The sequence below is a fragment of the Malaclemys terrapin genome, chromosome 1, assembly GCF_027887155.1.
Source record: "Malaclemys terrapin pileata isolate rMalTer1 chromosome 1, rMalTer1.hap1, whole genome shotgun sequence".
NCBI lineage: Eukaryota > Metazoa > Chordata > Testudines > Emydidae > Malaclemys > Malaclemys terrapin.
The window spans coordinates 251,888,897-252,177,254 of record NC_071505.1 but is presented as its reverse complement, the minus strand read 5'-3'; positions in this window follow the sequence as shown (position 1 = coordinate 252,177,254).

Here is a 288,358-nt window from a genome sequence, read left to right as displayed (position 1 = left end):
CTCCCAATGTTTCAAACCTTCATAGTGCAGTGACCTATGAATACAACAAACCATACCCAAGGACATGGGAGGGCACCAGGGATATTCCTCAATTTTGCACTTCCCACATAGTGGCCAGCCACAGTTGCAGCAGCCCAGAGTGCTTGCCCAGAGGCACCTGCCAGGGCTTGGGGTTTCAGCCCTGCTCCTGCTGAAGCCCCGAGTCCTGGCAGTTGTGTCCCATAGGGCTGAAACTCTGAGACCCCTCTCCCTGCTGGGCAAAAGCCTGAGATCCACCCCCTCCGCTGGGCAGAAGCCCCAAGACCACCACCCCGCTGCAGGTCAGAAGTCACAAGCTATCTCTCCACAATCTGGTAGGTGAAGAATGGGTGGGGTGGGGTATAGGAGGCTCCACAAGCCACACTTTAATGGTAAAAGAGCTGCATGTGGCTCACGGCCACAGTTTGGCCACCTATGTCATAGCCTGATTCAAGTCATTGGGTTAATGGCTGTTATTGCAAATAAATAAATAAATAAATAAAATAAAAAACCCCACCAACGCTCCCCCCCAAAACACCCAGTTGACCAAGATATGTGGTTGTAAATGGAAGGGAGTAGATAATGATTTTATTAACTAGAGATAGGTGTTCAGCCCTGAAAGAGCTCCTAATGTCAAACAATAAGTGTGCTAGCCTGGCTTTTGAGGCTGTTATCAAATTAATTAAATTGACTCTGAGCTCTGTGGGAAGATCAACACATACACAGGCTGTATCAGTTCCATCAAATAATTCTTTCCTGTAATTTGTAACACACTCTGTAAAATATAAATGTTTGTGTTAAATATTCAAATGTGACTTCTTTAGTAGACGATAAGTACATATCTTCATGTTGTTTGGAAAACTTGTCAGGAGGAGAACACTCAGGTTATCATTATGATCCCATTTTTCTAGAAGACAAGCTTTTATTATTATTATTATTATTATTATTATTGGATGATACTGTTTCTTTTCCTGGTCAAACACAAGAGAAAATGTCCCAGATAGATTTACAAGTGCATCTTGCCTTCAGATTATATGGCAAACTACAAGAGTCTTGTGAAAAAGATTTTTGATTTCTTCATGTAGCAGAAACACTTGTCTTTGCAACTCTCTTGCCGCTGATAACTACAGTTATTGTGTGTTTAGCTTAAGTGTAATATGCTTTGCTCCCATTGCTGTGCACAGGACTTCAAACAATCTAGCAGTGAGTGTTACAAAAATTATAACTTTATCTGCTGTCTTCAGGATACCAAGCCTTTTGGCTCACATATGCTTAGCACCTACTGCTTCCTTACATAAAAAAACAGCAGTCCATATGGCATTTAATTGTACAATTTGTACTCTGCAAATTACCTGGCAGTACTTGCCTGTCATTGCCATTGCTCCAATAATTGCATTACCTGCACAGTTATGCCATGATAATTTGTTACAATTTATAAAGTTATCGAGTGACTTACAGGTGTTTTTTTTTTTCTGCAGTGGTTTGACTTGGAAGTTATTTAAATAGTTTTCCTATATATATATATATATATAAAACTTGCAAATACATTAGCATGAACGGATGTATAATTTCACTCAACCAACTGACTTTCAAAGCTGATACTCTTATAGTAAATGTATCAGCTGAAGCTTGAAAGCTTTGGACATATCAGTTTTTCTTCTGCTCATCGTATTATTTGAGAATGTGATTCACTTATTTTGTTCACAGCAGAATCTTTGTGTATTTCCTGACAAGCTCTAGTTGTTTCCAATTCTGTATCATTGTGGGGGTAGGAGTGGGGAATGGACAGGAACAGAGAATAGCGTGCTGTGATTTGAAGGCATTGGAAAGGATTGAATTTGGGATGACTGCATTAGTCACAAGAGGTAAATATCATCAATGCTAGGGCTCAGACAAGTGAAAATTTCAGTACTATATTGGGAAATTCCATATTTGGGTGTAAAGAAAGACATATTTTGGAGGCATGCTACAAATATATATCAGAGAGACAAGGTGGGTGATATCATATCTTTTATTGAATCAACTTCTGTTGGTGAGAGAGAAGTTGGTCCAATAAAAGTTATTACCCCACCCACCTTGTGTCTCTAATGTTTTGGGACTAAAAAAGGCTACTACAAGACTGCACACAAATATATATTGGCATGCCACAAAAAAAGTGTGTGTAGTTTGAAGCTGCTTATGCTAAATCAATTAGTAGGCTGAGTTAAGTAATATCACAGGCATATGATAAATTAAATGTATTGCATGGATGGCATCACTACATATATGGTATATAACTACCTATATCTACTAATTTCACTAGTGAAAATGACAGCATAAAGGAGAGAGTGGCTATCAAGGGACTGAAGCTCTCAAATTAGGAAGCCCAATGAGGACAAAAAACAGTCTGTTGAGCATCTGCCTGTCTGTACCCTTGCCAAATCATAACTGGAGTATTTAAGTTGACCATGGGAGGATAGGATAGAATGGGAGGACAGGAAAAAAGTTTCCCAAAGGAATTTGGCTTTGTAGTCCATGGGAGGAGGGGCGCCCATGTGCAAGTCATCTCTTTGCAACTTACCATTGAATAAATAATTTGCTCTTAATATGCTTCCACAGCAAATTGGCTTCTCTGCAAATTGGTCAGACTGCTGCAGAGCCAGGTCTGCAGAGCATCTTTATATGGCTCAAATGCTGCAGATAAAATCTAGTGACTGACTCTGTGTAAGGTGTTGTCTGATATCTTGTATTGGCATGGGGGAAGGGTATATGTTTAAATACACTCCCCTGCGTCTAATTGCTGTGAAATGGGATATTGGAGACTTCAAAGACGGTCTCTTAATGTTTTTCTTTCAACCTTCACTGTGAAGCATAAAGGAAATTTCATTAAAAACCCATGTCACATTTCAGTATCATTAACAGTTATGTTTGCAAAGAAATGTATGGAGTGTTGACTAAGTAATTGTCTTTAATGTCAAGAAACTAAAAATTGGTGCATTGCTTTGAAAATGTTAGGTTTAAAAATTTTGCCTTGAATTCCAAAATGGAAGGATAGCAAGAATTGCGGATGAAATGTGGGCTCATATTTTCTCTCTTTATGTGATATGCTGTGTCTTTTCTCCCCTCTTGCCCTTCTCCTCTTTCTCACGCTTTTGGTATATAATACCACAAGGTAGAACAAAACATACTGTCATGATTTTATGACTGTATGTCTTTGGATGTTCAATAACATGTTATATTTGCATCTCATCCTTATGTGATGAGACATGCCATGTTGTGACAAGACTAGGCTTTTTCTAACAATGGAGATAGTATCTCTTTCCACAGTCAAAGCAGCAAAAATCAAGTTTCACTGACAACCTGCTCTGAATAAAATTCATGAATACTAGTTTATTGTTTGTGTGTAATTAAGGCACAAACATAATATTATACCTCTTCTATGAGACAGTATGTTGTGAAAGGGCCACTCTGGATGGACTTTTCTGTTATGTGGAGCCTGAGATTAGGAGCATTTTATTTTAGATAACTTTCTGATGTAACATTATGATTATGATGGGACTTGATCAATAGTCTATTGGTTAATGGAGTTTTTCATTAATTTCAAAGGGCATTAGATCAGGCCTTTTATACATATGTACTGTAAATTATGTACCAGATTTAATTTACTCTATAATCAAATCAGTTTATTTATAGTATTATACAATGTTTATTGACGTTATTGCAAAGTCTCCCATTGAGTACAGTAAGCAAGGAATCAGGCCCTTTGATTGGAGAGAGATCAATTTGGCCCAAAGCTGAGTGAAAAAACAGTGAATAATGAGATTTTATAAAAGCAATCTATACATGTTAGGGATAATGTGTACTACAGAAGAATATATTTATCCTAAATAATACTGTTGGTTAATAAATTATATTTTGAATCACTCAGATAGTACATAGTGTGATCTTTTATCTTACTATTTCAGTATGTTTTATCTAAAATTTATCCCAGTCTCATCAAAATGATGTTAAATTCATGCATATTTTCCACCACAGATTTGTGAATTTTAAAGATATTTTTATATTTACACATAATTAGAAATAGCATAGAAATTTACTTGTATAATCTGTACTAACTTCTGCATCATTTTGTTGACTGTTTATTCTTTTTATTGTGATAACTGTTTTAAACAAGTACACTTTTTAGTCATTTGAATAGCCACCAAAATATGCTCCAGAAAACAAAAGTTATTGCTGTAAATCAATGCACTTTTTGGAACATTTTTTTTATTAAAAAACAACCCCCTAAACAAATGTGGATAAGGCAAAGTACAAATAAATATTTTTGTGATATCTACTGGGAATAAATATTTGCATAAAATGACTAGATACATAGACTTTTCAGGCTATTATTGAATTTTAAACAAGAAAAATAAATTGGAATGCATAGTAATTGTATTCTATTAATTTAGTACTATAACATCCACTTCAATATTGTAAGCATATATATTTAGACATTATAATAAACTTGCTTTGTACTGTCTGAGGAACCAACAACTCAGTTTACCTTAGATAATTGTAAGCTAGAAATCATTCTTCAAATGAAAGAAAAAGTGAAGGGCACAGAAATATTGTAGTACACTAAAGTCTACAAATGGATAGAAAACAAAAGATGTGTAAAGCAATTGCTGTCTGTAAGGCATGTAATATGACAACAATGCCATACTAATACACAGTAAACATGCTGTGTATCCCTGAATCAATTCTGTGATGAGTGGCTGAGATATATCTGACATCACAATTCCACTCAAATATTAGCTGTCTTGAATCCAAATTATGTTTAAAAAAACAAATACGTTTTCATCTTATTTTCCTGCATTTCTCTAAAAAAATAAGTTTAAAACTAAATGAATAGAAAGACATGTTTTTCTTAAAATTTGGTAATATCTTCAAAATACAAAACACAGGGCAGTTATTCAAAAGCTATCCATGTATTCCAAACAATCTTGCCTATCATGTTTACTTTCAGATTATCAGACTCTCTGACAATATGTGACACTTAGACATACTTTACCTGGGTAGTATTTCCCTCTTGATTAGTGGTTCTCAAACTTTTGTACTGGTGACCCCTTTCACATAGCAAGCCTCTGAGTGTGACCCCAAGTATAAAGTATAAACACATTTTTATATATTTAACACCATTATAAATGCTGGAGGAAAAGCAGGGTTTAAGGTGGAAGCTGACATCTCGCAGCCCCCCATGTAGTAACCTCGTGACCCCCTCAGGGCTCCCAACCCCCAGTTGAGAACCCCAGTTCTTGATGCATACTGGACATAAACAGAAATGGATCCCATAGATTTCAATAGGGCCAGGATTTCACCCATTTATTTGAGAATTTGGCAACCAAATGCCTTAGGCAGCTATGAAAATCTCAGACTTTGTATCTGTGGTTGTGTTCCCCCATGTGACATAACATGATAATATGTGTGATATGAGCTGAGAATATTCTATATTCTGTAAAAATTAAATGGATTCACATATGTGTATTTACTCTTGCTTCAGATAAGTTTTTATCAGTTTAATTCTTAAGTGCAATACCCTGGCACATCTGGGGTCACATCTAGAAGAAAGAACTATTTTTCCAGTAAATTATGGTATATAAATATCCTGTATTCAAATATATTCTATGTTAGATGGGGCAAAAAATATGGGAGCATGGGGGGAAAGATAATTTGGTTTTAAAAATATCATGCTATATCTGTTTTGGTTTCTTTGTCATATTGTCAATAAGATTGTTCAAGAACATTCAGAAAGCAGCATCCTTTACATATTTACCAAATCATCTGACAAAGTCTGAAAACAGAGTGCTGTGCAGATTGGCTTGTAGGTGTATGGGGATTTTTTCCTCTATTTGTAGTCCTTTCCTATTTATTCACAGCTCATTTCATTGTGATGGACGTTCCATTCTGGACTAAAGGGCTTTCAGATATTAGTCCATGTTGATTTGATTACTGCTGTTTTTGCAGCTCAATCTCTTTCCTCCTTTAAAGGGCATAGCCTTCCCTTGATTCACAAGTGGAATTCCCACTGATGTCTAAATCTCATTTATGTCAGTTGGAGTTCTACATACAGAGCAAAAAGAGAATGTTCCCCTAGTAGCTATTATATCTTTCACTTGTCTCTTTATGGTGTTGCAGAATTCAGAGCATATGCTACATTTCCTCTTGTTTTTGGTTTTATTAATGTGTGCGTGTCTTTATTTGTCTTCACATTTGAAATATAGTATTATTTTCTTTAGAAGCTGATTCCTAATGTGAAGTATATTCACCTCCTATGCCTGGTGGTTGGGACTGGAAATTAATTGTACTCCTCATTACCGTTACTGACTATTTGAGTTTTCTTGATATTGAAACAGCAGTATCTCCTATCTTCCTAGTTACTCATTCATCTTTTTTCCCATTTCTCAATTTCATCTCCTTTTTTATTTCTTTGTTATCTTCTTCCTCCTGGTATTGTGATATTTTGCAAGAAAACATCCTTTTCTTGTGTTCTTGTTGTATTTTAAGTCCATTTTGGTTATATAAGGCTTCCTTACTTCTGATTTATCTATGTGGATAAAATAATAATAATAATTAATAACCCCAAACTCGATTGCTGACATTCTTGGCAAGATCTGACAAATTAGCTATATTTGTGTGAACTTAACTTGTTAGCTAATGATTTCCAGATAGGGTTTATATTGAGGATAGTCAGTTTATGAACATTTGAGTTTTCCATTGTGTTTTACTGTATGTATATTAACATACCGTAACTTGTTACCTATCTTTTTGGATTAATGTTGTTTAAATTGGATATTCATAAATGATAAAACAGGCAGGTCCAATTTACATTTTGTAAATTAATCCCCCTGACCACAAGGAAACCTATATTGTATTAATCCATGGCCTAATCTCTATACAGTCCACATTTTTCAAATTTAGATGCCTAAAATTGGGTACCATGAATCCATATTTAGGCACCTAAATAAGTAGTCTGATTTTCAGAGGTGGCAATATCAATGTAAACTGTGGTTGCTCAGTACTCTGATAATCTGGTCATTTATTTAGGTGCCTAACTTTCAATAACCAAGTATGAAACAATTCAACCTCATGTTTATCTCTATGATGCATGTTTATTTCTGCTATACATTTATTTTCATGAGTCTTATTAGGTCTGGTCTATGCTTAAAATGTACATTGACCTACATACATTGATCATGGGTATGAAAAATTCACTTCCCTGTGCGCCATAGTTGAACCAATCTATCCCCAAGTATAGACATGTCTCGGTCGATGGAAGAATTCTTCCGTTGACCTTTTACCACTACTTGGGGAGGTGGATTACCAGCAGTGACTGAAAAAACCTTTCTGTTGATGTAGGAAGCATCTATACTATGGAGATATAGCAGCATAGCTTAAGCCAGGGATCAGCAACCTTTGGAATATGGCCCATCAAGGAAATCCACTGGGGGGCTGGGACAGTTTGTTTATCTGCAGCGTTCAGCTGATCGCAGCTCCCACTGGCCATTCCAGGCTTGCAGACATACTAATTCAGCACTGTAGTGGACTGAATGTGCTTAAAATCCAGAAGAACTGTGGATATTAAATCATCCCTGTACCTGATCTGGAGGAATGTATAGATGATTTAACAGGATGTTGTTGTCTCCTTATTTGGGGATAATGGTTGCTAATGAAGTAAAATGTGATTGACACAAACTGTGTGGAATTGTGTCTACAGTACACTTAGAGTGAACTAAAACAAACGTTTTGTGAACACCTTGGTCTATGACAGTTAACACTCTCATAGCTCACTGGTTTAACGCAATGTGGTACAGAAAAAATCTGTGCCTTTTTTTTTTAAAGTAGTTTGCTGAACAATCCAAAAATACACAAAAAGGAAATCTATCTGCCTTGGTTTTATTTCATAATCATCTCTGCCTGGAGATATGAAGATCACTCTCAGCAAACAGAGAGATTGCTCTGCAACCAAGACCCTATTTCAAAGAGGGTTTTTTCAAAGTGAATTTTGTGCTCATCAAATGTGTCAGATTGACTGCTCTGTAGATTAAAATTCTCGGTATATCTACAGAACAGGCACATTATGGATAGTGGAAATTCAAACGATCCCATAATTATTAGATTGAATAGATAATAATAATAATAACAACAACAACAAATGTGTCATAATGTAAAGATCTCTTAGCCATCTTATCTATTTACAATATGACTGGGGTAGGCATAATTCATAGGTTTTAAGGCCAGAAGGGACCATTGTGAACAGCTAATGATCTCCTGTGTATAGACATAGAAGTTCATCCATTAATTTATACACTGAGCTCCTAAAAGAGTAGGGTATCATTAAGATATAGTAGCATTTATCTGGGAAGATTAATGTAACTGGGCATCAGGAATTCATGGCATGTAAGAACTTCATAGCATTGTATACTGTCAGCTATGTTATGCTTTCTCTTGTTATAAAACATTTACAATATAGTCAGTCAAACTAGTTGCAAAAAGGAAAAATGGGAGTAATTTGTTTTTCAATTTTTCTCCATGTTTTTCAAAATGTGAAATTTAAAATTTCATCATTATTGTGAAATATGAAAAATTTTGACCAGTGCTAGCAGTCATAAAGTCTTCCAGAACACCACAAGTGGACAAAGTGTTGGAGACCCTTCTGAATATGTTCATTTCTTTCTTTCTTTACCATCCCCCATTACTTTTAAGGGCCTGTTGTGGTGACTCCCTATTGTAAAGGAAAGCTAGATGTGGCTCCCCTAGGGAATCCATGGAAGTTATTGTGAGCATGAGACAGAGAGGGTTGCTACAGATTTTTAGAAACACTCCCTTTCCCACCAGTATGAGCCACATATAGACAGCACTGTATAATCTCACAAGATCACCAAGCCAGTTCAATATTTGCTTTTTGATAGGTTTTTATTTGCTAGTTAGTGCTCATAAAATGTGCTAGAACAAAAAAAGCCTGAACCCTCCAAAACATGCAGTTTTCCCCACAATATACCAGCACCATTCTTCAACCCTAACATAAAGAAGCCACCTAGCAGGAGTAAAAGGGTAGTTCATGCTCTATGTCCATTCTCTTTATGGCTCTCCTGCTACAATAACAAATTTATGCCAGTTATGATGGTAGCTTCCACAGCTTGAATATAGGTTCACTAAGTTGTGGACTGAGACCATGAATTCATACACAAAAAAACATCAATTAGTACTGTTTGGTAGCTACCAACCTTGGGTAATTTAAAACCAGTGGAGAAAAGAAATGTTATTTGTGTGTATTGAGAAACCCAGTATTTATATTCGATGTCCACTGTAGGGCATCAGTGTCACCTTTTATCAAGAGAATTTTATTCTATAAATTCAAAGACATTGTGCTGTCATTCTATAAATCACTGGTTAAGCCACATTTAGAGTAGTGGTAACTTTTATTCATCTTATTTGCAGAAATATATTGCTGAGTTGAAGAGAGTACAGCAAAGGGTATCTACATTAATACATTGACTAAAGAAGTTTATAACGTGAGGAAAATTGACTACATTAGAATTATTTAGTCTTGAGAGATGGAGAAAGATGACATAATTGAAATATTTAAACTAGCTAAGGTTATTACAGACCAGAACTAGGGGATTTAAGTAGAGGGAACATATGTTAAAAAAAATGAGAATTTATTTTACATAATGGTGAATAAGAAAATGAACTTCCAACTGTGGCGGCAAAGTCAAATAATTTTAATGTATGTAGAAAGAAATTAGATTATTATAGTGCATCTTCAGTGTTAAAGGGATATTAATCAAGTTTATGCTTAGGCGTAGCCAGCTGCCCCTTCTGAGGGTAAGGACTGAATGTGTCATTGTGTGTGCTTTCCCACAGATTGGCTCTTTCTTTACATAGTGGTATTTTCCCCTTCATTTGGCATAACAGCAGCAACAATAAAAGATTTAAGTAGGGTTTTTAAAGTATGCATATATAGAGAGAGAAAGAGAAAGAATTACGTATCATTCAGTAACAAAGCTAGAACCTCTACAGGATATGTCAGAGTTAAAACAACAAACTATTCCAGAGAGGGAAGTATCATAACCTTCTTCTAGTCCTACATTATTATTTAAATCTACAATGATGTAATTATGAAAGGCCTCATAATGTATCCCATTGTGAATCTCTTGAACCATTCAGTTCTGCAATGTAGCTAAAGTATTTTTATTTAGCAAAGAGGCACACATTAATTTGTACAAGTAGTTTTTGTTTGAGGACATCTCTAATCAGACCCTTCAAAACAATATGACACCATTCTGTACTTCATCAAAATTACAATGGGATATTGTGTAAAAGATATTGCTGTATAGAAAAACTCAAAAATAAATAGATACTGACTTTCCCTGACTTTGTTGAGAAAAACAGCAGAGGAACAGAAAGACACGCATGACTGCCATTGAAGTGGAATACATATCTGTTTTATACATAATGCATTGATGACATTTTTCAAAAAGATGTTCATCCTGTTACTTCTGTAGTGCTGCTAAGGTCAATGAGACCTTGTACCTTGCTGCCTGTGTTCCAGTCACATTAGCAGGCATTTCTGAGTTTTACCTTATGTAGCCAAGTTCGCAATATTCTGCATTTTTCATAATTTGTATGAGTTGCTTGTTTGGGTCTTTCCCTCTTTCACTAGCCAATGGTGAACTTGCTGTAATCAAATATACCTTTGTTTGAGGAGAAGTTGAGGTGGGCAATAGGAGGAGAGGGTTGCACTCTTCCATTTTTGGATTTAATTAACATGCAAATGCACTTTAGGAAGTAAACAGCTAAAAAAAGATGTTTAATACTTCTCAGTGTAGGATGGAATTTTCAGAAGCACTTAGCATCGGCCTAGCCCTGCTCCTATTGAAGTCAGTGAAAGTTTATCATTGAACCTTAGTGAGGGGAAATTAGTCCAACACTGGGGGGCAGACACTCAGCTAGTGTAAATTGTCATAGCTCCGTTGAAATCAAGGCTTTTGAATATAGCACTAGTAATATCTATCTGGCTAGTGAAGAGAGTTGGGGCCATAGCTTTGCTCTCACCCAGTTTCTTCCTATCCTTTTTGTAGCCACTAGTGTTGTGGGCTGCAGTCCTTGCCCTATGGACTCATAGAACTATATGTATGGTTGGCTCCTTCACAACTCACAAGGAAGGGGTGAAAGTCACCTATGCAGAGCCAACTACAACATAGACCTATATGACTATAATAGATAAAATTTCATGCACTGGACATAATTATTAGTATATTATGGAATATTTGTCAGTATTTCATAATTAAATGTACATTTCAAAATGTGCTTTAAACGGGACAATGATTTCTGGTATTCTTTATGTGGAAATGGTGTTTTTGTACAAAATTTCACATCAAGTTTGTCTGTATGCCTTTTGAATTTTCTCTGTAATTTTTGTTTGGCCTCTTTTCACAATTTTTAATCAGAATTGTTTGATATTGGTCTCTTGCTGACATTTTTTCTGTGTGAAGCTCACAATTTTTTACAATATTGTGTATCTACATATACATTGGTAGAAAGATGACTCTTGAGTAGATCTGACACTATAGGTAGGTTTAAAAAAAGATATATTTAGAAGTAAGGGCAATTTTTGCTGTTGTCATACCTGAAAATGTGCCCATCAGAACAGGCTAGCACAGGGGTTCTCAGACTTTTGTACTGGTGACTCCTTTCACACAGAAAGCCTTTGAGTGCGACCCCTCTTACACATTAAAAACACTTTTGTATCTATTTAATACCATTATAAATGCTGGAGGCAAAGTGGGGCTTGGGGTGGAGGCTGACAGTTCGTGACCCTCCCCCCAGCATGTAATAACCTCGCGACCCTCTGAGGGGTCCCAACCCCCAGTTTGAGAACCCCTGGGTTAGCAGATAAAAATGTCTCTGTTGCAGTGTGCCATTTTTTGTATTCATGGGATTCTACAAGTAGCTCACAGTGATGGAAGGGTTCTTCTGACGAGGCGATCTGGGACAGGAGGGAGAGATTATGGTTGGAGACAATTGATTGGTGAGGTGGTTTGAGAACTTTTACATAATGGGTAGCCAATGCACATATTTTATGTCTAGATGATCTTTGACAAAGAAACATCTACTTTGACATACAGAAGTGTGGCTGGGGAGCCACTGTTTGTTTTGGCAGCACTCAGTCTGTTTTTCATTAATTCCCTGTTCCTTCCCTCACCCCTCCACCCTCCTCCACATTCTTTTCCCCTTCTGGAGAAGTCACTGCTGACATGTTGATATCATTTCCAGACTACTGTACCGCTTTCAGGAGTCTGATTTGTCTTGCATATCCCCAAGTTTAACTTCACTTAAAGACTATTTGCTTACAAAATCAGACATAAAAACACAAAAGTGTCACAGCACACTATTACTGAAAAATTGCTTACTTTCTCATGTTACCATATAATTATAAAATAAATCAATTGGAATATAAATATTGTACTTACATTTCAGTGTATAGTATATAGAGCAGTATAAATAACTCATTGTCTGTATGAAATTTTAGTTTATACTAACTTTGCTAGAGCTTTTTATGTAGCCTGTTGTAACTAGGCAAGTATTTAGATGAGTTGATGTACCCTCTGGAAACCTCTGTATACCCTCATGGGTACACATACCCCTGGTTCAGAACCCCTGACAGAAGAGCATTTTAGAGAAAGTGAATGATTATTTCATGGAGACCAGGATCTTCATAAAATTCACCAATTAGCTAAAGGAAAATGGAAGAGGTGTGGACTCTGGATACAGTGTCAGTATATAATAAAACAACAACTTCAAATTTTCAAGATTTTCTTTTCAACAGTGAACTCTAAAACATAATTTTGTTTTAAATGAAACCTGAAAAGCTAGAACATCTATATGACATCAAAAGCTCAAGCATCTATATGACATCCTGAGCTTGCTGGGTGCTTTCAGTGCTCTGTCTTTCTAAATACACAGAAACATTATGTCATTGTTCATTTAAGGTTGTCTCACACAAATACCTAATACAAAACTTTTAAAGCAAAGAAATGAAAGGGCAAACTATTGTACAGTAGACACCCTTAACTTTTCCCCTAAGACATACACATCTCACCACTAGATCAAATATCATACTATATATCGGGGTGATTTAGGGAACGGGGTAATGGAAGGACTCTCTGAATCTTCTATATTCCAAAGGGTGACGAACATGCTCTCTAAAATATGTTTTATCTAGACTGTGACAGGGTGTACTTGACCTGCACAGGAGATGAAGGGGTTAAACCAGTAATCTTGCCAGTGGAAGCCACGCCTCCTCACCCCTATTGGGCGTACTCCAACTGCTGCAATACAAAAGGGAGCAACTCAGCTCAGTCTGAGCTGACAGATGAGGAGGAAGGACACACCTCTCTGGTGCTAGCTGAGGAGCAGCCAGCAGCCCAGGCTGCAAGAGTGGGGGACACTGAGACCCAGGTACCTGCAGTCGCCCCAGGGAGATTGCACCCACCCAAGGGGCCTGGAGGCTCTGAGAACACCTTGACTTCAATTGAAGGAGTCAAGGCAGGAAGTAGTCCAGAGAGGGACTAGCCAGTGTCCCTGCAGCAGTCAACATGTTGCGGGCGGATTCCCCGCCGACTTTGTGGCAAACTCCTTTGCCACTACCAGAGGCCCTGGGCTGGGACCCAGTGGAGCAGGGATGGCCCAGGTCCCCCTGTCTGGCTGCCCTCCCACTTTGGGTGGCAGCCCACCAAACCCCCTTCCATTCACTCTGGCCATTAGGTCGCACTTCCCTGCTGCCATGGGGAGTCCCACTAACTTTGGTCATTAGGCCGCACTTCCCTGCCACCAAGGGGAGTCCTGCTGACTTTGGCCATTAGGCTGTGCTTCTCTACAAATGAGGGGAGCCCTATTTGTGCTGGGTCATTGGGCCATACAGCCCTCGGGCTGAGCGCAGCCATATTGACTTAACCGTGGAGCTACCACGCCATTGATCCACCCCCAGGGTGACAGAGTGTACTTGCCCCATGACAGAGACAATAGTTGAAAATCTTACATTATTATGGCGAGAACAATACAAGAACCCCTTTTAGTTGTTTGTTACAAAACCTACGAGCACCTTGATGCATGTTTGGGATTTACAAGAGCAAATCTGGTTCCTTTGCTTGAAAACTTTTTTTTTTCTGATGAGTACTTTGATGTTGTGAAAAGAAAACTGTCAGATTTATCCTGATGAAATTCTAGAAAACCAATTAAAACTGCTCAGTCAATTAGCATGCTATTACAATGAAAATGAGGCATCCAGGAAAGAGTAGCTTCCAATGCCACATTAGCAAACTTACTGGGTCCATCAGGTGGAAGATGGATAGCACCTCAGCTCAAACAGCTTATCACCAGGTACATGGAGGTCGGGAGCACATTAATGGGCCATTACTTTGATACTGACATATAGCAGCAAGCTGTAGCTGGCCTTTTCATTGATGTGCAAAGGGAAAGAAGTTGTGATTTGCTTTTCCTCCTTTGTAACACTGTCCAAAAACCACAACTGCAGTCTCGGTATTCCCCGAACACAGAAATTACTCTCTGCCAGTACCCCCTGGCACTTAAGGGACTCCAAATGGGGTAGGGATGTGTAGGAAAGGGGCAGAACAATGCTTTTTCCCCTTCCCTTCATCGTCTTCAGAAACCACTTGAGCTGGTTAGCTCTAGAAAGGAGTAATATAGCTTGCTAAGGGACAGCACAGTGGCTGTGCTCCCCAGCATAATCAGGAGGCATGGCAGATTCAGGAGGAGCTCTCCTTGGCAAGAATGGCTGTATATACAATGCAATCCTTAATTTGTCATCATTTGGCTATGCTGAGAGGAACTGAAGCCACCCAAAAAGTGCTGATTTCACATATCACCATTTGGGGGGTTAATCTGCCACACGGCTCCCCTTCTCCCACCCTTCACATGGTTTCCCCATGAGAAAACTCCATGTCCTCAGTGTTTTTGCAGGGATTAGGATTTCCCCAGAAGACCATGTTTAATGTGTCAGGGCTGAGCCTGAGCACCTGTAGGCTTGGCAGTTCATAGCCCCAGCATGCCTGGGCTTGCCACATCAGTTATGAAAGTAAAAAAAAAAAAAAATTGCTTGAGCCCCGGCACCTCTTTCATTACAAATTAAGCACTGCATTAGGAGAAAATTCATTTAATTAAAACTTGAAATGTACTTCTCTTTGAAGATGTGTAGTGTACTGTAATAAGAGTTGGGCTCCTCATACCACTTTCCTGTGTTAAATCTGTCACTCCATCACAGAAAAAAATAATTAGTGCACATACAAAAATCCTGATGACATAGATTCTGCAAAGCAGCAGCTTAATTAGAATAGCTCCTTCACCTCACTAAAGTGGGAAGTGGATGCTTTGATTGTGGATCAGCCGCTTTGTTTGAATTCTGTGGGTCACTTTGGGCCTACTAATTTATCACTGGTGGATGGAAGATTTAACAAGACCTATTAAGGTGGGATAAAATATGCAATCTAATCAAATATGTAACATAGCATGAAATATGTCAACACTGTGAGATCACTTCTGAAATGATGAAATTAACTAAATTAAAAATTCCTTATTCTTATAAATGATATTTTATTTGCAAAAACCCAACTGCTTGATATTTTTTGGACATTAGCTGGGACATGGATGTATAAATGTGACAGGCCAGGAGAGCCATTTAACATATTTTACTTTAGCACAGTTTTGAAAATATAATATGAATTGAATCAATTGTCTTTGCATTACAATAAAATTAAATTTGACTGGTGAAAAGGCCAAAGCTGATGTACAGTAAAGAATACATCGATCCAGAGCAGGTATCAGCAACCTTTGGCATGCAGCCCATCAGGAAAATCCATTGGCGGGCCTGGATGGTTTGTTTATGATTGCAGCTCCCACTGGCCACAGTTCGCCGTTCCAGGCCAATGGAAACTGCGGGAAACAGCGTGGGCCGAGGGCTGTGCTGTCTGCCGCTTAATGCAGCCCCCATTGGCCTGGAACGGTGAACCGCGGCTAGTGGGAGCTGCTATCAGCTGAACCTACAGACGCTGCAGGTAAACAAACCGTCCCGGCCCGCCAGCGGATTTCCCTGATGGGCCGCATGCCAAAGGTTGACGATCCCTGATCCAGACAGTCCCTTCATTGTATCACCACTAGTATGGACAGCAGAATACCTGGAGTGTGCTTTTATTTTTTTGTTTATTTGAGTTAATAAGGGTCTGTCTTGTTCAGACTCAATTAGGAGAAGCTTAAGGCTATTCTTATTCATCTGGTATATCCTCCATGAAGCATGGTCTGTATATGTCTAATCTGGTAATCAGACAATTTTGCTTGGTCTCGGTTACCAAAACTAGAACCTGCTTTCTAATAGGTCTGATGCAAGAAATATTCCATTTAATTCTGTCCTGATATGAATTTTCAGTATCCACACTGTAGAGAGAAAAATAATGCATCATTTCTTTGTGAAATAATTGTTCAAAAGCCTTTGAATCTATTTTATATCAAATAGTTTGTTTTATAGCATAATAGCTTTTTTTCCTAGAGTCAGTTAGTCTTTTCCTCTGTTGCTGCAACGAATAGTCACAAAATATTTTGCAGCATTCTGGCACCTGCATGAGGCTATGACTTATTAATATGCTAATGAGACTGCAACCAGAACTGGCACTGGTTCAGCCCTTGAACACAATTAGCGTTCAAGCAACTAGCACTGCTATGAGATCATCTATAGAAAGTAGAAATTTAGACTGATTAATTCACTGTAATACAATTCCATTAACAAATAAAACAGACTTAAGAAAAAAGTATCTTGTGCCAACACAGGGTTAGCATCATTTTAATCCCTTTTGGTTTAAAATCTTTGGAAGATTATCTCTTCTCTTAAATATTTAGGATTATTAAAGTTGATACTTTCACCACTTTACATTGTTTAGTGATGGAAAAGAGCATCAACAGATCATTGTCTTTAGGATTACTAATCCATTTAGTAATGTCTAGACTGCTTCTGCTCCATAATATTCATGCACTTAAAAGAGTTCAATACTGAAAATCAGTTTCTTTAAATATCACTAGAAGTGTCTTCTAGAACAGCATCATAACACCTGGAATTTATGTCTTCAGTATTGGGGATGCTGTGCTGTCTGCAAACTAGCTCCTGGGACTGGGAATCGGGATTCCCGGGCTCTATTCTCAGCTCTGTCATTGACATACTGCTCCAGTCAATTGAGCTAAAAATGTCAAACCTGGATACTTAAAGTTATGTGCCTGGGATAAAATTTTCAAAAGTACCTAGGTGATCTAGAAGCCTTGATTGTACCCCTAAATTTATAGTTAGACACCTAAATAAAAATGGCTTGAAATTTCCAGAGGTGATGAGTGCCCACAGTGCCTATAAACTTAAATGGGAGTTGCAGGTGCTCAGAAACTCAGGCCACTGTTTTCTTAGGTACCTAACTTTAGAGACCGATATTTGAAAAATTTGCCCTTACCTTTAAAGGGTGCTCGGTAAGTACAAATAAGAATGGCATTGTAGCATAGAAATGGATATGGCTTTACGTAGACACTGAGTGCTGTAGCAGCATCGGGGTCAAAATACCATCTAGGAGCTATCCACCTCTGACAGGAAATTTGTTAACTGAAATTTGTTAACAGGGGTTCTCAACCTTTTTTCTTTCTGAGGCCACCCCAACGTGCTATAAAAACTTCATGGCCCACCTGAGCCACAATAACTGGTTTTCTGCATATAAAAGTCGGGGCTGGCATTAGGGGGTAGCAAGTAGTGCAATTGCCTGGGGCCTCATGCCTTAGGGTCCCCCACAAAGCTACATTGCTCAGGTTTTGGCTTCAGTCCCAGGTGGCGGGGCTGAGGGCCCAGGCTTCAAATCCATGCGGGAGGGCTTCAACTTTGTGCCCTTGGCCCCAGCTCTTCTAATGCTTGCCCTGTTTGGTGGTCCTCCTGAAATCTGCTGGTGGCCCCCCAAGGGCCTCAGACTCCTGGTTGAGAACCACTGTCAGATAACCACTAGGAGGTCTTGCAAGTGCTTTGGAGAATAAGATTAAAATTCAAAATGAGGTGGACAAACCAGAGAAATGGTCTGAAGTAAATAGAATGAAATGTAATAAGGACAAATGTAAAGTACTCCACTTAGGAAGGAACAATCAGTTGCACATGTGCAAAATAAGAAATGACTGCCTAGGAAGGAGTACTGCAGAAAAGGATCTTGGGGTCACAATGGATCACAAGCTAAATATGAATCAACAGTGTAACACTGTTGCAAAAAAAGCAAACATCATTCTGGGATGTATTAGCAGGAGTGTTGTAAGCAAGACATGAGACGTAAGTAATCCTTCCACTCTATTCTGCACTGATTAGGAATATTGCATCCAGTTCTCGGTGCCAATTTCAGGAAAGAGGTAGACGAAAATATTGAAGGGTGGAAGGCTAGCTAGCTTTTTCATGCAGGTTTCCGCTTATATAGGGCCTGGGAATCATCATGTATATTCAAACACCTAGCCTCCTCTGTCTATATCAAACTTCCTCACCCGCATAATATTGGGGTGCCTTTACCTTATAGGCTAGCCTGTTTACTCATTACCATACTGCTGAAGCCAGTTTTTGGCTAGACATCTGCCAATGATCCTATCCTAAAATATCCAATTTTAGTATCAGTTCAGTATTCCTGCAGTTGCCTAGTCTGATTTTATGCCATCTTTTTTCTTAAACAAGCTGTTCCCAGTTCCCCAAGATCTAGTTGGGTTATCTATGCTAAAGTTCATAGGCCTATCTCACTTATGCGAACTAACTTAAACCAATGTATTACAGGATGCAGGACTGTAGGTTCCTTGCATTAATGCTAAGTAAAATAAGGCTAAGCTGGCACTAAGAGCTACAAGTCTCACACAATACATGTTCCTCCTGGAACCTGATCTGCTTTCTTCAGTTCCAGTAGCCATTCAGGATAAAATAAATAAAAAAATAATAAATTAATGGAGATATCCTATCTCCTAGAACTGAAAGGGATCTTGAAAGGTTATCAAGTCCAGCCCCCTGCCTTCACTAGCAGGACCAAGTACTGATTTTGCCCCAGATCCCTAAGCGGGCCCCCTCAAGAACTGAACTCACAACCCTGGGTTTAGCAGGCCAATGTGCAAACCACTGAGCTATCCCTCCCCCCTTATTTATTTCAATTTATATAGAAAAAGACAAAGAAAAAAATCACCAATCACATGTTCTAGGTGCTTTTGACAAATCCTTCAAATCAGAGCTCACTGCGTGACTTTGCACAGTCTTTTTACTCAACCAAAAGATTAGTCTTCCAAAAATAACTCCCCTATCTAGCTGTCTTTTCCCCTGAAACTCAAGCCAACTAATCCATGTTGCAGCATGCCATGAAGGTCAACAGACTGGGTCTATTTCTGACCCAGAATGGGAGTAAGTTTTAAAGTGAAGGGTATGCCCTCCTGTAGCCTTTAAGTCAATGGAGTTCCAGCTTGAGTGCTTCTGCTCATCACAACTGAAGTAGTATTAAGTGGGGAGTTATGTTAGTCCCTTGACAAAGAACCAGAAAGAGTTGTCTGGCCAGCCTGCACTGAGTAGGTGGTATTTGAGGCATCAGATACCATTTTAAATGAAGAGCATTTACAAGCCTGGCATATGCAACTATTCAAATTGCTAGTCTGTGAAATTGCATTTCTGAACGATACACAGAATTGCACAGCTGGCACTAGCAGGTGATGTCTGAAAATATATTTTCTGTAGAGTGGGGAGAAAGGGATGTTCATTAAGGGCTAAATCCTCCCTCCTCCTCTCTATGCAAAGCTTTAATAAATAGAATTGTTGAAAAGATTTCCTGCTGGGACAGGGAAGGGCCAGAATCCTTCTTACTTCATCAAATACTAGCAAAGCTACACTGGATCTGTAAAGGGTCTGTGTCACAGTGGCTTGGGACCAGTCAATGTGCTTATTGCAGATCCACTGGTCAATCTTCAACCTCTCTTGTCCCCAAATTCACCATGGGTGGTAGCAAAGTGAGGCCTAGCATGCACCAGTACTCTGTGCATGCAACGAGAGAAGATTCCCTCCTGTCCGACTTCTCCACATCTGGGATTCCCCACCCGTAGGATCAAATGTGTCATTCAGCTACTGGCCTGAATAATGGGGCAGTATGGATCTGCTCTGCTTTAGCTCAGAGGGTTTGTGCCTCAAGAAGGTATCAGTGTTGTATAAGATTGGTCTCTTTGCCCCTCCACTCCAGATGAATGATATTTCCAGAAAGAAGGTGTGTGTGTGGTGGGGGACTTCTTCAGAATGCCCTGCGATGGTGACATAGTAAACAGTGTATGTGAATATGTTCATAAAAGGATCTGCATGTGATAGATGACAATATAAAAACTACCATCTTGGGAGAGACAATTGCATGTGGAAGGAGAAAGATGCAGCTTTCATCAGTACCATGGATTTACATTTTTAATTTATTTTTTCTTTGCTTTATTCCTTATGATGAAGGCACAGAAGATTCAGAGGTGACATGCACAACCATAAATGTGAGAGCCCAGGAAATAAATCAAAAACAGCAGCAAGATTCCTTTCAGCCCCAAATGGTTTATACAAAAATAGTGTGACCATGAGCTCAGCTGAGGATTTAAAGTATTCATCCCTTTCAGCCATATATTTGGCTCCTTCAAATGTAGTTTTTTGTTTTGTTTTTACTTTCTGCTGCAAGGTTTTTGAAAAAAAAAAAAAGACTATGCATGCAGCTGTTGCAGCAGAAGATGGTCAATTGAAGCATTTGTCATTGTGGAGGGTTTCTGAAATAAACAGCAGGGAGGATTCAATATCCATGGCATATTCATATTGGGTCCCAATTAGAAATCAACAAAATCCTAGATAGGTGAAACATAAGCATGGGAAGCCTGGCATCAGAGATCAAGATGAAATTTTGCAAGTTCTCATAAAAATGGAAGATCTAGTTGACAATGGAAACAAGATCTCCTTTTCTCTCCTTCCTTGCCTCCTCACAGCAAAACAGAAAAAAAAAGGAAGACCTTACCTCTAATTAAAGATGAGAAAGGGAAGCATAGACATAATGGTGCATCTGCTGTTCACAGTCAAATGAATCAGTCATGTAGACATGCTTCACCATCTATAAAAAATTAAAGAAGAGAAGTTTCGCTTTATAATGCTGAGATTAAATTTGCAATCTGGAGATAAGGCTCCAGTTATTAAACACTATGTGCTTATCTTTAGAATTCTGTTTTTTTACCTCTTTTATCAGGTTCACAGAGATGTTCAAAATAAAACCTCACAAATTAGATCTGAATCTCTACATCAATAAAAATAAGGTTATTCAAAGGGCATCAACTTCATTATATGACACCATTTATTTTAAGTTATATGAACTTTTAACACTAAGTTCCTCTGAAGAAGAAATTTGATTGTGTGCTATTTAAGGGGCAAACATTTCTTGATGGTCAGATAGTAAGATCATGCATAAACATCCTTTTCTAAAAATAGAACATGCAGACACTTAAAAAAAAACAGAACAAAACTAAAAATCCCAAACACCGCTGCTTGAGAATGCAGATATGAAAGCATAATTCTATGCTTGTGTTTACATTTGTATTAGATATCAGATTAGATATTTGCAAGTGGAAATGGCCACTTAGATATGTACAGTAGAATTAATAAAAACAACGAGGAGTCCTTGTGGTTCCTTAGAGGCTAACAAATTTATTTGGGCATAAACTTTCGTGGATTGGAACCCTTTTCATCAGATGCATGTTGTGGAAAATACAGCAGCAGGTATATATACATAGTACATGAAAAGATGGGAGTTGCCTTACCAAGTCGGGGGGTCAGTCTAATGAGACAATTCAATTAACAGTGGAATACCAAGGGAGGAAAAATCACTTTTGTAGTGGTAATGAGAGTGGCACATTTTGAACAGTTGACAAGAAGGTGTGAGTAACAGCACGGGGAAATTAGTATGGGGCAGTTAGTTTTTGTAATGACCCATCCACTCCCAGTCTTTATGCAGGCCTAATTTGATGGTGTCCAGTTTACAAATTAATTCCAGTTCTGCAGTTTCATATTGGAGTCTGTTTCTGAAGTTTTTTTGTTGAAGAATTGCCACTTTTAAGTCTGTTATTCAGTGACCAGGGAGACTGAAGTGTTCTCCTACTGGTTTTTGAATGTTATAATTCCTGATGTCAGATTTGTGCCTATTTATTCTTTTGTGTAGAGACTGTCAAATTTGACCAATATACATGGGAGAGGGGCATTGTTGGAACACGATGGCATTATCACATTAGTAGATGTGCAGGTGAATGCGCCCCTGATGGTGTGGCTGATGTGGTTAGGTCCTATGATGGTGTCCCTTGAATAGATATGCAGACAGAGTTGGCACCGGGGTTTGTTGCAGGGTTTGGTTCCTGGTGTGTAGTTGCTGGTGAGTATTTGCTTCAGGTTGGGAGGCTGTCTGTAAGTGAGGACTGGCCTGTCTCCCAAGGTCTGTGAGAGTGATGAATCATCCTTCAGGATAGGTTGTCGATCCTTGATGTGCTGGAGAGGTTTCAGTTGGGGGATGTAGGTGACGGCTAGTGGAGTTCTTTTACTTTCTTTGTTGGGCCTGTCCTGTAGTAGGTGATTTTTGGGTACCCTTCTGGCTCTGTCAATCTGTTTCTTCATTTCCCCAGGTGGGTATTGTAGTTTTAAGAACTTTTGATAGAGATCCTGTAGGTGTTTGTCTCTGTCTGAAGGATTGGAGCAAATGCAGTTGTATCTGAGGGCTTGGGTGTAGACAATGGATCGTGTGATGTGGTCTGGATGAAATCGGGAGGCATGTAGGTAAGTATAGCGGTCAGTAGGTTTCCGGTATAGGGTGATGTTTATGTGACCATCGCTTATTAGCCCTGTAGTTCTAGGAAGTGGCTCTCTTGTGTGGACTGGTCCAGGCTGAGGTTGATGGTGGGGTGGAGAGTGTTGAAATCCTAGTGGAATTCTTCAAGGGCTTCTTTTTCATGGGTGTCAGATGATGAAGGTGTCATCAATGTAGCACAAGTAGAGTAGGGGCGTTAGGGGACGAGAGCTGAGGAAGCTTTGTTCTAAGTCAGCCATAAAAATGTTGGCATACTGTGGGGCCATGTGGGTACCCATAGAAGTCCTGCTGACTTTAAGGTATAAATTGTCCCCAAATCTGAAATAGTTGTGGGTAAGGACAAAGTAGAATTAATATTAATTATTGATAAATTGTGCTAAGTACTGTAAAATCATATAGGAAAACACAAGTCTTGTCTGAGAAACTTAGAATATAAATGTTCAAGTGTGCTTTTAAATAGCCAATTTGCATGCAGTTACAATAACTGTGCATAGAAATAAGCATGTTTTTGTGAACACAAGTGCTCCTCAATTCTAAAAAATGGATGTAATGATCTGCTGAGAAGCTTTTGGAAAATAAAAAAAAAAGTAGTTCAGTATCCACAAAGTTGGGACAGAACTGGAACCCCTTAAGACTCTCCAATTGTCACTTTGCTGCACACCATGGCACCAGCAGCATGGATAGAGCACACAGAGTCCACCAAGAAGGGCTGAGGTGAGGGGGTAGTACTGTAAGCTGTCCACAATTCTTTATCATCAGGGTTCCTGGAGCCAGTCAGAGCAGCCTGTGCTTATTTTTCATCTCTATAAGTCAGTCAGATTCCTTCGTGATGGGCATGATATGGAAACCTAAAAGCATACAACAGAAAAAAAATGAGGCTGGCCCAGGAGGAGATGTGGCCTGAACGCTTAGGAGATAAGCTCATCAACACATCCTTCAGGCAACCTATGACAGTAGGGGTCCTATGGGTCCCCACCTTTAGGTTAAATCTGCCATCTACTGGTGGAGCCCTTAGGAAAGGGCAAATGGTAGCAACATTACAACAGAAAATGAATGACACCACTGGTCCAGCTGCCTTTGCTGGTACAGAGAGGAAGGAATTTGAGGGAGGTGAAATTTACACCCCATATAATAGCAAGGGTGAATGAAGTCCTCAGCATACACCCCAAAAATAAATAAATAAATGGCAAACACTTAAATCAGAGTCAGTTCCATAGATCTCTGAAAAACTCCAACAGCTTCTTTCCTTCATGCTAATGGTTAGCAGGCTTAGTCACAGATGAGGACCCACAGAGAAAGAACTCTTCACCAGTTTCATAATATTGCATCATAAAATGACCAAAATAGCACTAAAGGGACTACCTAAAAATCTCTTAATTCTGCACTTCCAAGTATAGCAGTGAAATAGGAGAGTTCATTGCTTCTAGGACAGAGTCAGTACATATCAGAGTGATGTCCATAACAAACCATTCATAGAAAAGTTAATTGCTCTGTCCAGAAATCCTTTTTCTTTTTCAGCAGCCTAACATCCTTCTAATCCTAAATCTTTATGTTGATTCTTGGTTGGGAAAGGGTTGTTCTTCCTTATGAAAGAAGCAGTGTTTGAAGGTAAAACACTAACATTTGTTTTTGTTTTGTAATAAATTATTACTTATTATTCTAGTAGCACCTAAAAGTCCCAGTAGAGATCAGGGCCCCAAACCGCTTGGCACTGAATATACATCTTTTAAGAGACAGTCCCAGCCTTGAAGTGTTTCCAGTCTAAATAAACAAATCAATCTCAGAGGACTTTTTGTTTTAAATCTCTGTGATTATAGGAGCAGCTGTCTACTTTCATTATAATTCTGAAACTTAAATGGATGTTTTGGATAGTTACAGTATTGTTACAGTATTTAATATAGTAGATGTCAATAGCTAGATATGTCATATTTATTTTGACTATAGACAAGACAATGGTGTTGCTATCATGGAAGATCAAAATCACACAAGCTAGACAACAAATGATCCTAATTCACTTTGACTTTGACATAGTATCAACATTGTAAATCAGGTCTAAAGGTTGTTAAGAAACAAACTGGGATCATCAGAGTACAGCAAAAGGTTGAGGGCACTATAGTCCTAAAGAAAGAACATCGAAAATGTCTGAAAGAATGCTGACCTCACTGCTTTACCCCCAAAGGTCTGTGCTGCAAGGTTGTGTGCGGATTAGGGGAAATTGTGGGTGGTACCCACTAAAATCCAGTGTTCTTGGATCAGGTCTTTTGGATCCAGTGGGCAGACTTGGCTGACCGCAGCTGCTCCTTGCTGGTGCTGCTACCCATTCACTTATTGTTGCTCTCCCTGCTGAATTAGAGTCTTCACTTCTGAACAGCTGCTAAGCTCCTGTCATCAGGGCTGCAGACTGTGACATTCCCTGCTGCCAGGGTAGATCACCCCAAACTTTATAGAGAGAACTTTATGGACAAGGAGTGACCCTTACCAAGGAGCCTTTTCCTTTTGAGATCCAGAAAGAATGGCTATCTGCCATCTCTACACACACACACAGAGTTTGGTTCTGTGTGGGATAAAGCATGTGTTATAAGATATTTTTATGTAGTGCATAGAATGAACTATCACTATCACTATGTTATGGCTTCAATCTTTTGTTATGCTGAGTTTTTTAAAGGAATCTGTTTTTATATTTGCAAGATGTGCTGTATTTTCCGACATACAGTCTTCTTTTGGATTTAATCACCAGAAAACTGCAATATATACATTCAGCCCCAGTGTAAAGGCACTGAATTCAGCAGATTTATACCAGGGTGAAATTAGCTTACTATGTTTTGGACCCCATTTAATAACAGCTATTATAATATATAACACAAAGAAATACAAAAACCATTTTCACATGGTGTATAACTCCCCTGTTAGAGGTATGAAAGGTAATCCCATTGGATCAAACGTCTTTGCTACTTTTAAAACCTCATCATGATTGCCAGTCAAGGTGCTGCATAAAACTATACTGGTTGGTACAGTTTCACCTCAGGGTGGGTTTGGGCAGGATTTTTAGAATAATTGAACCCAGTCTTGTGCATAGGCCTGCACAATGGGTTTTTGAACCGAGGAGGGATGAGTTGTGACAGGAGCAGGGATGAGACTAGGGATCTCCTACTAAACTGATCCACTGGTCATTGGCCCATGGGGAGTGGTTGTAACAGGAAGAGGGGCTGCTTTGGGAGCCTCAGGCTTGCAGTGGCAGCTGCCCCGTCTCCACCCTGCAGTGTGGGTATGTGTGCAGGAATTCCTTTCTTCCCCATTCTCAATTGGTCCTTCAGAACCCCCTTGTCTCAAACTCAGATACTTGTTGAGGAGAGTGGGGAGGATTTGGCCCTCATGGTTTTTTTTTTTAAAGAGAGAGTCACAGAACATTAGAACTTCAGCTGAACTTCATTTTGCTTAAATCAAACATGCAACAAACTGTTGAAATCTTTGTAGGAAAAATAGTAGCCACTATCTGGTTCAGACAACAGGAAGCCAATCACTACCATAGACCTGATTGTAAAATATATATTTTAAATCCATCCTGGATTTTAAATGTTCACATTTATTACATTTTGAAGCAAAAACTGACAAAAAGATTAGGGATTCTGAAAGTGGTGCATTATATTTTTTTTTCTGTCTCAGTCATTTTGGCAATTTACACTCCAGTGTCTCTAATCTTTAGGCATCCATTTCTGTACCTCTTATTCACACTATGTGCTTTTTACTCTATTGAAATCAATGAGACTACTCGTGTGGGGAAGTGTGGATCATTGTGAGTATGGGTAGCAGAACTGGAACTCTAGAGAAGGAAACAGCTTCTATCCTGCCAAGATTTCACAGGAGTGGCTTTGCTGGCAGGAGTTGTGCTCTTGGAACGCTGTACAAGGGACAAATTTGGCTTCTGTGGGATATGTCCAAAAGCTGTTGCATTATTATATGTGTTTGGGGGGAACAGTGAGTCTCCATCAGCAGCCTTGCAATGAATGTTATGTACTAGAACTCTAGAGGAAAAAATAAGTGTGTAAAAGAAATTTTAAATATATATATATTAGTAACAAAATACAATCTGGCACACATTGATTTGGCTTTACAAAAAAATGGGGGGGGCTGTTTATTATTACCTATTACCTACAAAAATACAAAGTGTTAATAATTAAGTGCATTCTGACCCCTCTGGTTTTTAAATCAGAAATTTTTTCAGTGCAAAGTTTTCTGCACACAACTAATTTGGAAGACTTATACATGGAACAAAAAGATAGAATCACATGGAACATGCATTTTCAGGTCAATACTTGTCAAATTTTGGGCATATCCCAAAACTCTGATTGGATTTTAAAATGGGTGTTCTTATTTTCTTGATTTGAAGTTTGGAGTGTGTGTGTGTGTGTGTGTGTGTGAGAGTTTATGCCTTCTTTGAACTAATGCAATAGGGGAGTGTTTTGAGCTGTTACTGAAAGTCATTTTGAAAACATGTTAAAAGCAGCTACTCTGTCAGAATGCATGAAATTAGTTATTAAAAATAAGGGTAAGTATGTGAATGGGAGGAAACTTAACATCAAAGTAATGAGATGTTTGCAAACACAGGTTAATTAAGCTTGGTTTTCTCCCTATATAAATCACAATTTATGTTACAAATATATAACTGGTTCCAATATGTTGGAGATGCTTTATTACTATTTGTAAGCTCATTTGTTATCCTTAGCATGCTTATTAACTTTCAAAGCAGGAAGGCTGGTTTTCTGGTTAAGATATAACATATGCTGTATATGTACCTTGCTTTGCCCACCTTCCTGTGACCTCAGACTGGTCACTGGATCGCTCTATGTTTTGGGGATAATTCTGTCAGATTTAGTGGGGAAGGTATAGATTGTCTCTTCTCATGTTTGTAAAGAGCCTAGGACAAAGGGGAATATGATCTAGGCATCACTGTAATAATACACAAGTGGCCACATGAACATCATTATTATTATATTTATTAGGGCTGTCAAATGATTAAAAATAATTGCAATTAATCACAAGATTTAAAAAAAATTGTTATAATTAATCAGTTTTAATCATGCTGCTAGACAATAATAGAATAGCAATTTACATTTATTATAAATATTTTTGAATGTTTTTCTATATTTTCAAATATATTGATTTCAATTACAACACAGAATACAAAGTGTGCAATGCTCACGTTATATTATTACTTTTGATTACAAATATTTGTACTGTAAAAAGATAAAATAAATAGTATTTTTCAATTCATGTCATACAAGTACTGTAGTACAATCTCTTTATCGTGAAAGTGCAACTTACAAATGTCAAATTACCCTTTTTTACATAACTCACTCAAAAGCAAAACAATGTAAAATTTTAATGCCTGCAAGTCATAGCATGACGGGGCATACGAATGGTAAGCATATCTTAAATGGGAATATCTTGCAACCTCGGCTACAACAGTTTCAGGTGACATTGTAAATAAAATCCAGGCAGCATTATCTCTCTTAAATGTAAACAAAGTCGTTTATCTTAGTGATTGGCTAAGCAAGAAGTAGAACTGAGTGGATTTGTAGGTGCAAAAGTTAACCTAGGTAATTTCTTTTGCATTAATCATTTCAGTTAACACTGATCAATTGACAACCATAATATTTATTCATGTATTTAGATTTAAAGGCAAAAATCTGCCAGTCTACCACCGTACCCTTCCTCACAGCTAAGGGTATGATTTCCAAGGCCTCTAGGAGATCAGGTTGCCTATTGAATTTTCGTGGAAGCTGGGAGCCTAACTCCCATAGGCACCTTTGAAAAATCTCATCCTCAATTCACAGGCCATGAGGAATAACCACACAGCAGTACAACAGCACTAACACTGCAAAATACATAAACCTAATGTACATAAGCCTAATGTCTATAATTTAAAGCAGCAACATATAGACAGTCCCGTCATCACAGCTGTACTGATAGCCCTAGCAAATAGATCCTTAAGGCTTAGATGCAGTACTCTAGGAAAGTCAACACTTCGGGGCTTCTTTGAATCAACTTTGCTCCAGAGAAACTTACAAAGAGGCCTCACGAAGAGTGCCCTAGTGGCACTACCCCTGTCCTCTTCCTTTTTGCCACTCCATGAATTCTTGTCTCCCTCTGGTTGTTCTCATCTGAACCAGATTTTAAGCTCTTTGGGGTATCTTTACTTGTTCCACATAACACTAATTGATGATTCTATATAAATAATAATAATAATTATAATAAATGGTAAATAATCATTACTTTCTTTTGTCTTCAGTGTAGTGTAATAACATGACTCACTAATTATGAATCTTTTTTTTTTACTATTCTGGCAAATATAAGAAGCTTTGGCATAAATCCCTAGTTTCAGGGCATTTTAGCACTATTTTTGTGCAGCTTGTAGTTAGATTTAATATTGGTGAATGACACTAAAGCAACCTCTGAAAGCAGCAAGAAAAATGGGAGAAATGGAAATTTAGTTTAAATAAATATTTACTAGTGAGTTCTGATCTAATTTTAATGTGTCTTTTCTTTTTAATTTCTATTTAACAAAATCTATGGGACTCATCCTGCATTCCTTGTGCACTCAAAATTCCCACTGAATTCATGGGAAATGTTGGATGCATAAGAAAAGAAGGATACGATTCTATATAGGCAAAACACTTTAAATCTTAGATGCTTAAAGATTGGCATATAAATTAGAGCCTGATTTACATAGGTGAGCAATCACAAATTCCATTGACTCCAATGTTCAGTGAAAATACAGACTCCTATATTTAGGCGTTTAAATATGGAATTGGATGTCCAATTTTAGGTATCCAGATTTATAAAAATGGCCTAAATAATTTGCCTAGGGTCATAAAAGGAGCTACAGAGCTGGGAATACAAGCAGGTGTTTTGACTCCCAGTTCTCTGCTTTAGCCACTAGAATTTCAGTGGCTAAAGGATAAATACTACTATGCAACATAATAAGTTGGGTCAGGGCTTTGGGTTAGTGCCACAAAGTGATTTAAGCAGCTAACTACCATTTTAAATCTGAAATGTAGCTCCTCAAACCCTCTGCCACCTAACCTTGTAAGTGTCTAAAGTCCCCTAGGCACTTTTATTTCTGCTGGTGGGCATGCACAAAGCCACCTAAGTCCAGTTGCTGCTGAGCTGCTCGGTAGGTAAGCCCTGGGGAGATTCTCAGACTGTATGTTCATCTGCAGGGCCTGGTCTAGTATGCATTTTCAGAGCACACTTAACCAAAACAACATACAGCCAAGGAGATGATGGCAGTGTCCCTCTGTATACAAAATAACCTGAGTGGTTAAAGCACTCAGGGGGATGTGGGAGATACAGTTTCAAATACCCAGCAAACCTGATTTCAAGTAGGAACTTGAACATAAGTATTCCACTTACCCAGGGGGTGTATGCCATAGCCACTGAGCTCTATGGTATGAGGTGGAGTCTCTCTCAAGTTGAAGCTGTTCTATTTTTGTGAGCTACATAAAAAATAATGGGCGCCAAAGTATATAGCCCACTGGTTAACACAGACTTCTGAGAGATCCAGGTTCCAGTCCATGCTCCAATTAATATTTAAGTGTGGGTTTTTAATCTGGGTCTTTCACAACCCAGCTAAGTGTTCTAAACATTGGGTTATTGGGTATAAGGACACTGCCACCTCTTTATTGCTATCTATCTATCTACCTTGTTGAGAGAGAGAGAGAGAGAGAGAGAGAAAGCGCTGACTTGGCTTGGTAGCTAACTCCAAGAGAGGGATAATGGCTATGAATTCCAATCAGAAATAGGCACCTCCCTCTAGCCTGAAGTTACATACCTAAGTCCCGTTGCAGGGTGGGGCCTAAACCCAGCCCTTCTCCTCAGCATTTTCTACTGGCTAGCTTAGGTGGATCCCTCATTAACTTGTTGGTTTCTTTCAATCCCATACGTACATGTCTAAAAGTCCCCTTGCACTGAATAGGGAGCCCAAGTGCCTAACTCAGGGCTCTGGATTCCAGTGGGTGGCAGGTACCTAAAGTTAGCCATTGCAACATTGACCCTAGTTCCCTTTATGGATTTTAACCCTTAGGTGTGATTCATTATGTGTTACGTTGGCCACTTACCAAATAATATGATATTTGATACTGTAGGTGTTTTGACAGTTTCTCAAAATTTAATGTGTAATCAGAAACAGGCACCCTAATGCATTTCTCCATATCTTAATCAGTCATATTGTCACAGGGCCGACCCACCGTTAAGGCACCTCCTCCTGGTTACTTAGGGATTAGCTCTTCACAGGTCCAATGCCCCCTTCTCTTGATTCTTCTGCCTGGGATCTCTCTCTTTCTCTGGGAGTCGGGGTGCTCATTTTGACTAAGCACTCTGACCAGGTCAGTATAGTGTTTCCCTTCCAGGGTATCAAAGTCCACTATACAAAATGGCAGTCTTCCCTTAATTGTTCTGACCATGCAATTTCTCCTGCAACTGGTAGGGAAAACGGTGCCTTCCCTGTACTGTGGTTCCCAGTTCAGGCACCCTATATCTAGCTATGGTGGCCTATTTACTCCCAGATCAAGTTGCTCTTCCTCTAGACTCCTTCCTACATCTTCTTATTTCTCAATTCTACCTTCTGGCTCCCCACCTCTCTGGGTTTACCAGGCCAGATACCCTCTTCCCCAGGAATATCTTCAGGCTCCTGGCACTACGGTCCCAAACACACCTCCTTTCTCCCATGGAGTAACTGCAGACAACTTCCCCTGCAGCCCCTTTTCTATTATCAGCTCCCTGGCTTTATAGTAGTTCCACCTGTTCCTTCAAAGGTGAACTTCCCTGAATTACAGATTTTCTTTCAGCATAAATCTCCCCCAGTTTGCAGACTAATAAATTAATTAGCCAATCTAGCCTATGTTAATCCTTTCAGGGGCAAGTGTGGGGAGCACAACCCATCATACATGTATGCAATATTTAGAATTTATGGTTTCATTACGGAGAGTGCAAACCAGCACTGATGTGCAGAGAACATTCACAATCATAAAAAAAATGCCAGCAATGCTAGAGACTTTTTGTCCACCAATATCCACAATTCAACCTTCCAGTTTCTGGCTTTCAAGATGATATCAGTTTGCATAGTGACAATTTCCCTTTCTAATGCATCACTATTCAAATATAACAGTTCATTCACCTTGCCAGCCAGCTCTTGATGCTAATTGTCCTGAAAGGGGTGAAACAAACTTCACTGTGGCTCAACTTCTCTAAATCTTTAATTTTTTTTTTAAAGTGATCAGCATACACATCTGCATGGAACACTTTTGTGTACTTGTCAGTTTATTTTTATTTTCTTTATACTTCTCTGTGTTGTTTTCACGCTGTAATGTGAAGTACTGTAATGCCAAAGACTTGAGATACTGTGATATTTTCTTTTTCATCTGTGTTATCCACAAACCCAACTTCACTTTAAATGATTCATCACACTTACCATGTGTGTAATATCCTTTTCTTTCCCCTTCAATTCTTGACTCAGTTCATTCATCTTTTTTTCAGTAAGGTTGATCGGGAATGCAAAGTCAAGCAACCATGCCTGTTAGAAAGCTCATCGCATTTTTCATTTCTTGATCCCAAGAATATTCTGATCTCTGATAAAAGATCAAAACACCTTTTCAAAACTCTACTGTAGCTCAGCTACCTCATCTCATTGTGCAGAATCACATCTTCACAGGCTGCCTCAAGTTCATCAAATAGATTTTGATGCAGAAGGCCTCTGACTTGAGTGGAGTTAACATATTTTACCGCTAATCCCTTAGCATTTGTCAAGTCTATCACTTTTCCTCTGAGTGCTTATTGATGATGAGCAATGAAGCCTTGGATCCAAACATAGCTGGTGCTCCATCTGTTGTTATAGAAACCAGTTTTGTCATCGTTACTTTCCGTTTAATAACATACTTAATTATCTTCCTCTCTTGTTTCCTTTTTAACGATAGTGTCATCAAAATGTCTTCATTTGTACTGCTGATTTCAAATACCATATGTACAAATATCATCATTTGAGTCATGTCAATGATGTTGATTTGTCAGAAATTCATGCTGATTCAATTCTTTTTAAACTGTGAACAAATATCTTCTGACAGTGATTTTACTCCTCTACCCACCATATTTTCATCAGTTGCATGATATTAGTTCTACACATAATTTCTTTCTTCTTTTGGAAATTTTGAATGAGTTGCTTCCATCGCTTCTTCTTTCACAATCACACTGTTAACAAAAGTCTTCCTTTGTCATGTAAGCACATTTGCAACCTGAAAAGATGTTTCATTGGTATACTTTTTAATGGTATAAATATGATTTACTCAGTTATCAAAGAAAATGCATATTATACATCTGAAGATTGTTATTTTTAGGAGATTCCTTCTCACATTTCTGTTTTTTTGTTTTTTTTTTTGTTTTGTTTTTGGTGTGGCATTGGTGTGGCATAGGATATGTGCATACTTGTCTCTAACTATGGTGAACAAAAAGTTACTTTCTCGTTTTTTTAATCAAAATGGTAACTTTCTGGGTATTTTTCCCCCAAAAGGTAGAGCTAAGTTATTTGTGATTATGTTTAGTTTGGTGAACTCCAATCTAACATTTTCCACCACTTCAGTCTTGGTACCGTTCCCCAACTCATTCCGGGGGTGCAGATAGGGGGAGTCTCTCTCTGCTACTGAATAATCTTCTCCCATTCTTTTGATGAGTGTAATAGGGAATGGTAGGTAGCTGAGCGAAAGGCGAGAGCTTCTTTACTCTCTTCTGTCTCCATAGTTGTTCCTCTCTTCACCCCTGTACATTGAATTTATGGCTATTCCTAAATAGAATAGCAATAGCTGGAAAATTTCATTGCTTAAACCCGAAGAGCTGCCTATTCCCTTCTCCCTCCTGCTCCCCCTGATTTGGCTTCCCTTTCACCCATCACCACATCCTGCTACACAGAGAAGCCATAGGTGCTGCAGGAAAGACTCACTCTGTTTTGCACCACCTGATGGGGAAGAGGAAGCTGCTGATGGCACACTTTAAAAAGTCTCCTGATCTTCTCATGGATTATAAATTATTATTGCTACGTAATGCTCCTTATATCATGTAATCCCATATTTGTATTTTACATTATTTTGTCTCCCCTTTATTGTGATAGAGTATGATAAAATACATTATTTCATCTTTTTAAAAAAAGATTATTTTTACTCTCTGAATATGCTCAATACATATGCTGTAGAGGTGCATTTCTAAACTAATCCATGAGGTTTTCATTCATTCATTCATTCCACTGATGTCATTGAAACTTGATCAGCTAAAATAGTGGGTTTTTTTCTAAAAATAATAAATTGTGTAAGGGGGAGATGTTCAAAGTCACAAAGGAGAGCTAGGTTCCCAATTGTGATTGACTTTCAATGGGAATTGGTTATCTAACTTCCTGTTGTGCCTTTGGAAATCTCACTGTAATACATTTGCCAGTCAACATGAAACTTGTAAAGTATACCTGTAATAATGTGCTTATTTGCTGCAATTTGTTTCTTATTGTACTCTACAATATAGGCTAAGCTATTTACGTAACATTGCAGATGTGTTAGAATGGTTGGGCTTGATCTTGCCTTCCTTATTCAACAACATTTCCACTGAGGTCAGTTTTTTGAATTAATAGGTGCTTACCTTGCAGCTTTTCGGATCACATATAAGTGATCTTTCCTAAATAGAGCCTAAAAGACAACTTTCTAAACTGTTGTATACTTTTGAAAGAGAAATGAAAAAGCAGGTTGTTCTACTGGCCTGAGAGCAGAAGTAAGTAGTTCTTGGCTCTGATTTCTGTTCTTGACCATGACACTGACATTTTTTTTCCAGTCTTGGACAATTCATTTAACTTCTCTTTGCCTTAGTTTTCTAAATTGTAAAGCAGAAGAAAATAATAATTACTTACGTACTTCAAAAGTCTGCTGTGACGATTTTATAAAGACATAGTTAACAAATGCTTCAGGTTGAATTCAAACTTGGGCGGAAGTCTGAATTGTACTGGTTACACTCACTTCACACTGGGAAAGTTATCTTTGCAACCATAACTTCTAGAAAAAATCTTTTATTTTTTTAATGTCAAGATTCTGAAATATGTTCTAGAGCAAAATCTGCAGCTGCCCTAATTATTATTAATAATAATTATTAATGTAGCATTCTGGAGTCTGCTGTTTCTGTTCATAGCCATCCAAAATTCCCACTGGCTTCATTGGGAGCGACAACTACAGAGTGACTGAAATCCCAGCCCCATTGATGACAGTGGGAGTTCAATAGGAGGAGGGCTTAGTTCATAATGAAGTTGTACCCTGGAGAAGTGGGAACTCCCCCTCAATCTTAGAGGGTTCTACCATAATATGAATAAAATTAATACGGTTGTACACAACTTCCTTATTCAAATTATATTAGGAGTTTAATTCTACTTCTATTAAAGTTAAAGGCAAACATTCATTCTCAATTATTTCAGTGGGAGAAGAATCAAATCCAATAAGAAACTGAAATTTATTAAAAGACCAAAACAATAGGGAGTTTAGCAGGCCCATAATTTGATCCTTATTTTATTAAACCTAGCATATGTTTGAGAATGAGTGGGTATGCATATCCAAGGGGAAGTTTGAGAAATTTTCAGAAAATATGTCTTCTGTACAAATTTCTGTGTTAAATCTTAGAAGAATTAGGCACGGATTCCCAAGCAGTTTTAATGTTCAGTAGCAGAAATTACTCAGAATATCCTCATGGATATATGTTGCGGAGTGTGGGGGAGTTAGGGCCCTGCACCCCTCTTCCCGAGATTCACTGCGACTCTCAACCAGCCAGTAAAGCAGAAGGTTTATTTAAGGACAGGAACACCGTCTCAAGCAGAGCGTGTAGGTACGACCAGACCCCCTCAATTAGGTCCCTCTGGGAGGTTCAGGGAGCTTAGACCCCAGCTTGGGGTTCCCTGCGTTGCACCACCCAGCCCCAACCGAAACTAAACTCCCAGCCCCTCCCGCTGCTCCTCTCCTTTGTCCAGTCTCCCGGGCAGAAGGTGTTAATTCTCCCCACCCCCGTTCCTGGCTCAGGTTACAGCTCAGGTAGCTTCCTTCAAGGGAAGTCCCACATCCCCACTGCAACCCCCCTGCAACATTCACAGGTCAAATCTGCCCTGCTCCCTGCTCCGTCACATCTCTCCCCCCTTCGAGACTGAACTGAGCGGGGTCACTCTGACCAGTGACCTGGGGAAGTTCAGGGCTCCCTCTCCGGGACAATGCGTCCGCTATCAGGTTGTCACGTCCCTTCACATGGACCACGTCCATGTCATAATCCTGCAGGAGCAGGCTCCATCTCAGGAGCTTGGCGTTGGCTCCTTTCATCTGGTGCAGCCAGGTCAGGGGAGAGTGGTCGGTGTGCACGGTGAAGTGACGCCCAAAGAGATATGGCTCTAGTTTCTTGAGGGCCCACACCATGGCCAGGCATTCCTTCTCGATGGCCGCGTAGTTCTGCTCCCGGGGTAGCAACTTCTTGCTCAGGTACACGATGGGGTGTCTCTCCCCCTTTTCGTCCTCCTGCATTAACACCGCCCCCAGTCCTGTGTCTGAGGCGTCGGTGAACACCATAAAGGGCTTGTCAAAGTCTGGGTTTGCCAGAACTGGGCCACTGACCAGAGCCTCCTTCAGCGCCCGGAGAGCCTCCTGGCACTCCTCGGTCCAGACCACTTTGTCTGGCTTCCCCTTCTTGCACAGCTCAGTGATGGGGGCGGCTATGGCGCTAAAGTGGGGCACGAACCTCCGATAGTACCCTGCCATCCCAATAAAGGCTTGGACCTGCTTTTTGGTTTGAGGAGCGGGCCAGTCTCTGATCACCTCCACTTTGGCTGGTTCCGGCTTTAGGCAGCCGCTTCCCACCCGGTGGCCTAGGTAGGATACCTCAGCCATCCCCACCTTGCACTTCTCCGGTTTTACGGTCAGCCCAGCCTTCTGGAGTCGGTCCAGCACTTGTCTAACCTGGGATATGTGGTCCTCCCAGGTCTGGCTAAAGACACAGATGTCATCGATATACGCCACGGCAAAACTCTCCATCCCCCTCAGTAGCTGATCCACCAGGCGCTGGAAGGTGGCCGGCGCTCCCTTGAGGCCGAAGGGCAGGGTCAGGAACTCATAGAGCCCCAGAGGGGTGACAAAGGCCGATTTCAGCCTGGCATCTGCATCCAGCGGCACTTGCCAATAGCCCTTTGTAAGATCCATGGTGGTAAGGTACCGAGCACCTCCCAGCTTGTCTAGGAGCTCATCCGGCCTGGGCATGGGGTAGGCATCGGCTACAGTGATGGCATTGAGCTTCCGATAGTCCACACAGAACCGGATCGACCCGTCCTTTTTGGGGACCAGCACCACCGGCGAGGCCCAAGGGCTGGAAGACAGCTGGATCACCCCCAAAGCCAGCATGTCATTGACCTCTCTTTCCAGGTCCTGAGCAGTTTTCCCTGTGGCTCGGAAGGGGGAGCATTTTATAGGCGGGTGCGATCCTGTCTGCACCCGGTGGACAGTCAGATTAGTGCGTCCAGGCTGGTTGGAAAACAGCTGTTGGTACAGATGCAGCACCCCTCCGATCTCAGCTCGCTGGGCAGGGGTTAGCCGATCAGAGAGGGGAATTGCTTCCAGGGGGAAGCCAACTCTTGTCCCAGGGAATAGATCTACTAAAGGGTCATCTCCCTGCCCCTCCCACTGTCCACACACGGCCAGCACCATATTCCCCCTGTCATAATATGGCTTCATCATATTCACATGGTACACCCGGTGGTGGTGTGCCCGGTTCGACAGCTCCACCACATAGTTTACCTCGTTTAGTTGCTTGACAACCTTGAAGGGCCCTTCCCAGGCGGCCTGGAGTTTGTTTTTCCTCACGGGGATGAGGACCATCACCTGATCCCCAGTGGCGAAGGCGTGGGCCCGTGCTGTGCGGTCATACCAGACCTTCTGCTTCCTCTGGGCTCTGGCCAGATTCTCCCTGGCCAGGCCCATGAGCTCGGCAAGTCGTTCCCGGAAGGTCAGGACATACTCCACCACCGACTCTCCGTCAGGAGTGGCCTTCCCCTCCCATTCGTCTCTCATCAGGTCCAGGGGCCCCCTTACCCGCCTTCCATATAGCAGTTCGAAAGGCGAAAACCCGGTAGACTCCTGGGACACTTCCCTGTACGCGAACAGCAGGTGAGGTAAGTACTTGTCCCAGTCCTGCGGGTGCTGATTCATAAATGTTTTCAGCATCATTTTTAGCGTCCCATTGAACCTCTCCACCAGCCCGTTGGATTGGGGGTGATATGCTGAGGCCCAATTGTGCCGGACCCCACATCTCTCACACAAGCACCGGAGTAGGGCCGACATGAAGTTGGACCCTTGGTCCGTCAAGACTTCCTTGGGGAACCCCACTCGGCTGAAAATGGTCAGCAGCGCATCCGCCACAGTGTCTGCTTCAATGGACGATAAGGGGACTGCCTCGGGGTAGCGGGTGGCGAAATCTACCACCACCAGGATGTATTTCTTCCCAGACCGGGTCGTCTTGCTGAGAGGTCCCACTATGTCCATGGCCACCTTCTGGAAAGGCTCCTCTATGATGGGCAAAGGTCTCAATGCTGCCTTCCCCTTGTCCCGGGCCTTCCCCACCCTCTGGCAGGGGTCACAGGATCGGCAGTACTGCCGGACGTTGGTGAAGACCCCGGGCCAGTAGAAGTTCTGTAGCAGCCTCTGCCTGGTGCGCCGGATCCCCTGGTGCCCTGCGAGAGGGATGTCATGGGCCAGGTACAGTAGCTTGTGGCGAAACTTCTGGGGAACCACCAGCTGCCTCCTGATCCCCCACGACTCCACTTCCCCCGGGGGAGCACACTCTCGGTACAGGAACCCCTTCTCCCACAGGAACCTCTCCTTGCATCCTCTCCTCATGGTCTGTACCACACTGAGGCCAGCCAGGCCCCTTAGCTTCCGCAGGGAGGGGTCCTTCTGCAACTCGGCCTGGAACTCGGCGGCTGGGGAAGGGATGGGGACCTGCTCCCTCTCGTCGGCTGGGTCGGAAGCCCCAGCCACCCCGCGGCCTGTCCTTGGGTGTTCCCTCCCCACCCGGGAAGGGTTCGGTGCCTCCGGTGGGACATCCTTCCCAAGGTCAGGGCGTAGTGCCCCTCGCCGGCTCTGGCTACGGGTCACGACTAAGGCGGTCTGGGGGCTGCTTGGCCAGTCCTCTAGGTCCCCCCCCATCAACACCTCAGTGGGTAAATGGTGGTGCACTCCCACGTCCTTGGGGCCCTCCTTGGCCCCCCATTTCAGGTGTACCCTTGCTACGGGAACCTTGAATGGGGTCCCGCCCACCCCGGTCAGGGTCAGGAAGGTGTTGGGCACCACCCGATCTGGGGCCACCACCTCGGGCCGGGCCAGTGTCACCTCTGCGCCCGTGTCCCAGTATCCATAAACTTTCTTCCCATCCACCTCCAGGGGAACAAGGCACTCGCTCCGCAGGGACAGCCCCGCGCCAACCCTGTAAACGTAGAACTTTGAATCCGGAGCATCTGGCCCCCCAGAGAAGCTGGCCGGGGGCCCTTCTCTCTCTTGAGCAGTTGATAAGCTGCCAGCCCCTCTTGCGTGGGAAGCCTGCCCCTCGTCCGTCTGGGCCTCTACCAAGTTAACCCGGTGCGGGTTCAGTCTGCTCAGTCTGTCTTTGAGCTTGGGGCACTGGGCCCGAACGTGGCCTCTTCGGCCGCAGTAATAGCAGCTCATGTCCCGTGGGTCCCCTCGAGCCGGTCGGTTGTCCCTGATGCTGGGCATTCCCCGTGGGAGGGGATTCCCCATATTCCCCCTTTGGGAGGTCCCAGGGTGACTCTCTCTCTGCATTGCGGCGGGCCTGTTCCTTTGGGGCTCCTCCCTGCCACCCCCTGACCGGCTCTTTACAAACTCATCAGCCAGCTGCCCGGCGTGTCGCGGGTTCTCTGGCTTTCTGTCCACCAACCACAGCCTCAGGTCGGATGGGCACCGCTCATACAGTTGCTCCAGTACCAGCAGTTTAATCAGGTCCTCCATCGTCTGGGCCCCACCAGCCCACTTGCTGGCGTATCTTTCCATGCGGACGGCTAGTTGCAGATATGAGATCTCAGGGGTTTTATCTTGACTCCGGAACCTTTCCCGGTACATCTCAGGAGTCAGCCCAAACTCACGTATCAGGGCCTTTTTGAATAGTTCGTAGTCCCCTTTCTCTGCCTCTCCCAGTTGGCGGTACAATGCCACGGCTTTGGGGTCTAGTAAGGGGGTAAGGACCCGGAGTCTGTCCGCGGGATCAACCCGGTGCAGCTCGCAGGCCGTCTCAAAGGCCTCCAGGAAGTCATCCATGTCCTCCCCCTCCTTGTAGGGGGCCATGATGCACTTATCAAAGCTCCGTGCAGTCCTGGGTCCCCCCTCACTCACCGCAGCCGGGGGTTCGCTGCCCTTCAATCTCGCCAGTTCCAGGTCATGCTGACGCTGTCTCTCATTCTCCTGTCTCTGTCTCTCTTCATGCTGACGCTGTCTCTCATTCTCCTGTCTCTGTCTCTCTTTCTCCTCCCGTTCATGCTGACGCTGTCTCTCTTCCCGCTGATGCTGTCTCTCTTTCTCCTCCCGTTCATGCTGTCTCTGTTGTTCACGATCCTCCAGCTCTCTCAGTTTTAGCTCTTTCTCCCATTCCAGCCAATTCCGCTCCACGGATGCCGAACGTCGCCGGGAGGATCCTCTGCTGGCCGGCGAGCTTCGCCGGGAGGGTCCCCTGCTGGCCGGGGGGGCCATGGCGCCTTCAGTATTTGCTGGGCTCCTCCCCACCCTTCCCCTAGGCATAGGAAGGAGGGGTCTCGGGAAGCCCTCAGCAGCCGGCTGACCACTCCCAGCTGGGACAGACACTGGTGCCTGCGCTGCATTTGCCAGGCTGCTTCCCTGAGACACAGGGATCAGTTCATTCGCGCGATCTTCCGCCTCTAGCTGGGCAATGAGCTGTTCTTTGGTGAGCCTCCCAATGCGCAGCCGCCTCTGCTTGCACAGCTCCACCAGGTCGCTCTTAAGCCGCTTGGCATACATCTTCCTGCTGGCCACTCACCGGCCTGTGTGCTCACAGCTCCCCACAGTTCCCAGGGGGCCCCCTAGTGTGCCAGCCCTTCTCGAGGTCACCGCCTCTCTGCCAGGGTCGAGCTGCAGACTCCTCCGCCCCTGGGACCACTTGCCGCGATCCCCCCGGGGGACCCTGTTACTGCAAAAGTCCTTCTCGCTGGTCACACACTCCCAGGGGTAATAACCGTCTCTCTCCCACTCTTCAGCAGGCCTGGTCCCCGTCAATCCCCCTTCGTTTTACTGCTCCCCAGTCACTTACTGTAGGAAGCGCCGTCCACGGGGTGCAGTAGATCCCACCGCTAACACCAGTTGTTGCGGAGTGTGGGGGAGTTAGGGCCCTGCACCCCTCTTCCCGAAATTCACTGCGACTCTCAACCAGCCAGTAAAGCAGAAGGTTTATTTAAGGACAGGAACACCATCTCAAGCAGAGCGTGTAGGTACGACCAGACCCCCTCAATTAGGTCCCTCTGGAAGGTTCAGGGAGCTTAGACCCCAGCTTGGGGTTCCCTGCGTTGCACCACCCAGCCCCAACCGAAACTAAACTCCCAGCCCCTCCCGCTGCTCCTCTCCTTTGTCCAGTCCCCCGGCCAGAAGGTGTTAATTCTCCCCACCCCCGTTCCTGGCTCAGGTTACAGCTCAGGTAGCTTCCTTCAAGGGAAGTCCCACATCCCCACTGCAACCCCCCTGCAACATTCACAGGTCAAATCTGCCCTGCTCCCTGCTCCGTCACAATATACCAATCACATTTATTTCAAAGGACATCTCTCTCTCTCTCTCTTCACATAAATGTCACCAGTATTTTAGGCATGATCAGGTTTGCTTTCATAATCAAGCATTCTTGATTGTGAAAGCAAATATAGATATTTGCTTGAACTTGATCTGTTCAACAAATATAGATATTCTCGTTCCAAAGAAAATCCAACTCTCTACTAATGTTTGAGTTTCCCTTTATATCATAAGGGAGCTCAGGGCCATAACACAGTACAGTTCCTTGTGCCTGTCCTTTTCTGAAGAAGTTTGTAGTAAGTCCACAATGCTATAGAGACACTATAATATTTACTGATTTTTCTGACAGTAGTTCTTAATGCCTTTTGGGGGGACTGTTGTCGGGGACTGGTGAGTTAATTCCGCATATTGTGACATGCTACTATACAAAGGATCTGTATCTCCTGGGAATTTATAATGGTGCTAACCACAGAGAATATGAACACTAATTTGTTGACTCCTGGAAGTTATAATAAGCATGAGCAGATTGTACTGAGGTAATTCAAAGTAAGATTTTATGTGCACTAAGAACAGTTGAAATTCACATTGCACAACAAGGACTTTGCCACAATGACAAAGACACATGTACTCCGTGTGAACCTGTAATAGAATTTAAAATGAAAGCATCTTAAATCAGTTGTCTGATGCAAACCATAGTTTGCCATTCCATAAGTTCAATCATGTTTATCTATCCCAGAACTCTTGTGTGCCTCCACCTCCACACCCACTGTCATGAAGAAAAAAATATACAACAAAATATGAACACTCAGGTGCCAGTTGACAAACTCTGAAACTGCTGTATAGCCATCCTACTCATTCTAATTGCTTTTAATTCTGGAGCATTGCTGGATTTCCTGATGGTGGAAGAGTTGTCCCAAAACAGAGGATGAACATTAACTGATAAAACCTGTTGGACAGGTAGAAAACTTCATTTTCCTAATTTGCTTGGAAGAAATGATTACCTAAGGGAGCCAGATATACTATAAATCTCCAAGTGGTTCACTTTCCTATTTCTCTCCGCTCTCTGGAAATGAGCTCTTAAAAATGTCCCTACGCAGACTCCTGCCTCCCCTACCTGGCACACAAGCCTTGCCTACTTATTTTCTAAATAACTAACACTTGTTTTACTTGAAATAAATAAGTCCCTCAACTCAGGACCACCCAGAGGATTCAGGGGGCCTGGGGCAAAGCAATTTTGGGGGCCCCTTCCATAAAAAAAAGTTGCAATATTATAGAATACTATATTCTTGTGGGGGCCCCTGTGGGGCAAATTGCCCCACTTACCCCGCCCCCCCGCCCCCTGGGCGGCCCGTCCTCGACTTAGGCTATTAATGCTTGCAGATAATAATAATAATTTTCAAAAGTAAAGGGGAGAAACCAATCAGACTAAACATAAGTATGTGTACAGTATGTTTGAGTTTCAAACTAATGAGTGGATTGTGTGAATTTCATTTAAGTTTATTTTTGGGAAAGAAGATGAAGAAAAAGAGACCGGTAACTCAGTGATATGCTCCTGGGATCAGTTATATGTTTTATTTAAAATCTGATGTAGTGCTATGCAGTTTGAAGCTTCAGAATAGAATATATGTCAGTAAAGCAACACCTGTTTATCTCCATAAACTAGAAATGAAAAAGGCTTACATAAATATTTTAAGAGCTTTTTAATAAAATGTACTTTTTATTATAGTCCTTATTTCTGCTAAATAATTAAATTCAACAACGATTGCAAACCATCTGTGAAACAGATAGTGGAGATACTGCTCTTGGTATAGATATTTCTGATTTCATATTCATTTGCATGTTATAGAGTATAACAATCAATATAGCTAGCAGCTTTGATTTTTTTCTTAATTTTTACCTTTAGAAATTGTTTACTCATTCAATACTGGCACATGCTGTGCTGATAAAAATGACAGCTTCTACAGCTTCCTGAACTTCAGCTATGTTGTAGCTCATTACATTAGCACAAGGAAAGCAGGAAATAAATTACCAAAGTGTATTCAGGCATGGCCACAGATTTGACAATGCCTACCCTGTAGAAGATCCATCATTCCAGAAAGGTCCTGCATACTGAAGGGACAAACTTCAATGCAATTAAATTCAGAAAATAGAGGCACTCTGTATATGACTCTTAATATCTAATGCAAAGAGGCAGCATGCAAAAAATGCAAAGGTATGCTGTACTGAGCATTCTTTGGCAGTCAGTATTTTTAATTTGTGCCTCATAAATGCAGTAAGCAAGCAAGCATAAGGAAGCAGTATTTTATGCTTTAGGGCCCTATGGAAATGCTTCAACTTAGCTTTAAATCTGTTCATTTAATTCAAGCAAGTCTGAAAGTCTGGGGGTGATATTCATGGAAAAGTTCATCTGAAAATGTGCCCTGGAATTCAGTGTTGCTTGATGTTACTTTTAAAAATGCATGGAAAAGATTAATTTACCTTTATTAAACATTCAGGGTGCAAATTAATATACAGTGTTATCTGTCCAAAATGTATTCTTATAAAAACAATAGCAACTCCAAAGAATACTGATTATCCTGGAATATCAATATACATTTAATTTTTTTGCAGATCAAATAATCTTTTCCAATCTAGTGCCTGAATTTATGATATGGCAGAAGGACTAATGTTCCAGTTGTAAAGGGGAAATAGCATGTTGAAAGGCCTTAATAAGAGTCTTATTCAGGAATGTTAAGTTCTTTAGTAAGTGGATGGAAAAAAATAATCTGATTTAATATGTTGCTCCTTTCAGAATATTAAGTATGGGCAGAATATTCCATTATAGGGATCTTCATTTGCTAGAGTTGCAGTCAGTGGACAGTAGTTTGCTTGATGCAAGCTGTTACTGCTAACACTAAACCACACCTTTTGAACATTTTGTCTTGTTAGAACATACAGGGGCTGATTCTCTGCTCTAATCCCCTCCCTTTGTACTGCTTGGGTTTTGCAATGGGAGTGAAGACTGACCAGAAATCCCTAGCTAGGGATAACAATAGCATAGAAGAGTCCACCAGCAGCCACAAGTCAGCATATCCTAGCCGCTCCTATGTCTTCCTCCTACGAGTCTCCATCAGAGAGGGTATGTAACGGGGTGGATAGGGAGAGTTTCTGGAGCTCAGTGTACTCTGACAATTAGTTTATACCCTTAGTTGGTCCTAAGGGTATAAATGCCAGCTGGTGCAGTTTAGAGTAGCCCAAAGGCTAAAGAGTAAAGGGTTGGACTAGGGAATGGACAGAATTATTTGGATGATAAGTTTCCCTTTCACTCTCTCTCTCTCTCTCTTATAAAATACACTGGCAGCCATTAAAAAGTCAACAGTTAACATACAGTAGAATCTGAAATAAGGCAATTACTTCCTACAACTGTTATAAAAGAAAACTGATCTCTCAGATTTCACAGTATGGCAACTGTTACCAAATGTTGATTTGAAGAACAAACTATGTCTGTATGTGTGCACACGTGTTCTGTTCATGTCTAAAAAGAAATTTATCAACATTTTCATTGCTTGAGATATATAATAATAAGCTTCCCTTTCTGTGCATCCCTTCCCATGTTTTAACAGGTCTCCTGTCTTAACACTGCTTTTGTTTTCTGGACAGCAATCTCACTGTATTATATCACAGTCTGCAATTGTAACCCGCACACCTCCTCGGTGTGGTGCTCTGTCCCCTATAGTGGCACCAAGACCACTTAGAGATTAATGAGTCTGCCACAACCTTAGCTAAGGGCTATGTGGGTTTTAGTTCATGCAGTAGAGGCTCATGCACTAGGCTCCAGAGGTCCCAGTTTTGATGCCGCCTGCCTGCGACTGGGGTCTGTCGGTGTTACACAATGATCCTCAAAATTCAGATTTATATATTTCTGTTTGCTCTCAACCAATTTGTGTGTGTGTCTGTGTATGAGAGAGAGAGAACGACTTACAAGAATAGTAGCAACATATAAGAAGTGTAGCAAATGTGGTCTTTTCTTGCTCTTTCAGTAAGAGTGTTTGATACTGTATTCTCTGAGCAAGAATTTTATTACATTGCATTCCAAAAGCCACCAGTGCAACCTTGCCATTGCAATATTGAACCTATTTTCTCTTTTTTCTCTCTTTGTCTAGATCCCAGATTATGTACCATATCTACTGGTTCATAATTGTAGGAAATGATTGGAAGAAAGTGAAGCAGCAAACAATTAAATACATTTTGTACCAATGCTCATAGAATAGTTTACATAATAAGATTGCTGAACCGAAATTTTATTCTGTTCAGCCATTGTACAAGCACTGTCTGATATTATTGGAATTGCAGAAATATGGATGTATCAGGAAAATGCTTAGGGTTTTAAAATAAAGGATGGAGTTTTTACCAAAGTGAGACAAAACACATCAGGAAAAGGAGTGGCAAGATTGTTTTGGGATAATATTGAGTTGGCAGAGAAAAATGATAAAAATATTTTGGCTGACAAAGCAAAGGCATTTTAGAGTGAAGCTATAGATAAAGCTACAAAAGGAGTTCAGGTAATTCCTGGATGTTTCAAGAGAGCTCCAGGCTATTAGAGACAGTAAATTGGAAAATGTTTTTTACAGCTATGAGCGGCTTGCAAGAAGGCAAGGACATTTGTGTGTATGTGTGTGGTTAATTGTTGGCATAAACATGCAGAAAACAAATGGGACAGATTTATAAAATTAGTAAATATAGACTGCTGGTTTTAGCGCTAAATTTTCTTTTTCTACACATGTTGATTTCCCAAAGAGAAGTAAATGCAAAGTTGGTCTACTAGAGAATAAGTTTTCCACTATGCCCTATACTGAACAATGTATAGTCCTGACCAGTAATTCTGCATGCACCCAATCCTCCCATTACGTTCTACAGACTTCAGGATTAATGCCCTGGTCAGAGGCGATTTTGGATCTAACCACAGGAAGTGAGATAAGCTGCATAAGTTAAATCTGATTGACACTCATGAGCAAGTTGGCTCCAGTGATTAAAATAATTGCATTTTATGTAATAATGTAACGTAGCATGTGCCACACACACACACAGACAGGTAATATTGAGAATTATGGCATTATTGAAAGATTGATTTTCTTGGCGGAGATGGGAGAGGGAGAGATTATTTGCTGCAGGAAGTGCCTGGAGAGTAGGCTGATTGGTGGCCAGAAGAGGGATTTGGGTATGACAGGTGTCAGAGGATGGGAGGATGTGCAGAGTTTCATTGGGGGTTGAATAGGAGGGCTCAGAAGGAATTGGGAGGAAATGAATATCAACCTGAGAAGGTAGAACATGTATTCAAGTATCTGAGATTCTACGTGGGAGGCCAGGGTAAAGAAAAAGGATTGTTGGCCAGTTATTGATATTGGAGGTTTAGAATTGGGTTGGGGGAGCTGGGAGGTCAGGCATCGGCTGGATGGCCTATTGGGACTATGGAAGCTGAGAATGGACTGAAAGGACTAGAGGACACTGAGAAAAAAATTGAGGGAGAGAGCAAGAGTAGATATGGAGAGTTTTGTGAAAGGTACACATAAAGAAAATCTAGGAAAAGACAGGAAAGGAAAGTCAAATGAAGAATGAGGAGTACTTGTGGCACGTTAGAGACTAACAAATGGATTTAAGCATAAGCTTTTGAGGGCTAAAACTCACTTCATCAGATGCATGCAGTGGAAAATACGGTAGGAAGATATATATATATATGTGTATATAGAGATGCTGACAATAGCCCAACTTAACTGATTACTCTTGTTATAGTTGGTATGGCAACACCCATTTTTTCATGTTCTCTCTCTGTGTGTGTGTATATATATATAGCTGTTATGTTATAATTATATGTTATAATTCTTGATGTTTGATTTATGTCCAATTATACTTTTGCGTAGAGACTGTCCAGTTTGCCAATGTACATGGCAGAGGGGCACTGCTGGCACATGATGGCATATATCACATAGGTAGATGTGCAGGTGAACGAGCCTCTTATAGTGTCTGATGTGATTAGGTACTAAGATGGTATCCCCTGAATAGAACTATTCCCCCTACTGTTACTCACACCTGCTTGTCAATTGTTGGAAATGGGCCATCCTGATTATCACTACAAAAGTTTTTTTTTTTTCTCCTGCAAACAATAGCCCACCTTAACTGATTACTCTTGTTATAGTTGGTATGGCAACACCCATTTTTTCATGTTCTCTGTGTGTGTGTGTGTGTGTATATATATATATATATATATATTCCTACTGTATTTTCCACTGCATGCATCCGATGAAGTGGGTTTTTGCCCACAAAAGCTTATGCTTAAATACATTTGTTAGTCTCTAAGGTGCCACAAGTACTCCTCATTCTTTTTGCTGATACAGATTAACACGGCTACCACTCTGAAACCTGTCAAATGAAGAATGAAATTATTTGTTTGAGCAAGAACAAAAAACAAAGGAGACAAAATAACTTTGAGTATTATTAATGGTTTAAAGAATAGTTGGTAGTAATATATTATATAACATCAAACATTTCAGTGTATGATACCTTTAGGTGTGTGCTGAGGGTATCTTGGGAAATGTGCTGAGGGGAAAGAGGGATGATTACCCAACTCCTGATCTATCTTCCATTCACATGAAAACACAGAGGGGACAACTGGTTCCTTAGAGAAGGAACACCTTGAAAAAAAACTTTTTTTTTTACAGGCAGCCAGCAGGGGTGTACAAGATCTGGATTTTTGAAGATCTAAGTTATTAGTGCATATGTAGGCAAGAGAAATAAATTATATGGATGGTGTATCACTTATATTTTTTTCAAAGAAAATAATCATTTGGAACTTTACGAATTACTGGTTAGGTGACATCAAGATACAGAGGGGCAAGACCATGGATTCTGTGGAAAACAGGTAATGGGAAAGAGTGTCATTCTACAAAGGGATATCAATTTGCTAGAAAGATTACCAAGAGGCATAACTTAGGAATTAGTTTTGTGCTTTATTATGTATCTACTCAGAGTGTTGTCTGTATAATGTAAGCATTTAACCAAGGAAGGTCCAGGATATTATTATTTTTTTGGTGAGTTCCTGCTTTTTCCCAGTATCCAGTTTACATGACTTGGTGTAGCATCATCAAGTAATTTTTGCCAAAAGTAATATAGTGAGACAGAAGGTCAGTCCCTTGTTTTCAACCAAAGAGCCTTCCAGCTTCTGGTGTAATCACTTGACCAGATGGAATTTCCAATTTGGAAGGGGAGAGACAAAGATGATAGAATATGTTAATGAAACTGAACCTGGAAGATATATGAAGATGAGGAATAAGACAGTCATAGTCAGGATTTGGGACTTTGGGGTGATTGTGCCATATATGCTGCCACACAGTCTAATACAGACAAATTAAGTCTGGGGAGAAGGATAAGTGTGTGTGTGGTGTGTGTGTGTGTGTGTGTGTGTGTGTGTGTGTGTGTGTGTGTGTGTGTGTGTGTGTCCATCCATTAAATGGAACAGGCATTCAGCATATTCCAGAAAATGCATGTAGGAATTATTGTAGAAAAAATATTGAAATTGGTTATCCACTTTATACTATAGTTAAAAAGGTAAACAGGATCACAGCATGAGTAAGCACAGAGATATAATACATATTAAAATAATTATTGGTACTATAATAGATACTTGTTATGTTTTAGCACTTAATTAGAATAATATACATAGTTCCTTCTAGTAACTTTTTTATAAGGACATTGGATTGCATACAAAATAAACCAATAGTAATATATTTCAGCTATATTATGAGGGAATGGTAAAGATGTTGAGTTTATTCTCTTTGGATGACCTAAATAGAGGCATATGAAGTTTTGATAAAGAAAGATAAGAAACTGTTCAGACTGAAGCACTGCTAGAAATAGATGGGACAATCAAAAAAGAGGAAATTCAGACAGAGACTAATCTACTGAAGTAGAGGTAAATATGAACTAAGTGCCAAGTCAGGTCAGTGAAGCAAATAATATAAATGAATAGAAGAAACAGCCAGAGATGTTTTTAAAGCAACCAAAGATATTAAAGGACACAGTGACAAAGCTTGGAGGCGAAATTTAGATAAACTTGAAGGCAAGACAACTTTTGACGTGCTATGTATTTTTGACTTTGTATATGGATTTAAACAGAATAAATAGACAACCTTAATAGAATGCCATCAAAAATAGGGGTGGCAAGAGCCATCTTATATTTATTACCGCTCTGCAGGAACAACAACAACAAATACAATAAAAATGAGTTTCTTGCTGACCTTTAGGTGATGTGTTCCTTTATTTATCAGAGCATCTATTGCCACGTTACCAGTGGCAATGGGAAGGGTGACTCCACTGTAGCTCATCATTAGTTAAAATAACAGGAAGACTGGACAGTTAAGTAATATTTTATGCTCAGTTTATAGATGAGGAAACTGAGAGTCAGAGACAATGAGTTTCATGGGCTTGGTCGCTCATTAAAAGTCTGACACTGCAAATGTTTACACATGAAAATGACTGGAATCAAACAGTCTCTTTGTAGGTGTGGGGTCTAAATCTGTGTCAGTCAGGAAGAGGGCCTTTGCACTCAGTCAGGAAGAGGTCTCCTGAAGTTGTGTACTTGTGTTTGTTTTTATACACACACTTTTTATTTGCAGACTGTTTATTATGATTCATCACAGTAATATCAGCACATCTCACAAATATTAATGGATTAATCTCTCAAAAGTGCCATGACATAGGGAATATTTCTCTTCCAGTTTTACAGATGGGGAACTAAGGAGCAGAGAAGCTAAGTGGTTTGGCCAAGGTCCCACAGATCAGAACCCAGGTCTCTTGAGTACCAGTGCGGTGCTTCAACCACCATATATGCGCACACATATACCTGGTGATTTAAAGGGGCCAGTTTCACAAAGCAGAAAACAATTATGAGCCAATTCATCTTGGAGAAAGAATTTAATCATAAAAAAAACAATGAATGATAATTGGGAATAGTTTAAGAACACCTTATTAGATGCCCCAAAATCCACCATTACACAACTGAGGAAGAAGTACATATTGTGTGCTTGTTTGTTTGTTTTTAAATAAAACAACCTGGATTAGGGAGGAAGTGAAGGCAGATATAAAAATTGAAATAAAACAAGAATAACAAATGGAAGAAAGTAGAAGTTGATAGTAATGAATCTATATCAGAAGCTAGGAATTGGAAGAAAATGATAAGGGAAGCAAAGATATAAAAGGAAAAATCTATGACCAACAAAGTAAAGGACAATAAAAATAAGTGGTTTCTTTTCATGTATACTTGGAACAAAAATAATCTTAACAATGGGATAGTCCATAACTAGATGGAAATGGTAGAATTATCAATAATAATTCAGAAAAAGGCAGAAGTGTTCAATAAATATTTCTCTTCTATATTTGAGGAAAAACAGATGATGTACTCTCATAGTATGGTGATAACACTCTTCCCATTCCACTAGTATCTCAGGAGGATATTAAACAACACCTGTGTCTCTAGTGAGTTCCCTCAGGGATCTGTTCTTGACTCTGTGCTGTTTAACATTTTTTTCAATGACTTAGAAGAAAACATAAAATTATCACTGATGAAATTTGTAGGTAACACAAGAATTAGGGGAGTGGTAAATAATGAAGGGGACAGGTCACTGATTCTCAGCAATGTGATGCTGTGGCCAAAAAGGCTAATGCAATCCTTGGATGGATAAACAAGGGAATCTCAAGTAGGAGTAGAGAAATTGTTTTACAACTGTATTTGGTACTAGTACAATCACTGCTGGAATACTGTATCAAATTCTGGTGTCCACAAGTTAAAAAGGAAGTTGACTAAGTTGGAAAGGATTCACAGAAGAGCCACATTAATGATTAAAGGATTAGAAAACATGCCTTATGGTGATCAAGGTGCTCAATTTATTTAGATTAATAGAGAGAAGTCTATGGGGTAACTTGATTGTGGTCTCTAAGAATCTATGGAGAATAAATATTTGATAATGAGTTCTTCAGTCTATCAAAGTATAACATGATTCAATATCTGGAAGTTGAAGCTAGAGAAATCGAACCTGGAAATAATGTGTACATTTTAACAGTCAGAGTACTTAACCATTGGAATAGCTTAGCTGGGTTGTGGATTCTTGATCACTGGCCATTTTAAAATCAAGATTTGTTTATTTGTCTAAAAGATATGCTCTAGAAATTGTTTTGGGGAAGTTCTGTGGCCTACTATGTAGGATATCAGAATGGATAATTACCATGGTCTCTTCTGGCCTTGTAATCTATGATCACCTCAGGAAGGGTGTGCCATTGATAGGGGCAATATAAAAGATGGATAGTGGCAGTGGATACGGAAAAAGACATTTTAGGTTGTCATCATGGATGGAGGTGATGGGCCCAGTGTTGCTGGGGTGACACTTCAATTAGTTGTAAAGTTAGATAAGAAGGGAGGGAGGTATGTTGAGTCTTAAAAACAAGGGAAAGGACCTCAAACTTGATGCAGTGGGAAAAGAGGGAAGAAGTGGAGAGATTCAAAGAGCGGATGACATTAACTGATCAAAGGGAAGGAAGGTGATCTGAGTAGCTGCATTTTGTGTGGACTGGAGTTCCAATATGTTATAGCATTCATGGAATAAAGGATACTTTTCTAAACTTACAATTGTTCAGCCATTCCACAACAAGAGCTCAGAGCAGTTAGCAACTAACACTATTTAACTAACTTGTGGTGCCAGTAATTCCTTCTGTTAGGCTTTGAATTTCACTGTCCTTACCAAACCATATGAATATGATTGTTCCCTTTCCAAGAATTCCAAAACATCAGCACTAATGAAAAAAGAAATAAGGCCCCTTTTTTTCTAAGTACTGAGAATGGCAGTATTAGGAACATTAAGTACAGCTTGTCCTGAGGCAGCTCTTGTATCTTATTATATGAAGCCAAGTAGTGAAATGAAGGCATTTGCCTACCTATTGCTGAATACTGATTTAGGTCTTTGATCTTCATTAGGCTGTGTTGAGCTACCCTTTACAGATGAAACAAAGGAATATGCCTGTCCATCTTTGTATTCCATGCTGAGATATCAGTTTAGCCAGTGCTCACATAGACTGTAGTGCCGGGACATATTCTTTTATTTCAGTAAGACACAGTCAACATTATCTATCTCAGAGCCTGCTACCAAGTCCACTGAAGTCAATGGGAATACTTCCACTGACTTCATGGGCCTTGGGACAGGCAGTGAAAGCATAGAAAAGTGGGGTAATGATTATTTGCAAATCTATTATGTGAGAATAGAGTCTAAATATATATATATGTTGCTGTGTTTTCTTGATTATTACGCCTTCACATATCTCCTTTATACCTTAAGGTAGTCTCAAAATACCCTGCATTGACAGATGGTTATAGAATTGCCGTGACACAAAATATGTTGTGAAGCATTTTAAATTAAGCCAAAAAAAAAAATCACTATCTGAATGTGGACTTTGTGAGCTCACAAACAGTATTTAAAAGAGGAATTTTTCATGAAAAGAAAAAAAATTGCAAGTAGAAAAAATAAATTAGCAATTGTTGTAAATAAACTACTCAGCACTAACAAAGGTAGCCTAATATATATATATATATTTATTGATTTTTAACTAGGCAAATTGATTATTTTTTCTTTATCAATTATTCAACTGTATAGACCACCTAGACATCACATGGTATCTGTATACAGTAACTGATGATATTTGCTTTCTTAGTGGTGTAGGGTGCATACTAATAGAATAGCCCTTTCTATCCCTGTTTGCAGTAACCTGAAGAAAAGCTCAGTGAAACTCAATAGCTTGTCCCTTCCACCAACAGAAGTTGGTCCAATAAAAGATATTGCCTCACCCACCTTATCTCTTTCTAGCCTTAATATTTCAGTGTGGACTTTCAAAAATGTCAGACACAATATTTTTGGTTGTTTGCCCAGAATAAACAGCTTCTGAAATTGCATTATGTATTTGAGATTTTATTTTCTTATTTCTTAAAACAGATCAGCACTGCCAATAATGAAGAGGCTAGATAGAGGAGGTTTTTGTTTTTTAATTGTGTGTGTATATGTGTGTGTGTGTGTTCTGGTCATGGACCATAGTGAACTCACTTATAGTGGAAGATTTATTAGTCCTACTTCTGGCTATTTAATTTGATTAGAAAAAGTAGCAATATCAGTATAAATGATTAAATATATTCACCCTTTGTAGTCTTCATAATGGGAGGTGGGGGGCAGAGGGTACTAGCTGCAGATTATGGATTACAACTTGAATAATTTTGGAGGTTTCTTTTGTCTGATATTACATGTTTCTTTGCTCACATCACAGAAAGTGAATGTTGAATATAAAGCTAGGCTATCAATGTTTTCTCAGAAACTACTTTATCTGCTATGTCCAAGCAGAAAACCAACAAACGTAAAATAAAATAAAGTTCATACTGGCAACTCAGTTTTGGGTATTCTGTTTAGATGCTTTAATAGAAGCTGTGGTCTTTTGAAATTCTGTCCTGGGTTGTGGGTCCTTAACTCATTTGACAGCAAGGTACATGTAGTAGAGCCCTATTGAGCATCTCAATTGAACCCACCTCTTCCATTCTGCAGTCCATCTAGATGAGACCTCAGGAACTGTTGGGTTATATAACAGCTCTAGTACTGTAGTACTGCTAAATAAGTGCTCAAGTTTGCAATTGGTGTGTGTGTGTGTGTGTGTGTGTATATATGTATATGTATGTATATATATATATATATATGAAAAAATTGGTGTGTGAGTGTATATATATATACACACACACACACACACCGATTTTTTCATATATATATATATATATATATTCTGAAATAGTGCTGTGTCAGATTGGGAAAAAAAGTGTTGCAGCGTAAAAAGATAAATGAGGTTGTACATCACATTTAGGGTATTCCATTTTTGGCAGCACCATCAACAAAGAGGCCAAGAGGAAAAAAAAATCCCTGCAGCAGGCACTTTTCAGTATCTTTATTGAATTCTATTAAACAAAGTTTTCTGAGCTTTTTTGTTGTTATTTAATTTCCAGGAGATATCCTTGCTGCTCTGAGGCTTCTCAGCCTCACATCAGTTTCATGCTGCTTCCTGGAGAGAAGCTAACAAAGAACAGTGAAAAAAAGATGCAGAGAGAGGAGCACAGCAGTAAATGAGCCTTTCCCCCTAATTGGAGATAGGGGAGAAAGGGAAAAGAAAAAGAGAAATTTAATCTAATCCAATGCTCACAGCTTGATTCTGTTATGTGTTTGTATCTCTTTTCTCCTGTGTATCATCATATGCACTCCTCCTTTCACCCCCTCCCCCACCTTCACCGGTATGTGCAATTGTCAGGAGTAATATGTTTAGTGGCTGCACTGACAAAATGGTTCTTTTCTCTTCCCCAGAGCCCAATATGGTTACCGTGGAGAAATCACCTTAACCCTACTTACCCAGCATAAATGTCAGCATCTGCATAATATATGTGTTATGGCTACTAAAAAGACAAACCTAATGAAGACATTGGGGTCATAAGTTGATAATATCTGTAAAGGGATGGGCCACCCTATGGACCCTTTTTGGCCCAGTATGGTACTGCCAGTGAATCCCACTTTATCTTCCCACAACTGTCAGTCAGCCAACCCACTTGTACAGACCAGGGCAATGAGAAGACAAAACAAACTAATCAAAATAAATAAATATCCTTTAATGAAGCTCTAGGGAAGGAGGACATGGGGACAACAAAGCAAAGGCTCTTACCTCAGGACTCAGGGTCACATCTCCAAACTAAAAGTTCAAGCAAAGTATCTCTGTCTGGTCAGGCCAGCCCACCAGAGCTGGAGAGAGTTCAACATCACTTGCACGGGATGCCACTGCTGCCTGCCCACCCATCCCCAAAATATCCTTTTCCTGTTGAAATAGGTCACTAGGGTAGAGCATGGAGTCTCCTTACCTCTGTTCTGTTTGGGAACTCCAAGTTGACCCTTCAAGGGGTGATACATACTTTCACAGTATTCTATATTACCACTGGCTTCAATGGGAGCTGTGGGGGCTCAGCACTTCTAAATTGAGACTGTTTATATTGTAGTGCCTATATATAGATGTTGATAGTTCAAGTTTCAGTGCTCAAGTTAGAAAATATTGAACTATACTTCTATGTAATATGTAATATTGTTGTGCTGCCAATTCTTACATCACTGTTCCTCCTCCAGACTGCAACCTATCACCACACACATTTACATTCAAACTCTCTTTCTAGCTAGAACAGAGTTTTCAAGGGGGCCTTGAATAACATGGGAGGGGGGTGAGCAGTGATACCAGGTGGCTTGGGCATTAGCCCCCATTTGGCAGGACTCGGGGAGGTAGCACCACCTCTACCCCCTGACTCATCTCTGCGGGCCACCCAGCCTGTCTTCACCTGGGGGGAGGCACAACCAAAATTGTAACTTATGTGGGGGAGAGTGGAGAGGAATCAGCTCAAAAAGTTTGAAAATCACTGACTAGAAGATCCTATAACATGCACTCTGTTTTTAGTTATTTTGCCATCTCACCATCCGGTCACATTCACCTGCCTACACAGGGCCCCATTTCCCCTTACCCCAAAGCAGAAAATCTACAAGCTATAGTTTCTTCTGAAATCTTCTATTGGGCTCTAACCTATTAACAGGCAGAAGGTGCATTCACACAGATGCCTCTTGCCTCTGTTTAATATAACCTTAAAGTGCCAGTGTAAAATTAGTGTACACTGTAATTTCAGTCCTTTGCAAAGACATCTCTTTATTCATAATTACCTAGATGCTTTATTAGCCTGCATTTTAAAACACCTGATGGTTTGCCAGTCCTCTGCTTCTACATACTTCTTTAAAAGTTAATTGTTCTCTCATGAGGTTCAGGTAGACCTAATTGGGTCTCGTAGGACCCAATTAGGTATTCATCAACTAGATGAACTACCTCCAGTTTTAGTCATTGTAAATAGAACACTCCCAAATAATAGTTGTTAGGGTTTTTTGTTTGTTTGTTTTTAATAAATCCTTTGGCTCAAGTAGCTCTTTTAAAATTAAATATCCTATATGGAGGAAATGATAGTGATGAGACATAAGACATGAGACATGAAAACTCTTTGTCAAAAATGCATATTAATTTCTCTGAATAAATAAATAAATAAATAAACACTTCCCCTTCCTTCCCCCCAATTATTAAATAAAGCATTCTGAGCCCTTTAAATCCCCGTAGTGTTTTAAACATTTCCAATACCATTATCTAAATTATGAAATATTGTATATTTATACAAAGAATTATTCAACATTTCCTTTTGCTACAGTTTAGAAAATATTGCACAGAATCACCCCACAGTACTAGGAAGGAAATCAAGGTGATTATCATTACACTATGTGGCAGCAGCGAATGAGAACCCTTTTTTATAAAGTGTATGTAAAAAGCCTAACAGGTTCATAGGCTGCCATAGCACATTATACATTAAGGGCCAGACTGTAACTCCCTTTCTCAAAAACTTAAGTAAATGAGCACTTTCTCAAATGAGCACATCCGTTCAGAGGTATTACTTGTGTGAATAACTTCTAGCCAATGAAAATAAGGGGATCACAATTTGTTCTGAAAGGGTATACCTTTATTTTGTTTTCTGTCCTGTAGACCCAGGCTCTAGTACCATTACTTTGAGTAGTGCCTTCCTTCACTAGTAGTCCCATTGCAAAAGAATAGTGAGGTGTCACTCAAGGCAAGTGAGGGTGGTTTAATCTGGACTTTAGCTGGTAATTTAATTAAATTGTAACCCATCCCTCTGTTTTGAAAATTTTAATTTATTTTAATGTCTTAAACCTTATGCAGGAAAACTACTACTAATGCAACACATTCAATAGAGTTGGTCCTTTTGTTTTTTGTTTTTTCTGAGTTTTGAAATTTCAGTAAAAATTTAAAATAAAAAAATAAAAATCAGGAAAATTTCCCCCCAAAATTTTAATGAAATATTTCCAATTTGTGTTCAGTTATAGAGCTGGTCTTTTTATCATTCCATGACATAAAAAGGTCAGGAAAAAACCAAAATTGGTTTAGTTATTTTTTCCTCTTTTTGCACCCAGCTCTATCCAATTGTTTGACAAAGATTCTAGTGTGTGCAGTCTAGAAAGGTATTGTCATGGGTTGATTGCCATGGATACTATATTCATATAATTCTCCCTCAGCTTCATATTGGGCCAGATTTTGCCACCCTCATTTAAGTTGAATAGCAACTTACTTCTCTCAGGTATTCCTAAAGACCCCAATGGTACTACTCCATGCATTGGGACTAAGTGGATCAGAATGTGGCCCATTATATGCCTAAGAAATTCAACAGAAAAAAAAAGATTTGTCTTCTATGAATATAAACTTACTTTAGCAGTGTTTCCCAAAGTGTGGGACACATTGTCATGGAGGGATGCAAATGGCCAGGTAAGGGGACACAGGAAGGCCTCTCAAGTGTTCTCCTGTCTTAGCTTTTAAAATAAATAGTAATGCCAGGCCTACACTAGAAATTTTGCCAGGGGTGATTTTTTATGATATTTTTCTACCTGCAAATGATCAAATGTAGATCCAGTTATACCAGCAAAAATGGTATTTGCTGGCACAGTTTTCAGGACAGTTGAATGGAAATGCTTCTTTGGAAAAGAGAAACATAGTGCTTTGCCTGGCGCAGACTGCACAACAATGGCTGGGGAAGTATGTGTTTGATCTATGTTAGGTTGTTCTACTGCATGCATCATCAGAGTATGAGCCTAAGCTGTGATCATGCTTCTAATGAAGTTCCTTGGCACCACTGTGCCTGGGTGGTAGCTGGTCCCCCAGCCTGGTGCTCTCTTGGTTTTGAATTATAATCCTGTACAACTATGGTGTGAGAAGATATGGCATGATGTTTCCTATGGTCTCTTCCTCCACTAGTGCAGTGAATGGCAAAAGAGCAGGCTTCAGTTGGTAAGTCCTCAGTAGAGCCTGGAAGCTATAGCATACAATATATCTTCTGAAAGGAAAGGAACTGCATATAATTTGGGACAGCAGAATTGAGTGCTGTTAAGGGAGGAGTTGTGAAACCTTGAGAACATTTTGGGGGGGTTATTTGATTTGGGGTTTAACAAAAATCTTTTGAGTTTCAAGAAACATTTCCCCCTCTTTGAAACTGTTGTTGCAAGAGACAATATGTTTAAAAACATCTCCTAACTAAATAGCTTTGAAAACAGGTTTAAAGACCACTGGGGAAAGAAAATAAACATTTTTAAAAATACAACAATCTTGTCAAAAGCAGGACATGCAACTCAACAGTTTCAAGTTCAGTTGTAAAATAGTATGCTCAATCTTCAAGTGGGATTTCAGTTTGTCAACATGTGGTTTCTCCTTTCTAATGAGAATAAGATATCATAAGAGAATGACAGGGATTCAGAGCCATGCCTTAATGATTGAAGATGTGTAGACTTGCAACTTACCGAAGCATGTGTCAGTGGATCACAAAAATATGCCCCAACATATAATAATTATTATTATTATTAATAATAATAATAAGTAATAATTAATAATTAATTCTAGCATGTTCTACTATTTTTTTAAGTTCAAAATAGCTCGCTTTCTTCTTGGCTTCTTGGGACACAGCTCCTGTCCTATCTTACTTGTACAGTATCTGGTTGGTCTATCACCAGCCCCTATTTGTTCACCAGCCACTTTCAATTTTTTTTTCCACTGCAAAACCTACAAACCTGGACTATTTTGTAATAAAAAGTGAAAGAAAAAAATACATATTGACTGCCAAGTAGCATGTACAGAAACGGAGGTATAAGAAGTAAAGTGAGTAGTAGGGGGTTATGTACTTCATTAAAATCAGTAGAGAACAGGATTGACTGTGTAACTTTTCCTCACTATTTTATCTTATCTTTATAGTAGGAAAGCACACTTTCTTAAGATTTGTAAAAAATTGTTGAGAAAACAAATTCAATTTACAGTTGAAGATTTGACAAAATTCTTTCAAGATTATACAAATTATGAGTTTTATGAATACATGCTTCAGTGTTTGAAGACATTTATGCACACTCAAGGAAAACAGTTCATAGTATTAATGAACTATTAAAATGTGAACTCTCATAATGCAATGGCATTTAAAATTGAAGATTCACATTAGAACTGTATTAAGACACTCTGTCAATTCACATGTTTCAGTGAACAAGATTATTTTTATCCAGTGGGATTTGGACAGCAGATTTAAGGAACCATTTGGTTCTCTTCTGATATGGCAATTCCTATGTTTCTAATAAATTTTGATGGATGAACAAAAATAACTTATTCCTAAATTTCTTTACTACTACAACTGTTCCTGAATACACACAACAGTGTATGCCGCACAAAAATCTGGTTGTATGTAACTGATTACTCATCAGATCTCTGAATGTTACAAATACAGCTGAGTGAACTGAATTTAGCAAATAACTTGTTCAGTTTGAGATTTTCAAAAGTTTCCCACTGAAACTCCCATTGACTTCAAATGAAAGTGGAGGTAGGCAAATGCTGAGCTCTTTTGCAAGCTCTTATCGTCTGTGTGTTTTGCAGTTTTCTGTTTCTGAATTAGTCATAAACAAGCTTTGGATTATTGAAAATGTTATAGCTATTCACAATATTTAAAAAAAAAAAGAACAGGAGTACTTGTGGCACCTTAGAGACTAACACATTTATTAGAGCATAAGCTTTCGTGGACTACAGACCACTTCTTCATAGTTATGCATCCGAAGAAGTGGGCTGTAGTCCACGAAAGCTTATGCTCTAATAAATTTGTTAGTCTCTAAGGTGCCACAAGTACTCCTGTTCTTTTTTGCGGATACAGACTAACACGGCTGCTACTCTGAAACCTGTCACAATATTTCAGTAAATATTCTGTGGGAACATATTTCAGCCTCAGGGTTGTCCATGAACTATTTACTTTGATTACATCTTCAATATTTCATGTACATTATTCTTCCTAGTGTATCACAAAGTTTCAATTGTCTCTTCTGCCTGACTGGATGACAGAAACTTTTATAAACAGGAGGAGGAAAATCAAAAGAGATTCCAAGATGGTGTTTTGAACACTTATGACATGAAGCTTCACATGAAATCATATTTGCTTGAAGAATCCCAAGACTTTTGCTTTGCACAAATCCTCATGTACAAAGTTAATCCAAGGAATGTCCCTGGAAAATTAATAAAAAGGGTCATGAATACCACTGAAATTTATTTGTGGCTTTTGTCAACATAAATGTTTATAAATACTTTTTTTCAGTAGTGTTTTACAAGTGGCTAGTCAATTAGGCCCTCTCTCTGACTGGGGTTCTGAGTGCTACTGAAATGAAAATAAAAATAATAATAAGCAAGCAAGAAAAAGTCCACAATAGTCCTATAACAGTGTATGCCTGATTGTGACTCACTGCAAAGGAAAGAAAGTGAGAGAGAGAAGTCTCAGCAGGAAAAAAGGGAGGAGTGCTGAATGTAAATTTTAATTTTAAAACACAAGGAGACCAAAGATCTCTTAAATTCAGGCCAGAGGTCTGATTCTAATCCAGCATCTACTATATCACCACATGTGCTGAAGTATGCAGAACCTTCACTTGTTCTTTGAAAATGAGTCACAAAATATTATTCTCACTTAATAATGAAAATAATAACATTATTGTCCTTTTCGACACAAGAAGGATGTTAGAAATCTTTATACCAGTTAGAAATACTGTAAAGTATATCAAACAAAGAAAAGCTAAGAAAATGTGAGGTCTGAAAACTCTGGACTTGTGCCAGCTCCACACACCAACAATTAGCTCATTTTAACAGGCTGGACAAAACACTTCTTTCACAGAGGAGCAGTCTGTTATTCCCCCTCCCCCACCCTTTTTCCTTTAAAATTCCTGAACACATCATTTTCACTGACTGCTTCAACTTTGGACTGCCCCACGATAGATCCTGAGAAGCCCATATCAACTTTTTGAGTTAAAATCTGCTATTTGTCAGCACAATAATGCTGCCACCCTTCATCTTGCATTTGGAATGCTTTTGACAAACCATGGGGACAAAGGGCTAATTAGTGCATCATTGCTTCCCTAAATGGTAACACAGTATAAATGTGGTGCAATTCTCACTCAAAAAACTCAAAATAATTACAACCAGGGGAGCTAGATAAAGACAGTTTAAGAGGCTCATCCGAGCATAAAGATGAAAGGTGAAAGACAACTATATTTTCTTTTGTTCTTTAAACTGAGTTCTGGTCAGTTTTACATTTTGAGAAGTAAGTGCAACAAACCTTTAGAAGATAATCAAAAGCCAGCAATATAATCAGTAGCAGTCATTCTCAAAAAAACCAAAGAACAACTAAGGCTCCACTGTGCTCAATGCAGTATAAACACATAAAAGACACACATCCTTTGCTCTCAAGAGCTTACAATTGAATGAATATATCTGTTTTTATTTCTGTTTAACTGGACGATATTACTCCAGTGATCAGATTGCAAACATTGTTGCCACTGAGCCCCTGATATTTTTCAACCTTTGCTTACACTAAAGGATTTACTCATCCCTACTCAAGTAGTCCCACTGATAATATGGGTACTATCTAGCATAAATGCTACTCGCTAGAATTGGGCCTAGAGTAAGTAATTTTCTTACCTTAACAACACACACAGAGATCAATCTCTCTCTTTCTCTCTGCCCAATCTGCAATCCAGATGGCTATGCAGCAGTATAAGCTCCATGCATCCCTTCCTGTTGGAGCTGTGAGAGATGCAGGAATTCTCCCTATCATCACCTCTAAATTCCTGAGTACCAAGGTTTTCAGCTGGGAAACAGGCATGACATCCCCTCCTCAGGGGAGGGTGCTGTGTGGCTGAGTAACTGTTACATAGCTGCTGTCAGTAATGGTATGTCCCATTTCAAGTTTTGTCAAATCTACAGCCCAACCATTTGTGGAACTGCTAAAAGGTCTGCGATATTACAAGGGGCTAGAGGGAAGGGGGAGAAGGGAAATATATTAAGGCTGCAAAGTCAAGTCAAGCAAAAGTTAGAAAATAATAGAACTAGGCTGCCCATGCAACCTGACATCTCCGCCTCCCCTCGGCTGTCTGCATTATGACACAATCTTAAATTACATGATCACATATTTTTTCCCCACAGAACCTCTGTCCCATTTAGTGCACAAGAGGGATGGTGCTCATTGAATGGGTTCAGTCGTTTTTTTTATCTTTATCATTCAGTGTGTTGCCTCGGGTCTTATTTACCATATATCATTCAAACGCTGCACTAAATACAGAATTATTAATCTACTTATAAGCTTTTCTGTGGGGCTCATCACTGGAGTATCTGAGTGGTTCACAAACAATATCCCTGTAAAGTATAATGGAGTTATTATCCCAATTTTATGGATGGGGATCTGAGACACTGAGATTAAGGCTAAATTTTCAAGTGCCCACTAATCTGGGTGCCCAACTTGAGGTTCCTTTGTCTGGGGTTTGCACAGTATTTAACATTGTATAGCCCTTAACATATTCAAAGCACAGTACCTTTATTTGCAATTTACCTGCTCACTTTGGCTGTTGTTCCTCCCTTCTTGGCTTCTCACCCCTTCCCTCTTCTCCTGTCACTCCTATCCCATTGCTATCCTTTTCCTCACCCTTCTCCATTCGAGTCAGGCCTTCTTCTCCATGTTGCCTGGACATTTGTAGGGGTTACTGAAATCACAGGAGAGACAGCCTCAGGTCTCATTTCTGGTGCCAGACTGGCTCCTGGCAGAAGGAGTGATTGCAAGGAAAGTCCCACTCAGCTCCAGGATGGAGCATGCTCAGTCCCTTGGTGGTGATATTGCACATGCAGGTTGGTCAGTGTGTTGGAACTGTGAAGTGATACAGCATATTCAATGCTGACAGAATCTTCAGAGGATACTGCTGCCAAACATTAACCATCTTCTACAAAGCATGTGTGAACTGTAACTTTTAAAGAGATTTATAACTTGGCCAAACTTGGGTGATTTTCACAGAGATAGCAAAAAAAAAAAAATCCCTTACATAGGGCTATCCTAATGCCAACGTTCATATCTGTGCCCCATAGAAAGGCAGCATTAGAGCGTCTCAGTAAAATACTTGTAAGAATGTCCTAGCCTGGACAAAATAATGTATTTTGTCCTAAACTTGTTCTATGCAACTGCGGAGTCATTTTTGCTGATGATTTTTTTAAATTAGCCTGAGACCGACATCTAGCATAGAAAAATCTCAGCCCAAATGACTTATGTTTGGCAACCAGCTGAAAACTGGGTCTTATAACAGAAAATATTAGGTGACCTTCACTATTGATGTCACCAGCAGCACTGCCTGTAACAAATGATGCTTGAGATATGGATTTGGTCCAATATGTAATTTTGTGCAAATCAAAATGATAGCATTTTTACACCCATTTTGCACTTACTTTATGCAGGTGTAAACATAACTAGACAAGATGAAAGGAAATCAAGAATCAGGCCCATGGACTTAGATTTTAACCTCTTTGGGAAAGGATTGTTTCTTTCTATATTTTTGGAGAATGCTTAGCACATTTTGGGAGCTAATGATATACAAATACATTCATAATAAGTAATAATACATACAAAAGTAATGAAATACAATATACTTAAGTATCATGCTGAAATGGATCTTTACTATCACAGGCTCATATTATCTTTTCAGTATAATATTATCTTAAGTCTTTCAGGAATTATGTAGCTTCTTTCCATATGGAACTTTCTAGCTCCTTGTATTTATATTTCACACTGAAAATAATTAAAATTGTGCCTGATTGACAAATGAGAGACATTGGTGACTCTTGAATGAAATATCATGAGATCAGAGGTTTAAGGACAGATATGAAAATGGAGAAAAGTTCATAAATAGAACTTTTTGTTGCAGTGCTACTTTTATATTAGAATGGTAAAGAAAACAGTCATATTGTTCAGTTGTTTTGTTTTAAGATTGGCTCTATTTTTTTTTAGTTGTAATCTAAATTGTTTACCTTTCATTTTCAAGGAAGATGAGAAAAAGGACAAACAGAGCTTTATATCTCAAGTTGCTCCATATCTATATAAATCTCACATGGTGCATGCAAAGCTCTTGAAATATACAGTCAAATGGAACATGTTATCAAAGGAAGAAAGAAAATCCAACATATATGGAAAAAAGACTGTTGGGCTAGTGACAGGAAGTTGTGGAATAAACCATTTATTTACCAATGGAGAAATTACAAATTTTGACCCAGAATCTCTCCTGCGCCAACATTTGCTTGGCACAAAGGGATGGGAAAAGGGCATTGACAACTGCCCTGAACTCCCTCTACAAGCTAGATCTAATCTAACTTCAGCCCAGATGTAAGTTAGTGCTGCCCAGGAGCAGCACTAAGGGTTTATCTTTACTAGCCGCCGGATCGGCGGGCAGCAATCAATCTAGCGGGGATCGATTTATCGCGTCTAGTCTAGACGTGATAAATCAACCCCCGAGTGCTCTCCCATCGACTCCTGTACTCCAGCCCACGAGAGGCACAGACAGAGTCGACAGGAGAGCGGCAGCAGTTAACTCACTGCGGTGAAGACAACACAGTAATTTGATCTAAGTACTTTGACTTCAGCTGAAGTCATATTCACGTAGCTGAAGTTGTGTAACTTAGATCGATTTCCTCTCCCTCTCCCCCCAGCGGAGATCAGGGCTAATTTACATCTGGGCTGAAGCTAGATTAGCTGGCTATGCTTTTCCGAGAAACCATTTTCACAGGTGAAGATTGACACAATACAGCTGCATTCTGACCCTTACTTTGCTATCCCTGATAAGAGACCTTCTAATGCCGGAAAAGCGATCTTCATTGGTGGGGGAAACAGATACCATAGGATTCAGCCATACCAGTATTACACCAGGAGAGAAGTCTCTTATGTGGGCAGATAGGGCCAAACTCAGGCCCCTTTGTGCAACATGAACTTTTTTTTGAATAATTATGATATAGCATCAACCTCAAGCATTGTATTCACTGGGATGCTACCACAATACACATACTTTCATTCAGTTTTTCATAAATATATTCCTAGTTTTACTTCATTTATCATTGTTTTTTGTTGAACACAAATGAGTCCCTTATCGACAGTGTAAAAAAGGAATAAATGAACACAGATGAGTGTTTTAACATCTCATATTTACACATATGAAAAAAGGCATATGCATAATACTGATTGGATTAAAGTTGGTCAGATAATATATTTGACCATGCTATTTTGTTAAATTTGCTATTATTGATAAAAATATTCTTTTTTACATTGCTGGGCCAACTTTAATACTGTTAAATGAACAATTTATTTGATTAACAATATCAAAATTTGTCATAAACTTTACTCAACAAATAATTGTTTTGAGCTATAAAAGGCTTTCTGGTTTGAGATCTATTCATCTTAGATATCATCTCTCTCTTCATATTCCAATCTGGCAATTGAAATCAACTGGGACATTTAAAATAACTGTCCCTAGATTTGAAGAACTGGGCCCTAGAGACAAACTGTTTATTAGTGGAGAGTCCTTGATTCTGAGATTTGCTTCCTCCCTTGATCTAATAAAGCCCAAGACTGTTGCCTTTTACAATAAACTGCAAGATCTGTCTATTCACTCATGCTTTTCCTAAGAGGGTGACTTAAATAAGGGAGGTCTTGTAATTTTTGCAGTCCAGGGAATTATTTTAGTGTTATTGATATTGTGCTAAATAATTACTCTATGCAATTTTTTATTATTATTATTATTTGTGCACTTGGAGAAAATAATAGTCATATTGCTTTAAAAGTCTTGTCATTTTAATATATTACTGACAGCAATAATAAAGACATGGTATGCAGCATACTGGAGCATGTAACAGGTCTTGCTGGATTTATATTGCCAGTGTTTTTTCTTGAGGATGAAATTCACCTCTGTCCCCCAAGTAAACAACTTTTCTGCAGCAAAGTGTATGGGAGCTATGGAATGGAATCCTCCCTACAATCTGCAGGCATGGTGTCTCCTTAACCCCAGAAGGACTGTACTTTCAGCAGCTTGGCTAGAATAGAGGCTGCAATACCTGTTTGTCCCATGTGCCATGATGTTGCACTTCCTTCTACAAACTCTGAATTGACCCTTAGCATGGCAGTCACATGTCTGAAGAAACCACTACAACATATCCACAAATGTGTAGATAACAGGGCTGTCCCTCCTTTATTAAGAGCAGTTGATTTATGTCAATCTCTTGAGTGGATACTTAGGTCAGGTTTCACTAACTTCAAAGTTTAATACTTGCTCTTATTTATTTTCAGTTAATGTGTACATTGACCTCTTCTTTAAAATCGCTACAGTGAAATTAAGAACTGAACAGGAATAGAAGATGAACCATTTTTTTAGCTTTAATGGTGGCTGCTCCTGAAGAGAACAGAAACACAATTGTAAGGAAAAGTGAGGGCCATATACTGTGGTTTACTTCTCATATTATACCCATTCTGGAACTTTTTCTCATTCCAAAGACACGTGAAGTTTCCTGGGCCTCGTATCCTTCTTCCATGTTTTTCCCCCTGGGGAGGATAAAGCCCTAAATCCTCAAAGCCCAAGAGATGTCCAGATTCCATAGATTGTATTCATCAAGGGGATAAAGAACTGTAAATATTTTTCAGATGTTTATGGAAAAAATGAGTCATGACTTTCCCACTTCTGAAGGTTTACAGTGAGCCTCTCTTTCCCTGTGAGGGTGGCATTAGGGAGGAGAAGTGGGTGAAAGGAGGCTAAGTCCCCAGCCCCTGCACAGTGGGTGAGAGAATTCTGGATTTTCAGTACTAGATATTCAAAATCAGCAACATGCAGTTGTGTAGGCTTCTGTTATAGGCACAAAAACTGCATGCGCAAACATGAAATAAGGGAAGAGTCTCAAAGGCAGAAAAGTCAATGTAGGTGCCTCAGCCTCAATGAAAATCAAAAGGAATGAAGAACCTAAACTTTGTACCTTTCAAAATCTCTCCCTAAGTGTTTGACTGAATGGGGCACAGTTTAAGCTTTTGTAATTGGTTGTGTGCACCTAAATCTGACAATCTAGCTCTTAGTTTCCAATGAATCAGCCACCTTTCACAAGCAATGAAAATTTACTTTAAAAAGGAGAACTAAAGCCAACAGAAAGAATAAATAATCATTGATAAAAAATGCAGAGAAGAAAATTAACATAAGAGGATGGCAAAAGGAAAATCATTCTCTCTAGAAGGTTAGAAAAGTAAATAAAGGCATCAACCGTGTGTACAACATAAATTGTACTCATAAAATATGGATCTTAACAATACTACGTAGCACGGTATATTATCATAAAGAACTTTAGAGATCTTTTAGTTGCTTTGTGATGGGTCCAGCAACATCAAATGAATAAACTTGTGAGTTGCAGCTGAAGCTGTTCAGACAAACTCCTTTGAAATCAAAGCACAAAGTTAAGCACAACTTTATTTACTGTAGGAGAAAAACACCCTACATACATCAGGACAATGATCAGGCAAAGTACAAGTTTTCCAGAATGCAGACACTTCAACTATATCTGAAGACACTGATTGGTCGAGATGTGGAATTGGAAAAGAACTTGATTCCAACCTAATTTAGCCCCATTTTACACTGGTGTAACCCCATTTATTCCAGCTGAATTACTCTTGATTTGATTTATACTGGCATAAATCAGGTCCACAGATATTGGTGCTATTGAGGGAGAATTTGACCTAGATATTTAGGTTGCCCAATTTTGACCCAACCCTTTCTCCACAGGGGCATACCAGAACATTCCCCTTTATGTAGTCCCAAAGATTTTTTTACCTTTGAAGTGTTTTGGAGAAAACTATAACTTCCCTCCTCTCCCTTTTGTGTTCTTGGAACTTTCCTTATATATTAGGCAGTGGTTAAAAGTTTTCTGGAGGCATCTCAGACCACAAAACAAGTATAGCAGTGACAGTAGTGAATCAAAATTGTTCCATGCTCCTGCTACTGCAGGATGGGCAGGCAGGTTTCCATATCCCAGAAGAACTTCTTTAAAAGCTGGAGTGAAGCAGCCAGTTACATACCCAAAGTTTTTGGGTATAAATTGCCTCATCATATGTGATGGTAGAAGATGTGTGTTTGAAAGTGCTGTCACTATCCCTGTAATATCTTTAAATAGCTCAATAGCTCTAACACAGTTAACACCCAATGTTATAAGTTAAAAGGCGTGGTGAGCCTGCTGTAAACACCCTAAAATATTTTACGAAGTTTATATGCCGTTTTAGTATTCCTAAAGAAAAATCTTATACAATGTTGCAAAATACTACAAAACTACATTAGGGTCCATTTTTAAAATCTGATTTCACTGTATAAACAAATCCATAAAATATTTTAACAATCCCTTACCAATTATTATTTATATAATGCCAAAGGAGTGTTAGGCTTTCGACAATCTAAAGTATAGGGGTTCTTTTTGAACACCTTAGATAATTTAGTAAGCCATCCAACTATCCTAAAATATTGGTATATAGCTAGGCACACCAGTGGTAGAGAAACCTCCAAAAGATCAAAGTCTGAAGTCCAGGTTCAGTAGATTCCAAAAATTCCTTGAGATACAGAAACTCAGAGAAGACTGAGTGGTGCAAAGAATAGGAGAAGGTTTAGTTAGGGTCTTGTTATATATACCCAGATTGCGTATTGCTTCTTTTTACACAATTTTATCAAAAGCCTTCATGGAAGGAAATTTGAAGGCAGGTGTAAGATGGGGATGGGGTCACTTCTGGGACTTTCTGCTGTTTTTTTTAAATAATTTCCAGGGAAGGGACTTTATGTATGTAGTCTGCATCACTGTAATGTCATAAATCACATGCAATATTACAATGCAACCACTTGTAGGTCAAGATCGCTGAGTGTAATGTGGCCACTTTGGTTTGTATAACTGGTGGATTCTGGCCCAAAAGCAAGCAGAGCCAGTCACAAGAGCTTTATCTAAGTATGAGGGCATAATAAGCTCAGTAGTATATAGTGCTAGTGTAACAATAACCCTCCACCCCATCCCTGCTGCCTGGTTTGGGCAAAGAGAGCATGAGCAAGTTCTCTCTATCCTTGCAATTCCTACTTGCAACCTTCACACTGCTCTAAGTTATGCTGGGTGGTAATGGCCTGGTACAGAGACAGATCAGCATTGTGAGAACACAAAGGCCAACTTTACACTCTACCTCTTAAGCTGCATAGTGCTCTCCTTGGCTGTTGCCAAGAATCTGAGCCAAAAGGTGCATCTGCTGTATACACAGCTTCTTTGGGATTACACACACACACACACACACACACACACACACAGTTTAAATTTAAGCCCCTTATTAATCAATTTTCACTCGGCCCAAATATTACAGTCTAAATTCCCGATTCAGGAATTCAATTCTGAGATTTCAAGGTTCTACATAGAAAGAAGCTATTTGGTGTTCAGAAGAAAAGTACCCACAATTGTTAAGGTTGAGAAGGAAAGGGAAAATGATGAATGAGGGATTAGTACAGTATGTTTCAGCTTTTGGGCTCTGGTTCAAACCCATTTCAGGTCAGTTACAGATGTAAGTCATCAGCATTTGATGGCTTACATATTGCTTGTCTAAGTCCAATTTCTTGTGGAAAAGTATCCTCAAAATAATTCCACCAACATAGCTGACGCTCTTCAGCAAAGAAGCAGAGAAATGAATTCAGACAGAGCTACCGTCCTACAGATAGTTATAGTTCCTCCATATTGCTGAGGGAGTGTGGGGAAAATTTCACTGTAATGGCATGTGTTACGCATGTATGGGGACAATAGAGGATTTCATTCTCCAGCCCTGTCAAGCTTTCTGGAACAAGAACGGATAAAAATGTACAAAAACACTCAATGGAAAAGCAAAGAAATATGTCTTATAGGTCTTATAGGTTTCCAACATACAGGTCCACACAGAACTGAAATAACTTCTGTGGCTAAGCTTACAAGAGTGGGGACATAGATTGAACTATAGAATAGGGAGCAGTGAAGCTCAGGGACAGAGCACTCATTTACAGTCGTTCTCATCCTTCCAAGTTGTTCTGCAGTTCAGTTTTGATGAGAACATTTTATTTTGGTTTTTGAGTTTACACTACAAGCCAATCATTCTTCTGAACTTATTATCCTGCTCTAGACCCAGCATCTGTCTTACAGATACGTCTACATTGCAATAAAAGACCCATGTAATGGCCTGGATCAGCTGACTCAGGTTCATGGGGCTTGTGCTGCAGGGCTACATGTTGAAGTGTAGATGTTCGGGTAAGGGGAGTGGGACTCAGAGCCAGGGCCGGCTCCAGCTCAGCAAGCAGGTGCCTGGGGCGGCCAACGGGAAAGGGCAGCACGTCTGGGTTTTCGGTGGCAATTAGGCAGCAGGTCCTTCCGTCCCTCTTGGAGGGAAGGACCTGTTGCCGAATTGCCACTGAAGACTGAAGCAGCAGTGGTAGAGCTGCCGCCGAAGGGCCGCCGATCGTGGCTTTTTTTTTTTTTTTGCTGCTTGGGGCGGCAAAAACATAGGAGCTGGCCCTGCTCAGAGCAAGGGCTCTAGCCCAAGCCTGAATGTCTACACTAGTTTTTAGCCCCACAGTCTAAGCCCCATGAGCCCAAATCAATTGACCTGGGCTCTGCGACTTGGTGTCCCACAGGATTTTATTGCAGTGTAGACATTCCCTTAAGAGCCTCATTTTGCTCAGAAGACCTTAGCTATATTTGGCTCACCTTCATGCTGCCATGCACATGGATAAATTACGTTGTTTAAAACACACATTCACCTGACCATTTACATGCCTTTGGTTCAGACTTCCCATTTTACTGCTCTGTGATATAACTGAGTTCTTATTACCCACACAAGGAAAAACATAGATTGTATTCAGAGGGGGAAAATATGGAAAATAAAAACACAACAGATTTACAATCTTAGGAAAAACTAAGCTGGCTTTATTAAAATTATTCATTAGGTTCATGAACATTTTTCCATCTTTATGCAAATTGTTTAGTATCTCTATGATTCAGAGAATGATCTCTTTTGTTGCTAACGTTATAGGCCAATTATGGCTAATCAACTATGATTGCAAGATCATAGCAGAAGTTTTGGCTGTTGGGCTGCAGGCATTTTCATGTAAAATTATTATTCCAGATCTAAACTTTTAATTGAATAAGCATTGCTAACAAATTGAAGATCTGTAGCTCATCAGTAACTATTTTACTTGCTTCGGAAAAAAAGGACATTAAACCAAATTGAGTATATTTCTTCAAAGTGTGAGCAAAATTTAGCTTCAAGGACACCTTTTTTTAAAAAAATTGCCTAAGGCTGCAGTCATCAGAAATGGAATGATCTCAAAATCATTTGATCTGCAAAGCTGCACCAGACAGCTCTGTGCTTATTTCCGCTCTTTTATTTCTTCTTGCTTCGGAAAATTTGGCACAGCTAATCGGATTGATTGATTGATATATGGTACAAAGGATGACAGTGGGAGCAGCAACAGGAAGTAATGCATGCATGCTGATAATATTGTTTTTAAGATTATTTAGACCCAGTATCTAAGCACACTCTGCAGAGATCTAAGGTAACTGTTTCAATAATAAAATTAATAATAGATGATGAAATAATAACTGGTGGGGAGAGGCCATTTCCTGGCATTTAGACCCACATCCTCAAAGATTTTTAGTCTCCTAACTTCCACTATTTTCAATACATTTTCTGGGACAACACAGCCCCTAGTCCCACTTCCAAGATGTCAGTTTGCAAAATGAATTCTTTTAAAAAGTTTGGGTTGAATTGGACAGGCTCTTTACACAGGAGGTCTTTCAGTGTCTGAAAAGCCCTTTCACAGACTTCAGACCATCAAACTTTCCCGGGACTGCTGTCCTTAATCAGGTCTGTGAGGGGTGCAGCTACCATAGAGAACATTGGCAGAGTTTGGCAGTAATAACTGTTGAGGCCTAAAAAACCTCTCCATCTGGGTTGTTGTTGCTGTTTTGGGGGTTGGGGTTGCGTGGTCTTTCAAGGCTTAGACTTTGTCTGCTTGGGGCAGACCTGACCTTTTCCTACAGTATAGCCCAGGTATGTTGTCTCAACTTTTTCTGACTTTATATTTTGCTTGATTTGCAGTAAGGCCAGCCTCACGTCGGGACTGGAGGATGGTGATGACCTGTTCTAGGTGGAAAGAACGAGGAGTACTTGTGGCTCTTTAGAGACTAACAAATTTATTTGGGCGTAAGTTTTCGTGGGCTAAAACTGAGGTTTTAGCCCGCGAAAGCTTACGCCCAAATAAATGTGTTAGTCTCAATGGTGCCACAAGTACTCCTCATTCTTTTGGCTGATACAGACTAACATGGCTATCACTCTGAAACCTGTTCTAGGTGGATTTCCCAATCTTGGTTATACATGACCACATTGGTCTATATAAGCTGCAGCATATGAACCATTAGTTGGAGGACTTGGTATGTGAGCTGTTGGAGCATCGCTGGGTCACCATGGAGGCCAAAGGACCTAATCTTTAAATTACATAGTCCCAACAAGGTGGCAGAAGCAGTTTTCTCACATGATTCTGGCACAAGCAAAATCTGCCAGAATCCCTTCATTAGGTCTAATATTATGGTAGAGTGGGCCTCCCCCAGCTGGTTTAGCAGTTTGTCTACCCAGGGCATGGGGTAGCCATCAAATTTGGAGACAGCATTAACTTTTCTAAAGTGTACACAGAACCACATAGTGCCACCTGGTTTAGGGACAAATACAATCACCTTCACCAGTCATTTTTGTACTTTTCAATGACTCCTTGCTCCAGCATGGTGCCGAGGTCCTTTTTATAACAGCAATCCACATTTTTGGGGATATGGCACAGGGTTCTGTCAGATGTGGTTCCTTTGCTCTCCTTGGACATGATGTTGAATAAAGTGCAGTTGTCTGGGCCGGAGCACCATCGGGAAGGTGTGCAGAAAGTATCGTACTTGGGCAATCTGTTCCAGGCCAATGTTCTTCCCCATCTATATTGGGCTTTATTGGATCAGGGTCTGAGGAAGTGGATGTTTGGGGACCCAGCTCTGTCTCAGGGGATTAAGGAGTAACAAATAAGCTCTCATGCAGCAATAGTTAGAACAGGGAGAACCAGTGGATGGGGAAGGGGGGACCTCTCTAATAGCAAATAAAAGAGAAGCTGATCCTAATGGTAGGAGTCCATAGCAATAAACTTTTTCAACATGTTTTCCAAGCTCTAATTGAACTATTTAGGCCATCAGTGTGTGGAAGATAGACAGACATACTCAGGGTCTTTTTTTTTTCAGTAGATCACATACCTACTTCAACAGCTGACTCATAAGGTTAATGCCTTCATCAGTGAGGGTCTTCTTAGGTACCCCAACTATGACAAAGACATTTAGCACTTCCATTGCAGTAGACCTTGCATCGGGGGCTCCCGTTGGGATTGCCTCCATTTATTGGGTGGCATAATCAACTATAACAAATACAGGTTTATACCCAGCTGCACTATTTTTTAAGGGTCTGACAAAATCTATCTTTATCCAATCCTCATCATTTTATCAATTGGTCGACCTTCTGAGGGAACATCCCATGACTAGACATTCCCACTTCAAGGTCCAGCTCCTTGCCTACACCTGCCAACATCCCAGGTATTGAGACCCCTTCTCCCAGGATCCCTGAGTTAACTCCACTGGGAGCTGTGAGGCTGTTTTAGCACCTCCCAGTACCCCTGAGATATGCTCCTAATCCCACCCCAAAGAATGGGGGTAGGCCAGCCCCACTACAAGGTTGTGTTTTCCCCTACAGTCAATTGCATGCATACAGTGGGAAAGTGTTTTACCACCCCATAAATATACTGAAGAAAGATAGACTCTGCTGGGGGCCTCAGAGTTTAGTATCTAGTTGTCCTGGAGTAGGGTCTGGCCAAACCTGGAATCCACCAGGCCTGTCACCTCTGTCCAGTTTATCCAAACAGGGATAATTAGTTTAGCTAGGGTCCACTCACGCGCTTGGCTTTCCACCAGCTACACCTGTCCATAATCATATAGGGACAATCATGATACAGGTCACCTGGGTATCCACATGAAAATAAAATCCCCACTGCTAGCTGGGTGGGTTTTGACCCTGAGTTTAATGTGTGGGGAAGCCCCTCTCTTTGAGGCATATCTTCTCTCACCCCTGGATTCTCTGCAGAGGAGACTGTTGGAGTCCCAATGGCCCTTGTTTGGTTTTTGGCCTAGAGTGCCAGGGTTTACCAAAGAAGTCCAGTCCTGGGTACTGTGATATGCTAACACCTTGGAGGCTGGCACTTCCAACACCAGGCTGTCAGACCATTGATTCCCCTGGCTAGGTTTTCCTTTGAATAGAGGAGCCTCTTGGCCTCAGGTCAGTGTTTGAGCACCTAGTTCCTACCCCCAGCTGGGGTATGCGGTCAAACTGCTCCTCCACAGTGAGCTCAATTGCCTCAACTCCAGTCCCAATGTCCAAGTTAAACCACTTCCAACACAGGTCTGTTAATTTCTGGGCCACTACATGGACAGGGGTATTTTTCTTCCTGGAACTTCTGTCAGAAAGTCACCTCAATGATCTCAAGCTAGTTGAGTATAGTCACTTTTGCCTGTGGGAGACTTGGGCTGCCACAACATCCAATGAGGGAGACACAGCCTGTGCTGGTCCAGTCAGGTAAGGTGGTAACAGGATGGTCCATTGCTCAGGTGGCCATTGGGCTGGCATCATCATTCACTTGAACATTACCAGGAAAGCCTCTGATCATCCTTGGGGGTCATTTTTGTGAGTTTCACTGGCATAGTCATATGTCTTAGTCAGGGTCTACAACTCCAAGAGGGAAATGCTGAGGGATCCTTGAGGCTGCAACAAGGCCGTTACCTTTTGGACTAATATTTGCTCCTGTTTCTGCTACTGCACCCCTAAATCCTGGACCAGCTGTTGCTACAGGGAAGCCATTTGCAGGAGCTAGGAGTTGCAGCTGCTGTGGGGCTCCCCGTGCATGCTGCTGGTTCTCAGCCCTCTACTTGATAAGATGCTCTAGATACATATTGTCACTGTCCCTTAGGTCCAGAGTGCCTTGTCTTGTTTTGTCAATATACACAAATGAAGTAGTTAGAAATGTAATTTCCTGTGGGTTAGGTGTCATACTTAGAGGGCTTCTGTAAAACCGGAGGCCCCAACTAGGCTAACTGGCTAGTGTCAAAAGAATAGTCCCATCATAAATGGGTCCACAACAAGTCGTCAGGGAGCAGTCAGCTGAGTCCTTGCCTTTAGCCAGGCCTTCCTCCAGGAGCTAAGGACAGGAGTTCTGTTCTTGTTGCTGGTCTGACACCAGCTGATTTGGGTTTCTCTATTTTCTTCCTCCTATTTTGACATTTCCCACATGTGCAGCAGGGCAGAGTCATCTGAACTCAGATTCAGTCATTAACTCTATGTTGCCCACTGTGAGGTTTGTGTACCATCACAGTAGGTAAGTTAAAAGTGCAATTGAACATAGATGGATGCATGGATGCAGTGTTCTGTTTACAAAACTGGTCTTTTCCTAGCTTTTAAAGACCCACATAGTGACCAGTAAGAATTAAGTAACACTTCATTGACGGAGTTTACAATAGGCAATGCATAATTTCATATCTTTACCTTGACAGCAGATATGGATCTTTTTTCTCCTCACTAATCATATCTCTAGTGCATGTAGAGGAACAGAATATCAGATCAATTGTGTGGGTGTTTGCCATGTGGACCACAGGCTCTTACTACGCAGAATCCATAATCAGAGAAATCTCTGAAGTTTCTATTGGCATGTTTATGTACCTTAGGGGTTTTCTCTTTTAGGCTAATGTTCACAATTTTACAGAATTTACAGAATTCTGTTTTCTCTGGAGTGTCTATTTTTATTTATTTATTTATTTACACATACATGTTTATTATTCCTACTTTTATAATATAATTTTTTAAAGCTTGGGCTGTAGCCATTTGAAAGCAGTTTACTACTATAAAATCAGCCGTGACAAATCTATACACTTTCCCCTATCTTCCGCAGCCTCAGTCACTCAGCTGACTCCCAGTCCACTGTGATCATCTCATTCCTCAACTCATTCTACGGCTACTATCTAATCTGGGAAAAGAACTGGAAGAGAAACCATCAGCATGCTGAATGAAGCAGTAAATAAGCAGCTTTACATCCAACCACTGCAGCAATCTCATGAACTGTCCAGTCCCAAACTGTTTTAAAAATTTCTAATCGTGAAATAGAAAATAAGGCCCTAACTCAACATACTGAAGCAAAGGTCTAACTTTAAGTGCACGGGTAATCCCTTTGACTGCACAACTGCTTAACATTAGCCACGTGCTTTACTACCGTGCTGAATTGGGGCCTATTCCAAAGTGTTTGCATAATAGTATCAATAAAATGACCATTTAAAGCAACCACTCTTGCGTGTTGCATGCATCCTACTTGGGTGCATGGTTACATCAGAAGCAGAATATTTTTTCTGGTATATGATTAGAATTTGAATAAAAAATAACCCTACTTCTCTTACTTGATTTAATTTTTGCAGCTTCCCATACTAAAAGCAATCCTATAAAATTAAAACAATAATAAAAGAAGCATTTGAATTTCAAAGCTCTCCCCTGATTCCACCAGGGTTTTTGTTGCACAGCTGAAGAAGAATTAAAATATTACCAACTTTTAAAGAATTCTGTGGGTCAGGATAACACTGTGAGGATGCATGCACTGAAGAGATATTCTGTGAATTCCATGGATCTCCCTATGTCAAAATAGAAAAGAGAGGGGCTGCTCACCTTCACATAACCATCCTCTAGCTCACAGTACTATGAGGATTGTTCCAGGCTGAGTTTGGGATGAGTATATGTTGGGGAATATTTAGCAGACCCTACCAGGTCCTATTACATGAAGCCCTTAACAACACAGTGGGAAGTCAAGGATAATTTAATATAGACTAGGTCTGTCAGGAGGGATCCTGGGGCTGTGGCCACAAGGGGAGGGAAGACCCAGAATGCTGACAAAAAATTGTAAAATATGGCATGGCACCTGACTGGCTTCCACTAGGATGGGCCTCAAGCAAATTACTCAAGATATGTGCAGATCTCAAGAGATCCAGAGATGCTGGAGTGCAAACCTGCTGCCTGTGCCAGAATGTCTGGGGAAAACTCTGCAAAGGAGTGTCACAGTTTTCCTCACAGGGAAGGGATCATTTGGCCCTCTATGAACACAACAGAACCATTATTCAACAATGTTATGAAAAAATACAGAGTTTGAAGAATATAACACAGGGAGTAAAAGGGAATGTTCGAGCTGATCCACAAATATGTTGGAAGACAGAATGACCACAATCAATCCTATAGTTTATTGGGTTTTTTTTCTTTTGCCATTTTTTATTGCTAGATATCTCCTATTTTCTGCTTTACAGTCCTGTGAGCATGGTTTTATTACACTGTTACTGTAAAATAATATATATTGCATTTAATTCTTATTTTACCTCATAATTCTTGTACAGGTGACAGATAGTATGACTGTGCAAGGGCTGGGGGGATTTGCATGTACCCTTTTATACAATTGAATAATACAGACTCTGCATCAAACCTGTAATATATGGGAAAGTCCAATTAACACAATGCACTGGGAAATAATATACAACAAAATATTAAATGTTTCTTCCTTTGTTTACACACAATATCATTAAATGCACTTTTTAGAGAGAGGTCTTAATCATTACCTTTACGTCATTATGGTGCAGATCCTTCAATGAGTAGGGATTTATAGTCTGCTGAGTCTGCATGAAGATTTGTTGGCTTAACAGGGGAACTACATGGATGCAACAGTCCATCCATGCACTAAACAGTGAAGGGTTTGGGTCAGTGTTATGAGTCTCTGTAGCAGACAGAGTGAAAGTCTCTTAAAAAGCAATTACAAAAAATATTCAAAAATCTTTGTATTGGAAGTAGGAAAGTTTCCTTCCTAAGGAGGCTAAAGGATGATTCAGTCATGAACCAGCCTCCAGTCAAATTCATTAACTACCTACCTAACATTTTCTTATTAACCTAAAGGCCAACAAGAAACAAATAATTCAAGAGTGCCCACAAAATGATAATGGAAAACAAGAACAATCATAGCAATAAAGAATGTGAAAACAGATATAATTGTCCAGCCAAAGACAAAATATCGCACAGTCAAGTAAGAAGAAGAAATAATTTCATAAGGAGAATCTGTGAAAGGAAGCAATGTTGGGCCTTGCTTAGTGATTCATTTTGTCACCTTTTGTAAAACATGAATCATTGCTAAGTGACACATATTGGCAATTACAATCCTACATGGAAAGAGTGTTTTATTTAAAAAAATGGGCCTGCTGCAATTAAGGAAATTCTTATTTATATAACTATTAAATAGATTCTTGTAACAATAAATAGCAAGTGACAATTTGTATACAGCATTAACATGAACATTCTTTTGATTTGCTTGGATTCCCCTGATTCCATGACTGAGTGATGATTTGGCAACAAGAAACAAGTGACTGCATTAGGGCTGGTCTACACTGGGGGGAGGAATCGATCTAAGATATGCAACTTCAGCTACGAGAACAGCGTAGTTGAAGTCGACGTATCTTAGATCGATTTACCTCCTGTCCTCTCGGCGCGGGATCAATGGCCGCAGCCCCCCCGTCGATTCCGCTTCCGTTTCTCGCCCTGGTGGAGTTCCAGAGTCGATGGAGTGTGCATTCGGGGATAGATTTATCGTGTCTAGATGAGACACGATAAATCAATTCCCGATAGATCAATTGCTACCCGCCGCTCTGGCGGGTAGTGAAGACGTACCCATAGTCTTTAAAGAAGTTCATTAAATCAGTGTTAAGGGAAATGCCCACAAGTAATATAGCTGGTTTGAGTGGAAGAGTGAATCCAGTTATTTGAAAAATTCTGGTCTTGACCAGTTATCAAATATTAGAAACATAAGGGTAAGAATAATAAAGATGTAATTAAGAGGCCTATGCAATACAGTTCTTTCATCACTCAGGAGAAAGGATATAGTTATTTTTATTTAATTTACTAGGAGTAGGGTATAATCTAAAAAGTAATTTTGGTTGAGTCTCCTGTCTTACATGAGATATGGAGCAAAAACTATTGCATTCAGAATCTGAAATATTTAATTGCAGGTCCCTGTATTCTAGATATTTAACCTCTGTCTTTTATTATTGTTCCTGAGATATTTATTCACCTTGTAAACTCTTCATTCATCCTTCACCAAAAAGATATTCTCTGATTTCCTTTGTGAGTTACAGTGCAATGCACTGAGATGTGTATGTGGTGTTTTATTATTATTTTTTTAATGAGTTATGAAGTATCTTGCTTGAATGTAGTGAAAACAAAGAGCAACCACCACCTATCATTTCCCAGATATTTGAGATTATTCTTAAGGATCCATTCACAAAAAGGTGTCTGTAACAGAATCTGTTCTGATAGTGTGGCATACTAAGATTAGGAGCAAAATTATTTGTTAATAAAATTTTCATCTTCAATTAGGATAAAAGGGGAAAAACCCTTAGATTATCTTTATTAGTAACTCTTGGTAATCCAGTAGTGCCTACAGAAACACACAGTCCCTATGCCTATTATTTTACCATCTATAACCCCGATCCTGCAAACATTTATGCATGTTTTTAACTTTGTACGCGTACATGGACCCACTGAGTGAACAGGGCTAGTCATGAGTTTACAGCTAATCATGTGTTTAAGTCTTTGTAGGTTTGGGGCCAAAGAATGTATCCTTATGTTATACCAAAAAGAACCATTGTCAGTATACAGTATATAAGTGAGTATACAAATGTATGACAGTCTAACTCTAGCAGAGTCTACTGGGATTGTATGGATATCAAGCCATTTAAGGGCCTGATCCGACATCCACTGATGGCAATGAATTTTGCCTTCAGGCCTCAGCAGTCCAGAGGCCCACTGATTGAATAATGACGGGATGCATTCAGGCTGCAGTTCAGCAAAGGATTTAAGCACATACTTAAATCCATCCCATTAAGTATTTAAAAAACCTGATTAAAGATCATAACTAATACAGAAAAGTATAATCTGAACTGTATTTTAACCCATCCAGATGTTGTATGCATGCATTCATATTACCAAGTGATCCAGTTCTCTGTGTAAGTAACCTGTCCTCATCATTACTGACCACTCCTCCAATCTTTGCATCATTTGAAAACTTTACCAGAAATGATTGTACATTCCTTCCACATCATGGATAAAAATATTGAATAACATTCAAAAACAAATCCTTGCAGGACCCGACTAGAGCTGTCCCCACTAGATTACAATTTCCTATTAACAATTATGTTTTGAGATCTATCAGTTAACCAGTTTTTAATCCATTTAATATGTGTTATATTGACCACATGACTGTTTTGGAGGGCACCACTTGCAACTGCCTGGCCAGCATGACCTCAGGACTGGTAATCAGGAGGGGTTAACCTCATTTTATTCAGCAACAACAACAACAAAAACAGGATGGAATGATATTCCTACCCAAACACTATCTAAGGACCACAACAATGCCACTGGAAATAGAAATATGAGAGAATAATCTTTGTCACTTAGAAATAAGGATATATTCTTAATGACTTCTAGACTGAAGTTGGCAATGCTTTCTTCTTTTTAAGGATGCATACATTAAATAGATTTTAGAAATAGAATATCATAAAATGAGATTAGAACTATAAAATTTAATAAAAATTTAAATCTATTCTTCTGCAAGAAAACTATAGTACTCATTAAGTACAGTGTTATGTTTATTAAGTATTTCTCCTGAATTATAATATTACTACTCAGAGACTATTTCAGATGACCTCATCATTTTCTGGAGTCCTGGCTGAACATATATAGTTCTTCACAATTTCACTGTTCACATCACTTTGGAATTGCTGTAACCACAATCAAGTGTTTCTGTAAACCCATTCTAGTGAAATATTATTCTGTATTCTATAGCTCTATAGTCCTGCAGGATTGCACTTTGTCATGAGAAGTAGAAAGTTAATTACTTAATTAAGTGCCTCCTAGTCCAATCTTGTTTGAGGCCTCTTAGTGTTTTCATAATTTTATTAATAATACCATAACAGAGGGATAAAAAGTAATGGGAGACTCATTCTATCTCTATCATTTACCTTTTCAAGAAACATCAAAGGGATACAAAAACTGATTGTAAATGCACTCAAAATACCTGTTGAAGCTGGTATTGTTATTGATATAAGTATTATAGGAGTTTCTTATCCATGATTTTTGTTCTGCAATCACTACTATATATTACTCAAATGTGCGTAATTGCAACTATGTTGCATGTTATAGAGGCATTATCAACATAGGCAATTGTGGCAGCTCAGTAATTTCTAGAGACCTGTCAGAAAACAACACTATTCACACTTACACTGTTCACACCGCATTAGAATTGCTGTGACCGCAATCAAGTGTATCTAGAAACATATTCTGGTGCAACACTGCTCCATTGTCTAAAGCTCTATTGTCCTGCAGGTTGCATTGTGTCATGAAAAGTGGAAACTTTATAACTTAATTTATCATTTCTCCCAATACCTCTTGACACCAATAGTTCCCAAGTTGACTTACAGCAACAAAAGAACAAGAGTGCAGGTGTATTTTACTAATTGCATGAATAAATAAGATGTTTAAAATGCAGTAAACAGCATTTCTAAGAATCTAGAAATAACACACATGGTACAGTAAATGTTACTGAAAACCAACTATGTTCAATAATTAGACTTTGCTACTAAGTTGGTAGACTTTACTAACATTTAATTGCTGCTCCACCTCCTCGCCCCCCGTTACCACCACTTGGAACCATTTGTACATGTGGTAGATAAATCTCTTGAAAAGTGCTACAGTCACATTGTTTCCATAGCTTTAATTAATTCCTCTATATGGGTCATAGCCTCTGTTGCGCATTGAATTTTGTCAATCCATCTCAATGGCATTTGGTTTTGGCAATCTGAAAAGAGATAATGCAAATAGATAGCTGCTGAATCCAGGAAACTGGCCACAGCTTTCTGTCCACAAGAGATTCATTCTCTGGAGTCTGCCCCTCCTCCCTTTCATCTTTTACCAAGGAAGATAACAAACTTCCCTTCCCACCACGTCTGTCCAAGTCCCTATTATTGTTATGAGAAGAAGTAAATCTACTCACTCCTGTTGTAATAAATGCAGATACAGCTGAATGTCTCGGATTTTACCTACAAATACAAAGCAAAAAATAAATAACTAAGTAAATACATTGTTACTGTCCTAGAATATAGTAAAAGTGCATTACAGATCAAAGAGTTAAATAGTTCCTAGTTCAATCTTATGCAAGGCCTGCAGGTGCTATCATAATGTTATTAATAATGTCACAACAGAGGGAGAAAAAACAGTAGGAAACTCATTCTCTCTCCACCATTTACATTGTCCAGAAACTATTTTCAAACATCAAGGAGATACAAAAGAGCATTTTATTTACACGTTATTTGACTTCTAATATCCAACAGTATATTTTACAACCATATGAAAAAGTACAATAACAAAATAATTATTTCCTTAAAACATACTCAATATTTCAGAGCTGTAATACTATGTGTATGGAGGTAATTAGAGTATTTTTTTAATATCAATTTTCTTTTAGACTCCTAGACTTGTTTTCTTTTTATTTCTTTTTCTTTTTTAAATAATGCTTTCCACGTTGTAGGCTTATTTGTGATATTTATCAAGGTTTTTATATTTTTGTGACAGAGGGGGAATATGTCTGTATCAAATTCTGAGCTCTATCTTGGTTTGTGAACCCAGTTTTTTTGTTTTGTGTCTTCCATTTTGTGTAATAACTGCCAGATTGTGTTCTTGTGTGGTAAAACAAGCCTGCATTGACAAGGCCAGTCGATTCCAGACATTGTCCTGCTCAGAAAAAGTGTGAGACACCTTGGAAAAGATTTTCAATGAGAAAGCTACCAAGGGCCATGAACTCTCATTGTCTCTCAACTACCAGCCCATCCACTAGAAAAAATAACTATCTACACAAAGCCTGGCTGGCAGAAGGGACTAGAGTTCCTCAACCTGGGCACATGACCAAATGAGTTAGAAGCTATATTTAAAAGGGGGGGTGTTCTCTGTGAAAATGCTTGGGGGAGGGAAAGCATCCGCTGCCATATACCAGAAGAAAGAAAAGGCAGGAGGGGTCTGCCTTACCTGAAACACTGATGGGACATCAGACGCACAGAAGGGGTGAGATCAGATGCAGGGGGAGTTATGTTAGGATTGTTTGTTGTTTTTTTCAAAAAATTGTAATTCTAGCACTTTCAAAAATAAAAGTGACTATGGTTAAGAAATTCCTTTGCTGTGCTTGCTTGCCATATATTCCCTGAAGGTCAGAGAGCTCATGGGGAGGTGGAGCTCTGAGGCAGCATGTACAAGCAACTGGAAGCCCAGGAGAACTGAAGGCAGTTGTTCTAGTATAAGAAGGCTGGTCTGCAGAGCCCCATGCCTCAAGGAATGGGTACAGACATGACATCTGCATATGGGACTGTACCTCAGAGACCCCTAGCTCAGAGCAATGACCCAGTTTGACCTAGTCCTGGTTGGTTTAGGAGCACGTGGGATCCAGCAGTTGAGTCCATTCACAACAGACTGTTGTCCACCCAGAGAAGAGGACTGGGCTAGGTTGTGACAGACATCACAGAATGGGTTAATTTACAAAATTATCTGAACACAGCGTATATGGTGATTCACTTTTGATGCAGCATGACATGAGACATCATGGTGGAGTGTGGGTGTATAAGAAGGAAAAGCTTTTCTTGGCATGGAGCTAGAACTCCAGAGTTATTACAACTTTAAATGTTATTTAAATCTTATTTGTATAATGATCTAAGGACACAAGGAAAAATGAACTAAATTAAAAAAACAAATTGGCTTCCTAGCGGAGAGGGATTTTCAGTCACATTTGATCATATTTATGGCCAGAGAGAAAAATACTTAAAAATGTTAGAAAAGAAATATATGGGGCCAAATTCAGACATGATGTGTGTGTGTATGGGGGGGGGGGAGTGGGAAGGAGCTGTAAGCTGTACAGACAGTGAGTGGAGGTCTAGAGGTGAAATCCATTGACTTCAAAGGAACCAGGATGTAATTATGCTGCGGTAACACACACATTTGGAAACTCAGAAGAAGATTTAATTCTACCAACCTAGATGCTCTTCTGAATTTGGTCCAAGGAAATTTCCAGCTGCTTTTAAAGATGCTTGCACTGCATTAAGTGCCTCTGAAACATATGCGGGCTTCTTAAAGTGTCAAAAGGAAGGTCACTGAAGGTAAGTCTGCTGTCCCTCTGGTCACCAAAGAATAAAATGATGCAAACTGAAGGGAGTTTACCTAAACCTCATCTAAATGCTATACCCTGGTACCTCCTAGATGGCAATCAAAAGTTGTGGCCTCATGTGGTTATTGTGTGTGGTGTTCTTTGGAGCAAAAAACAAACTTTGTTCCTGTTCCCTTAAACAGAGATGGCCTTGATTGTGAGGTGGATAGGTGAAGATACAAGCGCTCTTAAAGTAGATCATTTATCTTACGCGTATGCAGTCAGTGCATAGAGACTAGTACCAAAAATTGACACTGTTTTATGACCTCCACAAGCTGCAAATTCATATTAGCAGAGTACATGCAGGCATAAAGAAGTGTCATGAGTCAAATACATTGTTATTTCAATATTGACCCTAGTTTTTACAGAAATTACAGTACAGTTTGTGTTAGCCACACAATAACTTTAATTTAAAAATGGTAATTATATGTGAAAATGAACTACAATGCCTAGGTTCTCTACTAATAACCATATTAATAACTCATGTTGCGGATATAAGAAGGCATTAAATGAAGGAAGAAAAAGTGGTGTCAGTCTTCAAAAAATCACCTCGGCACATCCATGTTCCTGTCATTCTCATTTATTCTCCACACCTTTTCATGCTTCTCTCCTAAAAATAAAGTTAGATTGTAGATCATATGGATTTTCTGAAGCTTATCTACTCTGATGATACTCTGGTGGCTATCTCCTAGGCAGATGCTTGGTACAAATTTTATGTAAATAGGACATCTGAATTATATGTGGGAAATCCTCCTGTGATAATCCTCATTTCATTCTGCTTGATTCGGTTTATACTTAGACAAATTTATGTCCTGAATTAGCCCTCCATAACTGTGGCTTGTCTCTGAATCAAGGACTACCACTGAGTCCATCTAGCCCATAGATTAGCTCCAGACTATGTTCCTTCCCTGGTATTGTTTCAGCAACTATTAAATTGAAAAGCAATTATCACACTACTATTATGGATTTAGAGATCACATTTTTTTATACTCCTGTGGTTTCCTCATCTTTCTTTCTAACTTCAAACCCATTTCTAAATCCCTGTGTAAGAGCATCCAAAGTGAATGGAAAGGATTCCTTTCAGACTTCCTCAGTGCCAATTCTTGATCAAGTGTGTGTGTGTGTGTGGTGGTGGTGGTGGTGGTGGGGAACTGCTAAGTGATTTGAACTTCAAAATCCTTCTCCTGGGGCTGCATATGTTTTCTCAATAGGATTCTGCACCATGGCGTGAGAGACATGAAACAGGAAAGTAACCAGGACTCCCACATGCTAGAATAGAGCACAACTCCCACATCACAGATTAGTTTTGTATAGGGCAACCTTAGTTTCATAGATTGCTTTGTTTTTCCACTCACTTCTCTATACTTGACAGACTTTGTGAGAGGCCTTCCTTCCACCACCGCCTTCACACACACATACCACAGCCTGCTATTGCTTCATTAACTTACATTACAGTTGGTATCCAGCAGGATACACTGAAGGATATCTTTCTGAGAAATGTGACCATCTCTGTTATGATTTGGTTCACTCCTCCTTTCCCATCCATCATATTTTGGTCTATATTTAGGGTCTTCTTTTTGCCTTCCCCTTCTGACTCCAAATTATTGTTGACATTTTGTAAAACTGCATACAACACAGTGAGTTAGGTTTAGTTGACCCAGGTTTACAACTTGCTAGTTTTGCATGATGTTTCTGGTTTGTATGACCACCACATTCATTTTCACTGGGAAAACAACATCAGAATTGTCCGAGAGAGAGATATTTTTGGAGGTTTTGTAGCCAGAACATATATTTTCCCCAATGAACACATTAAAACAAACTTTTTAAAGGTTTTATATTAATGAATGCTCTGCTGTTTTGAAATTTCAACTTTAATTTTGGTGATAATTATTTTATCAAATAAATAGAAAGCCAAGGAAGTTCTCAGCTACATGTGCAGTTTGTAGCATTGCCTTGTAAATAGCTAAATGCCACTTTTGATCTTAAGATTTGAATATTATGTAATACATTTGCAGTATAGGAAAAAATAATTAGAGTTGTCTAGATGTTTCAAAAGACATGTCCTATTTTTGCATACACATACATCCCTTGATGGAAAACAGAGTAAAATGCATGATAAAGCTCTGATGAGCAATGTTTTCGATATTGACTTTATTAAGTCTGGAGAACTGGGGTGGGAGGTTGGAGGAGCTGCGATGCTGAGTTGGGTGTTAGCTGTTAGTGAAGGAAAAAGGAATACCATTCTGTGATACAACAGTGAGTGCCAACGGTGAGTGCAATTTTTGTAGTCATTGGCTAAAAATCTGAGCACAATTTCAGAAAGGTGAAACTACAGAGCTAAATGATTTTCTACATTATTAAATGCTTCTAATTTGAACAAGACATACAGTTTCTGAAATTTCCTAGGAAAGTCCCATTCAGTGCAATACAGAAAAAAGTACAAGAGATAAAAAAGATCAGAGTATCATTTAAACAATAAGACATGACTATTCTAGGAGAAAAATAGAAAGGTACTGACTTGAAGGGATGTGAAGAAAGAGTTCATTGACAGTGAAACCAAGACTAATAGAAAAAGAAAGAATAAAGCACTTAATTGCTCACTGAGCCCTCTGTTCAGCAATGGAATTGGCTTTCTGCTACTACTAGAAACCATGGCTGGACAGGTTGCTATAATAAATAATATCTACCTCTTACATGGAGCTTTCCATCATTAGATCTCAAAGTGTTTCACAATCTTTAATGTATTTACCCTTACAAGAGCCCTATGAGATATGGAAGTATTTTTATCACTATTTTACAGGTGGAAACTGAGGAATAGAGAGGCTAAGGCACAGACCCACAGAGACGTAGGCATTGTGACACTGAGCATCACAATGCCTAACTTTTAGGTGCCTAGAAAATTACTGGAACACCAAAGTGATCCACAATGCCTGAGGTAGGTGCCTAGGCTCCCTACACAATTAATGGAGAGATAGGCACCTTAGAATATGATTCACAAAAGCCAGCATAATAGGTAGGGAGCTAATTAAGTTAGCCAGTGGCAGATGCCAATGAGTGACATGAATTCTAAGCCCTGCCTCTCTCACAGAGGCTGCATATCTCTTCCTGTGATCCCCTCTCCCAAAATCAGATGGCTAAGGTGCCTAAGTCACTTGTGAGAATAAGTTATGCACCTGTTTCGTGCCACACAAAATTGTTGGGGGCGGGGGACATGGGGACAAGAGAAAGTGCCCTCTTAGCATCTTGAACTCAGGATGTGGAAGAATTGAGTTCAATTCCCCCTCTACTTGAGAAGGAATTTGAAAAGGGATCTGCCACCGCTCAGGGGAGTACCTGAACCAGTGGACTATAAAGTGCTTCTAAGTCTTTTGCTGACCCAATTAATATTGAATCATTTGTTTAATTAAAGTGGAATAATTTCAATAGGAGAGATTGAGGGACCCTACATCAGAATATACCAGTGATGAGAGCATTCAGGTGACAAGTAGCAAAGCCTTGTTCAAATCCTTTCTTCTCATCAGGCAGATGGTAGAATTGAACTGGGGAGGCCTCCCACATTCCAGGTAAGTACCTCAGCCACTGGGCTAAAGGTTATGGGGTGGGGCATCTCTTCCCCTTCAGGCATTTTATGTGGAGGTAGGCAGCCGCTGAGAATACTGGATTGGGCCCCACAGGCAAGATAGGCAGGCAAATGCCTATCTTCCTCTAGTTTGTGGATTGCAATGGGGATTAGGCAGAACATAGGCATCTGGACACATAGAGTGAGGAAGCTGTGCACATGTCCACAGACAGAAACTAGGTGCCAAGTGAGTTTAGGTGCTTACAGGGTTAAGTGGCAGCTGAGTGGGTGTATTGTGCATCACAGTGGAGCGTAAAATGGGACTGATCTGTGGATCTGGGTCAGAATGACTTTCCCACGGTCACACAAGAAGTCTATGATGGAAAAGGGAATTGAACTTGGGTCTCCCAAATTCAAGGCTTGTGTCCTAACCTCTATAATTTATCCCAAACCTAATCTAGAAACACTAAACTCAATGGTACGTGAATTTGCTCCGAGCAACAAAGAGGCTCATTCCATGTTCCTTCGTGATGATATATGAACTAAAGTGTTGGAAATAGCAATCATGGAATGCCAGGGTAGCTCCAGAGGGAATGAAATGACCACTTCTTTCTGATTTGTCACATGAATATAAATTTTGAGACAGATCCTCAGTTTGTGCAAATTAATGTAATTCCACTGAGGTCAGTGAAGCTACATTGATTTACACCAGTTGAAGTTCTGTCCCTTTTGTTTAAATATCAGCACTTGCTCATCACTTAATTTGGTTAGTAATATGTGAGCATTATGTCATTTTAGGTATGGACACTTCTGACTAATTAGACTTTGTGAGCCTCAAGGTTAAAAAATGCAAATGTTCAGAGCAATTATAATTAGCTCCAGTTCCTATTTGTTCTTTGCTTTTCTAATACAACATAACTAAGGCCTGATCCTACAAAGTACTGAGTACCTTCTACAAGCTGCTGGTTACCTTCAGTTCTCATTGACATGTCTTGCAGAACTGTGTCCATAATTAGGCAACAGTTTTTTGTTATGGGTGTAATTCAGCTCCTTCAAATACATTATGACATTACCTAGAATAAGAAAGAACAGGAAACATGGCAAAGTAGGAATCTCAAATCAATTACTTTCCAACAGTTTTCTTTTCTGGTTGATATTTAAGGTTAAAAAAATCAAAATCAAAAGGAAACTATGTTAATACCAAAACATGATATTCAAGTGTCTGTTGCCCAAGATTTAAAAAAATGAGTACCCAGAATTCAGCTTTTAAATCCATAAATAAATGGCCTGTCCTTCAAAAATGCTGAGCAAAGAGCAGCTATCATTGCGGCCAGTTTGAGCTACTTGGTACTGAGAATTTCTGAAAATCAGGTCACGTATTTAGGCACCTGATTATGGATTTAGGAGCTTAAATTTGGGCCACTGTTTTGTTGTTTTTTTTAAATCGAACCCATTGTGTGAATGTCTCCTGATATAAAGGCTGACGTCATAACAATATGGAGGTCATGGAAAATAAATGATCATGTGTCTAATTATTCAGATGATTTCACAATGTCTTGTTTAAAAATCAGCACTTTTCCCAAAAGTGATATTACAGCATATTAATTTCAATAATATTAAGATTAATTAAATTTAAGATTTCAAAGTTTATTAAATTATATCAGAATTTACCACACCCTTACAATATTCATTGTCTTGAGAATGCTGGGTAATACAATATTCGTCTTAATTTTTCTTATCAAGCAACGCAATTAAAATGATCTTTAATTAATCTTTAAGAGTCAATTCACAATTTACTACAGGAAAAAAAATCCAGTCACACAAATATGTAAATATTATAGTAAGGATTCTATTTAATAACCCTTAGACAATATGCCTCTTATTTTTCTAAACAGAGAGCAAAAATTTATTTGCATTGAAGTTGGTTTTGATCCTACTAAATTGGTGAAGTATCAATTGGAGGAGAAAAGTTTGAATTTTGGTAAAAAGTCAGCTATTATTTTCAGGATTAAGCAGTACTTCATACACATCCATTGTGATGCACAAAGGTGAGCTTTGTATGTGCTGGTGAATGGTTAGCAAAGCCTTTTTTTATAGATTTCAGCAGAAAAAAAAGACAGCTTCTGTACAATAGATTGCTGATTTCATTTAAAAGAGCAGCTAGCAATAACTTCTACTCTTACCAGAGAGGCATGAGAAAGTCAGGGACAAACCCACTGCGTGTATTTGGATGGAAAGCATGTGTGTATTTAATGGGCTTAATGGAGGTACATAATTTGTCTTGATGATATAGGATATAGAAATATCTGAAAAGGTCTGACAGATATTCCAAGTAACTGTTTTACAGCATAAGAGGATCTTTTACTATGTTATGAGATATTATATGGGCCATTAACTCAAATGACATATAACATTCAACTGATTTCCCATAGTATGTTGTGATATGTATTCCCATATGCTCACAAGCAATATACCCCCAGACTCATTTCCACCATTTAATTTTATGAGTATTTAAACTACCATAGTGAAAATAAGAAGGGTTTTATAAGAAGTTACAACTTTTATTTTTTTTAATCTGCTGCCACTGGTTACCTCTACAGGAATTATTAACAATTTTTAGCTAACAACACATCCTTCATTGCTGCATTTTACCACAAGTTGATGTTGACTACCAGTGATCTTGCAAAAGTAGTTACACTTTGCTGTGTAGATGTGTTACTCCCATCACAATGGATTTTGTTTTGTGTCTTTCCCTGGGAGGCCATATAATATGCTGGATGTGGTTCTTGGAAGATTCCTGTTAAAATACCAGTGATATTTTGAAGGAGATTCCCCAGCTTCCTGTCAAATAATTCTTGCTGTAGGACTGAAGGAACTCATAAATGTACTTGCAAAAAAAAAATTCCTTGCCTTTCAGAATGCACCAATTTTCAGGTATTAATAAAATAAAAGTCAGGAGAAAGAGGTTAACTCCAAATCTTCCACATCTCACTCTTCCCATTCCCATTTCCAATTATGCCAGATGGACACTTTCAAGTTACGTTTTCCAAACACTTTACCATTTATTCCTAAAAAAAAAGGGGGGGGGGAATGTGTAAAACATTTCCTACAAATGCCCTTAATATTATTTGGAATACATTTCTTGATGCAGGTACTTTAACTACAGTTACACTGCACATAGTGTATTTATAGTACAGGTCTAATTTTTTGTATACATGTAATTATCAAATGCTTTTGCCTCCTTTCTTAACCTCTTATCCTGCAACCCTTGTTCATGCAGATAGTTCTTACTCAACTGAGCAGTTGCAGCGGCTCCCAGTGAGACTCCTCAGATGAACAATGGTTACTCACATCAGGAATAATTGAAAGAATCATTCATTGATTATGGCTACACTAAAACATTTTAGTTTAAATTAGAGGGAAAAGTAATAATATCTTCAGTGCTGCCCCCCTTCCCCCTGCTGCCCACTTTCCACTTAAAGTATTCACCCTCTTAGAGTGTGGGGTTTATTGCAGGCAAAGATGGGGATTTTGTGGCACCCCCCCCCCAAATTAACACAGTGGTTGCACATCACTTGATTGATGGGATATTTCATCATTTTGCAAGAAATAACAATGGCAACTGTCTCCTTTTAGCTCTCTGCCTCTTTTTTTAGTTAATAATTTATAGAATCTGAGTGAGACTTAGTGTAACATCAGATGGTTTTAAAGTAGTGTACTGTGTCTGATGGATTTGGAGTTTCTCTGTAATAATTTGTAAATACTGTACATTGATTTGGTTATTGGGAAGTTTATTGTGTGAATGTATTGTGTTAACTCAACTGTGGGCTGTCTGGGAAAATAGGAAGGAAGAAAAGACAGGCCGTAATAAGTCACTCCTCAGCAAACACTTGAGAGTTGTTAAGGGGCAGCGCCAGTCCCATTGCCTCTGAGGACTCTGGCTCTGTCACCTGCTGAGCCTACAGGACTGCTTTTTACCAGAAGGTCCAAAGTCCAGAAATGAAGAAGAACAAAAGAACCCTAGCAGGGCTTAAAAGGGTTGTCCTCTCAAGAGAGAGTCAGTACTTGTTTCGGAGAACCAGATGAGACACAGGACTGCTGGAGGTGTCTGAAGAAAGTAGGCTTGACTAAGTCACCATCCGAGGATGGTAGGGCTATAGGTAAGACAGACATACATGTAGACTATTGTTTTAAAGTCATTTTTTTCTCTGATAATTTTATTCCTACTGCAAAATATACAATACTTTGCTTCTAAGAAGACTATCTGATCACTGGTAACAGATTCCTGAAGGGAAGAACCACAGGTGCTCAAGCTCAGTCAAATATACCAGGTAAGAACTGTTGTAGCTTCAGGGCCCCATCTAAAAGTGGAATTCCACTCAGGGATAGGTAAATGCATGAGGACTAACACTGGAAAGGGTGCACTCAGAGACATCAGAAAAGGCACAGAAGTGCAGCTAGCCCAGTAATCACGACACTAGGTATGCACATACTTACATACATTTAAATTAAAGCAAACCAAGTTAATCTAAGATCAATAGTTTATTTCTACTGAGGAGTCATATAGGGCTACAAAGAAACATTAAGATTATGAAGTCTACCTGTCTAGGTACTTTTCATACCTTGGAGATTGGGAGGGGAGGGCAACTCTGTTCCTCAGTCAGTGCACAGGATGCCTTGTACTCTGGGGATGAATCAGGGATATGTAACAAAAGGTTTCTATTGTCTGTAGAACCTCTGCTTTCTTTATTGCAGAAGCTGGAAGGTATGTAGTGAAAGAAGCAGGGGACGGCAAAAAGAGAAATGTTAGTCTCATGGCAGTCTTAAGGCAGTTGAATGTTGTCCTAGAGAATTAGATTCTATTCAATTTCACCCTCCTGTATTGCTTTTTCACAGGAAGCCTTGTCGATGTTTGGAGACATATTATAAGCAGGGTTGGTAGCACTGCTATTACTGCATTCCCAACACTTCTCATTATAAGTCCCTGTTCTGAGTTGCTTATAACTTTGCCAGACTTTAACCATTTGAATTGAAATGGCGGAATGTTTTTGGAAAATTTCAGCTGGCATGGTTCAGCCATTTCTGATAATGAGTCTAGGGAAAATTGTTGCTTTGCAATCTTTTTATTAATTGGCAATTTTTCTATGACAAAGTCCAGCAAGCCTTTGCTCTGGAACAAGGATATGGATATTTATCTGTGGGTGGCCTTTGCATCAAGGATGTGCATTTTGCTTTCCCTGTGAAAATCCATCCAAATCTGGCCAACGTAAACTGTGGAAAAATCTTTGTTACCACATGCTTAAGTAGAGACTGATTTTTGCATCTAAAATTTCTAAAGGTTTCATACCTACTGAGTATGCCCGAAACTCTTACTGCTCCTAGTGCTGACCAAACTGCACATGCACCATCCCCCCAATGTGACTGAGCATTGTGACTCCATCCTCTCACAGTGCTGGCATGTGGCAATACTGCACAAACATCTTTCCAACAGAATAACTGAGCATGGTTTCTTCTGCCCAGGGCTACAGGGGCAAAGCTGGACTTTCCCTGTAATGACTTCTGCAGGCCAGCATGGGGCTGGACACCAGAACTGAGAGCAAGGAACCAGTCTTTTATGACAGGTTTCAGAGTAGCAGCCGTGTTAGTCTGTATCCGCAAAAAGAACAGGAGTACTTGTGGCACCTTAGAGACTAACAAATTTATTTGAGCATAAGCTTTCGTGGACTACATCCCACTTCTTGCGGCTTCAGACTAACATGGCTGCTACTCTCATTATCATTATGCAAGGCACTGCATTTAGCCAGATGGTGTGGAAATCCATCAACTTCATGAGAAAACTCATAAATGCATCCGAAGAAGTGGGATGTAGCCCACGAAAGCTTATGCTTAAATAAATTTGTTAGTCTCTAAGGTGCCACAAATACTCCTGTCTTTTATGAGTGATCAAAGACACTTCCGATAGCACCCCACCAGCTTGGAGGAGGAAACTACCTGACTTAAATACAGAGGGGACAAGACCCAGAACTTGGAGGTTTGGAGGGGAGGGCATCTCTATCCATCAGTCAGTGCACAGGATGGCCTGTGCTCTGGGAATGAATGAAGAATGTGCAATTGTCTGTAGAACTTCTGCTTCCTTTATTGCAGAAGCTAGAAGGTACATAGTGAACAAGGCAGGGGACTGCAGAAAGTGAAGCTAAAGTTTCATGCTTAAGGCATTTGAATGGTCCTGGAGAATTAGGTTCTATCCCTGCCTCTGCCATAGAGATCCTAAATGATTCTAGGTAAGCCACTTAAACCAAACTCTTCACATGTGGTAATTAGTTGTTTTCTCTTCATTCTCTGGGTACCTGATTTGGGACCCTGCACTCACAGCTGCAATTGAAATAAACAGAAGCTTTGTTTTGAAAATAGCAAATGCTATATAATGCTAAGTACTCTGGAAAATCAAATGTCTCAAATTGGACAACTGAAATCAGTAGATACTTTTGGCCTAAATCTCCCTGTGCCTCTGTTTCCCATCTCTAAAATGCGGGTATTATCACTCCTTCACCTCACAAGAGTAGTGTGAAAATCAATACATTGATGTACTTGAAGCACTCAGATACCATAGCGAGAAACACCATAAAAAACCTAATAGAAATTAATAATTCTGTCTTCAGAACTAGGTTTGAATAGTGTGCAGTAAATAAGGCATAGGTCTACCATTGAACAATGAGAGAAAATAAAATATTGAACAGCTGCTCACTAATAGAGCGCTGTGCATTCTGTGTACTGAATAAGGCAGGGGTCCTGTGGAAAAAAATACAAACCATATGTGATCATGTTTTTAAAGACTGTATTATATTGCACATACACAGACCCGAGGGACTGGATGGGCTTGACCTAAGCTCCACACTTCTATAATTAGCACTCTAGCTCTTCTCAAGCTAGCATAAGTCTGTCTGCCTGGACCGGGAAGCTTGCTCCCAGCTGCAGTGTAAACATAGTCAAAGGGGCCAAATTAAGGTTGCAACATCAACCTTAATTCTGACCTTCCTAACTTTCAAGTACTTGACTTTGCAACATTAATAATATTTTTAGTGTGTGTGTGTGTGTGTGTGTGCGTGCGCGTGTAACCCAAAGTTGTCAACTAATGCATATCGAAGAAAGGAGGTTGAATATATCAGGCTTTTGGAACTCAGAGTTATGTACAGTATCCTAGAGAATGCTACTCTCTATTCCCCTACATATATTATATGTTTAATGCATGACAATTCCTGAATTTCAGATTTCCCTTTGGCACTAATGGACTGAAAGGTCTCTTTCGAAGTCCACACTTATTGTAATGTTATGTGTTCTTTAGTCAAGGTGTTCTAAAGACCTGCTAGGAATCTAAAGCCCTCACTACTTTCCTCAGCTCAATAGATGAGTTCCCTTTTATGCTTTCAGTGTCTTAATGTTGCGGAACATCATTTGCCAGTACCTTTTTTTTTCTTTGTACATCTGCCCTCATATCCCTCCTTTCCCTTGTGTTGACTCCCTAAAAATCTCTCAACCCTGTAGGCACCTTTAAAAGTTGAATAAAAAAACCATATGTAAGTCTTTGAGTCAGCTATAAATGGAGTGAACTAGAGGTTTTCTGGTTCACTAAAAATCTTTGCCTGGGTTCACTAGCTCCTTTGTGCATTCTGATATAAAGTTGGTGTCCGGAGCCAGTCTGTCAAGGTTTCCTGCCAGCATCTGTTATGAGTGGCATAAAAACTGGAAGCATGTGATTCTTTTATCTGCAGGAGAAAGTTTGAAAGTGCAGGTGAATCCTCTGTCAGGTAATTCATTGCCTTTATCCAGGAACACCACCTACAAAGACCCAGGAGAAATAGAAAATAGATCCTAATATAAATCTAATGCTTTTAAGAAGACAAATGATGATACGCTTTTACCTCCTCCAAAAGTTTAAGTGATAGATAAATCAGTCCCAGAATATTACATAAAAGGTGTAGTGCTATAAGGATAATTCAAAACTGGAAAATGAGCACTTGTGGCACAATAGATGCATGACAATAACTGGTAAGAAGTGATAAAATAATAGTTTCACTGTATTTTTATAATTAATATAATTACTCTGCACCTACAGTATGTGTATAGATCTTTAAAATGTCAGTTTTGAGGGCCATGTTTTTGTGATGTCATATAAAACAATATTGTGTAAATGTAGGAAGTTTAATGGATTTTAGAGGTCATTGTTTTTTGGTTGTTTACTTATTTGTATTTGAACAAGGAGAGAGGGCAAGTCAGAATTTTATATTCAGCAATCAGTACCATCATAAAGTCAGCTTCTAAAAGTTATCAGTATATTTTAGGCAGATTAAAAAATTATGACACCAAAATAATAAAAAAAAAAGGATAAGTCTTAAAGTCTGAAATAACACTTGGTAGAACAAGCTTATGCTACATGTACTGCTCCTTCATTTCTATAAAAAATTAGACAGTAGCAAAAGACACAAATCCTACAGCTGGTCTATATAAATCTTTCTATACTGTGTATATTCCTGAAATGTGCATATGTTCATCTAAATGACATATTATTATTTATAGTAAATATTTATATTATAACAACATTGGAAAGTCCTAACAGCAAATTGGGTCCCCAATGTGCCCAGTGCTGTACAAGTATAGGGAAAAAAAGACAATTCCCTTCCAAAAAGTTTTTACAATCTGAAAGACACAAACAGATGAAGGGTAGGGAACGGGGATACATGTAGAAACAAATGAGTATGTTGAAGAATTGGCATAGCTTTGTTAGCTATATGTCAGTGTTTCTCAGACTGGGGTCACCGCTTGTGTAGGGAAAGCCCCTGGCGGGCCGGGCTGGTTTGTTTACATGCCCCACCCGCAGGTCCAGCCGATCGTGGCTCCCACTGGCCACAGTTCGCTGCTGCAGGCCAATGGGAGCTGCTGGGAGCGGCATGGGCCGAAGGACGTACTGGCCGCCGCTTCCAGCAGCTCCCATTGGCCTGAAGCGGCGAACCGCGGCCAGTGGGAGCCACGATCAGCCGGACCTGAGGACGGGGCAGGTAAACAAACTGGCCTGGCTCGCCAGGGGCTTTCCCTACACAAGCAGCGAACCCAGTTTGAGAAAAACTGCTATATGTGATAGTGATATATTTGGTTATTTGTTTTTAAATGATGGGTAGAAGTAGGGAATAAGGAGAAGAAAAATAGTTATGGGTTTGATCCAAAGCCCACTGAAGTCAATGAAAAGACTTTCATTCACTTCAATGGGTTTTGGAACAGACCCCACCTGTCTAGACGTGATCAGTATGCAGGGTTTTGTAACCTATTGAAAACATTCTAGTAATTAAAATAGATTGCTAATATAACTAAAGTATTAGAGAAAGAGACACTGCTATCATTAAGATTACATAATGGTTTAACTCTATCCCTTCGATATAAGCATTGCAATATAATCCTATTTAAATTATCAAACTTGTGGAAATGTGCTACAGAATGGGTCCAATTATTCCAGCCACAAGATCAGTATTCAACAAACCAGTTAAGTTCACTCCAGAGTCTATTTAGCATAAACATGTTATTTCTTTAAAAGAACATATTATTATAATGGTATACATTTTAGGCAGTCTTAAGGAAAACATTAAGAGTAAAGTTGGCTAAAAAAATCCATATTTTTTTCCTTGTTAAATTTTTTTGGGAGTAGGGGAAGAGGTGTTTCCCCAATGAAAATTGAATTTTTGATCAAGTATTGAAAACCCCAACTTTGGAAAATTTTAATCAAATTAAGAGCTTTTGAGTCAGTCACCATTCTTACGTTTTAAGTCAATATTCAATCATAATGGTAAAAGTATTAATTTGAGGGTCATTTATTGCTATGATTTTAACCAGTGCATCATAACCATTGAAATGGCTGTAAAATGAATTAATGCTCCCATTTTTCATTTGTGATTGAATGTTTTTGTGATGGTATATAAAACCACTGTGTGAACCTAGGAATTATAATGCCTTTTAAAAGACTTTTTTCTTTACTTATAATAACTGCATTTTGAAACTTTTCAATGTTCTCAATTTGTAATATTTAAAGCTGTCATCAAGATATTTATAAGAAGACAAAGCAGCTATTTAGAGATGGGAGAACAATTCATATGAGGGAACAAAGATATAAAGCTGCCTTTGAATCTCTGAATCTCGCATACTACAAAAGAGTGAAATAACTAGTTGAGTGCTAACTAGTTGAGTGCATTTTCTGCAGTAGTTACCCATAGACCATAGAATATCATGCCAGCCCTTTGTCCTGATATTCAAAAAAATTCTTAACTGGGAGATCATCTCTTCCTTTGAGACCCCAACCTCACATATCAGCCACACTCCTCTTGAATAATGCAACTGTCCACGATAGGCGGAGAAACACTGGAAAAGGGAGACAGAACCTATCCTAGACTAAGGAACTTGATCCTTCAAGAAACAAGAATGACCATAGAATGAACCATTTTCGCAACTATTTCATTTTATTTAGCTCTCTCTCTCAATAATTTCTTTAAACAGAACCATAACAGACACATTCACATGTGCATGCATGCAGACAACAAAAAAACAAACACACAAAAACATCCCCTGTAAATCCATCAATTTCTCCTATAGACCGGGAAGGGTGAAAGATGTTTACTGCTATTTCTGTTTTTAAATATATGAGAAGTGTTCAAATACCACAGAGATGGGAGCTATATGAATACCTAGATATATAGTAATTGGCACAATATGGCATGCACAATACAGTATTTCAGGAACAAGTAACAATCTGATAGTGAGGAGTTTAGTGACAGTTTTATATTCATAATACAGTCATCTCAAAAAGCATTTGTTCATTTCTTAAATACAGACAGTTCCAGCTTTCCAAACTCCATGTTAGCAAAATACTCTTTTAACCAAAGAACAACCACATCTCCTGACATAGATGTGCGGCATGGATCCATGCACTGATCCAACATGTATCTGAAATGTCGTTTCTCCCCTGAAAGTTTCAGAAATCTCTCAAAACCTTTGGACCATATTGTGAAGCAAGGAAACAACACTCTCCTCCCCCCCACACACACATGCACCCCTACCCCTCTGACACATTGAAATTGCTGTAGGCATTCAATTAGATTCAGAAAGTGGCACTACCTGCTCTGTCAGTGACAAGTTGATGGTGTGTGACTATCTGTTTTCATGTAAGCCCATGTTCAAAACTACAAACATTTGAATAGAAATATGATTATATTTTGACAAATGAGGCCATTAGATACATGTGCAGCTAGCAGAAGCACTGTTAAATATGCTATGAATGGCAGCAAACATTTTTACGGTTCTAGTTATCTAAAGATTTAAAGAGAAACTCCAAAAAATTATAGAGAGGGTCTCTATAATTAGTCTCCATGCTAATAAACTGAAGCTTCACTACTTTAGTCTGTGGTCTTGTATTTATCTATGTTTGTTAGTTTTTATATTACCCATCATTGCAGTATCTGAGTGCTTTCCATGTAAAATCAATAGCAATAGTGAAGTCCTTAGTTGACAGCAGGGAGTCTCTGGTACTTTTTCCTTTGTGGGCTCAACACTTTTCTTGAGATGAAGCACACCTTCAAGATGTTAGCTAATTCCATATGTGGCTGAAGCTTGGTGATTACTACTTTATCAATTGTTTTGTCCAAGAATGTAAGGTTATAGTCGGGCTGGTAGTTGCAGAGATCTTCAGGGTCAAGTGCTGGCATCTTCAGAATTGGATGAATTATTGCATTTTTCAAGGAGCTTAATAGGTGTGTTTCTCCGATGAAACTCTTCTCTTTGCTATGCATGTTTCTCAGATCTCACCATCTAGGCAAGAGAGACCTGCCAAGCTAGATCTCCACCAGGAAATTCCAGGGTGTTGAAAGAAGAGGAGTTAGTGATACATTGGATGGAACTCCTCTCTCTGCATTACTATTGAGCTAACATCCCATTATGGTGCTGAGAGGCACTGTTGTTCAACATGCCATATCGCAGATCAAATGTAAACCCAAGGCCTTTCAAATAGGAACATAGAAATTTCCACAACCAATCTGATCACAATCCATTTGGCCTCTATCTTGTCTTCAGTTATGGTCAGCATCAGAGACAGATACAAGAATCTTCCTAATACAGTCAGCTAGTGGTTGAGTTATGCCTTAAAACATTTGGGTTTACTTTTTCTATATATATTTCATCCTATTTAAGATGACTGTACATGTTCCTAGGCCTGCCCAGAAAAGGCAATTTCTCTCCTGTATAATTGGGGTATGGTTGGGAAATCATTCCCTGGGCCTTGTATTCTAAGAAAGCATATATAGGACTGCTCATCTCATCTTCCCCCCATTCAATATTTTATAAACATGTACCCTCTCTGTCCATGATGTTCCTCTATTATGTCTTATTTATGTCTTACAGACTTACCTTTTCAATCTCTCCTCATACAAAATATTTTCATACTTGTATCTAAACATTTTTGCTGTCCACCTTTGAGACACTTTAAATATATTATGCACTTGGAAATTTATTGACAAGGTGCTGAGAATTCCATGATCCTGCAACAATTGAATTTGCCTTGGAAGTTATCCCTTGCTGCAGAATTGTGTCCCAGAATCTCAGCAACCACTTTTTAACTTCTATTTATTTATTTTTTTGCTTCTAATCATCTTATTTATACCATCTTCTGATCCTGGAAATGAGACCCTGAAGTGGTCTCTGAATAGCTAGCTGTGGGCATATAATTTGAAGATTTTGAAGACATCCACATGAAGTTTATGTGGATGTCTTGTGAGACCTGCAACCTTTGAATCTGTGAGGCAAGTCACTCAAGAGTTTTCACACTGATGAGATATCTACCTATTGAAGTTTCTAACTATCATACCTGTTGCCACCACAGACTATCTATGTCTCCCAATCATTACCTCAGCTTCTGGAGCTACTCCTAGTATATCAGCTGTCAGAAGGTGGATCCCAGCTGAGGCTATATCTAGACTGGAAAATAACATGAAATTGAAGAATGTGTTAATTAACATGATGTAAAACAGGAGTTTTCATTCAGTATAGATAGGGACTTAAGTGTTTAACATCATGTTAGCTTGTTGTGATTAGCTCTAAGGTCCACTGCCCTAAGTTTAACCATGACTAGCTGACATGATGTTAAACACCACACATGTCTGCTTGCACTGAGTATTTACCTTACATTCTAACATGATGTACTTTTGCAATATAGACATATCCTATGGGAGTTTATCCCTCCACTACATTTTGGTTTTCTCCCCTCATGAGATTGACTTCATCAACTAGAGCATTGGAGCAGTCAGTTCTCAATTGTCCCATTTCTCCTTTAGTACAGCAACTCTGGCCTGAGGATGCTGTACTGGGCCTCTGAGGGCTAAGAACTGTTGCACCAGATGTATACATACACCCAAAGGCAGGTAGTAATGTATCATATACTCAGTGTAGTAAATCGTGTAGTTCCTGGCTAAACTGTTCTTGGTCTTTGATCTCCATTGGTTATACAGTGAGTTTTAATCTCTTACTAGGTATTTATTAATTTAGTTTCATGGGTTTTCTTCTTTACTCTTACCCAGTAACAAACAACAGAGTAGCCTAATACAGCCATCACCATGGTATCCATGTGCCATTTACACACACAGCCGGGTTGCATAAGGATTTTTTTCCTTTGTTTTGCAGTACAAGCTGCAGAAAGCTTGAATATAATTAAATCTCTCTCTCTCTCTCTCTCTCTCTCTTTGGATTTAACTGGTTTTTATATGGCTACAGATAAAATTAATCAAAGTGTTCTGAGCACTGACACAGAACTTGGGCATCTTTAGCCATATGCCTATTCTTGGCTGGTAAAATCTGAAAAAAGAAAAGAAAAGAAAAAGATAATTACATAGATACTTCAAGGTTAAAAAAAAAATCCTGGACTCTTCTAAACCAGAATTTAAGATTGTAAATACATATAGATAACTTAAAGAAAATAAACTTTGAATGCTGAAGTTGTAAAAAAATACTAATGTCCAATAGACAGAAAGATTTGCAGATTTACTCTGAAAATTATGTTGTATAAAGACATTGTGGAGCCCCGTATTTACTTTCTCCCAAAGATTTTCAGATCAAATGTACTCAAAATAAATATATTTTATTTCTAACTGAAACCCTGAAAAAAAAGTGCCTATGTAACAACAGCCCAAAGCAAGAGTTACATCTTGTTAATGGATAATACTAGTGAAAGAGGTAAGTAAGGCCCTTTGCCCTGAAGAATTTTCCTTCTTTCAATTTTTCTCTTTAACGGATTTTCCTTCTCCTCTTTCCTAAAATAGCAAATATGGTACTCAAAAACTGACATATTAGGCAGGGAGAAATATATTTCATGTGCCAAATTTAAAGAAAACACTTAAGGTTTCAACAACTAGGAAAAACTAATCACTGATTAATAAATGAATGTGTCACCAGGCCCAATTAAAAGCTACAGGGGGTTTTATTTAGCCTGTGTCATCTTTACATAATAATGTCATAATAAAATATTTTACAGCGATGTTAAAGAACACTTAAAATAAGGACACTTTAAAAATAATAATTGTAGTTTCACTCATGCACAGTGAACAGATTGACTATAAACCTGAAGGTTTCAGAGTAACAGCCGTGTTAGTCTGTATCTGCAAAAAGAAGAACAGGAGTACTTGTGGCATCTTAGAGACTAACAAATTTATTAGAGCATAAGCTTTCGTGGACTACAGCCCACTTCTTCGGATGCATATAGAATGGAACATATATTGAGGAGATATATATACACACATACAGAGAGCATAAACAGGTGGGAGTTGTCTTACCAACTCTGAGAGGCCAATTAATTAAGAGAAAAAAAACTTTTGAAGTGATAATCAAGTTAGCCCTAGTACAGACAGTTTGATAATAAGTGTGAGAGTACTTACAAGGGGAGATAGAGTCAATGATTGTAATGGCTCAGCCATTCCCAGTCCTTATTCAAACCGGAGTTGATTGTGTCTAGTTTGCATATCAATTCTAGCTCAGCAGTCTCTCCTTGGAGTCTGTTTTTGAAGTTTTTCTGTTGTAATATAGCCACCCGCAGGTCTGTCACTGAATGACCAGACAGGTTAAAGTGTTCTCCCACTGGTTTTTGAGTATTTTGATTCCTGATGTCAGATTTGTGTCCATTAATTCTTTTGCGTAGAGACTGTCCGGTTTGGCCAATGTACATGGCAGAGGGGCATTGCTGGCACATGATGGCATATATCACATTGGTAGATGTGCAGGTGAACGAGCCCCTGATGGTATGGCTGATGTGATTAGGTCCTATGATGATGTCACTTGAATAGATATGTGGACAGAGTTGGCATCGGGGTTTGTTACAAGGATAGGTTCCTGGGTTAGTGGTTTTGTTCAGTGATGTGTGGTTGCTGGTGAGTATTTGCTTTAGGTTGGGGGGTTGTCTGTAAGTGAGGACAGGTCTGTCTCCCAAGATCTGTGAGAGTAAAGGATCATCTTTCAGGATAGGTTGTAGATTTCTGATGATGCGCTGGAGAGGTTTTAGTTGGGGGCTGAAGGTGACAGCTAGTGGTGTTCTGTTATTTTCTTTGTTGGGCCTGTCTTGTAGGAGGTGACTTCTGGGTACTCGTCTGGCTCTGTCAATCTGTTTTTTCACTTCAGCAGGTGGGTATTGTAGTTTTAAGAATGCTTGATAGAGATCTTGTAGGTGCTTGTCTCTATCCGAGGGATTGGAGCAAATGCGGTTATATCTTAGAGCTTGGCTGTAGACAATGGATCGTGTGGTGTGTCCTGGATGGAAGCTGGAGGCATGTAGGTAAGTGTAGCGGTCAGTAGGTTTCTGGTATAGGGTGGTATTGATGTGACCATCGCTTATTAGCACAGTAGTGTCCAGGAAATGGACCGCTTGTGTGGATTGATCTAGGCTGAGGTTGATGGTGGGATGGAAATTATTGAAATCATGGTGAAATTCCTCAAGGGCTTCTTTTCCATGGGTCCAGATGATGAAGATGTCATCAATGTAGCTCAAGTAGAGTAGGGGCGTTAGGGGACGAGAGCTAAGGAAGCGTTGTTCTAAGTCAGCTATAAAAATGTTGGCATATTGTGGGGCCATGCGGGTACCCTGAAAACACTTTACGGTGGAAACCCTGGAAACATTCAGACTCAGGACACTATGATAGGAACAAGGACTTTAAATTTCATCATTATTACATTAAAAAACAACTAAATTATTTGTGGTAAAAATAATGTATACAAATATATATGCAAAACTATCGCAGGGGACAGACTCCCATTGGCGTCAATGAATATTGGGTCAGGTTCTTAATGAGCTTGTGTCGTTGTTAGAAACAAACAATGCAAGACAAGTCCAGAGGTGGCAGTTTCATATCCTGAGGAGGCATATGAAATTTCAAAGTATCCAGGCTTTATCATCAGGCAAAATCCATCCTGCTTTTGGTTTCAGATTCTGAACTGCATTTTTAAAAAATAGATTACAGCAGTCACATGGATTTTTTATTTTCATGTTACTAAAATATTCTTAGCTCTGTGAAAATTTCATAGGAACACAATATTTGTCACATGGAATCAGACTTTAGGTCCACTTAGTGTTTCCTCCTGCTTTGGACAGTGAGCAGTACCTAATGTTTCAGCAAAAGAAGATTCCCACACCCATAACAGATTTAGATTAGCTAGTCCCTTTACAATCCAGCAACAGTGTTAGATGTATTGAATTCTGGGGACTGTGAATTTCAAAGATTAAAGTTTGCAGTGCACAACATTCTGCATTCTAGTATTCTTTTTTTTTTTTCATTTTTTTTTAAATTTACTTACCTTTACTTTTATTAAGACTTTTGTTCTGTGCTGTAGACATGAATTAAAAGTGATCAGTTTTTCTACTATGCCCTTCAAAATTATGAATGTCCCAAACAACTGGCCTCTAACTCTTCTCCCAAGCTCAATATTCTTATTTCTTTCTGATTAGTTTCAGAATGTCTTCCTATAAATCTGCTATATCTTTTTAATATTACTGCATAAATTACATTCATTTTATTTAATAGTTAACAATATAGTGTTGTTGACACATAAAATGACAGCGTTATTGATGGATGAACTCAGTCATGTAAATGTTTTCCACTGAGTTAACTCATCTGCAAGCTATGGTTTCCAGTGCAAGATTGCATGAAAACATACTTGTGACCCTAGGAAGGGCACAGACTCAAGCAAAAATTTAATTTTTATTTTAAACCAGGAGGCCAAAGCATTCTGATCCATCAGCAGCACACAGAAAATGATCTGGATCATGTGAGCCTCAGAGCTTTCTCTTGCACATGTACTGTGTCCTCTTTACCCATATTTCTTTTTGACACAACATTCTTAATTACTTCCAATATTTGCAGGGCCATTCTCATTTTTATCTCTATTAACTCGTGAAAACACTAGGAACAGATAATATCATAGCTGCATTCTACTTCACCAGCTGTGCAGAGTCACCAAGATGAAAAATCCTATTGCAATAGCAAATACTATGCCAGGTTCTAGAAGTGCTGGAGAACCAAAAGTATGCATGAGGAAGTCAGGTAGTGATTACAGTTTTATTAGGGTCATAGCACTATCTTCCTTGGGTGGAGGTTAGAATTTGCCTTTGCTCTCATGTATCAAAGGATTGATTTGACTGGTCCACCTTTAGAGACCGATGGTCTTTGTGAGATTTTAGAAATATCTGTAGGATAAGTTTGTTCATCTGTTGGACATCTTTACTGATGGCCCAGTTGAAAGTTGTGATGGCCTCTTTTTCTTTTTAAGGATGACTCCTGGATTTATGCATCTTTCATTTTATCCCATCAGATCACCTTAATTGTGTAAAGGAACTGGCATAGAGGATAGAATGACAATGCTTCTTACTGCACTCAAAGCATGATAGACCAGAAAAACTCTGGTACACTGCAGTCTATCTCAGTAGCTGTGTTAAAGGCTAAAAATGTTTTCATCATGCAGTGACAGAATATACCCCTATGTTCACACTATTCACACTATTGCAAATAAAATCATTTAAAACTCCTATTTTGCTAATTAATAATATAATGGCACAAATAGCAGTATTATATGTTAAGTTATAAACATAAACTGAGATCATGATTAAAAGTATGTTTTCTAGATAAGTATGGCGAGTGGCTAGACTAGTTCCTCAGACACAAAGGGAAAACTGATGCATCAGCCGGGTGTAAACAAGGGTTATGGAGCATTGCCTGTTAAGTGGTCATTCTTTGGCAGGAAAGGGAGCAGGGCAAAAAACAACAAAGAAACAGCATGGAGTTTCCTTCTATACACAGTCTGCCTGTTGCCTCACTCCCAGCTGAAAATGCTTCTCAAAAGGGGAATAGTGTCACACCTCAATAGTCCCCTCCCTCCCATAGGTCCCCGGGGAGGGTAGATCAGCATTGTATGTGGCTAACACTGTTGCAAGCATCGCAAAGCATGCTGGGATGGGTTAAAGGTGTGAGTGAGGAATGACAGTTTCCTTTGTTGGTTACAAGAGGCCGAGAAGGGGGGAAGAAGAAGAAAAGAGCAAAGAATGAGTTAACTCAACCCTGGAGCTAGCTTAGTGTGAAGATAAGACGTTGGCCCCTGCCCAAGGACACTGCTCACAGCCAAGACTTGGCTGACGGCCGAGAAAGATGGGGGCTTGAATGTGCCCGAGCGGCAGTGAGAAAGAAATCCAGCTGCACAGACCTGCAAAACAGCAAGGCCAGCAGGAAGGAAAACAAAGTCAAGGGGCTGCAGAGATGGAAAACACAGATGAGACAGCGAAAGGGAGAGCCGAGTCTCATGCCCCTGGAACCAGGGTGTTTTGGGAATGTTGAAGAGACCACAGAAAGCTGATTTGGACTGGCACAGAGGGCACCAGCAGCAGAGGTCTCTGACTGGAACACCTTCTCACCCCCACCCCGCGCCCCGAGGAGCCAGGACTTAAAACCCTCCTGAGAGCTGGAGCAATTTGGAGAGCAACAACAGCCCTGGACAACTTGGGCCAAGGACAGCACTCCCGTTCACCTTTCCCCCTCCCCCCTTCTGACGTTACACCCAGACTTGGCCAGTCTGGGTTGTGTGTGAGTATGCAAGTGGGTTAGGGCTTGGGCATTAACTCTTTCTTTCTTCCCCTGAGTGACATGGAAGCGTTCCCAGCACTCTCTGATGTTGTTTTATTATTTTATCAATAAAGCTTTAAAATTTAGACAATTGTTGTGCCTCATCATCTCCTCCCCCAAAAAGATCCTGTGGCCCCAGCCTGATCAGCTGTGGCCCCAGACAGATTGGTAATGAATATCTGTCACAATAGGATGACAAAAGAAGGGGCAAGCCCCAAGACACCCCTCTCTCCCTGCCCATCGCACTCACTGCACCTGAAGAGACAAAGGAAACAGCCATTGGACTTTGGGGGAGGGGGTCCTGACATAAAGAGTTTGGTCAGTAAGACTGCAGAAAGAACATGGTGAGAAAAATTTGCTTTGACTTTAACATAGTTTAAGTTAGGTACTAGTAAGTGGTTTATCTTTATTTTTCTTGTAACCATTTCTGACTTTTATGATTCATTACTTGAACTCCCTTACAATTTCTCTCTATGTAGTTTATACACTTGTTTTATCTAATCCAGTGTGTTCAATTTGAAGTGTCTGGGTAACTCCATTTGGCATAACAAGTGGTGTGCATATTATTCCTTTAAGGCGGTGTTTCCCAAACTTGGGATGCCGCTTGTGTAGGGAAAGCCCCTGGCAGGCCGGGCCGGTTTGTTTACCTGCCCCATCCACAGGCCTGGCCGATGGCGGCTCCCACTGGCCATGGTTCACTGCTCTGGGCCAATGGGAAGGACATATTGGCCGCCACTTCCAGCAGCTCCCCTTGGCCAGTGGGAGCTGCAATCAGCCGGACCTGCAGACGGGGCAGGTAAACAAACCGGCCCGGCCCACCAGGGGCTTTCCCTACACAAATGGCATCCCAAGTTTGGGAAACACTGCTTTAAGGGAATAATGGACTCAATATATTTGAACTTTTCAACAGAGGACTGGGCATTATAGAACATAGAATTCTGGGGGGAAATGTGGGACTGGGAGTGTGTTGGAGTCACCTGTGGTAATCTTTAAGGCTGGTAGGAGTCAAGGTGTGGCTGGCTGGCTGGCTGCAGCCCACACATACATAGTTGGGAGTGACTTACATGCTGGAAGCTGTTTGTGAGCTGTCCAGGTTGGAAGCTACAGCAATAAGGCATGTAAAGGGAACCCCAGGTTACAGGGAAGGGATGACAGAACTACACATTGGTCTGTATTGTACCCTGGTATAGCACACATGCTACATAAAGTCTAGAACAACTAAGGTGTTCTAAAGAGTGAACATCCTGGTGTATCTACATTCCAAAGGAGTCAACTATTATTTCTGTGCTGACATTTCTTTGGTGGATAAAGTAGATTTTATTTGGATCAAGCAGCCTGCTGCTGAGGGAGCAAATTCATATCTGGTTGTGATGTAAGGGGATAAATGCACTGACATATTTGATTGATTGATTGTGGTATTTAAACCTATCTGCTTTAGGATTATTCTTTTTTTGCTCTTCAAATCTCACCAAAATTAAAGGATTTTTATAATAAATATTTGTATAAACTTGGAAAGCTAACCAGTTTTACACACTCACCAGAGTCTCTTTCTTCTGTTTGTTAATTAGAGAAGGACATGTGGCCAATGGTACAAAATGTGGAGCAAAAACAAGAGCAAACTCACCTCCTTCTCATGTGTGTTCATAGAATTGGAAGGTGGGTGGGGGGAGTCCTTCACTGATTGGACCTGGTTTCTGAGCGTTGCTGTGTGGGCATCATGCTAATCACCTTTTGGAGGCCAGTAAGGAATTTTATGCTCACTGTGTTCACTGCAAGACTGGCTTGGGTGGCATGTTTTCCCCACCTCTTGCTTTCCACTCAGCAGCCCATGGACACAATGGGTAGGGTGAGTTGTGTGGTGTTCACATTGTTGCAACTTGACAAGTTCCCATTCCAAGTATCTGTTCAGGAAGGGAATTGGTTCCATAATAAACTGGAATTGGAAGCAGGATTAGAGGAGAACATCTCCTAAAGAATGTGGGGGGATGGGGTTGTGGCTACTGATGCCTGGTACAGCAAGGAGGTAACCTTCTTTCCCTCATCCCCTCAACCCTTGTCTAAGGGGAGAGACAATGGGTCCCATAAATAGTGCAGGGACGAAGTTAAATGCTTGGAGAGGGACTTGTCAGCCCTCACCCCAATGGTACTGATTACAGAAGAAAGATTCAGAGGGTCCTGTGGCACTTTTAAGACTAACCGAAGTATTGGGAGCATAAGCTTTCATGGGTAAGAACCTCACTTCTTTCAGACGCAAGTAATGGAAATCTCTAGAGGCAGGTATAAATCAGTATGGAGATAATGAGGTTAGTTCAATCAGGGAGGGTGAGGTGCTCTGCTAGCAGTTGAGGTGTGAACACCAAGGGAGGAGAAACTGCTTCTGTAGTTGGATAGCTATTCACAGTCTTTGTTTAATCCTGATCTGATGGTGTCAAATTTGCAAATGAACTGGAGCTCAGCAGTTTCTCTTTGGAGTCTGGTCCTGAAGTTTTTTTTGCTGTAAGATGGCTACCTTTACATCTGCTATTGTGTGGCCAGGGAGGTTGAAGTGTTCTCCTACAGGTTTTTGTATATTGCCATTCCTGATATCTGACTTGTGTCCATTTATCCTCTTGCGTAGTGACTGTCCAGTTTGGCCAATGTACATAGCAGGGGGGCATTGCTGGCATATGATGGCATATATAACATTGGTGGACGTGCAGGTGAATGAGCCGGTGATGTTGTAGCTGATCTGGTTAGGTCCTGTGATGGTGTTGCTGGTGTAGATGTGGGCAGAGTTGGCATCGAGGTTTGTTGCATGGGTTGGTTCCTGAGTTAGAGTTGTTATGGTGCTGTGCGTGGTTGCTGGTGAGAATATGCTTAAGGTTGGCAGGTTGTCTGTGGGTGAGGACTGGCCTGCCTCCAAGGTCTGTGAAAGTGAGGGATCATTGTCCAGGATGGGTTGTAGATCACTGATGATGCGTTGGAGAGGTTTAAGCTGAGGACTGTAGGTGATGGCCAGTGGAGTTCTGTTGGTTTCTTTTTTTGGGCCTGTCTTGTAGCAGGAGGCTTCTGGGTACACGTCTGGCTCTGTTGATTTGTTTCTTTATTTCCTTGTGTGGGTATTGTAGTTTTGAGAATGCTTGGTGAAGATCTTGTAGGTGTTGGTCTCTGTCTGAGGGGTTGGAGCAGATGCGATTGTACCTTAGTGCTTGGCTGTAGACGATGGATTGTGTGGTGTGACCGGGGTGGAAGCTGGAGGCATGAAGGTAGGCATAGCGGTCGCTGGGTTTTCGGTATAGGGTGGTGTTAATGTGGCCATCGCTTATTTGTACGGTGGTGTCTAGGAAGTGGACCTCCAGTGTAGATTGGTCCAGCCTGAGGTTGATGGTGGGGTGGAAGCTGTTGAAATCATGGTGGAATTCTTCCAGGGTCTCCTTCCCATGGGTCCAGATGATGAAGATTTCATCAATATAGCGTAGGCAGAGAAGGGGCATGAGTGGACAAGAGCTGAGGAAGTGTTGTTCCAGGTCAGCCATAAAAATGTTGGCATATTGTGGGACCATGTGGGTGCCCATAGCGGTGCCACTGGTCTGGAGGTATATATTGTCACCAAATTTGAAATAATTGTGCGTGAGGATAAAGTCACAGAGCTCAGCAATAAGTTGTGCTGTGTCATCATCAGGGATACTGTTCCTGACAGCTTGTATTCCATCTGTGTGTGGGATGTTTGTGTAGAGAGCCTCTACATCCATGGTGGCTAGGATGGTGTTTTCTGGGAGGTCACCAATGCATTGTAGTTTTCTCAGGAAATCTGTGGTGTCACGGAGATAGCTGGGAGTGCTGGTGGCGTAGGGTCTGAGTAGGGAGTCCACATATCCAGACAGTCCTTCAGTGAGAGTGTCAATGCCCGAGATGATGGGGCGTCCAGGATTTCCAGGTTTGTGGATCTTAGGTAGTAGATAGAATAACCCCGGTTGGGGCTCTAAGGGTATATTGATTTGTTCCTGTGTTAGTGTAGGGAGTGTCCTGAGTAGATGGTGCAGTTTCTTAGTGTATTCCACAGTGGGATCTGAGGAAAGTGGCCTGTAGAATTTGGTATTGGAGAGTTGTCTGGCAGCCTCCTTCTGGTAGTCAGACCTGTTCATGATGACAACAGCACCTCCTTTATCAGCCTCTTTGATGATAATGTCAGGGTGGTTTCTGAGGCTGTAGATGGCATCGCGTTCTGCACGACTTAGGTTATGAGGCAAGCAATGTTCTTTCTCCACAATTTCTGCCTGTGCACGTCGGCGGAAGCATTCTATGTATAGGTCCAAACTGTCATTTCGACCCTCAGGAGGAGTCCATGTGGAGTTCTTCTTCCTGTGTTGTTGGTGGGAGGGTATCTGTGTATCAGTGCGCTGTTCAGTGTTATCTTGAAAGTATTCTTTGAGTCGGAGGCGGCGAAAGTAGGCTTCCAGATCACCGCAGAACTGTATCATGTTTGTGGGGGTGCTGGGGCAAAAAGAGAGTCCCCGAGATAGGACAGACTCTTCTGCTGGGTTGAGTGTGTAGCTGGATAAATTGACGATATTGCTGGGTGAGATAGGGGTACCCCTGTTGTGGCCCCGTGTGGCAGGTAGGATTTTAGACAGCTTACGGTCCTTTTTCCTTTATAGAGAGGTGAAGTGTGTAATGTAGATCTCCTGTCTCACCCAGCAATATCGTCAATTTATCCAGCTACACACTCAACCCAGCAGAAGAGTGCAGGTACAGTATTTTGAGAAATGCAGGGAAAAATGAACATAGGATTAATTTAAAAATTGATTGAATGAGGCAATAAGCAAGAACTTTGTGAAATAATTAACTTCGGCAATGGGTAATGTAGCACAATAGACAGCAGTGTTTCTGCACCAATCATCATAAACTGTCACACACTCCCATGTGCTGACTATCTAAAATAAATTCAGAGAGCTTTACATATTTCTCATGTTTTGCCACCTTAATATTAAGATTGCAGTCCACAGAGAGCTTTACATTTTTGTAGGAAAAATTTAATGTCAGTATAACACTTGATAGGTAGTCATGGAGATCAGACAAAACCATACCACTGAGATTTAATCTTGCTCTGATTTAATCTTGTGCTAGTCTAATTTCAAGCAACAGAATTTTTGTATTGCCTGAAGTCTTGGAAGGGCTGATAAAAAAATAAAAATTAATTTTAAAAAAAGGTCTCATTTACAATAGTAAATACTTGATGTGATGAAGGTTTGAACCAAAGATTCTGTATCTACATGAGAAGTTAAGAATGACTTTTAATAAGTAAGTCTACAAAAAAATTAATGGTCAACAATAAAACCCTTTCTCTTAAGTAAGCTATCCATCAAAAAATATTGGAAAAAAATGAATGACGGAACTGGGACTCCTTTTCCTTTCTCTAGACTAGTTCATCAGGTTTCATATGTCTTAAAATATTTTTGAAGCCCCCAAAGAACATAAGGTCTAAAAAAAAGCACCATAAATCAACACTGTCAAAAACTAATGCCATATCTGAGCAGATGACAATGTGCCACATAAATTTAAGTTAAAGTAAAGCAAAAGCTTAATTTAAGTGAATGTGCTTAATTAGTGCTGTGCCTGGTTTTTGAAGATGAGGGATTTTTGTCATTTAAGATATTTTTTAACAATCTCTAGAAAGAAGTTTGATACATGTGAGGAAATTTTCAGAAATGTGCATGCTGTTTTGTATGTTCCCATCTTGCTCAGTAAGTAAAGGCAAGTTATGGCTCTGAGCCCACATATGATTGTAACCCCAACTTCTGCACATACAATAAATGTTGCATGTACATGCATGCAAAAAGTGCATGCATGCTTTAGCATATATATTTTTGACAAGTTACAGTCTTAATGTTGTTCAATGGAATTCATCTGTGTGATCTTCAGTACAAAAGATCGGGTTTATTCTGTATCTGGTTCCAGTTGGCTGTGAATAACAAGAGCTTCAGAGCATCTCCCAGACTCTCTGTTTGGGAAACTCAGCCCTTAAAGGTACAGTCCCCAATATCACAGTCAAGGAAGGAAAGACCCTGCAGGACAAGGGTAATTTTAAGATTCAAGTATTATTGCTTAAGTCAGAATTAGGGTGATCGGATGTCTTGCTTTTATAGATACAGTCCCGATATTTGGGGCTTTTTCTTATATAGGCTCCTATTACCCCCCACTCTTTGTCCCGATTTTTCACACTTGCTATCTGGTCACCCTAATCAGAATCAGAAGTAATGCTGATAACAGAAAAGATAGTTGAGTTTTGTGTGAGGAGGAAATGACAAAACACAAAAATAGTAGAGGACATTGAATTAAGATTACCCCTTCCAAAAAAAAAACGGGATATGCTATGCAATACTAGGGAGGGTCCAGTACCTCCTTAAAAATGTAGAAGAGTTCAACTAGATGGAAGGATAAAAGAATATTGTCTTAAGACCGTTGACACATGATTACTCTAGGCTAGATCATGACCAGTCCTTCAAGATGAAGCAAAGGAGTACAGACAAGGCCCGTATCTGGTGGTACTGCTGTCTTTTACCACAGCTTCCTGTGCATGGTGGGGAGGGGGAGTAGGTTCCACAGAGCCATTATGTCCTGCATTTGTGCAGGTGGCGTGAAAAGGGGTACGGAGTGGATAGAGCCTTCCCTTTGTCCCATTCCCCAACATGCACGGCAATGCAGATATGCTGGCACATCATGGAGTGTATGTTGTGGCAGGTATATAGATATTGGACAGTTTACACATCTCCCTTCTGGGCTATTCATGGGGCAGCAATGTACCGTCCATTGTTATGGGCTAGATTGCACATTGATGATCTAGCCCTTTAGTGGTGGATGCTGGTTAGTGGTGGGTGGAGGAAGGAAAACAAAGGCCCAGATTCTGTTTATGTCAGCTGAGGATATAGTCCTTACAATTTTAAATATAAGAAATGCCATGCTGTGTCACCAGCCACAAGTATACTTCTTTTATTGATTTGCTCTTTCCATATGGGATTATCATGGAAATGGTTCACAAAGCAAACAATATTTCCATTGTAAATACCACAAAGACCTAAGAAAATGCAAAGTGTATTCAATATTGTTCAATAAAGGTCACCAATAAGGAACCCTCTCCCCTACACAAACTTGGAACTGTGAAGGGCAGGAACTTTTAATAATGCCCTCACCTAAGAGATAAAGTGGGTAAGATAATCTCTTGTTTGGACTTGTTGGTGAAAGAGAAAAGCTTTTGAGCTACAGCAACAGAATTTGGTCCTATAAAAGATTTTACCTCACTCACCTTGTCTCTCCAATATCCTGGGAACTACATGGCTACAACAACTCATCAGAAAGGTCAGTTCTTTTCCTGCCTCCTGTACCTATAGTAAAGCAAAGGCTTTAAAATAAAACATTTTTCTTAGCTTCAAAGTCAAGTAAAATATCAATATCACAAATTTCATGAAGATTTTCTGACTCAAACATAGCACCTTTATCTCCAATTCTAATATAAATATTAAAATAAAAAATAACAATTGATTTCTTAATTAATCAAAAGTTTTTCAGATTAAATTGTGATTACTTTTCCTGATTGGCTAATAATTGGTCAAATTCTATTAGTTTTGTTACCCCATCTACTCAAGCCTGACCACTATAAGAACCAAAGGATTCATTTAAAGGAAGCTATTGAGGCTCCTAGGTGGAACAACTGATTTACTCAGATTCTCAATGGTTCTGACCCAGACTGTTTATTAAAAATGTGATTCATTTACATTTTATAAATTTAATTGAGGCTAACAATCAATAATAAAATTAAGAAAACATCACTAAAACTATTCTAAACTCTAATAATCTAAGCATTAAGCAATACTATTGTCAAATTAATTTCAAATTAAAATCAAGTCACCAAAAAGTTAATATCATCAGATTAGAACTAAATTATTAGTTATTCAAATAATCAGATTAATACATAGTCCATCCTTATAAATCCCAAAATAGGAAATCCAAAGAGGATGTTCTTCATTAGTTATAAATTCCAGTTTAGATTTGCCCATAGCAGTGCAGTCAATTTAGCTGGTTGAATACCCAGAAATATGTCTATGCTATGTAGACTATTCTAACATAGTTACATTATCGTAGCTATGCCAACATAATCCCATAGTGTAGATACAGGCTACACTGATGGGAGTGGATTTTCCATTGGGGTAGGAACACGAGCCCTACATGATGGTAGCTACATTAACTGACACAGTCTTCTGTTGGCATAGCTGTGTCTACATTGGACATTAAGTTGTCATAGCTACATTGGTCGGTCAGGTGTATGGATTTTTCACACCCCTGACCTCTGTAGCTATGTCTTCCAATATTTTAAATTCAAACCAGCAAAATTATTTTGTCACCTTTAAGTCATATCATAAGGGTCAACTGAAACTCCCTCATTTGATTTCACTACTACATACAGTGACTGATTTGCTCCCTCACCTCCTACACAGACTTGAATGACACTCTTCTGATATGTAGGTTATAGCTGGCAGCTTTTGGATGTTTTCACCTGAAAAAGGAACACAAACCGCCTCAATGTTTTTTATGAGACAGACTTTTAAGATTAATTACACATCGGGATTAATTATTTGGCACCTTCCCCATGTGGCCTCCTACAGGTACTAGTACTCATACACATGCATTCACCACACATTCACACCCTACAATAAAATAATAATAAACAGGGACATCTTGCAGTTACCAAAAACAAAACACAAAAGCAGGAAAAGAATTAAGAGATACTTAAGATAAAAAAGCATTTGAACTTGCAGTCTTCAGACTCGTGTTGTATAAAGAGCTGTAACTGCAGCTGAAGGACCAGGCAATGATGGAGCTCGAAGGTACCTTTTACTAGTAACATCTTTTGGATAGACTGGTTATGCTGGGATGACCCAGAGCCATGATCCTTGCCTCCCCTTCCTCAGATGTCCATACTGGGAATGTAGGGATGTCAGGTCCATGTGGTGTTTTGTTGGTTTTGAAAGAATACCAGCCTTCTTCATTCACCTGTTATTTATAGTTGCAATTCTAGTTTGCCCCCACCTCAGGGTACCTCCTGTGAGAGGTTACTGAACAAATCAAACATGAAACTATGTTATCCAGTCTAATGGAAGTGACCAACCTCTGGATTGTGATTATTTTGCAAAGTCCTCTTTTAGCCATCAGTATCCTTCAAAAGTCCATTGCTATAACCATAGCTGAGGTGGCTCCAAAAGTATCAAAATAAGCGAAGAAACCATGGGGCAAGACTAGGGTAGTTACCCCAGACTATGCCTCTAGAATTAATATCCAGATTATACTACATGGTTTAAGGATCCTCTGAAGGTTTCAACAAACCCATACAAAAATTGCCTAATAACAATTCACCTGAACCTCTCTCATACATCCTTTATTTGGTTCTTAAAATAAACTGAAATTTATCTCTATACAAATACCTATATATGATTGCTGTCTGATTTATTCCTTCAGACAGACACACATACACAAAAAGGAAAATGTTCCTTGGTGAAAGTTAGCATGTTAGAGTTCACAACTTGTTTTCCATCTCAAAGCAAAAAAGCTGCCTGAAAATGTCAATATAAATTCCTTTTAAAATAGAACCTGTTAAAATCTATGCTAAGTCTGCATTTAAATCTTAGACCCCAGCCTGTTTGTCTCATCCACCAGTCATGTCTTGTCTTTTAGACTATGTCTACACTATGAGCTAGAGAAATGATTCCTTTGATTGTATCTTTTGATAACATGGAGTTTCAGGTAATTGAAGTTCAGATAACCAAGCATGGAATATATGAACTAAAGCTGGTCAAATGTTCTCAGAATTTAGACAAAAAAATTCCATGAAAAATGTTAGCCATTTTTGACCACTAATAATGTGAAATATGAGCCAGTGGAAATATTAATTTACCTAAGACAAAGACAAGCAACACTGTCAAAGACAAATGGGCAAGTCCACTGCCGTCACTGATTTTGAAATCAGTGAATGTGAAGCACCTAACTACCTTTGATTATCTGGGCCCAAATTACTATTTTATGATAATGTTGATGGTCATGACAGTAATGTGTATCATGGTCGTGGAGTAATAATGAACACAGGAGGGTTTGGGCAACTAGGAAGTGAGTCAAAGATGCTTGTCACTGAAGGGGCACTGGGTTTTACTATTAGGATGGAACACTTGACACTGGAAGAGAAGAAGAGTTTGGGTAATTGGAAGGATACAGAGGATCTGTGCTTTAGGACATGGGAAATTGAAGAGAGGTAACAGTGTGAGGATGTTTGTCGGGGGAGGGCAAAAGGATTTGGCCAGCTGTGTCATAAACTGTTGATAATATTGTATGGATATTCTTCAAGTGACACACTCATTGGATGTGTTTCATCAGCCTGAACTCATTCTTGCATGAGCTGATGCTTTGATTGGATCTGTTGCCATGGTGCTTCAACCGTAGGCACCTTACATTGAAAATAGTTTGCCTAGACTTCTTATCCCTATTGTCTGTGGCTCTGGGGGCCAAAGAACAGATTAAGCTCCCTCTACCCAATACATGGCTGAACTTCCTTTGCTGACCATGGGGAAAAAATTCAAAAGTGCAAAACTGATGTAGGGGCAGATTTTCAAAAGTATTTAGGTACCTAAAGATGCACCTTAGCTTAGTGGGATTTTCAAAATACCTTAGCAGGTTAGTTAGCTAACTCCCATTGGTTTTCTGAAATCAATCAGAGTTAGGCTCCTACTGCAACTTTCAAATACACCTATGCAGTTTAGGTGTCTTACTGCATCTTCAGGCAACTAAATATCTTTGAAAATCTGGCCCTTGAGTGCCAAAGTCTCATTAAAGTTAATAGGACTTATGCGCCTAAGTCACTTTTGAAAATGGGACAGAGGTTATTTTCAGAATCTTACCTATTATCATTAAGATAGATTAAACTTGTCCTCCCCAGATCTTGAATTGTTTCAGGGTTTGCAAAAATATATAGGCTAGCCCCTCAGCTGCTGTTAACTGGAATAGTGTTGCTGAAAGCAATGGAATTAAGCTGATTTATAAAAGCTGTAAATCTGGCCCTAATTTTTGTATGCAGTATAATGGACCACATAGAGTTTGTATGTGTTCATGAATGAGGTATGGGAGGGATGCGGGAGGTGGGGGGGGGGAGGGGAGAGCAGAGACTTAAAGTTGTATCACAGGAAGTAAAAAAAAAAAAAAACTTAAAAATACAGCTTTAATTTTCACAACTTCCAGATAATGTAAATATTATAATATTGGATTCACTTGTTATTTTTTGTATTCTCAACAGAATAACAAGAAAATTAGCTTGCCTGTTCATTTGCAGTGCACTGCACCTAATTGTGTAATATGATTTTCTTTAGTGATGGTGTTTAAAGGTTTTGTCTGAAGAGATTGATGTTTCAGTAAAGTTGATTCTAACAATATATAGAGAACACGAGAACACCTTTTTCCAAGGGTATACAGTTATCAGAGGAAAAGAGTGTGCTGAAATGCAAGGACAGAAATTGATTTGAAATGGAACAATTATAACCATGAGCCAGAAGTATGACAGTCATATTTTGTTTTTTAAGGAAAGGGAATAAAATAAATACAATCTTCTTGTTGTAGCCTTGTCTACAGTCTATTTTCCACTTAAATAAATTAAATATGAGTTCAGTGGCTGCTTTTGAAGAGAAAAAATGTTCAGGTAGCCTATTTGTACAGTAATTTGGAAACATTTTGGCTTGGCTATTTTCACAGCTAGCTATTTGTCACACAATGATATACAAATTAAGGCTAAGATGTGCAATGTTCAGGTGTGGTTCCAGTAAATATCCAAAAGTTTACCCAAAGATTATATGAAATAGACAAATGTATGTACCATTGCTGGTTGGAGGCAAAATGGCTTTAACCCGACTTTGCAGCTCCTATTCCTGAGGCCTGTCAGGGGAGAGTTCAGCCCTTGGACAAATTAGAGCAGTCATAGGACTGCTCTAAGTTGCAGCTGAGTGCAAAGGCTTTCAAGGAACCATCTCTAGACTGGGACTTGGATGTCATGGATTTAATTTCCTGCTCTGCTACCAACTTCCTGTGTGACCTTGGGTAAGTCATACAGGCTCTCTGTGCTTCAGTTCCCCATCTATAAAATGGGGAACATAGCATTTCCCTACCTCCAGGGTGTGTTCCATGGATAAATATATTAAATACTGTGAGAAACTCAGATTTTATAGTAACTGGGGCTTTTTAAGTATCTTAGATAGAGCCCATCCTCTGGAACATAGTTCTGTCCATACCCTCTTTTAACCTGCTGTGCCCCCAACACAGTGTTTGCAAGGGATGTCAGAGCAGTTATGCTGGCTCTAAAATTTACCTGACAAATAGGGAATCCCCAGATAGCCAATTATTACAACTTTCTTTCTCCTTTGCACCACTGGTGTAGCACAGAGCACAGGGAGGGCTAACTGGGAGGTAAAGTTTGCAAGAACAGATGCTCTTTATTGCAATTCCTAGCAATTCTGTTTCATGTCTTGCTCAAAAGCCCAGAAAAATGCCCTTATATGGTATTTTGTCACTTCCTCTTCTAAAAATAGAAAGACTTGGGGAAAAATAAAAGATATCCAAATATTTAGATATCCAAAGCTTTAGAAAGCTTTGGGATTGGTTTAGGTTTAAGATCAATTTAAGACGTGAGCAATGGCTCCAGGTGGCAGAGACTCGTTTTTCTAGAATCATCTTTCCCAAGTCCTAACTGAAAACGACATCAGCCACACAAATTTGGTTCCTAGTATAACGACCTGGCAAATGATCAGGAATTAAGTTGTTTGTCTCTCTCTTTAAGAAAACACATACACACACACAGAGAGAAAGACTCACAAAGTTAACAGTAAATGACTTGAACAACTTCAAAAATAAATCACAAACATCCAGAGATCAGTCTCTAAGTATGACAAACACCAAGGATGATTATGTGGGAAGTGAAACAATAACAAGGTCAGAGGACAAGAATATGAAACCCAACTAATTAGCCACAATTGAAATAAATGTATTGGAAAAAAAATATTTTAGGACCCTTTAAGACAATAACAGGAATAAAACAACATAACTTAATACTTAGAATGCAGTAGGTAAGTGCACAGTTTCCCAGTAAATAGCACTGCAGATAAGTGAACTATAACAATAAATTATCCCAGCCAAGTATCCCTAACAGAATCTCCCAGCTGTCAACCCCTTTCCCACCCCCCAGCCCTTTTTCAAGTAGGGAACTCTGTTGCAAGCCTTCTTAAATCTGCCTCTATTGCTGCTTCTAACAAAACAATGCATCCTCCACTCTCAGTAGCCACTTTTAAATTTGGTGCTATGGGGCTTTCTGAAGTGATGATGGTGATGGATAAGTAGTACTGTCTCTCTCATGAAAATTACTAAGGTTTTTCAGCACTGGTTGACAAGATTTTCCAAAAGATTGCTGCTGCTGCTGCTGCTACCAGGAAAAGAAAAAAAAAAAAAAAAAAAAAAGAGAGAGAGAGAGAGAGAGAGAGAGAGAGAGAGAGAGAGAGGAAACAAGGAGAAAGAGACTACTTTTCTGATCCAGTATCACGTTTTCTGTGAAGTACAATATCTTGTCTCTGAAAATGGCCAGTGCCGGATACTTACAAAGAAGGTGCAGGAAATTCTTCAGTTACAGAATAATGTCTAAAGGGGTTTATAGAAGGTTTGGACATATTTGACTAAATCAAAGCTTTTGAAGTAAGACACTGCATCAAAATAAAACACACTTCTCTGGATTAAACCCCAGTTCAGCAAGTCTAAGTGAACAACTCACCCACATTTAAGCTTACAAAAATAAATCAATATTGTGTACAAGACTGTCATCTTACAACTAAGAAGTTCTGCGTCATTCAATTCTCTGCCTTTCAACAAATTTAACTTCAACTGTCAATATATACAATTTATTGTCTGTCATTGCAATTGTAGGAGAATAGCAGAGAGAAATCTCAGTTTCTTTAGCAATTTTAAGGAATATGAACTTGTCAATATTATTTGCATTCAGATTTTTTTCTGCAGAGATAGTCCTAAGGCTAAAAATATGTTCCTCTTTCACTTTTAATGAAAATAAGCAACGGCTATTAGAGTTACAGAAAGTCATATTTTGTTGTATGACACCCACTATAAAGGATTTTTTTCTCTATATGGATTTATACTAACCACTTTGACATCTATCGCCTTGGACTCTGCTAAATTTGCTGCTAATCTCTGGTTTTACACTAATAGTTCCCAAATCTTGTTGTCACTTTCCAATCCCTTTGCTGACCTACCTTGCACTTCCCTGCTCACTTTCATCTTCTTGCCCTTTTCACCTCCATTTCTTTCCTTCCCTCCTCTTTATCTCTGTCACCATTTCTCCTGATATTTTTTCCACTAAAATTCCTATATTTAATCTTTCTCACCTTGTCCTCATCATCACCAAGCCCATGAAGAAAGAGACCATTTATAATATAAGTGGAGTGGCCCTGTCTGGGAAGTGGGTATGGACAGGTGTCTAGAAAATGTACTGATTAGGCAATCAGTAGACCTGCTTTTGGTTTTTCAAAATTCGGTTTTGCATAGAAACTAAAGATTTTAAAACTTTAAAATTTTTGAATTTGTTTTTTTTAAATATTTTCTTCCCTTTATTTCCTTTTTACCCATCAATGAAACAGAATGAAGAATGTCTAAGTTTGGGGGTTGTTTTCCCCACACACAATTTTTTGTTTTCTTCTGTTTTCTTTTTTTCCACTCTAAGTTTCCAAACCTTACTCAACTTTGGAAAAATTACAGAGTAGTGAACGGAAAGAAATAAATTGTGTGTGAGGAAGAATGGAGGCATGGAGAGATGCCCCTAAACAACATCCATTTTATTACCTTTAATGTCAAAAAAAGAAAGGGGGGGGGGAGGATTTCAAAAACTAAAAAAAAGGTTTTCATGAAAAAAAATTGGAAGATTTTTCCATTCTGAACTCAACTAAAAACTTCAACATTCCAAAAGTATTCATTGAATTCTCTTTCCATTTTTTTAATAGCTCTGAAGAGATTTCTCTACAGGTCAGGCTCTTTTGGGGACTCTGGGTAGAAACTAAAACATCCCTCCCTTACCTAAAGCCTCAAGATGAGTGACATTAGATGCTTTTCCTAGGGATTAAATTTCACATGGACTCAGTGGCCCAACAAACTCAGCGTAGCATAAATTTTATCTCCCCTGCATCAGCATTAATTAATTTGGTCCACAGAATTCAACTTCTTCATTGCTTCTTAAATGAATATGATATATTGGGAGAAAAGAAAATCATCTCATAACCCCAGTTTTTGGAGTATTTAATAAATACATACTGTTTAATATTCCAAGTAACTATTTAAATAGGAATCCGTACAGAAAGTACTGTACTTCAGACAAATATAAGTAACTAAACGATCTGGTAGTCACAAAGCATATCCTGTTACAAAGTGTTTTCTCAGCCTGCTCTTGTGAGAAATAAAAGGGAAAAATATTCAGTTCATATTTAAATAGTGGAGAAATAAAACTGATTTGAAGAAAAGCACAAGAGCAACTAGCTTCTTAGCCCTTATGATATTGATACATGAGAAAAGTCTGGAGTTTAACCCTGAAGAGTCAAGATTAGAGCAAGAGACTGGGACCCTTAGTTGTATTACTGACTTGTACAAGTCTCTTACATTCTCTGTGCCTCTGTCACGTTATTGATTTAAACTGGGACCATATAGAACATGGTTGCAACCAAAGTCCTGTAGTGGCACCAAATCTTGCATAAAGGGGTCAAATGAGGTGTCTAAGACAAGGTTATGGTTTGCTGGTTATGATTATGATGTCTATATGTGTGTATCAATTTTGTAGTTGAAGTTATGAATATTGGTTCTATACTGTCTGTATGGCAAACTTATGCTATGCTTCTGGGTGACATCCCAGACAAGCTGAGATTAGCTCTGCCTAGCCTGCTTGATGGCCCATTAAGGACCATCAGCTATACAATTGACCCATTGAGGGAAGGCAGATACGCCTTGTAACTCAGCAAAGTATGCAGGGACGTGCCCTTGTGACTGCAGACTCCATCTTGCTGTGATTTTCCACAGTAAGAACAAACAGGTGTTCTTACACCTGGAAAAGACTATAAAAGGCTGATGCCTGATCTCCATCTGGTCTTCAATCCTGCTTCTTACCTCTGGAGGGACTTTGCTACAAACAGACGCTCTACACAAAGGACTGATGACCCATCCCAGCTGGGGATGTATTCCAGAGACTTGATTCTATCACTGCTACAAGCCTGAACCAAGAACTTTGCCATTACTGTATGTAATGAATTTCATTTAACCAATTCTAGCTCTCATCTATATCTTTTTCCTTTTATGAATAAACCTTTAGATTTTAGATTCTAAAGGACTGGCAACAGCGTGATTTGTGGGTAAGATCTGATTTGTATATTGACCTGGGTCTGGGGCTTGGTCCTTTGGGATCGAGAGAACCTTTTTTCTTTTACTGGGGTATTGGTTTCCATAACCATTTGTCCTCATAACGAGTGGCACTGGTGGTGATACTGGGAAACTGGAGTATCTAAGGGAATTGCTTTTGTGACTCGTGATTAGCCAGTGGGGTGAGACCAAAGTCCTCTTAGTCTGGCTGGTTTGGTTTGCCTTAGAGGTGGAAAAACCCCAGCCTTGGGCAGTGACGGCCCTGTTTTAGCAATTTGTCCTGAATTGGCACTCTCAGTTGGGTCCCGCCAGAACCGCATCGTTACAGCCTCACCTATTATTTTTGCACCTACTTTATAATCATCTTCTGTACCTTGCAAATGTTAATTTTCACTATGAAAAGCACTTTGAGATCCTCAGAAAAAAATGCTACATGTACAAATTATTTTCATAGTTTTTTTTCTGTGTCCCATTCAAATTAGTGATGAATGCCTCTTGGTTGATCATCTTCCTAAAGCATCCAGTGCCTAAGACATTGCAATAAAAAGGTAAGTTTGGCCGATACCATAGGTTATTAACAAAACATATACTAGGTTATTGGGAATAATTATTTTTTATCAAGACAACAGTTAATATTTTCAGTTACATTAAATAATTGTGATTAACATACAAACTCGTTAAAAATAGTCTTCTGTTTTCCATATCTATTAGCAGACCATGGTGTCATTCCTCTATTTACCATTTGATTTCTCTGTTTCATAGAATCATAGAATCATAGAAGATTAGGGTTGGAAGAGACCTCAGGAATAATTTAGTCCAACCCCCTGCTTAAAGCAGGACCAACACTAACTAAATCATCCCAGCCAAGGCTTTGTCAAGCCTGGCCTTAAAAACCTCTCAGGATGGAGATCCAATCACCTCCCTAGGTAACCCATTTCAGTGCTTCACCACCCTCCTTGTGAAATAGTATTTCCTAATATCCAACCTAGACCTCCCTCACTGCAACTTGAGACCATTGCTTCTTGTTCTGTCATCTGCCACCATTGAGAACAGCCGAGCTCCATCCTCTTTGGAACCCCCCTTCAGGTAGTTGAAGGCTGCTATTAAATCCCTCACTCTTCTCTTCTGCAGACTAAATAACCCCAGTTCCCTCAGCCTCTCCTCGTAAGTCATGTGCCCCAGCCCTATAATCATTTTTGTTGCCCTCTGCTGGACTGTTCCCAATTTGTCCACATCCTTTCTGTAGTGGGTGGGTGGAGGGAAAAACTGGATGCAATACTCCAGATGTGGAGTATAGGTTTCCCACACAGAAAAAGTTCAAGCTGATGTTTGTTTGTTTGTTTTCTCCCTTTAAAAGTTGAATCATCTACATATTTGGCTAGACTGTACTTGCCTTATGTGAGAATGACCCTAGCATTTTTTTCTCCCTAGTGTTTTTCTTTTAAAGTTATGTACAGATTTTCCACCAGATCAATTTACTGCTTCAAGTGAATGCAAGATTTCCTCCATTATGTCTCCCTGGATGACATTGATCTTCAGAGAGCAAGTAAAGTGATGAAAAATTTCCTGAGCTTCAGTATTATTTTTCTATTTATTCCCTCCCACTAACTCTCACTTTCATATGTACACACACAAACATACATACACGCACACACACACACACACACCATATAATAAAATAAAACAATACATTTTTTCTCATGATAAACCCTATCTGAATATCCCACTATTTGTTTTCAGAAGCATCCTCCCAGAGGATATATTGTCCCAATAGGCCAAATAGTGGTATTGCTTTGATAGTTTTTTCTGTAGCTTAAAGATTTTTATTCCCTTTTGTTATGTAAGAAGTGCTGAACTCATGCACAATCTTCTCCTTTTATATTGCCTTAAGCAAGCAGAGACTTTTTAAGGAAGCTCAATAGCTGAGAAAATGTAATGGACAATTCAACAGCAATTCTATTTCTGTAAAAGAGAAAGAGGAAAACACAGAGGCCATAAAGAGCAACAATGATAATGGATGAGCAGTTCCAACAAATATAAGAAGACTCCACAAAGCTTGTAGACATCCAGTTAAAGTTTAATTTGAAAAGCTGGATGTAGATATCAGATTGATAAAGATGAAAAAAGACAAAAGCAATTCTTTGTGCACAAAAGGAATGATCAATTGTCTACATAAAGACAGAAAAAGGAGGAAGGGAGCACTACAAAGGGGTTACACAGATACAAATAAAAGCACAAACCAAAGAAATAGGGAATAAAAAAAATAATTGTGCCACGTAAAAGCAATTTGTCTGTCTCTAAAAGCTAGTGAGAAGTGACAGACTTTTTTAAAGGTAATCATCTCGAAATAATTAACAGACTCTATGAAGGATGATATAGAACGATGCAGCAATTTTTAACTTAAGAGTTAGGAACTAAATGAGGGAAGAACAGAAATTGCTGATTTTTAGACCACTGGTGACAAATTTACAAAAGTGACTCCAATTCATGCACATAGTAAATCTAAGACCAATCCTAAGCCTTGTTTTACTGTAGTTGAATGCTGAGCCTCCTCATTTCATTCTACTAGAGTAAAGTAGAGGATGGTTAGCATATCTCTGAAGTGGCTCAGCACCTTATAGATTGGGACCTTTTGTGCAGAAACAACACAAAAACCACATGTGTGAACTCAAAGCTGGTAATTAAGAACGCAAATCTAGTTCTACTGAATGGGTCAATTCACTGAAGTTTTATCATTGACTTCAGTGGGAGCAAAGTCTCAGCTACTTAATTATTGAAATACCTGCCTGCCCATGTAAAAAGCAATTTGCAAATGGAAATTGGGTGTAATAGCATAACTGTAATTCCATACCCAACTTGTCTATACAGTTGTTGGGTTCTTGCATGTTATCAGGCAAGCATGATTAATTTGTAGCACACACATTCATAGAATCATGGAATCATAGACTTTAAGGTCAGAAGGGACTATTATGATCATTTAGTCTGACCTCCTGCACAACACAGGCCACAGAATCTCACCCATCCACTCCTTGATCAAACCCCTAACCTATGTCTGAGCTATTGAAGTCCTCAAATTGTGGTTTAAAGACTTCAAGGTGCAGAGAATCCTCCAGCAACTGACCCTTGCCACATGCTGCAGAAGAAGGCGAAAACCTGCCAGGGTCTGCCAATCTGCCCTGAAGGAAAATTCCTTCCCAACCGCAAATATGGCAATCAGCTAAACCCTGAGCATGTGAGCAAGATTCATTCAAGGCTCTTTGAAAATCTGGCCAGAAAGAAAGAAAGAAAGAAAGAAAGAAAGAAAGAAAGAAAGAAAGAAAGAAAGAAACCAAAGTGGTGAATCAAAAGCATAACTTGAATGACTTTATGCTGCTGGGTAATACCATATTAAGACATTACACTTTTCAATCAGTTCTATAGGTGAACACCTGAAATCAGAAAAGCAAGCCTTTCAAAAAAGACACAAAGTATGGTCTCATAACTTAAAAGGAAAACAAGATTTAATTCTGGAATGTTAACTACAAGGTAAATGAGGTATATATATGCACACACACACACACACACACACACACACTATAGAATTTGTTTTGGCCAAGGTTTTTGATAAGGTAAGCAAAATATATCAGATAGAAATACTATTCAATGGTTCAAATAGATAATTTTTGGAGTAAGAATCCAATAATTACAATAAATCTATGAACATAAGTAATTTTGAATAAAGCAAGGTTACATCATTATTAATGTGCTAATGAGAAATATTTAATGTTCTTCCCTAGCCTTAATTATAGGAAAATAATTATAAACTTAAGTTGACCTTATAGGGCACAAGAAATGTTTTGCTGTTAGTTACAGAACAGTAACATCAGCATCAGCATCACCATCAGCATTGTCTGTTACATCAAAAACTAGAAATGAAGACATTCCCTACACTGAGATGAAAGAGGGAGACCAAGTATTGAAATGATAACAAGCACCACCTCAGTAAAACAGAACTGCCATAGATCTCAGAAATGGTGAGAAGTTTAGTAACAGTTGAACAAGCAAAACAGTTCACATCTTGCAATGCACAGAGAAGAGAACCCTAGAGAATTGAAACAATGTGCTTAGCATTCAGCTACACCATAGAGCACATATGCAAGACTTGAGAATGTTCAGATCTTGACATCCTCCTGTCTGTGGACTACAAAGTTTTCACCTACATACTGTAATAGTAAAAGACTGGAATGATAAGCTTCAGCTAAGCAGGAGAATGCTCAGGCTTTCAAGTAGACATCTCCACAGCCTTTAATCTCCACAGAATATGTGAGCACAAACATGAAATAGAGAAAGATGGCATCAGTAACTAAGGACATCTGAAATTTTAAGTAATATTGTCTGACAACCAGGGCTGAAAGTAAGTTAAAGGACTTGTACACCGGATGGCAGGGATCCTGGGCAAGGTGGGGGGCAGCTCTGGGCCCCCAGAAGGGGAGGGACCTCGGGCAGAAGGGGTGGGGTTGGGGCTAGACTCCCCCAGCCAGCCCTTCAGCGCTGCCTGGCACATGCTGCCCGGGGCTCCAGTGGTGATTTAAAGGGCCTGGGGCACTCGCCGCTGCCGGGAGCCCTGGGCCCTTTTAAATCGCCGGGCCCCAGGGCAGCTGCTCCTTTTGCTCCCTGTCAGCAGCCTTGCCTGTACGGTGCTTAAAGTGCTGCCGCAGCAGCGCTTTAACATCGGCTGTGTACCGGCGGCCACTTTCTTACCAGTACAGCGTACCGACCTGTACCAGCTTACATTTACCTCTGCTGACAACATAATATGAATAACATCAGTCTTCCCTCTTCTGAATATTTCCATAGTTTTATTAACATAAATTAAAATGAAAGTAAATGTGATTTATTAGTATTAAGCTTCCTTTCAACACTTTATAGCATCATTTCTATAAATATATAGTAATCAGTAAAAATTACCGGAGCATGCTATTTCCCTGAAATACTCTGTGCTAATTTGATTAGAAACATTCCTAGATTATTTCTCATGTTTTAACTCCCATAATAGCATGTTACTGAACCATGTGTGCAGACAATGGGAATATTCCAAATGTGTTTCTTGATACCAGTATTTTTTTGTCTCTGCTGGAAATAGTTAATTCATTGAGCAGTTCATAGTATATTTACTGAAACATGGATAATGGCAATCACAGAAAAGTGGCGGTAGTGAGGAAATAATTTAAAAAGATGCTTATAAAAACTTTATATACTCTGATACATAATTAATACTACAACAAAACCCAGCAGCATTAAAATAACATTGCTCTACAGCCAAAATGCTTCTGAAATAAATGTAGTAAAACTTTACTAATTCTGGGTCACTGAGAACGAAAATGATGCTTAAAATTGATGATTGGCTCTAGTTTTCAAGATATGCTATTGGGTCAGTATATACGACCCTTGACTTGGGAATGGCGGAGGATAAGTGAGTTATAAAGGGAAGGGATCTCAATTTAAACCAGAAATAACTAAAATACATCTTTGACTGGCTCTATGAATAAATCTATGACTCGGTTTGGACAGTACGTGCTTTTTAGGCAAAACAATGAATGATGCAATCTGAAGATGGTATTGCGTCATACATGATATGAATTGCATCATGTTATTCCTAGAAGTCATGGATGATGCAATCATAACAAAGCTTACATCACTCTGCTGAACAAATTGTCCTATATACAGTGTCGTGCTCTCTTATTTGTCAGTGTTTGATTTTGCAAAGGGACACATTTCTGTTTAGCCAAAGTGAGCAGAGATGCCTCATACTTGTGTGAATAGTGCAGATAACTTCTGCTATGTTTGTGGTGAAGTGACTTTTGCATCAGAAAAGCGCAATATAACCACTATGGTTAAGAAAGCCTATCATCTTTATTTTGGCTGCAAAATTGGAGATCAGGACAAGAAGTGGGCCCCACACATATGCTGCAACACTTGTGCAACAAATCTTCGCCAGTGGTTGAACAGGAAAAGGAAACCTATGCCTTTTGCAGTGCCAATGATTTGGAGAGAGCCAACAGATCAAACCAGCAATTGTTACTTCTGCATGGTGCCTCCAGTTGGGAAAGGTGTGTCAAAGAAGAAAAGTGGACTGTGCATTATCCAAACATTCCATCAGCTATACGCCCAGTACCCCACAGAGAAGGACTGCCGGTTCCTGATGCACCAGAATCATTCTCACTTGAGTCAGACGAGGAAGAGGAAGAGGATGAAACTTCTGGTCCTGAACCATCAATGTCACAGGACCCACATTTTCTCCCATCCTCCTCCTCTGAACCACACCTCATAACACAAAGTGAACTGAATGACCTTGTCAGGGATTTGGAACTACCCAAGAGTAAGGCAGAGCTGTAGGGCTCCAGACTACAGCAGTGGAATCTCCTGGCAGGTGATGTTAGGGTTTCCATGTTCCGTGACCGTCAAAAGGATCTTGTCCCTTTCTTCTTCATGGAAGATGATCTTGTAGCCCGCAACAACATCGATGGTGTGATGGCAGCCCTCAACATCGTTCACGATCCAGATGAGTGGAGACTGTTCATTGATTCATCGAAGATGAGTCTTAAAGCTGTTTTACTGCATAATGGCAATGTTTTGCCATCAATTCCAGTTGGTCATGCAGTCCATATGAAGGAAACCTATGACAACATGAAACAACTTTTGAGGTGGATAAACTATGAACAACATCAGTGGCAGCTCTGTGGCGATTTGAAGGTTGTTGCTCTCTTGCTTGGTCTGCAGACTGGATACACAAAGTACTGCTGTTTTCTCTGCGAATGGGATAGTCGTGCAAGAGATTCCCACTACGTCAAGAAAGATTGGCCACTCCAGCAGTCATTGGAGCCTGGGAGGAAAAGTGTTCAGCATCCACCACTTGTTGAATCAAGGAAAATTTTGTTACCACCCTTACACATCAAGCTGGGTCTGATGAAGAACTTTGTCAAGGCCATTGACAAAACACAAGCAGCTTTCAAGTACCTCCGTGGAAAATTTCCAAGGTTAAGTGAAGCTAAGATAAAGGAAGGTGTCTTTGTTGGTCCTCAGATTCGTGAACGTCTTCGAGATAATGCATTTGACCATGCACTGTGTGGCAAGGAAAAGATGGCATGGAAAGCCTTCTAGTTAGTGGCAATAAATTTTCTCAGAAACAACAAGGCAGATAACTACAGGTTGTTGGTGGAAAACCTCCTCAAGGCATACAAAAGCCTTGGTTGCAACATGTCACTAAAGATACATTTTTTGCACTCTTATCTAGATTTTTTTCCACCAAACTGCGGAGCAGTGAGCGACGAGGATGGCGAGCGATTTCACCAGGACATTGCAACAATGGAGAAACGCTATCAGGGCAAATGGAGCCCATCCATGCTTTCAGACTATTGCTGAACAGTGACAAGAGATGCTCCATTTAATGAATACAAGAGACAAGCCAAGAAGCGCCGAGTAGACACTGAATAGGACTAAACTATGTACATAATAGTTTTTTGCCTTTTGTTTCACAATAAATTTTATTTATATAACTCTTTTGCTGATTTTTGAAGTGTTACATAAACAGGACAGGTGAAATATTATCATGTAAAGCAACCATAAACACATGAAAAGACCTAGGTTTACAATGTGTGATTAAAACTCTACTATCTACACAATATACATAGACATAAAATGTAAAAACTTAAATATCTTAGAAACAGTAGCCAATCAAGTGTTTTAATTATCATATTTGAATTCAGCACATCAAAATACATAATAAATAGTACATTTAATCTCTGAAGCAGACGACTTCTCCAAAATTGTAGACCAGTGTAATTACTCAGAAAAGAGCTTTCCCACCCAGACACCTTACTCAGCAAAGAGTTCCTTTCCATCCCTTCATCACTGGGGAAAGCATACTGTCAACTTACTCCAGAATCCCTATTAAACTGGTGTCTATTGAGGCATGCCTGGGAAGGTCACCAAATTCAAGCTCTTTTGAACAAATGAGGGAAAGTTATTTCCAGAGTCATGGAGCCCTCACAGATAAAGCACTGTCATCTGCCCTGTCTCTTTTTTAATTAGGGAGATCCAACTTGAGTACCTCTGCTGACCATAGCTGTGACAGTGTGTGGAGAGAGAAGCATTCTCTCCTCCAGAGAAAGGCTTGTTAATGCCCAACCTTTGTTCTCCACTTGTTAGCTCTACTCCTATCCCTATTCCAACGATCCTTTCTGGAGGACGCCTGACTTACTTACCTATACTACTTATACATATACTGACTTACCTATAAATAAGTCCCCCTCTTTTTCCATTGAAGCCGCCTAGTTTAACTTGGCCTCATATCCACCATACTCCTTTTTCGGGAGGAGCAGGGACGCAGTGCAAGGGGTTTCAGCAGAAGAACTATGGAGGGAAGATGAATGTATGTATCGGGAAAGAGCTCCAAATTGGTTAGCTTGTTGATCGATTTTATCTGGAGAATCAGAAAATTGTGCAGCCCCTATATTTGTGAATGAGTGTGTGGAGAGGGTTTGGGGATCAGGAATATCTTTTTTTTTTAAAAGGGCAGGAAAGGGGTATATAATTTCTAGTCCCAACCCTACCGTTAATTTTGAGCCCTGGTCACCTTTGTTTGCTTCCATCCTCCATAGTCCACTGAAATTGCCCTCATTTAAATACCTAAGCATGTCATTGTAATTAAGTCAGAAGGGACTTTTGTCCCATTTCTTACTCTCCTTACTCTTTCTTGGCTACTTGGCAAGGGGATGGGAAGTGTGTGGGGGGGGAGGGGTGGACATGAGGGAGACACACCTCATTTTCCTGATTACCCTTTCCAGCCTGGGCATTCAGGAATTTCTATTCATGCCTGTCTTGACTGTTCATCTGGCTTGGTCTTCAGTGGTTTCTCTTCTTCTTCTCTCACCATTTCTGCAGGGACTGGTTGAATAACCTTCACAAATAATTCACTCAGTGAATTTTTTCCATCACTTTTCGAATATTCACTCTGTCCCTATCTAATTAGTTCCACAGATGGTTGAATACACTATTCATCAAAAATATTTTACTTTTTTTTTTGCAATGAGCAAATGATGTATTCCCAAATTCAATTTTCTATCATTTAACCTGCACTAAATGTTTCTAGCTTTATTTACAAATATGACAGTAAACAGCTCACTCAAAGAGACGCCACATTCACTAGTAAGACTTTATACAGAAACTGACCATCTAAACCAGAATTAATTGACTTCTGAGTTAATACCTGAAATATACAAAACTTGATATTGACTATAATTTTTCAGATGATCTACTTATATATAAATCCTCAATAGTGAAAGGGAAAAAAAAACCTCTTCCAAAACTGGGATGACATTTCTTCACACAGAATGAAAACTAATGGCTAGATTCACAAAGGGGACTTAGACGCTGCAAGGCTCAGTATTGCAGCACCTAACCTTGTAAGTGCCCTGCTGCCTAGTACAATTCACAACTGTGAGTTAACTGCCCAGACTCCCTACATAATGCACAGAGAGAGTTAGGTGCCTAAGAAAGGGAGCCTCAGAAGCAAGCACACTAAGTAGGCAGCTGCTTAACCTATTCAATAGGAAATATCAAAGGGATATGAGGGCCCGATGTCCCACCTCTCAAAGGGAGTAAGACACTTATCTCCATTCAGGATTCACAGCCATGAACTGTCTCCTGAAGTTAAGCACCTATGCTGTTTTTTTGCAAGGAAGAATAGCAGTTGCTCTTATAACCTTGGTTGTAAGGCACTCCCTCAACATGTGCAAGACATGGTTCAATTCCCCTTTGGGTCTGATATAGAGAGAGGATTTTCACAAAGGTCTCACCTCTCAGGTGAGAGACCTAACCAGTGCCCTATAGATTCTTTCTTACTCATGGTCTTGCCCGGTGGCTAGTTAATTATGTATACACAGTGGAAAAGCTTCAACACAAGAGACTGGGAAAACTTCCTGACACAAGAGTATTCCATAATCCACTTGTTTGGGCACTTCCCTGGGAGATTGCATACCCATGCCTAATTCTTTCTTTCTATCAGGTAGAGGGAAGGATTGAACTGGGCTTTCCCATACTCTAGGTGAGTACCCTAACCATTGGGCTAAAGGTTATAAGAAGGATGCTGCTACCTCCTCCCCATCCGCAGCTGTTTTGTGTGACATGTCTACTAGATTGGTCCCCACAGGCAAGATAGGTGGGGCGATGATTACTTTGTGAATCCTGGTGAGACTTAGGTACTATCACAACCTAGACTACTATATGCATGCTCATCTGCTGAAATTTAGGCACCTTGGGGCCTTTAACCAAAGAAATGTAGGCATCTCCAGGGTTAGGTGACATCTGAGTGGGGTTGTCTCAATGCCAATAGTGCCAAAATGTTGGACTTAAGTGCTTCAAGTGCAAGTTAGGTGCCTATGTCTCTTTGTGAATCAAGCCATGTTTTTCTCTTCAATCTTAAACTTTCTGACTGTCACTTTTAAAGACACTTTCAAGGAGCTTTCCACTGGTTGGCAATTAATCAAATTGATTCATATCATGACTTTTGCCTGAGAACACTTAAGACACCTGAACTGATATTTTCCAAGTCATTTGTAACAGAAATCATTTAGACAAAGTCCTATTATCACCCCCACAATCTAGGGTACTCCATCTATACCCTACCATGGGGTCAAGGCATGATCTGGTTAATTTTGGTACACTCACCCTTTCCCTACTGAGGGCTTGGGGTGTAAAGCACCTACCCATGGGGCTCTGGGAGAAACCTGGTTAATTTATGTACCTGGCCTTACCCACAGAGCTCACAGCTCTAAAGGTCTGCGGGATATTTTCACCGTAAAAGAGCCTTACACAGCTGTGCTCTAAACATTTATTTATTAGCAACACACAGAAAATGTATATGCCAAGCAAATACCTTATGCTCATCACTCCCAATATACAGACAAATTTCACCTGATGGCCAGTCAGGATCCACTCGTCAGGGGGTTTCCGGCTATGCCACTGCACATCAAGGTCATGCAGAGGGATAAGAGTTCTAGCAGCTTGATGATGAACTGCAGTCCGGAGATGGTGCCCAAAGAGCTTTGTTTTTCCATGTACATTATATAGACAAAACTAGCTACCTCCTTTAACTCTGCTAATCCTATCACATTATTCAGTACCCCCAGATAAAACAAAATTTAACAAATCACACCCCGGCACCTATGTTTCCTCCTCCTTGCTCCGTCTTTTTTTTTTTTTACATTTTATCTTTCATGCCCAAATTGTTACTTATTTATGTCTTTTTTGTTGGTGCAGATGGTCAGCGTAAAAGTTCATTGGTCAGAGCTTATCTTATCTATTTTACCATGTGTTTGGGTCTCTCTGTATCCTCCCTAAAACTTTCCAGTGCCTGGGTATCTCTACTTTACCACCCTGGGTATTATAATTTTTGTTAGGGGCATTCCTGAGGTGGCGCGTGTGTGTGTGCGCGCCTTATCAGCAGCAGTGCATTTTTTCTTAATTTCAGTGGTGAAATCCCTGAGTTTCAACCAAGGCTGGTCACAGCTAGTTTAGTATGGGAGTGAGATAAGTCCCAGGCCTACACTTATCATTGAGACTCCATTCACCTGACTTGTAGGTATGAGAATTTTTGCACAGGATGCCACACCTTCGTAAGCCTTTCAAGATCATAGAACCACTGCTCAGCCTGAAAGGCTTGTCAATTTGAACCTACATTAGCAATTAAAGGATGACTTTTTCAAATGACATTTTGTAGCAATCTGTCTTAACAACAGGAGCAAATGAGGCCTTCTGAGAGCTTTTAAAATACTCTGCAAATGTTCACAGTGGATCTGCATAAAAATATTTACTACAGGTATTCAAACTCTGTGATGATTCATTGAGTTATATAACACAAACCCTGTAAGAAAAAAAACCCAAAAAACTGGCTACAATTATTTAACAGTGCCAAATGTTTCTTTATTTATCATGGAGCATATTTATCTTTGTTTGTGGTGAGTCCCAGGGTATACCACAAATATTCCTGTCCTAGAACACAGGTTTGTGGAATATCTAAATTAGAATTTTAAAATGTGTTAATTATTTTGAGGACTAAAAACTTTTGTCAAGACAAAGCCATGTCTATAATAGTTTGAAAGGTGTTCTTTTAAAAGTGTTAGCTAACACATGTTCACTGACTAATGTTGACATTAATATAGTCTGTTTAAAGAGGACTACATGAACATGGACTAGGAACCTTTCAGTTTGTGCCCTCAGTGTCCACAAAGGGGACGTTACAGTGCAGTACTTTGGTGCACACTTAAGGCTTGTCTACACTGGCATTTTACAGCGCTGCAACTTTCTCGGTCAGGGGTGCGAAAAAACATCCTCCTGAGTGCAGCAAATTTCAGTGCTGTAAAGCGCCACTGTAGACAGTGCACCAGCGCTGGGAGTCATGCTCCCAGTGCTGGGAGCTATTCCCCTCATGGAGATGTTTTTTTTAGAGTGCTGGGAGAACTCTCTCCCAGTGCTCTGCCGTGACTGCACAAGCTGCAGCAGCGCTTTAATGTTCCCATTGTAGACTAGTCCTAAGTCTGAGCTGCAGGCCAGTGTATACAGGTCCTAAGAGTTTAACTAACATGTACTAACTATGTTTTTAATGGTTTAGTGTGGGCAAGGCATACTGTCTTTAACACCATCCTACTTCACCAGTTTCTCACATGTTAAAGCACTGTTCTTTATTTACACTAGACTATTAGAACATGAACAAGCATACGCATGCTAATATAACACCTTAAATTCTAATATAGACAAGGATACCAGGATTTTAACATGTGTTAGCTAACAAGGTTTAAAAATGAACCTTTTATACTATTGTAAAGAGGCTTGTTTGCATGTTGATGATTGCACCTAAACCCAAGCCTCTTCACACATGTTCATGAGTTGGCTTCACCACACCCTTTTTTACCCTGAGTTATTGAGAGCAAAGGAGAAAATGTATAAGGGGCTTCAGACTAGAGCTGGATGAAATTTTTTGCATAAATAATTATTTGCCCAAAATGCAGTTTCAGTCAACTCAAAACTATTTTTTACTGGGAAAAATATTTTATGATCAGCTTCAGAAAAGAGAGTGTATGCCCCCTAATTTACAACGTTATGCCCAGTGCTTAGGAATCTTGTCTGGGAGGTAGGAAACAGGTTTTAATCCCACAATGGAGCACTGATATAAACTCAGATCTTCATCCTTCCTAGGGGAGCATTCTAATCATCAAGCTATTGGCTATTCCAAGGTGGGTTGCTGTTAGTTTCTCCTGTTGAACCTCTTCTGCTTTGTATACATATTTAACTATGAAGCATTGAAGCATGGACTTGAACTCAAATCTCTTTTTGGCATGTGAGAGCCCTAACCACCATGTTATAAGATAGTCTACTCTTGAACTGTTCTACTTTGTATAAATACATAAATATTCAGTGGGCCAAAGAGAGAGAATGACTCTCTAGCATGATGATTAATGAACTCAGCCGGGACATAAGGGATGTGGATTCAAATTCCCTCTTTCTGTTTCAGAAGCTGGCTGGAATGAAATATCAAAATATACTTTTCCTGTTTGCTGACAAAATTCTGAACATTTTCAGAACCAAAACTGAATGTTTTTTCTGATTCTTCAGTTTTCTGGCCAAATCTAAAAAAAATCAGTTATATGTCCAGCTGTACTTGAGACTTACTGCTGGTCACACAACTGCTTTCCTTAGTCTTACTTGCATCCACACATGGCTTTTGCACCACTTATGCCTGAGCAGAACAACTTGATAATCACTGCTATGCGCCATGTAAAGACTTGCCTTATCTAAGCTTTCTTAATGTTACTCCGGAAAACCCTCTTCCCCTGAATTCCAAAGCTGAACAACCCTCCAAACGAGGAGAAATTTCTAACTTGGATTAGCTGCCAAACTTTGTGACTCAGGCTCGTTTCTGCTACTAACTGTGCACCACCCCTGCAATCTCCTGTCTGAACCTCCCAGTCTGTATCATTTCAAAATTCATTTTACGATATATATTAGTCAATTTATTATCTAGTATTTGTATTACAATAGCATTTCAGGGACCATTGGATCCCCTTGTGCTAGATGCTGTACATACACATTAGAAAAAGTTTCTATTCGGAGAAGCTTACACGCTATTATATGTGCACATCTAACACCTGATACATTTTTGATAAAAAACAATGAGACTAATATACCAGTTATAATACGTAAAATATTTTATTTTACCATAATATGTCTTAGTCATTGTATGTCTGACTTTTTATTTCAGGCTCTCTTTGTCTTTTTATATTATACTTGCTATTGGTTGTCACTATATGCCTGACTCTTATGTCCAGTCCTGTTTCAGAATTAGACAAGTAATTTGATTTTTCTTGTAGATAATAGTTCAGGTATGATCCAAAGACATCATGTAGCTGTGATGCATTTTAACCAAGAGAAGGAAAGTGTACAACTGGAAGAAGTAATGCTGCAGAAGCAATGCCAGATGTTATATAATGTAACTTGGTAATCATCCAAGATCAAATATTAGCAATTCAAACTGGCTATTTGTTGTGTAACCATTCTGCCAGGCAGGTGGGAAACAACAAGGACCAGGTTCAATAGCTAGGGGTTACTCTTATAATTACAAAACAAGACTGGCTTGAGCCCCCATTCAGAAATATGGAAAAATTACATGCCTCCTCTAGGTACCTCCAAAAGACAATACCTCTCCATTTGCAAGCACTAAGTTTGTGAATAACAAAACAAAACAAAAAACAAAAACAAAACAAAAAAACCCACCCCAAACCCCCAATTTATTAAGGGGAGAGGAAGCTCAGCATTAATTTCAGAGAACACTGCAACAATGACTCAAAAGTATGTAAGCAAAACACCCATTCCACGGTATCTTGTGCAATAGTCCTTTGCCTCAGTTTCCCACCATGAGGGGTGAAAGCCCAATGGACAAATGGCCTTTAACACACCATTCCCCCTTTCCCTCTGCTGTACCCAGCTCATAGTTTGTTGTCCAAGTCCCAGAGTCCAGGGTTACAATCAGGTGGATTCACCTCTAGAACCAGGGGGAGGGGAGAAGGGGCGGTTGGCACGAGTGGTTCTTTGCTATTGCTGCTGCCTCTTGCCACTGTCATTGCTACCACTGCTGTTCTGTGTCTTTTATCTAGTCCAATCCAGACCAGTCCAACAGTGCCACAACCACCTCATCCAGCTATTAGTAATTACAGTTCTAGGATTTCCTGGGTAGGGCGTGCCTTTGATGCTCCAACTCTCACCAGGCTGTCTTTCACTACCATGCCATGTTCCGAGGTTCCCCCGTCTAGCCTAGTTCTTAATGATTTCAGCTCTAGTTATATCACACACTGGGTAGTGGAGAATCACAGTGCCATTGCTTTCTCTGAGCTTTCATCGCAGCATAGTCTCCGAACCAAATCTAAAGCTCAGCCCCTAGAACAATTTATCAGTGATTTCAACTCTAGTTGTCACTGAGAAGAGACAAGGATTCTGAATTGAATCATAGAATCATAGAATCATAGAATATCAGAGTTGGAAGGGACCTCAAGAGGTCATCTAGTCCAACCCCCTGCTCAAAGCAGGACCAATTCCCAGCTAAATCATCCCAGCCAGGGCTTTGTCAAGCCGGGCCTTAAAAACCTCCAAGGAAGGAGACTCCACCACCTCCCTAGGTAACGCATTCCAGTGTTTCACCACCCTCCTAGTGAAATAGTTTTTCCTGATATCCAACCTGGACCTCCCCCAATAATTGAGTCTATTAAGCTCTTTCTTTAAACACTGGAATGGGAGAGTTAAATGACATCTAGGGATCTGAAACAGAATTCTCACCACCAAGTAGGAACACCTATCCCCACCCGCTCTCACTCTCTTTTACTTGGATTTGGCTCACTACCCCACACAGTGAGTTAGCTGTACATTTTGCTCACCCCTCAATGAGGTCATATTAGTACAGTCTGGCTGCCCCTTAGTCATACAATAAGAATAAAAACATTTCATTATCCCTACTTAAGTTTAATTTTAACACAAAACAACCAAAGTTGATCACCTTGGAAAAGTAGGTATGTCTATGCAAATAAAGTGTGCTCACAAGGTCTTTTCCTTCAGTTCATCAATAGATCACTGGCTTACAGTTATTTATAATTTATTTATTAGGAAGGAGGTAACTAGTGGTGTGGACGTTGAACCTGTTCTGAAGCTACCATTAGCAGTAGATATGTATGTGGAGGATTGTCAAGGTTGTTCAAGCAACAACTTTTGAGACAAATTTTTCTCTTTAACTTTAACTACTCGTGTGCTGAGAAGAATCATACACTGTTAGCTTTGATCTACACCTTTACAAACATAATGAAGATCTATCTGAACCACAACAGAAGATAAACATAAATTTAATCTACAGACATTTTGCACATGAGGTCTAACAAATTAAAAAGGAAGTGACTCAGAAGGAAACCAGAGTAACATCAAAATATTGCATTGGAGAAAACAGCTTCAAAAACATCCAGTAAAGAAAGTCCTTCAAGACAAATGTTAGCTCTCCTGTTTCCAGTCTGTGTTGCTCAGTCACAAAACACCTAATCTAGAAGAGGAGGGAAGAGAGAGCTTACCCATCATTGTTGTGCTTCTGTCATGTAAAACTGACTGATCAATTGTATCTTGTCAAACAGAGATAAGAGTAAGAAAGATAGCAATGGGAACATTGTGAAGAGACATCTCTCTAGTAGATGATAGACTCAAGATTATTCAGGAACCAACAGAGCCAATTAATTTATGACATGCAGTTTTCCTATCCAATATATAACCATTATTCTGCACATTGCTACAGAAAATTGAACAGCAGGTTGGTTAATCCTGTATTTCATTATCCTGTTCAAAGAGAAATGGGAACAGTTATTTCCATGCAATTCAGCTTAGTATACAAATGAGGTAGGGGTGCAATCATTTAACAAGACCACATTTTAAGATCTACAGTATATTCCAACTGTTTCATATCAGGCATCTTTACACACAGTTAATGAGGTCTAGATCATAAGATGATTATCTATTCACTAACAATGTCCTTATACTTATATATAACAATTTCCTTATAACATTTCTCTAATGTTCAAGTCCAGCAAACACTTTAAGTAAACAAAATCAAAATCTCCACATCTAGGCTCTTTAAATAAAGCAAAATTAGTCTTTTTGATTATTAGTTGTATAATTATGTAACCTTTCTGACAGATGCAAATGGCAATAAAGTAGCTGGTTCAAAGTGTTCTGGGGTCCTTCCTGAAAAATAAATAGAACAATAGCTCAAACCCCCACCCAGGGCCGTACTCTCATTTCTACATCTGGGAAATAAAAAGCCAACTTCCCTGGTCACCTTTGCCTGTGTTTTTCTCCTCACTCTCAAGCTCTCAGTACCTTTGGAAACATGAAACTCAAGAAGCTGGGGAGAGACAGGAACACAGTTGAAAGAAATGTGTGGAAAACCCATTTAAAAATATATTCATGTAAGAAATAGACCAACCTAAAATTAACACATTAGGAGTCAGCTCCTTATCTCAAATAATAAATGTGTGGTTGATGGAAAGCCAATATCTCTCTACAAACCCAGAAACCCTACTCACAGGTGGAGTCAGTCTCAGGAGTAGCCCCACAGAATCCTGGGGTAACTCTCCACTGCTGATCTGCTCCTGTATTGATAGAATTGTTTCACCAAGTCCTCTTCCAAAGTGCAACTACTTGATGCAGTTACACCAGCTGGATGATCCCAGATGCTCCAAAGTCAGCTCAGTATTGGCGCTGCCAGTTTGAACTGACTTCACTATGGTTTCAACTGTGCTCTTCTACTAATGCCCCCAGTCCAGGCAGGCCTCATTCCACAGATACATCCATCCAGGCTCTCCAGAGGGGGAACTCAGAGCAAAACAGGACCCTTAGACAGAAGACTTTCTCCTCTCTCCTTTTTGCTAGGCCCAAGCTTCATTCATTAACCTTAGTCCATGTTTTCTGCTCTCAGGATAAATCCTTAACCAGGACAAAACCTGTGTATTTTTTACGCCTGGAGACATCCCTTAGGGATGGATTAATTTATTAAAGAGGAAAGGAAAGAAATTAGTAAAGTACAGGTAGGAGCAGGTGAGGAAGTGAAACATAAAAAAGACCTATTTAAATATAGCATATGAAGGCATGTGACTGAATATTGCCAGAGTAGGTTGTGTTGGTGGGGGAATGGCATTACATGTGAAAGAAAGCATAGATTCAAATAAAGAAAAAAAATCTTAAATGAATCAAGCTGTATCATAGATAGGGCCCTACCAAATTCACAGCCATGAAAAACGCATCACAGACCATGAAATATGGTCTCTCCCATGAAATATGGTCTTTTGTGTACTTTTACCCATACTATACAGATTTCACAGCGTAGACCAGTGTTTCTAAAACTGGGGGTCCCGACCCCAAAAGAGGTTGTGTGTGTGTGTGGGGGGTCACAAGGCTATTGTAGGGGAGGTCGCAGTACTGCCACCCTTATTTCTGCACTGCCTTCAGAACTGGGAGGCCAGAGAATGGCGGCTGCTGGCCAATCACTCAGCTCTGAACGCAGCAGCCTGCCAGTAGCAGTGCAGAAGTGAGGGTAGCAATACCATCCCATCCACACTTACTTCTGCACTGCTGTCTACAGAGCTTAGTGGCCGGAGAGTGGCGCATGTTGGCCAATGGCCGGCTCTGAAGGCAGCAGCACAGAAATAAGGGTGGTAATACTATACCATGCCATCCTTACTTCTGCACTGCTGCTGGCAGTGGTGCTGCCTTCAGAGCTGGGCTCCTGGCCAGCAGCTACTGCTCTTCGGTGGCCCAGCTCTGAAGGCAGGGTCGCTGCAAGTAGTAAGAATGGCAATACCGCAACCCTCCCTACAATAACCTTGCAACACCCCCCAACAACCCGGTCTTGGGTTAGGACCCCTACTGTTACAACATCATGACATTTCAAATTTAAATATCCGAAATCATGAAATTTATGATATTTAAAATCCTATGACCATGAAATAGACCAAAATGGACTGGGAATTTGGTAGGGCCTAATCATATAATCTCTATGGATAGAAATTCCTTGTCTGAACAATGATGGTACAGCAGCAGGAATATACTACCTACCACTTGACCAGGATGGTGTCATTGATTGTGAAATGCATAAGGCTATAAGAGAAGCTATAAAGCCAGAAAATGCAATAATAATGGGGAATTTCAACTATCTTCATATCGATTAGGTATTTGTCAACTCAGTAAGGGATACAAAGATAAAATTTCTAGATACCAAAAATGACTGCTTCTTGAAGCAGGATCCCACAAGAGGAGATACAATATCTAAGTGTTGCACAGAATCTAGTCCATGAGATGACTATAGCTGAATCTCTCAGTAATAGTGACCAAAAAGTAATTACATTTAACATCCTTGTAAGGGGAAAATGCCAAAGAAAGCCAACACAGTGGCATTTAACTTCAAAAGGGAAGTACACAAAAATTAGGACACTAGTTAAATAAATTAAAAGGAATAGTCACAAAGGTGAAATGCCTGCAAACTGTGTGGAGACTGTTTAAAAACACCACAATAAAAGCTCAAACTAAATGTATACCACAAATAAATAATTAAAAAAAAAAAAGAAAAAGAGAACAAAAAACTGCCACCATATCTAAAAATCAGAGTAAAAGAGGTGGTTAGAGGCCAAAAGGCAGCCCTTAAAAATTGAAAGTCAAGTCTTAACGAGGAAAATAGAAAGGAGCATAAACTCTGGCAAGTCAAGTGACAGCGGTATGTAAACTATCACTTTAATCAGCCTCTGTGCCATATCACTGGAGCATAGCTAATCAGGGCCACCCAGAGGGGGGGACAAGTGGGGCAATTTGCCCCAGGCCCCGGGACCCACAGGGGCCCTGCAAGCCCTGGCCAAGAATCCCTTCCCTGGCTACTCACTCAGCGGCAGTCCGGGTCTTCGGCGGCATTTCGGCGGCAGGTTCTTCAGTGCTGCCGCAGACTCAGAGCGTTGCCCAGTGAGCACAAGTGCCGCAGCGGGTGGTGTCTTTTTTTATGTCCACTCCTCCACTTTGCCCCAGGCCCCCTGAATCCTCTAGGCAGCCCTGTAGCTAATATAATGCCTATTTTTTAAAATGGCTCCAGAGGCAATCCTGGCAATTATACAGATAAGGGCTATATATATATATATGTGGGATATGGAACAGCTTCCTTATGAGGAGATTACAGACTGGGACTGTTCATTTTAGAAAAGAGACAACAAAGGGGAGGTCTATACAATCACATATGGTACGGAGAAAGTGAATAGGGAAGTGTTATTTATCCCTTCACATACACAAGAACTAGGGGTCACCTGATTAAATTAATAGTGAGTAATTTTAAAACAAACATAAATAAGTACTTTGTCACAGAATGCAGTCAACCATTGCCATGGGATGTTCTGAATGCCAAAAATGTAAGTAGAGTCAAAAATAATTAGATAAGTTCATGGAGGATAGGTCCATCAATGGATATTAGCTAAGATGACCAGGGAGACAACACCATGCTCCAGATGTTGTGGACTGGATGACACAGCTGGGACTGGATGACACAGGAGCGATCACTTGATAATTGCTCTGTTCTCTTCAGTCTCTCTGAAGAATCTGTCATCATGGGGTTTTCTGTAGTGCTCATTATTATAGTATCAAATATAAAAAACTCTGAGATACTATATCATTAGTACATAGTGACAAATATATCATTAGGACAGAGTGACAAATATATTTTAACATATTTCAGCCTGACAACTTTGTTGATATGTTCTATCCTATTCCCTCAATGTTTATCTGGTTATTAGTTTGTAAACTCTTCAGGGCAGAAACTGTGCTTTCCTATATTTTTGTACAGTTCCTAACACATTTTGAGTGCAAATTAATTCCAGTTCTGCAGTTTCACGTCCCTGGTCATTCAAGAACAGACCTAAAAGTGGCAATTCTTCAACAAAAAACTTCAAAAACAGACTCCAACATGAAACTGCAGAACTGGAATTAATTTGCAAACTGGACACCATCAGATTCGGCCTGAATAAAGACTGGAAGTGGTTGGGTCATTACAAAACCTAAACCTAATTTCCCCAATACTAATTTTCCCCTACTGTTACTCACACCTTCTTGTCAACTGTCTGAAATTAGCCACTCTCATTACCACTTCAAAAGTTATTTTTTCTCCCTTGGTATCCTGCTGTCAATTGAATTGTCTCATTAGACTGACCTCACACTTGGTAAGGCAACTCACATCTGTTCATGTATTTATACCTGCTCCTATATTTTCCACTCAATGCATCTGATGAAGTGGGTTCTAGCCCACAAAAGCTTATGCCCAAATACATTTGTTAGTCTCTAAAATGCCACAAGGACTCATTGTTTTTGCTGATACAGATGAACATGGCTGCCACTCTGAAACCTGAATAAAATAATGTCATTGTCTATATGCCTCTTTGAAGTTTGTGATAGACTACCTAATGGATAAATTGCCCTATGTTAATTTGTGCAACTAATTGCTGGTGGTGTTTAGAAAGCAAAAGGTTACATCAAAAGTCTATTGTTTAACCAGGACTGTGTGGTCAAGTGGATGCTAGAACACTGTATAAAAAGCTCTAAAGGCAGCACCCTGCCAGCAGCAGTGCAGAAGTGGCAATAAAGCAATCCCCCCACCTCCTCGTTGTTTTTGCTGATACAGACTAACATGGCTACCCCTCTGAAACTAAATCATAAGTAACTGTGGTGTCTGTATCAACTAATTATTGTTGGAGGCTGAACTCATTGAGATTGAATGGGTCACTTTAAATTCAATTGAAATGAATGGAGTTTCATATGTTGAAGTGAAGCCCTTCTCTTTAGTTGTCATTTTGTTCTCTCTAGAATAAACCTCTTTATTTTGTGTTCCTATTTTTTTCAAAGACAATACAGACATGTCTGTCATGACAAGGGCTTTTGTTTAGCACAGACACATGAAAACAAAAACTTAGAATGAGAGATTGGAAAATAATTTTAATTCCTGTATTCATTCTGCAACATTTTGAACATACAAAAAAATCAATACTAGGTCCTAAATGTTTTCCTGGATGCCCTTTTGTAAATATGTGAAGATCGACAGGAATTCTTTCCATGGCATTAAAGAAGAAGAGGAAGGAAAGAACCATATTCTCATCTGAATTTGCAGGTGTGTGTGGTATTTGTAGTGCTCACTAATGATAACCAGAGTTATACACTTTATTCCCTATATCTATACAGAATATACCTTTACATTATCAGCGGGCAAACCTTATTAGGATGGAGACATTTCCCTGCTCTATTCTGCTTACTAGCTGATATTTTTCACCATTAGCTAGATGCATTTTATGTATTTATTGTTGTGATGTTATGTCATCAGAAATCTTTATTTTCCTTCAGTTACTGAGGTGGTAAAGTAAAGCTTGAATAAATTAAAAAAAAAAAAACATTGCTTTATCTTTGCATTTTCAAAATGTAAGTTGCTTCAGTAATATAATTTTCATTTCCATGACTCAGCGTTTTAGTTTACTTTTTATGGGCACATCAAAACTGCTTTTCTATCTCAACATATGAGGTTTTGGCCCTGCCACTCAAATGTCCAATATAATTTCCCATCATGGCTGTAAAGGCACAGAAGGATCACATTAATCAATATAATTTTTAATTTTGGAAATGACAAATTCCTGTTACATTTCTTATCATCACTCTTTTTTTACTTCTGAAAATAGTAAATGGTTTCCCTATCTTACTCTTGGAAGTGTTTTAATAATTTAATAAATTTATCTGTGAGAAGTGAAATTTACAAAGTCTGAATTAAAGAGCATGCTTGAAATTAAAAAAAGTAACTGAAACAGAATAGTCAGTTAAGTATGAAAAATAATATATGATTCCTTCTAATTCTTATGGTATTTATGGATACTATCTCCGATAGTAACACTTTCCACTTCCTTTTCTGCACCTCCTTTCCTTTGTGGATATGTACTGTTCTCTTAGCGATTTATGCCAGTGAACAACTTCTAGAATGTCAACTAAGTGAAATAAGCAACTCTTCTAAAGAATCTGCACATTATGTTTCAATCTTTACAATGAGTTTTAAATTCCATGAGGTAGTGATGAGAAACACAGCCCTAAATCTATTGCTTAATTTTCTTCAGTACATACCGGTAGTACTTCATGTTTAACCTAACAGGCTATTTTTATAATAACATTTAAAAGAGATTTCTTTCATTAAAAAATAATAGATCTGATTATAATCTCAAGGTATGTCTACACTACGAGAGTAGTTCGATTTTACTTAAATCGAATATGTGGAATCGATATTACAAAGTCAAACGTGTGTATCCACACTAAGGACAGTAATTCGACTGTGTGAGTCCACACTAACGGGGCAAGCGTCGACATTGGAAGCGATGCACTGTGGGCAGCTATCCCACAGTTCCCGCAGTCCCGCTTCCCATTGGAATTCTGGGTCGAGCCTCTAATGCCTGCTGGGGGAAAAAATGTGTCGAGGGTGGTTTTGGGTAACTGTCGTCATCCAACCGTCACTCCTGCCCGGCCCTCCCTGAAAGCGCCGGCGGGCAATCAGTTCGCGCACTTTTCTGGTGAGTGACAGTGCGGATGCCACAGCACTGCGAGCCTGGAGACCGCTGCGACCATCGCTGCAGTTATGGCCGTTGTCAACACCTCGCACCTTATCAGCCACCTTTTCCAGAGGCAGATGCTGAGAAATTGGGCGAGGAGGCTACCGCAGCGCGGTGAGGACATGAAGTCTGAGAGTGGCACAGACATGTCACAAAGCACGGGACCCCGCGCCGTGGACCTCATGGTGGCACTGGGTCATGTTGATGCTGTGGAACGGCGATTCTGGGCACGGGAAACAAGCACGGACTGGTGGGACCGCATAGTGCTGCAGGTCTGGGATGAATCATAGTGGCTGCAAAACTTTCGCATGCAGAAGGGAACTTTCATGGAACTTTGTGAGTTGCTGTCCCCTGCCCTGAAGCGCAAGGACACCCGGATGCGAGCAGCCCTGATGTCCAGAAGCGAGTGGCCATAGCCCTCTGGAAGCTTGCAACGCCAGACAGCTACCGGTCAGTCGCGAACCACTTTGGCATGGGCAAATCTACCATGGGGGTTGTTGTGATGCAAGTTGCCAACGCAATCGTTGAGGTACTGCTGTCAAAGGTAGTGACCCTGGGAAACGTGGAGGTCATCATAGATGGCTTCGCCGTGATGGGATTCCCAAACTGCGGTGGGGCTATAGATGGAACTCACATCCCTATCCTGGGACCGGAACACCAGGCCAGCCAGTACATTAACCAAAAGGGCTACTTTTCAATGGTGCTGCAAGCACTGGTGGTCCATAGGGGACGTTTTACAAACATCAACATCGGATGGCCGGGCAAGGTTAATGACGCTCGTGTTTTCAGGAACTCTGGTCTGTTTAGACGGCTGCAGGAAGGTATTTACTTCCCGGACCAGAAAATAACTGTTGGGGATGTGGAGATGCCTATAGTGATCCTCGGGGACCTAGCATACCCACTAATGCCCTGGCTCATGAAGCCCTATGCAGGAGCCCTGAACATTGAAAAAGAACTCTTCAACTACCGTCTGAGCAAGTGCAGAATGGTGATAGAATGTGCTTTTGGACGTCTCAAGGGGAGATGGAGAAGCTTACTGACTCACTCTGATCTCAGCAAAACCAATATCCCCATTGTTATTGCAGCTTGCTGTGTGCTCCACAATCTCTATGAGAGCAAGGGGGAGACCTTTATGGCGGGGTGGGAGGTTGAGGCGAATAGCCTGGCTGCTGATTACGCCCAGCCAGACAGCCGTGCGATTAGAAGAGCCCAGCGGGATGCACTGTGCATCCGGGAGGCTTTGAAAGCTAGGTTCCTGAGTGAGCAGGGTAACCTCTGACTATTACGTTTGTTTACAGAGAAGCTGAACCTGCCCCCGTTTCTTTACCCAGTGAATGTTCACTATCCTCTCCAGTTTCATACCCCGTTCACCCCCTTCCCCCCCGTCCAACACATGTTTAAAAATAAAATCACTGGCAATTTGTTAATGAACACCGTTTTCTTTATTACTGTTTTCGCAGTAAAGTGTTGAAACTGGGATGCAGACTGTGGTGGGGAGCGGGTGTAGTGTAATGATGCAAAGGGCGCTTCTAAACTTGAGGAATGACATGCTCCTGCTTCTAGAGTGGTCCGCACTGGTGGACTGGTTGTTTCAACGGAGCCTGCCACCCCTCCTGTTCGGGACTCTGTGTGTGGGGGCAATGTGACTTTCTGGCAGGGGGAGGACGGTTACAGATCCCCTGCTGCGTGGCTCTGTGATCCAGGATAAGGACCGCTGCATAAGATCTGTAACCGCCCTCCCCCGCCACAAAGTCACATAGCTCCCCCCCCCCAGAAAATGAAAACCACCTCCCAGACTGACCAGGGTGCCTAGTGACTGCAATGTGTGTGTGACCTGCTGCTGAACCTGCCCCTGTGTCTGTACCCTAGTAAAGGTGACTGTCCTGTCCAATTACCAACTCCCTTCCCCCCCTTCAAACAGACTGTCCTCTAAAAAAACATGATGGAAACAGTAATTAACAGAAATGTATTTTTTATTAGCAACTACACAGTTAGGGGATGAAACTGGGATGGGGGCTTGGGTGAGGCGGGAAGGAAAGGACTTATCAAATTTTGGGGAATGACAGCCTTCTGGTACTTGAGCAGTCTGCAGGGGTGGAGTGACAGTTTTCACGGACTCTGCCGCCCCTCCTTCTTGGTACTTTGGGTGAGGGGTGTATGGGACTTTGTGGCAGGGGAGGGTGGTTACAGATAGACTGCAGCGGGGCTCTGTCCTCCTGCCTCCGGTCCTGCAGAACATCCACAAGGCGCTGGAGCGTGTCCGTTTGCTCCTTCATTAGTCCAAGCAGCGTTTGAGTCGCCTGCTGGTCTTCCTGACGCCACCTCTCCTCCCGTTCGCTGTGTGCTCGCTGGTATTGCGACATGTTCTCCCTTCACTGGGTCTGCTGGGTTGCCTTGGCTCGGGAGCAGCCCGTAAGTTCTGAGAACATGTCGTCCCGTGTCCTTTTCTTTCTATGCCTAACCTGCGCCAGCCTCTGGGAGTGTGATGCCAGGGTAGGTCGGGAGACAGTCACAGCTGTGGGATGGGAAAAAGGGAGTGAATTCCTCAGAAGATAATTTTTTTGTTGAACAAAGAACATAGTCTTTCTCTGTGAACAAGACCATGCACAGCACCTATCACATGCGCACTCAGGACAAGGTCGAATTTTCGGCCTTCGCATTCAGTGTCTGGGGTCTTGCAGTGCAGATCAGACAAGTGCGGCCGGACAGCGGAATTTGGGTAGCAGGCTGAGATGGTAAGCCATAGACTTGTGGCAGCTTAAAACTGTAATAATAGCACTGCCCTGCTTTCACGTTCAAAGCAATGCTCCTAGAGTTGGCCAGTTCCTGCTGCCAGCAATTTGGCAAGCATGAACTCTGCCCCTGTCCCACCCCCTCGCGGCTGTCCCCGGGAAAGATCCCTGTATGCTGCCCCTCTCCCGCCTTTCCGTCTTTTCGATCGCAGCTCCGAAAGCACGGACTCATCGCCCCACACAGTGATCAGATCCAAGACTTCCCGATCAGTCCATGCTGGGGCCCTCTTTCTATTCTGAGATTGCATGGCCATCTCTGCTGGAGAGCTCTGCATCGTTGCCAGTGCTGCTGAGCTCACCACACTGTCCAAACAAGAAATGAGATTCAAACTGCCCAGACAGGAAAAGGAATTCAAATTTTCCCGGGGCTTTTCCTGTGTGGCTGGTCAGAGCATCCGAGCTCGGACTGCTGTCCAGAGCGTCAACAGAGTGGTGCACTGTGGGATAGCTCCCGGAGTTATTAGCATTGATTTCCATCCACACCTACCCTAATTCAACATGGCCGTGTCGAATTTAGCGCGACTCCCCTCGTCGGGGAGGAGTACAGAAATCGAATTTAAGAGACCTCTATATCGAACTAAATAGCTTCGTTGTGTGGACAGGTGCAGAGTTAATTCGATTTAACGCTGCTAAATTCGACATAACCTCCTAGTGTAGACCAGGCCTCATTTACCTCAGCTTTGTACTGATGTTTGTTCACTGACTTCAGTGAAGGTGCATCTAATTTACACTGGTGTACCAGCAGAATCTGCCCCAACATCTTCAGTTTCCCTAACCCTACATGATCAGGATTCTCATGCACCTCACAGCATGCTTGTTTGTTATTTATGGAATGTACATTTATTCTTGGCTAACATTTTACAGGTGTCCAAAAACAAGCACAGAGCTTGATATAGTTAACACTATATACAAAATGCTGTGAGATAAAAATGGAACAAGGAAAAAATGTAGTTACCATGAAAAAAAGCAATTTTAAATAGCCTACCTAACAACAAGTGTCATGAAAAGTGGTCATTTGGAAAAATACACTGTGCAAACACACTCCTAGGTTGTAAAACACTGATCTAGCTGTTGAACAGATGTACCATAAGTTTTCCAGTTCTGGCCACATTTTAGTACTTTATTCCTAAAAGCAAAGTTAGTAATAACTAATAAATAAAGCCCATTCCAAAAAACAAATGACAGGCTATTTGTCATGTGTACATATGGGGACTTTTAAGAATACATGATTGTGTAAAAATTTATAGTAGTGCTTCAGCACAGGGCTTTTATATGGTCCAAAGCAGAACTCCTTGCTCAAACAAAACTACCATTAAAGCTAATGGGAGTTTTGCCTGAGTAAGTTGTTCAGGACTATGCTGATAGAGCTGTTCTGCTTGAGATTTTAAATTGGGTAAACAACAGTAGATTGCCAAAATATTAGCTATGTCATAGTAGAACAAATATGAGGATATACAAAGAAAGACTGTTTCCTTTAGTTTGTGTCCAAGATAAAACTTCAGACATTGGAGAAAGGCACAACACTCAGAGGCTATAGTGAGATATAAGCAACATGGTTGAAAAAAATGTTTGTTCCCAGCCTCAACACTTGTGACTATTTCAGAATCTATTTTTCCATGGTTGTAATGTGATCCTTAGCTAACCCGCAATCTCTGTGTAAATTATGCCACAACTATGCCACTCTCACAGTCTTCTTAGGGGTACTCAGGGTTGTGAGGCACCTCAGCACTTCTTGTCCTTAGTGTGACCCCATCTTGCCTGCTGTGGCTCAACTCCCTGAAACCAGCAGCCTCTTACCACAAGCACTGACTTCCAGGTGTAGCCTTATTGATGTATTGGTGAATTGATTAATAAATATTGATTATTGATTAATCTCTTACACCACAGAGGTTAATAAAAGTTTTGATTTTATGAGGGCTACAGTACCAGAATATTATCAGCATCATTAGAATGAAAGATCCTGGAAGCACATAAGAAACAATTGCAGTTCATCACAAATCCCTTTATTAACAAATCTACTAAGCAGCTAAATAATCACAGAAACACTAAGTTACAATAGCAGATAGAGGAATAGTGTAAAGTGTTTAGCTCTATGACTGCTATCACTCATACCTCACATCTCCAGCTGGGGGACCCTGGTGTGTCAGTCATCATCTTGGTTCATGTATTGATTAAGCACTGTAAGCCAACACAACCAAAGCACCATTTTGCATATGGAATAAAGAGAGAATGGGAAGGCACCAGAAATAAAACCACAAAGGGCTGTCTTGTCTCTGTGGGGGAGGGGAACAAATTTTGAAGAATAGAAATAGAATGTAAGAGACATTTTGTTATTCATTCACTGAGGAAACCCCTTGAAGAATGGGAGGTGGGAGGGGGAAATGAATATTTAGATTCTGATTTTGACTGAAAACTAGCAGCTCTGTAAAAGACTGAATCCTTGGGGAACATCTACTCTATTCTATAGGAAAGGTAACCATTGATAAGTGTACATCCAAGTTTGTGTTTTATGTTTTGTATTATGTGTATCCATTTCTGTTTCCATTATCATTACTCACTTATCTCATAAACCTTATTCTTTGATAAAAAAATCATGATTGCTTTCACTATAATTTTATCTCAGTGCTGTGAATGTATATTGGAGCAGAACCTCAGACAGGTGAATTTGCATCCTTTTGTCTGACTAATCCTGTTTGTTATCCCTGCCTGGGACACAGATTTCAAAACGTATTTTCAGAACATATACTCAACTCCTTAAATATAATCTGTACATACATTACACAGTGATTTGATGGATCTATATGACAAACTTTTTACTAGGTATCTCACTTAACCATCTTTGGATAAATAGTATGAAAGCTTTATGTTGGGTGTAGTGAGTTTGTCAGGTCTTTTGGGAATTGCTGACACTGAGTAGTGAACCTTTTGCCAGCTGGCACCAATGGACCTCTATGTCTCATTTACAGTTATCGAAATACAAAAGTTTTAAAGATTATTGCATTATTGCCATGAAAAGGCAGGGACACATCTGAACCAAATTGAGATAACCCTGAAACTAATAGAATGTAATAGTGATGAAACTCGCTTCAGTGAAGAAATGGAGAAAGTTATAGCATGGAAATAAAATAAAATAAAATAAAAACCAACCAAAACAAACTAACTCAGGTTATGGGCTCTAGCCCTGCAAAAATGAAGCATGTGAATAACTTCGCGTACTTTAATAGACTCATGGACTTTAGTGGGAGAACTCACATAAGCATGTGCACAATTTTTCCCAAATTTCTGCAACACTGGACCTAAAATAATAAGGGGTGAAATCCTCACCCCATTGTAGTCAATAGGACTTTTGGTATTGATGTTAATAGGGCCAGGATTTTACATGTTTTTCCCCCCCGGACACTAGACAATTACAGGATCAGAGCTTTAATTTGCAAACAATTCAAATATGGGATCACAGAGTACCTTTGTGTCACAGGGTCTATACACCCGAAGCTGGTGTGGAAAACAAAAGGTTAACATGGAAATTGCCTGCCTGCTCAGCCAGAGCTGACTGGCAGCCCCACAGCAGCTAGGAGGATGAAAGGGTTGTAAAGCAGGTGCCTGAGGTGACTCCTTGAGAGGCAGAAGGACTGTGAAGAGAAGCTCCTGTCAATAAGTTTGTGAGAAGATGCCGTAGAATCCAATACTGGAGGGAGAGAGAAAACAAACAAGACACTGAAAAGCACACAGAGGTAGCAAGCAGCTCAGGGACCAGCAAGGGACTGGAGAAGGGTCAATTCTGGCTGTTCTGAACAAGGGCTCTGAGCTGGAACTCAGTGCAGTGAAAGATCTTGGATTCCCCTATCTCTTTCCCAGACTAAGAAGGAAGAGGAAAAATGGTCAAGGACTAAAAGTGTTAGACAGAGGCTGAAGGAGAGACTCAAAGACAGTTGGACTTTGAGTTCCTTATTTCTGGACTCATCTGTTAACCACAAAAGGGAATAGACTGAGCAGTGCTTTAGCCAAGAGCTAGATCACATAAGACTAAAGACTGGCTAGGCTCCAGAAGGGCTGGAGGGAGTGTGAGATTGAAAGGACTCCTGCAGTGTTGCACCTGGACACAGAGGGGCACTCTAGAGATGAGGGCCTGCTCCTACACTTAGCAATCAAGTGCACTAATGCACACTGACTAGTCAACCATTATATATGATACTTTAAAACACAAAGCCCCTTGTGACAAAGCATGAACTGCTGGAGCTTATCTAGCATAATTATTTCAATTTTTCTAAAGGACTGAAATTGGTTTCTGTGGATAATTTTTGTATCTTAGTCTAACAAATTTTGATGACATTGTTTATATCATTATGTTAGTTTATATTATCCCCAGAATCCTTATTACCATCACTGAAATTTTGGTTGACAGTGGTAATGTTTTTTCTCCATTTTACATACAATTGATCCAAGAGGGTGCACCTTATGACAGGTAGCCAATGTTTTTATTCAGCTCAAATTTTAAGAATCAATCCAAGAAAAATATCCTAATAAGAACTTATTGAAATTCCTAATATCGTTCACTATTTTATGGCAGTTAGCATTTCAGCATCTTCATACATTAGTAAGAGTTTCAAAAAGGCACTGGAGGAATGATAACATATTTTAACTATATATAGCTGAGTTTTGTTTCACATTTACCTTTTAAAATAAAATGTTTGTCATCAGAATATATATCTTCAATATAAAACTCATTGAAATCATTGATGCATAGTTAACATATTCTGGCTTCCTCTATGGTAACTGTAAAATATATTTTATAACATGCTTCACTGTAGGAGGTACAGTAGTTCTCAGTCCTCTGCATTTTTAGAAGCAATATTCTATCATCATAAAATATCTATTAAAAGAAGGCCAGGGTCATGCTTTCAACCATCTCTCTCCAACTCATCCCCCCACCCCCACACACACGATTCAGGATACAGATTTTTATGCAGAGCTCGTAGACAATGCCAGTCTTACAAAACCCAGGGAATACATAGGCACATACACAATTAAACAAGAAAAATCAAATATGCTTTATAAAATAACTCTTTTGCTAGAAAATGATCAACAATTAAGAATGTACATATCTTCTTGTAACCTAGCATCACTTCTTGTACTCTCAATAGTAACAAAATGATGGCACAGATTGTTGCAATCAGGATAGACTCTCTGTGTTGCATAACTGTCATTGCCTTCTATCACAGATGCCCAAACTTCACAACACCCACACCCACTTAGCACCTTGTCAGGCTTGCTGATGTCTGCATCTAATTTGTATATTAATATAGGAACATCGGAACTGCCAGACTGGGTCCAACCCAAGGTCCATCTAGTACAGTTTTGTGTCTCTGACAATGGCTAGTTCTGGATGCTTCAGAGGAGGATGGAAGAACCCCACAGTAGGCAGAATCTGCCCTGCTCCACACTCTCATCCTGGTCTCTAATGGTGAAAAATTGGCTCAAACCTGGAAGCATGTGGTTTAATATCCATTATGAAATTGTTATAATTAATTATGGTAATTCAGGATATTCTTGATATCCATATAAATATCCAGTTCTTCTTTGATTCTTGCTAAGTTCTTGCCTGCAACAGCTCCTTGTCACAATTTAGCTTTAGGTCTTAAAATAAACAGTCACAATATTTACTTTTATGTACAATATACCTTCCTTGTCCGATGAACAGAAATTACTCGTTGGTTAATTTTACCAGCAAACTAACAAAACCACAAAGGCATTCAAGAGCCCTTAGAAAGCTAGAGATGGCTCAGTGCCAAATTCTGCTTGAAAAAATGCACACACAACTTGTTGGTTTCTATGGACGTTGCACGTGTCATCGGGCAGAGTTTAACTTTAGGTGCTGACTTATTAGAATATGTAACATCCAAGGAATGCATCTACATATCTAAGATATACATTAGGGATATATGATAAGCGTGAAAGACCTCTTCAGAATATATTTTTGGACTCTAGGTACTACATTTGAACTTCCTACTATATTTTGTGTACACCTCATCTTTTATGATGTATCAACATCATCATTCTGAAACAAAACTGTAAGGCCTTGTTTATACTTGTAGCATTGTGTAGGGTATGTGTAGGTACATGCCATGGTGAAAAGCAGGACATGTCCGCACTGCAGTGTTTAGCTACTGGTTCCAGTAAAAGGATCTGATGGGGTGAGGCAGCAGACCACTAACCTGCTAAAAACAGCAGTGTAGACAGGGAGACATTGCTTCAGCATGCACAGAGCTTTGTAGGCAGGGCCAGTGCTACCATTAAGGCAAGCTAGACGGTTGCCTAGGGTACCAAGATTTGGGGGCGCCAAAAAGCGGTGCCCCCAATTTTTTTTTACAGCGTTCCTGGGCTGGGCTGCCGATGGCCCGCTGACACGTGTGGTTCAGACTCCCTCTCCCAGCGAAGTGACCACTCCACTTCTCCCACCTCCCAGGCTTACAGCACAAATCAGCTGTTTGGCACCGCAAGCCTGGGAGGGGAGGAGAATTAGAGCGGGGGCGGCGTGCTCGGGAAGGAGGCAGAGCAGAAGTGAGCTGGGGTGGGGAGCAGCCGCATGGCTCCCCGGGTCGGGGAGGGGGGGTGGGGAGCTGCCGTGGGGGGGCGGGGTGCCTCAGGGCGGGGGGGGGAGCTGCCGCAGGGCTCCCCTCCCCAGCTCACCTCTGCTACGCCCCCTCCCCAAGCACACCATCGCTACTCCACTTCTCCTGCCTCCCAGGCTTGTGGTGCCAATCAGCTGTTTGGCACCACAAGCCTGGGAGGGGAGGAGATTTAGAGCGGGGGCAGCATGCTCAGGGAGGAGGTGGAGCAGAGGAGCTGGGGGGGGAGCTGCCACGGGGGGGCGCCTCAGGGCAGTGTGTGGGGAGCTGCCGCGGGGGGGGGGGCTCCTCAGGGCGAAGCGGGGGGGTGGGAGCTGCCGCAGGCTCGGGGGGGGGGTGCAAGGTGGAAGTTTTACCTAGGGCATGAAACTTCCTTGCACTGGCCCTGATTGTAGGGTATATATCCTAAGGTTCTGGCAAATCTGTACTCTGCTTGCCTATGTACCACCCCATCAGCTATGCTGATATTTATACCTGGATTAGGGGACTTTCTGCGTCTATACTCTATATGCCACAATAAGTGTAGACATAGCCTAAGACAAGAGATATTGGGATCTATAAGCTTTTATGTTCTAGGGAAAAACGTGCTTTTAAAAAAATAAAAACTAAGGACCTAGGAAATATACAATATGCTGTGGCAAGTTGACTTCTTTTAACATTTATGGCTGGATACAAGTGTGTATGTGTGGGTGCATCCACACACAGATGCCATTAAATGCTATTGTGTAAAAGGTAAATATGGGAGTGACTGTGTTATTGCCTGTATTAAGCCTCTTAAAAAAATTGGTTGAATAATGAAAAAATGTGTTTGCAAACATTATGAAGCATGATTCAGTTTAACATGTTTGTACTCTTCATATGGACAATAAATAAGGTAAGAAAGTACATATAGTGGATATACATCATTGGGCAATATACATCATAGGGTAGTAAACTGTTAAAAGTCTTCTGAAAAGTGATGTGAATGAGTAAGAAAATCACATAGTGAGGCATGTGTCTAGTACTATTTCTAAATTTACTATTTCTAAAGAAGCACTTACTTCATAGGGATAATCTTGAATAAATTGATATCAATGATTTTACAAGGAAGTTCTAAAGAAACAGAGCTCAATGCCAAACTATGATGTTATTGACTATTTAGAGAAGTTTGTGAGAAAGTGTCCTTTTTTCTAAAAGGAGAAAGAGGTTATGCTGGCAGAAAAGAAATTCTTCCAAAAGTACATAGCAGGTATCTAGGTATTGAGAAATGTAAGCAAAAATAGTTTTTTCTGACCTGGGTATCTAGATAACATATCATAGTTCAATATGGTGCTTGTAATGGCTTCTGCAGAACACCAGTAGTCACCACAGGATCATGATATTCAAGAGAAGATATAGCAAAAAATTGGAGATGGTTTATTTGACTGAAGCACAGAAATATATTTACTGTTAATTGAATACTGTTCTGAATTCATTAGATATCAAAACTAACAAAAAACTATGAAGTGACAGTCACACATAACATCAGAGTTTGTAAGTCATGAAATGCCAGGAATGTTAATTATAGATCCCATTTCTGAAATGCAAAATTTCAAGAGTTGACTAAAACATGCTAGTGTGAGCACACAACTTCCCTGCCAAAATATACCTAAAGTTACAGAATGGTCAAGATAACTGTTGAGACAGTAATACAGTTCTTAAGAAACTTATTTTTAATGTGACAAAGATCTATGTTTAGCCCTGTTGTATCTTACAAATATACCAATAGAAGGGTTGTCAGTCAAAGCTAAGTAAATACAACATCTACAAATACAACTGGAAGAAAATAAAATGAAAAATGTTTGTCTATGGTAGACAAGAAAAATAATTGGCCAAATAGACATCTAGGCTACTAGTCCTCCTGAGAACAGTTAAAAATAGCTAATATTACTGTGGAAATAGACAATCTGAGCTACCGGAAAAACTGACAAGATGTACTTGACGGATCTGAAATATAACATTCTGTTGGTACAGTAAAGTTGAAAGCTGGGTTCCTTACATGGTAGATAAAGAAAAAAAAATCAAATCTGTATCAATGGCAGAGAAACGTTACACACCAGACTCACCAAATCCAAGTAGTTACTAGCAGAAGCCACAATATATTTAGCCCGGACTTAGGTGTGTTATCAACCATGTCCGGGGGCAGGCGGGAGGGAGGGGAAGTCTTTATACATACAGAACTGAAATACATCTAATTAGGAAACTTTGAAAATTATTTCAAAGTCTACTGGCTAGTTATGTTATACTACTTCAAAGTCAAAAGTTTTGACTTAGCAGAATTAAAGTACTTAATAGGGAGAATGTAAATGCCGCCATGTTATTCATATGGGAGTGACTATGCTAATGTCTCTGGTAATAAGAGAAGACTTCCATTGACTTCAACGGTCTTTGATTAGGCCATATATGAATACAATGGACATTTCTCTAAGTGGTGGCTAAAAATATGCCAGCTGTCAGAGTTTTTCTTGTGCTTCTTATGAGAATAGACAAATCATTATAGTTTTAAAGTTACAGTGCAATTTTAATCAAAATTGCTTTAAAAAGTAGTGTAAAAGAAACATTTAATAGAAGTAACAGGTGAATAATTGATATAGTGATTTGTTCCTGCTCAAAGTACTACCCAACATAAGATGATTTGCTGCAGAAACACTTTTCCCTATGTTAGTAAACATTCCTTTCTTTTTCATTTGGACAGTTGTGATGATTCTTTTTCACATGCGTAAAAATGTGATAAAGAGATAGGCCATCTTTTTTGGCTCAATACCAAGTATTTAAGCTTTATGTCAAACAGCTTTTAATAGAAGCTGGAGCTAATCCAAGACAACAAATGGAGAAATAGAAAGCCTTAAGTGCATTTAGCAGTTTCAAAAGATCCTGGGTTGAAGTCATTGGACAATGGATTTGTCTTTATCCACAAAATAAGAAGCAGAAGTTCAAGCTTCCCCACTTGGCCCAGTCTAGATGTGGCTATAAAATAGATTTTTTTTTCAGCAAAAAAACCCGAAGATTTGAAGACTCTTTTGTCCTAAATCATGATGAATAGTCAAACTCATTTTTTTCCCCCACAGGAAGGATGACACAGAATATTTCATTTCAGAAGAACCAAAAAGGAAAAACATTCTGACTAGCTGGCTGCGAACTAGTTGGGTGGGCAGGTGGGTTGCCTGGTTCCATGGATCTGGCCAGTCAGGGAGCCATGCAGCCCAGGTAACTGACTGCCCAGGAAACCAGGCAACCTAGGGCACCTTAAGAGCTATCCAGCCAAAAAAGCAGGCTGCTGGGAATACTGGGGAGCAGGCCAGCATGGGGAATTACCACCCAAGATTCCAGGCAGTCTGGGAACCAGGGGAGATGTTGGCAGCAGTGGAAGACACAATGAGGATGACTGGATGTGGAAGCTGCGGCATGTACATGATCCTGGAGGGGGTATCTGAAAAGAGTTTCGTCTGCATGAAGTGCCGCCTGATAGAGCTGATGGAAGAAAAGATCCAAGGATTGGAGATGCAGGTGGAAACTCCGGTTGAGTTTAGAAGGGGGTTCGAGCAGATGATGGAGCAAAGACATGAGGAGGCTGAAGGAAAAAGCTCAGACTTGCAGATGGAAACAGGACCACAGAATTCTGAGGGGAGACTGCTGGGTGAGGAAAGTGGACAGTGGAAGCATGTGACTAAGAGAACAACGCAGAAGAAAAGACGGGCTAGTGAAGGAGAAATAGAGCTCAGGAACAGGTTTGCGGAGTTGGAAAATGAAGAAAGGGCACAGCAGGTGGTGGCTGAAGGTGAGAGGGCAAGGAAGAAGAGAAGAGCAGCTAGTCCTATAGGAAGAGGGGAAGAGTCAATGGAGATAACAACACCAAATATGAGCCCCAGGAGGATACGGGATGGGTTGCGGAGAATTACAAGGGACAATAGAAATTGAGAGGATTTGCACCCAGAGGGAGCAAGGGATAGACCGGAGAATCGCACTGTTAGAAAAGGCAGGTCTACGTGATTGGGGACTCTTTACTGAGAAGAATAGACAGGCCTGTAACTAGAGCTGATCCAGAGAACAGACAGTGTGCTATCTGCTGGGTGCTAAGATACGGGATGTGGAGCTGAGGCTGAAAAGGATCCTAATGGGAGCGGGAAAGAATCCGCTGGTTGTCCTTCATGTGGGAACAAATGATACAGCTAGATTCTCACTGGAACGTATCAAGGGAGACTATGCCAGGCTGGGGAAGATGCTTAAGGAAATCGAGGCTCAGGTGATCTTCAGTGGGATTCTGCCTATTCCTAGAGAAGGGTAACAAAGGTGTGACAAGATTATGGCGATCAACAGATGGCTCAGGTTTCAGTCAAGCAGCAAGCACATCACAAACATACACACACACTTTAGAGAAAAAAATTACCCAATGGATCACATAATCGTTTCTCCTTCCCTCGCAAAACTTGTTTCTGATTATACACTGATTGTGTTAAACACCATCCAATCACAACCTGCTAACAACATAATTTCAGCTACTGCTGTTTAATAGATTTTTTACTTGTTATTGAAATAAATGACAAATCAAATTACAATGGAATGCTTGTGGTCCCACATTGTGTGTAATCAACAGCAACACATTTAAGAGTGAAAGTTCGGATAATTTTTAAATTATTAAATATCCCAGTGGATTTGGGAGATTTATTATTTAACATTAAGCATATTATTTTAAGGGTATCTTATTTTTTATAAACAGATATATTCTATATGGGTGTTCAAAGAGCCGGACTATTCAGACAAATCAGGATGTGATGAACATCCTGAAGGATGAAACTAGTCCTTCCTCCCCAGGGACAGCAGGGATTACTCCAGCACAAGGAGCAGCCAGTCAGGTCTCCCTTCTGTAGACTCTAGTTGGGAGGACTTCTCCTGTGGGGTCACCAGGCCTCAGCAGCCCTCCTTTACCTGGACTGGGGGAAAGCAGAGAAGGGTTGGAGCTTGCCCTGGGTAGCAGAAAGCATTTTCTCAACATATAATAAACAGTCGGGCTGACCAAGATGCAGCCAGGGACTCTCAATCCCATTCCCATCTTCATAGGCTCTGGATGCCGTTGATAAGAGCAGTCTCTTCTTTTACAGTTTAACCTCTGTTTTCTATATGTTCATTGGATGTTTTCCCTTACTTACTTATTTAACTCTCCATCAGTCCAGGTACTTAGATGGCCCTCACCACTATAATGACTTGGAAGATGTTCAAATACTAACTATAAAAAAAGCATTCACCCTTCTTCCTTACCATACCTCTGATGTCAGCTTTACTCCCATGCTCTCTGTGCTCCCATTCATCCTTCATTCTTTCCTCTCCACCTTTTCACTTCTCTCCTGCTCCTATTACTCTCCCCTCCTGCCACTCCCCCTCACCCGGCCCTGCTACATGCCTTGGCAATGGAAACAACTAACAGGTCCTACCTCCAGGAGAGAGACTGTAAAAGATTCAAGGTCTGTAGAGACTAGTTTGTTTTTGCTATGAGAAGAACTGGTCTTTTGTTTATATACTATATGTTTTGAAATGAAAAGCCTGCTGGAAAATTCTGAAAGGACTATGGAAAGCTGAGAAATTTTTCACGGACTAAGACAATACAGAAACACTAGAATCTCGCAAGGGAGTGCTGGCTTTTGTTTATACGTTTTGTTGGTGCTTTAGTGTTTCTCTCTCTTCCTTCGTTTTTTTCTTATCTTCTGCTGTAAATTACAGATTAATGTGTGTCAATCCTACTGAACCTGAGGCTATGGTATTTCTTGTACTTTAACAATATATCCTCCTAGGTATATTGGATTTGCTTTTTTCTGTTCATCTAACCTTGGATCCACTGGTTCCTGCCATGAGGAAAGAGAAGGAAACTGCATTGAATAGCTGGACCTAATCCTAGCATCAGATTTCCAGCCTCACCTGACCAGCGGTCCACTGCTCCCAGATTCCTGAATGAGGTGACAGTGCTTTGGCCCAAAGTAGCAACATCATAATGATATATTGTAACAGCTGCTTCTCTGCTTTTTTTCCTGTTTTCCTTCATTCTCTTGTTTTGTGTTTACCTGTCTGTTTGGTTAGAGAAACTAATTTAACAAATCAACAGCTGTTTCAATAAGCTGAGTATGTTCTTGGCAGCCATGTTAACATTTCCATAATTTAAGGACAAAAATCAATTCCTTGTACAATTAGGTTAACAAAGCAGGTTTATATCACAATGCTGAGAAATTCATCCTTAGACCATGTTTAAAATATTCCACCTTTATGCCTCCTTCCCCCCACAAATTCAACACTGTCGTAGACGGTAGAAAATAGCATCCAAATAACCCATAAAACAGGAATGGTCTTTTGTTCTGTATTTGTACAGCACCTAACATAATGGGGCTGCTAGGCACTACTACAATACACGTAACAATAATGGCATATGTAAAAATGAACAGTAGAGAATCACCCTGAACACTTTACTTATGCTGTACTTCTTTCCCACACCAGTTTTATGTCTTAATACATTTATTTTTGAACTGTAGGCTCTTCAAGGAAGGACTGCATTTGTGCAGTGCCTAGCATAAAGGGGCCTTGGTCTGGACTGGTGTCTTTGGGAATCACCACATGATAAATAACAAAACCACCACCACCAGCACTTCCTTCTCCCCAGTGTCATTCCAGAGAATCTTTGTTCTGAGCTGCAAATACAATAGGAAAAAAATAATATAAAATATCCAGTCTATCACTGGTTACAGAAGAAAAATATTGGTAGAAGAGAATTGACCCATAATTAATGTTATGAAGCGGGGTTAACGCATAGTAGCCACTATATTTATGCAGCAGTGGCCTTCTTCAAGATCTTAAAGCATTAATTTCCTTGTAATTAGACAGATACAGAGTCTTCAATTTGTACACACTAATTGCTACGTTTTGCATTGTTTATTATAATTTGCTTATAAAGCTACTACCATTTGTTGCTAACTGAGAAACAGGATAGTCCTTGGTCAACAGAGGGTTTTGCTGATAATGTATTGAGTTTGAAATGGTAATTTTAGGCTCACCGCTTCCCAAGTGCTTCAACAATATGATAGATAACAGAAGGTCATACTCAGCAGGTTTAGTTTGCATTTTTGATTTAGCACTTTAAGAGCTGTGTGAATGACTGGACTATGGCTCACTGCAAGACTCTCTAATTTGTTCCAAATTATCACAATTAAGGAAAGAGCTTTAAAGCTTACATCATTACACAAAGGCTGCATTTAGATTCATAGTCCTCTGCCTTGGCATTTTTAAATTAAATAGTTTTAGGGTACTTTTTCTAAAGTAGAGAAATTGTATAGTAATTGGTCAGTGTTTGTGCTGCCGTACTTAGAGACATTTCACTGCTCCCATTATAAACCCAGTTTTTGAGGGCTGTATAATTTATCCATAAAAGTTTGCTCTGGACTAAACCTTGGCATGATAATCATGTGTGTCTATTTTTTAAGTTATGAGTTTAGGGGAAAAAAGCTTACTAGCTTTAAATGGCTTTTTGTACTAATCTTTGATAATTAAAAAAAAAACAGGCTGTAATTTAAAAATCGACATGCACTGATTCTGACACTTCTGCCAGGGTAAACGCTCAGTAAGATAAAATGTATCATCTTGAAAAAAGTTCAGTTTTCCAATTTTTTTTTTTAATTCCAGATTTAGGATCTTCTTTTATGAAAAAAATAAAAACTAAGTTTTTCTCATAATAGCTGAAGCAAAATTCCTGACAAAATTCCTTGTCTCTTCCTGAGACAAGAGAGCCTATGTCTCAGCAGAGAGACACTTTGGCACGTTGGTTAGTATAACGGAAACATGACTTTCCTTGATCAAGACCAATAGTAGGCCTAGTTTATTACAGGCATAGCATCTGTTATGTGATTGAGGCCTGATTTACAAATAAGAACAAAGGAAGGTTAGAGCACTGTCTTGTATAATTCTCTCCCACCCCACCCCTTTTACAACACAGATAGGGATCTATCTAAAGTTTATTGTCTTTTTTATTCCCCTTGATGAATTGATTCCACTATCTTTTGTCTGACCCGTCTTATTTCTTCACCAGACAACAGTATTCAAGGAAAAAAAAAATGCACTAAACTGGAGTTTAAGCTGAAACAATATGTGCACTTTTTGTATGGGAAAAAAAACACTGCCTCTGTCATTGTGCATCCTGTAATGTGTGCCTTAAATGCCTTGCGCAGATGTATGTGTGAAAATGGCTTGGTTGCAAAAAAGTCTGGATCAGCTAAATTGCTAAGAAAGATCTGGGGCATTAAATACACCAGAAAGAGGGAGTGTGAATCTTTTACTATTCTCTTCAGAAACCTTTTTGCCACATTTGCACAGCACTGCTTACTACATTGATTTTTACAAAACATTGACAGGTACAGCATATACCATTACGGCCTGCCTGGCACTCTTTGAGTTATCTGTTGACTTCCATCTATCATCTTGCAATGAATCATCTCCTTCACTGCATTTGAAGTCATTTACTTTAATGTTTATTCACATCTGAACACCTACAAATTTCCAAACTGAAGAACTACATTTAAAAATAAATAAATAAATAAATAAAGTGCTCCAGTAACTCTAAATTCCTCTTTGCAATACATGGCAATTTAGAATTATCGAAGCACTTTATAAAAGTGTTATTTTTGAAGTGATCAAGTTTAGGGAATATGCAGTGTGATTTAACTTTATTGTACTGTTTTAAATTTATAAATTTAAATTTATATTATAAAATAATAAAGATTGTAGGGTTATACAAATTCAACTCCAAATAATATACTTCACTAATCTTAAGGAGAAAAAAATAAAATATAGCAAGACCCACTCTGAATTTTAGCCTTAACTCTCTGATTTTATTATTATTATAGTAGTACCTAGGGCCCCGGTCAGGAATCAGGCTTTCTTTATACTAGTCACTGTACATAAATGTTACAACCCAGATGCTGCATGTTTAAATCAGGGCCTTTGTCACCTACTGGAAATGATATATTATATATATAAATAATTTCTTTTGTTGAGGAAAAAAGGATATAATAAATGTCTCACCATTACCCCAGAAAAGGAAGATATGTAAGAGGTCATAAATATGATGCAGATTACTCTGCAATATCTTCACATCTAGAAAGCAGCAGGGCAATCACCAGCCAAGAAAGTTTCACTCTTTTCCTTTTTGTGAACTGGTAAAAGCTGAGAACAAATGTGATTTGAGGACCCCATTACTATACTATATTGAGCATCCAGAATTACATGCACTTCCATTAAAGATATATGTACACCACAGTATATTGCATCTCTTTACAATAATTTTATTTCAATTTATTTTCAAATTCATAGGTATTTTAAAGACCATAATGTTAAATATTTGGCAAATAGTTCATGATGGTCCATTATCAACAAAATATATATAATCAAGATATATTTGCCATATTTTAAAAAGATGGCAATCATAATTAGAAAGCTATTAATTTTAGCAAGATAAAGCCATTAAAGATCCTTATACTAAGACTTAGAGATCTTCCATTTTATCTATAAATGACCAGATAAACTTCTTCAAAATTATTTTGCATTAAAGTATCAATACATAGATGTGATGAGTCATCCTGATAAAGGCTTTACACAATTTTCACTATTTGTTGGTCGTAGTGACAACTGCATATGCACAGTCATCCATCTTAAACTGAGATTTGCTACATTATAAGATATTAGGTTCCATATAAAGCCAGACTATGTCTGGTCTTTGCATTGGTGGGCAAGGTTAGGAAGAGTACAACTCCCCAAACTTGAACCCTCCTGGAAAGGGTCCAGGTAAAATTACAATCCCTGAACACTCTTCAATGTAGCGACTGATTCCTTCTATAGTTCCGTGTTGAAGCAGATAGGCGAAGTTGGGATCATGGACATAAAGCAGACAGATAGAAGTTGGGACCATGGCCTCATCTTCCTTCCACAACTGCCAGACATGCATGAAAGGGCCAGAATGCAGCATCCATCTCAGGGAACGTGTGGTCCTGCAGTTGAATTCACACACATGCACCCTATGCTCACAGGGAGTCCCATGGATATTAACAGCACTTCTGCTCTTACACACAATAAATTGTAGGACTGGGGCCTTAATTGACAACATTCAAACAAAAGAGTAGAGTTAGGGACATGTTATGCTTTTCTCTCTTCTATTGTTTTAGCCCTTTGTATGCAATATTTCCAACTAGCCCTCAAAATTAGCCTTCTCTTATTTCCAGCATTTCTTTGTCATTATTACTAACCCTTTGACCCTATGTATCCCAACTCTCATCCATTTGCCCGTCATGTTTAACCCTTTGTTAGTTTCAGCAGTGATTTTTAACCCAATATATCCTCTTACTAGTCAAAATGCCCATAGCCTCCAGTCATCTCCGTCCTCCTTCAATTGTAGTATTTATTCTACATTTCAATTTTGGATCAAATATTTATGGCAGTTAGATGTCCCTGAAAATTATTTTAACTAGAACAGAATTAACAGAATTGCTATAATGCTCAATGACCATACTTTGCTTATAATAAATTTGAGATGACATATTATGAATAAAAAGATGAATATATGTACACAGTGATTTCAGCAAGCCATTACCTTTCTTTAAAGCCATTCACACATATTAAGAGAATTAAGATATTATTGGCAAATTAAATTTGTAATATGCACTGAAGATTTTTAGCACATTTATACCTTTGAGACACTTTCAGTTCATGGAAGACTCTCCCCTAATTTCTTGTTACTGAAATACCAGACAAATTGAAAAGCCTGAGATTTGCAATTCCAAAATGGCATGTTTCACCAATCCTGCTTGGCTCTTCAAGTGGCCAGACCTCTCTTTAAAAAAGGAAGGGCCTGAACCAAATTCCATTGAAATCAACTCTCATTGACTTCAAAGGGCTTTGGAGCAGGTTCATATTTCAGGTGAGGATGCAGAGCTAAGATCACTTTCATAGCTAAGAGTGATGATTAATATGCACAAGGGGATGTTGCATTAGCTTTCAAAAAGAATGGCCTCAATGTAAAAGAAAGCAGAAAAAATGACCAAAAAAGATGAGAGAATACAAAAAGTGTTCAATAAAAAGAAAGGAGACATCAGAGAAAAGAAACGAGAAAATTCTATAAGGAAGGAACAGCAACTATTTCTATACTGAACTTGCTGAAGTAGAAATGTGCATCTAGGAAAAATGAAGGTAAAAATGAAGAAAAAGGTATGAAAGAGAATATTGGTGGTAAAAGATAAAATGCAAAGAAGGAATAAAAATCACATCTTTGAAAATAGTAAGAATAATGAATATTCTTTAGTATGTGGTGAAACAGAGCAGGTTTTCAACAGCTCATCGCACCACTACTCAAAATCTTGGACAGGAAGTGAGGAATCTCTCATCCACTTTAATCCGCTGAGAGAATTTAGATAGGCAGAATGAATGTATACATATTATAATATGATCAAGACACTGAGGCTAGCACCCCTGTTCTTTAAAAAAAGATGAGCGGCTCTATACTTACCACAAGAAGTCTGACTCACAATTTTATATCTAATCTGAAATGTGGCACCTCTCCCAGCACACCCACCCACCCACTCACACTTTTCAACCAAAAGCATATCACTCAAGTGTTCCACTGACTACAATGACTCCACACACCAATACTGTTGCTTACCTTGTACAGTAACTGGAGTTCTTTGAGATGTGCGGTTCCTGTGGGTAATCCACCCAATGTGTACATGTGCTCCAGGTGCCTGAGACCAGAAGATTTTTTGTTAGCAATGTCCTATGGTCAGTGTCAGCAACCTTCTGCTCCGAACCAAGGAAATAAGAGGTGATGTAGATTTAAAGCCTTTCCAGTCCTTCTCTACTGCAAATAACTTAGGATCCAAAGCAGAGATGAAGGAAGGCAAGTAGTAGAATACACATAAGGACCACATGTCTCAAAGACATCCAGTTACTGTATTGGAATGTAATATTTTTTTGAGTGATGGTATCTGTGTGTATTTAACTTAAGGTGACTCAAGCAATATTTGTTGAGTAGGAGGGTGTGAGGATCACTGCTGTATCACTGATTGGAGGACTGCTCTGCTAAAGGAAGAGGATGTTCTAGAAACTTGTACCAGGGTGTAATGTCTCTTCAAGGCATGCACAGAGCCCCATGTTGCCATCCTACAGATCTCCAGAAAAGGGACTTCTTAAAGTGAAGCTATGAAGGCAGCCTGGGATTTAGTTGAATAATCTCTCACATTTTATGGGGTAAGGGTTGCCATCAATTCATAGCAAAGCAGGATGAACCCAGAATCCACTTAGAAAGTCTGTGAGGAGTTTACTTCTCCTTGCCTATATTCAGCAAAGAAGAGAAATAGTTTAATGGATTTTCCAAAAGTTTTTGCCTTCAATAGGTAGAAGGCCAAGGCTCTTCGGATATTCAGAGAATGGAACTTCCTGTCTTCCCTGATGGCATGGATAGGACTTTGGGTAGAAGACAAGTAAGTGGGTGACCTGGTTCTGAGATCACCTTCAGAATGAACTTAGGATGTAACATTGTCAAAACTTTATCTCTTTATATAAACTGTAGGCCAAAGAGGCCCCTAAGGTTTCCTACTCTTCCTTCTGAAGTGATTACAACCAGAAAGGCAACTTTCATAGAGAGATGAGTTAAGGTTCTGACAAAGCTCTTCAGAAAACTTAATGTAAGTAGATGGGTAGAGGATATGTAATAATCCATTTGTAGGGGTGAATGGCCATCATAGCTGTCAAACACACTCTGAAGGATCTGGGAGACAACGCTGACATTTTTAGACAGAGGAGATAGTCCACTATGGTTGGAATCTCAGAGATTGGTGGGAGTAGCTGATGATGTTGACAACAAGAGAATCTCTTTCATTTTGCTGTATGCCATTTCCTTGTGGAGTCTTTTCTGCTGTTCCTAAGGATTAATTATACAGCCACCACACAAGATCTCTCTAAGTTTGTTAGCTATTTAAATACTAAGCTCCCAGATGGAGAGATTCTAGGTTGGGATGAAGGACCTCGCCTGTGTCCTGGGTCAAGAGGTATGGCAGGAATGGAAAGCAGATGCATGGATACAAAACCATCTGGAGAATGTTAATGAACCAGAACTATCTTGTCCACCTGGGAGCCATGAGGATCATCATTGGTTCATCTTCTGTGATTTTCCTCAGGACCTGTGATAAGAGACAGATGGGCAGAAACACATACATTAGTGGTTCTGACCAATGGACTAAAATTGCATCCTCTCTGGAGTTGTGGCCTCAGGCTGGGCCCCTTATGCCTTCAATTCAGAGTATGAGGAAAAGGATGCAGGGCTGGACTAACAGACACTGATAATGAAACATCTTCTGGATTCTGGCACATAGAATGCCTATGCACCTTTCACTCAAAGGAAAATCTTAAGGTAAGTTTCCAGATCTCAGTGTTAACCTTCAAGTCTCTGAATGGAAATGGCTAAAGAGAGAAAACACTTCTCACATAGCTGCAATGATCTCCATTGGCAGTTATCATCAACAAAACTGTCAACCCCAAGGGTTAAATCTGTGAAAGCAGAAGGCAGGGCTTTCTCAACAACATGGCAAAGGGTTTTACATTTATTCCTTGAGGGGATAAGAATGGCCAGAAACCTCATTTCAGAACCAAGTTTAACATTCACTTTTTTAATTTAGCTTCCACACAACTGCAACTAAAAACAATAAAGAAAAGAGAAGAGAAGGAAAAAGGGGGGAAGGCAAGGAGAGAGAAATAAGTAGGAGATAAGGGAGGATAGAGAGAGAGGGAGAGAACAAAACAAATAAAAATGCATAGTCTCCACTATGTGGCCTCGTACAATACTCACTAATGCTCGGGTACAGTGAGAGTACAGAGCGGTGAGTCCTAGCCTGCTGCATTTCCCTGGTGTCTTTGGCTTCCCGGTGGTTGCTGTGCTGGTCAGGGCTCCGCCACTGGTATAAAGCACTCCTCCAGTCTGATTGCAGCTGTCCCCTGCCCTTGCCTGCTTCTTGGTCCAGTGTTCTAGCCCTAGGTCCAGGTTGTGTTTGAGCCTACTCCACCAGTAGGCACAGCAGCAACATTGCAAAGAAAAGGAGGTACCCTATTCTGGGACTGAAGGACTTAGGAAAAGTGTCAGGTTATATTGAGTTAGATGGTAGCAGCAGTCTATATATTTAGGAGTTGGGGATTCAGTACATTGTGCTATTGCTAGGGGTGTGAGTGTATGTGTCACTCATCACAGGGATCCCTGAATAGTTCCTTGTGCAAATCAAGCATTTGTCACTGCTCAGACAAAGTCATTGGCATCATCTCGGAGTACAGAATTTATATCTGGAGTGAATTCCTCCATCCTCAAAGGCTATTGAAGGGAACCAAGCTTTTGGGGCCTAGTGGAAGGCAATGGGGGTTCTTCACTCCAAGCACATGGTTTAGAATATGGGGACTTCACAACAAACAGGGGTATCCAGCACCGCACTTCCCTCAGATCTGAGGACATTATTTGCTTGTTTACTCCTTGCTGTCCAGTGGCCAAAAATGTTGTTCACATGTGTCAGAGCTTTTCAGCCTTTCCTCAGGGGGAGGGATAGCTCAGTGGTTTGAGTATTGGCCTACTACACCCAGGGTTGTGAGTTCAATCCTTGAGAGGGCTCTTAGGGGATCTGGGGCAAAATCAGTACTTGGTCCTCCTAGTGAAGGCAGGGGGCTGGACTCAATGACCTTTCAGGGTCCCTTCCAATTCTAGGAGATAGGTATATCTCCATATCATAGAATATAAAATTTGGAAGGGACCTCAGTAGGTCATCTAGTCCAACCCCCTGCTCAAAGCAGGACCAATTCCCAACTAAATCATACCAGCCAGGGCTTTGTCAAGCCTGACCTTAAAAAGCTCTAAGGAAGGAGATTCCACCACCTCCCTAGGTAACCCATTCCAGTGCTTCACCACTGTGAAGCACTAGTGAAAAGTTTTTCCTAATATCCAATCTAAACCTCCCCCACTGCAACTTGAGACCATTGCTCCTTGTTCTGTCATCAGGTACCACTGAGAACAGTCTAGATCCATCCTCTTTGGAACCCCCTTTCAGGTAGTTGAAAGCAGCTATCAGATCCCCCCTTCATTCTTCTCTTCTGCAGACTAAACAATCCCAGTTCCCTCAGCCTCTCCTCGTAAGTCATGTGATTCAGACTGCTAATCATTTCTGTTGCCTCCGCTGGACTCTGTCCAATTTTTCCACATCCTTCTTGTAATGTGGGGCCCAAAACTGGACACAGTACTCCAGGTGAGGCCTCACCAATGTCGAATAGAAGGGAACGATCACGTCCCTCGATCTACTGGCAATGCCGCTACTTATACAGCCCAAAATGCCGTTAGCCTTCTTGGCAACAAGGGCACACTGTTGACTCATATCTAGCTTCTCATCCACTGTAACCCCTAGGTCCTTTTCTGCAGATCTGTTTCCTAGCCATTCGGTCCCTAGTCTGTAACAGTGCATGGGATTCTTCCGTCCTAAGTGCAGAACTCTGCACTTGTCCTTGCTGAACCTCATCAGGTTTCTTTTGGCCCAATCCTCTAATTTGTCTCGGTCCCTCTGTATCCTATCCCTACCCTCCAGCATATCTACCTCTCCTCCCAGTTTAGTGTCATCTGCAAACTTGCTGAGAGTGCAGACCACGCAATCCTAGAGATCATTAATGAAGTTTTGAACAAAACCGGCCCCAGGACCGACCCCTGGGGCACTCCATTTGAAACCAGTTGCCAGCTAGACATGGAGCCGTTGATCACTACCCGTTGAGCCCGACGATCTAGCCAGCTTTCTAACCACCTTACAATCCATTCATCCAGCCAATACTTTAACTTGGTGGCAAGAATACTGTGGGAGACCTATCAAAAGCTTTGCTAAAGTCAAGGAATAACACATCCACTGCTTTCCCCACATCCACAGAGTCAGTTATCTCTTCATAGAAGGCAATTAGGTTAGTCAGGTATGACTTGCCCTTGGTGAATCCATGCTGACTGTTCCTGATCACTTTCCTCTCCTGTAAGTGCTTCAGAATTGATTCCCTGTGGACCTGCTCCATGATTTTTCCAGAGACTGAGGTGAGGCTGACTGGCCTGTAGTTCCCTGGATCCTCCTTCTTCCCTTTTTTAAATATGGGCACTATATTAGCCTTTTTCCAGTCATCCAGGACCTCCCCCGATCGCCATGAGTTTTCAAAGATAATGGCCAATGGCTCTGCAATCACATCCGCCAACTCCTTTAGCACCCTGGGATGCAGCGCATCCGGCCCCATGGACTTGTGCTCGTCCAGTTTTTCTAACTAGTCCCGAACCACTTCTTTCTCCAAAGAGGGCTGGTCACCTTCTCCCCATACTGTGCTGCCCAGCGGGAGCTGACCAGTCTGGGAGCTGACCTTGTTTGAGAAGACAGAGGCAAAAAAATCATTAAGTACATTAGCTTTTTCCACATCCTCTGTTACTAGGTTGCCTCCCTCATTCAGTAAGGGGCCCACGCTTTCCTTGACTTTCTTCTTGTTGCTAACATACCTGAAGAAACCCTTCTTGTTACTCTTAACATCTCTTGCTAGCTGCAACTCTAAGTGTGATTTGGCCTTCCTGATTTCATTCCTGCATGCCTGATCAATATTTTTATACTCCTCCCTGGTCATTTGTCCAATCTTCCACTTTTTGTAAGCTTCTTTTTTGTGTTTAAGGTCAGCAAGGATTTCACTGTTAAGCCAAGCTGGTCGCCTGCCACATTTACTGTTCTTTCTACACATCGGGATGTTTTTTTCCTGCAACCTCAATAAGGATTCTTTAAAATACAGCCAGTTCTCCTGGACTAATTTCCCCCTCATGTTATTCTCCCAGGGGATCCTGCCCATCAGTTCCCTGAGGGAGTCAAAGTCTGCTTTTCTGAAGTCCAGGGTCCGTATTCTGCTGCTCTCCTTTCTTCCTTGTGTCAGGATCCTGAACTCGATCATCTCATGGTCACTGCCTCCCAGCTTCCCATCCGCTTTTGATTCCCCTACTAATTCTTCCCAGTTTGTGAGCAGCAGGTCTATAAGAGCTCTGCCCCTAGCTGGTTCCTGCAGCACTTGCACCAGGAAATGTCCCCTACACTTTCCAAAAACTTCCTGGATTGTCTGTGCACCGCTGTATTGCTCTCCCAGCAGATATCAGGGTGATTAAAGTCTCCCATGAGAACCAGGGCCTGCGATCTAGTAACTTCTGCTAGTTGCTGGAAGAAAGCCTCATCCACCTCATCCCCCTGGTCTGGTGGTCTATAGCAGACTCCCACCAGAACATCACCCTTGTTGCTCACACTTCTAAACTTAATCCAGAGACTCTCATGTTTTTCTGCAGTTTCATACCGGAGCTGTGAGCAGTCATACTCCTCTCTTACATACAACGCAACTCCCCCACCTTTTCTGCCCTGCCTGTCCTTCCTGAACAGTTTATATCCATCCATGACAGTACTCCAGTCATGCGAGTTATCCTACCAAGTCTCTGTTATTCCAATGACCTCATAGTTCCTTGACTGTGCCAGGACTTCCAGGTCTCCCTGCTTGTTTCCCAGGCTTCTTGCATTTGTGTATAGGCACTTAAGATAACTTGCTGATTGTCCCTCTTTCTCAGTATGAGACAGGAGTCCTCTCCTCTTGCACTCTCCTGCTCATGCTTCCTCCCAGTATCCCATTTCCCCACTTACCTCAGGGCTTTGGTCTCCTTCCCCTGGTGAACCTAGTTTAAAGCCCTCCTCACTAGGTTAGCCAGCCTGCTTGCGAAGATGCTCTTCCCTCTCTTCGTTAGGTGGAGCCCATCTCTGCCTAGCACTCCTTCTTCTTGGAACACCATCCCATGGTCGAAGAATCCAAAGCCTTCTCTCCGACACCACTTGTGTAGCCATTCATTGACTTCTACATTTCGACGGTCTCTACCCAGGCCTTTTCCCTGCACAGGGAGGATGGATGAGAACACCACTTGTGCCTCAAACTCCTTTATCCTTCTTCCCAGAGCCACGTAGTCTGCAGTGATCCGCTCTAGGTCATTCTTGGTAGTATCATTGGTGCCCATGTGGAGAAGCAGGAAGGGGTAGCGATCCAAGGGCTTGATGAGTCTCAGCAGTCTCTCCATCACATCGTGAATCCTAGCTCCTAGTAAGCAGCAGACCTCTCTGTTTTCTCGGTCAGGGCGGCAGATAGATGACTCAGTCCCCCTGAGGAGGGAGTCCCCGACCACCACCACCCTCCTCCTTCTCTTGGGAGCGGTGGTCATGGAACCCCCATCCCTAGGACAATGCATCTCATGCCTTCCAATCAGTGGAGTCTCCTTCTGCTCTCTTCCCTCAGATGTATCATCTACTCCACTCTCCACATTAGTACCTCTGGAGAGAACATGAAAACAGTTGCTCACCTGTATCTCCATTGCTGGTACATGGACGCTCCTCTTTCTTCTTCTGGAGGTCACATGCTGCCAATTTTCTTCACCATCACTCAGTCCCCTCTGCGCAACCTGTTCTGATACTTCAGAACATTGTGCCTGTAGAAGCATATCCTGACATCTGTCCAGGAAATCATCATTTTCTCGTATGCAACGCAGGGTCGATACTTGTTTCTCCAGACCTCGAACCTTCTCTTCCAATATGGAGACCAGCTTGCACTTTGTACAGACAAGGTCGCTTCTGTCCTGTGGAAGAAAGACAAACATGGCACAACCTGTGCAGGTTACAACAACTGAACGCTCACCATCCATATGACCTTCCTTCTAAGAGCTTCTTCAGCTGTTGCAGCAACTCACAGAAGCCTGCGAGATGCAAGGCTCAGTGGGCTCTCCACAGGTGAACTCCCAGGCAAACTTCCTCTGTTAGCCTCCGCTGTTCGCCTCTCCCTCCTTTCAGACTCTTTTCCTACATCCTGTCCAGCAAGTACATATGTATAGTGGGTTAGTCACAAAAACCCAGTTCAGATGTATTTATAGATTGGATTTTTATTTTTGTCCTGTTAAATGGCTGTAAGAAAATATCAGCTAAAGACTCCTCCACAACTTTAGGGGGAAAAAAGCCTGTTCCTTCACCTATCATGACACTGGTCTACAATTTTTGAGAAGTCGTCTGCTTCAGAGATAAAATGTGCTATTTATCATGTATTTTGATGTGCTGAATTCAAATATGACAATTAAAACAATTGATTGGCTACTGTTCTTAAGATATTTAAGTTTTTACATTTTATGTTTATGTATATTGTGTAGATAGTAGAGTTTTAATCATAAATTGTAAACCTAGGTCTTTTCATGGGTTTATGGTTGCTTTACATGATAATATTTCACCTGTCCTGTTTATGTAACACTTTAAAAATCAGCAAAAAGGTTATATAAATAAAATTTATTATGAAACAAAAGGCAAAAAACTATTATGTACATATTTTAGTCCTATTCAGTGTCTACTCAGCGCTTCTTGGCTTGTCTCTTGTATTCATTAAATGGAGCATCTCTTGTCACTGTCCAGTAATAATCTGCAAGGATTGATAGGCTCCATTTGCCCTGATAGTGTTTCTCCATTGTTGCAATATCCTGGTGAAATCGCTCGCCGTGCTCGTCGCTCACTGCTCCGCAGTTTGGTGGAAAAAAATCTAGATGAGAGTATCTAGATGAGAGCAAAAAATGTATCTTTAGTGACATGTTGCAACCAAGGCTTTTGTATGCCTTGAGGAGGTTTTCCACCAACAACCTGTAGTTGTCTGCCTTGTTGTTTCCGAGAAAATTTATTGCCACTAACTAGAAGACTTTCCATGCCGTCTTTTCCTTGCCACACAGTGCATGGTCAAATGCATTATCTCGAAGAAGTTCACAAATCTGAGGACCAACAAAGACACCTTCCTTTATCTTAGCTTCACTTAACCTTGGAAATTTTCCACGGAGGTACTTGAAAGCTGCTTGTGTTTTGTCAATGGCCTTGACAAAGTTCTTCATCAGACCCAGCTTGATGTGTAAGGGTGGTAACAAAATTTTCCTTGATTCAACAAGTGGTGGATGCTGAACACTTTTCCTTTTCAGAAATGAAAAATGCCTTATTATCGGTGGATGCCTTATTATCGAGGAGGTCTTATTATCGGGGGGATGCCTTATATTACAATGAGAGGCAAAACTGTAAGTAGGCCTTATTTTCGGAGGATGTCTTATTTTCGGGGAAACAGGGTAATCTTGCCATAACATACAAGTTTAAGGTGGATTTCAAGAGAAGAAATATGGCCATGTTTTGACTCCATGGAAAAAGGTCATTTTTTGTTCATCATTCCCCACAAAAGAAAAAAACAACACATTTGTCAAAATTGCTGGCCATCTCCTGATTTTTGTATTAAATCTGAACACGTTTAACACGTTTTATTCACTAATACCACATGAGAGACACCTGAGAAACTTATCATATAAGGCAAAATGGAATCACTCATTAGATGGAAAGAAAGGAGAATTGCACATCTGTGCTACACAGGAGGAGCTCCAGGCAAAATTCCACCTGTGCTCTCTTTTACTCTCCAGGTTGAATAAATTACTTCTCCTCTCTCTGGGGAGTATTTTATGCCCCTCCGCTCCCCACATCTCTATTTAGCTTTGCTGACTCTAGTGTCAAAGGCCTCCCCACCTCTTTTCTCATGGAGGAGATATCAGTGACAGTCTCTGCTATTCCTTATAGCCTGAAGCCATAGCCCAGGTAAAGTGAATGTTGCTGCAGAATGGAGCAAGAGGGGCTTTATCAGCCTTTATCACCCTTATGTAGCTGATAGCTCAAGGGCACAATCTGTCTCTTAACCTAGTTGCATTTGCCAAGGAAGATTATGACAGATATAGAATGGCCAGCCAATGCTTCTAAATACCGGCAGGCACAGAAAGGAATTAATTGTGTCAATGAGCTAAATGCCATGCAGATTGAACAGCACTGCTTTTTTCTTTACTTTATTCTTAAATACAGAATGGTCCAATATAGTGCAAATTCTCTGGAATATCTTCTAATTGTAGCCATTGAAAAATACCTTATTAAATTGCCAGAAAGAACATAACTTCTTATCAATTTGTGCAATAAACAGCCCTTCTGGTACACACCTTTTAGAAGACTTAGTGGTATGTATAGTGGCTGTGTGGTTCTAGTACTTCTTGATGTAAATGTCTTAAAATGTCTTCAAAGAGCAAATCTTGCACCCTATGAGTACAGAAATGTTGCCTTCTACAGAACTAGTGCTGTTTTGGAGGGAATATTTAGGAGGCGCTAATCTCCAACCCCACAGTTTTTTTGGGAGAGAAGGAAAGAATCATTTCACCCCATTCCCAAGGAACTTCCCAGTGTATTGTCTGGCTTGCTGGAGCTGTGAAATAGAGATGGCATTTTTTGCTATGAGGGGTAATAAGGACAATAATTAAACTTTGATGACACTGTCAGAGAAACAAGGATTATCTTGGTCCAATCTTCTAACCCATAAAAGAAGTGGTCAAGAAAATTATCATGATGAAGTTAGAAAATGGCCACACAAACACACATGCATGTTAAAAGAACATTAAGATTGCAAAATCAAGCACTCAAAAATTAGGAAATGTCAGAATTAAGATTGCCCTGTGAGTATGCACTATGGTACAATCTTTAATTATGTTATCTAATGCTATATTTTCCTCAAAGGATCCCTTCCTCTGTCCGTGAATGATTAGGTATTCAATATTTCTTTTTATCCTCCTCTTTGAAGTCAACGATATATTCCATTTTAAATGTATTTTTATTTTTTATTTAATTTTCCACTTGAATTATATGTTTGCTTAGTTATAGGAAAGATGTCTGATGATTAATAAAAAAAATAATCTGGAGTACTTCAGGTATTTTGTTAAACACTACTTGCAGATTGCTTTGCAGGTTTGCTGCACTGAAATTAAATAACACTGAACACATTGGCTACCTGCTCAGAGTAAAATATTAGATGTTGCAGCCTATAGAAACTTCATGTTTTAGGCAGATAAAAGGAATTAGCTTGCCCTATAACCACCTTAATGCAGGAACTATGGTGCAAGTATAGTTTATAATTGTTACAGAACTGTGCCAAGTATCAGAGAGGTAGCTGTGTTAATGTGTATCCACAAAAGCAACGAGGAGTCTGGTGGCACCTTAAAGACTAACAGATTTATTTGGACATAAGCTTTTCTGGGTAAAAATCCCCACTTCAGATGCATGGAGTGAAAAATACTGTGAACTGTGCAATCACCATTTTTGTAAGTTCCACCATCCACTAAACTAAATACCCTGGTCTACTGCAAAAGAACCAGGACACACCGATCACCAAGCTGGATGTTTTCCAACAATGGATTGGTCTTAATCAAACTGCTTGAGGGAAAACAGGTCAAAGGTGAGTTTACTGCTTATTGAATCCATAAATAACTAGATGCTCAGTTCCCCAAACATATAACACATGGACATATCTAGGTATAATATGATGTATTAAATGCAATAAGATATGTTAATGCAACAGTACAGTTGCACAGTCATGCACTCAGAAGTTAGACTGAGCATGCACCCTTAATGCTGCCTCCTCGGGGGGGCACTGGTTATAAAACAGTCTTCAATTATATGTCCCCACACAATTTCCAAAATAATACAGCATAATATAATATTGTCTAACACCTCAGATACATATGTGCAACATCTAACAATATATTTGTGTTATTCTTTACACAGTTCACTATCAGACTCGCTCAGTGTATCCTCATGGCTAGATAGTCACAGCCCGTACTCATACCTTATATAAAGTAGTGTTTCTCCTGTACTCTGCTTCTCTGCTCTGATCAGATTGTGGTACTGGTTGCATTGAAGAGAGCAGGAGACATTTGCCTGATAATCCCTGCTGCACACAAGTGGATAGGAAGGAGACAGAAAACGGGGAGTGAGAAGATCCCTACTTACCCCCCATTCACCTGCCACAATAGCTGGAAAGAAACAAGGAGGATAAGCTGCTATAGAAAAAGCTTTTTCAATTCAGGAAGCGAGTATGGCTGGTGGTTAGGGCACTGGCTAGGATTTCTGTGAGACCCCAGAGTGAAGTCCGAGTTTTTCATCCTAGGTCACTCTGATTCAGACAGAGCAGGGATTTGAATGTGGGTTTCCCCATGACATCCAATTCCAGTGATCTAACCACTAGGCAATAGAGCATAAGAGAAACTCTTTCTCTGATGAAGTTTTATTTGAAAATGTTCAGACCAGTTCTGGAAATCACAGTTTGTTCCCTCATCTGCTCCTGGGGCAGTAGATCTACATGCCACCTCTTACTTTTAAGTACCTTGTTGAATCAGAGCCGTAGACAACTTATATAATAAACTCTATTTTCTCTTAAGAATTGCGATTTTAAATCATGAAAGGAAAGCAGTGTGGTTAAGGCAGTGGACTGAGACGCAAGAGACACTGCAATGCTCTCATTGTAATTTGACTTCAATGGCACTATCTACAGGCTAAAAGCTAAGCTTGTGATTAAGTACTTTCCTGCATCAGGACATAGGGTCCCTGTCACAGGAAATACTAGACAAATATTACAAATATTCTGTACATACATTTACCACAGCACATCATTTTTTAAACCAAGTTTAATGAATTATAAAACATTGTAAATCACTGTTTATTAAATATAATAGACAATACACAATACTGATACATTCTGTAGATGACAAATATTCACAAACATTTAATCGCAACATTAACTTTCTAAGCAGCTTCAGTGACAGATATGGGATGGAGTCACAGGTGTCTGTTCATTTCATGAATTCATTTGGAATGTCCTTTGAAAGGCTCTCCAACATGACAATACACCCAAAATTTCCCAACTTTTGTCCCATTTTCTGTTAACTGTTTTGTGCTTGTTTATTTGTTTTTAATGTGCCTCTGGATTGACATCTTATGTACCAACTTTCAGCCTGCTGAATCATGAAATACTGGTGATATTTGCTGCTATCCCTGAAATACCTCATAACAAGCCCTATGCCACTGTCCTTTTGATTTAAATAGCAATACAAAATTAATAAACCTAAATATGCCTTGTAGATTTTTCCCACCGTTCTATTAAAGAGCATAGCAATATTTTTTTTCTTGTTGAGTGTCTAATTCCACATGATCTTCTCTCAAACAAGTGATAGTTACTACACCTAAATGGGGTAATGATCATGTGACTCACAATAGCATTTTCCTTTTTTGCAATTTAAATAATTTAGAAAATACTCATCTTGTTACTATAAGAAAGCATCTGCATGACAACTGCTGACATGGTAAATGATCAATCTTTCACCAGAGAAAAAGAGCTTCATGTACACAGGGAACAGGCTGAAATGAGAGGGAAAAAAAGCCACTTCTGTCTATGGAGGATATAAAGGTCCTTAGTGTCCAAGCCATGGTCCTTCCTTCATATAAAAGAGATGAATTCATTACAGAAGAAGGTTCTGAACCTTTCTCAGAGAAAATATCCAACTTTTTTACAAAGACTCTTGAAATTCTCAGATGGCTGAATGCTCACAATCATATTTCCGGATATAGCATTATCAGAGGAAAAACTCCTCTTTTACATTACATCACCACATTCAAAGTAAAACTGATAAAAGTAAATTTTTTGGACATCTTGTCTTTATCAGAAAAAATTATGGAGGGTGGGGGGCAGGTTCTATAGAAAAAGGCCATTCTGTACTACAGCTGAATGGAACCATATGTTAGACAGAAAAAGGCCCCAGTCCTGATCTGTTAGCACAGACCCACAGCTACTAAGGGATCCTATAAACATCTATATTCCAGTTTTGCTATAGGCGTCCTGGAATGTTTTCCACTCTTCTAATTTTAAATCACTGATTTGTAGTAGAAAAAGTCCTAGTGGAAAATTGAAATTTCTTTACATATGCAATGTGCATAGAACTGAATAGTTAAAAGTCTATCATACAGTTACAATGATTTCTTAAGACTCAGTTGTCACTGAACCTCAATTGGATATTCAGGGAAGCAGGAGACATAAGGCCCCTGTATACTCCCATGTGCAACCTGCCCATATTGTGGGGAGGTTGTAATAAATAAGTAATTTGGATAATTTTCCAGACAGAGTGGGGAAAGACAGGTCCCACAGTGTCACCATGAGCAAGTGGGCAGGAAGTGAACAAAGCATCAGCTCCACTCCCCAGCAAAGCACCAGGCAGCAGACCTGAACCAGCATGAGGAAGGAAGTACACAGTGCGAAGGGCTGCAGTAGCCTAGTTCCCCCTTGAGTAAGAGGGAATGAGGAAAGTAAATGTAACTCTCCAAGGTGCACTTCCTTTCCAGGACTCTTCCTTAGCAAGTGCAGCTATGTGTGGCCATTATTCAGGACTAGGAGCAGAGTAACAACTTAGATCGTAAAACAATTGTTACTACTAATACTGCTGCCAGTGCCATTAACCAGGCTGAGTAGTATCTCACTATTCTGTAGATGTAAGGGGGTCATAATTTGGCCCCACTATGAAGCATGTTTATATCTGGTTGTTTCAATTAGTGCTATATGAGAAGATGTTCGACTGTTAACCGATAATGCTATGTTGCATGGGTTGCCCTGTGAGAAAATTCTCCCATACCTGAATATCATTTTTATTCCAACATGTTGCAGTCAGGTCCCAAAACTTCAGGCCAGATCCTTATCCCCTGTAAATTGGCACAGCTGCACTGAAGTCAATGGAGCTACGCCAAGCTGAGGATCTGACCCTTCATTTATACAGTTGCTCAAGGACCACAAAGTAAGTGAAGTCATTGGTCTGGAACTTACAATAATAATAATGGATGAAAGGATTTTACAGCACCCAGAAGTAGGTTAGATGTTCCACAGAAAAACTAGGATGATGTGATTCTGCTCTGTAGAGCAGACATGCTAATTTTAGACTTTGTGTGTCAAGGGACTGTAACAAATAGTAGATAAGGGCTGAGGTGATGAAGAACAAGGATTATAGTAATAAGAACACAGCTGTTCAGCTAAGATTATGCACATCTGGATAGCTCAATTTTAGAAGTTTCTAAACTAAAAATCATTTATTAAAAAAACATTCTGTATCTCCATTCCTCATCCAGTCAGTATGACTGGAAGAATTATGTATACCATTTTTTTTTAAAAGGAAACTTCCAGTGGTCTGGCTATGACTTCTAAGAATTTAAGATGGTCTAGTCATCATGAATGGGATCTCCAGTCCTTCCTTCAAATCCCTTTCACATTATGAAAGAAAGCCTGGAAAACACACAAAAGTTCAGATAATGAATGTATGCTTAAAGCATTATTGCAAGAAATGTTGATCCATTTTTAGTTGAAAGTTGCTAAAATTAATGGGAATATTTGTGGGGTGAGGTACTTTTCAGCAGGAGTAAGGATATCAGAGCCCAGCACACAAGTAGCAAACACCTGAGTACTAACAATTATAATTGCAATAGCAATCAGTATTTTTTTTAAATGCAATAAATAAGTAATTTGGCTATTTATAGTCTGTATTTCTACCTTTTTGTCTTCCCAGTTCATGTCAAATTTTTGGGAAGGGTTAGGGATGTTGCAGACATAGATTTCCTTCTCAGCTTTGATGTATCCCTCTTGCCAATCCTTCCACTAACTTCTTCCATCTCACTGATGAAGGAGGAGAGGTGGCAGGGCCAAACCTGAAGGGCACTGCAATCCCATGTGAGTGGGGAATTAGGCACGGCCCCATGGAACAGGAGATACTATTGCGGTGTGAGCTTTCCATGGTAACTATTTTTTTGGCAGGATGGTGGGTCCCCAGTTTCAGATTTTGTCCTGGGCCCTGAAAAAACTTCTGTGCAACCTTGGTTCTGAGTTCTACAACCTTAAGTCAGCTCCCTGTAGGGATGTATTATCATATAACTTACTATATTTTCCCCTTTACTCCATTTATCATTCAGCACAGATTGTGTTTAGGGAATTAATCATTGCTGTGTAGTCAATGAAGCCATTGCTGTAGGTTTCCCTGACTCATTTCTTGTATGAATTGGAAGGTGTATAGTGAATGAGGCAAGAAATTGCAGGGAGAGAAAGGACAGTCTCTTGGTTAACTGGATTCTATCCCTGCAGAATTCCCATGAGATGCTTGGCAAGTTATTTACATCAAAATGTTCACAGGTTGCCACTAATATAAGTTCCTTATATTCTGGGTGCACAGCTTGAGACAGCTGGAGTCTGATTTGCAGAAGTGCTGAGCATTCGCTGCTACAACTGAAGTCAATGGCAGCTGTACTTTGAACACATAAAGGGAACTGGGCTTGTTTAGTCTGCAGAAAAGAAGAGTGAGGGGAGATTTGATAGCAGCCTTCAACTACCTGAAGCTCCATCCAAAGAGGATGGAGCTCGGCTGTTCTCAGTGGTACAAGATGACAGAACAAGGAGCAATGGTCTCAAGTTGCAGTGGGGGAAGTCTAGGTTGGATATTAGGAAACACTTTTTTCACTAGGAGGGTGGTGAAGCACTGGAATGGGTTACCTAGGGAGGTGGTGGAATCTCCATCCTTAGAGATTTTTAAGGCCCAGCTTGACAAAGCCCTGGCTGGGATGATTTAGTTGCTGTTGGTCCTGCTTTGAGCAGGGGCTTGGACAAGATGACCTCCTGAGGTTTCTTCCCACCCTGATCTTCTATGATTCTGTGATATCTGAGCAGCTGAAGGGCTTTACCGGGAAAGGCAGCAGCGAAAGCAGCCTTATGTCAGGCCACCACTCACAGGAGCAAGCGCCCTGCGTGGGCAGCTCCTCTATACTGCCCCCAACCCCACCCACTGGGGTGGGCACTAAGCTCAGCGGCAACTGTCCCTGGTAGAATGACCAGATAGCAAGGGTGAAAAATCAGGACAGGGGATGGGGGGTAATTGGCACCTATATAAGACAAAGCCCCAAATATTGGGACTGTCCCTATAAAATTAGGACATCTGGTCACCCTAGTCCCTGGTGGCGCTAGTCCGGGAGCATGAAAGCCCCTCTCGCAATCTCCTTTAGCTGGAGCATCTATCTGAGCAGGTTCAAGTGGAATAGGCTTTGTTTGCTCCACATCCAAATAAGAGCTGTGAGAATGTAGTCCTTAGTCAGCTGCTATGGTGATGGGTCTCCTGTGTAAGAGCCTGGATAAATTATAAACCTGGATAATCTCATAGCATCCCTGGGATGCTAGCAAATATTATTATCCCTATTTTATGGTGATGCAACTGAGGCACAGACAATGTACGGTCAATATTTAAAAGTAGCCTCTGATTTTGGGTGCCTAACTTTGGGCTTCATTTTTCTGAGTATCCACCACTTCACCTTAGGCTCAAGCTCTTCCATTGGGCATCCAAGAACTCAGGCACACTAAATCAGAGGGTCTTCCTTTAAAAAAAAAAAAATGACTTGCCCAAGGTCATAAAGGAAGTATGTAGCAGCTCTAGAAATAGAACTCCTGACACCCAATCCTGTAGTCCAGCTGTTAAAACTATTCTTGCTGTCATGTATATTCAGGGTGTGGATTAAAATATGTTTAATAAAAGAATAATATTATTAATGTTCACTGGGTAATTTAAAAATGCTTTAGAGATAGATTCTGCAGTGCTTCCTAATGCTGGCGAGTACTTATTTATGTGAGTAGTCCCATTGACTTCAGTAACACTACTTTTGTGAGCAGTGCTCACCAACATGAGTAAGGCTTACATGATTAGAGCCGTAAATGTAATGGCAATAATTTACATTATGGAGTGATTGCTTGCATATTTCATGGTTTGTGTGTGGTTTTCCCTTTAGAAATTCTGGAGAATCCAATGTTTTGGAAATGGATAAACTTGCATTCTCCCACCCACACACATACACCTTCTAAACCATAACATTATTAAAAAAAACATCCTGCTCTTTAGGTCAGATCTTTTTCTTCAGATTTTAAAGTGATAGTAATTGAATGTTTTTGGTCAAGTTACTACTGCAGTCAACTTTAGGTTTAAAACAAATTCGGACAGTAGTATTAATAGGTATTCCTGAAATAATGAGATCAGGTAGGTTAAAAGGACCATAAGAAATGGTAACCACTAAACCTATTTTCGTATTTTTCTTTAGCAAGCATAGGACATATGTGACATCATGTGTAATGAGCATAGATCCTATGCCTATGGGAGAATGATTAGAATGTCTAAGCTATGCTGTGCTCATGAAAGAGTAGTTACAATAACAAAAGCCAAATTGAAATATTCACTATATTCTTGTTTATAAGCCAAAAGCTTTTTACAACATCATTCTCTCTCTACGAAAAGGAGAATAAAAAGGATTATCATCCAAGATTTCAAACACTGAAATGAAAACCTCTGGGCAGATAAATATTATTAAGCAAACAATGAACAATGGAGAGGAAGTTACAAACTAGGGATCAATACTCAAAAGAATAATAAAAGAAAGTTTCATGCTCATTTTCTTCTCTGTAATAGAAGAAGGAAAAACTCCAGAATAACTGAAGGCAGAATTAGTTACATCAAGAAATTGATATTGCCTATGAAAAGTAAGAAAAATGGAGGAGGGTTAGTCCCCAAGAGTCCTGTAATAATTTTCATGATATGGGACATGAAAAAAAAAAAAAAGACACATGCTATTTGTTTAGCACAGAAAAGAAAAAAAGGAAAGAAAATAACAAAAGAAGGAAACAATGGGGTATAGAAAAAGGAGGCCTTAAAATGGTTGGAATGTTAATCATGGGATTTTCAATTGCTCAGAAAATGACCTGGATAACAACCATGTAATCACTAAGCTTAGATGTATATTCCAAGATTCAAAACAAGACTATTTTCTCTCATCTTCTGTTAAGCGACCAAAAGAACAAAGTATTCCATACTTAGTACTAGCAAGAGAAACAGGCCTGATAAATAAGACAAAAGGTGATCTAGTGATCATGATAAGCTCATACTTAAAATTGTCCTAAGAATGTGTGCCAAGGTCATACAATGAACATACTGGCCTTTAAATAAAATTTTAAATAAAATAAATAAAATGTTGAGAACGTGGAATGAAGTGAATAAAGCTGGTTGGGAATAATGACACATTTCCCATCGTTCTAACTTTCTAATTCAGAAGTAATCATTTTGGTGTTAGTATATGAAGGCATAGCAGCACCTTTGTACTGAAGCAATTAAGGTTGATTATTTTAACATTTTCATTTTAAATCCCATTTACTATGGGATCATTACTTGGGTCAGAAAAAAATTATTTGGTCTGAAATTTTGCCAACAAAAGATCATATTTATCTAAGAGATGCATTATTTTACTTCCCTATTTTAAATAAATACCTAACAAAACAAGTAATACTCAATTTTTTTTACATGACTTTCCCATTTCTTTAAATTTATTTTGTTTTTTTCAAGCATGTGTATGGCATTTATTAACATGGTATGGAGCTCGCCAAAATATTATTGAAGTAAGTCTTGTACCGCTCCAATAAGGTAGAAAAGCATTAGATCTTTTTGCAGATGGGAAACTTAAAATAATGCAGAGAGGATTAGTGTGTCACACCAAGTCACACAGAAAGCCTATTGCAAAGAAGCAGGGAATAAAACTCTGATTGTCTAACTCCCTTCCAGTTCCTTAGTTGGAAAGCTTTCCATGTGTGTATTTATAAGTCAGGTGAGCAAGATCTAACTCATATTTATGATGTGTAGTTTTTCCTATATTATTTATCCTAAAGATTTGTTTTGATTTTTTCCCATTATTCCTAGTTATAGTCTTGATTATATCCTTAATTGCATTCCCAAATATACCATCTCCATCATATTAAGCGACATAAGTAGAATGGGCCTGTGAGACACCAGGGCTATGCACACAGAGGCCTTGTGCCTCTGCCCTAGCTCTGGCTCCTGGGGGTTATCCCTTAAGTCCCAAATGGCATTGCAGTACTACAATGGACTCCCTCTAGGCATGACTGCATGCAGGATCCTCAGTGAAAGGGTTCAAAGGAAGCAATTTGGAGAGGGCTATATCACTTACCAGGATTATCCCCTAGGTTAAAAGGGTGGGATGCCGCCCCAGGCTCCAGAGGAAGGAAGTGGTAGGGTGGAATTAAAGGATAGTGGTACCGAGGCAGTTAAGCTCTACCTTCCCTATGGGAGGTGGGAGATCCAGGAGTGGAAGCTTTACTCTGTGCTTGGATCTAGGCAGCAAGGTCGAATTTCAAAAATATTTGGGAAAAGGACACAGTAAGCTCTAGTTTATAATATTTATTGCCTTTGAGCGCAATATTTCCATTAACTGCCTGTAAGGTATTAATTTAATATATGAAATATAGTGATAACCCAGGGTCCGCCATTCCAGGGAGCTAGAGGTTTGCTTCAAGTACAAATTGTAAATCACTCCTGTTAGTGGCAACAGTTTCTTTTATTCCAATTGGTGAAACCTTATTAAAACCTAAATATCTAAGTTGAACACTTTGTGCCTTTAGGGCCAAACTCTAGCTCATCAATCAAAAAGAACCCCCAAACTAAGCACACCAGAAATCTCAGAAACAAACTGCAAAAGCCAAGATGACATCAGTCTCAATAACATTTATTTCAGCCCTAAGAATTTTCTCATCAGTGTCCTTACTGTGACTGCAAAGCTGTATATTTTCCAGTAATATAGATGGCAACAAATGATTCCAGCACACAGAGTTAAACCCCAGAATTTCACATTCTATACCCAGGCAACAAGTTTTCAGGTCCTTTACAAATCACGACAGATTAAGCACATACCCCACAAATCTGTAAATTGAGTCTTCTCTGGTAGAGGTCCTCATGACCCAATGGAATTTTTATCCAAGTTCAGGAGGGACACAGGAAGAGAAATATGGGGCCAGGAAGTACAGGGCTTAGAAACTTTGGTTTGGGCAAGGACTATTGTTTCCAACTCTCCCTATTTTGTGAGTCTCATGAAAATTGGTGTTTACTTAAAGTCCAATCATGAAGTCATGTCATCACATATTTTCTGCTTTCATTTAAAAAGAAATGAAAAGACGGTTGCAGAGAAAACCTTGAATGTGAAGCCTAAAGGCTGCAATGCCAGAAACAAACAGGAAAGGAACCCTTTGCTTTAAAAGTCATGCTTTTGAAGACAATCTCAGGATTTTGGGGGGCCTGTGACTACCTGGGAACTAAATATGATGCCTCCCTCTGTTTGAATGTGTTATGCCATATAGGATGATCTGAGAAACCCATTGTGTATAGTGTGGTAGCACGCTAAGTTGAAACACAAGAGGAAGCATTTGGCAGATGGCATATTTCATTCTCTGCCTATGTACAGAAACAGCTGGGGCACCAGAGAATTATGACTTGAAGCTATACTTACAGCCACCTTACCTGATGGAAGAAAAGATTATTCCCTATCCCTGTGCAGCTGATGATGGTTTCAATTAGACATGGCACAGCCATCACTGTGCAGATCATCCTTGCTAACCCCTCATTTCCTTTACTTTCTCATTCTATTGAAGTTTTTGATCTGTTCAGCAGTGCTTCTGGGAAGAGTTTAAACCTTGATGATCTCAGCTTTCACTCCTCATATACATCCATTTACCTTTGTATGTTTAGGGCAGAAAGAGTACATCATAGGGCATCTATCTTAAGGGTCATCTATCTGGAAATTGTCTCAACTGAGTCTCCTACAGCTGAAAGGATAACCCATGTACAGAGATTTAGCATAGAGTACTTTAAACCCCATGTGCTTTTTTTTTGTTACTAATAATTTATTAATCAGCTTAATCAGTGATGAGTTCAGTCTCTTCCAGGAATCTTGCCCAGGTGTGTATTCTGCAATTTTACACACAAAACATCATACTTAGGCATAAGCTATGTCTGTTCCCTCAAAGCATAATTCTGCATTCGCTTGCACCCTTATGAGGTCGGTGTGAAGTGAGTATAAAATGACAGTACTTTATAATCTCCTTCCACAGCTGAAGAGGACTACACAAGGTAAAAGAAAGTAGAGAATCAGGCCCACCATGTTGTGGTACTTTCTTTCTTGTATTCTGGCTGGGAATGGAGTTTTTCTCTTAAGTCTGAATTATTTGATATATTTTAGTTACATTGCTAAGAAGAGGATCATCTCCTCCCTCAAGAAATCCCATGATTCATCAAAGGACCTGGCTTACCCTGCATGGAAAAGGTCAAGGGCCCGTCTGTCAACTTAACAAATTCCATGGGACATTTTCACCAGAGTTCCTTCCTCTAGGCTCTGTGGAAGACACCAGCACACTGTGATGTCCTGGTGTTTTTCCTCATTCCAATTCCAGTCCTAAGAGGCTCAGCTCTTGGGCTGGGTCCCAGATAGTCTGTGCCTTCCAGAACTGTCAATAAACAGAACACAAGGGAATTAACATGACTCATTCCAAAGCTTGGTTAAACTCTCTTCCTTCAGTGTGCGCATCAAGCTATGGCTCTAAACTGAGTTCACAAGCGAATAGAGAGGATTAGTCCCCTCTGAAGGTAAATCAGCATCAGACCTTCCTGCTCTGCCCTCATCCAGCCCTCCCTCCTGGAGTGGAGGACTGGATATGCTCACCTCATTAGCCTGCCATAAACTGATCTGGATTTGTCTCTCCATTGTGTGCTAAGAACTCTTATGCGTCTGTTGTCCCATGTTACATAGTGTGGGGTTTGTGTACCCCATCACAGATCTGCACTACTGCAAGCCATCTGTGTGGAGACCTTTGGCCTCCGCATTGGCTCCTGCATATTCCATGCCTCCAGCTCTCTGACATGGCTCCATGAGTCTTAGTCTTTCCAGGGCTGACCCCAGACATGCCTCCAGGGTTCAAAGAATAGACAATATGGCCCTGATTCACAAAAGCTCTTAACTTCCATTGAAAGCAGTGGAAGTTAGGAGCCTAAATATCTTTGAGGATCTGGGCCTACATCCCTAGGCGGCATTCTGTCTAACATCCACATGACCAAAAGTAGGGAGGACATATATCCCTCTCCTGTCCCCGGCCCTCCCACTTTCCATCTCCTTCCCTGGCCTCAACCACAGAAGCCTTGGGGTGGCTGTGGTGGAATAGGGAAGATAAAGTGTTGTTGATCCCAAGGGTGAGGCGTGAGAGGGATTATGCGTAAAAGGGTCTCTCTCTCTCTCTCTCTCTCTGTGTGACACAGACACAGGGTTGGGAGGACTTCCACCAAGAGTTACTTATCTGTTGGTTTTCTATTTCGTCTCATTTAGACTTCAGGAGAGAGGCATAAAAGAAAGAGGCTTTATTTAGGCCAGAGTTCAATGAATCCTCATTAAAAACCATGTAAAGAACAGTGCCAGGGTTTAAAAAAAACAACAACTTAAAGTGCATAGTACCAAAGCACTATGTAGTATTTTATGTATTTCAACATTAGATCAGTGATATATGCAATATATGTACTTTAAGGATAACAGAAAGAAAAACAATACATGATACCATTACTTTATATCTATCTTTACCAGTGAACAAAGTGGACATTTAGGAGAAGAAATTGGAGAACCTGGAATACAATTCTTTTTCCTTTTAAGTTCACTTGAAGAAAGGTCCCTGAGCACTAAAAAAAAATGCTAATATAATATCATTATTTGACCAGACCTAAGGGTACTCCAGAAAGCATAGATTGGTTAGCTTCACATCAATTGTGAGAAAGTCTTACTTTATTTTAAAGGGTCAAAAGGAGTGAACTTGGAAAGACACATCTTGATGAAAAGAGCAATATGATTTTTTGAGATAGTGAAGGTCATGTCCTAATTAGTAGGAATTCTGTGTAGAACTAGCTGCCAAAAATGATGATGAGAGGTGCAGTAGACATTGCATGCTAAGATATTTTAGACAGTACTTGTGACAGTCCACTTCAAAGGCTAATATATAATATGCTGAGTCATCTTCAGATAAGGAAAAGCTGACGTAGTACACTGCATATGAGCTAAAACAAAGGAAAAATGTGTGTAATATGAATTGAACTTCTTGGTCTAAGAATACTGCAAGGATTCCAATTTGTAATTTATGAAAGTGATGCATACTGTAGTGTGTGTACAAACTGTAAAATTTCCAGTGTTGGATATAATAGATCATGATTAATTACAAGTAACAAAAAAAATCAAAGATATATTGTTCATTGGTTGAATATCTGCTCTGAATTTATGTCAAAGGTTATAAAATCTATATAGTTGTCACAAAAAATGCAAAAATGACCCATTGCCAATAAAAACATAAAACCACAGAGAAAAAATGGAAATTAAGTCTCTTCTTCCAGTTTTTTTCACCCACTGCTGATTCACAGAGAAAAAGCCTAAAAAACCAGGATGTAACTGAACAATTAATCCAGCTGAGATGGAGAGGAGAATGCAAGATGCAGGGTTTCACGGGATTCACAGTGACCTGCTCTGGGATATGCTTTTTCCCTCTCTCAGGCTGAGCCTGCAGGCCAAACAATTGAAAAAAAAAATGTAGAAAAAGAACACGTCTTTCCTAAAGATAACAGCACTTTTCTCAGGGAGAGAGACCTCATCCCTTTCTCCTAAGCATTTGGGTTTTCTTTTCCTTCTTCCCTCCCCCCACCTCTCAATTGTATACAGTTCATGGCAAATTCCTTTTTTCAGGTCCCACTAAACTGTTTGGGAAAGAGAGGAAAAAAAACATTCAAGAACTGAGCAGAAAGACTTGACAAAGTAAAACTCCAAGAATACAAGAAGTTAGTGGAAATGGATTCTTTTTTTCAGACAGGAAGTGAAACATTTCAGGCATCTTCTAAAATACGTATATCACAAAACCAACTCTGTTTGCTTTGTTCATGCATCCCTTGAATATCTCCTCTGTAGCCAATGAGGTTACACTATGGATGAATTTGACCATTGACACTACTTGAAGAAACAAAACAGGTGAGCATCTGAAGCAGAATGAAGAACTGCATATCACCTTTATGACAGCTTGAAATTTTTACAATTGAATATTTTTCTGTCACAAAAGGCTTATTTGACTAATTTGAAACATTCCTTGGGTATTTATTGATTTCTAGGGCTGTCAAGCAATTAAAAAAAATTAAATGTGATTAATCATGCTGTTAAACAACAATAGAAAACCATTTATTTTAAATATTTTTGGATGTTTACTACATTTTCAAATATATTAATTTCAATTACAGCACAGAATACAAAGTGTACAGTGCTTACTTTATATTTTTATTACAAATATTTGCACTCTAAAAACCAAAAATTATTTTTCAATTAACCTCATATAAGTACATTTTTTAATCACAAAAGTTGTACTTACAAACGTAGAATTATGTACAAAAAACTGCATTAAAAAAATCAAACAGTGTAAAACTTTAGAGCTTACAAGTCCACTCAGTCCTACTTCTTGGTCAGCCAATTACTCAGACAAACAAGGTTGGTTACAATTTGCAGGAGATGATGCCTACTTCTTGTTTACTGAAAGCGAGAACAGGCATTCGCACGGCACTGTTGTAGCTGGCATTGCAAGATATTTACGTGCCAAATGCGCTAAAGATTCATATGTCCTTTCATGCTTCAACCACCATTCCAAAGGACATGTTTTCGTGCTGATGATGGGTTCTGCTTAATAAAGATCCAAAGCAGTGTGGACTGACACATGTTCATTTTCATCATCTGAGTCAGATGCCACCAGCAGAGGGTTGATTTTCTTTTATGGTGGTTTAGGTTCTGTAGTTTTCACATCAGAGTGTTGCTCTTTTCAGATTTCTATAAGCATGCTCCACACCTCATCCCTCTCAGATTTTGGACAGCACTTCAAATTCTTAAACTTTGCATCAAGTGCTGTAGCTATTTTTAGAAATTTCAAGCAACCTTCTCTGCGTTTTGTCAAACCTGCTGTGAAAGTGTTCTTAAAACGAACATGTGCTGGGTCACCATCCGTGACCGATATAACATGAAATATATGCAGAATGCAGGTAAAACAGAGCAAGAGACATTCAATTCTCCCCCCAAGGTATACAGTCACACATTTAATTGATGCATTATTTTTTTAATGAGCATCATCAGCATGGAATGTCCTCTGGAATGGTGGCCAAAGCATGAATGGGCACGTGAATGTTTAGCATATCTGGCATGTAAATACCTTACAATGCCAGCTACAAAAGTGCCATTCAAACACCTGTTCTCACTTTCAGGTAACATTGTAAATAAGAAGCAGGCAGCAGTATCTCCCGTTAATGTAAACAAACTTGTTTGTCTTGGCGATTGGCAGAATAAGAAGTTGGACTGAGTTGACTTGTAGGCTCTAAAGCAGGGATCGGCACCCTGGTGGGCTGGGCCGGTTTGCTTACCTGCTGCATCCACAGGTTTGGCTGATTGCCGCTCCCGCTGGCCACAGGTTGCTGCTCCAGGCCAATGGGGGCAGCGGGAAGCGGTGGCCAGCACATCCCTCAGCCCCATCCATGGCGGGCCACGTGCCAAAGGTTGCCGATCCCCGCTCTAAAGTTTTACACTGTTTTGTTTTTCAGTGCAGTTATGTAACCAAAAAAATAAATAAATCTGCATTTGTAAGTTAAACTTTCTCAATAAAAAGATTGCTCTTCAGTACTTGTATGAGGTGAATTGAGGTGAATTGAAAAATACTATTTCTTTTGCTTATCATTTTTACAGTGCATATATTTCTAATAAAAATACTAATATAAAGTGAGCACTGTGCACTTTGTATTCTGTGTTGTAATTAAAATCAATATTGAAAATGTAGAAAAACATCCAAAAATAGTTAATAAATTTCAATTGGCATTCTATTGTTATAAGTGCAATTAATTGCGATTAATTTTTTTAATCATGATTAATATTTTTGAGTTAATTGTGTGAGTTAACGGTGATTAATTGACAGCCCTATTGATTTCATTTGAAAATTTCATCGAAAACTTATTGAAACATTTAGATAAAGTCAGAATGTTTCATTTCTACTTTATTGGTTTGACTTAAATTCATATAATATAATTTAAGGCCAAAACACTTCAACTGTTGTATCCTTTCATTTCATAATATATGTTAGATCATGTTGTATTGTATTGCATGATATGATGAGTTATTTTATTATCTAATTTGACTTATATATATACACACACACTATATTAATTACAGAACAAACAAGGTAGGTGAAAACATAAAATAATCTCTCAGAAAAGCTGAAAAGTAACACTATTTTATTTCTTAAAATCCAGAATCCTAACACACAAGAACCAAAAACAGAGCAGAGAAAGCAGGCTGCTCCCAAGGCATAAAGGTACAACTCCATCTTGCTGCAGGATAGCTTGTAGCAGAACTGTCTCTGCTCTATACAGATTGCATGTGTCTCTGCACAGTTCCACAGTCTGCGTATAGGACCAGGAAGAGCCTCTGAGCATTTAAAGTGATATCTTACAAATTTGTAATACAGTTTTCAATACACAATACAAATGTGTTACCGATTAGAATACTGCAATTACCAGTGAACAAACCAAGTATCTATTTCCAAACAAATTACTATAGTAAATACATAATTATTAGCAATGCCAATAATTTTTTTTTTAAAAGGTATATAAAATTAACCCTAATTTTCAACAAGCTATACAAGAGATTATAAATGTGAACTATATGTATGTAGTTTATTTTTAAATGTAGATTGTTAAATATATCAACCACTAACATATTAATATAACAAAAGTAAAGATGATTAAATCAAAATTTTCATTTAGACTTTATTAAAACTACTTTTTAATAAGGTCAAAGCTAAAGTGTTGTGTTGATTTTTTCTGAAATGGAATATTGGAGTTTCATTCTGTGGAAAATTTTGATTTTTCTTGCCAATACTGAACACCAAAATAGAGGGCAAGATCCATGTTCTGACCCAGGGCTGGAAGAGTGGCTAGGAAAGAGCTCAGGTTTTATAAGTGTGTGTAAGTGACTGTGAAGGCAGTGTCCTTTACCTTATGCAAGTAAATGTAAAACAAAAGTTAATATGTAAATAAAGGATCAAAAGAGAAAATTATTTACTGAAGTTGTAGCATACAGGAAAACAAACCTTTAGTGGAAGTGGACAGGGTTTAGACTGAGATGAAATGATAGAAAGTAGTATTTCTATGCAGGGTAACTTTTCATGTACAGTAATGCCTCACAATGTTGTAGTTATGTTCCTGAAAAATGCTACTTTAAGCAAAACGATGTCAAGTGAATACAATTTCCCCATAAGAATTAATGTAAATGAGGGGGCTAGGTTCCAGGGATTTTTTTTTCCACCAGACAAAAGACTATATTATATAGTCATACACACACACACAGTATAAGTTTTAAACAAACAATTTAATACTGGTACACAGTGATGATGATTGTGAAGCTTGGTTGAGGTGGAGGAGTCAGAGGGTGGGGTATTTTCCAGGGAATGCCCTACTGCTAAATGATGAACTAGCAATTGGCTGAGTCCTCAAGGGTTAACTGTCACAGTCTACAAGGCAGCAGGAATGGAGGGAGGGCATTGCAGACAGAGACAGAGGCACACTGTGTGTGTGTGTGTGTGTGTGTGTGTGTGTGTGTGTGTGTGTGTGAGAGAGAGAGAGAGAGATGCATTTCTCCTTTAAGTACACTGCTTTGTTAATTAGATCAGCTTGCTGAGACCACAGCTGCTGCTCCCAGCAAGCTCCCTCAGTCTTGAGCCTTGTCATGTGTCCCCTCGCTCTATGGAAGATGGGGTAAGCGGGGTGCAGGAGCCGGGGGGGAAGAGGACACCCTGACATTAGCCCCCCTTTCCCCCCCCCACTCCCATGCACAGCAAGCAGGAGTCTTGGGGAGCAGCTCCAATGCAGAGGGCAGGAGCAGCACATGGCAGTGGGGGGAGGGGCAGCTGCAATTACTAGCCTGCTGGGCAGCTGCTGCACAGGAAACTTAGGGGAGCAGGGAGCTGATAGGGGGGCTGCCGGTCCACCCTGGTTCCAAGCCCCCACCAGCTAGCTGCAACAGGCTGCTCTTCCTGCAAGCAGTGGACAAATCAGGCGGCTGCCAAAGGATGTTAGAAGGGAGCATTGCACAACTTTAAATGACCATGTTCCCTAATTGATCAGCAACGTAACAACGAAACAACGTTAACCGGGACGACTTTAAGTGAGGAGTACTGTAGTAGGATCAGTCATCTGGAAAGAATTTTAAAGGAAATGGCCTGAAGTGGCCAGGTTATCCCTATCAGATAGGCTGCAATATTCAAGTAATCAGTTAAAGACCAGAAGAAAGGCTGTGTGTCAGCTGTCTAAGCCTTTTTCTTTTTCCTTTTTTTTTTTTTTTTTGCCTTAATCAGATATAGTTTTTCAAGCCTGTAGACTTACACAAACAGGATTTGGCCCTACAATGAAAATGTTGGATAGTACAGTTTGAAACATAGGAACTTGCCATACTGGATCAGCCCCAGGGTCTCCTGTCTCCAACAGGATCAGTATTAGATGCCTCAGAGGAAAATGCAAGACATGCATTAAATGACAAATCTCAGATCACAAGGCTTTGTGATAATTGTTTCTTTACTTTTCTTTGGTGTTTTCTGGAGATTCAGAGTCTAACAATCTCCAAATTCAAACTGAAATTGAATCAAAACTCTTAAGTTTTACCCAGCGCAATGAAAACAAGCCACACTCAGCATTTCATACTTTTGCTGTAAAATAATAAATTGGTTTGCTGAAAATATTTGCAAACATAAGCAGAGTTTTCATTAATGCTGGGCGAAGTTACAAAATCTGAAGTCGGGTTAATTTCACAAGGTTTTGGGTTTCCTAACGAAAGCATCATACAACTCTAGCTATGTGACATGATGATCAGTTGTGCCACCCTCATTGAAAAATATAATAAATAAATAAAAATAAATAAATAAAAAATTAAAAAATAGTGACAATGATAATAAAAGAGAGCTTGTGAGAACTCAGAAGCAGCAGCAATCTGTCCATGATAGAGGGACCTTTCAGAACAGTCCAGCTATTGAGGCACCTGGAGTTACAGAAATGAGGGATGGAAGACTAAATTTCTTCTATCCACCTCATATTCAAGACGGTGTTCTCTCCATGGCTCATCAGATTCAGGGTCATGGTCTCATACTTTTTGCAATATTTTAGAAATGGTGGGCCTGATTCATCATGGAGTCCAGTTTTACACAAGTGCAATTGCATTAAAGTCGTAACAGCATGAAACTGGAGCAACTGATAAACTTCTTACAATCATCTTGCAATAGAAAGAAAATTCTGAAATTAGAAGTGTGCAAAATATTTCATGAGAAAAGCAGGACAAACATATTTGACATTTTAGAGCTCTACCATCCTTTTTAAAGTAAATTTATGATAAAGGACATCTTGACTGGCTGAATTAGAATTCCCAGTGTCATTTCCACCTCTGAGATGGACTGAATGTACTTACAAACACGGGCAGTGGCACCTCACATAAGCCATTGTTCTTTTTCCTTACTGTATTTCTCAGACCACTTGCGAGTGAGCTCCAATCATAGTTGGTTTATGAGGCTTGTAATCCAGGTAAGTTACCTGTCCAGTTTTCTTAGGAACAGCTTTTTCAATCTGAGTTACAACTCCCACTCTGAGCTTAGGGACTGCAGTTCTGACATGCCTTTGGAAAGCGTGCACAAATGGAACCCTTATGTATTCAATTTATCTTTCACACTTTCACAAAAGCTGGTCCAAACCTCATCTTTGTGTAAAGGTGAGAAAAAATAACGATTTTTCACCACTGTTTACAATTCTCTAGCTATTGCTCCATTTGCAGAGCTAAAAGCAGTTGAAGTCAGCACAAGTGAACTATGCCTTTCACAGGATGGAGTGGAACAAGTGGTCAGAGAGTTAATTCTGCTTACTGTGAAATGTTTCCAACATATAACTACTCCATTATAGAACCCTTTGGGCAGCACTAGAATAAGAATGTTACCTCAGTCTCAGAACTTTTCTATTTACAGCCAGTTCTTACATTAAAACCCATTTTCTTTCTTGATAGTTATATTAACATTTTTGCAGATTTGATGAAGAAACCCACCCTATGTGAGCAAAACTCAAAATGGTACCATAGGTACTTACCTTATTTTATTCCAGATTAAATTACATTTTTAAGCAGAGTGTTTTTACATGGTGGGTTTTTATATGGAGGAGAATACTGGAAGGAAAAAAAAAAAGCTGGATAAGCCTGTAATTGAAAACACACTGAATGCAATAAAAAAAATGACACACACACACACACACATCCGAAGAAGTGAGGTTTTTACTCACGAAAGCTTATGCCCAAATAAATCTGTTAGTCTTTAAGGTGCCACCAGACTCCTTGTTGTTTTTGTAGATACAGACTAACACGGCTACCCCCTGATACTTGACACACACACACTTTTCCTTAACTACAAGGTTTTTGGGGAAAGGTTTCTGGGTATATGATTGTATTCATAATATGTAAGTCTCCCCTTTGACTGTGGGAATTTTTAGCTTGCCCTTCAAACTCCAGACATCTTAAAATAGGCAGACTTTGACACTATGTAATAACATTGTTTTAATGAAGAGTTAGATCCTCATTTGAACAGATACAAAAAATAAAATTACCTATGTGTTTGGACACCTGAGGTTGAGACACATTAGTATACATTTACAATTTCCAAGTTTCTTAGATCTAAAATGGAATTATAATCATAGTAACTGTTCTTGTATTAAGGTATAGCACAGATAAGTGTATTACTTTATGGCTTTCACAGTCTTGCTTACATATCTTTCAGTATGGAGAAATTGGGAAAGCTCCAGCTAGAACTAAAAATTACTTTCACAATGAAATATAGAATTTCACATTATTCACTACCCTTGCATTGAATTGGATCCCCACTGAATTACATAAAAGATTAGACTGGATATTTCATCTTTCTGTCAAAGGTATAAAACTGGGGTAGATTCTGTTAGACGAATGAAATAGGAATATATTAAAATAAAGTTATATTGGTTTAGCAAATCCAGGGATATTTCTTAAACTGTCAGAAAAAATATTGAACCAGATTCTGAGATAGCCTCACTTAGTCTTAATCCCTAAGAAGAATGGGAGAGCAGCACACAGCATTCAGTATTACTGGAATATGTAGTGGTGTGCAGCTGTGTTGGTCCCAGTACATTAGAGAAACGAGGAAGGTGAGGCAATCTTTTTTATTGGATCAAATTCTGTTGGAGAGAGACAAGCTTTGGAGTTTACATAGAGCTCTTCTTATCACTAGGATAAAGTCTCTCTCTTCCCAAAGCAGAGGTATGTTTCTCAATGTGAAGGGTTGAGCTTAACACAGCAGGCTGAATTGTGAGAACTCCCTGGAGTGCAGGAACAGCATTGCCACTGCACCACCATTGAAGAGAACTGACATCCCCTCAACTGTATGCCCAGCCAACTCTATTGCCAGTGCAAAGTGGGACATGGAACACGGCCCGTAGCCTTCTTGCCTTCGCCCCATTGACGACGCTAAGGCTAATGGTGTAACTAGCCCTGTAGTGCAGTTTGGCTTATGGTCTGATTCAGGACCTATTGAAGTCAATGAGAATCTTTCTATTGACCTCAAAGGGCTTTGCAACAAGCAGTAAGTACAAAGACTCCTATTTGCCCATCCATGTAGTGGGATGCAAGTGTGAAATTGGAGAGAGAGATTTTTTTGTGCCTTCTCCTTTTCCCTTGTGCACTCACTGAAGGACCAGCCATAATCTATCCTCAGAAGGAATATTGTGCACATTTCATAATGGAGAAGAAATAGTAGCTAAATCCTTGAATGTATGAATCACTTATACTAGGAAAATTATACATGATGAAAATAAACAAGTACAGAACGTTCTGGGTATTGTACTTCATTCATTTTATTATTAAAGACATATCCATTTGAAACCAAGGCATTATTAGAAACACAGGCACCCTGGGAGAAAACCTTTCAGAAACACTTTGAAGTTTCATCCCACTCATGTCAAAGGGACACTGTCAAATAACTTGGCTTAAAATTTTAAGTACTTTTTAAAAGTTTTACAACTCTGATTAGTATTATTATCAGGATTTTTTTTTAAATGAAACTTTTTTTCCCCCAATTTTTTTAATTCAAACATCCTTTTGCAGTGTGGTAAAAAACCCAAGATACTGTATTTTGATTCAGCATAGGCACTCAATGAGATTCAAGTAAACTCATATACATACCACCCAAGCTTCCACTACCTTCCCTTCTCCTTCAGACTGTCTCTAGGCTCCTTCTAGTATTCTCCTCATGCCTGCACAGAATTTATCCACTCAGCTATTCAGTTATCTTTATATGAAATACAAAGCAAACTTAGAAGTATTATTGCCAGTGAAGGAGCCAAAAGTAAAAGCTACCTACATACAAAATACGACACTGGACAATTTAATTTCACATCCCTTCAGAGTGAAATGCAACAAGTAAACAGCAGAAATAGTGTAAATTAAAATATTATTTAAATCTGACAATTTTAATCAGTGGTTATTATGTTAGTATCCCACATTTCTGCTGTGCTTTTATCTTTAAAAAATATTTTTCTATAATATTGATAGTATTCCTTTAAGTTACATTCTTGGTTTTGTTTAAAATCCTAGCAGCACCATAACAAAAGTACTGGAATAGTCACCATAGATGGTGCACTGATGCTTGGGATGAAATACCATTTTGCCTTTACACTGAACTTAGCACCCCTGCTGGCTTTTTTTACAGAGCCAGCAGAGTGACTATCACTGCAAAGGACAGAGCTAGTATTCAAAGAAAAAAAAGCAGAGGTAATACATTAAAGTTTTTAAACACATTTAATAGTATAAAAATACACAGAAGTGATCTTTTTAAAAGTAAAGCTTTAAACAACAAGTAGGTATTTATATTTAACTCTCCTTTGATTTTTTTAAAATGGCTCCATGTAGGAAGGCTCTGTGATGTGGAATAATGTTGGAGGATACAGATAGTGGATATTTTCCCCTCAGTTTATCTCTATCTTCTGGTGCCCAAGGGAACTTTTAAAAGATATAGATGCCAAATTGTTGTGCTTTGATGTCATTCCCAGATATCTGGGGACATGCCAAACTACTGTGCTACATTACCTTTTCCAAATACCTAAAGACATGCCAAAGTGTTGTGCTGTGATAACATTCCCAGATAGCAAAAATAAATTTAAAGCCCATAACTATGATGAACCCTATTAATAAGGAGTTATTCTCATCACCCTTTCAGAACACTGAGAAATTATTATTTTAAAAAAGCACACAATTTTAACTGCTGTACCTATGTTTATATTACTGTAATGCACTGTATATAGTTGCATGTATTAATTATATAATTCGGTTAAAGATACACAGATGTTGCACAATTTTCTTATTACCTTCTTATAAGAAGAACCTAAACAACTGCATCATCTTGGTAGACCAACTCAATCTTCTCCCAGATTGTAACGGTTATTTGCAGCAAGGATATTCGGCATTCCGATTTGCATATTTTAATCATTTAAAACTTGGTTATATGCTCAGAAGTATCATACATCTTAACCCCAAAATGAGGGGCACTTAATAGGATGGGAAGAGAAAGAGTCCCTTCATTGTAAATCTACAAGTGGTGCTACCAGATAAGAGACTATCATGCACAACCTCTTACCAGAAATGCAGGAATTTGATCTCCTCAACTGTATTTAGATACCCTATGTAAAACTTAGATTCTTCCGCTAACACTTACTACTATTAAAAGGAAACATGAAGACCTCTATGTTGACTCTTATAAGCTGAGCTGCCTCTGCCTTTGGTTAATGTCAGCATCCATACACATTAATATCTCATTTTTAAACTGGTAGAGTGGATATTTGTAGGATACTTATTTGTTCCACATGAGGTTACATTGTGAGATTCAAAATGACCACTGTCAGTGTTCAGCTTCCTGTATGCCGGAATGCTAAATGAAGCAGCACATATCTTTCTGGTTTCAAAAAGAGCTGTTTAACTCAAGAGATGAAAAAGGAGAAAAGCAAGCATCACTTTATGAAACATACAGCTAATCTCTACTCCCCTTAATATGATAAGGATGTAAATACAGGACCTGTTTCACTGCTATATTTACTTCAGTTTCAGGCCAGTGTAACTCCGTGGAAGTCAACAGAGTTGCATCAGGAATAAATCAGTTGCCATGGTGAATCAAGCTTATACAGTTTTAAAGCCAGTATCTCAAACCAGATTTTCTAGCACTTTCTGGTTGTCTTGCACTACTGACTATGGTGACAAAGCAACCGTAAATCAGACTGGACTGCCAGTTATGTTGGGTTTACAGCTCCTTTGTGATGTTGGAGCCGCACAAAGCAGCTAAATCGTGCCAGCAAGTCTAGTCCCCTCAACTGTGCTGAGATATTGTATGTAATAAACCAAAAACTCTGCCTGAGCTGATTGAACTCCCTCGGGGCTAGTGTTGTGCTCCATGAGGTAACAAGACATTGATCTAGGAGAGTTCAATATTGACACACATTATCTTTTGGCCTGACGTTTCATGACAAGTATTGGATTCCTCCTTGTGGTTTCTGTCCAACACATGTACAATATTACCCTCTGCATCTGTTAGCATGGAATTAAGTAGAGGAGATACAGGGATCACACATTTGTCAATCAGATCACCTCCCCACTTTAGGCAGAGGTCAGGACCTTCAGGGTGGTGGATTAGTTTCAAATATCCATTCTCAGAGACTGATGGATACTCCTGAACTCAGCATTTTAAGGGTTGATGTTGTCCAACCACAAGACTATTATAATCATCTTTTGTTCACTACAATCTATGCTCAGACATGCAGGGTCCTGGAGAATTCCTATCATCCCTCTTCCTCCATACATGAGAGACCATTACTGCAGATTTTGACATGTTTGGGGATGTAGTGCTATCAATATGCAACATCAATTCTCTGTCTCCTTGTCACTGGATAGAGATTGTAAAGTCTTTGCTATCCCATTATATTTTATTTATTACTTGTGACACCATGGTCCCAGTGAGGGCCAGCTGAGGTCACTCAATTAGGGTGAACTGCAAAGAATGGGGCACATAATCTCCAAAGATGGTAGATATTTTCAGTACTTAGATTTACCAAGCCAGCACAAAACCACTTCTTTATTACCTCACTGGTTGCCCCAAAACCAGCAACATAGTTATCTTAAAGTAACCCAGCCTCAGGACTCCATCCACGTACCCAAGTCAAATATGATGAAAATTTCTGAAAATTATTATTTCATCATATAAAAGAGAAGGTTCTACCAATCCCAAAGGATCGGACACATTACTTCCAAGGTTATTGAATATTCCAGATTTTACCCAAATACACACTTTCAGCCAATTATTATTAACTAAACTAAAATTTATTAAAAAAGAAAAAAAGAGAGAGTATGGCTAAAAGATCAATATACATACAGGCATAAGTTCAATTATTGAGGTTCAGATATATAGCAAAGATGGTGAGCTTTATAGTTGCAAAGAGTTCCTTTAGAATTTAGTCCATAGGTTATAATCCAATGTCCAATATCACCTTCAGGGAGTATGGGCATAACTGGGATCTCAATTTGGCATCTCAAAACTTCTCCTAATGAAGCTTAAGCAGATCTAAGATAAAAAGGATTGGGAACCCAGGGTCTTTTATACAATTTCAGGCCTTCTTTGACAAGTTAGAGTCCCTCAGGAAACAACAAGTAATTAGGGCGACTTTCAAGTAGGTCCATCACCAGTACTTAGCTATATGAATTAACATAAGGCAATGGCCTGTTTCTCCACCATGCACAAATGATTTGCTATACATTTCAAAGAGAGATTAAGACAACAATATCCTGTGTTTACAATTCATTTAAATGCTAGGATGTTCTTTTGATCTCTGATTTAACAGAATACAGCATAGACAGGGACTATTGATGACATTGTTCACCACTACCCATATATATGTAAATACACAAAACCACAAACATTATCTCCCCATATATCTTTAAGGGTTGGATTTGAGTCATTCATCCAGCAGGATGTTTAACCCTTTCTGGCCATACATCACAACTTGTATTTCCACTGGTTAACTGTAATATGGTTGTGGATGGATGTCATCTGAGTTAAACTACATTAAGATGAGAGATGATGTTGGTTAGAAGACAGCTCATAAAGAATTGGGTGGGATTCTGATTTCTCCATCCATTGAGAGGCAATGCCTATGTTGTATTTCACTGTCACAATGTCAAGACCTTGCTGGAAACTTTGCTGCTCTTGGGTTCTTATGTGACTGAATTTTTGGCTGGCCCACAGACTGCAAATTATCATGACTGATACTGACTCTTTATTACCACCAGATTGGATTATTGCAGGGTTCTTCTTAAGTTTACCCTTGAAGGCCTGAGGAAGGTATAGCAAGGGGACATTTTAAGTGCAGGAAGCTGACATAATGCTCTGGACTGGCTTCCCATGCAAGATAGTGATCATCATCTATAAGGCCTTGAACTTTCTGGAAGTCACTTTACTCTTGGATTGATTGTTCACCCCTCCAGTCCATTGAGTGGTTGAGAACTGCTCACTTGAACTATTCAGAATATATGGTACATGATAGCTCATGTAACCCCACTTGATATTTCTAAAAAACAAACTGTCATTCTATCATGGAATAAACAAACACCACATTTGTTTGAACTAAAAAAAATGGGTGTTTTTCCCAATGAACAGCCATTCTTTGAAACATTTCTGTGAACAAAATCCCATCCACATGAATGTTCATGTATAGCAAACAATGCAATTGCAGTATGGACATGGTTGAACTAAACAGCCATTGGGCATTTGAATGAATGTTTGTAAATATTTCTTTTGCAATACTTTGGTGGTGACAAAGGTTGGATGACTGTTGCTTATGGAAGCTTTTCAAAAAAGCATTTAATTCATGATGTCTTGGGTTTATCATGGATTAGGCACACATCACTTTACTTCTGCTATGATACAATTCTCAGAATTATAGTAGAAAAAAATGTAGTATAACTATTTGTATATAGTGCACCCTTTAGTGTCTATAGTGGTAATGCTCATGTGTTAAAGAACGATGCCTTTGTCTGACTGTTTGTAAATAGCTTTAGAATGTAATATTGTAATATATTCCTTTAAAAACAGAAGTAATGGGCACCAAAATCTTGTTAATGCTGATATATGTAGGTGTGAATAAGATTTAGTATTTGCATCAAAGTTTAGTACTGTGTTCTGAATTCTAGTCCAATGTTTTTTAAAACGACAGTCTTATGCAGAGCTGTTATATCCACAATTAAGGCACTATGCTATCCTGTCATTACACTAGCTCAGAGATGAATTAATGTTGTGAACCCAGCAACAGCTTTCACAGCCATGCAAAGTGACTTTTTGGATTCAATGAATGGGGAATAGCTTTCCAAAGGGGAATGGAGAGATATATTAATAACACATCTCGTCTCCTTTTGGCTTCCTGTAGGAGCTGCCTTTAGAAACCTGTGGAATTTAGAAAACAAGGTTTCCTATGGACCAGACTAGTTTCTGCTGAACAGCTCAGCCTGAGGCAGATGGCAATTCTCAACCCTTCTCTACTTCCTCAGGCTTGTGTGCCACTGCAGATAGTGAGACATTTCTCCTTCAGAGACTTCTTAAATATATAGTGCTTTTGTAATGCATTAGAACTGAATTATGATGGTACAGGGTATTAATTATAGAGAAAGTCATAATGGTCTCTCTTGCAAAAATAAAAAACAATTCAATGTGGCCTCAGAGGATGTTGTCTCACAGCAATTTAAACTTTGTTTTCATCCTAAGGATCACATTCATCTTAAACATTTGATTACTTTCCCTGCTCTTCAGGCTCAATACACTGCAGCAAAATGAAATTATTAATGCTTTGTTGTGAGATTATCCATAGAGACAGATTTTTAATACAGGTGCTTTTGGTGTATAATGGTAAAACATATTTCTTTCTTTTCTCTATTCCCCTGAAAAAAATCAGCTTGTAAGAGCCCAAGTTTCCTAGCCAGCAAAGTCTATTAACTTTCCCGAAAAGAGAAGTATTTCATTGGTGCCTCAGGAATCAATTTTTAAACATGTATCTTTAGCGATTGTGTATGATTCAAACTTTTTTTGTTCCCATGACCCACATTAAGTGGTAAGAATTTTGATTCACATTATTATACATGCAATTGCCTAGAAATGCTGAAATAATTGTATTAGTTTCAGATGTTTCCTTTTGCTGATCTTTCTTCTTCATTTTTAAGGAAGATGGGAGGGCAGGTGGTGGGATGACTGAAAAATATATATATAAACCATTTACTCTGTTATATACAAGTTTACTTAGCCAACTACGATAGACCAACTTGTTATTTCTGTGTTACAAAAGTATAAAAACTTACCTCAGACTATTTTTGGCTCTATATTTGGAGGTGCTTATGTGCAGGACAGGCGTTTATCTACCCATGGTGCTTATTTCCTAGACTCAGCATGGGCAGATGGTAGACACCATACCCAGAAATCACAAGAACCAGACAGAAACCAATGATGCTGGGAGAATGGCACCAATGGATTTAATACAAATGTCTTAGTATTTGAAGGGAGATGTTTTAATAACAGCAGCCTGCGTTTGATTTTTTTTCCTTGTTAAAAAATGGGTGTTGGTTAGTTTCAGCACCTCAAGGGCAGAGACATTAGGCTGAAGGGCAGGCAGTTATAGCTGATGTATTTTTCTAGTATATTCAGTGTATATATACACATTTAATACACGGGGTGAAAAACTCCCAACAATGTTAAAAGTTTAGTAATAAGGTTCCAAAATCAAGCACTCAACAGTTAGGAAGTGACAGAATTAATAATGCCTGTTTAAGCTTTTCTCTCTAATCATGAAGACTAGAAACTCTGCCTTAATGGAAGCTCAGATTCTCACAAAGTCCCTTGCCTACAGGAGCTGGGGATTTATATAAAATATCAGATATCATGAGATTTATAATAAAAAGACATGAATTGCCCACACTACATTTCCAGTAGAACTCTACCAACTAACATTTAAACCTACTAACAGAGAAGAACTTTTTCCCTTCACAGAGATTTTCATACAGATTGGGGTGGCTGCCTTGAGTCATTGTTACAGTTAGAATTATAGATGGAAAAAAAAAACAGAAAAAAAACCTCATTTAAGAAATAAAACAAACAAAGGCCTGATTTGGTTCTCATTCAATTACACATGGCTATCTGATCGCTCTCTAATAGTGGGTGCTTCAGAAGTATTTAGTCTTCCTGGCTCTTTCCCGTGTACCAAAGATATGTGTAAAGTAGGTACAATATGCTACTTAACATGAATAACCACATTGTTAAAAACATCACAGTGCACCTACAAATTCTTTAATACTAGCTGTCACACCAAGTCAAATACATGTACTATTCTACTGGTACTGTTCATTGTTACATACACAACAATTCTGTGCGTGTGTGTGTTTATATATATATATGGTACTGTTACTTTCACCATCATTTATGACACATTATAGACTTCTTCTGAAGATGTCTATGCTATTGTCTCTCAGCCTACTCTTAAAATCACAGTTATGGAGAACAAATAAGAATTTACAGTTAAAAAAAAACAGCTTTTTTCAGACTTGTTCAATATTGTTTTGAGACAAAATAAAATGCACTTTTGTAAAAAGAAAAAAAAGTACAATTTTTAATGTTTAAAAGAGTTAAACACCCTATTCACCACCCCAGCTACTGCTGCAAACATTACAGTGGCTTTTGTTCTTTTCTTTGTTATCACCCACTGCTGTTTTCCCCTTAAGAAGAGCCTCTAAAAAGATGGAACTGTTAACGGAATGACAGAGTCACAGAAAGACACAAAAAATCAAAAGGCCTGCTTCTGGGGATCTGTTTCCCATTGCAATGAAGAAAACAGAGAATACCGACGTCTGTGATAAAAATCACTGAAGACACTTGCAGGTTTGATTTATGAAGTTTCAAACTCTAACGGTATCTGTGTCTGTTCAGGCACTACTGCAGAAAGCCTGGTACAAAAAAGCTTCTGGAGAAGGTTGCAAAAAGTAAGATAATGTAATAAAGAACCATAAATTTCTCTAGCCATACACATGCAGATCACATTCAAATCTTTCCACTCCTTCCTTCCACCATTTTCAACATCCAACCTTTTGTTTCAGTTCAAAGCATTATAGTTTTGCTCAGGTCCTCATTGCTTTTCTACACTACTACAACCTTCTCTCTGGCCTTTGGGGAACGCACTTTGCTAATCAGGTCCTTTCAAAATACTGCTGCTAAAACTACCATCTTACCCCTTCTCCCCCACCCCCTGCCTTTTGGATCCCTCCACTCTTGTGCTCATCTTGAAGACCCATAAACCTTTCTGCTTTTTTACCTTATCAAATTGCCCCATCACATCTTCTGCATTCTCCACTCAACATCTGATGTCAAGTATCAGAGGGGTAGCCGTGTTAGTCTGGACCTGTAAAAAGCAACAGAGAGTCCTGTATCACCTTTAAGACCAACAGATGTATTGGAACATAAGCTTTTGTGGGTGCATCCGATGAAGTGGGCATTCATCCATGAAAGCTTATGCTCCAATACATCTGTTAGTCTTAAAGGTGCCACAGGACTCAACATCTGATGTTACTCCCAGGTGCCTATTTGTCTACTCCTACAAGTGCCTTCATTCATTTGTCCAGGGCATCTTTTCTGAACAGAACACTATCCTATTCTCCAAAAAATATCTCCTCAATATTTGTTCCTGCTTTGATGCATTCAAGAAACTACCAGCTGATAACTAGGTAGGTGGTCAGTAGGGGTATAATTTATTTTATTCTTAGTTAAAAAAAAAAAAACACACACACAAAGATGGGGAATGGTTTTCCTGTCCAATCAACATTTTCAAGATTTCAGAAACAGAGTGTGGGAAATGGAGATGTGGTACCAATAGCCTGGTGGTTATGGAATTAATCTGGGTTATAGTAGATACAGGCCCAAGTCCCTTCCCTGACTGATTCAGATCAAGAACTTCAGCTTTGATCTCCAACATCCTACATGAATGCCCCACACCACCAGGCCATTTGGCCCCCTACCAATGCCGCCTTTTGCACTGCACTCTCACAGAGCTCTGCATGGGCACAGCAGCCTGTTTGCATGCTACATATTGCAGGATTAGAGTTTTTGATTGTAAAGTCCTTGGAGCAGGGACTGTCTCTTACTCTGTATTTTGCTTAGCAAAATGAGACCCTGATCCTGAGAGGGAACCACTGAATGTTGCTATACTTGTAGCCAGGGCAAGAGTAGTACCACCCCCTTAAGTTTGCCTGACACTTTCCATTATAAGACTGCTTTCACTGGTATATAACTTATTAGACTTCAACCATTTGGGCTGAAATTTTCCCTGCCTGGTATCTACCACCGGCTGAAGGTTTTTGGAAATTTCAGCCAAATGAGTTCAGCTGTTTTTAAGAGGAAGGAGGTTAGGGGAAAATGCATTGTTTTGCCCTGATTAAAAAGTTCTGGTGGCCTTTTTATAAAAAGCTGTAGCACCTACACACTTTTATTCAGAGACTTTACATTTGGTGGGGTGATTGACTTTGTATCAGGAATGTGGCTTTTGCTGTTGCTGTGAAAATATGCCTAAATTTGGCCAAGATCTCCCATCGAAAAATCTCAGTTTGCACATGCTCAATAGCAGCATCTTAGATTTTACCAACTAAAATCTCTGAACATTCCATCCTTACTGAGGATACTTGAGCCTCTCTTACCTCCTAGTGCTGCTCAGACTCCACATGCACCGTCCCTACAGAGCAACTGAGCATGCTCCCTACAACCCAGGGATACAGAGTTAAAGCAGGACTTTCATGTAGTTGCTGCTCTGGGTCAGGCTGGGGCCAGGCAGTCCCTGGATCTGAGTGAAGGTGGCTAGCCTGAGCCACTGCCCAGGTGGCACTGTCCATACTATATTTAGTGCACTAGCTTGAACCAAACCAAGCTAGTGCAAGTTTATCTATCCAGTCTGGGACTCACATCTTCCAGGTGCAGTGCAGACATATCCATAGTGACCACACATAGGGATACCTAGACAGCAAAGACATCACTGGCTAGACAACATAATAGAGAGGAAAACCTTTTTATGGGGTACACATCATCCAGCTTGTTGAGAGTTAAACATCACATAGCCATCAACCACCATTGCCTCCAGCAAAAGTTTCAGAGTTTCTGGATTTCTCCCCTTCTCCCCATGCTATCTTTTACGACATTCCACCACACTTCTACTTCACATGCAGCTATCTCCTCCCTCCAGCACAATGTAAAGGACAAACCACATTCTTCCAAGAATATTAACACAAACAAGTGACTTTTTCCATTCGACAGCAATTTTGGGGGAACGGGAGAAAAAAAAAATCAATAAAAGATTTCAGTTTGGCTCAAACCAGATATGATTTTTTTCCAGAATTTTGGGTGAATTGAAAAAGTAAATTTCAGACTGCTTCTAGAGAGAGGATTTGAACTGGGGACTCCTACATCTCAGGTGAGTACCCTAAGCACTGAATTAAAGAGAATAAGGTGGTGCACACCACCTCCTCTTCTGGCCATATTGTGAATGTATGAAACCATTAGTGTCAAACTAGAGAATTGTTTCAGGTTGGCCAAAACTGCTGCACTTTTAATAGAATAAAGTATTAATCTGAAAAATTTCACCCAGCCATAGTTTCCACATTTCCTCCCCCTTTTAATTTCCACAAATGACCATCTTTTTTTAGTACATTAAAACTACTTCTCCATAATCCCATCTTTTTCCTCTACTTCTTTTCTTATCTTATCCTGCTTTTCTCCTAAATTCTATTGTTCTCCTATAGCTTCTTTATTCTAAATCCCTTTGTCTCCTTCACCCACCACTGCCTTTTCACTTCCCATTAGCCTTTCCTCTACACACGCTACAGCCTCAGTCAGTTCAGGCCAGGTCCCTGCCTTCTCCTCCATAGGGAAAAAAAAAGTCACTTGTTCAAAGACACATTCTATGTTCCACCTGATCCAAAGCATATTTGAAATTGATGGAAAGATCAGATTGATTTAAATGGACATTGCACATTACTATATATGTTGTGAATGCTTTATAGTTTGTTGTTCTGGGTCCAGAAAGTGGATTGCTTCATTGCCCTCCAGGGCTTATCATCTCTTTGGCAGAGCTCACCTACTGTATAGAACCTTGTTTGCTTACAGTGCTCTATTAACAATGATAATTAAATACTGGTGTAGCATCATCAGCTATGCAAACCTTCATTTTAGCCACAGGGCTCAACACATCTCTATGTATATAGGCCGCTGTGCTTCTGTACTCTTAAATAAATCTGACATGAACTGAATAGCATTACAAGAGTTAGACTATGTTTAATAACCTGAAAGAGTCCACTCTGTTTACACTGTACATTCACAATCAGTCTGGCACCTGCCTTCCATCCTCCGTAAAGAGTCTGGTCCACACACTCAGAACTCGGTAGGTAGACAAAACAAGGCTCTGACATTATAACTATAATCAATGCTTGCAAGGTGGCAATTTTTCAACATAAAAATCCTTTACATGTGCAGTAGAGCTGTACAAGGCACATAAATGCCATTTGTAACGTTCAGATATATATGTCATGAAAGGAGGCAAGGTAGGCATCTGGGGAGAGCAGTGTTGAAATTAAACACTGAAAAAAAATAGTGGATAAATTGCACAAAGGACAAATTGCTAAAGTTGAAGGAAAGTGACCAGGAAGCTGAGAAAGAGGGAGAAGTCAAAAGCACAAATACTTGCTTTTAAATCAGTGGGAGAATATGCCACACAGATCCAATCACCTATGTATGGGCTGAAGACTTGACTTATTTTACAGGTTTCAGAGTGGAGTCATGTTAGTCTATCAGCAAAAACAACAAGGAACCCTCGTAGCACCTTCGAGACTAACAAATTTATTTAGGGTTTTAGCTTTCATTTGGTATCCTACTGTTAATTGAATTGTCTTGTTAGACTGAACTCACCCTCGGTAAGGAAACTCCCATGTTTTCATATATTTATACCTACTCCTGTATTTTCCACTCCATGCATCTGATGAAGTGGGTTCTTGCCCACAAAAGCTTATTCCCAAATAAATTTGTTAGTCTCTAAGGTGCCACAAGGACTCCTCGTTGTTTTTACTTATTTTACAGTTTCTTTCACATAGGATACAACAGAGCTCCTTACACAGTAATGTGAGTGAAAGATAAAACATTATTACAGCACAGGGCAATGACATGGCATTTATAAGAACTAGAAGTGAAAGCTAAAAGGTTAGTTTTCCATCTAGATTTATAAAAACAAAATATAGAATGAGCTCTTCACACTTGATGCAGATTCAGCTTTTGCAGATCCAACACTGAAACAAACCTTGCAAAGCTGATACCTTTTCTTTTCTGCCCAGCTCCAGAGGGATATAAGGTGTATGAATATCAGTGAAATGAGGTAGACTAAAATTCTCCAGTGCCTTAAAACATTAAAATAATGGTAGGTACGAGTAACTTCACCGAGACACCAGAAGGAAATTCTATCAAATAGACTGCATTTACTCTTGTGTTATTTTTCAGTAGAAGTCTTGCCACCATATTTTGTACAAAATGGAATTTAGTTAATTTAATAGTTAAAACATCTATAGGATGCCTATCAATAGATAGCTATGTGCTATCAAATAAAACACAAATGCATCCACATGCACATTTGTATCAAGCAAATCACCCAGAGGTTGGTAGTGTGGTCAATATCTGGACTGAAACCATGGGAGGATGTAAAGTCAGTTCCTGACTCTGTCCCAGACTTTCATGCAAGTTATCCTAGTTTTGGGGTACATGCATCTTTAACCCTCCTCCCTCCATTCCCCCAGTCTGTTCAAGAAGTGCCCTCTCAGGCCTCTAGCTGTCACCACTCTCTCATGACTGAAGATTTAGGCTGCAGCTGCCTGCAATTGCACTACAGTAATTTTAAGCAGGTTTGACTAATGTCCAGTCTTTGTACTTTTCTTTCTCTCCAAAGGCTATGAAAGGTATGCCAGTGGTTACAAGTAGCCAAACAGTCCTTTTAGAGCAGAATACATTTATTTAAGAACAAAAAACAGAGAGAGCACATACAAAATAATAAATGTATGCTTAACATACAAGCAGTTTCTATCTACCAAAAAGGGGAATCTTGCAGGTCAAAGTCCTTCCAACCCCAACAAAGAGCCAAGTCTATTTGTTGAATTGAAATGAAGGCCCCTCTGTCAGGCTAAAGTGAGCCTTTTATACCAACATCCTTTTCTTTGTCTCCTTGGGATAATGGGACCTGTCTGAACTAGTACATACAAACCGCCCAAGAGGTGGTACTTCTCTGGAGCTGTTTACAGTCCCAGGGATTGTAGTAAACACATACACACACACACACACACACACACTTTTTTTAGTTCCTGGCAATGCTGCCATAACCATCCCATAATGATTCATAGAGTTAATACAAAAGTTCCCAAAGAGGCTGCATATGTTGAAATAGCTGCCACACAAGTCACTTCTCTCTCTATGCCTTAGCTCCTCATCTGAAAACAGGGATCATGATACTTTTTTTCTCCCGACCTTAGTTTGTCTTGTCTCTTTAGACTGTAAACTATTAGGGCAGGGAACTGTCTCCTACTAAGTTTCTGCAAAATACCTAGAATTATAGGTCCCTACTGTTAGTTGACCCCTGTTAGTGATACTAATACAAATATATAATAAAGGTTCTCTAGAGAACAATTTTTAAGTCCAGTTGAAATTAAATTAAAGCAAATGAGTAATACACCCAAAAGTGATAAAAGACACACATTTACCATACCATCTTAATCAAAAGAAAGCCTGGTAAGATTTCAGTATTCATGTTCTCTAACTGAAATGAAGTTACATATGCTGTAGAAACAATGCATTGCATTGGGGATTGCAGTTTCTTCTACTTCAGCAAAGGCTGCACAGCATCTAATTTGAACATCCATGGTGATACCTTTAATATGTTAATAATTTAAGGTGAGATGATATCTTTACTCACTATGAATAGTATCTTCTTGCAATGGGACTACTTAAGGAGGAAAATTGTACTCACAGTGAGTTAAGGCATCATAAGGTATCTGTCAACTGTACTCAAAAGGGATGGATGATAGTGAAAAGAACCATGAAAATGTCCAGGACCAAGAGAAGCAAAATTTCTGTTATTTCATAGTTATATTTCAGAAAATTCACTCAATTTCTACATCAGACTTTTGTCATGTATAGCTAGCACTGACAACTCAGGCTGCTGTACTGATAGAAACAAAAATAACTCTTTACACCCAGATCCTCAGGTCTTGTAATACCAGTTTACACCAACTGAGGATTTTATGTGGAAGTCTGAGATATCTCAGATTACAAAGCCAAATAACATCAGGTTATATATGTAAAAGGACCTGGGGACCATATCTTTCTATACTGCATGTCACACCAAACACTGCATAAACTGCTTCAATGTAGAAAAAAAGGATCAGAAGCAATTGTTTTCCAACACAAATAACTAACTAACGAGAAAGATAATAGTTTTGCAGATGCCTTCCCTTTTCATTAGACATTCGAATGGGGTTTTATGTCCACGTCTTGTAGAATATATTTTTGGTGATTTGATATACAAAGGTACATTGAATGAGACAATGCAACCAAACATGTGTATATGCATATATATATATATACACACACACACATACACACACACACACACACACACAGACAGAGAGAGAGAGAGAGAGAGAGAGAGAGAAAGAAAGAAATAGGAAAAAAGATGAGAAACAAACCATGTGATTTTAGAACTGTAGAAGAGCACAATGATTAACTAGGAAAAAGTGATTTACATTAAGAAGAACAGGAGTACTTGTAGCACCTTAGAGACTAACAAATTTATTAGAGCATAAGCTTTCGTGGACTACAGCCCACTTCTTCGGATGCATCCTGTTCTTCTTTTTGCGGATACAGACTAACACGGCTGCTACTCTGAAACCTGTGATTTACATTGTAGCTGATAGGAAATGATTACATTTGTAAGATGATTTCGCAGATCATTTCTGATAGGTTTGATAGTGTCAAAGCTTACAACTCACTGTTGGGGCACCTCCTTGGGGCTGATCTGAGGATTAGCTCTGAACAGGTCTGACACCCTCTCATTTGGTTGTTCCTCTTTTCCCTGTGGCAATTTCAGCCTCTCCCCAGGTTCTTACCAGAGTTTGTATTCCAAGGCAGGATCCCAGGGCTTATTTTCTCCCAGACTTCTTCCTTCTCTCTTCCCAACTCCCTTCCTTTCTAAGAGGCAACTACAGAATTCGTACAGCCCTTCTACCACCAACTTCCTCTCTTTGTAAACTTAACCCCCTCCCCCCAAGCTAGCCTTTGTTAGGCTTATTAGTGACTGCCTCTCCTCCTGGTGCAGCCCATAACGTTAATTATCCCTTTTTAACCTGGTCAAGGCTTACATGGGGTGGACACCCCATCACAGGTAGGTTTCTTTTGTAACTGCCTTTTCAAATGTAAATAATTGTTTCACCATCTATTAAAGCAGAAGTGATTGCCCTCTCCAAGTCTACAGTATAATCTCTGGAGCAATTGATAGATGACTGTCAACAAATCTCCTGAGTCACATTTATAAAACGGACAGATGATTTACCAAGCTTTTGAACAAATCACAATAAATTGCCCATACCAGATAAATGTGACTAGAATTTGGGGGAACATACAAATAATATAGCTGAGTACTATAAAGCATAAATATATAATAAACATTATGATCAGCCCTGCATAATAGGAGCCAGATTCTGCCACCCTTACTCATTCTGAACGGTATCTTTCTGCACAAATGGTCCCACTTAAATCAATGAGAACACTCATGGAGTAAGGAGCTTCTGCAAGGGAGTAAGTGTATCCAAATCTGGCCCTATAATAGGAGCTGCAATTACAACACCAGCAATACTTTTCAAAATGAATTTGTCCTTTTGTCACCCAACCTTGGACCTTTAATCCCTGCATTTGGCGCTTTGGAGAAGTCTGAATGTTGTCAAGTGCATACTTACATTGCATTAAGCTTTCCTTTTCCTACAAAGGCTAGACTGTGACATTAGGCACAACCCTGAACAAGGGGGTGGTGCAGAAGCTGCAGCAACCCAGGAGTAGCATCAGGAGGCTCTGTAACTCAGCCCTCTGAAGCCCTGTTCCTCCTCTTCTTCTGTTTTCTCCTGGGTGTATAACTGGTATGGGCCAGCAGTAAATTACTACTCATCCTTCACTGGCTCAGGTAATCAAACTAGTGAGTAGTGGAAGAGAATGGAGCCAAAGCTGTACCCATTCCCTATCTATTTACTCTGGAGAAGGAATAAGCAAGTGCATTGTCCCACTTTCTTCCCTGGACCTGAACCAACAGTATGTGAATCCAGGTATTCTCTATGCAGGAATTTTAGTCCCTTGCATTCATGTTTTATTTTGGTGTAAATCAGATGCAGTAAGATGCAAGTGATGTACTTAACCACACAGTGCAACACTTAAGATATTTAAGTTATATTCTTGTACACATTCCTGGCTTCATCCAAAGTTCACTGAAGTCATTAAGATCCAAAGACCATTGACTTCAGTGTGCTTTATATCAGGTCTTTATAAAGAGTAATCTATTTTTCCTTCGTTTTATGGTGATGATGTGCCTCAGCCTGAGCCTGTTAGTGTGACTTGAATAATACTTGGAGTGGATAAAAGGTTTTGCACTTTGCATACTGACTCACTATACTGAGCTTTTCTTTTCTTACAGAATAAAGAAATTTACAGCTGCAATTCAGTCTAAGCTTGGTACAATACCAGGGCTCATTTTACACAAATTATATTCATCTAGCTTGGCCTGGAGTAATTTAAAAAGCTGCATATAAAATGAAGGAGGATGGAATGAATTACAGGATTTGCTAATTGGGCCAGATTCTCAGATGATGTAAATTGGCAAAAATCCACTGATTTCAGGGGAGCTATACTGATTTATACCCACTGAAGATCAGGCCCAAAGTATCATGGTTGTGCCCCTTTTCCTTGGGAAATATAAAATTTAAAATCCATTTCTGAAAGCTTTAAGTGCTCTGACATAATGACATCTGAAAGGCCTGCAGAACCAGGAGGGGTTGGGACTTAGTTAATATGAGCTATCACATGCTGTGTCACTATCCTTTTAACAGTAATAAATGACAGTTGGTGTTAATGGCTCCTTGTTAAAGCAGTTCAGAAGACAGATGGTATGCTATTAGTATACCCTTTCCCCCACATTTGAATGTCCCTTTCTCAATACTGTGCATTACCCCTGACTGCGGTATCAAACAGCTAAAGATGGACTGTCACTTTCAGACTGACAAGGTAGTAGATGAGGGGGCAGTCATTAAGAGAGTCAAAAGACAAAGAGAGTCTTAATTTTCTTTTGTTGTTGTTGTTGTTATTTCCACTGTGTTCCTCCAATGATTCCTTGGTATCTCCAATTCTCCCTGCAAGAGGCCTGATTGTGATTAGTCCTTGTATGGACATGCTAGCAAGGAACTTTCCCTCTCTAGTATCGCTATGCAAGTGTCCCTGAATGAGGACTGCTTGTTTGATCTTTGTTCCCTCTCCAGGGAAAGAGTTAGAGAGAAGGTAGGTCCATTGCTCCATTCCCTGTTCTGTACCTGCCTTCAGGGACCATGTTCCAGGGGAGCAACCTGTGCCATAGTAATTGTTAGTTCAGAGTGAGCAGCCCTTTGGAGTTTGTGTAACCTGAGGCAAAAAAACACTCCTGATGTGGGGGTGATATATCTCCTCAGGCCCCCTACACAGGTCTGTGTGTGTGTACAGCAAAAATGTAGCCAAAGGTACTGAAGTGTGGGCTTTCTCATACTGTGTTAGATACTCATCTGGTGGCAAGTAGAGAAAAGATCTTCAGGCTTCTCCTCTGATTCTTCATCCTTCAGTTGCTGTGTTTTTCCCCCTTTGGTCTTTAATCCTCTTCCATCTTCTAACTGGATTACATAGCCATCTCTGCAGTGCTCCATCACCATTCGACTAACATCAGTAAATGTGAGTGGGAGACAGGGTAATTCCCAGCCCCCCTCACAATCCAAGCATACCCACTCCAGACTGGATCTCTTGTTGTGCTTTTGCCAAGTCAGTAGGCTTGCTTGTAGCACCTCTCTCAATTACAATGATCTTGCTGCAGCTGTTTTACTGAAGCATGTTCACCCTTTTAAGTAAACCACAAGCAACAGATTCATATACTATCAGGAAAAATAAACACAAGCTCCCAGACTTGACAATAATTGCATTTTCTGAAATAGTCGTTGGTTTCCTGTATACAGATACATGTTCCTAATGAATATGTCTGATAAATGATTACAAAAGAAGAGCTCTGTGTACGCTTGAAATCTTGTCTCTCTCATCAACAGAAGTTTGTCCAATAAAATATATTCTCACCCGCCTTATCTCTACAAATATTTAGTCTGATTCTCTCTCCTAATCATTATAGCCTCTTTCTGTCAGCATTAGGTAATATACATACTCTCACATTATCTCCCAAAGAAACAAAGAACATTGGAACACTGAAAACATGCAAATGGAAGATGATTTCTCACTTTAATGTTCAACAGTCTGACTGTAATACAGTATCTGATTAACACATTAACAGTGTGGAACATGAGAAGGGAACATACATTTCATTAAAGCATAAAAATAAATAATGAATAATGTGATAGTGCAGAGATCAATAAATGTGTCAGACAAAAGTAATAAAAATATTAGAAAACCTGCTGATGTTGAATACAGCAATAATTCATGAAGAAATGTTGTATTTGTATCAGCCAACCATTAAGAAAACTTACATAAAATATGCCATTTTTTTTTACAGAACTTCTATTGGTATCCACTAGCATTCACTAAAAGAGGCTTATCTTTGGCCAATTACCTGATAGACTTCTTCACCCCCACCACCCATCCATACCCCCAAACATGCTCATGAAAAAATAAATTATCTCCTTGTTTTCCTAGAAACAGTGACCATGTCTGTTTTAGTAGACACTTTGCTACACATGTTGATGGTACTGTTCCCGGCACAGAGGCCCGAGGACAGCAACAGCGGGGTTCGTTGCCCGGTGTGCTTCGTGCCAATAAACATACCGGGGTGGGGAAACAATCAAAGTTTATTTGAGATCTCAAAGTGGTGCAAGGAGACAGGCAAGTCTCAAATCAAGCACACCAGCAAAAACAGTTTCTCTCTTCTTATACATTTTACAACTAAGCCCCCCCCCTCTATCCCCCTCTCTATCACCCCCCCTCTATTCCCCCTCCCCTCCCTACCGAAGGCATGTTTATACATTTAAGCCGTTAAATCATTCTAGGGCTATAAATCTAGCTTGTTAGTAACACGCCTTTAAACAGTTATTTGGTCCTGTTTACCCTTAGTTTATTACCACTTCTCCGGCTAGAAACATGCAAACCTCATCATTATCGCTTGGTACCTGGTATGAGCAAGGTCGTAATTGCTAGCTGACTGTTTACACATTCCAATTTCTGTCCTTGGCTTTTGAGGCCGATTAGAGTTAAACATGGAAGGACAGAGTTTAAACATGGAAGAACTTTGGCTCAGGCAGGCCTAGTGACCCCAACAGTACCACTATTCAGCCATTTACTGAGCTATAATGTTCCTTTCCTAGAAGCAATATTGAGACTGATTCTAATGAAGTACACAATGCTTCTGAACGTATTGGATGAAATTCTCTCTCACATATATACACGGCCCCTTTACACTGGGTATGGGGGCAGGAGTACTGTAAAGCAAAGGAGATGCATGTGAGGGGCCCATGGGGTCATGCTCCAGCCCAATTTCTGATAGGGTGTATATGCCATCCCTCTTCATACTACCAGAACTTTTAAATTGTGTTTCCACCCCCTCACTATCAACAGTTATGTGCTGACTCTGGTATAAGGTTTCTAAAAACCCCAAATCAGGCTGAAGGAGAATTCCTGAACAGAACAAGGAAGACAGCTGAATGCTATCTTCTGAGGACTCCCTCCCAAGCCCTGGCATAGGGGACAGAGCTAGGGATGAGAGGGACATGGTGGGCTGCAACGCATAGAACTGTGTATATTCTGGGCAGTGCTTCTGCCCATAAGACAGCTTGAGGAGGTTGCTGTAACTTTGTCAGCCCCCCAGGGATGCCAGGAACTGCTCCAGTCCCTGGAACAGCTCAGAACTGGAAGGCATAAGGGTGGTTTAAAGCCCCTTTATCCCCTCCCCTCAACAGCAAATTCTGTCCTATACCTCTAACAGTTTAGCTACATTAAAAAGTTTTGCCACTTTAACTATGCCAGTGGCAAAAGACAAAAACAAACAAACAAACAAAAAACACCTAGCACAGTGGTGAGTAAGCTATATTGGTTCAAGAAGGGCCGACGTTAGGGAAAATGGCACCCTGGGCAAACTTGTATTTTGGCTCTCGCTGACTCCCCCACCCCGCTCTCCTCTGGCCCCCACAGCCTCCCTGGGCTCTCCACCCCCCCATCACCCTCTGGCCTAGCTGCCTCTCTGGGCTCCCCACCCATCCCCCCCATTTCCCACAAGCCCCGCTGCCTCCCGATCCATCCACCACCCTTCCTGGGCCCTGCTGCTTCCCCAGTACCCCTAGGCCATGTTGCCTTCCTCCCCCGTCATTACCCTGAGCTAACTTCCATGGCCTTGCACCCCAGGCCTGCCCCACTCCTTGCTTCTTGACAACTGCCCCCTGACAATGAGCAGTCGCCCATGTCACCCACCCATAAGGCTGGTCCTGGATTCAAGACACCTTTATACCAGTATAACTACATCTGCCCTAGGGCTTTTACCAATATCACAATGCTGGCAAAAGAACTCATATCCCAGAAATCTTTTTACGCATAGACGATTCTTAAGAAGTGCAGAAAGAGAATTTTATCCATTATTTTAAAAATAGAGCTGATCAGAAAATCTCCACAAAAATGAAATTATGATAGAAAATGGAAACAATGTTTAGAAAAAAAAAATCACAACATGTGGTTTTTGTTTTTCCATCTGTTCTTATAAAGAGCAACAAACTGCTATATTCTGGACAAAAAAAGTAAAAAAATAAAATAAAAAAAAAAAGGATGAAAGTGTGTTTTGGTGGAGCCTAGCTAATATTCAAAACCAACCTTCTTTCTTAACAGAAATTCTAATGTTTTAAGAAACTTTGACCAAAAGCACCCCATATTCAGACCCTACACACTATTGTAATGATATTGTGCAAATTATGCCTTGTGAGATATCATTTAAAAACTAATAACCCACTGATCATCAATATTATTGTGTAATGTATGTACAAAATGTGTATTAAGAGTTATGAACATAAGCTGTAATTATGACTACAATGTGTTTACCAGACAAATCTGGGGAATGGGTAAAGTTCTTTCTCAAAGACAAAAGACTAGCTGATTCCTCTAGCCAGGTATCATCAAAGTTGATTGGCAATCACCTGTCAAGTGGCTACTCTTTGGCAACAAAGGGGGGCAGGAACAGTTCAATCTGCAGTTTAGCAAACAACAACGTGGAATGTTTTTTACCACAGGACTCCAAATCTCTTTCTTCACAGCTGGAATGACCTTTATCTAGGGACAATCCTCAGGAAAATACATTTCAAAGGGGTGAAAAGTGAGGGGTAGAAACACCCCATGATCTTTCTCTCTCTTTCACCTAAGAAGAAAAAGGAACCAGCCTTTTGAATTTGTGGGATGATCCTGACCTGGGAATTTGGTCAGGCCTGTTGCTGGAAGCATGTGGTAAGGATTTTACCTTTTATCTTGTTAAGTTTTACCTACTAGAAAGTATTTTATCTTCATTTATTTTGTAACCATTTCTGATTTTAATACTTTATACTTGTACTAACTTAAAATCTCTATTTTTGTAATTAAATAAACTTATTTTATTTTTAGTCTAAACTAATCCAGTGTCATGTTTAAACTGAATGATTTGGTAACTCCAGTTAAAATAGCAAACTGTTGAATATTCACTCTTTACAGTGACAACAGAACTTTAATATCTGAACTGTTCAGGAAAGGGACTGGACAGTTCAGAACACGTTTTTGGTGAAATTTGGGGACCCGGAGTCTGTTGAAGTCACCCTGAAAGTAGTAACCAAGACTGGTGGAAGCCAGAGTCTGACTGGAATATTACTAACAGACTGCTGGGGACAAAGCTGCCCCCAGTGTGTGACTGGCAAGATGGGATGTGCTTATGAGCAGCCCAGGTTAGGAGCTACAGCAGTGAGCATTGGTAAGCCCCCAAGATTGTGGGGCAGGCTGTGACACAAGCCCTCACTGGTATGGATTTCATCCCAGAACATCACAGAAACCAAATTATACACTATCTGAAAATGGGATTTAATCAGTACAGTTTAAACAACCTACTCAACCTTAAGGTTGCCTCATAATATGTTCAAATATACGTACAGATCAAAATTACAAGTCACTAGGAGGCTTGTTAATGTAAGAAAAAAGGACATTGGGTATAGTTAAATCATGTCTCCCAATAACGCTAGCTACACCAGCAAAAGGACCCTTATTTTTTCCTGGTGTAAGCTGCCTCTATACAGAGGTCGGAGGTGATGAGGGAGATGGAAAGAGCACTGCTGGCATAGCTATGTGGTTTATGGGTGTGATTTTTTTCCCCACACTCCTGACATAGTTATACAGGCAATTTTTTTGTACTGTAGACCTGGCCTATGTAACAGTTTACTAGAATTCTGCTGATGGGAGTTGAATGCTTTATTTAGGTGATTGCAATATAGGAAGAGGAGGAGAGCTATCTGTCTATTATAAATGTATTATGCTTCTAGGAATCTCTCATCTTTGCTTGGACTATTTCTTGGATCTATGTCCAAAGGACAGCATTCATGAATACGCTTGAATTGTTAATCTTAAGACCTGAAATACTTCTGTTAAATTCATATTGATTCCAGGGCAAAGCTGTTGAGATTGTAAAGATACTTAAGGAAATGGACCCTATCCCTAGCTTGTTGCAGCATCTAAGCATCATGTTGCCTGTGTTAGTGTAATGACTATACTAACTTCAAAGTCAAGGACTATATGTTTGGCACTTGTCACTAATGGGGACCTTACAAATAACCTCCCAGACCACAACAGAGCCATTGAGATGAGCCTCATAAGAAAACAGAGGAAGTTGAGATGGTGACCTTTGGACAAAATGGTGGATTTAAAAGACAACCAGTTTGGGTCTTACTGCAAGGGGAAGGCTACACCCTTTGTACTCAGACTGTAATCTGCCAAACCACAGATTCCTGAAGTGAAAGAACTTCTAACTGTGAGATAATGATGTAATAGAACATATTACTGAACCAACAAAGTAGTGTGCCCCATGGCATTGATTCAGAAAGAAAACAGTTATCTCTATATCTGCATGGACCAAAGGGGTATGTCTACACTGCAAGTGGAAGCAAGTCTCCTGGTTCAGGTAGGCAGACTTGTGTGAGCAGGGCTTGTGCTAGCACACTAAAAATAGCAGTGTGGATGTTGCAGCATGGACTGGAGCTTGGGCTCTCAAGCCCATCAGACTCTCTAGGGCTACATCTACACTATGGGGGGGGGGGTCGATTTAAGATACGCAAATTCAGCTACGCGAATAGTGTAGCTGAATTCGACGTATCGCAGCCAACTTACCCCGCTGTAGGGACGACGGCAAAATCGACCTCTGTGGCTTCCCGTCAACGGCGCTTACTCCCACCTCTGCTGGTGGAGTAAGAACGTCGATTCGGGGATCGATTGTCGCATCCCGACACGCGATAAATTGATCCCCGAGAGGTCGATTTCTACCCGCCGATTCAGGGGGGTAGTGTAGACCCAGCCTAGGTTTCAGAGCTTGAGCCGGAATGTCCACACTGCTAATTTTTGCATTCCAGCTCGAGTTCCGCCAGTGAAAATCTGTCAACCCACTCCCAGCTGCAGTGTAGACATACTGGAAGAGACCTGATGAATCAGTAAGGAAGGAAAGGTATATATAGTCAAACCCCGTACTAAGGGGCCCCGCCCTAATGTGAAATCGCATATAACACGATCACAATTTGGCCCCCCTATAAGACACACAGTAATATAGTACTGTATGTTCTGTACCAGTGGTCCCCAATGCCATGATGGCTGCCAGGACATTGATGTGCCCCCACCTAGTGCCAGGCAGGGGAGAGAAGCTGTGGCCCCGCGCCTGCCGGGGACAGAGAGCACCGGCGCCCACAGCCCTGTTGTTCTCTGTCCCCGGCAGGTGTGGGGCCGCGGCTCCTCTCTGGCTTCAAGAGGAGCTCCGGCCCGCGCCTGCCGGGGATAGAGAGCACTGGCACCTGCAGCCCTGGAGCTCTCTGTCCCCGGCAGGCGCAGGGCCGAGGATTCTCTCCAAGCCGGAGAGGAGCCGCGGCCCCGTGCCTGCCGGGAACAGAGAAAAACAGGGCTGCTGGCGCCAATGCTCACTGTCCCCAGCAGGCGCGGGGCTGCAGCTTCTCTCTCCTGCTGGGCACTAGGGGCACTAGGCGGCGCACATCAATGCACCGCCTTGGGGACCACTGATGGGCTTGAAACCCCGCTATACTGTGACCCCGCATTTAGTGCAATGTAATTTTTTGGACCCCAAACATCACAGTATAGTGGGGTTTCACTGTATTTTTCTCACTATGGAAGATATTATCTCCAAGTTAACAATTACTAAAATAATATTCTCCTCACTAAATACAGCTAGTGAATTCTGGCAATTTCTGCTCCCCTGTGGAAGTGTCAACCTGAAAACTTTTATAAAGCTATTTGTAAGATATTGTTTTATTGCCTCTTGCTTAACATCACAAGCACCCCAGCAACAGTAGGAGGGTTTCATCTAGGATTGTGTGTATTTGCTTTGTAGGAACTGTCTAATGAAGCTTCCTTAGTGCCTCCACTTTAGCAATTATTAGTGCTCTGAACCAGAAGTTATTGACTTGATGCATGAATTACTGGGCAAAATTGTGTGACCTGAGTTATGTGGGACGATACAGTACATGATCAAAATAATTCTTTCTTGTTCTATCATATATTAAACTAGTCCTTCACCCTCATGGGTGGAAAACACACATGCTTTTTTATGTTTTTAAACAAAATCTTTTTTATAACATTACTATTAAGGAGTGGCATTTTTGTTTATGATATTTCAGGATTTATCAGGATTTTAATACACATTTTTTTATTAAAAAAGCACATTTTTCTGGGTGGATTTTTTTTTTTTAAATAAAGGATAGTTTTCATTACATAATACTACAGGACTGATGTAATTAGGGATGAGTAATCATAGAGCCACTTTATCAACACGTAAAATGTAGAAGTCCTCTAATGGTGGGAATAAAAAAGGAGATGTTGGCTACTTGGTAGTGGAATTGAGCAGGGCCGGCTTTAGGCCGATTCAGCCGATTCGGCTGAATTGGGCCCTGCGCCAAGAGGGTCCCACGCCACAGCTCTCCATCCCACCCCCAGCTCACTTCCCCCTCCTCCCTTCCCCTGAACGCTCCACCTCCTGCTCCTCCCCCGCCCCTGCTTCCCGCGAATCAGAGGTTCACGTGAAGTCTGAAAAGAAGCAGGGGCGGGCAGGCAGCACCAGGTAAGCTGAGTCAGCGGTGGGGGAGGGGGATGTGAGAAGCGCTCCGGGGATGCGCGGCGTGGCCCAGTCCGGCCCCGGCCGAGCACCTCCGGCCCCAGCAGCTCCGACCCGGCTCAGGCCCCAGGGCGCCGGCCCCAATTCTGCTGAGCGTGCCGTCTCGGCCTGCTAGGCTCGGCTCCATCCTGGCCCCTGCAGCTCAGCTCAGCTCCGGCCTGGCTCCCTCGGCTCAGGCCGGGCCCGGCCCCCACAGCTCAGCTCGGGCACAGGCCTGGCCCCCCGACTCAGCTCCAGCCCGGCCCCGGCTGAGCGGCTCCGGGCCAGACCCAAGCCCCACGACCCCAGCCGGAGCTCTGGCCGGAGCGCAGCCCAATTCCTGGGGGCGTGGCTTGCCGCAAGCCACGCCACCAGGAATCGGGCCCCACTCTTGCTAAGACCGGCCCTGGAATTGAGGATGGATTCACAGTGAAATCTTTGATTTATGGAATCTTTTTATCAATTGTGAATCTGATCTACCAATGAGAAGGCATAAAATGAGAACTGGAAATACTGACACTCCCAAAACCTACAGCTGTCAGTATTGCACCCACAACACATTTTTCATCATTGTAAGACCTCAGAAACTTTTTGTTATTATTTTCATTTGTATTTCTCAGTCTTGAATTTAAAATTTTTCTTTAGTCTGTTTTATTTTACCCTTACACTAACAACTGAACTGCACACTCTGCATTTCCCTCCTGTGACCACCTTTATGTCCCCAGATGACTCAGAAATATTGTAGATTTTCAATCTTGTAAACATTTGTTTTTCTACTCTATCTTAGATGGCTCCACCAGGGGCTGTCATTCAACATCAGAAACAAATCCTCTCCCTAAAAGCTGTGCCCTCTGTACTCATAAATGCCACACTCAGTACACACTCTTCACCATTCCTTACAAGATATATACATAGCTGGTGTTCTTGTTCCATTATTTTCCTTTCATACGCTCAGTTACTTCTAACTAGCATCTAAATGGCTGTTTTTAGGAACTAATGTTTATTTTCATTGTTCCACCTTCTGACACTTGTAGAAAGAAAGGTGTTTTTTTCCTCCCCACTATAGATACATTTTAACCTGTCTCCTACTAATATCACTAATCTGGCTCCAGTCTTGTCGCAACACTCCTTTAAAAAAATAGGCTTGTTTAATGACCTAGTGAAAGGCTCCTCTGTTGAATAGGCTAGATCTTCAGCTGATGTAAATAGATGTAGCACCAATGGTTCTATCATAGAATCATAGGCTATCAGGATTCGAAGGGACCTCAGAAAGTCATGTACTCCAACCCCCTGCTCAAAGCAGGACCAATCCCCAACTAAATCATCCCAGCCAGGGCTTTGTCAAGCCTAACCTTAAAAACCTCTAAGGAAGGAGATTCCACCACCTCCCACAGGTAACCCATTCCAGTGCTTCACCACCCTCCTAGTGAAAAAGTTTTTTTTCCTACTATCCAACCTAAACTTCTCCCACTGCAACTTGAGACCATTACTCCTTGTTCTGTCATCTGCTACCACTGAGAACAGTCTAGATCCATCCTCTTTGGAACCCCCTTTCAGGTAGTTGAAAACAGCTATCAAATCCCCCCTCCATTCTTCCCTTCTTCAGACTAAATAATCCCAGTTCCCTCAGCCTCTCCCCATAAATCTTGTGCTCCAGCCCCCTAATAATTTTTGTTGTCCTCTGCTGGACTCTGTCCAATTTTTCCACATCCTTCTTGTAGTGTGGGGACCAAAACTGGACATAGTACTCCAGATGAGGCCTCACCAATGCTGAATAGAGGGGAATGATCACGTCCCTCGATCTGCTGGCAATGTCCCTACTTATACAGCCCAAAATGCCACTAGCCTTCTTGGTAACAAGGGCACACTCTTGACTCATATCTAGCTTCTCATCCGCTGTAACCCCTAGGTCCTTTTCTGCAGAACTGCTGCCTAGCCATTTGGTCCCTAGATTGTAGCAGTGCATGGGATTCTTCCATCCTAAGTGCAGGACTCTGCACTTCTTCTTGTTGAAATTCATCAGATTTGTTTTTGGCCCAATCCTCTAATTTGTCTTGGTCCCTCTGTATCCCATCCCTACCCTCCAGCATATGTACCACTCCTCCCAGTTTAGTGTCATCTGCAGGCTTGCTGAGGGTGCAATCCACGCCATCCTCCAGATCATTAATGAAGATATTGAACAAAACCGGTCCCAGGACTGATTCTTGGGGCATGCCGCTTGATACCGGCTGCCAACTAGACATGAAGCCATTGATCACTACCGATTAAGCCCGATTTCTATCCACTTTACAGTCCATTCACCCAGCCTATACTTCTTTAACTTGCTGGCAAGAATACTGTGGGAGACCATATCAAAAGCTTTGCTAAAGTCAAGGAATAACACGTCCATTGCTTTCCCCTCATCCCTGGAGCCAGTTATCTCATCATAGAAGGCAATTAGGTTAGTCAGGCATGACTTGCCCTTGGTGAATCCATGCTGACTGTTCCTAATCACTTTCCTCTCCTCTAAGTGCTTCAAAATTGATTCCTTGAGGACCTGCTCCATGATTTTTAAAGGGACTGAAGTGAGGCTGAGTGGCCTGTGGTTTCCCGGATCCTCCTTCTTCCCTTTTTTAAAGATGGGCACTACATTAGCCTTTTTCCAGTCATCCGGGACCTCCCCCAATCGCCATGAGTTTTCAAAGATAATAGCCAATGGCTCTGCAATCACATCCGCCAACTCCTTTAGCACCCTTGGATGCAGCGCATCCGTCCCCATGGACTTGTGCTCATCCAGCTTTTCTAAATAGTCCTGAGCCACTTCTTTCTCCACAGAAGGCTGGTCACCTCCTCCCCATACTGTGCTGCCCAGTGCAGCAGTCTGGGAGTTGACCTTCTTCGTGAAGACAGAGGCAAAATAAGCATTGAGTAAATTAGCTTTTTCCACATCCTCTGTCACTAGTTTGCCTTCCCCATTCAGTAAGGGGCCCACACTTTTTCTGACTTTCTTGTTGCTAACATACCTGTAAAAACTCTTCTTGTTAGTCTTAATATCCCTTGCTAGCTGCAACTCCAAGTGTGATTTGGCCTTCCTGATTTCACTCCTACATGTCTGAGCAATATTTTTATACTCCTCTCTGGTCATTTGTCCAATCTTCCACTTCTTGTAAGCTTCCTTTTTGTGTTTAAGATCAGCAAGGATTTCACTGTTAAGCCAAGCTGGTCGCCTGCCATATTTACTAATCTTTCTACACATCGAGATGGTTTGTTTCTGCAACCTCAATAAAATACAGCCAGCTCTCCTGGACTCCTGTCCCCCTCACGTTATTCTCCCAGAGGATCCTGCCCAACAGTTCCCTGAAGGAGTCAAAGTCTCCTTCTATACTTATAGGCACCACATGAGGATCTGAATAAAGGTGGCTGGGAAATGGAAATCCTTTCCAGTGAAAAATTTCAGTTTGCACAAAAAAATTATCCTGAATCAGCATAAAAATGTGTTTGTCCCCCTCCCTCCCCCCCACCCCCAGAGCTGAGTGAGAAACAGGGATTTAGAGCATCTGAGCATGCTGCCTCACTGGCCCTGGAACTGAGGGGATGACTTATAGGCAGGGTATTCAACCTGGCAGCCCTCCAAGAAAACTTTTATTCATTTCACTGGCAGAATGTGACATTGACAAGCACAGTCCAGGAATGTGAACTGAAATCTTATGGAAATGTGTGGGTTTGTGAAAGATCTGAGCCGGTATTTCATTTTAGCAGCTGCTGGGCATGCAAAACTTTAAATTTGCTTGGAGATTTAAAAGGTTAACACAGTATTCAGGTTCATTCTATTATAGATGTCTATATCTTCATCTTTTTTTTGCGACCAGGGGCTGCTAACAGGGAGTTTCGCAAGGGAGTTCTCCAGGTGAAGGAGGAGCAATACAGCACCCTTTTGGGGTAAGTGACTGTCTGTAGTGTGTGTTTGTTTGTGTTTGAGGGTTACTTGCTGTGTGCTGAGCTTGTGTTTGTCAGTCTGTTTGCTTGTTTTGGTTGTTTGAAGGACCGTGTGCTGTGGCTGGAAGTTGGAAGCTGTGAGCTTCAAAGGAAGGTTTGAAAGCTAGAAGCCTCTGGTATGTGGCTGAGCCTTAATCAGTGGGCGGGGCATTCATACAGGCCAGGGCTTTATAAAGCAGCGCACAAGCAACCAGGGAGCTTTTGTGAACAGGGGCTGCTAACAGGGAGTTTCGCAAGGGAGTTTGGAAGGGGAGCAGGAAGGGGGCGAGGGTCCCTTGCCGGTTCTATCTGTTTTCTCTTTATTCCCCTTAATACCTATAAAGCAACTACATTCAAAACTTCTTGCTTAAACAACCCTTTCAGCGGACAAGGGGCTGCAGATGGGAGTTTGACAGAGAGAGGCTTAGGATGGTTAGGAAGACTTGCAACACCTGTGCCAGCACTGCTTCTGTCTCCTCCACCTGTGCCTGTAGCCAGACAGAGTGCCTGAGCATGGATGCTTCTACCCAGATCCTGGTGTGGTTTTGCAGAGACTGTAACTTGCAATTTCCACTTACTGATATCCAGGCTGGGGGGACCATGCAATGTGAGAGGTGCCTGCTGGTGGAATCTCTCAGGCAGCAGGTGGGAGAGCTACAGGAGGAGGTGGCTAGGTTGAGGAGCATCCAAATCCATGAGCAATTCCTCGACAGTGTCCATGTGGAGACAGCTGAGGTAGCTGTCCCAGTACACAGGACTGCTGATACACCACTGGTGGAGGAGGAGATGGCTCAGGGTGGACACTGGCAGCTGGTTACTTCTGGCAGCAGGCAGTGTTCCACCCCTGCTCCGAACCCTCCTGCTGCGGTAATAGGTAACCGTTATGCTCTTCTTGATACAGGAAAGAAGGAATCACTCCCTACAGTAAAGGAGGAGAAGCCTCGTACCCCTAAGGCTGGGAGGTCTGCTGCCACCACTGCGAATAGGAAACGTAGGGTAGTGGTGGTCGGAGACTCTCTGCTGGGGGGGACGGAGGCGCCCATCTGTCACCCTAACATTTCATCTCGGGAGGTATGCTGCCTGCCGGGAGCCCGTATCTGAGATGTTACGGAGGCATTGTCGAGGATTATCCAGCCCTCTGACTACTACCCCATGCTACTCATCCATGTGGGCACAAATGATACTGCGCGGTGTGACACTGAGCGGATCAAGAGTGACTACAGGGCTCTGGGAGTACGGGTGAAGGAGTCTGGAGCGCAGGTGGTATTCTCTTCAATTCTTCCTGTCAAAGGTAGGGGCCTGGGCAGAGACAGATGCATCATGGAGGTGAATGCCTGGCTGCGAAGATGGTGTTGCCAGGAGGGCTTTGGCTTCTTCGACCATGGGATGCTATTCGAGGAAGGACTGCTAGGCAGAGATGGCGTTCACCTTTCGAGGAGGGGAAAGACCCTATTTGGACACAGACTGGCTAATCTAGTGAGGAGGGCTTTAAACTAGGTTCGACGGGGACAGGTGAGCAAAGCCCACAGGTAAGTGGGGAACATGGAGACCGGGGAGATGGGTCGGAAACGAGAGGGAGTGTGGGCTATATTGGCAGAGAGAAAGGAGGGTCAGGACAAAACTGGGAGGCAAGATCAAACCAGTATCTTAGATGCCTATATACAAATGCGAGAAGTATGGGGAATAAGCAGGAAGAACTGGAAGTGCTAATAAATAAATACAACTATGACATTGTTGGCATCACTGAAACTTGGATGGGTACAGCTTGCTCAGGAAGGATAGACAGGGGAAAAAGGGAGGAGGTGTTGCCTTATATATTAAAAATTTACACACTTGGACTGAGGTAGAGATGGACATAGGAGACGGAAGTGTTGAGAGTCTCTGGGTTAGGCTTAAAAGGGGTAAAAAACAAGGGAGATGTCATGCTAGGAGTCTACTACAGGCCACCTAACCAGGTGGAAGAGGTGGATGAGGCTTTTTTTAAGCAACTAACAAAATCATCCAAAGCCCAAGATTTGGTGGTGATGGGGGACTTCAACTATCCGGATATATGTTGGGAAAATAACACAGCGGGGCACAGACTATCCAACAAATTCTTGGACTGCATTGCAGACAACTTTTTATTTCAGAAGGCTGAAAAAGCTACTAGGGGGGAAGCTGTTCTAGACTTGATTTTAACAAATAGGGAGGAACTCGTTGAGAATTTGAAAATAGAAGGCAGCCTGGGTGAAAGTGATCATGAAATCATAGAGTTTGAAATTCTAAGGAAGGGTAGAAGGGAGAACAGCAAAATAGAGACAATGGATTTCAGGAAGGCAGATTTTGGTAAGCTCAGAGAGCTGATAGGTAAGGTCCCATGGGAATCCAGACTGAGGGGAAAAACAACTGAGGAGAGTTGGCAGTTTTTCAAAGGGACACTATTAAGGGCCCAAAAGCAAGCTATTCCGCTGGTTAGGAAAGATAGAAAATGTGGCAAAAGACCACCTTGGCTTAACCACGAGATCTTGCATGATCTAAAAAATAAAAAGGAGTCATATAAAAATGGAAACTAGGACAGATTACAAAGGATGAATATAGGCAAACAACACAGGAATGCAGGGGCAAGATTAGAAAGGCAAAGGCACAAAATGAGCTCAAACTAGCTACGGGAATAAAGGGAAACAAGAAGACTTTTTATCAATACATTAGAAGCAAGAGGAAGACCAAAGACAGGGTAGGCCCACTGCTTAGTGAAGAGGGAGAAACAGTAACAGGAATCTTGGAAATGGCAGAGATGCTTAATGACTTCTTTGTTTCGGTCTTCACCGAGAAGTCTGAAGGAATGCCTAACGTAGTGAATGCTAATGGGAAGGGGGTAGGTTTAGAAGATAAAATAAAAAAAGAACAAGTTAAAAATCACTTAGAAAAGTTAGATGCCTGCAAGTCACCAGGGCCTGATGAAATGCATCCTAGAATACTCAAGGAGCTAATAGAGGAGGTATCTGAGCCTCTAGCTATTATCTTTGGAAAATCATGGGAGACGGGAGAGATTCCAGAAGACTGGAAAAGGGCAAATATAGTGCCCATCTATAAAAAGGGAAATAAAAACAACCCAGGAAACTACAGACCAGTTAGTTTAACTTCTGTGCCAGAGAAGATAATGGAGCAAGTAATTAAGGAAATCATCTGCAAACACTTGGAAGGTGGTAAGGTGATAGGGAACAGCCAGCATGGATTTGTGAAGAACAAATCATGTCAAACCAATCTGATAGCTTTCTTTGATAGGATAACGAGCCTTGTGGATAAGGGTGAAGCTGTGGATGTGGTATACCTAGAATTTAGTAAGGCATTTGATACAGTCTCACATGATATTCTTATCGATAAACTAGGCAAATACAATTTAGATGGGGCTACTATAAGGTGGATGCATAACTGGCTGGATAACCATACTCAGAGAGTTGTTATTAATGGTTCCCAATCCTGCTGGAAAGGCATAATGAGTGGGGTACCGCAGGGGTCTGTTTTGGGACCAGCGCTGTTCAATATCTTCATCAACGAGTTAGATATTGGCATAGAAAGTACGCTTATTAAGTTTGCGGATGATACCAAACTGGGAGGGATTGCAACTGCTTTGGAGGACAGGGTCATAATTCAAAATGATCTGGACAAATTGGAGAAATAGTCTGAGTTAAACAGGATGAAGTTTAACAAAGACAAATGCAAAGTGCTCCACTTAGGAAGGAAAAATCAGTTTCACACATACAGAATGGGAAGAGACTGTCTAGGAAGGAGTACGGCAGAAAGGGATCTAGAGGTTATAGTGGACCACAAGCTAAATATGAGTCAACAGTGTGATGCTGTTGCAAAAAAAGCAAACATGATTCTGGGATGTATTAACAGGTGTGTTGTGAGGAAGACACGAGAAGTCATTCTTCCGCTCTATTCTGCTCTGGTTAGGCCTCAGCTGGAGTATTGTGTCCAGTTCTGGGCACCGCATTTTAAAAAAGATGTGGAGAAATTGGAAAGGGTCCAGAGAAGAGCAACAAGAATGATTAAAGGTCTTGAGAACATGACCTATAAAGGAAGGCTGAAAGAATTGGGTTTGTTTAGTTTGGAAAAGAGAAGACTGAGAGGGGACATGATAGCAGTTTTCAGGTATTTAAAAGGGTGTCATAAGGAGGAGGGAGAGAACTTGTTCACCTTAGCCTCTAAGGATAGAACCAGAAGCAATGGGTTTAAACTGCAGCAAGGGAGGTATAGGTTGGACATTAGGAAAAAGTTCCTAACTGTCAGGGTGGTTAAACACTGGAATAAATTGCCTAGGGAGGTTGTGGAATCTCCATCTCTGGAGATATTTAAGAGTAGGTTAGATAAATGTCTATCAGGGATGGTCTAGACAGTATTTTGTCCTGCCATGCGGGCAGGGGACTGGACTCGATGACCTCTCGTGGTCCCTTCCAGTCCTAGAATCTATGAATCTATGAATCTATGAAGAGGGGAGCATAACAGACGATGGCAGAAATTTCTTACATTAAACTACAAAGATATGTAGGGATCAGTTCATTTTACTTGAGTAGCTTGAATAATTTGCTGCAGTTCTATAAAGAATAGGTTCATTTTCATTGAGAAAAATAAAATGAATGGATTGGTCAAATACTGATCAAAAATATTACTTTGACCAGGGTTCCAAATCTATCTATGTTAGGCTTTTGTACTGCTGGCAATCAGCATGGTATCTTAAACCTTCCATGTAAAATCAATAGACATAGTGAAATCCCTTGTGGAATTCATTGCTCCCTGCCATTTCTCTCTTTTTAGGGTGAAAATTCTGCATAGGTGAGATTTTGTTTTAATTTTATCTTGGTAGGGGTTTAGAGGTAGAAGATGAGGGATCAGTGTTGTGATTGTCATTCTTATGGAAGAAACTGTTTTTCTGTCGTCCCCCCCCCCCCCAAAAAAAAAAAAATTAGAAGGGGGGGATTGTCAAAAAGGACTGGATAACTTTGTAGTTCTGAAAACTATGATAAGGGTAATGAGTCTGCTTGGGACATAACCTGATTAGATATAACCTAAATATTACAGAGATAAAGGATTTTTCTTCTCCTGTGAACATAGTACATATCGAAGTTTCTCTTTTCTCTTGTAGCATCAGATACTACAGTAGAAAGAAGGATACCACATTTGGTGGTCTGAGTTGTTGTGGCAAATATTATATTCCTTTATCTGTAATGCTATTTATTATTAGATTCCCAATGATGACCCAAGAAATACTAAGATTTACTATTACATATTACAGTCACATCTAGAGGTCCCAAGCAACATTAGTGCATTCTTATGGGTGAAAACATAGAAGCCTATAATAAAAGATAGTTGCTGCCCTGAAAAGCTCACAGTGTAAGTAAACCAAAATAAGATAGGGTAGGAGAAAGGGTTAGAAAATATGAGCAGAACATTGAGCACTAAGGCTCAGAGAAATTAAGTGACTTGAAGGTCACATAGGATGTCTGCGGTAAAGAACTGAACCCGTGTCATCTGACTCCCGGCCAAGTAGAGTAACAATAGGACAACATTTGCTTCTTTCTAACAGTACTATTTGTTTATGGAAATGCCTGGAAAACTAGTATTGGGTCACATTGTGCTATATGTTGTACAAACACAAATTATAGGTTTATTTTATGGTTTACAAGGTGGTGCTTCAAGGTCTATTTCCCTTCTCCTATTTACATAGGTCCTGGGACACCCTGGCACCACAATATTCACCACTGTCATGTAATTAGGATATGTTTTATACAAAGTATGCCTTGTGAAGTATCATTCTAAAAGTCTTTATCTACTAGACATTAATATATCATTGGATTGCATGTGCTATTGTCGTATGTGAAGTTATGAAGTTTGGCTATGTATGTGTCACTGAAATATGTTGTGAGGTTGAAAACACCCACAAGCAGCCTTTCAAGTACAACAATAAAAAGGCAAAACAATGTTAATGGCTTATTGAGGAAATGCACACAAGCACAAGGGTTACCCCAGGAACTGTGTACAATAGAAACCCCTCAGAGATAGCACTACACAATGGGAACTGTTTGACCCAGGTCATAGCAAAAGACTTTTCCAGCAAGTGGGAAGAAGATATAAAAGGGGGAAAATGACATCATTATGGGACCTCACTTGCCCTACAACAACACACCTGGAAACATCTGAGGAATAAAGACTGAACTGGGGGAAGTGATGGTACGAGGCTAAAGGGATTTCTAGCCTGTGTATGAAAGCCTGGGAAACCCAAGCTGCAAAGCCAAGGCAGCTTGCGCCTTATGAATCTGCCAGCCTGTTTATCACTCAGGGTGAGCATTTGCTAATTCATATTCTACCTATCTAGTATATTAAACTCAGTTTTTGGTTTTGTTTATTTACTATGTAATCTGCTTTGATCTGTTAGCTATCATTTATAATCACTTAAAATCAATCATTTTATAGTTAATAGACTTATTTTATGTTTTAATCCAAACAAGTGTTGTCATAACTATAAAGGGAAGGGTAACAGCTGTCCTGTGTACAGTACTATAAAATCCCTCCTGGCCAGAGACTCCAAAATCCTTTTCCCTGTAAAGGGTTAAGAAGCTCAGGTAACCTGGCTGGCATCTGACCCAAAGGACCAATAAGGGGACAAGATACTTTCAAATCTTGGTGGGAGGAAGGCTTTTGTTTGTGCTCTTTGTTTGGGAAGTCGTTCGCTCTTGGGACTGAGAGGGACCAGACATCAATCCAGGTTCTCCAAATCTTTCTGAACAAGTCTCTCATATTTCAAACTTGTAAGTAAACAGCCAGGCAAGGCGTGTTAGTACACCCAGGCAAGGCATGTTAGTTTATCTTTGTTTTCGCAACTTGTAAATGTACCTTTTACTAGAGTGTTTATCTCTGTTTGCTGTACTTTGAACCTAAGGCTAGAGGGGGGTCCTCTGAGCTCTTTAAGTTTGATTACCCTGTAAAGTTATTTTTTCATCCTGATTTTACAGAGAGGATTTTTACCTTTTTCTTTAATTAAAAGCCTTCTTTTTAAGAACCTGATTGATTTTTCCTTGTTTTTAGATCCAAGCGGGTTGGATCTTGATCCACCAGGAGTTGGTGGGAGGAAGGAGGGGGGGATGGTTAATTTCTCCTTGTTTTAAGATCCAAGGGGTTTGGATCTGTATTCACCAGGGAATTGGTGAAGAGTTTCTCAAGGCTTCCCAGGGAAGGGAATAAGCTTTGGGAATGGTGGCAGTGGACCAGATCTAAGCTGGTAGTTAAGCTTAGAAGTTTTCATGCAGGCCCCCACATTTGTACCCTAAAGTTCAGAGTGGGGAAGCAGCCTTGACAAGTGTGCATTTGACTAAGGTATCTGAGGAAAATCTCAGCTTGGTTACCACAAGTGTGCATAGTCCTCTTCACATTGAGGGAGAGGCGGACCTGGTGTTAAAACCAATATACTGGCCGTATTTGACCAGGGCAGGACGGTACTGCTCTGGGTCCTATGTTGGGAGGCTGGTGGTTAGAGACCCTGCATATAACTGCAGCTGGGTGTGTCCCTACCTGTGTGAATGCTGGTGAAAGTGCAATCTTGGAGGGCTTTGTAACTTGTCACAGCAGCACAGTGTGAGAGGGAGCCCAGGCTTGTGGGTCACAGGGCTCAGTGGCACATCAGTTTCAAATGGCACCCTGTAAGGAACCTGTCACAGGTCCACAGAGTTCAACATTTGTCACCGGGTGCTAACTGGATCTATAAATCTTTACCTCTGTTCGTTTGTGATGCTGACATGTTATAAACATTCAAATCCAAGTTCTATGCATATCTGATTGACCTGGTTTATTCATAAATATGTAAGCAGCTAATTTTGGTCTTTTTATATACTGCCTGGAAATGAATGGCATGAAAGATTTTGTAGGAGAGTCATTTCCTCAATTAATTTTCTATTAGTGTTTTAAGAAAAATAAGAACATATTTGCCCCCAACAGCCTTTAATAGGTATGGATACCTATGAGAGAAGTCAGAAAACTATTCTATTGTTTGTTGCTAAATTTATTTGTATATTCTTTATTTTATTCAGCAGCTATTTCATGGGCTATTCTCAGGCCACATTGTTCCCGGCCTTGACTGTGTATTACCCAACACAGACAGGTTGCCCAAGAACACCTGCTTACTTTCTCTTCAGAGGCTGATAAGAAAGTGATTGTTAACAGTTAGAAGTATCACATAATTCTTCATATGCAAACCTACTCTATTTTTAAGGTAAATATCATTACAGAGACACATACTAACAACAATAAAGAACCTGCACACATGCTAATACGCTTACCAGAGTCCATCCCACCTGTAATTTGGGATCTGGTAGGAGCAGTCCTTCAAATCCCCACTCAAGGGTGTTTTTTGTGGTTGTAAATTCATCACAGCTTCAATTCAGAACAGGCAGACTCATGACAAGTTTAATCCACCTTCTTATACAGATATGGGGTCTTTGATCTGGAGCTCCAAGAATCATGTAATTAGTATAGAATGGGTATCTCTGCCCAGGGTGTATCTTCAAAAGGTTCGCTTTGGAATGGGGAGAATTTGCATTCCCCTCAACTCAAGGTATTTCCTAGGAAATCCACTTCACACATATTGTTCCAAAAAGACCTTTGAACTTCTTCATGCCTTCCAGAGATTTAATTAACATTGTCTTCCTGCTAAAGAAGTTCCATCTCACAATAGTACATACATATTTGCATTTCTAATACAATGTACCCCAAAGGTATTACCCCACATTCAATAAGGTTTACATTATTCAATAAAGTTCATTCAGGATATCATCAATCTGTAACATTAACTATATTTTTTCTAACAAAAACAAACAAACAGAACCCTACAAAAAACACAATTATCTAAGAGTGAATTTTGCCCAAGCTCAGAGGAGCAGGTAGATTGCTCTTCTCTCTTTATATCACAACATTTCTACATTGACTCTCCCTATGATGCATGCATATGTGTGAAAGAACTACACAGGAACCCTTTGTACGTACTGCAAAATGCAGATTAGGGCTTCATGACAGCCCCAAAGAGTAGTGCTTGTCAGAAAAAAATAGACAAAACATTTTCTTTGGATATAGTTCTCAGGACAGGAATAGAATTTATTATCCAAATGAGGTACAGTCACAAAATACCCAATAGCCTGGTAGTTAAGAAATTCAGCTAGAATCTGGGAGACCCAAGTACAGACTTGTTCTGCCTCAGTCAAATGAGGGCCTTGAAGCATCACCTTTTACATCCCAGTCGAGTGTCTTAACCCCACCCATGATTTCATTTCAGAAGGGAAGCACCTATTGATTTTATTTTGCAAAACAGAAATTTTGTTGGGATCTTGAGGATAGGTCATGGCAGGGATACTAACTTCAATCTTATCAAATCCAGTTGTCTAAAACTGCTGCATAGGACATAGCAGAACAGATGCACTATTCCAACAAATAGGCTGACTCTTCCAGGAAAGGCAAACATCCAGCATTATAAGGAGGGTGAGGGATGATAGCAGATTCCATCCCACTGTGTCTCCAGAGAGGGCTCCATACAAAGTCCAATTAGCTTTGTGGAGGATGTTTTGAGGTTGAATTTCACCCTGAATAATTTTAGTGATGAATGCACTTGTGCTCTCACTTTCCAAAGGTAGGGGTTGAATAAACAATTTTGTTGACTGGATGCCTGCAGGTTTTCTTATAATCATAGCAATAGTATGTTGCCAGGTTGAAAAAGTTCAATGTGACTCACCAGGCTGTGACAGTGATCTTTACTGCTATAAATGTACATGAAAAATAACTTGTGTGGAGACATTTCACAAATATTTGTACCAACACGAACAGACAAAGGCAGGCAAAATAATGTAACATTTAATTGTTCCCAGAGGGCACAGTGCTACTCTGCATCTTTCTCTCACTGTCCATGGACTTTAGAAATTTTGATTGAAAATACAGGACTGCAGGTCAAATGGTGTAAATATAAGACATCAAGGATGAGGTGACTGCATATACTGAAATGTGCCAGCTGCTTTAGATTTCTGTAGAGGGTTTGCATTTTTATTAGCATCCGGTGCGCCAAATTGCACCATAATTTTGGCAAATATACTAATTTTTGATGGACAGCCAGTGACTCAGGGGAACAGAAGGCACTGCTCCAGTGCTCAAATATTTGATCAATTTGCTTCTTTTCTGCAATGTACTGATGTTGTGTGTGCTATTGTATATAGAAATACAGAGTCAAACACTGTCCTTACTACAGCCAGAACCCTATGTATGAAAGTTGCCTCTGTAGGCTAGTAGTATCTTTTGGCCTAAAGGTTACAGAAGAAGTTGCATTTTGAGTATCTTCACTTACAATTAGGAAATAGAATAGAATAAGCCAATTATTTATTGCTTTTGAGACTGTTTATTAGAAAAAAAGTATTTGTTATGAATTAAAGCGTTTTTGCTGAAATGGTAGAGATAGCGCTTTTATTATTTAATTCTGTTTTATTTGTAGTACTGAGTTTATCATAGTAAAGTATGATAGCTTAAAAGGCTTTTAAATCTGCTTGGGTGGACAGTATATATATTAATGTTTCAGAGAGACAGAATTTGTGCTAATATAGTGTTATTAGACTGTTTATGGACCAAATCTACTCACTCTACTAGTGTGAGTTCCCAACTGAAGGCAAGAGGATAACTTTTCTATCTTGCCATCCATCAGCATAGAGTATGAGTCCCTTCTATTTAAAATCACTAGTAATAGCAAAGTCCCTTGTGGATTTCACTGAGCCTCTGGCACTTCTCTCTTTTTGGAGTAGGGTATAGTTATAGGGGTGGGAGTCGGGAGGTGTTTGGGAATAAAATAGGTGTTTGAATTATGAAAGTCACTTATGCTGGCAAGGCTTTCTCAAAGAGAGTATTCCTGAGCATTCAGTCAGAACAAACAAGGAATGAGTATTGTGCAGCTAGCTTTAAAAAGTGATGGTTTGAATCAAAAGTATCAAAGTCTATTTAGGGCCTGCCATGGGTCTCTTATTGGCCAGAACATTCCCTCACAGCCAGATGTGGCAATGCAGAAACTGCACCTTAATTTTCCATGCCAGACAGCTGTTTGGCCCTGTGAGGGTTGTCCTCTTCTCAATACTCCAACTCTCCAGCCAGGTCATTTTTAATTTCACCCTTTCTGGGGTAACAAAGAGATCCACGGGCCAAAAGTCCATCATCCTGTATAGAGTTATCAACTCCCAGCCTGGGTTCTACAGTTCTTGTACCCTCTTTCTCAAGGAGGCTTTCCTATCCCTTTTTCCTATCCCACTTACTTTATCATTCACCATAGAGCCAGATATCCCTTTCCAAAATCTTTAGTGACTCTGAGGGGGTCTTTCTGTTAACAGCTTGCTTTTCAGTAGGCTAGAAAATACCTGTGTCTCACAGATCCCTACCATGTGCTATGCCCATCTGCAAGGATACTGACAGACACAATCTACTGGTAGAGGAAGGTTATTTATATTAAACCTGGCTTGATAATGAACATGAAGAAATACAATTTTCATCAAAAAGGGGCCATTGATTAATTCAGGGCTAATGTGACTGTATATCCCAGAAAACTCTTGATCATCTGTTTCAGTTGCCCATCATGATCTCCCAGTCAGCTTTATAAATGTTCTCTTCTGATTTCTGGAAACTAGGCCAGGATCATTAGACCATCTTTTCTGACCTCGCCAATATCCCAGGCCTTTTCAGAGGAGTGGGAGTGATTTCTTTGTTTTGAATGATATTAGGGAGGTGTTGAAAATTGAGCTTTCTTCTACTTTAACTATGAAGCTGCTCCATGCTACATGCTCTTAAACAAGTATCATATGTAAATTCTGTAAACAGGAAATTATTCTTCACTCATATTATCAATAAAACAATATATGTAGCTATAATAGCCTTTGCCTTGTGCTCATTTACCTGTAAGGGATTCACAGATTTTGGTAATCTCTATTTCCTTATGAAACCTGAAGGACAAAATCCTAATCAATAGAGTGTATCCTTGGGTTTTAGTCATGAAGGACATATTGAGAAATAAGTAAAGGAAATCCACAGCTTAAAGACATAAAAAATGAAACAGTTAATCGCTTTTTTTTTTGGTCCAACCACTCAACAAATAAAGACAGCTGAGAAATTCAGTTAACATACCAAATGCCCATGAGCTTCTCAGGTTGAGTTGCAAAAAATAACTGGTTTCACTTGGAAGGTTTTCTGTAGGATTTCCATATTGCTTTCATACTTTAATTCTATTTGTCAAATATTCACTTAATTGAATAGCTACATGTATAGTTACATGTTCCACAAAGATGTTTTAAATAATGGAATATGTGTCTGAATCTGACTTTAGACTACTTGACTGCCAAGTAAAAGTTTTATCACAAATTCAAAGCCTTTAATCATTAGGTTGCTCTTCTCTGGACTTTCTCCAATTTGTCCACATTTATCCTAAACTGTGGTGCCCAGAACTGGACACAATACTCCAGTGAAGCCATATCTCTGTGGAGAAGAGTAGAAGTTACTTCTGTGTCTTGCTTACAACACTCCTGCTAATACATTCAAGAATGGAGGGGAGGGGATAGCTTAGTGGTTTCAGCATTGGCTGGTTAAACCTAGGGTTGTGAGTTCAATCTTTGTGGGGGCCACTAGGGATCTGGGGCAAAATCAGTACTTGGTCCTGCTAGTGAAGGCAGGGGGCTGGACTTGATGTCCTTTCAGGGTCCCTTCCAGTTCTAGGGGATAGGATATCTCCATTAATGATAATATATATAATGATCACTTTTTTTGCAACAGTTTTACACTGTTGACTCATATTAAGCTTGTGATCCACTATGACCTCCAAATCCCTTTCCTCAGTACTCCTTCCTAGGCAGTCACTTCTCATTTTGTATGCATAGAATTGATTGTTCCTTCCTAAGTGGAGTACCTTGCATTTGTCCTCATTGAATTTCATCCTATTGACTTCAGACCATTTCTCCAGTTTTTCCAGATCATTTAGAATTTTAATCCTATCCTTCAAAGCACTTGCAACACCTCCCAGGTTGGTAACATCCACTAACTTTGTAAGTGTACTCTGTATGCCAGGGGTGGGCAAACTAAGGCCCGTGGGCTGGATCCGGCCCCTCAGGGCTTTGAATCCAGCCTGCGGCATTGTCCCCTGTTGCACCGCTGGCCCCGCACCACTCTCAGAAGCGGCCGACACCACGTCCCTGCAGCCCCCGGGCGGGGGGGCAGAGGGCTCCGTATGTTGCCCTTGCCTCCAGGCACTGCCTCCCCCCACTCCCATTGGCCAGGAACAGGGTACCACAACCAATGGGAGCTTCGGGAGAGGTACCAGGGCCCTCCAGCTTTCTGGAGTGGCGCAGGGACAGGGAAGGGTGTGTGCCGCTGCCACCCCAGAGCTGCTTTAGGTAAGCGGTGCCGGGCCGAAGCCCGAACCCTGCCTGCACCCCTCCCCCCCAACTCCCTTTCCTAAGCCCCCTGCCTGCACCTCAAATCCCTCCTGGACCCCAACTCCCTGCCCTGAGCCCTCTTGTACACCCCGCACCCCTCCTGCACCCTAACTCCCTGCCCTGAGCTCCCTACCACACCCCACACCCCTCCTGCACCCCAACCCCCTGCCCTGAGCTCCCTACCACACCCCGCACCCCTCCTGCACCCTAACCCCCTGCCCTGAGCTCCCTACCACACCCCACACCCCTCCTGCACTCCAACCCTCTGCCCTGAGCCCCCTCCTGCACTCCGCACCCCTCCTGCACCCAACCCCCTTACCTGAGCCCCCTCATATACCCCGCACTCCTCCTCTGCCCCAATCCTTTGCCCTGAGCCCCTTCCTGCACACTGCACCCCCTCCCATACCCAGCAGTCCCTTCCACATCCCAACCTCCTGCCCCACATACAATTTCCCCACCCAAATGTGGCACTCAGCCCAAAAAGTTTGCCCACCCCTGCTCTACGCTATTATCTAAATTGTTTATGAAGATATCCAGACTCAGGACTGATCCCTGCTGGACCCCACTTGATACTGCCCTTGCAGCTTGACTGTGAACCAGATAACTACTCTCTGGGAATGTTTTTCCAACCAATTATGCACCCACCTTTAGGCTATACTTCCCTAGTTTGTTTTTAAGAAGATCATGCAAGACAGTATCAAAAGCCTAATTAAAGTCAAAATAAACTACATCTACCCACATATCCATAAGGCTTATTACCCTTTCAACGAAACCTACTAGGTTGATTTGACATGACTTGTTCTTGACAAATCCATGTTGATTGTTACTTATCATGTACGTGTTTGTAAACTGATTGCTTGATTGTTTGCTCCATTATCTTTGCAGGTACTGAAGTTAAACTGACTGGTCTATAATTCCCATGTTCTCCTTATTCCACTTATTTACACTATATTTGCCCTCTTCCGCTCCTCTGGAATCTCTTCCGTCTTCCATGAGTTTTCATAGATAATTATTAATGGCTCATAGATCTCCTCACTCAGATTCTTGAATATTCTAGGATGTAACTCATAATACTCTGCTGATTTGTATACATCTAAGGGTACATCTTCACTTACCGGAGGGTCCGGCGGCAGGAAATCGATGTTCTGGGATCGATCCCGGAAGTGCTCGCCGTCGACGCCGGTACTCCAGCTCGCCGAGAGGAGTACGCGGCATCGACGGGGGAGCCTTCCTGCCGTGTCTGGACCCGCGGACTAAGTTCGGACTAAGGTACTTCGAATTCAGCTACGTTATTAACGTAGCTGAATTTGAGTACCTTAGTCCGAAGTGGGGGCTTAGTGGGGACCAGGCCTAACTTGTCAAAGTAATTTTAAACTTGTTCCTTCCTTCTTCCCTATATTAGCCTCAGATCCTATTTCATTTTCAGAGGTGTTCACTGTTAGGCTTTCAATCGCTACTAACTTTTTTGGTGAAAACTGAAACAGAAAAGTCCTTTAGCACTTCTATGTCTTTTCCACATTTTCTGACATGACATTTCACTGTCATTTCCACATTATCTGTTATATCTGCCTCCCCCAGTTGTGTAACTTCAGTCCTCTCTAACTGGATAGCTTCCCCAGCCTTGGAGATCTCCATATGAATATTCTTGATAAATTCCTCATGTGCACTGAGATGCTCCTCAGCCTAACCACCTTCTCCTGAAGCTCTCCCACCTGCTTCCTGAGATATTACATCAGCAAATACCTTTCACACTGGACAGTCTCCCCAGCCTGGCTATCTATGAAAAGGAAATGCAGGCCACAGTCTCTTCAAATCCACACCAAGATCTGAGTAGAGGCATCTATGGACAAGTTTTCTGTCTGGACACCGGTGCAGGTAGAGGAGCCAGGAGCAGAGCTAGCACTGGTGATGCAGCCTTCCCTAATCATAGCGATTATATTACATCTCCCTCTCAAACTCCCCAGTTTCCTTTCCCCTGATATCTCATCAAGAAGGCTCTTGGCATCTTCATCTTTTCCATTTGCTGTACTTGGGTTGCAAAGTGGACACTGCAGGCAAGGGGAGATCCAGGTAAGACCTCATCTTCCTAGGACGTGTTGTGTTCCTGATTTTAGGAGTCTTGCTACATCACATTTATTTTGTTCAGTGTACAAGGAAAATACACATAGAAGAGGTAGTCTAAAATACACAACCACAATATTATCTGTTTTATATTTAAATATTGGTTTGCAAGTAACTTTGCAGATATCAAGATGGTGTAATGGAGGACAACTCTCATGGGGTATGTGACTTAAATAAATACAGCTACAGGGTATGTGACATCTCAAAAAAGGTTAAGATGGAAATGGCTTCATTCAGGAGCTTCTAGGGGGCATAAAATTGTTCCAATACATAATTATTCAGTTAAGATTCCACAAATGATTTTTTCCATGTCTACAAATGTGCTAATTGCCTTGATTTAATTGGCAATTAATCTGAGGTTAAAAAAATTCTAGTGTAGAGAACCTCATAGAGCAAGTTGTAGAACATGATTGTGACCCAATGCATCCCTGTATTCATACTCTACAGACAATTACAACAGACAATTATTATTGTAATTATACTTGTACAAAATATGCGTTGTGAGTTATCATATAAAAACTAATAGCTCACTGGTCAATAATATTGTGGTAAAATGTGTGTAGCAACATTATCTGTAAAGTTATGAACATAAGCTGAAATTATGACCAAAAACATGTCTACCAGACAAGTCTGGAGAGTGGATAAATCTGTTTCTCAAAGCTATACACAGACACCCAGAGTGCAATCTGCATGCTGTTTGTGAGAGGCCTAGGTGGAAGCTACAGCAGCAAAGCATTGTGAGGCAACCAGTGTTGCAGTGCAGGGTAACTCAAATCCTCATTTGTCTGAATTGCAGCCCATAATGTGATAGCCATGCCCCAAAACTTGGTGTTTCATTAATTGAGTATGTTGTCATTTGATACCATGATGGACAGTTTTAGGGAAAGTTCTTTGAAAGCTCGCAGAATTTTCCTCTGCATCATGCACTGTTCCATTCAATAGATTTTATGCTCACTTATTATTTTTATAACTCACTGCTGCATTCTTAATTACTATCTCTCCAGCTGAAACAAATGTAGTAGAAAAATACTAGAATATACTGTTTTAGACAGATCATGTGTCTTCAAATCATTTCAGAAACATGTTTCACATTATGTAGCTCTTACACATTTGTCAAAGTAAACACACTTTAGAATAGATTAAACTAATGTATAAAGTGTTGTTCATACCTTTGCCTAGTAGGTGGGTATGTTTTGTAACAGTGGGTTAATAATAAATACAATATTTATACTTTGCTCTTGCATAGTCCTTTCATCAGAGGCTCTCAACATGCTGTACAGACATTAATTAACAGCCTCCCTCTTCCCTCATTAGGTAGATGTGACCTGTATTTTACAGCTAAGGAAACTAAAGCCCAGAGAGTTTAGGTGATTTTTTTTAAGGGCCACACAGACAGTCTGTGGTAAAGCTGAGAACAAAACTCAAATCCTCCTGCGTGAAATCCTGGGCCCCCTTGATGGCAGTGGTAAAACTGCTGTTGAACACAACTGGGTCAATATTTCACCCTCCAATTTCTGTGCTTGTGCTTTAACCAAGACCATCCTTTGCTTTGTCAAAAGAACATGTATGTATGTCTCATAGTAGCAAAGGAAATTATTGGCAATGGCTCCTGCTTTTGAACAGAAGCTTGCCTGATATTAATGGCAAGCAAAAACTACATACTTACTGTACTTTTTATCACAATACCTATTTTTTTATTCTAATGAGAATGTGGCTTCTTGTCATAGTATATTTATTTGGCGGGAGCTTTTGGACAGATGTGTTTGCAAGACTAGGAACTTCTGTTGTTTTTAATAATAACTCTGAGATTGTCCATGCAATCAGACCATTTAGTCACTACAAGATCAGAACTCTGTGTGATAACATTGAGAATTCAGGTGTTAATCAGGGCTGGCTCTAGGCACCAGCAAAACAAGCTGGTGCTTGGGGCGGCACATTTTTAGGGGCGGCATGGCCGGCGCCAGAATGCCGCCCCTAAAAATGTGCCCCAGCCACCCTAGCTCACCTCCGCTGCTGCTGCCATGGTGCACGAAACAGCTGATTCGCGCGCCGCTACTCGCCCTCCCTCCCAGGCTCTCAAACCTGGGAGGGAGGGGGAGATCCCGAGCGGCCGTTTCGGGCACCGCTGCTCCCCCTCCCTCCTAGGCTTGGGCGCCTGGGAGGGAGGGGGAGAAGTGGCGCCCGCGCCGCGGCCACTCGGAGTCTCCCCCTCCCTCCCAGGCTCTCAAACCTGGGAGGGACGGGGAGACTCCGAGTGGCTGCAGCGCAGCGCCGCTTCTCCCCCTCCCTCCCTCCCTCCTAGGCTTGAGAACCTGGGGGGAGGAGGCAGGGCTGGGGATTTGGGGAAGGGGCGGAGTTGAAGCGGGGCCGGGGGTGGGGTAATTAAATAAGGGGGGGGTGGCCAAATTGTTTTTGCTTTGGGCGGCAAAAATCCTAGAGCCGGCCCTGGTGTTAATACAGATATAAATCCAGAAAAGGAATATCCAGATGGGTAAATTCATAGCTGTTTTGCAGCCATACATTTAGACTAAGTATTTGCTATTTGAATGACTAGTGAGTACATAACTTTTCTTTCAAATGTTATATTTTTGGGAAGAAGAACAATACAATGTGAAGTGATGTAATGTGAGAATAAAATTTCAGATCAGATACAACTATCAGTTCAGATGAAAAAATAGTTAACCTGAATTGTAAATGGGGAGGTGTAAGTCAATTCTCCTGTAAAAGCAAGTGTTCAAGAGCAATACATTTTTCATTGCGGGTATCTCATAAATGACAAATTTGCTCCAGTGGGCATTATTAGAAGTTTCCATAGCACAGTTTGTCAACATATTAGTCTTTTACCTGATGGGTGAAATTTATTAAAGTAAACTAAAAAAAGGCCTCCAGATAACACTATATTGAAAATGATTTTTTTTAAATAAGAGAAAAATCCAAGATTAAATTGAAGAAAGCCAGTCAATATATTATGGGGAGAAAAAAAAAAAACAAACCCTGAGAAGTGATCATTAAAAAAGATTCTAGAAATGGACAACAGAAATAATCTACCCTATTTTGTTATTTCACTGTCTTTAAAAGGATATATGTTTCAGGTTTGCCAAAAGGCTTTTTACAGGCTTTTGTTGGAACTAAAGCCTAATGTGATTAGAAGTTGGAAGAGAACATTTATCATTTTCCAGATTGGATTGGTTATTTATGATCCATAAATGTACTGAATTGCATTAGGAAAGAATTCAGCGTTAAACAAATACGAAATGTTGTTGTTATGAGCAAATGTAAAGGAAACATTTCTTCTGTTACAGATATACAATTATTATTTAAAAAATGAGTCTCCTGTGTTTTTAAAAGGTGATTGTACTGAAAATGTGTAAAAAAAAATCAAGCTATTATTTACCTAGATCTCCATTTTTTCCCAGTCCAGATACCAGAAAGTACCTTTAATGTAATCTGCAAAAAAATGAATACTGAGATAACAAAGCTCATCTAGTCCTGTCAGAGATAGCAAATTTTAATCAGAGAAGTTTGGGAAGGGAGCGGTAATGTATTGATACAAGGAGGACGTACTAAACCTTGAGTTGAATATCACCAGTGGATAAATGGGTCACAATCCTTCTCAAAAATGTTAATTTTCTTTCCCTGCAAAGACAAATCATGGCAATTATATGCATATACCGATATCTCTTTAATAACTTGGACCATGATCTCAGAGTGAATGCCCTTATTTCCATCCCCAGGTATTCAGTTTCAAATATTGATATATTCTATTCTTTTTTTATCCACTAGAGATTTTTTAAATTTCTGCATGAACATTCAATAAATCCCTGTTCAGTATTTTTACAACATGTGGAATTGTTGAATCAGGTATTCATCACGTCCCTACAACTGTAACCAAAAGAACTATTTATAAATGTAAAATGTATATTCAACATAAATATGTTGCACCCTTAAAATGAATGCATGTTATCAATTGTCTTTGTAAAGTACATCAATAAAACTGTGGCAAATTTGCACCAAACGTGCACTACATTTGTTTGCCAGGAGCATTGTAGCATTAACATTGTATGTCAATTACAATACTTTAATTTTCTCTAGATTTAAAATACCCTTGGAAAAACATAGGACAGCACACCCTTCAATTTCTAGTCTTCTAGTAGTATGAGTTCAAGGCCAATCATTCATGCATTCAGAATGAGGAAATTATATATCTCTTGTGAAAGGAAAGAGAGATAAGTATATTAGAGAAAGTCAGAACAGCTTTGGCAAGGTGTACACACATCAGAACATATTTAAAACTAATCTTGCTCCTCTGGACAATGGGAGATCTGTATTCACCTCTTTGCTGCATTTCCCCCAGTTGCTTATTGTCTCAGGTATAAATTATTCAAAGTACAGGGAAGTAGGGACCAAAGCCTGCTTGGATCCCTCTCCTCCTTCATGACTTCAGATTTTGGTAACTGGGTGTATGAGTACATGAAGACCAGAGAGAGAGCTCTTATATTAAGTTAGATGGAATAAATAGGCTAAAGGTGTCAACATGACCAAGTCCACAGCCAACACTACACAGTGTTAAACAAGATTCAGGGTTTGGGATGCAGAGACCTCAGCCTACTTACTACCATTAAATATCCATTTAAATTTTTATTAAAGGTACAGAAAAGAAGGGGGGGAACAATTTTAAAGCATTTGAAATGTAAAGTATTAAGTAAGGCTTTCATTTTAACATAATTTCTTGTTCTGTTCTATTTCCCTTCGGATAGAGAGAGTTTTTAGAAGGGGGGAGGGAAATCCAACAACCCTAGTCTGACAGTCTTTTAGATCAGTGGTCTCCAAAGTAGGGTGCACGCGCAAGAGCATGCTTGGGGGTACACGTCAGGAGGAGCGGTTTTTTTTGTTTTGTTTTTTGCTTTGCAAGGCGGGAGTCCGAGTGGCTGGTTTTTTTGTTTGTTTTGCTTCGGCGCGGCAGGGGGTTCGTGCTCAAAAATTTTTTATTGATAGGGGTGCACAATCAAAAACATTTGGAGACCACTGTTTTAGATAGTAATAAAGGTGGTAGTAACTCTCCTTTTGGGAAAAAGAGAAGTTGGTAGAGATGAGTTGGGGCTGTTATTGCTAGTGTGGTTAAAGTCTGATCCCATTTCAACCCAGATGGTATCTGGGATTCAGGTGGAGCTGGTAGGAGTGGCCTTTCTCAGGCCCGGTCTGGTCAGGACATCCCTCAGGATTAGGACAATAATGTTTCAGAGTACTTGAAATTCATGGGTGTGTGTGACAGGGCACATCTAACCACCACAGCACCTCCTGCTAACCATGCTAAAAAATTAGCTCTTGGTTGCTGGTGCACCTTCCTCTAGTGGTGTCTCACTGCTGTAGCTTCTTCTCCACCTCTAAGACCTGCATCACTCCCCAGACCAAGGTGTCCTCTTCTAGGCATGGACCTCTGGCTGTGCCCCACTTCCCTTTCTCCCCCCTTCTGGGAAAACCAGCTGTCTCTAGTCCATCCACTTGCTGCTGTGGCCTACTGTAGCCTTCAGTCTAGCCCCTCATGTCAAAGGGTAAACTGCAGTCCAAATACTTGCTACCCCCTCTGTGGCAAGTGGAGGGAAAAGGATGGGGTGGCCCCACCCACTACTCTGGTCCCCAGCCCAGGACCCCTATAGCAAGCAGCCACATGCTGCTGCTTCTCCAGCTCCCACTGCTTATTTCCCTAGGCCACTTCCCCATAGCCCTAGCACCTTCCTGGCCCTTTGTATCAGGGGCCCCAGTCTGGCAGGCATCAGGCTGGAGCTCCCTATTGTTCCCCTGACCCTGCCCATCACTGTGCTATCTAAGGCACTCCTCTAAGGCAGCCAGTCCTTCTCCCTTGCATTCCAGGGAGAGACTGATTGTGCTCTGTTGAGCAGCCCTTCTTATATGGTCCTCCCTGGCCCTGATTGGCTGTACCAACAAACCTTCTCCGGATTGGCTCTCTACAAGCCCTTCCTCCCATTGGCTGGGTTTTGCACAGTCTCCCTGAGGGCTGCTTTAACCCTCCCTCTACCTATGCAGGACTGCTGCACCACCACAGGTTAGTAGCCATGATGTTGAAGCTCACTCCAGTAACCTCTGTCAGATCATCCCTGTTTCTTTTCCCAGCAAAGTCACTTTCTTTAAAGACCCAAAAAGGGAGTGGTGAGTAGAATAGTATCCTTTCATTATTTTGTCCACCAGTTAGGCCTAAAATTTGACACACCATTTTTGGCTCATTAACTCTGTATCATCTGTTTTTAAAAAACATAATTTAAATAGTCCAGGGGTTATATCAAAGTGGCCTTTTTGGTTTAGACTAATACAATTTCTTTGCCTAATTTTCTTGCACCTATTCATATCAACAGTTGTTATTAGAGGTTATTGTTACATCTTATCAACTTACACTCTGATTTTACAGTGAAACACACAATTAGGGTAAATTTGTGGTCCAGTTATCACAATAGAGCCTCATGGGATGAGTATTGAGGGACCTCAAAAAGGAGGGGAAACTTCCTAAGAGGGAGAAAGGAATGAGAGAAGAGATCCCACACAGAAAGCTAAAAGTAAAGCAAAGGCAAATAATTGATTTTTCAGTTTGGCCAGCAAAACAAAAAAATAATAGAAATATTCAGTTCTGAAAATGCTTGTAATCTGTCACCTGCTTCCTGTGCTGATGCCTGGAGCCAGCCTTAAGAAGGAGAACATGGAGTCAGTGGGGATAGTCCTCTGAAAACATCCACTCAGTGTGCAGCAGCAGTCAAGAAAGCAAACAGAATGTTGAGAATCATTACGAAAGAGATAGATAATAAGACAGAAAATATCATATTGCCTCTATATAAATCCTGGTATGCCCACACCTTGAATACTGCATGCAGCTGAGGTCGCCTCCCCATCTCAAAAAAGATATATTGGAAAAGGTACAGAAAAGGGCAACAACATGATTAGGTGTATGGAACAGCTTCCAGATGAGGAGAGATTAATAAGATTGGCACTTTTCAGCCTGCAAAAGAGATTACTAATGGGGAATATGATTGAAGTCTATAAAATCATGACTGGTGTGGAGAAAGTAAATAAGGAGGTGTTATTTACGCCTTCTCAAAACACAAGAACTAGGGGTCACCAAATGAAATTAATAAGCACCAGGTTTAAAAGCAACAAAAGGAAGAATTTCTTCACACAACACACAGTCAACCTGTGGAACTCTTTGCCAGAGAATGTTGTGAAGCCCAAGATTATAACAGGGTTCAAAAAAGAACTAGATAAATTCTTGGAGGATAGGTCCATCAATGGCTGTTACCCAGGATCAGGGCCGCCCGGGGGAGGGGGGCAGAGGGCAAGTGGGGCAATTTGCCCCAGGCCCCACAGGGGCCCCCATGAGAATATAATGTTCTATGGTATTGCAACTATTTTTATGGAAGGGGCCTGCGAAATTGCTTTGCCCCAGGCCCCCTGAATCCTCTGGGCAGCCCTGCCCAGGATGGGCAGGGATTGTGTCCTTAACCTCTATTTGCCAGAAGATGGGAATGGTGACAGGGGATGGATTGCTTGATGATTACCTGTTCTGTTCATTCCCTGTGAAGCACCTGACATTGTCCACTGTCGAAAGACAGAATACTGGGCTAGATGGACCTTTGTTCTGACCCTGTATGGTCGTTCTTGTGTTCTTATTGAGAAAGCACTATCTCAGAGTGGCCAATGGCTTGATGGTTAGGGCTCCCACTTAGAAGTAGGAATAATTAGCATTCAAGTCCCATTCCATATACAAACTTGAGTCTCTTAGGGTACATCTAGCCTGCAATAAAATACCTTTGTCTAGTCTGGGTCAAGTGATTCCAGTTTGTGAGGCTATACATCAGCAGTGTAGAGATTTGTGCCTGTGCTTTGGGGCCCTCCCCACCTCCTGGGGTCTCAAAACCTGAGACCAAATGTCTACACCACAATTTTATATCCCCATGAGCTGACCAAAGGCAGCCAAGTATGTTTCACTGCAGTGTAGACATACCTCCACATCTCAAATAGTTGGAAATTGATCAAAACTGCATTTTTTGGCAAATAAACTATTCATCCAAAAAAGCCCAGTTCTAATTAAGAGATCTCTACTGGATAAACAGAGGGGAGTGGGAGCCTTTGAAGGAGAAATGAGAGAAACCCCAAAGTAGGCAGAGAAAAGATTCCACAAATAGAAAAAGAGAGGGAAGAGGTACCTAATGGGAGAAAAGGGGACAAGTGAAAGATGCCACCAAGATTGCTATTCCTACATCCTACAGAGATTGCTATTCTCTAGAAGAGATGTTACCATGTCACCATCAGAGGGGTCAAGAATAATATTGTTACTGTTTATAGGGATAACTGTGGCAAGCAAACTACCTGATATAGCTACAGGTCATTGAACAGTGTATTTTGGCTTTCCATTACTATGTGTCTGATGGGGTATTCATCCTACACAAGGTCTGGAGGGATAAATTATGCCAAGTAACCTATAGGTTGCACCTGGAGGAAAGCCAGGGGGTGTTCCGTCTAATTGATGATGAGGTACAAATGGAGGAGGAGGATCTGGCCAAGGTTTATAAGTAGAGGAAGTTAGCAATAGATCGGCAGGGGGCTACAGGGAGGTGTTCATGCACTCGCACTCCCTGATATAAGGAGGAGAACAGGAGTATGAGAAAGGCAGTATAGGAAAAAATCCAGGGAAGGAGGTCTGAGAAGGATAGACCTGAACTTCTGGTTTGAGCATTTCTGGATTGGAACCTGGTGTAGACGGTGGGTCTGGGTTCCCCTACCAGTTGCTGTGGGTGTGGTGCAGTCAGCGTAGAAGTGGAGCTGGATGCTTGAAATCCTGGAATGGGAAGATGATTGTGATTTGGTCAGAGAGCTAAGGCATCAAGGAGAGGCATTTCAGCTCCTGACCAGTGAGAAATGGACTGCAGATCTAGTGCATGACAAAATGGGCTGAGCGACTGCATGATGGAGTGCAGACAGTGGTGAGCTAATTCCCCAAATGACCCATGAGGAGGTGCCAATGAGTGGTGAGTAGCATACACCTGTTATAGTGTTTAATCAATTACATGTTTCTTTAAGTCTTCGGCCCTAAGACATAACTCTAAATTCCAAGCTGGCTATAACATTTTTTATGGAAGAGATGAGGAGACAGTGTTATGAGGTTCATGTCTTATCAGCCATAAAGTACTATATTCATTACACATTTTTATTTCATGTATTTAATGACAAATGTGTTAGACATACTAATGATAGAACAAGATAAATCATATGTCCAGCAAATAAATAGAAAGAATTAAAAAGTAAATAAAAGTTTCAAGATGAATTATTAAGTACTTAACTTTCCTTAAGATAATGTCTTTGTTTTTCAGTCTACAAAGTTTGTAAGACTAGTTAGGTCTCTTTTTTCACTAGTGCCCTAAGATTTACCAATGTTCCATGGATCTTGCAGAACTTCATTCAAACAATATTTCATCCATCTGTCCCTTTTCAAAGATAATGATAGATAATGTACAGATAACTTTGTCTTCCTCTTAGTAACTTGTCAGAACAAATTACTGCTTCAGATCTTCCCATGACTTTGAAGCTTGGTATTAACCACTTTACAGAGAATGAAAGTACATAGATAACATTTCTCAGCAGCTTCTCGAGTGCCATATATCATGTCTGGTGTCTCTTCATTTAGCCTTTGCTCTGATTCACCATTTTAATGTCTTTTTTTTAATTAAAGAGAAAATTATAGTACTTCTACCTATTGTACAATGAGAAACACAATAGTCAAAGTCTAAATTGGAATTAGTGTTAAATCACAGAGATCAAGCTTTGCATCCCGCCCTTGCCCCAGTAAGTCATATCCATTATGAACTGCTGATTTTATTACACTAGCATGAAATAATCAAAGACACCATTTTCAATAAGATGGAAATATCTAACCATCTACACACAATTGCAAGTTTTACAATGCAACGAGGAAGAGAAAATTATTAGAAATTGTTAAAGATGTTACAAATAGAATCAAAAGGATGAAATTAAGAAAAAAGAAAATGTAGGCTGAATACGACAAATAGCTTTTCAACAGTGAAAAACATAAGGCTATGGATTAATATCCTAAGAATGTGGTGGAAGTTCCACGATAGACAGACATTTAAAATTAGGATGTACAAGCATTACAAAATATACCATGGAGAAGAAGGCTGAATTGGCACAGAATGTACTGGTTGACCTAATTATTTCCCCATCTCTAACTTCTACTGTATTAAATAGTATTCTGCATTATTAGATGCTTTCCATCCAAAGTATTGTACAAATATTCAGCATCACAAAATGCCCTGTGAAGTAAGTAAGCATTACACCCATTTCACACATGGGTAAACTGAAGCACTGAAAGCCAGATTCAACATTTTCAATGCAGTGACTACATTTAGGCACTTAAATGTGACCCAAATTTTCAGAGCTGCAGGGCACCTACAACTCCCATAGAAGTCAATTAAAGTTGTGGCTGTTCAGCTCTTCAAAAATGAGTTCACTTTTATTTGGGTGCTTAAATATGCATTTAGATGTTCAACTTTAGTTCGCAGATTTGAAAATTTTCACTCTAATGACTTGACAAAGTTGCACATCAGTCAGTAGTAGAGAAAATTGATCCCAGAACATCAGAATTCCCATATCTAACTCTGACGTGTAGCCCATACTTCCTCCCTGTGATTCTAAAGCAGTGTTAAGAGAGAAGATTAAGGCCATGAAAACCATAGAGAAAGAGGGGTCGAGTTTTGTTTCTTTTAAGTTGGTTGATATCTGAAGATATACAGGGTGAGAATGTCATGTCATAAATGCCTGACTAACCATTATTTTACTCTAGTCTGATGCTGGGGTAATTTCGATGGAGCAATGCCCATATAAAACTCAAATGATGAGGTGGCAAATCAGGCAAAATATTTCTAAAAGTCAGGCAAAAGAGACTTTTAATGGCATTTTTGAGACCAAAAAGCTCAATGAAAATTAAAAGGATGTGAACATACACCTCTACCCCGATATAACGCTGTCCTCAGGAGCCAAAAAAACTTACCGTGTTATATCAAACTTGCTTTGATCCGCCGGAGTGTGCAGTTCCCTCCTCCCCCCCCTCCAGTGCTGCTTTACCGTGTTCTATCCAAATTTGAGTTATATCAGGTCGCTTTATATCGGGGTAGAGGTGTATTTTGAAATTTATCATGCTGCCTTCATATCATTTTTTAACATGAAAAATTAACTGAATTTGGTGCATTTAAAAGATGCCAAAAGACAGCACTATGGAAATAATTCTTCTGATCTTATAGGGAGACAATTCATCTTAATAAAAGGGCCAACTTAAGTATCACTTCAGCTCTGTTTTGAAGGATTATGTGGTACTTAAGTGGTGCTTTGGCCTTCTGTGGGCCCTCTGCACCAGTGGCGGATTACCGCACGGGCCAACGGGACCTGTGCCCAGTGGACCAGGCCAATTTGTGGGTCCCTGCAGGATCACCAGAACTCTTGGCCCATCCCCTGCTCCTCCTCTCCCACTCCCACTCCCAGCACCCAGGGCTCCACTGCCCTGCTCCTCCTCTTCCCTCTGAGGCCCTGCCTCCTGGCCAGGCCAGAAGCCAAAGGGTGGCTGTAGTAGGGTGAGTATATTCCCCCGCCCTCCACCACGCAGAGCTGGCTGAGCCACTTACCCAAACGGCTCTCCTCAGTCCTCCCCCCTTCATGTGGACCTGGCTCAAGCCTCTCTCCCGAGCCCTGCCCAGTCCCAAGCCCCTCTCCTCAGGGGTGCTGGAACAACTTGTATGGTGGGGGTGCTGAGAGCCATTGAATCAAACTGTAAACCTTGTATATGATGGAAACCAATTCAAGTCAGGGGGTGTGGTAGCACCCCCAGCTCCCCTAGTTCCAGCATCTCTGCCTCTCCCCCGCTCAGAGCAGGCCTTAGGGAAAACGGTGCCCTCGGAGAACTTTTATTTTGGTGCCCCTAGCGCTCCATTGCACCTTGCCCCCCATGGGCTTCCCAGCCTCTCTGCACCCCTAAGCCCTGCACTGTACCTCCTCCTGTGCCCCTAATCCTGCCTCCTCCTGCACCCCTAACCCTGCACTCTGCACCCTCCTGTGCCCCAACCCATGCACCCCCTCCTGCACCCCAACCCCTGAAGCCTCCTCCTGCGCTTCTAAACCCTGCATTGTGCCCCCTCCTGTGACTCTAATCCCTGAAGCCCCTCCCTGTGCTTCTAAGCCCTGCATTGTTCCCCCTGAACCTCCTCCTCCACCCCAATCCTTGTACCCCTAACCCCTAGGCATAGAAAAATCTTGCGGGGGACAAGCTGTATCTGTGTTCTCTGATTATTCCCTGGACTCTTTGCTTAGACAGTCATAGCTGGTGGAGCTTTTAATATGTGGACACTTGTTAACTTGGAACAGAACTGGCACCAAGAACTCATTCAACAAGTTTCAGTAGGTAATGATTTTCAATTGTTGGGTCTGACTTAGTTTGGATTTGAACCTGAGAACTAGCCATAAAACTCTTCACTAATTACTTCACCATACTGTTCATCATAAATTTAAAACAAATTCAGTCATAATTAATAACAAAGAAAACCCAAAAGAGGTGAAAAGTTTATTTAGGGCTCCATCCTGCAAGGAGCTGAGAAACTCTTGGAGGTGCTGAGCATTCTCAGCTACCAGAAAAATCAGTATAGTTGAAGGTTCATAGCACATACCCATGCTCCTCAGCATCCTGCAGGATTAAGCCCTTAGTGTTTTGCTACCGTAATTAATGAATGAAACCACAAGTATTAATTTGCTAAAATTTAAAAGAAAATCATTATTTAGTGCTTTTAAAAAGGTATCAGAAATCATTGCTTATTTCTCCACTTGCATCACTGGGGAAAATTACTTGATCTAATTTAAACCTTTTCATGTAACAAAAAAATAAGTGTCTGGGCTGACAACTTGTACGCCAAGTTTCACCCTGAGGCAATTTCAAATGGACAAGTTATTATTAACCCCTGAAAATAGCAGTTTCTGACAGAAATTATGGGAGCACCTGAAATATAGAGTTGCTGACACCATTCGAAAATAATTGTGTTCTTTGCTGTAATATTAATTCAAACTGAGTCAACTGTCTTGTGAGACCTCAACTGCCTTGCTAGGAAGAGTTGTTCATTGTGAAATCTTCTCTCTGACTTCTGATGGAAGAATAATTATTCTTTAACTGTTTTAGTGATTCAACCTTTTATAGGGTCACCAGCCCAGTTGCCAACTTTCACACGGTAAATAAGCACCCCAACTTTCACAATAAGCCAAAAATCAAGCTAATCCCATTTCAAAACAAGGTCAAAACAAGCCAATCCCTAAGAACCCCAACACTCTATGTGACTAGATCTCCTCGGCATGCAATCTGGGACTGTGGTGGGCCTGCTGTGCACCCCTGACTTTCTGCCTCCTTGTCCCTGCTTTCCCCTTGCCCCCCCTTGACTCTGCTTGTTGGGAGCCGATCAAAAAAAAAAAAAGAAGCAACAAGCTATAAGCAAAACAAGCTACAACAAGCCAAAACTAGCCAACAAGCAACTCACAAGCCAATTAAGCCCCAAACAAACCCAATTTCTGCATTTTTTCCGTGGGTTTGGCATGTTTGGTCTCCAGGTGAAGCCCATTCTTCACTCTCTCTTGAAGTTTGTTCAACACCCCCAAGAGTCTCTCTCTTTTTTGAACGATGATTATGTTTTCAGGTAACAGTCCTGAGAGTGACCGTCAATTTCTGGCCCATTCTCCACCTTTGAAAACTGGCCAAATGCCTTAGATAACTAACTTTACTTGTGTATTTGTAGCATTCCCCAGATATTCCTTGTAGTAAGCATATGGGATATAAGTAGACAGGGCTACTGGGGCAATAGTACCTTTTTATATGTAACCAATGAAGGCTATAGTAGAAGCATGCCTAAAAACATGTCCCTAAAAACATAGGTTGTCTGTGTACACATTTCATCTTCATTGATCAGAGAGGAGTATCCTGCACCTATAGCAGTCACCTCCAAAAATATGTTTGTTGCCTTTCAAAGATAAGATGACTTTAGTATTTGCAGTATTCCCTAATCCTTTGTACTTATTACTTGAGTAGTAAGGGAAAGTGATAATCTATTACTTTTATGTAAAGCAAATGATATGTTTTCAGGGTGCATATTCCTACGAATTGTCGGCATATGAATGAGTTCTACAATGCACCTGGAGGGAGATGTCAGATCCAGGGCTGACGAGGGGGGGGGAAGCCAGTACAAATTACCGGGGTGCACCGGTCTGGAAGGAGGCCCAGCTTCCCCCCTCTCGTCGGCCCTGTTTAGTCGGTCCACCCTTGCTGGGGGGCCCGAAAAAAAATTTTCACCGGGGCCCAAACCTGCTCTCGGCGGCCCTGGTCAGATCTTTAAAGGTGACAGCAAGTGTTAAACATTTTAGCAAGCATTTGCACTGCAAAGTGCATGCTCAATTGATATGGTCAATTTTGTATGCCCATAAGTAAATGCTTAGTCGGGAATTGGCTGAAAATTTACCCTGTGGCCTTAATGGGAATTGTGAACACAACTGCTACCTTCTGCTGAGATGTAAAGAGTATGTGCAAGTATTAACATTATTAATAGATGTTTGCAGGGCTGTCCTTACCCGTACGCAGCTGCGTAGGACACCAAATTTCCTGGTGCCTGCACAGCTGCGTGCTGCTCTAGCCCCTGCGCTGGCTCTTCTCCAGGGCCCCCACCCCTTCTCTGCCCTAGCCCTGCCCCTGCCCAGCCCCGCTCCCACTCCCCTGAGCTCTGCAGCAGGGTCGGGGTGTTGCACTCACCGGCGGTGGGAATACAGTGACCCAGCCCCAGCCACACTGCTGGTGAGTGCTGGGGGGTGGTTCCCCCTGCCCCCTAAGCCAGTCCACCCCCTCACCCCCCCACCCCACGCGGAGGCCTGGGGCTTGCCCTCCGTCCCGCACGGAGGACTGGGGCCTGCTCCTCACCCGCCCCCCCTCCCCTGCGGAGGCCTGGGGTCCCATACCCCCCCTCCACAGGGGGGGCTGTGTAGGGCCCCAAAATAGCTAGGGACAGCCCTGGATGTTTGCACCTGAAGACAAAAGCACAAAGTTGTCTATAAACCTTTCTCCATGTACACAGATTATCCATTTTCTATATATCCCTGATATACCTGAGAGGTCTGGGAAATGTTATCCAATCTTTAAGGACAAGGCTGTTGGGGGAGCTAGTCCCAGAACTTGTGTTTGCCTCCTTCCAGCAATTAGTGCATTGCTACTACTTGCCGGAATGTGTTGAATATGTTACTACAGCAATTAGTCATGATTTTCAGGCATGTTTCCCAGTTTTACAATACTTTTTTTCTTTGTCACTGAAAATGCTAAGCTTTTTAACAGCCTTTTGTTTCAGACACATCCTGGTTTGATTTTTTTGTCTGTTGATTTTTATCACTGTTTAATCTAATTTCGATGTCAGAGAATCAAAGGATTTCATTGCTTTATTTATTTAGCCTACAGTCCAGAAGAACACTTAAGGACATGCGTAGTCCCACTGAAATCAAACGTTAAAGATAAATTGTTTTGATGGGTCAGGGCCTTACATATCATTATTGATCTACAGTGCTGGGAAATACACAATATAGAAGCAAACTACCTTATGGAAACCATGAACACACTCTGGACATTCTCTAACATTTTGGATCACATCTCTGTTGAAGAATATGTTACAGACGGAATAACCTGGAGGAATTCTGAATGGGGCCCCCTCTAGCTGAACACAATGTGGAACTGTGTACCTGTGCAGTCAGCTGCCAGCTTTAATTCAATCAAAACAACTGTTAGAAAGCTGCCACACAGTATGGTCCAAGTATGATTATTATTTACCAACAACAGAGTGTTTCTCAACTTATAAGGAAACATTCTCCCTAACCTCAAGGAGCTTACTTTTTAGTACAGACAAAGACTAACCTTTTCAGAAAGAAATCATGTTTTTGGTGGTGTTGGCATGACTTTGCAGAGAAGATGGAATTTTGCACAGTTGTGCAGTAACTGCAATACAGTATAACAGACTTACTCTGTTCAATTTCCTCTGCAGCAAATAAAAGCCTTCAGGCTAACATCCTCACACCTCATACTTTCAGAATGTGCTCTGATAACAGATGCTGACACCAGGTACTGGTTTTATAATATTTGCTGATGTCAGCATGTTTAATACAAAAAGCTGTACTAATATTTATTGGAACATAAAACTTAAATATTTTGTATTAATTAATGTCCACAAATACATGGATAGCAAAAACATAAAAGCACAGATTGGTTTGATGTACAGCCTCACAAGTGCTCTTGATTGTTCTATCTCCTGCGCACAAAAAATGTGATAAGAGAATCAAGGACTGCAAAGTGAAGAATGAAATATTATAATGAATGCTGATGCCTCATTGTGGAATATCCCATCATCTATCATGCATCCTGACATTAAAGGATGACTGTACTAGATAGTTTCCTTCTCTGTATATTGTTTAACCTCAGTCCAGACAGTTAGGTTACTCTGTCACAGACAGTCCAATCTAGCATTTGGAATGTTGGCCCCTTTTGGTGTTTGGTGATCTTCCCTTTCACTCTCTGTTATTCCTTTCAAGGAAATTTCCCTCTGCTGTTTTTTTTTTTATTTTATTTTTCTCTCCTGTTACCAGATTTGCCCGTTACTTTGGTGTATGATAATTTATTAGGGTTACTCTTCGGGGAGAGGGAGGGTTCTGTAATTCTATCAATGTACTGCTTGTGTCACTTGTATTTTCATATGGAGCTCTACTTCTCCCTGCTGCAAGTTCCTTCCCAATGGAGCTATCCTGCAGGACCTAGTTTCCCCACGGCTGGGTTCTTCCAGCCCCAGCATCAAACGAACACACACACACACTAACAGAGTGTGTCTCAGCACTCTGAAGCTGACACCTTATATTTCCCTGGACTCAGTAAGGTGGGTCGAGCAGCATTTCCAAGCTGTCACCCTCATAGGTCCTTGGATTGAGCTGGCTGAGTCGAACAGCACCTCCAAGCTGTCACCCTCATATGCCATGGACATGGCACCGGAATAGAGCACGCCTGAGCAGGCTGGGTCGAGCAGCACTTTCAATCTTCCACCTTTATATGCCCGTGGACTCTGCAGACTGGGTCAAGCAACACTTCCAAGCTGCCACCCTCTATGTCCCAGGTTCAGCATGTCCCTATCCCCATTTTAAATTACAATTGTTCTGGTGGTAACCCACTTGATGAGCAAACCCCACAGCATTTTTGGATGCTGCAGGGATCTTTTAGCTTAGGTATGAGGAGCGTTGCTGCAGAGCGAATGAGGAAGCCAAAAAAACACCCACGAGGGGGAGAGAGAGAATCAACTAGTTTAACCATGAAAGTTATTTATTGCCAGGTAATAACCATAGGGGAGCCAAACAAACAAAACAGTTATAATATTAAATCTAATTTAAATTTGATTATAAAAGTCAGGTTTAGAAAACTATAACTGATCACACAAGTCAGGATTAGAAGGCTATACTGAGAGAGAGAGAGAGAGAGAGAGAGAGAGCTGGGTTCTCACTACTCCGTGAAGCTTGAATGGATCGGGAGTCCCAGGTAATGGTGGTAGCAGAGGGTCAGGAGAGCTGGAGACAGGCGGAGCCCCCAGCACGATCAGTCAGGAGAAGATGAAGTCCCAGTGGAACTGATGCAGATGTTGGATACAGGCATCAGAACTCTTACTTGAGCATGGATAGGGGGTTTTGTAAGGAAAGAATGATGGTTCAAGGGAGAATACTAGATTTGTTTGTGTAAACTGATGGCTCAAGGAAGTATATCAAAGTTGTTTTGTTCAGGCTAGCCCAGGGATTGGCAACCTTTGGCACGCGGCCCGTCAGGGAAATCACTTGGCCCACGCTGCTTCCCGCAGCCCCCATTGGCCTGGAACAGTGAACCGCAGCCAGTGGGAGCTGCAATTGGCCAAAACTGAAGATGCTGCAGGTAAACAAACCATCCTGGCCTGCCAGCGGATTTCCCTGATAGGCCGCGTGCCAAAGGTTGCCGGTCCCTGGGCTAGACAATAGGAACTGATCATTCCTGGCTATGGCCAGTATTCCCTGGAGGGAGCTCACAATGCAATTAGGGAGCATCACTATTTTGGATACCAATGAAGGATTCATTACTAGAATTTGTTTGATAACTGCTGAGCTGGGTCTGTGCATGCGTGGGTTCATTAACATCTGGAGCAGAGATCCCCCATCATGCAGTGCTTCCCGGCGTTTCTGGTCCCAGAGTTCTGTGTAGTTCTTGTCTTGAAATCTCTGTTCTCCAGTCTGTATGCTACTAGAGATGCCTCTTTGTCCCATCATCGATGCAAATGAGGCTAGGGGAGTTTCCTTAATCCTGTCACCCTTATCCCAGGGGTTGAGATATGTCTCACACTGCTTTTTCATTGCTTTTGGTAAGTGTGATGGGTGGGGTCACAGAAACCCCCTTGGGACTGCCACCTGATGTGCTGAGACTACCTCTGAGCCCATTTTCCCTGGCAGCTTGGGACTTCAGAACTCTGTCTTGTTGAGCCAGACACACTAGCCTGTTGCAAACACAGACCCAGGTCTGAACCACGTCCCCCACAAGCTGCAGACTTAACTGAAAACAGCTTAAGAAGTGCTCCTGTCTCTAGCACCCAGACACCCAGTTCAAATGGGATCCAAACCCCAAATAAATCCATTTTACTCTGTATAAAGCTTATACAGGATAAACTCATAAATTGTTCGCCCGCTATAACAATGATAGAGAGATATGTACAGCTGTTTGCTCCCCCAGTTATTAATTATTAAATACAAAAAAGTAGGATTTAAGTGGTTCCAAGTAGTAACAGACAGAACAAAGTAAATTACCAAGCAAAATAAAACAAAAACACACAAGTCTAAGCCTAATACATTTAAGAAAATGGAATACAGGTAAATCTCACCCTCTAAGATGTTCTAATAAGCTTCTTTCACAGACTAGACTCCTTTCTAGTCTGGGCCCAATCCTTTACTCTGGTACAGTCCTTGTTCCAGCTCAGGTGGTTGCTTGGGGATTTCTCATGACTGCAGCCTCCTTTGTTCTGTTCCACCCCCTTATATACCTTTGGCACAAGGCAGGAATCTTTTGTCTCTTTAGGACTCCACCCCACTTCTAAATGGAAAAGCACCAGGTGTAAGATGCATTTCAGTACCAGGTGACATGGTCACATGTCCTGTGAGACCCCAAGCCTTCATTCTTCCCACCTGACTCACAGGAAGGCTTGCAAGTAAACAGAGCCACCTACAGTCAATTGTCCTAGTTGATGGGAGCCATCAAGATTCTAAACCACCATTAACGGCCCACACTTTCCATAACTACAATAGGACCTTAGAGTCCTAGATTCTTAGTTTCAGATACAAGAATGATACCTTCATACAAATAGGATGAACAAACTCACACTTATTAGCATATTTTCATAAAATCATATGGAGTGCAACATCACACTCATGACCAACTTTTTCCAAGTTAGCTGGTCTCTCACACACGCTGGATAATTATACTACTTCCCTCATCTCCTGGAGAAATGGAAGTGCCTTGGATTCAAAAGAGTCCCGGGAATGGTGAGAATTTATATATTGTGTGATTTTGTGAACTTTCAAGGTTATTATTTTTAGGGTGACCACATTTCCCTATGCTGAATATGGGACACCTTTTAAAATTACTTTTATTCAAGCGAGTTCAATGGCAATATTCAAATTAACATCAAGTTGATTGAGCCCGTTAAAAAAATATTGCATAGTTGGATTCTTTTTATTTACCTTCTTATTTTATGGCTTTAGGGTTCACAGGGGGAGGGGTGAAACACATACTCCTACCCCCTCAACCCACGCCCCCACACACATACACACTCCCATACACCTAACTCACACAGGGAGAGTGACCAACCGACCTACCCAACCTTCCCTGCCTGGTGCTCTCCACCCTCCAAGCCTGGCTGGGCCCCCGGCAAAGACCCGCCTCTCCTGGTACTTGGCACTGTGTCTTCCTGACCCCCTCCCCAGATTTCTGCCAGGGTTCACACCAGAATGTGGCCAGCAGCAGCCTTTTGGCACTGTGCAGAAGCAAAGGAATGGGAGCTGCTTCCAGCCACAGGGGGAAGGGATGACCTGGCCTGTGTCTTTGCAGAGTTCATTTCTTCTCTCCCCTTCCCACCTCATATGGCTGGAAGCAGCTAGTCCCTTCCTGCCTTCACAGTATTGAAAGGCAGCTAACACCTCTAGGCTGCTGCTGGCCACCAACATAACCCAGACACCTCCTGTCCCCTGGCTACAGTTGGGGGTTAAGACCTAAGGACACATTGTGCACCAGAGCCCAGGGAACCTGACTGCAGGGACTTCAGTGAACCCGGTCAGAGAGGTGGTTCAGCAGGGGAGCATGCCCCATGTTCCCTGGGAGTAGGACGCAGGGTGGGGAGGGGCAGGTGAAGAGGGTTCTGTGGAGCCTGCAAAAGTGGGGCATAAACAGGATGGAAATCGCTTCCCCTCAACTCTCCAGAGCTTAATGGAGAGTCTTCCCCATGCCAGCACTATCAGGGCCAGCTCAGGCTTTTTTGCCGCCCCAAGTGGTGAAGGGGAAAAAAAAAAGCTGTGATCAGTGGCACTTCAGTGGCAGCTCGACTGGGCCACTTCATTCTTTGGCGGCAATTCGGCGGCGGGTTCTTTGCTCCGAGAAGGACTGAGGGACTTGCTGCTGAAGACCCGGACGTGCCGCCCCTTCTCATTGGCCACCCCAAGCACCTGCATCGTTTGCTGGTTCCTGGAGCCAGCCCTGAGCACAGTGCATGGCTTTGGCACATGCAGGGCCCGGCTTCTCCTGGCCAGCGTCCTGGGCCGGAGGGTCTTGGGCTTTCCCGGGGTGCCAACTCAGCTAGAGGCAGTGGGGGGAAGGAAGGAGCCTGCCAATCAGTCTGTTAGTGAGCTCAATGCTCCGACCAGGGGCTGGTTCTCTGCACAGTGCTGGGAGCGGGATGTTCCCTGATGGAGGGATATGGAGGAGCAGCGGGGCTGGGCGGGGACCGAAGGGACAAATCAGGGAGAGGACAGCTAGAGGGGGAGTATGTAAAGGGCCAATGGGTGGGCAGCAGAGGCGACATATATCTGGCTACTGCCTGCCTGCACACACCAGCCACTGTGGCTCACAGCGTGCAGCCAGTGCTGGCCGGAAAATGGACAGGGAGCAGGGCCCTGCTGGCTGAGATCGGCGTGCAGAAGGGGTTGTGCTGACAGACTAGCAAGGGGAGAGGCCGATCCTGTACGCTGTATCTTTGCCCCGCCACCAGCCTTGCATACCTGCCCGCATCGTCGGCCACTGGATCCCCCAACTCACTGCTGGTGGGCGGGCAAGCAGGGATCTGGCCAGCAGCAGGACCCGCCAGTCCTGATGGGAGGGAGACACAAAACATGGGACAATTTGCCCATTTTAAAGAAAAAGTCGGAACACCTGCAGGAGGGCTTAAATACGGGATTGTCCCTTTAAAAATGGGACATTTGAGCACCCTAATTATTTTAGGTTTTACATCTGCTATATTTTCCCTCTAAATTAACCCTATATTTTATTTCCAAGAGTAAAGCAAGGGAAAATAATGTTTTGTTTTGTTTTCTAGCTAAAAGAAAGTTTGTCCTATGTGCTAGAGCAGAGGGCAGCAAACTTTGGCATGTGGCCCATAAGGGTAATCCTTTGGCGGGCCACGAGACATTTTGTTTTCATTGACCATCCTCAGGCACAGCCCCCCGCAGCTCTCAATGGCCGCGGTTCACTGTTCCCAGCCAATGGGCATTGCAGGAAGCCGCGGGCCGCAGGGACGTGATGGCCACCGTTTCCTGCAGCTCCCATTGGGAACGGTGAACTGTGGACTGGGAACTGGGAGCTGTGAACTGGGAGCTGCGGACGGCTGTGCCTTCGGATGGTCAACGTAAACAAAATGTCTTGTGGCCCGCCAGCAGATTACCCTGATGGGCCGCATGCTGAAGATTTCTGACCCCTGTGCTAGAGAATGAACAACCCCTTCTAAAAGCTGGGCTGGCCCAAGGGGGTGGAATCAGTATGGTACATCACAGCATGTCTATTTTGTCATTGGATTTTTTCCTCCTCTATCCAATCTCTGCTCTTCACAATTTCTTTGGAATAGGGCATAGGTCCCAGATAACATTCAAGTTGAAGTCAAACATTAAACCCACAAAGGTGAAGCAGTTTCAAAATTGGACAAATGTATTTGTCCATCACTACACACTTTCCTTTAAAAAAATAATCTGAACTCATTTTTGGCTTTAGTTTGAAAAAAAAAAAAAAAAGGCTTTACTCAAAATAATGATTTTTTTTCTCAAGAGAACATTCCCTTAAGCAATGGCAGCACTGTAGCTTGTCAGTTGTAGTCCTTTTCACTCTGATATTCTGTACCCCAAAGCAACACCCTGGCACCCCCATATTTACCATGGTGGTATAATGATGCTATGTTTTGTACAAAGTATGCATTGTGAGGTATCATTTTAGAAGTCTTGATCTGTTGAATATTAATAAGTTGGTTTCAATCCAACGGGATATCAAGTACACCAATAAAAAGGCCAAACTGTGTTGATAGCCAACTGAGGGAAATATACACACTCACAAGAATTACCCCAGGAACTGTGTACAGTGGAAATCTCCAGAGATAAAACATACACAGTGGAGGCTGCTTGACTGACATCATAGCAAAGAATATTGCCAGGAAGCTGGAAGAAGCTATAAAACGGGGAAGCAACATTATCACTGGGCCTTACTCCCCTTACAATTCAACATCTGGAAACACCTTAGGAACAAAGACTGAAATGGGGAAGAGGGTCCCGGGTGGGAAAGAAGGAAGCCTTGCCTGTGTATGGAAGATTGGTGGACTGTTTGTTCCACCAGGATGAGACACTGCTTAATTCAAATCATGTCTAGTGTATAGAATTTAGATTGTTATTGAATTTATTTCTTAGTTAATCAACTTTGATCTGTATGTTATTACTTATAATCACTTTAAATTTATCTTTCTGTAATTAGTAAATCTGTTTTATATTTTTTTTACCTAAAACTGTGTTTGAAGTGCAAAAGAGAAATCCACTCAGGAATGGGGGCTGGTGCATTGTCCTCTCCACACTAAGGGAGGGGTGAACTGGGTAATAAACTTCCACTGGTCAGGGTTTTGACCCGAGCAAGATGGTACAGCTCGGGCCTCCTTGGCTGGAGGGTGAAGCCTCTCTATTGTTAGTTCATGAATGTCTAGGAGAAGCATTCATGTAACTACAGCTGGGTGTGTCCCTGTGTAAATGTTTGTGTGAGTGCAGGACTGGGAGGGGTCTGTAGCTTGTCACAGGATCACAGTGCGTGAAGGAGTCCGGGCTGGTGAGACATAGGGCTCAGCATTACCCTAGTCTAGGTTGCACCCTGGGGAAACCCATCAGACACTCATTTCCATGAAGAGAGGTAAGGTCCTTTGTCTCTAATACATCATGTTTTTCCTCTAAAAATAAAACTGTTTTGATTTCAGTTCTAAAGGTGGCTTTTGCTAAGGTCATGTATACAATACCATCTTAAGTCGACCTATATTAAGTCGACTTACAGCCACTGTAGTAATTACCATGTCTACACTACCCTCATTCTGTTGGTGGTGCATAGCCTCATCAGGAGCATTTCCACCATCTGACGAGGGGCAGTGTCGGAGGCTGAGAGCCAGGGCTCTCAGCTCTGCATACACCTCCTTGCCAGGAGCCTAGCTGCCACCCAGGGCACCTCCCATCTTGGTAACTATCACTTGCAGCAAATGTTTGGGCATGTAAAGGTGCTAAGTCTTTACCTTACTCTAGAATAGTGTGTGCCCACACACATCAATACCCCAACTCATCCATCTTCCTGAAATTCTTTTATCAGCTGTTTTTATTGTGGACAGGGTGGCGGATTTACGGGCTATTTCAGGGAAGCCGTTTCATAAACAACAGAAAACAGGGAAAAATGTACAATGATGCTTGTATATATAGCAGCAGAACTCTTGCAGTTTAGAACTACCTGCAGTTTAGCTGAGTATGCCACACCCATTCACCTTTTTTCATTTGATTCTACTGACAGAGAAACAAAAGAGTTTGACCAGCACTGCTCAAAAGGATCCATGAACCAACAACCCACTGACTTCATAGAACCAGGTAAGTATCATGTAAATTGCAGCTTGACAAATTTGTGAATGGATTATATGACAGGGTTGCCTGAGATAGCAAGGGAGCGGATTCAATTATCTGTAAGTCCCCTTCAGTTCTATGTTCCTATAAGAAATACATGCTAGTCCACACCTCTTCCTGTTCCTGAATGCTGGGGCACATTCAACAATATTGGCATTCCCAGAATGGTGCTACACTCATAGCCACTGGGTCTCCTTCTCCAGCAGGTACTACAGGAAGTGATATCATTGGAAATAAATACTTGTGAAATAAGGTACTTGTTGGCATGAGTATGGTACTCAGAATGAAACCTACAATTTTTTTTTTTTTTTCAAAAAATGTAAGATTTTTTTAATCTTCTGACTACAATCCTTGCTAAAGGTTCACATGAAGGTCACAACATTTTCAAGTGAACTTGGTCCAATTTATAGATGGGAAACATACAATACTTGGACCCAGATACTCAGCTGATGTTGACTGGTGTAGCTCCTTTGAAGCTGAGAATTGCCCTTTTGGTTTTGTATTCTTGACATGAACCCTGGGGGAAACAGGAGTTTCATTTTCAGAAAAGTAAAAGTAAAAGTCAATGGGGATATGAAATCCTGCAGATCAGACTAGATAAAATTTGCATGAATCCCTGTGAACTGAAAACACAAAGTTTTATGCAGCTTAATGTGCTGCTAAAGGCTAGTTGGTGTGATAGTTAAGCACTCAACTGTTATTAAGGTTGGGTCATTTAGTTTTAATATTCTGAAAAGTAAGCAAAGTGACATCAACATTATCTAGCAATAATGCATGTAGTAAAATGCAGGGGTAGGGCATACTACTAAAAGGTCATTCTAGCTTAATACAAAGAAATTTGACACTGAAAAAAGTTCAAAAATGTTAAGTTGGATGTTGCTAGGAGTTCAACATTCAAATTAAGCCTCATTTAGGACATCCCAGACAGGAAGGTAAATCATAAGTCATCTACCTGTACCCATTTTTTCCCTACATCTTCCCATTATACTAAGACTATATCTTTCCATGAAAACCGAATTCATTAATTCTGATATCCCTTCAGATCAAGTACATTAGTTTCTAGATACCATTTTCTATGCATGACTTTTTGCCACTACTTATTTTAGAGATGTAAATATTGTTTCTAATTACTATAAGTGAAAATAAAGTAGAAGTGTTGGAGAGAGAGCTAAATGTTCAGTACTACAGAAAGTGTTGGGGGTTCTTTGTTTTAATAGATGTCAATTCAAAAATTATAAATTGGCACAAGAAGGAAGTATGTAGGATAAAGATGGTGCTACACGCTGATTTTTGTGTGTGTCCTGACCTATTTGAATTCTAAGGAAAGAAATTAAGGATGACATCTTCTTAACCAGCAATCTGGGGAATCATTTCGTAGCATAGAGCCAGTGAAACCAACTCTAGACCGCCCCCTTCCCAACACCTTGTAGTTGTGTTTGGTCGTGGCCAGAGGAAGTGTGCAGGGCCAGAGCCCCTGTGACCTTTAGCAATTCACACCTGGCATATCAGCCCATTGGGCCAATAGACAGCTGACATGACTTAGGGAAGCCCTGACAAAGACTGGTAGCTAGATGTGAAAGGTCTTTGGCTCTGGATTTCACTTCACCTATTAATCCAACAGAGTCTGAGTCTATTGACTCCTAGACTATGGCAAATGTGTTTGTTCCTGTGGTAACACCTACAAGGCAATTTACATCAAGTCTAGCCAGCACATTGTGAATGGAATATTCGAGAGATGGCCCATCAACAAACACAATGGGCCATGAAGAAAGCTAATCTACAACTGATGGACTTTCATGTGAAGGTTCTGACTAGAATATGGATAATGACCCCTGATATGACTCATCGAAGCATGCAAGGGCATGTGATTAGATCATGTAACACTAAACTCGATCTTGGGCCTGTATTTTTCCACAAACTCTGCTGAGGGCTTTACTTGAAACAGTGAGTTTCTCTCCACATGGCAGAAGCTATAAAAGGCCCTTGAGACAGCTCCATTTTGCCTCTATTCTGCTCTAACCTCTGGACTATGTACTTATGCTAATGGGAACATTCTAATCAAGGGACTTAGGACCTACCAGTTATTTGGAAGCACACAGAGACTTAACAAGTCAGCAATTTATTCCGTTGCTGCTCCAAACCTGATCCAAGTCAGCAGTTTATTCTGTTGCTGCTCCAAAACTCTGCAATTGTTGTATGTATTTGATTCCTTTAACCAATTTTAACTCTCACCTCTTTCTTTTCTCTTATAAATAAACCTTTATATATTAGATACCAAAGGATTGGCAACAGCATGATTGTTGAGTAAGCTCTGAGTTATATATTGACCTGGGTATGTGGCTCGTCCTTTGGGATCAGAAGAACACTTTGGATGATGAAATTGGTTTTAAATAACCACTCATCATTACATCTAGTGTCTGGGTGTTGAATCCAGGACTGGAATACCTGAGAAGGCTGTATTTCTGACTTCTTGTTAGCCAGTGTGGTGAGACAGACGTTTACTTTTGATGCTGGTTTGGTTTATCTTATGGAAGAATAACCACAGGAGTTTGCCTGCACTATTTCTCAGCATTTTGTCCTGAATTTGGTATTCTCAGTTGTGACCCACTGAGGCACCATGACACTATCACAGAACCCCAGTTGGAAAAGAAATCGCAGGACACTTCCTTCATGACACACTCCATCTTGCCTATCTCACAGCTGGAAATATACTTTTATCTAGAAGTATCCTTGACAAGAGTCCATTTCCAAGATTTAATGGACTTTAAAAGCATGGGGTAATCCCAAGTTAGCTATCTTTCACCTAAGAAGACAAAGGTATCAGCTCTTGGACTTTGGGGGATAGATCATGTCCCAGGGATTCTGTCAGCTATCTTGATGGAAATATGTGGTGCAGATTTTCCTGGAACCTAGTCTAGTTTGTAAAGTTTTAGTTAATAGAAAGTGTTTTATCTTTCTTTCTCTTGTAACTTTTTCTGACTTTAATACCTTACACTTTTACTCACTTAAAATCTATCTCTTCGGACTTAAATAAACGTGTTTTATTTTTAATCTAAACAAATCCAGTGCTGTGTTTGAACTGAACTGTTTGATAACTCCAGTTGAAGTAACAAACTCTTGGATGTCGACTCTTTAAAGGAGCAACATTCTTCAACATTCCTCTGATTTTTTCCAGGACAGGGCTGCGCATTTCAGAATACTTTTTTAAGGGAAATGTGGGGCTGAGAAAAGTGAGGAATCATCTTACCAGTTGTTAACCAAGGCTGGTGGAACCCAGTAGAAGTCTATGGTAGTTCAGGCAGGTTCCTGGTCTGTCCAATACTTAGACATAGAGTGCATGCTTCTTTCTGACTGTCGGCATCCCAGGCAGACAACCACAGTAGCAAAGCTTTAAGGCATATAAGGGTTGTAGGATAAGAGGTGACACAAGTCTTCACCAGCTTCTCACAAAAATAGGCTAGGGACACCATCCCTTCCCATCCTGGCTAATAGCCATTGATGAACATATCCTCCATGAACATATCTAGTTCTTTTTGAACCCTGTTATAGTCTTGGCCTTCACAATCTCCTCTGGAAGGTTGACTGTGCATTGTGTTAAAAACATTACATAAGAACATAAGAACAGCCATACTGGGTCAGACCAAAAGTCCATCTAGCCCAGTATCCCAGGAGGGAAGGAATGGGAGCTGCTTCCAGCAGCAGGGAGGAGGATGGGGGGAAGGGATGACCTGGCCTGTGTCTTTGCAGAGCTCATCTCTTCTCCCCCCGTTTTTCCTCCCTCCCCGCCATGGTTGGAAGCAGATATTCCAATAGACAGCTACCACCTCCAGGCTGCTGCTGGCGCCCAACATAACCCAGCTGCCTCCTGTCCCCAGGCTACAGCATAGGTAGAAAGAGGTTAAGTCCTAAGGATGCATTGTGAAACAGGGCTCAGGGAACCTGGCCAGAGAGGTGGCCTAGCAGGGGAAGGTGCCTAGGGGACAGAGTAGTCCAGCACTCACAGGGGGCAGGACCCAAGGTGGGGGTGGTGGTGAAGAGGGTGCTAATCCCCTGCCCCGAGGCTGTTGTGGAGCCTACAGGTTCAGGGCATGAACAGACTGGAAATTGCTTCCCCACTCCAGAGCTTAGCTTAGGGGCAGAGAGGCTTCCCCATGCCAGCATTGCACAGGCTTTTGGCGCACACAAGGCTTCGCTCCTCCTGGCCAGTGCACTGGACCAGAGGTTCTTATGCTTTCCCAAGTGCCAGCCCAGCCAGAAGCAGTGGGGAAGGAAGGAACCTGCTGGCCAGGCTGTTGGTGAGCTGAGTGCTCCGACCAGGGGCTGGTTCTCCATACAGTGCTGGGAGTGGGACACACCCCACTGGTGTGTGTGTGTGTGTGTGTGTGTGTGTGTGTGCAGGATCAATGGGATGGGGGGGGGTGAAGGGGCAAAGAAGGGAGAGGACAGATAGATGGGAGCACATAAAGGGTGGATGGGTGGGCAGCACAGGTGACACGTAACTGGTGGCCACCACCTGATACCTGCAAACACTCATCAGCCACCGCATCTCGCAGCACGCAGCCAGTGCCAGCCGGAAATGGGTCAGAGGCAAGGTCCTGCTGTCCAAGAGCCAGCATGCAGTGGGGTTGTGCTGATGGATCAGTAGGGGGAGTGGCCAGCCCCACGCACTGCATCTTCACCCCAGCACCAGCCTTGCACCCAACCCCATTGTTGGCCATTGGATCCCCCCACTCACCACTGGTGGGTGGACGGACGGTGAGCAGGGATATGGACAGCAGTAGGACCCACCAAAACTGATGTGGGGGAGACAGAAAATATTTGATAACACTGCTCTACAGCCAAAATCCTTCTGAAATAAATGTAGTCAAACTTTACTAATTCTGGGTCACTGAGTACGAAAATGATGCTTAAAATTGTTGATTGGCTCTAGTTTTCAAGATATGCTATTGGGTCCATATATATGACCCTTGACTTGGGAATGGCGGAGGATAAGTGAGTTATAAAGGGAAGGGATCTCAATTTAAACCAGAAATGACTAAAATACATCTTTGACTGGCTCTATGAATAAATCTATGACTGGATTTGGACAGTACTTGCTTTCTAGGCAAAACAATGAATGATGCAATCTGAAGCTGGTATTGCGTCATACATGATATGAATTGCATCATGTTATTCCTAGAAGTCATGGATGATGCAATCATAACGAAGCTTACATCACTCTGCTGAACAAATTGCCCTATATCAGCTCTAGAAATCATACAGTGTCGTGCTCCCTTATTTGTCAGTGTTTGATTTTGCAAAGGGACATATTTCTGTTTAGCCAAAGTGAGCATAGAATCATAGAATATCAGGGTTGGAAGGGACCTCAAGAGGTCATATAGTCCAACCCCCTGCTCAAAGCAGGAACGATTCCCAACTAAATCATCCCAGCCAGGGCATAGTCAAGCTGGGCCTTAAAAACCTCCAAGGAAGGAGACTCTACCACCTCCCTATGTAACGTATTCCAGTTCTTCACCACCCTCCTAGTGAAATAGTGTTTCCTAATATCCAACCTGGACCTCCCCCACTGCAACTTGAGACCATTGCTCCTTGTTCTGTCATCTGCCACCACTGAGAACAGCCGAGCTCCGTCCTCTTTGGAACCCCATTTCAGGTAGTTGAAGGCTGCTATCAAATCCCCACCTCTTCTCTTCTGGAGACTAAACAATCCAGGTTCCCTCAGCCTCTCCTCATAAGTCATGTGCTCCAAACCCCTAATCATTTTTGTTGCCCTCCGCTGGACTCTTTCCAATTTTTTCACATCCTTCTTGTAGTGTGGGGCCCAAAACTGGACACAGTATTCCAGATGAGGCCTCACCAATGTCGAATAAAGGGGAACGATCACGTTCCTCGATCTGCTGGCAATGCCCCTACTTATACAGCCCAAAATGCCGTTAGCCTTCTTGGCAACAAGAGCACACTGTTGACTCATATCCAGCTTCTCGTCCACTGTGACCCTTAGGTCCTTTTCTGCAGAACTGCTACCTAGCCATTCGGTCCCTAGTCTGTAGCAGTGCATGGGATTCTTCCATCCTAAGTGCAGGACTCTGCACTTGTCCTTGTTGAACCTCATCAGGTTTTTTTGGCCCAATCCTCTAATTTGTCTAGGTCCCTCTGTATCCGATCCCTACCCTCTAGTGTATCTACTACGCCTCCTAGTTTAGTGTCATCTGCAAACTTGCTGAGAGTGCAGTCCACACCATCCTCCAGATCATTAATAAAGATATTAAACAAAACCGGCCCCAGGACCGACCCTTGGGGCACTCCGCTTGAAACCGGCTGCCAACTAGACATGGAGCCATTGATCACTACCCGTTGAGCCCAATGATCTAGCCAGCTTTCTATCCACCTTACAGTCCATTCATCCAGCCTATACTTCTTTAACTTGGCGGCAAGATGCCTCGTACTTGTGTGAACAGTGCAGATAACTTCTGCTATGTTTGGGGTGAAGTGACTTTTGCATCACAAAAGCTCAGTATAACCACTATGGTTAAGAAAGCCTATCACCTTTATTTTGGATGCAAAATTGGAGATCAGGACAAGAGGTGGGCCCCACACATATGCTGCAACACTTGTGTAACAGATCTTCGCCAGTGGTTGAACAGGAAAAGGAAATCTATGCCTTTTGCAGTGCCAATGATTTGGAGAGAGCCAACAGATCACACCAGCAATTGTTACTTCTGCATGGTGCCTCCAGTTGGGAAAGGTGTGTCAAAGAAGAAAAGTGGACTGTGCATTATCCAAACATTCCATCAGCTATACGCCCAGTACCCCATGGAGAAGGACTGCCGGTTCCTGATGCACCAGAATCATTCTCACTTGAGTCAGACGAGGAAGAGGAAGAGGATGAAACTTCTGGTCCTGAACCATCAATGTCACAGGACCCACATTTTCTCCCATCCTCCTCCTCTGAACCACACCTCATAACACAAGGTGAACTGAATGACCTTGTCAAGGATTTGGAACTACCCAAGAGTAAGGCAGAACTGTTGGGCTCCAGACTACAGCAATGGAATCTCCTGGCAGGTGATGTTAGGGTTTCCATATTCCATGACCGTCAAAAGGATCTTGTCCCATTCTTCTTCATGGAAGGTGAGCTTGTAGCCTGCAACAACATCGATGGTGTGATGGCAGCCCTCAACATCGTTCACGATCTAGATGAGTGGAGACTGTTCATTGATTCATCGAAGACAAGTCTTAAAGCTGTTTTACCGCATAAGGGCAATGTTTTGCCATCAATTCCAGTTGGTCATGCAGTCCATATGAAGGAAACGTATGACAACATGTAACAACTTTTGAGGTGCATAAACTATGACCAACATCAGTGGCAGCTTTGTGGCGATTTGAAGGTTGTTGCTCTCTTGCTTGGTCTGCGGACAGGATACACAAAGTACTGCTGTTTTCTCTGCTAATGGGATAGTCGTGCAAGAGATTCCCACTACATCAAGAAAGATTGGCCACTCTGACAGTCATTGGAGCCTGGGAGGAAAAGTGTTCAGCATCCACCACTTGTTGAATCAAGGAAGATTTTGTTACCACCCTTACACATCAAGCTGGGTCTGATGAAGAACTTTGTCAAGGCCATTGACAAAACACAAGCAGCTTTCAAGTACCTCCGTGGAAAATTTCCAAGGTTAAGTGAAGCTAAGATAAAGGAAGGTGTCTTTGTTGGTCCTCAGATTTGTGAACTTCTTCGAGATGATGCATTTGACCATGCACTGCATGGCAAGGAAAAGACGACATGGAAAGCCTTCCAGTTAGTGGCAATAAATTTTCTCGGAAACAACAAGGCAGACAACTACAGGTTGTTGGTGGAAAACCTCCTCAAGGCATACAAAAGCCTTGGTTGCAACATGTCACTAAAGATACATTTTTTGCACTCTCATCTAGATTTTTTTCCACCGAACTGCGGAGCAGTGAGCGACGAGCACGGCGAGCAATTTCACCAGGACATTGCAACAATGGAGAAATGCTATCAGGGCAAATGGAGCCCATCAATGCTTGCAGACTATTGCTGGACAGTGACAAGAGATGCTCCATTTAATGAATACAAGAGACAAGCCAAGAAGTGCCGAGTAGACACTGAATAGGACTAAACTATGTACATAATCGTTTTTTGCCTTTTGTTTCATAATAAATTTTATTTATATAACCCTTTTGCTGATTTTTAAAGTGTTACATAAACAGGATAGGTGAAATAGTATCATGTAAAGCAACCATAAACACATGAAAAGACCTAGGTTTACAATTTATGATTAAAACTCTACTATCTACACAATATACATAGACATAAAATGTAAAAACTTAAATATCTTAGAAACAGTAGCCAATCAGTTGTTTTAATTGTCATATTTGAATTCAGCACATCAAAATACATAATAAATAGCACATTTTATCTCTGAAGCAGACGACTTCTCAAAAATTGTAGGCCAGTGTAATTTGCCCATTTTTAAGAAAAAGTCAGGACACCTGCAAGAGGGTTTAAATACGGGACTGTCCCTTTAAAAACGGGACATCCGATCACCCTAAACACATATGAAGACATGACAAGTTCTCCAAAGAGCTTATAATTTGAGGTCCTGATCCTAAAAATTCATATACAAACACATTCCTTCATTTGCATAAGTAGTACCACTGATGTCAACAAAGATACGCACATATGCAAGCTTTTGCAGGATCGGAGCATAAGAAGTTCTACCTGTGCAGTAAAATCTAAACTAACCAAGTGAGGTTGAGGAAAACTGTGATGGAATATAAAATACTTTCTAATCATTTAATATAATCTTTGGTATGATTAAATTGAAACAATTATGTTTTTTCTTGAATACCTTATAATATATAGATTGGCACTAAAGCAGTTTCATATCTGGTGGCATGTATCAGCACAGGAAGATCAGTGAGGCAGCCAGAGTTTTTTGCACAGTTCTTTTTAAATATGAAACATCATCATTGCATGTATGTACGTACACACTAAGCCAGGATACTGCAGGAAAAATATATAATTTACCCTCATCGTACTTAATTCTACCATAACCCTTTTTAGGTAACTATGGTTAAACTTAATTTAGTGGGTTAAAATTAAATCTGTAAAACAATTTGTTTTATATAGAGATCATATGTAATGCTGCACAATCCACGTTTCATTCATACTACATACAATTTATATCTTTTCCATTATGGAATTTAAAGCTATATGCATATTTCCTATAGGAGCAGGTAGAAAATTCTTAATGTTTTTTCATCTGTTAGAGCTCTCCCAAAGAAATACAATTTGTTCTAAGAAGCATGATAGTTCATTTATGTCAATAGTCCTCAGAGTGCTCACACAGTGCATGTATTTGTTGATGAACAGTCCATTTTGATTTAATTGAAGCATTATAAACAACCTTCTGGAGAGACTGACAATTACACATCCATATGAACCTTAAATGAGGAAACCAAATATTGTTTTAAGAATATTCAGATTCCTTTTCTCTGCTGCTATTATTGCAAAGTAAAAGGTCACCATTTAAGCTTGTGTGGCTGGATCAGAGTCCATGATGAATTAAACATATTAACTGTATTCATAATCATGCTAGGGCCAGATGTTACTGTTTGTGTTGCTGAAGAGCCATATTAACAGCTAACCATTTTTTGTTTCATTTCCAGGCTTGCAGCACTTTAATTTAAAACTTGAGTGAATCTGACATTCAACTACACTTTAGCATAGAGTATGTTATAGGATTTTTGTTTGCCATTGTGTCTTTAGTGTGATACTACTTTGTGGCTGATTCATTAAAAAAGGGTTAATTTATTTTTAATTAAGTTTATTTAATTAAGTCTCACCCTGTTTTTAATAATTGAATGTCTAATGGCACTGAAAGCTGCAGGGAACCGAATCATCATTGCTACATGTAGCGCTTAATTGGAAATGCTATAAGTTTCACAAAATGAACCATTGTTACAGGGATAAGCTCAATTGCGTGGTGAAACACCTTTCAAATTATGTGTGACTTCTTCAAAAAACAAATGTCAAATCATTCCTAGAAGATTTGGTTATGGACACTTCTTCACTATTTAATGCAGATTAAAAAAGTAAGCACTATGGAAAGAGAGAGAGAGAGTAGCGCAACGAAAATAGTGCAATGCATTTGAAAAAGAAATATGATCACATAACAAAAAGAAATATGGGGCAAGTGCACTGCAAGTGTGTTTTCAATTTCAAGGCACTTTCAAGGCCCATGCTACCTATGTCTCATATGTTATTGAGATGTCAACTTCTACCTTCACACTGCCAGTGATATCATTCATTATAGTCCACTTGTTACATTTTCAAATAAGAACCTTTATGCTTTGTCCCATGCTTCCTCTTCTGTGTGGGAAAACTCCCTATGAACATCAGAAAAAATAACTCATTATACATCTTCAAATTCCTCCAAAATGCTCTACTACAGGGATTGGCAACCTTTGCACACAGCCCATCAGGGACGGTTTGTTTACCTGGAGCATCCACAGGTTTGGCCGATCACAGCTCCCACTGGTCGTGGTTCGCCATTCCAGGCCAACGGGGACTGCGGGAAGCAGTGGCCAGCATGTCCCTCGGCCTGCTCCGCTTCCCTCAGGCGTAGTAATTACCTCAGGCGTGGTAATCCAGGGAACTGCTTTAGAAAACCAAACAGACAGAAGGGGAATCATTGGGGAGCCCTTTTATTGTTGAAGATCTGAGGTAAATGCCAGAAAATTTTGTTACTGGAGTTACTGATGTGAGAGATACATTTGGTGACAGGACTACTTTACTTGCATAGACATTGAGCGAAGAATCTACAAGGGTTTTGATTGTATTTAATTAAGAAGTCTTAAATAAAGCATCTAATCCTTGCGGAAACAAGCTTCCCTAGATTTCCTGAAAGGCTTGGCTGTAATTAACTCCAGGGAGTGAGCTCACCCAGCAAGAAAAAGCTTGGCCTGATAGGAGGAGTGTGGTACTGTAAAATAGATCTAATCTTTTTACAGAGTTGTTATCCTGATTCCACAGGAATTGGGTTAATTCCCCCTTTGTATATGTGTGTGGATTAGGCATCAACCTATCTTCAGTTCAGAAGATTTACAGGCAGGCCTCAGCTTTTATGGGAGCTTTGTGACTGACTGGTGCAGTAGTCTGCATGAGTTAGGCCTTTGTTAGGTCTTTCTAACTGTGGACTAAATTCTGTTCTTGGTTAAAATGATGTAAATCCAGAGCTTCTCCGCTGAAATCAATGGAGTTACTCCAGATTGAAAGAGATCTAACTCACGAGAATTTGCCTGTTTACTTTAACAAAATTCATATAGCTATAATCTTTCAGGAAAAAATCATACTAAATCATTGCTATGCTGATTATTATCAGCTCTTGGCAGGCCATCACAAAACTGCACTGCCCTCTTTGCTTTGATAGTAATTGCTTATCCAAGTAAGAAGGGAGGCAGACTGCCTATGATTATTCTCAATCTCTTAAAGTTATGTTTTAGAATAATCAGCCTTGATTAACAAGTAGGTAGATGTTATAAACACTTAAAGATACCTTTTCTCTAGGCAGGAACATTTTTTCTTTAGATGGGAATACTTATCAGAAATCATTATGTTTTTACTGGAAGGTCCTATAGAAACTTCCTTTGGTTTTTTGTTTTTTGTTTTTTGGACCATTCTATAGTACAGGGGTCAGCAACCTTCGGTATGCAGCCCATCAGGGTAATCTGCTGGCGGGCCGCAAGACATTTTGTTTACATTGACGGTCTTCAGGCACAGCCCCGACGCAGCTCCCAGTGCCCAGGGTTCTCCGTTCCTGGCCAATGGGAGCTGCAGGAAGCTGCGGGCCACAGAGACGTGCTGGTTAATGAACCTGAAGTGCTGGTGCAAGCCTGGAGATTTTTTTTTTAAACCAATGTTTTATTGATAAGAATGTAACAAACCTTAATTATAGTGATGTCAGGCAAGACAAGCCCTGGTGCCAACTAGAAAGGCAGATTGTTCAAATATATAAAACCTGAACGATGTCAGGCAGCAGTTAATATCTTGTCTCCTAACTGACTGAGGTGCATTAGAGAAATTCTTCATTTTCCCATACTAAGAATTTGTCACCTTCTCTCAGGTCCATGTAATAAAAGGTTAAACACAAATGATGAAGTCTTGGCAGCATATTGAATTTGGCCTAACCTCTGCCTTAGGTGATAAAGACGGCATCAGCAAACTGTGTCAAATGACCATCTGCTATGTCACTCACTTCTGTGACACAGTCTATTCCTATCCTCACCAAAGTCAATGGATGAACTCTCAAGGTCAAATTCTGGATGATTTACTCACATAAGAAGGACATTAGGACAAGAACAATAAATGATCACAATTCCCATTGTCTTCATGTGTGTAAGATCTGTGATATATGTATAATTCTATTGTAGCTGAAAAACATGATCACTAACAGATAAAGCCTTCAGCATGTTAAAAGTGTGTATTAATAAAAGAAAAAAGAGGAGTTTGTGTAAGGCACAAGGGAGCCCTGCTTCATGAGGCATGTCACGTTTCCAAGATGGGCTTGACTATTTGTGTGTGGTCTTTTCACTTACCATATTTTCTCAACTTTTTTATGCCTGCCACTTGCTCTTTCCAAGGGCCTGTGGGTACAAAAATAACTTCAAATAGTTCTTGTTAGTGGATTTAATGAACAACAATGAACTCTAAAGCTTGCAGCAGTGACAGTTTACAAAATCAAAACTATTTTTTTTTAATTTATTTATTATTAAGGAAGAATTTGTTTCGAAGCTATGGACAGTGAGCTAGGAAGTTGGCTTTACTAAGCTTGATAAGTAAAAAAATTTAAAAATGCAAAGTTGTAAATATATATAATTACAAATATGTTTACAAACAAAATATATTAGAGGTAAAATAGAAGGTACTTTACAACAAACTCTAGATCTTCAGAAGTAAAGGAATTAAGGATTTTGTCGGTGTCTTAGACATTTCTAAGGTGCCTATCAACTTTGTATCAGTTAAGGTTGTATGATGCATAGCTACTATAGCATTATATATACTTCATTTAACAAAAATATAGATTTGATCATGGTTAATAAACACAATAAAATTACAACCTTAACACTGAGCCATTATTAATTATGTAATTTTTGAAGGAGCAGACTTTGCCAGAGACTTCACCCAGTGCTAAAGGGTTCTGCTCAAGAATATAATTTTTTATTTAAAAAAAAAAAGCCATATATGAAGAAAACCTTGGAACTATTAATAGATTACAAACACGATTTTTTTTTCTGCCTAACGATGCTGATAGCCTAAAACAATAGCTCACCCCTTTCATCTCACCGCATATTTTAACTTTGAAACCTAAACACAACCGAACTGTAGCATAGAATCTCTATGAATGGTAATTCCATGCTCCAATAATAAGAATATAGCCATAGGGATATATTACCGACCACCCGACCAGGATGGTGATAGTGACTGTGAAATGCTCAGGGAGATTATAGAGGCTATTAAAATAAAAAACCTCAATAATAATGGGGGTTTTCAACTATCCCCATATTGACTAGATATATATCACCTCAGGACGGGATGCAGAGATAAAGTTTCTTGACACCTTAAATGACTGCTTCTTGGAGCAGGTAGTCCTGGAACCCACAAGAGGAGAGGCAATTCTTGATTTAGTCTTAAATGGAGCACAGGATCAGGTCCAATAGGTAAATATTGCTGGACTCCTTGGTAATAGTGACCATAATATAATTACATTTAACATTCCTGTGGTGGGGAAAACACCTCAGCAGCCCAACACTGTAGCATTTAATTTCAGAAAGGGGAACAACACAAAAATGAGGAGCTTAGTGAAACAGAAATTAAAAGGTACAGCGCCAAAAGTGAAATCCCTGCAAGCTCCATGGAAACTTTTTAAAGACACCATAATGGAGGCTCAACTTAAAAATGTATACCCCAAATTAAAAAAAACATAGTAAGAGAACCAAAAAAGAGCCCCCATTGCTAAACAACAAAGTAAAAGAAGCAGTGAAAGGCAAAAAGTCATCCTGTAAAAAGTAGAAGTTAAATCCTAGCGAGTCAAAGACTCAAAAAGTAATAGCAAAAAACAATTGTAAGTACATCAGAAACAGGAAGGCTGCTGAACATCCATTCCAGTGGTGCCACTGGAAGATCGAGATGCTAAAGGAGCACTCAAGGATGAAAAGGCCATTGCAGAGAAACTAAATGAATTTTTTGCATCAATTTTATGGCTGAGGATGTGAGGGAGATTTCCAAACTTGAGCCATTCTTTTTAGGTGACAAATCTGAGGAACTGTGCCAGATTGAGGTATCATTAGAGGAGGTTTTGGAACAAATTGATAAACTAAACAATAATAAGTCACTAGGACCAGATAGTATTCACCAAAGAGTTCTGAAGGAACTCAAATGTGAAATTGCAGAACTACTAACTGTAGTCTGTAACATATCATTTAAAACAGCTTCTGTACCAAATGACTGGAGGATAGCTAATGTGATGCCAATTTTTAAAAAGGTCTCCAGAGGTGATCCTGGCACAGGCCAGTAAGCCTTACTTCAGTACTTGGCAAACTGGTTGAAACTATACCAAAGAACAAAATTGTCAGACGAACACAATTCATTGGGGAAGAGTCAATGTTATTGTGGTAAAGGGAAATTATGCCTCACCAATCCACCAGAATTTTTGAGGGGGTCAACAGGTATGTGGACAAGGGGTATCCAGTGGGTATGATGTACTTAGATTTTTAGAAAGCCTTTGACAAGGTCCCTCACCAAAGGCTCTTCAGTAAAGTAAACTGTAATGGGATAAGACAGATGGTCCTGTCATGGACTGATAATTGGTTAAAAGATAGGAAACAAAGGGTAGAAATCAATGGTCAGTTTTCAGAATGGAGAGAGGTAAATAGTGATGTCTCCCAAGGGTTTGTAATGGGACCAGTCCTATTCAACATATTCATAATTGATCGGGAAAAAGGGGTAAACAGTGAGGTGACAAAATTTCAAGACGATAGAAAACTACTCAAGATATTTAAGTCCCAGGCAGACTGTGATGAGCTACAAAGGAATCTCTCAAAACTGGGTGACTGGGCAACAAAATGGCAGATGAAATTCAATGTTGATAAATGTGAAGTAAAGCAATTGGAAAACATAATCCCAACTCTACATATAAAATGATGGGGTCTAAATTAGCTGTTACAGCTCAAGAAAGAGATCTTGGAGTCATTGTGAATAGTTCTCTGAATACAACCACTCAATGTGCAGTGGAAATCAAAAAAGCAAACAGAATATTGGGCATCATTAAGAAAGGGATAGATAATAAGACAAAAATATCATCTTCCCTCTGTATAAATCCATGGTATGCCCACATCTTGAATACTGCATGCAGATGTGGTCATCCCATCTCAAAAAAGGATTGGGAAAAGTTCAGAAAAAGGCAACAAAAATTATTAGGGGTATGGAACAGCTTCGATATGAGGGACTTTTCAGCTTAGAAAAGAGATGACTAATGCTGGGTATGATTGAGGTCTATACAATCATGACTGGTATGGAGAAAGTAAAGAAGGAAGTGTTATTTACTCTTTCTCATAACACAAGAACTAGGGGGTCACCAAATGATATTAATAGGCAGCAGGTTTAAAACAAACAAAAGGAAGTATTTTTTCACACAACACACAGTCACCTGTGGAACTCTTTGCCAGAGGAGGTTGTGAAGGCCAAGACTATAACAGAGTTCAAAAAAGAACTAGATAAATTCATGGAGGATAGGTCCATCAATGACTATTAGCCAGGGTGGGCAGGGATGGTGTCCCTAGCCTCTGTTTGTCAGAAGCTGGGAATGAGCGACAGAGAATGGATCACTTGATGATTACCTGTTCAGTTCATTTCCTCAGCAGCACCTGGCACTGGTCACTGTCAGAAGACAGCATACTGGGCTAGATGGACCTTTGGTCTGACCCAATATGGCCATTCTTATGTTCTTATGTTAGCCATTTTAATGTTAACAGTGGGTGTGTGATAAATGAAGGGGGGAGGCAGCTCCCTTTTATGAACACCCAGCCAGCCAGTTAGCTATAAAATTCCTGTTAGTAGATGTTCTTTACTTGCTTTACCTGTAAAGGGTTAAAAAAAACTATAATAAAAGTAAGGGAGTGGCCACCTAACCAAAAGAGCCAATGGGAGGGTTAGAACTTTTTAAAATTGGGGACAAAATTTCCCTTTGTTTGTTTTTGTTTTCCAGAGAGATGGGACAGAGCAGAGACAAAAGCTGTGAACCAGCTATGAAAATCATCAGATCATACCTGAAAACTAGTCAATTTGAAACCCCAGATATGTAAGTAGATCAGGAAATGTCTAGAAAGACACAATTAGGTTTATTTCTTTTATTTCTGTAAAGCTTGTGGATTCCTCTTTGCTAACCCCCAAATGCTTTTGTTTTGCTTGTAATCATTAAGCTGGACCTCAAGAAAACCATTCTTGATGCTTAATTATTATATTTGCTCTTTTTAAATCTAGCAATAGCCTAAGTTCCAATGTATTTTCTTTCTTTGTGTTTATAATACAATTTATCTTTTTTTAAGAACATGATTGGGTTTTTGTGTCCTAAGAGGTTTGTGCATAGGTTGTTTAATTAGCTGGTGGCAACAGCTGATTTCCTTTGTTTTCTTTCTCAGCTCTTCCCTGGAGGAGGGGTGGTAATGAAAGGGCTTGAGGGTACCCCACAGGGAGGAATTCTCAAGTGCGCCTTCCTGGGTCAAAAGGGTTTTTTTTTTTTTGCACTTGGGTGATGTCAGCATCTACCCATCCAAGGTCAGAGAGAAGCTGTAACCTTGGGAGTTTAATATCAGCCTGGAGTGGCCAGTATTCATTTTTAAAATCCTTGCGGGCCCCCACCTCCTGCACTCAAAGTGCCTGAGTGGTGAATCAGTCTTGACAGGGTGGAATTTTCAAAAGTGCCTAAGCATGTTAGATGCCTCATTCCCTCTGAAATTCATTGTCATTATGACCCTAACTCATGTAAGCAGTTTTGAAAAGTCCCATCCATTGTTCACTATTTCAATGCTGAACATTTTAGGAGAACTATCCAGCTAATGTGCATATAGTATCATACCCAGTGCTTCTTAGTTTTCACAGGAGCCAAAAGCCCCAGCTGTGCCCTTTCCAGCAGCTAAAATCTCCAGTTCCCTTGCTGGTAAATACTACAGTGTAGTGGTGTATCCAATGCAAACATTTGTGGCACCCTGA